Here is a 288,358-nt window from a genome sequence, read left to right on the forward strand (position 1 = left end):
AAGCCTCGAAACGTGTCGGGATCATTATAATATATGGCATGCAAGAGGCGAGCTGCACCGGGGCTAAAGATACCTGATGGTAAGAAGCGCTGTTGAGTGCCCTTTCAATGCTTGGGCATATTGTTTATCAATATATATATATATATATATATATATATATATATATATATATATATATATATATATATATATATATATATATATATATGGACAAATTAAGCACCTTGCCGCTCATATTATCGGACATAGTAAAAGAAATGTGAAAGCAGGAGGACCATACATTTTCTAAAACACGTATTCCAGAGGAACAGACACAACAGCAAGCACATTTAATAGCAAACACAACGAAAAAGGAAATACAGAAGCAACGAGAACGACAAAATGTGACAAAAAAATTCAATGTGACAGTATAAATGGAATCCAATAGGGGGCATCCCTATCAAATCTAATATTACATGGCCCCCAAACATCGCTGTCAGACACAGATGGCTTGAATATTCAACCATTAACAAAATGACAATAAAAAACGTGCCAGCGAGGGTAGAAGGAATATCAACTGTTCAGTGCAAAAGGAAGAATATGGCAATAAATTTTGCTCAGTGTTTAATGCCACACAAAAAACAACTGCTTCCAGAAACAAAGCTATCAGAGGCAAAAACCAAAGATTCAGTGCCATTGGAAGGAGTATTGCAGGTACTACCCAACAGGGCGGAAAGTAATAACCCCGCAAAAAAAGTGAAGATGAGCCAGAAAGATAAAAACAAACTAATTATACCCAAACAAGCTGCATCTCCAAATATAGTAAACCAAAAAAAATTGATCACACAGGATCTGACAGATAACTTACAATTGGAGACATCTGATGATCAAGATTCCGAAAAAGAAACATTACCAAAGAATTCAAAAGACCAAGATCGACCTAGCCGACTCGAAAACCCAAATATATCATCTAGAAACCGCTTAGAATGGAACAATTTGTAAAGGATCATACCCATCAGTAACAATACAGCAGTGGTTTTAACTGCTCCAATGGTTTCCACACATCATAACAACACAAAAATACATGAACGTGTAATAACATTGAGGGCAGACAGGACCATTGTGATTACATGCTCCTTAACAGAAAACAATACAGTGAATAAGCAATACCGCGAAAGTGACAGTGTTCCGGCTCCCATTCATGACAAAGAATTAAGAAATGATGGTGCAAATGCAGGTAGAATAAAAAATAAAAGGTAAATGCAGGACTATCTAAGTGAAACATTGCATGAACGCTCCTCACCTTCTTCAGCTAAGGATAGCGACCTGTGGCAAATTTCATTAATACCCCAATACCACTCAAGAGGCAAGCAGGATATTCTAAATAGAGGAAACATTTTGAGGCTGTTAGCCGAAATATGACCATTACGTCATATTAAATCGACAGACCTACTATCAGTGAATTTCTGCCTAATGAATACAACGACCACTCTGAGATAACTGTAACATCATGGAAGACGGAGGAAATAATAAATCTAATTTAAATGTTAAAGAGCAATTTGAATTTTGGGGTATATTGATTATGAAACCCACACCACAGTGTTACCCAGCACCACTGGCTCACCGGGAACAAAGGCAGAGCACTTACCCCCCTGTGTACTCAATTTTGCAGAGTGCCCGAGGACCAATGGGCACAGATACTAAGTATACAGCTCCACTAACGAAAGAAGCCAAAGTCAAAGGCACTGGTTAGCATCAGCATCAAAAAATTCAAAAATCCAATGACAAATCATTGAAACAACATGTGCCTTGAAAGCGCTAAGCTAAACATATATATTCCTGGAACATTGCAGGTACAAAATCCAAACTCACACATAGTACACTATTAGAAACCTGGGCTACATATGACATCATAGCACTACAAGAGACCTGGCTGTCAAGTCCATTCCACCTGCCGGATTATACACTACATCAGGTGGATGCCGAAAAAATGAGCTGATTTGGAAGACCTAAAGGTGGGCTATCGGTCTACTTATCAAACAACCTCAAGGTCAAATCAAATCAGCTGTAGGCGACTACTAGAAACATACAGATAATTAAACTTAATTTCTGCACAGATCATTGGACAAGGTCGATAATCTTGTTCAATATCTATGCTCATCCAAATGCCCAAGACAAAGCCGGTAGCATACAAAAAACTAATATATAAAATACCCGAAGTAAGATACAATACCCGAACTGGGAAATATTGATTACAGGTGACTTTAATACACATCTTATTTATACACCAGATGACGATGACCAGCTAGCAGCGGAAAAGGAAATCTGGTCAGTAAACCACCAAGCAAGCCATCCTTGGACTGGAGGAAAGCCAACAAAGTGGGTAAAGAACTGGTCACCACCCTTGAATATTTTGGTTTGAGAGTAATCAGTGGAAGAACACGGGACAACAATCCTCCAAATTTTACATATAATGGACCGACGTCTTGGTCAATAATTGACTACACTATTCTTTCCTTACCATTACTACAACAACTAAGCATGTTTAAAATCAAATGTTCCACAGACAGCGACCATACAATCCAGCAAATAGCTATGAACATAAACTAAGACAGACATCAGTTTGCACCAATAATCAGTGAGGGAAGAGAATAAACAACTCAGAAAATGGCTGAACTGGTCATCTCACCTACTTCCAAAACTCGCAGATAAAGCAAAAAAGATCATGGAGGCTAGTATTGCATTATCCCCAATGGCATTAAAAGCCTGGATTGAATTTGTGATGCAATTGACAAAACAAACTCCTAATTTAAAATCAAGAGGGTTCAAAAACTACGCTTGTCCATTATCACAGAAAACTAGAAAGAAAGAATTGAGAAGAGGGATGAGGAAGGCCAAACAACTCGGAATTCAAACGACTAAATGGGAAAAACTAAAACAATTGAAGAAGAAATATGAGAAACATGTCTTGCAGGAGAAGAAAAAAATGACAGAAGAGTTTTGGCTTAAGCTACTCAACAATTGCAACTGATCAAACACCAAAGCCTTTTGGAAAATAATAAATGGAATAGACAAGGAAGTTAAAGTAACAACCTCATCAAATGTCAAAGAATAAGATTGGGCAGCTTATCTGACAAAAGTCTTTTCTAATAAAGAGCAGTTACAATTCAACAAAACCAACAAAGTCCTCGAGCCACAAATAAAAAATAGCACCAAAACATTGTCTTGTCTTGAGTACTTAACCTTATCGGATCATGCACCTTGTACTCAATCAAGAGTGAAAAAAGTGATTAAAGCTGGCAGAAGGGACAGTGCCCCAGGCCCAAATGGCATTCCGCAAGCAATATACAAATGGGATCCAAAATACTGGGCTAAGCCGATAACGGCACTGTTTAAAGAGGTGGAAAATAGGTCCCAGACAGTTGGAGGTGATTGGTAATAAATCCAATCTTCAAAGGGGGCGACGGAACAAAGCCAGCGAATTACAGATAATAGCACTTATCGACTCAGAAGCTAAATACTATGCTTCAGTAATACTGGAAAATGTAATCGAAAGGTTAAATATCAAGAATCTGATTCCAGTCCAACAGACAGGCTTTCAGAAAGGGTACGGAACCACAATTAATAGGTTAACAGTTGCTCCAATTGCGGAGGAGTGCAAGCGTCTAAAGAAAAAAATGCATCTCTGCTTTATCGATCTGAAAGCAGTTTTTGATCGGGTGGACCTACCCCTCTTATGAGCACAATTAAGACGATGGGGCAATCAAGAAAAAAACCTTAAGAGCGATTGAAATGTTATATACAGACACATGGATTCAAATCAAGGTGGAAGATGGTACAAGAATATCCAGAAAAACACCAACTGCAAAGGGTCTTAAGCAAGGGTACGTGCTTGCACCACACCTGTTTAATCTCTTTACTGCTGATTTATCCACCCACCTGGATCAAGTAAACTCACACGCTCCGCGACTAGGTCCACTAACGATATCTCATCTGTCATATGCTGATGATATTGTGTTGCTGAGTCACACGGAAGTGGGACTTCAAAGGTTAATTAAAGAAACTGCGGTTTTCACAAAACTCAATATGTTGGAAATTAATATCATAAAGACAAAAATCATGTCAATAGGAAATAATCCCAATGCTTCATTGAAAATCAAACTGGCTAACGCAACCATAGAACAAGTCAGCACTTACAAATATCTAGGCTTCTACTTTGACAAGACCTTTAACTTTCAGACACACCAGAAATATATGGTTAGAAAAAAACACCACCTCAATACATGCCTTTTGCGCACTTGTAAAAAAACTGGATGGACCCTCCTTTTAACCATTGCTTGCTGTCATCAAAGCAAAATTGCTTCCCACGTTAACTGATGCAGGTATGGTGATGCACAGTAAAGATTCTAAAACGCTGGACAGATTACAAATCAAAACGTATAAACATGTTTTTGGTCTTCCTTGTAATGCTTCACCTGCTCAAATCCGCTTGGAATTTGGATTGATCCAGCAAAATATAGCAAGAGGATACCACTCAATCAAATACTGGCATAAAATATGGAACAATCAGTCTAGCCCTCTAATCAGCGCTTTATGGCAGTCACCGATTAACGATACAATCTCGAGCTACAACAAATACTTGCTATCTTCATTAGAAATAACTAATACAGTTGATTTATGGGATCTAAATTTTATGCATTCCACTTTCTGTCCTGCGATCAACAAAGCAGAAAAAACTTGTTCACTAGTCGAAGATAAAAATGTATTTTCAAGGCGATCACATGCCTGGATGACAATTCAAACATACGTCATCTTGAAAGCGGTAGCATACCTTCTTCTAATGTATCTGGTGTATCTTAAGAAAAAGTTATTGGTTTTACACTTAGGAGAGCTGCCACCCTTAACAGATAAACTCCCATGGAGATACAAAAGCCCAAAAACATGCAGGTTATGTGGAGCCCCTAAAGAGGATTTTTTGCGTTTAGTTTGCATATGTCCCATACTAAATAATGCACGCCTCATATTTCTAAGGTGCTTATTTTACGAGAGGGGTATTCGTACCTGCAGAACAGCTATCATGAGGAGCCTTGACTTTAGAGACCCTCAGCTAAATTGCAAACTTTTGAAGTTTTTACAATCACATGATAAATCAATCAAACAGAATTCCAAGGGTTTAACCCCAGTATGAGGAACTCTGTCTAAACAAATAGTTGATTGTGAGCAAAAGACAACAATATGACATCCACATAAGTATGGGACTCTGATACCTGGTATAAATTAAAACTAGCATTTCATTTTTATACTGATGCATATGTCACTTTACAACAATCTAGCTGAATGCGATCGGCTACAATTAAAGGAAATGTAATACCAACATGCTGAGATGCAGAACGTTTTATTATCTTGTATTCTTGTAATATCAACGTGCGTATTTAGAAAACTGATTAATTTTAAAAGCAAAGTATTTTATTTTAAACATGTTCCATTATTCAGCATTAATTACAAAATAATGTGTGGGGACGATTTATTTTATTGCAAACACGTTTTATCCAGTATCAATTGTAAAATATTGTAACTGTTTTCATTAACTTAAAACAATATACAATAAACAGTATTCCTTTTAACAAAGCTCTTTCCTATTCTTCCAGAAATTTCATTATTGATTTTCATTTTATTACAGAACTTGTTATATTATCAAAAATATGTTCATTTTTATACAGTATTATTTTGTACTTCTGTTTAATTTATTAACATGAATATTTTAACAATTTAAATCTACCTAACATTTGACTTTTCCACGTATACATGTATTATATATATTTGTGAATATTTAAATACAACTCCAAAATTTAAATCCTGAGTGCGACTCTTCTTGCGTTCTGGCAACGCGAGATATTCACAAATATTTCAACGGGTCCAGCGCCCGCCCATCCTCACCAACCCCGTCAGGTGGAAACGATCGGAAGCAATGCGGGAATTCATTTCGCATGTATTATATATATATATTATCTACTGGCGGTCGCCAGTAGATAGTTATAGTTAGGATCGTGTTTCCATAGGAAATCCGCAACATTCTATTTGGAATAACTTTGGCGCCGATTGACGAATCCTCACGAAATTTTCAAAATAGGTGGGGCGCTCCGCTCCGCTCCTTCCCTGAAAGTCTCGGGGGGATTCGTCAAGCGGGGGCTGAGAAAAAGGGGGGGTCCCAAAACGCGTTTTCCACATGCATTTTTCCATAGGACCTTTAGTCCAAGCTACAGCCCGAACGGCTGAACAGAATTACTTGAAATTTGGCAGAGAGGTAGTCCTCAGGTCAGGGATGTGCCTTTTGCAGGTCTGGTGTAAATCTGTTCAGTATTTCCTGAGAAAATAGCATTTAAAAGCATATATATATCTATAAGCGCGCACCGTGCGCGTACGGTAAAACTTACCGTACGCGCACGCTGCCGTGCGCGAGCGCGATTCTGATTGCTTGTTAGATCTTAGTAAACATTCGAATCGGTCGAAACCAGGAAGTGTCGGCCGCCATTTTGTCTCTCGCAGTCTGAGGGGGTGAAAAACAAAAGTGGAGAACGTGAAAAGGGGGCAGGGTGGACAGTTCCTGACCCCCTAGCCTTAGTCAGGGGGTCCCAGAAGGACCCCCAAGGGCCAAAATTTCCTTAAATTTTTTTGCGAAAAATCGCAGAGTACACGTAGCGTGCGCGTACGGTAGAAACGGAAAAATTCCGCGAACTGCGTAACGCGGGCGCGCGGTGCGCGAAGTGCACCGTGCACGTATGGTACGCGCACGGTGAAAAACCTTAAAAAAAATAAATAAATAAATACATTACTTAGCATTTTTTTTAAACCGTACAAATTCACTGAAAAAAACCATAGGTTTCACACACGTTATAGTTAGGAATTAGCATTTAAAAAACCTTGCAAATTCACTTAAAAAACCATAGGTTTCACACATGCTATAGTTAGCTGGACATTTCACTCGTGAAAAACCATTGAAATTCCCCCGTTATAGTTAGTGCAGGCAACTATAACTCACGCGACCGCAATCCTCTGCTGATGACGTCAGATATTACATCACTGATGACATATGTGTCTTTCTGAAAAAAAAAAAATTGTAATATATGTATAGCTAAAAATTAATGGAAGAAGACATGGATAAATAAGTGTCTAAATACAGTGATGTAATATCTGACATCATCAGCAGAGGATTGCGGTCGCGTGAGTTATAGTTGCCTGCACTAACTATAACGGGGGAATTTCAATGGTTTTTTACGAGTGAAATGTCCAGCTAACTATAACATGTGTGAAACCTATGGTTTTTTAAGTGAATATATATATAAATGTGTATAGATATATACATCCTTCAACAAATAGCGGGTGCCGAGGGCCATATATATGTGTTCCACCAAGTGGCTCCACTTCCAGCATGCTATACACGGTTGGTGCCTGTGTTCAGGGCGGAACCATGCACCACAAATATATCTCACCAATAAGTTTTACGCCGCACTCCAGGAGTTGATTTTGCAAATATATTTATTGAACACACCATCACGAATGCATTTAGACTAACAGGTCTTGATCACAGTTAAGTGAGTCCTTCTTTGTTTCTCTATTTATACAAAATTCTCACTCGCCTGGTAATGGAGCATTGTGAGATATATAGTTTCAGAACAGTGAGTTTGTTAAAAACGTCTGCTACAATATACAGGTTTTTTACACAGTTCTTCCAATTCATTACATACATATTGCTGGTGTGAAACTGGCTCAGGCTTGTTCGATTTTCGATTTTGTCTTACAAATCTGACGATAAAGGTAGTCATGGGTTATAGATGCTCGTCATCTTCGTATCGATGTTAATGGGTGTCATACATGTTTCAGCCCACCTACAATGAATTGTTTACTATTCTGCTGTATCTACTGGGCTTAGTGCCCTATTCCCAAGGTGCCTGCATTACTCCGCTGAGGATTGTGGGATGTATGTGTATATTTTATGAATGGTAGTCTATACATCTTTCTTCCATCCTGAGTTTGAGCTCAGTGCCCCCATCCCACTAGTGCCTCCATTTTCCCACAGTTAGTCCTGGGTAAGGCTTAGGGGTATTATACTTGCTAAGTACCACCTCCTACATCCAAGTTATCTTGCAGGTGGTTGGATCCTTATTCAGTTTAGTTATATGTGTATGTACTACCACATATATGGGGCTTAGTACCCATTTTTGTTCCTGTTTAGTATGACCTCATATTTATGATTAACGCATCCTATTTATTGTCACCCCTTCCACACCATTCATATGGCGCACATATGTTCCAGGCATCTGATACCTAGATAATCTTTAATATCCATCAATTTGAACTCTGTATCATTTTCAAGTTTGTCTGTAATTATAGGTGTATGTGCAGATCTTCATTCAGGTTCAGCCCATATTGTGCTTAGTCCTGAATCTTATGATCAGATGGGATTCCATTTGTCTACGTTTCAGCATTCTATCTCCTCCTCTTTCATTGCTGGATACGCTGGCTTTTCCATAGTAACTCATTTGTTGCCAACTATATCCAGGATGTGTTTCCAGGTGTTTGGCCATTCCATCGTTGCTGTCTTTATTCTGTACTGTTCGAATATGCTCCAATATTCTCTTCTTCAATGGCCATATAGTGCTGCCTATGTACTTTAATCCACATTGGCATTCAATTATGTAGACCATATAGTTGGTTTCACATGTGATCCTCTCATTGATGGTAAATATTTTGCCCATGAAATCAAGAATCTCACAAGTATTTTTGCTTATGCAGCATGCTTTGCATTTTTCACAACCTTTTGATATTTTACCAGCCATGATTTTGTTTTTCCAGATTTCAAAATGGCTTTTCACTAATTTATAGATATATCTGGTCTGTTTCAAACTTTTTAAGTATTTTTCAGTATTTGTGCATGATGTGAGTAATTTGATGGTTCTTTTTGCCATAGCTCAATACCAATCTCACTTTCTGATCTTCTTTTTTTGAGATTTTCGCAGTTTTTTAATTCCACAAAGTTTGTGCCTGTAAGATGCCTTCTGCCCGTTTCTTTTTTTTCTTTAATGTCAGATATCTTATATCCTCTTTGCAGGAATTTCCATTCTGTTTCTTTTAGTTTTGATTCCAGTTCTTTTCCATCAGAGCAATTCCGTTTCATTCTTAAACAATTTCCATACAGAATACTTATTTACAAAGAGTTCAGATGAAAGCTGAACCCATGTAATATGCTGTTCGTTGATGCTGGTTTTCAATAGAAAGTTGTCTTTATTTGATTTTCTTCAATGTAGACTTTGTACTGCTGCTGTACTTGTATTGCATAAAATGCTGGTCTCACATCATTCTGATTAAGTTTCTCAAAGTACTCCAAGAATTCCTCATTTGTGGCATTCCAGATTATAAATAGATTGTCTATAAATCATAGCCACAGGGCTATTTTATCTGTATACTGTTGTTTCCTTCTCGCCAAGCCATGGTTTCCCCCACCATCCCATGGTAAGATTTGCATAGCTTGGAGAGAAGGAAACTCCCATGGCTGCTCTGCAGATCTGGGAGTATATCTGATGGTTAAATAGGCAGATGTTATTGTGGAGGCATAATTCTATGATTTCCAATAGTATGTGTGAGTGTTTTAAGTTCTGAACATTTCTTTGAGAGAGAAAGCATTTCACTGCTCCTAGCCTCAATTCATGGCTAATGGATTTGTATAGAGATACTACATTGATTGTAAATAGCAGGCATCCTTCCTGCCATCCTGTGTCTGCAAGGATCCTCAAGAAATCCCCTGTGTCTTTAATGTTGGAACTTAAGGATGTCACTAGGGGAGCTAGAAAGTGGTCCACATAAATGGACACATTCTCATAGAGAGACTGCAGCTGGATATTATGGGTCTTCCTGGAGGGTTATATAATGTTTTGTGAACTTTTGGGAGAAAGTATATGGTTGGGATGATCAGACTTTCATTCCTTAGAAATTTTGCTTCCTATTCACTCAAAAAATCCTCCTCCTTCCAGTCTTTGATTTTGTTGTTTAGGGTCATTGTGAGCTCCTTTGGCTCTGATTACATTTTTTGTTATTGGTGGCCACATTTAGTTGTCTTATTGCCGACTTCATGTATTGCAATTTATTCATGATTGCCACATTTACTACTTTGTCAGCTGGTTTAATTTCAATCATTTCATTGGTCAGCAGATCCTGTAGTGCTTCACATTCTTCACATGTTAGGTTTCCATTTTCTTATTTTTCTGGGTGTTGTTCCTTAAGTTTTCTAAATCTGATATAACCCAGTCGTGATAAGCGTCAATTCTGTTGCTTGGATTTAACATGGGACAAGACTTCAACTTCGTTTTGAATTTTGGATGCTTGTGGTCCACTGTATTTATTTCTAGATCGTTCAATACTTGTGTTTATGTCATCTCATCATTCTCCAGATCAAACACCAGATCATATGCAGTTTTCAAATCTGGTATTTGATCGATCTGTAAATTGGTACTTGGAGTTGTCACATCTGATTGCATGATTTGCTGTGCTTCTTTTTTGTGAAGAATTTAGCTAGCTTTAGCTTTCATATGAATTTATAAAAGTCAATCCTGGTCTCTATGTCATCATTATGTTTTTCAGGGCAGAAGGTTAGACCCTTTTTCAGGAGATTGATTTGATATTTATTCAACGTGAGTAGATTAATTATAAGATTGTTTTCCACGTTAGTTCGAGATGCATTTGTTATTTCATTTGCTGGTTGCATTGGTGATTCTTGTTTGTTCTTTCCTGATCGCCCTCCTTGTTTTTGTTCTCTTGTATGACTTAGTGATCTTCCTCTTCCTCGTCCGTGACCATGGCCTCTCCCCCTGCCTGTTCCTTATCTTTGATCTATGTATAGCAGTTTCATGTTCTATGAGATGCACTTGAGGTCCTTTCTCCTTCACTCAGATCCGTGTGCGACTCCTGGAGTGCGGTGTAAAATTTGTTGATGATATATATATTCCACAACAACGAACATCTTATGATGATCCATTTGCACTCTCCGCAAATCCAAAGAAGATGACAAACTAAATCCAGTTGATGGTTTAATTTTTATTTTTCATTAGATAGCAAAACCCAACACAGGACGCCAACGCCTTTCGAGTTACACCTTTAACCGGGCAACCATCAGTGATGTCATTTGAGATGTCATCAGTGATGTCATCAGTGATGTCACTGACCATGTCATGAGTGATGTAATATGTAAGATGTAATAAGCAATGGATTTCGGGGGCATAATTTATAGTTAGCTCAGATAACTATAACTGGTGAATTTCTATGGTTGTGTACTAGTGAAATCTGAGCCTAATTATAACGTCATTTCTAAGGTTTTTTTAACCTTTAGTTTTTTTCAGTCAATTTCTAAGTTTAAAAAAAAAACCTAACTGTAACCTGTAACCTTTGAGAGTGAGTGTATCAGTGAGTGCATGAGTGTCTCAGTGGGCATGTGAATTAGTGTGTGAGTGTCTCGCTGGGTATGTGAGTGGGTGCATGAGTGTCTCACTGGGTCTGTGAGTGGGTGCTTGAGTCTCTGAGTAGGTCTCTGTGAGTTGGTGAGAGAGAGTATGAGTGATTCTGTAAGTGGGTGCATGAGTGTCTGACTGGGTTTGTGAATGGGTGTACATGTCTTAGTTAGTCTGTGAGTGGGTGTATGAGTGTCTAAATAGGTCTGTGAGTAGCTGTGGGAGTGTGTGAGTTGTCCTGCGAGTGGGTGCATGAGTACCTGAGTGAGCTCTGCTAATTTTATTCCTTTTGCTGCTCACTTCTGACTTTTATTTCTCCTCTTTCTGCTCTTTCTGACCTCTATTTTGCCTTTTTCTGGTAGTTTCTGACCTCTATTCTGCCTTTTTCTTCTCATTTCTCACCTTTATCTTTTCTTTTTCTGCTTGTTGCTGACCATTTTTCTGCCTATTTCTGACCAATATTTTGCCTCTTCTGCTCGTTTCTGATCTTTATTTTGCCTTTTTCTGCTCGTTTCTCACCTTTATTCTGCCTCTTTCGGCTCGTTTCTAACCTTTATGCGGCCTCTTGCTGCTCATTTCATACCGCTATTTTGCCTCTTTCTGCTCATTTCTGACCTTCATTCTTCCTCTTTCTGCTAGTTTCTCACGTTTCTTTTGCCTCCTTCTGCTAATTTCTGACCTTTATTCTGTCTCTTTCTGCTTGTCTCTAACCTTTATTCGGCCTCAAGCTGCTCATTGCAGATCTTTATTCTTCCTCTTTCTTACCTTTATTTTGCCTATTTCCCTTCGCCCTGGGACTGCAGGGAGAGCCTCAAGGCCCCCTGGGGTCTCAACCTGGACCCTGCTTTCTGTGGGAGTCTGCATTGCTCTCTCATGAAGGGAGCTGCTGGAAATGCAGCTCCCTGCATGCTAGAGCAATCGTTCATCTCTTTCTCTTTCATGCATTTCTGCGCTTCCAGCTGGCTGGAGTACTTGGACAGCTCCTGCCCACTGGAATTGGAGTGTTTGCTTTTGTGTCAGCTCCTGCCGGCCCTGGGGTGTGACGGTCCCCAGAGCAATTTCTGGCTCCAGGAGGGGCGCTGCGTGGCCGCCCTCCTTTCATCTGCACTGACCGGCCCCAGAGAGTTGGTGGTCCCCGGGGCTGTATGTGGCTTCCTCTTTTTAAAAAACTGAATTGGCCCCAGGGAGGGGGTGATCTCCAGGGTCGGGGAATCCCCACGGCCTCACCGTTAAGTTTTAACATTAGCTTCGGGGAGGTGGTGGTTCCTCATGGCCCGGGGTGGTCCACATGGAACATCGCTGAATGTTATCAATAGCCCCAGGGAGGTAGTGGTTCCTGGGGAGGGTATGCACGGCCCCCGTTAAATATAAACATTTTCCCTGTGGAGGTGGTGGTCTTATTTTTATAAGCCCTTGGAGGCTGGCTCGTGCACCCCAGTCCTTTTATAAAAATATTTCCCACGTGCCCCCAGACCAGGCCCCCTCCTGGGTGCTATAATGTAAAAAAGCGCAGGAGACTGTGCTTGTTATTCTAAAAATCATATGCAGCCAATTCACAGTTTTCTCATAATTTGGCGGCATTTCTTTTTAAATGTTTGACCTGGTGGGATCCCCCTGATATCCCAGTACCAGAGCTAAAGGGTCAGGGTATTCCTACCCTGCTCCCTTTAAAATAAAATGTTATTTCAGGGACTAGGCTGTAGCCGAGTCTCAAGATGGCTGCCAACACTTCCTGGTTGAAGTGTTGGCAGCCAATCAGATCTCAGCACAACATCGGGAGGGTTCGTGGAGCCTAGTAGTAGCTATATATCCAAATTAGGATTTCTTTTAATATCTCAAAAACTACTGAATGTATTTAAACCAATTCACAAAAAGGTCCCTTTCTGAATGAACAGCTACCTTTCTGCCAAATTTGATGTAATTTCATTCATAAGTTTGGGCTGTAGTCGTGTCTAAAATCCCTTTGGGATTTGCATGAGGAAAATGTGTCTTAGGACCCCCCCCTTTTTCTCGGCCCCTGCTTGAAGGATCACATTTTCATGACAGCAGCTAAAGTGAGCACCGTACTATTTTTTTACTTTTCACAAGGATTCGTCAAATGACACCATAGTTATTAGCAAAACAAAAAACGCTCTTTATTTGGAAACAAGGTTCTAAATACAACTACCCACTGGCGACCACCAGAAGGTGATAAATATCTATTACTTCTCTTTATACGGCCGCATGCCGCTATATTCCAGAAAACAGGGGGGCATCAGCGAAGACGGCTTTCTCTGTATTATGACACAACAAACTGTCAAACAAAACAGGCGCTGTCACTCTAAGCTTTTTCTTACTCTCGATTTATTGACAGCTGCCAACAACGGCCTTGGTAACAATAAAGAAGCACAATTTTTTCCGTTATATAAGTGCAAATCGAATATTATTGAGTTTCTTCATATAAGTAAAAGAACAATATTCATTCATCAAAATTTGTATAAATACATATTTATAAATTTCAAATATAGACTGGACTTAATTTTTGCTTTCATCTAATTGCAAATGTCATTACCTCACTATTGCACCATTACATTAATAACGAAAGACAAACCTTTAATTGTGAACCTATAATTCTTTTGTTGTGAACCTATTATTTGGGCCTACTTGTGGTCTTTGTTTAATGCTATCCTGCAGAGAATGTTGATTCCCACCACCTGGACGGGGGCTGAAATGATACTAATTTATAAAAAGGGATCTCTGCTCCTCCCCGCTAACTATCGCCCTATCAGTCTTATCGACGTAAGCCCAAAAAATATTTGCCGGCGTATTATTGTGGCGACTCCAGAGCTGGATGGAGGAGCACAATGTCCTTAGTCCCCTCAAAGCCGGGTTCAGAGCAAAGATGTCTACAATAGACCAAATATTTAGGTTACAATTACTACACTGGAAATCTGTGTGTATAGAGGGTGGCAGCGTCTATTATATATATATAATATAATATTTGTGGACCTAAAATCTGCATTCGACCTGGCACAGAGGGAAAAACTATGGGCAATTGTTTGGGATATTGGGGTTCCAGCAAACCTCTGCCAGCAGTTGAAATGATTACATGAGGGATATTTTGCCAAAATTAAGTATGGCAAAAATGGTGAACCCACAGCCCCCACACCTGTAGAAAGAGGCATACGCCAAGGCTTCGTCTTGGCCAACCCTTTTTTGCCTTTTTATTAATGGCTTAGTTGAGGTGCTGATTGCAGGGAAGGATATTGATGCCCCTAAGCTAGCGAACCGTAAAATACCTGCCATGATGATTGCCGACGACACCCTCCTGCTATCAAAATCACCCATGGAAATTCAGAGGGCCCTAGACATTGTTTATGTTTTTTGTAAAAATAGGGGTCTGGAGATCAACTTACAGAAAACGAAGTACATGGTATTCAATGCAAGTAATAGTACCCGGCCAAATCCCCACCTAGATGCGAAACCCCTGGAGAGGGTGTCCATTTTTTAATACCTTGGTATCACGCTCACCGACAAAATGGACTGGGGTGCACAAACTAAGAAAACAAGTTTAAAGTTGGCCGAGACAACGGGGGGACTGACAAAGGTATATAGGAGCTGTACCCACAAATTTGTTGGCCTGGCGGTGGAAATGGATGAATCCCAAGCTAGGGGTGCCGCTCTGTATGGTGCTGAAATCTGGGGTCATTGTCCATCTGGCTCTATATCGAGAATTGAGAACTCCTTTGCTAGGCAATTAGTGGGTCTTCCCCCGAGCTCCCCACTTACACCTCTCCGAATGGACCTTGGGATCAGACCAATCGCAGACGAAGCCTCTCACAGACCTCTTCTATTCTGGCGACGTCTGTGGAGCACTCCGGAACTGGCTGCATACAGGGAAGAGTTGAGTGGAGTACTGAGTCTACAGGGTGTGGGATAACTACCATGGCTGGCTTTCATTAAGAACACTTGTGTGGCCATGGGTAGGGGTAACCTGTGGAACTACGCAGAAGAAATCTGCCGCACAACATCAAGGAAGGACCTGATAGAGACTTATAGGGAGCATAAACGTTCCCACATACAGGCGAGGTCTATGCCTGGCCCACTGATCTTGAGGTTTTTAGAAGTAAAAGATCAGCACAGACTAGAACCTGTCCTGGACATGAGGTGCTCCCTTTGCATGCTTTTACAAACAAATGGGCGGGTTCCTCAAATTTGAGTTGCCCGGGCCTGCAACAATGCAACGGAGACGGAACATCATGTAATATTTTTCTGTCAAGGATACAAGAGGGCGAGAGACTGATGACTTTTACAGCTATGTAGAAATATGGGAACCAGCCACTGCACTGAGGTCTTTAGGATATTGAAACCTGGCACCCACATTGTGTTCACATTTTCTGTTTTCTATGTGGTGTATACCTAGGGCCATCCTAAAGATGAACTCATAGGTCTTGCCGGTCTATTAATATATATTCTATAAACCGGGTCCCGATCTTCTTTTAACTTGAATGAAAGTATTTTATGACTTTTAAACGAGCATTTTTTTATTATAATGTGCTTTATATGCTGTTTTTACATTTTTCTATTTGTATATAGCTTTGAATGCTGCTTGGTGAGGGCCTCTATGATAACATCATGAAATCCGGGACTGGATTACTGTAATGGCCTTCTTGCTGCTCATGTATTGCACACGCACTTTATTGAACCTGGTTTCCGAATACTGTAAAGGCCACTATGCTTCTCATGTATTGCACATGCACTTTACTGAATCCTATACTTATCGGTTAATTTCTGGACCATTGAGGCAGGATAGCCGAGTGTTTTATGTAATACTACTGTAAGTTTACACCACTTATGTGTAATTCTGTGCCTCACACAGAGCAATGACCGTTTTTATTCATTGGAATGACATTTATTGTATTTTTACTTGTGCTTTTATGGCCCTAGAGGCCAAATAAAGATCATTGATGATGTTGATATACATAAATATCTTAATTCATCATGTCAGAATTTTGAAGTCAGTTTACAAACAGGTATTCATACTCCAAGTGGATTAAATAAAAAACACAGCATTATGTAATACTTTAAGCGGTTTATACTCCTTCCCTATATCATACTTATTATCACTATTCTGAGATAGCCATATTACAATATATACTCTCCCTAATGGGGACTTATCTAGGTAAACCATCAACTGTATCACATTTAAACATTTTATGTTTATTTTAATACTTATATATAAATATATAAAATCATAAAGAATATATTCTATGTCAAAAACTAAAATTAAATAAAACACCAAAACAAAATTCTGAAAACCCAGTGTTTTTTACGTCCATCTTTGAAGAGTATTTAGGGGAATGTAAACAGATCCTCCTCCATAATAAGACCATTAGGGTTTTTACTGTCTAGCTCAAGTACATATCTTGTTTCAAGCCTCTAAGGTAATATACGATATTGTACCGCAAACTGACTTTGTACTAATGACTCTTGATGTAACTTTGCTTTATACGAACATACACCACGAGGATGGACTAAAAGCGATTAAGCATTTATTAAAGGCATGGCGGCTGTATTTGCGAAAACCAACACAATTGTTGCTTGATATGACTAAATGGTGCCTCACTCACAATTTCTTTTGTTAATAAGGACATTTTCGAACAGAAAACTAGGACTGTGATGGGCACCTGCTTCGCCCCCAGCTATGCTAATCTACAAATGGGCTGGAGGGAAGAGCAGGTGCTGCATCAAAAATGTGAACATCAATGGACAGATAATGTCATCCTGTGGCTTCGTTTTATCGACAATATGTTTGTAATTTGGAAAGCAATAGTGGAGAGTGCAGTTGGTTTTGCTAGATTAAATAAGAGTGATTTGCATATAAGGTTGACTAGCACCATAAGTTAAATGGAAGTCAATGTTTTGGAATAGACTATTTATGTTAAGGACGACAAATTGCACAGTAGGATATTTCGTGTAAACCTACAGCAGGTAACACTGTTCTTAATGCCAAAAGTTTACATCCAAATAGTCTAAAAAGAAGCATCCCATATGGAGAGAATCTGAGAATAAGAGAAATTGTAGTGAACCAGAAGAATCTTTACAAGCACAAGGCGATCTTGTAATCAGATTCAAACAGAGAGGGTACTCAGAACTAAAGTTGCAGGCAGCAAAAAGAGAGCACACACTGTGAAAAGGGAGGATTTGATATTTGGTAGCAGAGAGGAAAGAAGGAAAGTAGACGCCCTAAAAGAAAAGAGATTTGTAACTGAATATAGCCCTGAGTAACAGCAAATAAGAGGAATAATGCTGAAGCATTGGCACTTAGTCAAAAGTGATCCTGTGGTCAGTGATAAGGTAGCGAAAAGATGACGTATAGAAGATGGAAATCGATGAGAGATGCTTTAGTTAATACAAGTCCAGAATCATCAGATAATACCCATTGGTTATCTGAAAGTAGGGGATTTAGAAAGAGCAGCCAAAACACGTTAAGCAGCTGCTCTCAATAAATTGAGAGTATGAAAAAGCTTGGAGTGTTGGCGCCTGTTTTCTGTGACAGTTCGTTATATATGTGTGTGTGTGTATTTATATATTACCTACTGGCAGTCATACATACATATTAAAAAAACACTTCCCATCAAAGCTGCAAAGTAAAGGTACTTCAAACCTCATTACTCCTGGTGCAAACCAACTCCTGATCTACATGCCACAAGGTATGACTCCAGAAGTAAAAACCTGCAAACATTGATACTGTTAACAAAATATGAGCTTCAGTCTACTTGAAATCAGTGGTGGCTGTTGGCTGTGGAAAATAGCGAGCATTTATAAGGTATTTGCTGCTACATTAACATTGTTTATTTATGTTTGCAGTTTTTACATAGAATTGGAGCACTTTTCATGAGTACCATTACATTACATTAGACACAAGACAAGATGTCATATAATAAAGAAACATAACAAAGAAACAATCAACTTACCTCAGCAGTCATCTTCTTTGCACACCTGCGGGCCAGCTATTTAAAATCCACCCACACAGCTCACTGAACTGAAGAGCTGGGCAATGCATTCCAGATGGGCAAAGTGAAACTAAGCATGTAAGTATCTCAGCTTATGAAGGCACTGCTTTCATGCTGTTTATAATAGTAAACAGTGTAAGCGCAGTGCAAGGATTGGCAGGGACAGGTGACATCGCCCCATCCGAGACCGATGGGGCTGTGATAAGGCTTCCCCTGCTACCTGACAGCGATGACTGGGGAAGCCTGAACTGCGCATGTCAGGCTTGCCATAAGAAAAATTCCAGTCAACCTGACATTTCAGTTGAACAGCCTAAGCTGGTCGCCAATAAATCATCCCTACTAGTAAAAATAGTACACCTACTGTCTGCCGGGGGGCGGCTCCATTGTGGTACAAAGAATCTATCTGTGGTTGTAATGGCTCGCAGTGGGGGACGATATTAATCTGAAGTTATAGCAGGTGCGGCCGGCACAGTTTAGAGCGGTGTGGTGTGGCTGAGGGGGAAAAGTCAACAGATGATGTGGTCGGTAAAAATAAATGAAAAAAATTAATAGAACCACTTACCTTCTGCTCAGGGCATCGCCAACTCGGCGATACGGCGAGTACAAGGTATGTGGTTTTATTTATTTATTTATTTTATTTTACCTATCCCATCGTCTGTCGACTCCCCCGAGCCCTGCACCCACACTGCCTCACCGCTCTTACCTGTGCCAGCAGTGCCTGAGTTATAGCTACTTATCTACTCATATTTAACTTCTTGCTTTGAACCTTTTAAACGTAGATCCTTCTTAAAGTTTCTCGTAGCTATTTAACTAAGATCTGCTGCTTTTGTTCCCTGGAAATCTAGTCTTTAAAGCATAATTAGAATATGTCACGGTATGAAACACTTATAATTTGTTATCTAAAGAAGCATTCTCCCCGTGTCTGAGTTGTGTGACCAAAAACATTATGTGTCCGCTTCTAAAATGTATAACTGAGGCAACAACCCTGTTTTAAGTTGAAATGTATCTCCACTGATAATGGATTTGCAGGTACACAAAAAATTTATTAATAACTTGATCTTTCATTCCTGTAGTTGAGGGCCGTCAGCGAAGCCTCATTTTAACTTTAATTTCTCTTTATTTACTCCTTACTTTGCATAATCTTCCAGTTGATTATGCCAACTTGGTCTTCCCTAATTATTCTACTAAGTTACGACTGATGGTCTTTTATTTGCTTGCTTAAAGTGGTAGAGGGGAGTAAAACAAGTCATGGTTATACTTTCAAATCTAGTCATACTCTAAAGGACCACAGATTCCGAATTCCAATTTTGTGGATTTATTATAAGGCCAAAAATAATTGGATATACACACATCTGAGTATAAGTGTATACAGATACACGAAAATCAATACAGAGCCAATTTTACGAATATAGTTCATCTGGCATAAAAGGCATAATATGATGAACTCCAAAATCAATACAGAGCAAAGAATAGAGGCTGCATCGAGTTCTCTTTCCATCTGTGAGGAAAACAAAACACAGAAAAATATATCTTTCCCTACACTGCTCTAAATGAGGTTCCTACCTAATTCTCTTATATCATTTCCCAAAGGTGTCAGCACATCTTGACTGCCTAAGAAGTACTCACGTCAGATGAGTTTCCTAGCTTAAGGCTATGGAGCTTGCTCTAAGATGCTCCTTCTCCTCTGAGAATCAGCAGAAGTCTCCTGTCTCTGTCCCTGTGCAACATATCAAAAACAGACAAAGTTCAGCCCTCAATGAATCATGTGATAAACTTCTCTATTGTATCATTTCAGTAACTTTCCAGTAGCTTTAATTAATTCTTCTTTGTCTTCCAGTGGCCTTGCTTCCCAGACAGGCCAGGCACGAAAGGAGTCTTCCCTTCTTGCCTTCCAGTCTTCTTCAAAGACATTCCGGGTATCTCCTTAAATCTAAGAATAACAAGGCTGAATTCCTGCACCTGCAGTAGGATAAGAACATGCTACTTTCGAGTACAAAACAGATTCATATAACAAATGGGGGTGCGCAGCTCACAAAGTCCAGTAGACCAGATTAGATGAAAAAGAGATTCATTTAATTAATGTTTTGAGCAGCCAAGGAGAATGAAAACTGTCAACAACTTTACAAATGGGACCTACGTTTTAGGCAACTGAAACTAAGCATGGTTACATTGCACGAATATAATTTTATTCTGCACATTACATATACAGGAATTATGAATGTTTTTAATACTTGTAAAATCCTACTTGAATATGCACTTCTACAGTTCAATGTGAAGATAACGTTGATTAAATGCATCTTAATAATCGTAAAACACTTCAAACGATAAAAATACATGTGAGTGCGTTTCAACCATAAGTATAGTGCACCCATACAATTTAGAGTGCTGTAAGCGCTCTATCAGTTCCCCCCTCTTATGACTAGTGTCATAACACCACCATTCTATCCTCTCACAATTTCTCCTTGGAGAAGAGACTGACCTAAACAGAAGCTGTAGCTTACCGTCCCTGTCTAAATCTTTCTAACCCTTTAAGGTGCAGATAGTGACTGTCTTGCAGTCGTTTAACTTCTGCTCTCGCCTCTTCATGGCATTTTCATTATGTCGTGCTTTCTGCCACTTATAAGCTGTGATGGCTCCCAGAAGTACAATTATACAAATGACAGCTATTATAATAGGTTTCAAGATGTATCCCATTATCCCTTGTCCCAGACTTCCAAACCAGCTTCCAACCTTTCTAAATCCTTTACCAATTTGTTCCCAGAGTCCATCAGCAGCCAAATCCTTCAAATCCTGATGTATTTCTGAAATATTACTAATGTACTTTCGTATATCCCGACTATTGTCAGGAATATACATGCAGCACTGATGAACTTTCAAAAATTTGCAGACTCCTCCGGCTTTTGCTAATAACACATCTAAAGCAAGATGATTTTGAAGAACCATAGCCCTTATCAAAACCATCTCCCTATCAACAAGTAACAGAATTTGGGTCGTATTTATAGAGAGCTTATCCACCAACGTTGCCAACTTTCTAATTTTCACATCATTCAAAATCACACCCAGACTAGGTATCATGGCTCCAAATACATTCCCAACAATTTCTCACACACTTACACCACGTTTTCCTCTGTGAGATCCTTTCCCTTCTAAAGGCCATAAGTCATCTACATGGAAGATTTTGGGAAATACCACCGCCAAATAACATGTACCATACCAATTCTTAGGCAATTTCACATAAGCATTTTTTCCACACACAAAATACACATTTGGCACTATCGTTAATTTATCCAATAGCGCCTTCCTAATCGACTCCTCAATCAGGAAAATGTGTTCACAATCACTATCACCCACAAATATGTCTAATGCACAGTTTCCCTTTTTGCTGAAAGTCCAAAGCAATTGGACCAGAGCTTCCTTTTGACTTATTATCTAACTCTTCCTGGGTGCATGGAATAACCTTATGATTCGGGTCTGGTCTAAATAAAGTTTGCCTATGTCGATCTTCTATTTGATCCACAAACTTCTTCTCGATGTCAGATAACATGCAGGTCAAATTATGTCCATGGGCATATGAAGTATCTAATGTAATAGTAGGCACAAAATACTTAGACATCCGATCTACTTCCTTATATTAATCATATTTATTTAGGTACTTAAGCACTGGAACTTCTGAGAGTACCACATCGTAATTTGAGAAGTAGTACTCAAAATGTGCCTTACTATAGAACATGCTTAACAATACACTACATGTGATGTCATATGTCACAGGTAAATTATGGTATCGAATGACTTCCTCTACTGATGCTGGCAGTTGCATACACACATAGCAATCTTTCGCTTCCATTGTATCAACATACTCATACAACAAACAAGCATATCCATTTAGCGTGAAATCACCTTTTGACAAATCAACGTGTAACATCCGACTAGTTTCCCTGATCATCTCTCTATCTTTTGCGGATGCACCCCCTTCTGAATCTGAGACAGGTGGGGCAAGTGTCGCCTGTTCCCCCTTCCCTGCGGCATTTTGAGATTCAACTAAAGATGTAACAATCACCACAGTTATGACAATAAGCACCACGACAATAAGGGTACCAATTATGCACTTCTTCTTGCGTCCTGCATTGTCAGACTCCATTTCAAACCACTGTTGATATTTTGAGGTACAAACGAAATCAACAAAGTCTCTTTTTTTCCTTTCTTTGATTTATCCTGTTAATTTCAATGTCTCTTTATTGTCCTTTGTCCATTTGATTGTTGCAATATATAGTCCAAGAACACTAAACCTATTGTAGAGATGTAGTCAGCCCTACCACTCAGTTCTTCTTCTATTGAACGTCCCTTAATTTAAATCTTCTTCCAATTGGGCCTAGGTTATCTTCTTTCTAAAGCCTAATGTGTTCTTATTTCACAGTTCAAGCTTCAGCGTTAATGATATTAGATCCAAGTACGGTAAGAAAAAGTTGCAGATTCTCTGCACACATTTCTCCCAGTTCCTGTGCAGTGGGCTGTTGTCCAAAAGTAGGGAACGCAACCTGGTTAAGGATCAAAAATCGCAAACAACTCAGCCTTTTGTGGATCAGGGACTGTCAGTGTTAGAACTCCGAAAGCCTCAACTCCAGGAACTGAATATCAATCGATAGGGTGTCCCCTCTGTAACTCACTGTGCCAGTCCCCAATCTCCCGGAATTCCTCGGTCTCTGCATCTGCAACCAGATATGTCCATTCAGCAGATGCGCACTTTTGAGACGGTACCCTCTCTCTTCTGGATCGTCTAAGGCCCTCCGATCTCTCTTCGGCTTCACTTTGATCTGATTCAGACGTTTCAGGAATTGGAGCGAGATTTTTCTCAGATGCAAGCCTTATATTTAGCCTTTCTTTTCTTGTCGGCCACTTTTCTGCTTCTGCACCTGTTCTCCTCTTTTCCTCCTGATCTGATCCTTCTGCACCAGGTCGTTCACCTTGCTCTGGTTCAACGTTCACTTCTGCAATCTTGTCTATGTCAAGTTCTGAACTCAACTCTGGAGCGGTTTGATCTCCTCTTTCTTGCTCAGTTGATTGTTCAGCCTCAACGGACCTGTTCCTTCATTGTCTATTGCATTCTCTGTCGCTCTTCTTGGGGCAAGGGGAGTTGTTTCCTCCACAGACTCTGAAACTCGACGAGTATGCGAATCGTGTATCCAGTTTGGTAATCCTCCACACTTCACAGCTGTACTTTTGACCAAAATCATCTGGTGCTTTTGGACCAGCACCCAGTCACCAGGGTTAAGATCATGTAGCAGGTCTTTTGCGAGGTGGATGCAGTCGCAGCCTCTCCCTGGTGGGACACAGAATTAACCACATCAGCCAGTCCCCTACAATAATCCAATACCAAATTATCTGTGATGTTTAGCAATGCTGTAGCTGGCACCGTAGGCAATCGCATAGCTCTTCCCATCAGTATCTCATGGGGAGAGAGCCCTGTCCTCCTCACAGGAGTACTACGCAGACTCATTAATACCAGAGGCAGTGCATCTGGCCATTTCAGTGAAGTTGACGAACATACTTTCGACACCCTCATTTTGATTGTACCGTTTATCTGCTCTACAAGACCAGAAGCCTCAGGCCTGTAACTACAGTGCAATCTCTGATCAATGTTCAAAGCTGTACACAACAACTTCATGATTTCATTATGGAAGTGTGTTCCTCTATCTGTTTCCACCGAGGTCGGAAATCCGAACCGCGGTATCAATTCTCTTAAGAGCAGTTTTGCCACTGTGAGACTATCACATCGTCTAGTTGGATATGCCTCAACCCAACGTGAAAAGATACACACCACCACCAAAACATATCTCAACCTATCACACCTCGGCATCTCGATAAAGTCCAATTATATCCTTTTGAAAGGACCTCCTGATCTTCCAATGTGACTCATCGCCACCAAAGTTCTCTTTCCAACATTCATTTGTTGACATATAACACACCTGTGATACACTGCTTCAGCACTCACACGAAATCGTGGGTTAAACCACATTTGCCTAAACACTCGCACCATGGCATCTCTCCCAAGATGCACTGCTCCATGAATTTGCCTTGCCATTGGGCTCAGTAAACAATTGGGTAGTACTGTTATCTGTTGACACCCAAATGCCATCCTCTCTCTGCTCACAGCCTGCTCTAACCCATGATGCAGCTTCCTCGTCCGAGACCTCATCCTGCAGCCGCTTCACCTCATCCCAGGTATCGGCAACAGCCAACATCATGCTGAGCTCAGTCTCTTCTGTGCTCTCTCCTACATATTCTCCGTTGAAAACACAAACATGTATAGAACAAAAAAGAGCCACTTCATTGGCATAGTTGTTCCCCTATGTTATGAAGACCTCTCCTCTCCCATAGGCTGCACAGTTATCCACTGCGATCTCTTTAGGCTTCTGCAAAGCCTCCAACAATTGGCATACATCTTCTCCATTACGGATTGGGGACCCTGAAGATGTCAAAAATCCCCTCTGTGACCACAACTGCCCAAATTCGTGAACTACTCCAAACCCATATTGGCTGTCCGTATAGATAGTCACTCGGACACCATTCAAGATTGTACAAGCACGTATCAGAGCAATAATTTCGGCCACCTAAGCAGAGTATACTCTTTTCAAGCAGGCAGCTTCTACCACCCCTAGGATGATGCACACAGCAAATGCTGCTCTCAAACACCCTTCATTGTCTCTTAAGCATGAACCATTGACAAAAAGGATCAAATCAGATTCGGGCAGAGGTTTATCAACAATGTCAGGTCTGGGTTTGGTAGATAGCTCAGTAACGTCTAAGCAGTCGTGCACTTCACATTCCTCTTCTCCCTCTTGCGGAACAGGTAAAAATGTAGCAGGTTTCAAAGTGGTACAACGTCTCAGTGTAACATTTTCAGAAGCCAATATAACCTGCTCATACTTTGTAAGTCCGTTATTCGTTAGATACTGTGTCTTGGTTCTTGTCATAAACAGTTCTACTGAATGTGGTACATAAACAATAAGTGGATGACCCATCACTATGCTTTCACATCTCTAAATTCTGACACCTGTTGCAGCAACGGATTTGAGACATCTGGGCAACGCAGAAGCTACAGGATCTAATGTAGCTGAAAAGTATGCCACTGGTCTACAGGCACCTCCATGTACTAGGACTGCTAAAGCACATCCCTCCTTCTCACAACAGAAGAGCGAAAATGCTTTGTTATATTTTGCTATACTTTGTTGCATTCCCAGAGCTGGAGCGCAACATAGGCTCTCTCTCAGCTCGTGGAAGGCTCTCAAGCAATCGTTATCCCATGGTACCGGATCGCCAATGTCCTTTCGAGTCAATCTCAATAGTGGCTTTGCTTGCAAGGAGAAATTTGGGATCCACTGTCGACAATAGCCGACCATTCCCAAAAACAAGCAGACTTCTTTCTGTGTTTTCGGAGTACCCATCTGCAAAATCGCCTCAATGCAATCAGGTGACACTCTTCGTTTTCCCTTCTCAATCCAGTGACCCAGATACTGAACTTCAGTCAAACAATATTGGAGTTTGTTTGGAGACACTCTGTGTCCATTCTCTGCCAGAGGATTCAGCAAAGCCACAGTATCGATCCTGCAAGCATCTTCAGTCTCAGAGGTGACCAGAAGGTCATCAATGTACTGGACTAGGACTGACCTCTGTGGCATCACCAGCCCTTCAAGATTCTTTTTCAGACACTGGCTAGAGATAAAGGGGCTTTCTGTATACCCTTGAGGGATACGACACCACGTTAACACACGATCATCCATCGTAAATGCAAATAAAAACTGGCTATCTTCATGTAACGGTATGGAGAAAAATGCCTGGCATAAATCTATGACTGTAAACCATTCTGCCTCACATGGTATCTGAAATAATATAACAGCTGGATCTGGTACCACAGGACAACATGGGATCACGATTTCATTGACCCTGCGCAAATCCTGCACTATTCTGTACTTGCCACTAGGCTTCTGCAGTTCCATAATGGGTGAGTTACAGGGACTTCCTCTTATCTCTTTAAGAATGCCTTGTGCAATCATAGACTCAATCACAGGTCTTATTCCAGCCACAGTTTCTGGAGACAATTTATACTGCGGAGTTCGAGGAAATTCAGCATTTGGTTTAATCTGTATCTTTACAGGTACAACCCCTCAAATCAATCCTATTTCCTCTCCTGTAAAGTCCTACACCTTCAGAGAGACCGAGTCTCTCAAGTCATGTGGCAACTCCTCTGCCATGAGTACCACAAATATTTCTGCACACACATTCATATTGGCCATTTTTAAAATCTGCATCGCCATCACTGGTTTGCAACTCCACACCTTTCGGAGTGCAAGATATAGTACAATTTAGCTTACACAAAAGATCTTGCCCCAAAAGACAGACTGGGCTTGAATTGCACACCACGAATTGGTGTCTATCTTGGAATGGTCCTATTCGCACATGTAACTTGTTTGTCAATGGGTTAGTCATTCTCTGGTTAGAAACTCCCACCACTTGGATTGTTTCTCCTGAAAGAGATACATTTGGAACCACTTCTGTTCTTACTGTGGAGCGCGCAGCTCCAGTGTCTAATAAAAAGGTAACAGGATGTCCATTTACTTCGGCATCTAAAAACAGTCCACCTTGATCTACTTCTAAGGCCGCACCCAAAGTGCAATCTCCCTGCACCGCCCTCTGACACTCCTGAGGATCTTGAGTTCGGTCAAATCTGTCTTGAATTTCAAAGTAGGGCATCTGATGATACACCTGATTATTCATAGGTATTCTTCCTCTCATACATGAACCTAGGTCTAGTCACGATGTTTAAAGTCTCGGACATCTGTCCCTCTCCTTCATTCTGTATTTGATTTGCTGGATTCAATCGACACTCGCGCCTCCAATTCCCGATTTTATGACAAAAATGACTTGTAGTGACCCTCTTTTGATTTGCTACCCAATCACTTCCTATACCGGCGTCCATTCCCCTTCCTATTCCCTGTCCAGTTTGGGGTACCATCTGTTGACTCATTCCTCTACCACTGCCTCTACCTCGACCCATTCCTCCTCCAACTCCATACATCTGATCAGGCCTTTCGGCATTCCTTAGTTGTACCAACATCAACTTGTCTTTCACTTTCTTTTGTGTCGATTCCACTTGATCACTACAGTCTTTTGCATAACGCAGAATGTCATCAATCGTTTTATTCTGCCAACAGATCAAGTGGGTCTGTATCATCAAGCTAATATCAGACTTCAGTCCCAACACAAACTTTGAGACAAACTATCCCATGTCTTTCTGCTCAATTGCGTCCAATCCACTATGCTGTTTAAAAGCCACTAACAGTCACTCATAATAGTCATGCACCGACTCTTTAGAATCTTGAGTAGTACAATCGATTTTAAGCCAATCAACAGTTTGGGGAGCTACCTTGGATTGCAACTTGCTCATATTTCTTCATTACCTCGGGTGAAGGACCATGATTCACCGGATCTCTAGCTGGTTTGCAGTAGGCAATTCAATGGCAACTTTACATGCCGACCATAAATCACCTGGAACCACTATATCAAACATTCAAGTTAATCCATTACACTTTGTAAATCTTAATAAACCGATCCAATTGTTTGTACCAATCAGCAGGTTTTTCCCTTAGCCGAGGAAAAGGATGTACTTTGTTACAACGCACACTTTTACAACGCATGCACTTACAACGCATTTTTTACAACGCAACATCCACTACAATGCATTCCATTACATCGCAGGACACTACAACGCATTTTTAAAAACTACCTTTACAACGCATTCCATTACAACGCATACTACCTTTACAACGCATACCATTACAATGCATAATATTACATTGCATTTAAGGTAAGTATTGGATAGCATAGGGGTAAAAATTACTAATCTTACTCCAGGGGGTGCAACAGTAGGGTAATTGTTGGATAGTATAGGGGTAAAAATTACTATTCTTACTCCAGGGGGTGCAACAGTAGGGTAAGTGTTGGATAGTATAGGGGTAAAAATTACTATTCTAACTCCAGGGGGTGCAACAGTAGGGTAACTGTTGGATAGTATAGGGGTAAAAATTACTATTCTTACTCCAGGGGGTGCAACAGTAGGGTAAGTGTTGGATAGTATAGGGGTAAAAATTACTATTCTAACTCCAGGGGGTGCAACAGTAGGGTAACTGTTGGATAGTATAGGGGTAAAAATTACTATTCTTACTCCAGGGGGTGCAACAGTAGGGTAAGTGTTGGATAGTATAGGGGTAAAAATTACTATTCTAACTCCAGGGGGTGCAACAGTAGGGTAAGTGTTGGATAGTATAGGGGTAAAAATTACTATTCTAACTCCAGGGGGTGCAACAGTAGGGTAAGTGTTGGATAGTATAGGGGTAAAAATTACTATTCTAACTCCAGGGGGTGCAACAGTAGGGTAAGTGTTGGATAGTATAGGGGTAAAAATTACTATTCTAACTCCAGGGGGTGCAACAGTAGGGTAAGTGTTGGATAGTGTAGGGGTTTTAATATAATATTATGCGTTGTAATGGTATGCGTTGTAAAGGTAGTATCCGATGTAATGGAATGCGTTGTAAAGGTAGTTTTTAAAAATGCGTTGTAGTGTCCTGCGATGTAATGGAATGCGTTGTAGTGGATGTTGCGTTGTAAAAAATGCGTTGTAAGTGTAGTGCGTTGTAAAATTTGCGTTGTAAAGGTTGTTCCCCGAGGAAAATCATTAATGAAAGCTGCCAAATCGCCTCTACTCCATGGCACGTGTACATACCCTCCATTTTGTACTTCTCTCAAAAGGGAAATTTCCTGTTGTTCCCATCCCTTCACCCGGAGGCGGAGTATTCCCTACACTATTCTTGGTGCTTTTCTTTTCGGCCCACCTTTCCTCCCATTTGTCTAATTCTTTCCACCCTCGCATCCTTATCACCAGTTCCCTGATGTGTGCCTTTAATACTATCATTCGCTTCTCTTCCAATTCCTTATCTGTGTAATTCAATCGGCAGGTTCCCTGCATCATTTTAGTCTTTGTCAAATTCACCTCATACCTCCGGGCCAATTGTGACAAGGCATCATGAGCTCTCTTCGCCTTTCTGGTGACGTCCTTAGCTACGAATAGCAATTCGCTCGGGTCGTAAGTATCAGTTCTTTCTAATGGCAGATTCCCTTCAATTACCTCATCAATTTCTGCTTTTAATCTCACCACATCTAACAACCGTGCCTTCAATGCACCCTGTATCATCTTCTGGTCTCTTTCACTTCCCAATTCCTCCCTGTCCCAACTTTGTGTTCTCCTTGGATCTCCACTTTCTTCCAGTCTCACACCTGGGCGTCTTTCTCTCCCCCAGCTTCGGCTTCTCCAATGATTCCCTGGACACACAAAGTGTGGCCCCAACGGTGCTCCTCTAGGTGCTTCTTGTCTCATTTCTCTTTCTTCATTCTGTATCATTGACTCCCTCACCCATGGAACCCACATTCTGATGTCTGATCTAGAATTTGCCAAAGCTCCTGTTTGCCTTCGCTCTGACCCGCTATCCATCCTTGATAGATACGCTATAGCTGGCAGTGGGGAACCAGCTTCCACTGGATCTGAGCCATGCCCGTGTCACTATTTGTAAGGCTCCCTCCAGATATAGTCTCTTCCCCTTCGCCTATTTGCTGTTGACTTCCACCTGTTCTCTCTCTGGGGTTATATATTGAAACCACCGGTCAGATAGTAACGGGTACTGAAAGAGCTTCTGGTAACCGCATGTTACATGCAATGTCATTTGACTCATGATCTGGTTACCCTATCCCTCCGGACCCTCCTAGAATTCGTGTTGCCACTGAAATCCTCCCTCTTACTCCAGTGGTCTGATCCTCTGAACCCATTCGTCCCCCTCCTGACGTTTCCTCTATTCGCTGTGTCTGCTCCGGCTACGACCTCGAGTCACAAGGTGGAGGACGTTCTGCTAACAGTTTATCAAGAAAACTGTCATCTGTATCACTGTTCTCTTCTGTCTTACTTTTTCCTCCAGACACTCATTCTAATTGCCTGAATGGATACAATCGGTATCCCTCTATGGTGTCTACTCTCCATCTCTTCAACTGTGCATCCCATCTGGCATCCTGATATGCCTTCATTGCTTTCTTCATTCTTCCCTGCGAAGCTTCCCTTTTCTTCGCTATTGCTGCTCTCATCCATGCATGTAATGCCTCAAATTGTGTTGGTCGAGGCAGAGGTTTCAGAGAAGACATCACTCCCCTCAGCTGATACAGTACCTCCATTTGGAATGACCCATAGCGAGGGAAAGTCAAATCACCCTCTTTCTCTGTAATCTTGTGCCGATGTTGCAACCACACTATAGTATGTAATCCTACATTTGTTGCCATATAATGTGTCAGAGTGTCTTCTGGCGGTGCTTCTTCTCCTATTCGAGTCACCACCCCTGTGTCGCCTCTACACAAATCTCGCAACACCTTAAAACATCTCATTCTGGAAATCAATTATTTGCAACCCAAATGTCAATATTGGACTTCGGATGAACTTCGACCAATCCCATCGCTGCGTTACACCAACCGACCTATCCCAGCGCGGCGCGGCCGCACTGATGTCACTGCTCACTCCTTGCAGCGGCTCACCCGGCTTTACAATTTCAACTCGTACACTCGCTCACACATTCACACTACCAGTATCTGTATATCTAAAGGTTTTAAACCAAGTAACTGCTCCTACACAGCCACAATAACTAACAGTTACACAAAAGAAATAATTGCCTGTCTACTAAAAGATCGATAGAACACTCCCACAAGAATATTCGTCCGCTGTGACCCCCGACCTGCGTTGATCACTCAATCGCCATAGTCCACCCCCGGTACCTGAGGCTTTCTACTGCGACTTACTCCTGCATGCACGCAGAGTTCCCTGTCACAAGTGGATCATCTATAGCGCTTCACGATACCCACACTTATGATCAGACAATAACAAATACAAAACTATCCCGGGATCTTGGACTTCTCCTGAGTCCGCTAACCAAACTTCCTGATCCGCACTTGTCCAGACCTGTAAACCAATAAACCCACAATCACTCGACTAGCATTCCAACTCCGCAAGACATCACACAATTAAGTCATCACCGCAATCTAACACACCAAACAGATTCATACTCATGCTACCACTGTTTCCGCCGCACCGTCAGCGTGCGCCAACCACCATCACGTTCGCAGTCTACTCCTCCGTCCAAAGCTCTATTATTCTTCCAATCCTATTCTAATTTCTCTTTTCTCTCCTCACTTTTAGAAGCAAACCAGCCTCTGCTACCATTTGATTACATCAACTTGGTCTTCCCTAATTATTCTACTAAGTTACGACTGATGGTCTTTTATTCGCTTGCTAAAAGTGGTAGAGGGGAGTAAAACAAGGCATGGTTATACTTTCAAATTTAGTCATACTCTGAAGGACCACAGACTCCGAATTCCAATTTTGTGGATTTATTATAAGGCCGAAAAAAATTGGATATACACACATCTGAGTATAAGTGTATACAGATACATGAAAATCAATATAGAGACAATTTTACGAATATAGTTCATCCGGCATAGAAGGCATAATGTGATGAGCTCCAAAATCAATACACAGCAAAGAATAGAGGCCACAATGAGTTCTCTTTTCATCTGGGAGGAAAACAAAACACAGAAAAAAATATCTTTCCCTACACTGCTCTAAATTAGGGTCCTACCTAATTCTCTTATATCATTTCCTAAATGTGTCAGCACGTGTTGACTTCCTAAGAAGTACTCACGTCAGATGAGTTTCCTAGTTTACGGCTATGGTGCTCGCTCTAAGATGCTCCTTCTCATCCGAGAATCAGCAGAAGTCTCCTGTCTCTGTCCCTGCGCAACATATCAAAAACAGACAAAGTTCAGCCCTCAATGAACCATGTGATAAACTTCTCTATTGTATCATTGCAGTAACTTTCCAGTAGCTTCAATTAATTTTTCTTTGTCTTCCAGTGGCCTTGGTTCCCAGACAGGCCAGGCACGAAAAGAGTCCTTCCTTCTCGCCTTCCAGTCTTCTTCAAAGACATTCCGGGTATCTCCTTAAATCTAAGAATAACGTGGATGAATTCCTGCACCTGCAGCAGGATGAGAACCTGCTACTTTCGAGTACAAAAGAGATTCATTTAATTAATGTTTTGAGCAGCCAAGGAGAATTGAAACTGTCAACAACTTTACAAATGGGGCCTACGATTTAGGCAACTTAAACTAAACATGGTTACATTGCACAAATATAATTTCATCCTGCACATTACATTTACAGAAATTATGAATGTTTATAAAACATGTAAAATCCTACTTGAATATCCACTTCTACAGTTCAATGTGAAGATAACGTTGATTAAATGCAAATGATAAAAAAACATGTGAGTGCGTTTCAACCATAAGTATAGTGCACCCATACAATTTAAAGTGCTGTAAGCGCTATATCACAGTGTGTGAGAAGTTGGCCTGGCATATGCTGGTCACTAGTTCTAGTGGCCACCTTGTACCAGTCCAATTCAACTCTTAAGGTGATAGGTTAAAGACAACCTTTAAAGAAAGCTATCCTAGTGGTAGCTGTGGAGAGCAGCCTTCAGGCTAAGTCTTGAAGGAGTGTTAAGCTTATTGTTTTACCATAGATAACCTCTTGAATAACCAAATGAAAGAGTAGTCCACACAGGTATATATATACAATATATGTATTTATTCTAGGAATAACCCCACTAGTCTCTTTATGAGGCTAGAAGTGAAGATACAATTCAAACAAGCATTGATAGTTACAATAAATAGCACTGGAATCACAAGGCCCCGGGGGGGGACCGAACCATATATTAAAAAAGTGGTATAAGAACCACGACAACTCTACAGACAATGCCTAGGGCATTTAGGGTAGCTGGCCCCTTGTGAAACCACCCAAGGTAGTGAGGAAGGGGACCCACGGGAGACGCGTGCAGTGACTGAAGTTACTGTCGGGATCTCTATTATAGCCTATGGAGAATGTCGCGGTTTGATTTTACAAGTTTGAAAACACTTCTAGCAGGAGTTCAAGTTCAACACTTTAAAGTTAAGATTTTGAAGGGCCCACACCCACAAGAGTACCGAGGTACCACTGTTACCTGCCCCAGGGAAGCCGGGTGCATAGGTCGTTTTCGATGTCGGGTCGCGGGCTGATTTTCAATGGCAAAACGTGAAGAACTGCTGCTAGCCACAAGCGTCGTCGTTATCGTGAAGAATGAAAATATAGATCTTGTAGAGAGGAACCTGAAAGCAGAGGGGAAAGAGTCTGGGTCACGGCACAGTGAACAGGGGGCTCAAGAGAAGGAGCCTTTCAATGTCGGGTGCTTCCAGGTCGAAGAGGTGTAGCTTGGATTGTCAGCCACGGGGTCCAGGAGGCTTCAAGGAAGGCCAGCTTCTGGAGGGCAACTGTCCCTCAAAGGATGAGGGTCGCTGCGGTGTTAGTGTCCGGATTGAATCCACTAAGCCTTGGAAACTGCAACCCATGCAAGAAACACAAAGCAGCTACTGGTGCAGACCCACGAGGTCTGAGAGAGGTCTCTTGCAAGGAGACTGAAGAGCAGGTCTGGAGCAACCAGGGGAACTCTTGGAATCGAAGATTGTTCTCCGCTAGGGCCCACAAGTCAAGAGACAAGGGACCGCGGAAGGCAGCAATTTGGCGTGCGTAAAGGTGCGCCCACGGGTCGCCGGAGCAGGCTAGGGCATCGATCTTTGGCACAGTTGCTGCAGAGAGGTTGGCTCAATAATGGGCCAAAGCACGACTTCCCCACTCATCGGGTTTGGGTGCTATGCAAAAGGTGGCCGGTGTCCTGGAGTATTGGGGATCTCGGCACCCACGGGGTCCACGGTGCAGAGCTTTGCTGTGCACACTCACTGGCCTCTGGGATGCTTGGAAACCCACCTCAAGGTAGAAAAGAGTCGTCGATGTCCGAAGGAGCAGCGAGGTTCCAACTGGGTCACTTGCAGTGTTTCAGGTGCCTACCAAGCAGGGGGGTAACTCCTTTACCCCAAGGGAGATTTCTTCAGGTAGCTGTGCGGCAGCAAGTCGAAGGTCAAGACTGTGAAGTTCAAGAATAATCTGAGGCTCTGGGGACCCAGTATTCACCTTTATCCAAAGATTAGGGGAGTGTCCAGATCAGGGTCCACCAATGAGGGGTCAGGCGGGAAAGGGTGGCTACACCCTCTCCCCTTTATGTGTTTCCCGCCTGGGCAGGGGACAGGATGCCCATAAACTGGTTCCAGGCAGTGTATGCAGAATGTAGGCACTGGAGAAGTGTACGTGCAACTCTCAAAGGCATCCTATGGTGCACCTACCCAGTTCCAATCCACATAGTCTGTCTGGGGAGGTGGGAACACCTCCCTACAACAGGATCCCTATTGTCCAGCTGCCGTGGCTGGAGTTCTGCCCAGCAACAGACAGCCAGAGTTGTGTGGGTGGCGGGTAGCATCCATTTTGTACTTCGCGTGCACTTTTAAATTGGTGTCTAAATTCTGCCGCTTTTCCCATATCGCCCCTCTAGCAGGGGGGAATCATGCCCTCAGTCCCATGGCTGGATTGGGGGTATGATTCCTACATGTTTGATACCAAACACGATATGGTTCTGTGTAGCCATTCTCAAGTTATCACGCTATCGCGATATACTTATAATACTGTTAAGAGTATATGGTATGGCTACACTACAAACAACCCAGAAATGATTTTACGAAGGTTGCAGAGGGGCCATACTCAGGTAGGGGTCCCCCCTCACACATATCTCAGCACCCTGCCTTGTAGGATTAGCAAGGCCTGCTTTAGGGGTGACCTATGAGGATATATGTGTTGTATTAAGTGGGATACAGGATACATATATCCCTGTAAGGAGTGCAAGCACCACCTTACCCAGACTACAGTAGTGGTCTGGTGGTGTCATTTGGTATGGCTGTCCCAGGGGTGGCACAATAAGTGCTGCAACCCCTGGTAGGCCTCTGAGGGACCCATGCCCTGGGTACCTAGGGTACCATCTACAAGGGGCTGATAGGGTGTCCTCAGTATCCAATTGGAATGTACCTAGGGTACTCACATCAGTTTTAGGGAGGAAGCAGATAGGCTGGGGCCCTGGATAGCAGGATCCCAGCCAGACTAGTCAAAAACCATCCAAATACCAGGCAAAAAGTTGGGGGCAACCATATAGTCAGATTCCACCTTCCTACACAGTGTTTTAATCTTTGATAGTAACAGTTGTGTTTTATGGATGTCTTATTTATTGCATGCAACATAGGTAGCCTGTTTACCTAAAATTGCATAATATATGTAATACTGGCACCACCATACTATATTTTCTTCAGTCTGATATTTTCCAACCTCTTTTTAATCTGTTAGATAGTTTTACTGGGTTCTAGTACCTTTTTATCTTTTTCTTCCAAATCTAATACTTAAACAGATCCGCCAATTGATCCAAATGAATTCTAGAAGGCAATTTAACTTTTGGCACAGTATTTGTAGTGAGCCATCCTACAACGACAACAGGGCGATTAGTTGTCACATGCACTCCAAGGCGGGGGTGGGGTCGGGTCTGTCGCGGGATCACATACCACGTGGCAGCCTTCAATGCGAGCGTGAGCTGCCATTCCCATTGCACAACATGGCCGAATAAAGCTTACATTTGGGCACCCCGGGACCCCCAAACTGGCTCAAAAGAGCCACGTACTTCAGCTAGTGCCCAGCAGAGTCAGGAGGAGGCCGTGCGATTGTGGTCTCCGAGAGGTGCTGGGGTGACCAGACAGGCAGCCGGCCGGTGGCAGCATCAGCATCTCTCCGTTGTCCGGAGGGAGTTGGAGTCCTCGAGGAGTTGGCCAGCGGTTACTGCAACACTAGCATCTCAGCCATGGAAGACGCAGAGGAGTGGTGCGGTGAGACCGAACCGCACAGACGAAGCAAAGGACGTGGCCAGAGCAGAGGAGCAAGGTCGCGGAGCCGATAGCGGTGGGCCCGTACCGGAGGCCTCGCGCAATCAAGTAAGGTGGCCGAGGCATTGGAGGCGCAACAACAGGCCCCAAAGGTACCGAGGAGTCCAGGCCGCAGGAACACTGGTCCCAGTATCTCAGAGACTTCCATAGCGAGAAGGTGCCCGCGGGAGGCTGGGTGGGGATAGTGTGAGGTGGCCCCCACCAGTACAACACCCACGGAGCTCGGAGGATTGAGAGGCCGACACCTGGACCCTGAGTGTTTGGCAGTGAGTGGGGCGGACTGCAGTGTTTCCTCCGGGCCGGAACACGCCTAGTTCGGTGGCAATTGGCCTAGGGCAGAGAGGAGGGTGATCTGAACCACGCCCATTTTGGAGTGAAGAAGGCCGGATTGGCAAAACAGGAAGGGTCGCTTCAGGCCCTGATTGAGCAGGGAAGTGGCGGCTGCCATTTTAGACCCCCTAAAGTGAAGAAGTGAGGCAGCGAGGGCATCCACTCAAGGTGGGTGAGAGACCGGCACCCCACCAGAGCGCAACTGCAGGCGAGAATGGAAGAGACAGAGGGGCTGGGAGCCAGGCAATGCCAGGGGCCGTATTGGCAGTGGGAAGCAGCTGAGGCCAGCTGGGCCTGGGAGTAACAGATGGCCTAACAAAGCCAGAGCCTCCACTAGGACTCCCTCTGCTCTGTAAAGCGGAGATTTGGAATGCCTTAGCGGATGACATAATAGAAGCCAGGTCAGCGGGCCAGGCATGTGGTGGGGATCACACCTAGAGGGGCCTACTGGGATCGTCCGGTTAATTGCACCCGAGAGCAAACATATTCTAAGGACTCGGGAACGACCTGGGTATTACTCAGCATACACTGGATGAGGATATCAGAATGACGTCCAGCTGTCCCAAAAAAGAGACCAACATCAAAGACCTCCTGCCGAAACCTGGGGGCAAGTGGCCGGACAGACAAACCGTGCAGTTGCCACCATTCCAGACAACCTAGGTCACCCTGACCAGGGAAAAAAAAACGATCACATGGCGCTTCATGGAAAAACTGTTTACCTCGCTGCGGGACGATTTTGCGGCGTTGTGCCAGGAGGTCTCCACAGATTTGAAGCAGGTTAGAATGGACATTAGCGAGCTGGGAGACCGCGTGGATACCGTGGAAAAGGCAGGCGATGGTAGGGAGGAAGAACTTCACTGACATGCACGAGACCAGATAGACCTGCAAGATCGCAATGAAGAGCTCTGCTTGCATCTCAAAGATTTGGAAAATCGGAGTTCGAATTTACGTATCAAAGGAGTCTCTCTTCGCGCAAATGCAGGGAAACTGGAGGACTTTGTGACCTGGTTTTTCCGTTATGTTGCACCGGCGCTAGAAGATCAGGAGATTGTCTTGGATCACTCATACAGGCCGGGCCGCCCGGCAAGGAACACAGGCCAATCCCAAGGCATTCCCACATACCTTCACTCCTATTGACAATAAGAATTTATTATGGCGGCCACCCGGGATAAGGCGACCATTCAATTCGAGGGCCTGCAGGTGGGCGTTTACCAAGACCTCTCCCAGCTAACGCTCCAGCGCAGCAGGACCCTGCGCCCTGTCACTTCTTTCCTGCGGGACCATGAAATACGCTACAGGTGGGGACATCCCTTTAAACTACTCTTTGTGTGAAATAAAGAAACGCATGCAGTGAGGTCCCTTCAAGAGGAACAGAAAGCCCTGGGAGTTGACTTTGTAGCAGGTGACTCAGAGGACCAACACCCAGGCGAGGACGGAGCTGGGCAAGCAGTGAAGCGGAGAGGAGGACACCGCATCGGGAAGATGCACACGGCCCTCAGAAAAAGAAAGCCAGAAGGAACAAGCAGCACTTATTAAGCAGCTGCAGGCTGGAGACTGCAGAGGGGATCAAGCAACAGAATGAAGTAGCTTCGGGGGTGTCTACCAGACCACAGAAGCACGTCAGTTGCCGGTGGACCCGGGCTGAGAAATAGGAATGGCCATTGTGGGCAGAGCCCGCGTTCCACCCATTGTAAGACTGGATGGTGCTGCACTGCCGCCAGCCAGATGGACCCAGGCACCAAGGCGCTTTTGGTGCCCAAGGATGTGCAGTTCTTTTGTTGATGTCACATTATAAGTTTCGCTTTTATTGGCATTTCTTACTCTTCCATAGGCACTGCATCGCTCTGAGGTCATTCACCCATTAGCCTTTCCTGGCGACTAGAGGGGACTATCAGAGACATAGGGTATGGAGACTTAACCATAAACTGCTTACATACGATGCTAACATTAAAGAGGTTCAGGAGGCCATACAAACCTTTCTAAATAACGATGATAATCACACGCACATACACTCACTGTGGGACACACTGAGAGCGATCATACGGGGACAGTTTCTCGCGATAGCGGGCAGAATAAACAAGGACAGGAGGGAAAAAAGGGACCGACTGTGGGGGCATGTTAAAGAGCTGGTAATGGTGCACCATAGTACGGGGGCGATTTGGGTGCACCGCTAGCTACCAATGCTTGCAAGCAGCTGAAAGCACTGGACCTCTATAGGGCTGAATACTCCCTTCTCCGCACCAAGCAACGCTTTTATGAGGGAGGGGAAAAAGCCGGGAAGCTGTTGGCGTGCCAAATACGTTCCCAGGTACTCCAACATCATATAGTAGAGATATAAACCGCACAAGGTAACACAGTGCAAGGGGATGACCTAATAGCCCTTGAATTTGAAAACTTCTACACAGCGCTTTACACTGACGATCCCTCCGATGAAGCTGCGGCATATGTCGCCCACGCATGGGTCTCCTCTCTCCCGACCACGGATGCAGACAAACTAGATGCAGACATCAAGCCAGACGAGGTGCTGAGGGCGATCCAGGGACTGGCGTCAGGCAAGGCCCCAGGGAAAGATGGGGTTTCCTCTGACTTTTATAAGATCCTGGCCCGAGCTTAATCCCGATACTTACGCGACACTTTAACTCCTTCAGTACTGAAGAAACAATACCCACTACCATGCGCATGGCCACGGTGGTGATCCTGCCAAAGCCAGGAATGGACCCAAAGATATGCACCTCATACTGCCCCATCTCGCTGCTGAATATAGATCTCAAAATCTTCACCAGCATACTGGCAGCTCGCTTAGCACCACACATGCAGGGGCTGGTGGACCTGACCAGTCCGGATTTATAGCCGAAAGAGGTTGTAGTGACAGCTCCAGATGACTATGCCACTGTATTGACAAGATCCAACGTTCTCAGAAGCCGACCTTGCTCCTGTCGGTAGATGCCGAGAAGGCTTTCGACTGGGTCCAGTGGCCCTATCTGCGCTTGGTCTTGGCGAGATTTGGCCTGGGACCGCGGTCCTACAGTGGTTCAATAGCACATATAAGGCACCTCAGGCAATAATTAATGTGAATGGGATTAGGTCTCAACCCTTTAAAATTGGGAGAGGCCCCCGACAGTGGTGCCCTCTATCACCCCTCCTTTTCGCTCTGTATATGGAGCCTTTCGCGGATCATATCCGACAGCACACCGCAATCACTGGAATTTGTGTGGGTGATAGGGAACACAAGATTTCCTTCTACGCAGATGATGTGGTGCTCTTTTTCACTCAACCAGACACCATCATACACCCACTCATGCAAGAATTTGCTGATTTTGGCCGGGTCGCAGGCTTTCAAATTAACATCCACTAAACACAAGCTCTTAGCCTCACCATGCCTAGTGCTGACCTAGAACGATTAAAAGCGGACGTTCCCTTTGGGTGGGCCAACTCAGGTGTCCATTATTTGGGCCTCCAAATATTCTCTGTGCTTGATCGCAGGGTACGCGAGTACTATGGAACCCTGCTGACCAACACCCGGGCCGCTCTCCAGCGTTGGAGACAACTCACACTGTCTTGGTTGGGTAGGCTAGCGGCTGTCAAGGTGACTATATTGCCCCGCATATTGTATATAATGCAAACTATTCTGCTGCAGCCCCATCAGGCACTCGCCAAACTGCAGCACCTCTTAGTAGATTTCATCTGGGGTGTGAAAAAAGCTTGCATGGCACTCCAACAAACTTATTTGAAACAAGCGGATGGTGGCCTGGGATTTCCCCACTTAGTGCATTACTATCAAGCGGCCCAACTACGATATATGGTCGAATGGTACAGGCCAATGTCTGAAAAGCATTGGTGCTTCATTGATCGGGCAATAGCGTGCATACACATGTAGAAGGTTCCATGGCTACCCAGACGCTACAACCCTGTGGGGGTGTACATTTCCCCAGTGTTGAGAGCCACACTGACTGAGTGGGACAGGGTTCAGGTCGCAAAAGGTCTATCTACTCCCACATCCCCATTGACCCCTATTATAGGCCACCCTGAGTTTCTGCCGGCGAGTCATGGACAAAGCTACCTCACATGGCAAAAAGCCAACTGCAAAAGGGTGGGAGATCTCTTTGATGAGAACAGGATAGTGGATTTCCCCCAGCTGTCAGCGGGATATGGTCTCCCTAAAACAACATACTGGCAATACCTTGCCCTAAGACACTGGGTGACACAACTGAATGTTAGTATACACCCAGGGCGCCCCTTAATGAAATTTGAGAAGTGGCTCATAAGTAGAACTTTGGACAAACGTTTATTATCAGACATATATTCCTTTTTAGTTACACCTACACAGCGAAGTAAGACACCAGCGCAGTACAGATGGGAGACAGAATGCGCACTGGAATTTTGCCCAAAAGAATGGCAGGACATCGTACACAGAGCTAAAGCCTCATACTGTAGCATGGCAGACAAGGAGATTTTCCTCAAAATAGCGCATTACTGGTACTATACCCCAGACAGGGTGGCGCGTTGGAAACCAGGGGCAGACGCTCATTGCTGGCGACAATGCGGCCAAAGAGGCACCGTGACCCATCTGCTGTGGGAATGCCCCAAGATACAGTCCTTTTGGGACACCAAACTACCTGACATTAACGCTACATACGATACCGACCTGCCACGATTTGCGAGTTACATATTACTAGGCCTTCTGAACACCTTAACATATCCCCTTAGATCATGTCGGGGAAGAGCTATTACGCTTGCTTTGTGGGCGGCCAAACAAGTGCTATTGGCTAGGTGGGGTAAAGAGGGCGTCCCAACCAGGTTAGATTGGCTACATAAGTTATGGGAGGTGGCAGTAATGGAAAAGATAACGGCCAGCATATCACACAGACCCCCTTCCCCGTTTTGACAAAACCTGGAAATCCACATTGGAGTTCTTATTCACTTAATGAAGTTATATGCCCCATGTATTTACGTGTGCCTGGATTTACCAGAGATCCCTCCCAGGACCTGAAGATAACCCCGCAGCAGGAACGCAAGCCACAGGAAGATGCTCGCTAGAGACATAAGACAATAGCCAGTGCTGGTCTCCTCACTCCCCCTACTCTCTTTCTTCCTAGTCAATCTTTTTCCTTTCCTTATCCATTCTATGATGTTTTCCCACCGGCCTGTAGGTTGTAGGTGGTGATTTTTGTTCTGAAAATACAATAAAAAGATGTAAACCATAAAACTCCCTAACATCAGGAGTGATGACTACAAGGCAGCTGTTGCTGCATTCAACGCCATTTTGATCCGCAGATCAACGCCTATTATGAACGATTAAACTGCAGCAACTTAATCACCGAGATGGAGAAACCATTGATAGTTTCTATGCATGCCTGCATAAAATTACCAGCAAGTGTACACATGACAACCAGCAAAAAGAAAGCTGGGCACAGATAATACACTGTTGCAGGTCTACTGTGCTTTGCTGCCTTATCCTTCATAAACTCGGTATGAAGCTGGAGGATATGCTGGACCTTGTCTGCTCTAATAAACTCCCAAACAGTACAGCCGAACAAATGGAGGGGACACTGAAAGATTGGCATCAAAAGAGACCCAAACCCACAGCCAAGAATCAAAACTGAAATAGTTGAGGTCATTCAGAAAACCAGATCTACAAGACCCTCAAAATGTACCCCGGACTCCCCAACAAAATGTTACATACTGCAGGCTGGGTCCACAGTCACCATCATAGTGTCCAGCACAGGGCTGTTCAAAATTAGGCGCGTTTAATAATTTTGCACGTGGGTGCAGGGGTGGGGGCCGAGGCAGAAGAAACCCCCAAGTCCACCACAGCAATACCACCTTTACCAACCATTACACCCAACTCTGAATGGCATGCCAATTGCATCCAGATGCTGCCACAGTAGAAGACACAAATAAGGAAAAGGAGGATATCTTCCTGATCTCATATTTAAAAAATTGAGTAAAATCAGAGGTCTTAACCTGTGGCCAAGTCTAAATCCTGGGATCATGCATCTCAGCACTGATTGATACGGGACGTCAATGAAGGTGATAGACTACCAAGAGTTACAGGCCCTTTAGCCACATCCCACACTACACCCTATCAAAACCAAGATGTATGTATATGGTGGTCACGCACTACTGCCCATAGCAAGGACAGTTGAGGAGAAAATGCAACATAAATCTGGAGAGACATAGGCCAAGTTCTAAATCATCACTGACTGGAAAGGTACCCTGTTGAACTTCTCCACAAAGGAACACGTGGTCTAGTCTTCTTTGCCTACCAAATCTATGACTGTCAGACAGATGATCTGTTTAAATCTCAGAGTACCTTTTTCAGGGCTTAGGATGCGTCAAGGTCTACAGAGTCAAGCTGCATAATGATAAGACAATCATGTCAATTGCCTCCCACCCCCGGTGATGCAGAGGGTGCCATTTCACTTACAACCACAAGAAGAGAAGAAATTGGATTAAATGGAGCTGCTGGACATCAGAGATAAAGTGTCTGCCCCAACTTCATGGGTATCTACCATGGTGATAGTACACAAACCCAAACATTCATGCTACACTCACCTATATATTAATATGAGGCTCCCCAACCGAGCCATCCAGCGTGAGCGACATATCCTGCCAGCATGAATGATATTGTTGTAGCTCTTACAGGAGCATAGTTGCTCCCCAAGATTGACCTTAACGTTGGCTCCCACCAACTAATTCTAGACACTAGGGGCCATATGTAGGTACCTCAATACCAGTCGATAACGGCCGAAAATCGGTAAATATTTTGTTACCGACCGGTATTGAGGCACTTGAGATGTAGGTGGCTGATTTCTGGATTCGGTATTTACCGAATCGGAATTTTAAGAAATCGGTAAAATACCGATTCGGTAAATTACCGAATCCAGAAATGCTATGTTGGGGGCACTCAAGTGAGTGCATTATTGGTGTCTGGATTAGTTATTTACCACCAACTACAAGTTGATGGTAAATGACGAATACCTTTCAAAAAGCATTTTTGTGCTATTTGTAAAGTGCCATGTGGCAGACATACATGCCCTTAGGGCATGTATGTGCGCCACATGTGCACACATGCACGAATCAGGGGTGCAACAGGGTGTCAATGTGACACCCTGCCACCCATGATAATGCCTCCCCTATTACCGATTCGGTATTTACCGAATCGGTAATAGTAACTGGCTTCCCATTCATTCCTATGGGCCTCCAGGCCCATAGGAATGAATGGGAAGGGATACATTATTACCGATTCGGTAAATACCGATTCATAAATACCGATATTTACCGAATCGGTAATAATTACCGATTATTTACCTACATACTATTTACCGATTCATAAATACCGAATCGGTAAAATTCGGTATTTATGAATCGGTAAATGGTATGTTACCTACATATGGCCCATGGATTCGATATATATTCCAACGTTCCCCACGCATCTAGGACTAAGAAGACATAAGCGGCTCAATTTCGGAATATTGTTGGCTGGAGAGGTTTTCCAGAATACTGTAAAGGAAATCTTGTCCGGACTAGATGGCCTCTTAAAGATAAGCAACAACATATTGATATACTCAAAGACAAGGAGGAGCACCAGCAAAATGTAAGGTCCATCCAGTGCTTAATTCGAGCCAATGGTTTCCGGTGCTCAGCACTGGTACTAAATTGTCAGCACCGGAGTTTGTGACAGCCAGGCACAATGTGGCGCTGTCTAGTTAAATCAAAGATGACCACAGCAACAGTTAATTATTAATGCTATATTAAAAATGACTATTACCTTCTGCCAAAGTCATTGTCAACTTGTAGGAATGTGAGGGTTAGTAGTTGTGTTATTACTATTATTGGCAGCATGGCAGGGGCAATGTGTGGTGCAAGCTGCAGTGGCCTCCTGACGACAGCCCTGGCACTTATTTGTCTTACAAATTTTGCACTGGACCCACCTGAAGATACTCTCAGATCACGGCCTCACATAATGCAAATAAAAGTGCAAGTTCTTTTGAGATCATATTGAGTACTTTAGGTACATTTTGCCCGAGGTAGAAGTGAAATTAAAAGAAGAGATCAGGTGATATTAGAAATGCGCCAACTCTGAAGTTTTCTAAGAATGGACAATTATTGTGGCTACCTTAACCCAAATCTTCCAACGTTGACTGAACCCCTGGGAGCACTTTGAGCCCCAGTATAACACTGAGGTAATTCCAGTCTAGTGAAACTGGAAATTGTCCTTGTGCAGGAAAAGTAGAGACAATTGGCTCTTGTGGCCTTTGCCAGATGGACATTGACAGATACAGAGACATGACACCCCCTGATTGAGAGGGTAGCACTGGCCATCAAGTGAGATGCACCCATTTCCATCTCTCTCAACTGCAGACATTTCAATTTTGTCATGGACCACAAGCTCCTAGTTAACCTCTTTCAGGGTATGTCACAGCACCCACCTCCAATACCACCTGGACATCATTTATCAAGCCTGAGTCTGAATTCAGACAATTTCCATTTGAAGCATCCAAAGGATAGCTCAAAGCCCACTGGACGTCATGCTGAGAGCACAGAATACGTGTGAATGTCAAACAAGCCGCATGTGCACAAGTCCTAGGAATCAGCAATATTTTCCTGTGAATCTAGACAAGATGAATCGCTGCAAAAATTACAGGAAGCACTACAACAGAACAAGTGGAGGATGGTTCTAACCCAGCTGCAGAGGTATGATTAGAAGTTGAAGTAAACAAACAGTAAATTATGCCTAATGGATTTAAGCTACATTGAAGATGAACTCATCTAGTGAGGCAGGCGTATTGCTGTTTCCCTGGCATTTTAGCACATATGGTCACCCTAGCACACCAAGGGCACCAAGCAGTCATGAAAATGAAGTCTTGTTTGTGGGAGAAACTGTGGTTCCCAGGGATAAAGCACGAAGCACGAATCCTCCTGAGGCGGAAGCCGGGAGTTCTTTGTTGCCATTTTAAAATTTGATGACACTGTTATTTCCTGTTTTTTAAAGTACTCACTTGTTCTTTGGGACCCCAGGACTTGCCCTTCGAGCATACCGCACAGCCGAGTGAGGCTGGTAGCGGACCCAAACCTACAAACATTTCCCGCCGCCATCGCTGGCGAACCGCGAGGCCACGCCCACTCTGAGGCCACGCCCACCGCCACCCTGCATAAAAGCGCTGATCAATAGCGCCGCAGTTCAGAAGCACGAATCCTCCTGAGGCGGAAGCCGGGAGTTCTTTGTTGCCATTTTAAAATTTGATGTCACTGTTATTTCCTGTTTTTTAAAGTACTCACTTGTTCTTTGGGACCCCAGGACTTGCCCTTCGAGCATACCGCACAGCCGAGTGAAGGCTGGTAGCGGACCCAAACCTACAAACATTTCCCGCCGCCGGCGAACCGCGAGGCCACGCCCACTCTGAGGCCACGCCCACTGACTTTCCTACCCCTTGATAAACATGTGCTTTCACCGTACGCGCAGCGGACGGGCGCAGCGGGCGCGCCATTTGCGCGCCAAAGGCGCGCCTAAGGCAAGCCCGTCTGCGCCCGTCATCGTCAAGACATCGCCTCTCGCCTGTCCCCCTGGTCAAATCATCCGGGAAGCCCATCGCTATGACAGAGACTGCCTTCTCGCCCTAAATCCGGGAAAAAACTGCGAGAAGACATCGGGAAATGTTGGACAGACATACCTACATTGTAAGTCGTGCCACTTCTCCACACCCAACCCCTGCTCTTCAAAGCGCCTCTCAGCTGCGTATAAATTCACCCCTCTCACCATTTTACAACTTAATGTGAGATCACTATGTAAGCACCATCAAGAGATTAACACCCTTCTACTTGAAGAAAACCCTGATATCCTTTTTATCTGTGAAACCTGGCTACATGATGATATGACCAGTATCATCAATCTTGCGCTGCCAGAGAGCTATCATATGAAGTCGATAAATAGAGACACCAGAGGAGGTGGCATTGCTGTCATTTATAGAAAGCAATTTCTGTGTTCCTTCACTAAAGAATTTATTTCGAACAGTGAAAGCGCTCGCTTTAAGATCATAGCGGGCCCCCACTTCTCTTTATCTGGCCTCTATATTTATCGGCCCCCCGGTCCTTCATCTAAATTTATTGAAGCTCTCATTGAAACGGCGAACTCCCTGGTGGTGAGCTCGGCTAACTTTACGATACTGGGAGACTTGAATCTCCATTTCGACAGGAATCAAGATCCCACTATCAAAAACCTCCTAGCTGACCTATCAGCCCTACAACTCTGCCCCCTGATCCAGGACGCCACCCACTCGGCTGGTCACATCCTAGACCCTGTTTTTACCAACCTCCCGGAGACTATAATAGAGACACCCAAACCTATGGATTGGTCGGATCACTACTTAGTCAAATTTACGACACTGATTAAGGAAGTGTTTAATAAAGCTGAATCTATCCGTCATCTCAAAAGAGCATGGCACAAACTCTCAGCTAACGACCTAATTACCACCTTAGGAGAATTCCATCAAGAAGCACATACAAACATAAACACCACATATGCTGCTTTCTATGATTGGATTAACCAGGGATTGGATACCCTTGTACCTTTTAAATGGATTAAAGGACGCAGCTCTCCCTCTAATCCTTGGTATAACAACACCTTGAAAGCCATGCGTAAGGACTGCAAGACAGCCGAAAGAACATGGAGACGCGAATACAGTATCAAAGACAAATCTGCCTATCGACTCAAACAAAAGCTATATCACAAAGCTATTTGTTCCGCTAGGGCCTCTTTCTATGCGGAAGAAGTTACTTCCAGTACCAACCCCTCCAAAGCTATATTTAAACTAGTAGATGAACTGCAGAAAAATAGATCTCCTTCCTCCAATGCTATGTCAGCACAGCAATGTGAGGATCTTGCTTCTTTCTTTGTGAACAAAGTACAAAACATCTACAAATCCTTTCCACGCCACTCTGCTATAGCTCTTAGCTCCCCTCCTCCCATTAATAAATGCACCAGGATGGAGCTTATACCTGAAATCTCTCATGAAGACCTAGCTGTACTTTGCAGGAAGGTCAAATCTGGTTCCCCAGCAGACCCCATGAGACCGGCCCACTTCTTAGAATCCCTGGATTTCTTTTTACCCTCTCTAGCATCCATATTAAATTTGTCCTTTTCCTCGGCCACTGTCCCGACTGTCTGGAAGCAAGCATGGGTCTCTCCAATCATTAAAAAACTGACTCTCGATCCCTCCAAACCGGAGAACTATAGACCCATCTCGTTGCTTCCATGGATCTCCAAACTTGCAGAGGCTCACGTTAACATCATCTTGACCAAACACATGGATCTACATAACATCTTAGATCCATCCCAAAATGGGTTTAGGCCACGCCATAGCACTGAGTCTGCCCTCCTAGCCACGTCAGAACATCTTCGGACGATACTTGATGCCGGCCAAAGTGCTGCTCTGATCTTATTAGATCTCAGCGCGGCCTTTGACACGGTATCACATAGTATTCTACTGTATAGCCTGAACATGGCAGGTATCTCAGACCGTGCATTGGACTGGTTCCGTTCCTTCTTGGAGGACAGGTCTTTTCGGGTGTCAGCCCCTCCATTCCTCTCCCAGTCCCACCCCATCGGACAGGGAGTACCTCAGGGCTCCGCACTCAGCCCATCCCTTTTTAACCTATATGTACAGCCGCTTGCGGCTGTAGCTAGAGAATGGGACCTCTCGCTGGTGTCATACGCTGATGACACGCAGCTAGTAATCACTCTTACTGAGGGTCCCTCTATTTCTGCAGCGAGATTCAGGGATGGGCTGGCTGCCGTAGCCCAATGGATGACGGATAATTGCCTGCAGCTCAACGCAGGCAAGACGGAGGTACTGCTTCTTGGTAAGAATACCAGCTACTGGAACCAACACTGGTGGCCTCTGTCACTAGACACCATCCCTCCCCCCAGATCCCTGGTCAAAAACCTGGGCGTTTGGATGGACTCATCACTCAATTTCCAGACCCACACAAAAAGAGTAGCGGCCACTTGTGTGGGCCTGATGAGGAGCCTTAATCCCATACTCGGCTTCTTTGACTCCAAGGTTCGCCAAACGATTATACAAGCCACAATTCTGTCCCGCCTAGACTACGCTAACGTCTTACTCCTGGGCGCTAACAAAGCTGAGATTTTTCGTCTACAGCGCGTACAGAACACCGCGGCAAGAACCGTGGTCGGACTTCCCCGTAGGTGCTCGGCTAGAGCAACTATACGAAAGCTGCATTGGCTGCCGATTGAGTCCCGTATCCAGTTTAAAGCTCTCGTTATGATCTTTAAAATTCTCAAAATTGGACACCCAAAACTTCTCCGCCCTCTCCTTATACCTTACATGCCACAGCGCAATCTGCGCTCTCTTGGACAACATTTATTGACAGTTCCCCTCACAAAGTTAGCTCGCACAGGTGGGCGCTCCTTTAGAGTACTAGGAGCCAAACTTTGGAACAATCTGCCGGTGAACATCCGCTCAATGGAAAATCTGTCTGCTTTCCGGAGAGCTGTCAAAACCCATCTATTTCCTCCCCTTTAGGTTTCTGATTCCCGGTTTTCTGTTTTTGGTGAAGATTCTGTGGTTCTTTAGCGCCGGGACGCCCCTTTGCTGGGGCAGCTGTTTTGTGCTCTACCAAATTTTAACATAACATAACATAACATAGATCGGATGGTGGAAGGCCTGGTCCAAGAATGCCAAGCCTGCAAACAGAGTTTAAATAAATTTACATGAATGCACGCGTAGCTTAATCTACAGAGAGAAGCTGTGTGTTGGGTGTGGCATTGTGCACTGCATGTGAGGTTCCTGACCTTGTCTAAGGGGTTCTTTGGAGTTATCATCATGACTTCTGCTTTTACAATCATTTTTGAGGGCAAGGACTTTTTCTCAAGAAGAGAAAGAATAGAAAACAGTGACAAAAATGGATGCTTCAGCGAATAAAAAGAAGCTGCAAGAGGGCGATACAGAGATAGGAAGTGTAGGGTAGAAAAAGAAAGTGGCATGGGGTGAAATCAAATATGGACCACCTTGCTATTCAGCAGACCCGCCACTTAGCAGTGATGGGAGTAAGTGAAGATATTTTTGTTTGACACATTAAGCACTGCAACCATGAAGAATCCATGTTTACCATCCACTCTCTTAAACCACATCAACACCCACACAAGAACAAAGCCAGGACAGGTAACCTTCTCTTGCTTCACCCCACAATGAGGACTCGGATCTTGTGACTTGCTTCGGAGACTGATGCAACTGCATTCCACTACAGTCAAAAGGTACTTTTTTTGTGTGCTTAGCCCACCTACTGACTGGAAAGATCTACCCATCGCCCAACCTGCCAACTGACTCTGTTCCTGCTAAAAGCACTCAATGGAACACTTAGGCCTTCATTCTGAGCATTGTATGAGAATACAACGCAGCCAATTACCACTCATGCTTTTACCACGCATTTCTTACCCCGCAAATACTTACCAAACATATGCCTTTACCACGCATGGAAAGTCTACTTCTACTGGAGTGCAGTGGATTTCTTTTCATTGCAACGGAAACCTGAGTTCTGATATATATATATAAAAGGCTCGAGGCAGCTGAAAAGCTTTGGTGTTTGGAGGAGCTGCAATAAAAGGATTGAAAACGCGCCGTCTGGAGTGCCCACTTTGTTCTGCCTCGGCGAGAAGGATCATTAATATATATATAATCATCATATAATATCATTCATATATATATGCCGTTGTGCCCCTGTTCACCCCCTGGTTTCACTACTGTGCCTGATTGTAATTCTGTTCTCTCCGTGCTGTTGCCCCTGATTGTATTCTGCTCTCTCCAAGCCCCTGATTGCTTTGCTCTCTCCGTGCTGTTGTGCCCCCTGTCCACTGTTGTGCCCTTGATTGAATTCCGGTCCTCTCCTCTCCGTGCTCCCGCTGACCCACCCCGCTCCCCGCTCCCTGCCGCTGCTCCCCCGCGGCCCCTCCCACGCGGCCCCACCCCCGCTCCTTCAGCCTCTCCTCGCATCGCTCCCCTCCCCACTCGCCACCCCGCTCCCGCCTCCCAGCTGCTCCTCCCTCCCACTGAGTACTTAGGTGGGGTCCGCGAGGCGGGGAGCTGTGACCTGACCTGGTCAGTGCCGGTCACTCCACCTGCCGCGTGGCCCACCTGCGTGTGCCCATTCCCCGTTGCCGCCGCCACTGCCGCCACCGCTAGTAACTTTTGTTTGCTTTGCCTGTATTCTGTGATAGTATTCTGTTCTCTCCGTGCTTGTGCCCCTGACTGTTGCCCCTGATTGTATTCTGCTCTCTCCGTGCCCTTGATTGCACTCTGCTCTCTCCGTGCCGTTGTGCCCCTGTTCCCCCCCCTGGTTTCACTACTGTGCCTGATTGTAATTCTGTTCTCTCCGTACTGTTGTGCCCTTGATTGAATTCCGGTCCTCTCCTCTCCGTGCTCCCGCTGACCCACCCCGCTCCCTGCCGCTTCTCCCCCGCGGCCCCACCCCCGCTCCTTCAGCCTCTCCTCGCATCGCTCCCCTCCCCACTCGCCACCCCGCTCCCACCTCCCAGCTGCTCCTCCCTCACTCCACCCACCTCCACTCTCCACTTATGGCAGAGTCCGCGCGTGCGCGCAGCGTTCACGCGCAGCGGGCACGCCCTATGCGCACCGAAGGCGCGCCAAAGGCAAGCCCGTCTGCGCCCGTCCGCGCCTGGACCGCGCCCAGTGCCAGGCCCCCTGGCCCCCGCAGATGCCATCCCACCCGCCGGACGTACGACACCGCCACCCTCAGCGCACTCAACACCGGACGCCTCCCCGTATGCAACCAAGCCACCCCAGGACGCACCCACGGACCCTTCACCTGCCAATCCTGCAAATTCACCTGCATCCGGACCCGCAACCCACCCACCCACACCCGCCAAGCCAAGCACCTACAGCAACCACCTGAAGTGCATCCTGCTCAACACCCGCTCCGTCCACAGACACGCCGTGGAACTATGGAACCTGCTCGACACCACATCCCCGGACGTCGCCTTCCTCACGGAGACCTGGATGAACGCCTCCTCATCACCCGACATCGCCATAGCCATCCCGGGCGGCTACAAGATCATCCGGAGGGACCGCGCCAACCAGACTGGAGGAGGCATCGCCATCGTCCAAAAAAACACCATCCGCATCTCGTCTAACTCCGAAGACACCCTCACAGCCGCCGAACATCTTCACTTCCAGATACACACCGACCCCAAGACCACACTCAGAGGCACCCTCATCTACATACCCCCAGGACCCCGCACACAATTCACCGAAGACATCGCAGACTTCATCAGCCCACACGCCCTCCCCTCCGCCGACTACATCCTCCTAGGGGATCTCAACTTCCACCTGGAGAACAACAACGACAACAACACCACCACCCTACTGGACAACCTCGCTAACCTCGGACTCCAGCAACTGGTGAACACCCCCACCCACTAGGCCGGACACACGCTTGACCCAGTCTTCACTTCCAGCAAGCACATCTCCTTCAGCCACTCAACCGGACTTCACTGGACAGACCACAGATGCGTCCACTTCAGTTTCAGAAAGAACACAACTCACCACCTCCCGCAGGAACTGTAACAAGATCACCACCGACCAGCTCACTGCGTCACTGAACCAAAACCCTCCCGCCAGATCAACGGACCCCAACCAAGCAGCCCACAACCTCGCACAATGGATCACCAACTGCGCCGACGACCTCGCACCCCTGAAAACCCATCCCAGCAGGCCCCGAAGCAAGAAAGCCCCGTGGTTCAACGACGACCTCAAGAACTCCAAGAAGAACTGCCGCACCCTCGAGAAAGCCTGGCGAAAGAACCCGACCACAGACAACATGACCGCCCTCAAGCACGCCACTCCCAAACACCACCAGCTGATCCACACCACCAAGAAGACAGCACTCAAGGAACGATTAGACAACAACGCACACAACAGCAAGGAGCTCTTCAGCATCGTCAAAGAGCTCTCCAACCCCAGCGCCGGAAACAACAACATCACTCCATCACAAGACCTCTGCGACTCACTCGCCACGTTCTTCCACAACAAGATCGCAGACATACACAACAGCTTCGGCGAACAGACCACGCACCCAACCACAGAACCAACGCCCCCCACCACCACCCTCCGCAACTGGACCCCAGTCAACACCGAAGACACCATCCAGACGATGAACACCATCCACTCCGGATCACCAACCGACCCATGCCCTCACCACGTCTTCAACAAGGCCGACTCCGTCATCGCACCCCAACTCCGGGACATCATCAACTGCTCCTTCAACACCGCCACCTTCCCGGAGAGCTGGAAGCACGCCGAACTCAGCGCCCTCCTGAAGAAACCATCGGCAGACCCCACCGACCTCAAGAACTACCACCCCATCTCGCTGCTCCCGTTTCCTGCCAAAGTCATCGAGAAAACCGTCAACAGAAAGCTGGCCGCTTTCCTCAAGACGAACGGATCCCTCGACCACTCTCAGTCCGGCTTCCATGCCAACCACAGCACCGAGACCGCCCTCATCGCAGCCACGGACGACATCCGAACCCTGCTCGACAACGGGGAAACGGACCTCTCCGCAGCGTTCGATACTGTCTGCCACCGCACCCTGGCTCAACGCCTCAGCAACGTCGGAATCCAAGAAAAGGCACTGGAGTGGATCATCTCGTTCCTCGCCGGAAGAACCCAGAGAGTCCGCATCCCCCCGTTCAGATCGGAGGCCACCGAAGTCATCTGCGGCGTACCACAAGGTTCATCACTCAGCCCCACCCTCTTCAACATGTACATGAGCCCCCTCGCAGCCATCGCACGCCAGCACAGCCTCAACATCATCTCCTACACTGACGACACCCAGCTGATCCTCTCCCTCACCAACGACCCCGCCACCGCCAGAACTAACCTTCACGAAGGGATGAAAGAAGTAGCCGAGTGGATGAAGAACAGCCGCCTGAAACTGAACTCAGACAAGACGGAAGTCCTCATCCTTGGATCAACACCATCAGCCTGGAACGACTCCTGGTGGCCCCCGGCCCTAGGCAGCGCACCCAAACCAACGGACCACGCGCACAACCTGGGCTTCATCCTGGACTCCTCCCTGTCGATGACCAGACAAGTCAACGCCGTCTCGTCTTCATGCTTCAACATCCTACGCATGCTCCGAAAGATCTTCAGATGGATCCCCACAGAAACCAGGAAGACGGTCACCCAGGCCCTTGTCACCAGCCGACTAGACTACGGAAACACCCTCTACACCGGAACCACAGCCAAACTGCAGAAAAGACTCCAACGCATCCAGAACGCCTCCGCACGACTCATCCTAGACACCCCCCGCCACAGCCACATCTCCGGACACCTGAGAGACCTGCACTGGCTCCCCGTCAGCAAAAGAATCACGATCCGCCTCCTCACCCACGCACACAAAGCCCTCCATGACCTAGGCCCCAGGTACCTCAACAACCGCCTGACCTTCTAAACTCCCACCCGCCAACTACGATCGACCAACCACGCCCTCGCCGCTGTTCCACGCATCCAAAGAGCCACCATGGGAGGAAGATCCTTCTCCTACCTGGCAGCCAAGACCTGGAATTCCCTCCCCATCCACCTCCGACTCACCCAAGACCACCTCTCCTTCAGGAAGCAACTCAAGACCTGGCTGTTCGAGCAGTAGCGGACCCCTCCCCCCCCAGCGCCTTGAGACCCTCCGGGTGAGTAGCGCGCTATACAAATTTCTTGATTGATTGATTGATTGATATAAATATATATATATATATATACACACACACATATATATATGTATGTGTGTATATATATATATATATATATACAAAGACTCTGCTCCTTGTTGACCGTTTCTGGCACAAAACGGCCACCGACGACATTAATTTAGTGCAATTTTGTTTTTTATTTTCTATAACAGTCCGCCATTACACGTTTCGGCCTATATAGGCCTTGATCACATGACGCCACTGCATTGTGGGACAATGATTTTTAAAGTGACAAGTGCTCATATGCTGCATAGACACTGAAAACAAACCATGCGGTTCTTTCATTACGAAAATGTTGAATACATATTCATAAAAACATCATAAAAATTTCATTTCATTAAATGCTTGAATGAACATTGTATCAAATCATCATTATTGCCTTCAATATCATAATAAAACATAGACAGGTATAGGGCAACTTTCTCATTTGTCCCCAACTTCCTTTAATGTAACCCAATGTTTTTTGCTTGTGACATAGTAACCTCCTTTTCTGTTACATGTCTTATAAATAGTTATACCAAGAAGGGAATGTTTCCAAATTACTGGAAAATCCAGTAATTCTAATAAAGCTTTTATGATGCATACTATGAATGTTCCTCTTTGATTATATTCTGCACTCCCTGATTATTTAGTTGTCTGTTAAAGTTCCATTGTGCAAAGTGCTAAAAAAAATAAAGTGTTTTGTGTCAGTAACTCACCCCTTATCATTTTTCTAAAGTGCCAAAGTGCTAATGTTTAAAATGACGGGAATGTAGCAGCATTTATTATTCATCATTAATAAAGATAACACATATTATTTTATATGTTGTTTTCTTCTACTCCAATATAATTAATTGTTCAAATTCTCTTATATTTTATTCAAAGAAACATTTTAATGTTCAATCCGCAGCCTAGCTATCTCATATTAAAATGGTATGCAGGATTGTTAAGTTTGTGGTGAATTGATTAATATGAAGAAATTATGTTGACCTTTCTGATGCATTGATTATTATCAAGTAGCTGGATTATAGACATGTAAACAGATCCTCAGTGGTGTTTAGTCCCCCTGGGGTTTTTGTATAGAGTTCCAAAATTTACCAGGTCTCTAATTTTCTTAACATTGCTTCCCTTTTGCCTCCTCTTTTATTGACTGGAACAGAATCCAACAGATAATATTTTAACTGTTCCAAATTGTTATTATGCCTTTCTTTAAAATGATGAGCATCAGGGTAGGTTGGGACTGAGTTGGTAATCACACAAATGTGTTGAATTATCAACTTGTGTGTCTGTAACTTAGTCCTGCCCACATAGCATAGTTTGCAAGGAAACTCCAATACATATATCACATGGTCTGTTTTACATGTCAACAATGTATTCATCTTGCAATCTTTATCACTAAAGAGTGCTGTGTATGTCGTCTTATTCACCCCAAATGTGCATGCTCAGCAAGTTTTGCATTTTAAAAAAACCTTTTCTTAGTGAGAGCCAAGTAGCTCCTTCTATTAACTCCGGGCTACTTTTCGCAAGAGAGTTACTCATTGATGGTCCTCTTCTGTATGTGATAGAGAGGTTTTTAGGGAGAAGATGACCAATGGTGGGGTCATTTAAAACTAATGGCCAGTTTCGTCTGATGATACTCATCAATTGTTTATCCTGTTTATTGAATGCAAGTATCAATCTAATTTGATCTTTCCGTCCTTCATTGTCACCTTGACTAATGGTTTTGGAAGTTGGTTGAACGTTGAAGTTTTCTACAACTTTTTTGTTTGATAAGAAATCTGATCTATTTAACCGCTTTGTTTTGGTGATGGCCAAGTCCACAGTTTTCTTTGAGTACCCTTGTGCTATGAATCTAAGCTTACTCTCCTGTTGGGCCACCTCAAAGTCTATATTATTGCTACAAATTCTCTTTAACCTCAGCATTTCCCCATAGGGTATACTTTCAATTAAGTGCCTACGGTGAAAGCTATTTGCATGTAACACAGTGCTACCAGACGTTTCTTTTGGTTTCAATTCTGCTATTCTAAATATAGATCTGTACATCTAAAAAGTTGACAGTTTTTTCATTCACTGTGGCAGTAAAGTTTAAATTGATCTCATTGATGTTCCTTGTTGACACACATTCCAAAGCACTTTCATTTGTACCTTTCCAACCACAAATAAATCATCCATAAATCTTAGCCAGATCATTACATGTTCATTCATAATTAGCCCATATTGTGCCCTGAGCACCAGCTCCTCCCACCAGCCCATGTGTAGACACGCATAGCTGGGGAAGAAGCTGGCTCCCATAGCAGCACCACGCATTTGTTGGTAAAAAAGATTCTGAAACATGAACAGATAATTGTTTAAGCAGAAAGTCACCATGTTGATTAACATTTTACTGTGTTATAACAACCAAACTGGCCTGTCTCCCAGAAAATAATCAAGTGCACTGATACCATCCTTATGATTAATGCTTGTATAAAGCGATGTAACGTCCAATGTCATATGAAGGTATTCCAACTTCCGGAGAAAATCACCTGTATCTTTAATGTATGATGATAATTTTTGCACATGTTGTTGATATTGATCATTTTGCTTATATATCGTTCTTATATATAATTGTTTTTCTTATTATAAGGTAAATATATATATATATCTTAGGGAGAAGACTCCCCAAACCCCCCTTTTTTAACTACCCTACTGCCCAATACCCTTACCTACCCCTAAACTCTAAAATCACCTTTAAAAGCCAATACCCTACCCATCCACAAACCCTAAAAACACCTTACCACCCAGTACCTTTACCCACTCTTAACCCTAAAAAATACCCTTACCACCCAATATCCCTACCCAGACTAAAAATACCTTTAATACCCGATACTCTTACCCACCCTTAAACCATAAAAAACCCTTACCATACAATACCCTTACCCATCCCTCAACCCTAAAAATGCCCTTACCACCCAATACACTTCCCCACCCCTAGACCCTAAAAATACCCTTACCACCGAATACCCCTAACCATCCCTAAACCCCTATCCAACCCTAAACTCAAAACATCTAACATAAACCTAAAACCTTAAATGTATGTGTATGTGTATATGTATATACCCTTTCTACATCATAAGGCCCTTTCTAGTAATGGGCAGTCCTTTTACTGGGCATCCTGGCATGAAGGTGGTATGCAAAAGTGCGACCAGATCTTCGATGGAGAGAGAATTAAACAATTCCCATCCCTAAGTTCAGAATTTGGGATCCCTGCTACAGATCACTGGCACCATCGTTAGTTGACCCATTGTCTCTGTTACACCTTTGGTACTTCCCTTGTCACCTCTCCTCCAATTTCTACTTATCTCATTAAAGTCCTTCTTTCCCTTCCTGCCCTAACAGCTACCAGACTCCAATGCTATTACTGTGTTCCAGTCAGAAATTCCTATATTTCAAGATCCTGAATGACTGCTACCGGTCCCCTTCGGAACTCTTGCCCCACGACCTCTGCTAGAGGTATAGTGCTGACTATTTCGACCTATTCTGCATCCTCTGGCCTTTTCTGGCTCTTTCCGCCTATAAGGCACATGTGTGGGGATGACTCAGACAAAGTAGACTCAAGCCTTTCGCCAATCTCACACTTTACTCAAGTCCCCATTATCTAAGATATCTCAGATCTTCCTGACATGTCATTGCATGAACATCAATAGTTGGCTACTTCTCTAGACAGAGCTAAGCTGTGCATACTTCGCCACTGGCAACAGACCACCCTGCCATCGTGCAACGAATGGCAGCTTGAACTATGAATGAATCACATATTCTCACGTGTGAAACTGTACCCTCAGGTTTGAGTAAACCTCATGACATCATCTTTTCTTTCCCACCACTGAGGCATCGAAACTCTGGTTTTCACTGCCTACCTTCATGGCTGCTATGAAGCAAGCCAAATTGCTCACTGACTGACACATTGCCATCTCCCCTGTATGACGAACTCTAGAAAATATATAACTCACCCTAGGTACGGCATGGCCTGTATTCCTACACTAATTTCTGGAATAGCACAATTATGCTTTTTTAAAGACCCCAATAAAAATAGGAAAAAGTTTGGACCAGCTTTTGTGGCATGCTTCATCATCAGCCAGTCCGACTCACCATGTTAAGGTAATTTTAACTTGGTGGTCTCAACCTCATTGAGGAGGGAGATCAGAATAATTGTTTTCTGGTCATAAGTGGTGTCCAGATACCTACTAAAACAACCTGAGTGTAGACCAGGGTATATCCATTATTCTTTGGTACACTGGGCCGGATTAAAGAAATACATGAGAATGCTACCAAGAGCATATGTCTCAAGCATCATCTCAACTTATCATTTCCAACATATTTCGGCCTCCATAGCATCCCACGTGAGAGGGGCTAGGGCACAGGTCTTCAAACTGTGGGGCGTGCCCCCCTGGGGGGGGGGTGTGGATGGGTTCCCAGGGGGCGCAAAGGCCTCTGCAAGCACGTGTAAATGAAGACGCCTGGAAGTGTAGCGATGTTTATTTGCTGCATTTCCAGGCTGTCTTCATTTACTCTGAAGCCCTCAGAGTACTGTGGGACCAGAGGTCAGTGGGTGTGCTGCTTGAGGCTCGGCTGGGCAGTGTCTGGAGTCTTATTAAGACTCCAGCATGCCCCTGTTTTTCACAGGTCTTTAAAGACCATTTGCATACCTTTGGAAACTGGTTAAGGAGGCTGTTTTTTTTTCTTTTTCCAGTACCCCCTGGACCCGACTCTGCCTATTCCTCCTTACATTTGTATTTTAAATATACTGCTGTAGTGTGAAAATGCATTTCATAAAAAGGAATATAAAAAAGGGTTGCCAATAGAAAAAATGCCAGCCGTGTATGTTTAAAGAGCCTGCAAAGACCTTGCTTTGACACTAAATAAGGTCTTAAATAAAAAAGTATGTATTCATTTGTAATTTGACTCTGTCTGTTCCTTTTATTTTCAGTCATGAAACATTCAGGCAGCCCTAGAACACATTTAAAAGTGCTTTATATTTGCTTTTCGAAGTAAGCACAGATACGTGCTGAAAATAGGCCTTAGGTGACTGTTTATTTTTGTACCGTCTGCAACATCAAAATAATGACCTGGCAACCCTAATCATAAGACTGGAAGTTTGTTGCAGGATCAGCACGTTATTTATTTCCTTCACCCTCGATTCCCTGATTTAATTCAATAGTAGCAATAGTTTAACTTATATCTGAAACGCTATGCCCCATCAATAACATGCTGATTAACTTCAAGTGTCTGGGAATTCACCCTGCATTCAGACAACTCACTCCTCATTCTCACCCTTCACTTTCACACTCACCCTGCACTCACAGCGCATAGTGATGGTTTTCCTGCATTTGCCACAAAATCCATCGTCTGCTGTATAATTTGCAGATTGAAAAATGCAGCAACACATGTTACCTCACAGTTGAAGGCCCTTTCTAAAGGTTGACTGGTCACCTTTCTGTTGCTTATTGCTATATGTGGGTGTTAATGTGGTACTTATAAGGGGCAATAAAGGCCAGGACAATGTTAACAAGTGTAAAAATAGCAAAATAGTGCAGTAATGCTATCACAAAATATGCAGCATAATTTGCCTTTGCTTGCTGCAGAATGTAGTCAACCATGCTGCATAATTTGGTCTTCTCCTGCCGCATAATTCCAATGGCCCTGTTTATAGTGCTATGAGGTCCCAGCCTGTGGCAGAAAGCACTGTGAATATGTAAGTCATTATTTTAAAACAGTATTTACAGACTCTAAGCTAGGCTGCTGCAACATGATGTAGTGATTGAGATAAAACAAGTTCTTACAAAACATACTTTTTAGCAATAAGTAATCAAACTATATCAAATGCAGACATTTTTGTAAGTGTCTCCACTAGTCCAGATCCCAGCTGATAACTCCATTACATTACATCTTATAAAGAATAGATCTTTGCCACCATAAAGCTTTAAGCAGATCCATGGGAATTATTCAGCAGAAGAGGACAACATTATGCGGAAGGTTTGACTAAATTATGCAGCAAGAAAAGGTAAATTATGCGGCACAATGCGCCACATTTTGTGGTTAGCATTACTTCATCATTTTGTCATTTTAACTCACGGTAACACTGTCGGGGAAATATTTCACCTCATTAGTACCAGTGTAGTACCCAAATACAGCAGTAAGCAACTACAAGATTACCAGTCAATCTTTGCAAAGGGCCTTCCACTGCTCCGGAACACTTTGTCACGCTTTAAGTAACTTTTGTTCCGTTTGAGCTAAAATCAAGTTTTTTTTGTTGAAATCTGCAGATTATGTAGCAATTGCAGTACACTGATAATTATGTGGAAAACGCTGCTGCAGAAACTCATAATTCCATGGTTTCTTTTTTAACTTTCTGCACTACCACCCACACTTCAATTTCAGGCAGAGGCATTTCAAAGTCAGTATCAACCATTCAGGGGCAGTTTTTTTGTGAAAGCTGAGTCCACGGGGTAGCAGGTAGAAGGCAGGTTGCATTATGATGCAGAGCCCTAATCCTCTCAATCCCTGGGGGCCTCACAGTAATGGTCTAGGAGACAGAGGAAAGGGGTGAGATTCATAGATATTGTCAAAGAGAAGGCCCAGAATAGGGAGCACTGTATGCAGACTCATTTTTATGTTTACAAATGGCCAGCGACCGCTTCTTCAGCGAGATACCCCAAAGAAGGGGACAATATAAGTGTTTTTGTTTTTTTAAAAGGGACATTCATTAGTGAAGCTGGTACTGCTGCCAAGTGTGTAAGTGGTCACTGCTGGTTATCATAAAGAAGCAGATGCAGCAGGACTGGGGCCCAGGAATTTGGGGGGCCCACTGCATCACAATTATGACTGTCTACCTTTAAAAAAAGGGGTATCAGAGCTTATTGTCCTTTCAAGCATTAGGACAGAGGTGATGATCCATCATGGAGGGGAAGAGGTAAAAAAGGCAAAGGAGATAGCCTGCTACTCAGGACTGCAGTTATCATTAGTGCAGCAGGTATAGTTGCATTGGGGTCAAAGCATGTGAGGGGCTCACAACACCCCACTTATGGGGAGCAGTTTGTTTGGGATATCTGTTTTTGTTTGATGCATTTGCTGATTTATAAGTCTCATATTTGGTGAAGTTCATAAGCTATAGAAAAAGTATTCCTGAAATCATCTCATAAACCCCGCTCCCTGCACACAGCCATGTCCCTCCCACTTCCCCAATCCTTGTCATAAAGTTTTGGAGGGGGGCCTGACCTCAAAACATTTTGCTTTGGGGGGGCTCAGAGTAAAAAAGTCTGAAGACCTCTGGGCTAGGGCCTTCATCAAGGCAGTGAAAGGTACCCCTATTATCTGTCCATTTGCGCCAGAGATGCGCATGCCAGTAAGAATAAGTCTTACCTACCCATTTATCGTCTTTACCCTAAAACTGGCAGGTTTATACCAAGCAGTCACACCGGGGAGGAACCTCTCCTGTAGTCATACATTCGTCATGGTACAGGCTACTGCTGGGGACTTACAGCAGCCGCCAGTGCACTTCATCTCCTAGTGAAACCCATATGGCTCTGCTCCCCCACACTGTCCTTGCTCCCCCCTTACCATAGTGATTTCTTCACACACTTTCTACATAGAGGTATTGTGGACTTGTACCACTGTTTGTTCCTGGAGTGCTGTGGGACCCATCAAGGGCACTGTGGTTCGGGCTAGTTTGCCCTTCCCAGGGCCCAGATCCTAACTTGTTCTATTACCTATTTGAATGTCTGGACTGTTCTGGACATTCTGTGTTGTGATGATCCCCATTTGTATTATCTTGATCTGCTAAATACTAAGTAAGGAAATGTTGCAAAAAAATATTATTATACTGGTGTAAAATTAATTTCCCCTAATAAGTACATAATTGTGATCCACATTGTTTGTATTTGCGAAACAATGTATGCTTTTAAACTGGGGTCCCTGCATTCCAGCTGACAGAGTCATTTAACTATGCGAGGATGAGCCCTACCCACTGATCAGGAATGCACTAACTTATCACTACATTTTATGACAACCCAGTCAAAATAGGCTGTTAGGTATCACCCAGAGCCTTGCAGGGCCTCGCCATATATTTTGACAACCAGAATGCACTTGGGAGAACTGGTGCTGACATGCCAACAGTGTAGTTCCATCTCTTCAATATTTTGAATATATAGAAAGAGGAAGAGAACCAGAGGGAGCTGGGGAAGTTGCCAGAACACAATGTTGTTGCTTTTTTATATATTTAGTAGGAGCTAGGACAGGTACGAGAATTTCACATTATCCTCATTCGTATATAAATGAATTAAATGTCATAGTCGGTCCAGGTGATCATCTCGGCGGTGAGTGGTGGTGGATGTATTCCAAGTGACGTCACATACAACTCAAGGGTTGCTGTCATGGTCTTAATTTCACTCTTTGAAACCCTTGATGGAGAACAGCACTGAGGTTCACACCTTACCATGTACAATTCTATACTGAGATGAAGTAATGCCTCAGGCCTCAGCTCTGTATTCCAGCACTGCTGTTTATGAGCAGGAAGGTGCTTTCTCCACTGTGCTTCTGATGCATTAGTTTATCTCATGCAAACTATCCATCTAAGAATGGTTCTGCTGATTGCCTGCCTTTTTCTGAGCTTGCACGTGCATGCTAGTGAGGCATACAGATGACAGATCCCTTTCGCTTGCAGCTGTAGCTTGCAAGAAAGAGAGAATGAACAACCAGACATCTTCCTTCTGCTCCTCTACTCCTTGAAGAAAAATCGTTCTTCAAGGTTCACGTGCCTCGTGGAAATTAGATGAGCATGAAGAAGCCATACCTAGGCAGTGGAAGGAGAGGCATACATGCAAAAACATGGCTACCACAGGGATATTTTTAATTTTCCTGATTTACTGTTTCGGAAGTACAAATGAACAGTGGATGCACGCCTCTCCCGAGTCTGGTGCCCCTTGTCGTTTACACTTGAGAAAAATACTGGTTTCCTAGGCTAATGCATCGCATCCAGTGAATTGATAATCCTGTTTTCTGAATTATTTTCAATATACAAAATCTGAGAGAGGGGGGAGGGGACAAGGAGCTACATAAAGGTCCAGTAACTCATGCTCCTGAAAAGTACACTATATCCCACAAGAGTCACTGTTCCTACAAGGCAAAGAAAGAAAACAATTGTCGTTCTACTACCGTGATTACTGAGGACAGTGTGTTCTGTTCTTGGTGCCCTCACAAACCCGAAGGATGTCATGCTTCATCATTGGGCTATTCTCCTCATCGGGCCGGTGCTGCAATGCCCTATGGATCCCCCAAAGGGTCACTTTTTTGGAGATCTTTTCAGGATAAAGCTGTAAGGGTGAGTGGGGGTGAGTGGCAGTGGTGTTCTAACGTGAAGTTAAAAAATGACTTGAGGGGTGCCTAGAGAATTTATTATGAAAGAGAGTCCCTCTGTCATTAGTAAAAACCAAAAAGGTGCTGCTGCTGTGAGAGAGATGATGGCCCTCTGTTGCTAAGTTTGTAACACAACCCTAGTGAGTATGTTTTTTAGGTCGACCTGTTTCGCCCAATTTAACAGTCTCAGGAGGAGATCCCATGCGCTTTTTTAGGACCAGAAAAATGTGGTGATAGATGGGAAAGATGTGTGGTCCGTAATAATTAATCTACTGCCAAAGAGAAGATAAGGAAGTAGTATTCTGGAATGACAAAAGCACAAAATAAATCAGAATGAGTCTCAATGCAAGAATATTTAAAGCAAAAAGGGGTCTGGGTCCCCCATTGTTGGACCAGGTGCTCGTGGTCATTTTTGTCTACTGTCAGCATACAGCATGTGAGGCTACAGTGAGCTATGGAGGTAAAAAGACAATACAGGATAAACGTGAAAATGTTTTTTGATCCATAGCATAAATGGCAAATTATAATCGCAAGGCAAACAAAACATATAGTACCCAGTATCGTTGTCAAGGCCGCCATGGTTGGTAGGCAGACTATGGTGCAAAAGACTTTTAAAGATTATACTAGGTCCTACCATTGATGGCAAACCTCAGGTCACTGTGTACAAAAAAGATAGGCAAGTACTGATCCTAATGTGCTCACCCAAGTTAAGCGAAAAGAAATCCCCATGAGAATCGGCCATCAAAGGTGGGACCTGGTATAATCTTTATCACTCACCCCCACACACCCTTACGGCTTTATCCTGAAGAGATCTCAGAAAAAGTGTCCCTTCGGGGGACCTGTAGGGCATTGCAATGCCGTCCCGACGAGGAGCAATAGCCCAATGATGAAGCATGACATCCTTTGGGGTGTGTGAGGGCACCAAGAACATGACACACTGTTCCCAGTAATCACAGTAGTAGAACGACAATTGTTTTCTTTCTATGCCTTCCTCTTATGGGAACAGTGACTCTCGTGGGATATAGTGTTATTTTCAATACAGGCACTTATCAACATATGTTCTGAATTTGAAGAACATCCATATCTCCTTTAGCCAAGACCCATAGGCACCCTCCAAAACCTTCTTTTGTGTTTGTGGAAGAGCAAATATCACAAGGCATCATTTGGGGTCCAACAACGTTTGTAACAAGAGCTACTTAAGTTCAATGAAAAGCTACTAATGTCATTAGTGTTGTAATAGTGAGCACATCAGACAAATTACAGTGTCTACTCCATGCAATATTACCACTTGTGTTCACTTTGGTACATCAGTTAGAGTTGCCAGCAGTAGTGTAAAAAAGGCGTTATCAGATTAAAATGCCTTTTCATATCTAATGTAAAACACCAAAGCCCCTGACACCAAGGTAATATTAGTAATATGTCTCTCCAATGCTACATTATCACTTAATTATCAACTTTAAATATAATTTGAAAAATTCTACCTTTTTTCTTCAAACATCAGCTTATGAGTTCTGAAATTATACACATTTTCATCTTGAATATGGGCTTTACAATTTTGACGTGCATATATCAATTCAGCAAATCTACAATTTCTAATTTATTAGGCTGGCCTGCACACAGGGGAGCTCCTTGCAGGGAGCTGGAGAGCTACCAGTAGCTCATGAGCCAATCGTTGGAGAAGACTGCCCTGGACTGCTGATTTGATGCGTTCTCCATTGGCTCTCCAAGGGAGGGTCCTAATATATTCATTCCCCCATAAATGTTACTTAGGTATATTTTATGGAACTATTCAAGCAGTGCATAAACATTCATATATACACATTATTCAATGTTTACCTAGCTTACAGCTCAAAAGTTTATTAAATCAAAGTTTTATGCAATAACAAGTCAGTAGGAAGCATTTTAGTATGCAGGCATTTATTCTTATTTCCTGAATTTCGTGTTTGCTTCAGTTAGAATAGACTTCCAGACTGTAATGTGACATACAGGTAAAATAAGATGTACAACCAACACTGCTTCACCCCTTAATGGCTTGCAGTCTGTTTTACAACACTTAATTTAAATACATTTAATTTCAAGAGCTCACATTAATCCATAGTCCTTTCTCCAATGTAATTTCCAAAATGTAGCACAAGGTACAGAGGACCCAGAATACTTTATCATATTATGTAAACATTAAATGATGCGTACAATCCTGTCCTCCATGAATTTGACTTTTTCGTTGGGGGATCCCTTCAACAAAAATAAAATATGAATAAATGGGCGCATGTGTGTGTGTCATGTGTGAGTGTGTATATATAAAAATATAAATTGTAAGTGTTAGTGTTTTTCTTAGATCAATTTATATGGCGCAGATTATCACCTGTAAGGGTATCCAGGCTCTGGAGCGGGATCGTGGGCCCGGCGGTGCTCCCAGTTAAACATCCAGGTCTTCAGCTTCTTGCGGAAGTTGAGGAGTAGAGTAGCAGTTGTGATGTGTTGAGGAACTTTGTTCCAGTTTTTGGAAGTGATGAAGGAGAAGGTGCGCCCTTCTAAAAAATAAAAATGTAATATACTTACCATGTATGGTAAAGGAGTAAGGGCTAAAGGTATGCATGGTAATTGCATGTGTTGTAAAGACTACATTATGGGGAAGAAATCTGCACAGCCTAATTAACACCCACTTATTGATAAGCCTGGGCATGCCCTGGTTCAGAGAAACAATGGGAGACAGCCAGACCTCTGGCACCATTCAAAGGAGAACTCTGCGAGACACTAGAGCCTGCAGCAGTCAAGAACAGACAGAACCTGGTGGATGAACCATGCTCTGGAGTGGTGGGACACTCTAGACGTGTACTGACTTGGACTTTGTTGTATCTGTGTCTGCAGGGCCAGTGGCACTGGCTTGCCCACTCCTTCTGGGGACTAAAACATGGTGGACTCGCAGATCACTCTGAAGAAAAGAGTCCCGCTAGAACTTCTGTGAACTGGTGGCCTGGAGACCATGCGACTTGTTGTTTGAAGACAGAGAGTGTAGCATGCATGGACTTGGGGGACTGCTGAAAAAAGTCTCTGGTCAGAGGAGATTACCAGGAGCCCAGCTATACAGTCATGAACTCTGGAGTTCTAAAAGATACAATGAAGAGCTATAACAGCGGGAGGGCATTGGAGGGAGAGCAGTTACAATTAGTTCAATACAAATCCCCAAAATGGGTGTCTAAATGTCAAAAAGTAACCCCTAGTAGCTAGAGTGAGCCATCTGGAAGTAAAAGCTGCAATCCAGATTTCTTTTAGCCCTACTGCGGCCAAGGAAGTACCTTGGTGAGGGGCCTGCCCAGTGGCTTCCAGAGACTGCTGGACCAAGAAGAGCCATACGACACCTAGAAGTCTCATGAGAAGCTCCCCCAGGGAGAGCCACTGTCCTGGCAGGGACCAACAGCTTTCCCCTTAATTCCTGACCCTGGAAGGCCCCAGTGCTCCAGGAGCACTTACCGATATCAAGGATATTGTGCCCAACTGTATAATCCCCCTCAGTGAAGAGCCAGTCCCCCAGTGGAGGATGAGCGTGTCCCAAAAGCAGGTGCTTACCCTCGCCCCCAGCGCCCTTGTCTGGGGGGAGTGGGAGAGCAGGAACATCAACGTTCCCCTTAACTGGTGTTCATGAAAAGCGCTGGCATTAATAAATAAGTGCTGGTGCTGAGCACCGGAAACTACCGGCTCAAATTAAGCACTGATAACATCCACCCACTTTTCACCTCCTGTGTGGGTTTAACTACTGCGTAATTGTATACAGTTGTGGCAGACAATCACAAGGTGGTAAATACCATTACCCGTGCTGGGTATTCTTTTGAGGAGGCCAAGTAGACACGCCTGTAGCCATATTTGGCAGTAAAGACACATTTATGACCATAAAAGGCTTCGTAAATCGGGTCCCCTAAATTGGAATACTTTACTATCCAATGAATATACTCGCTCTTTGTCGCCGCGTAGCTGTACTTAAGGGACTTGGACTTAAACAAGAGGCCTGACAGCTGTTAAGCCTTTTCTGTGGTCCTGATTCCTCAGATACAACTACATCCACTCGACTCATCCAAATACTACCGCTTCCACGTAAAGCGATCTAGCAGTCACCAGCCTTAAGTGCTTATTGCACACAACAGGCATGCCTAATTCAATTAGCGCTGCATTTAGCAGATGGTAAATGAAGGGAAAACAATTTACATTATTGTAATGTTCTGGCAACTTAAAAAAAAAAACTCAGCTGTTGCTGATGTACCAACGAGGGAAAGCTGATTGAAAATGATACATTTGGAAGGGAAGAGCATTGGGTATGTAGCAGCATTCTTGGATTTGACAGCAATAATTCCTGATAGATGCAAGATGTATCATAACATTAGTTGAATGCAGACTCCCCCCCCTCTGAAGATATGTCAAATCCTCACGCCACTGCATATGTAATGTCAAACTGTCTTTTCTTCATACCTATTTTGACTAAGCCAGTTCTAGTCGCATTTCTTACCAGATAAGTGCATATATCTTCTTGTTCTTCACTCAGGAACAGATTCCTATTTCACTAAAGTTTGAACATATTAAAGTATGGCATGTTCATTCATTTGTGGTGATACCTTTTCAAGCTTCAGGACCCCTGACTCAGTGGACTATTGAATACTCTGCAGGAATCCTTATTTGACCTTTTGGTTACAGGATCAAACCTCGGTGAGTCCATTGCGCTCATCATCCTTCCAGGGTCAATACAATGAGTACCATTAAGTTGCGTGACAATAAACATCTGTTATTTCAGCACCAAGCTAACCTTCGGAGTGAACTTTGTGATTTACAAATACATACTATGTTATGTACGAATGTGTCCATGGGACACAATTAAGGCATTATGGGACTCGCCCAGAGAATCCTTCCAGGAAATAGATAATTGGATTAACCTGCTCCGATGAGAAGCAGAGAGAGAGGTGGAGTGAGTGGACTTTATATACAAATGGAACTCTTTGCCTGACCACTTAGGTGTGATACTCTGTACCACCTAGCTTCAAATTAGAATAACAGGGTAATTCTCTAGAGTGTGTCAACCTTTTTTAGGGGTGGGGGAGTTTTATAGAACGCAATCACGACCCAACGGTATCAGAGCTGTTTACATCATCATGAGCACCAGTTGATTACAGACGGACACATTCATTTTTTGTTAGGCACAGGGAGAGTAAGTGATTTGACCAGAATCACAGGATGCTGAGCGTCCCTGCCGAGATTCCAACCAGGTTCTCGAGCTTCCAGGTCGACTACTTTAGCTGTTAGGCCATATTTCAGTTCAACACTGTGTGGGGTTAGTGCAATCGGCATTATGTGGACGAGCTCTGGAATCTTATGAACATAAAATAACATTCACAGGTACCTGCTGTCACCAAGCCAGACATCAGTTTCTTGTACTGAAACTTAGCCACTTACATCTGCTTTTATGGAGAGCACAGAAATGTGGCCATGCAGCAATGCCCTTCAATGGGTGTGTTTCTTTGCTTGTTCTTTCGAGGTGCTCTGTAATATTATGGCCATATGTTGTACAGAATGTTCTTAGTCTAAACAATAAAGGGGCATATCAACAAGGGCTTTATCTCTGCTTTTTTGGCTTTAAAAGCCAAAAAAGGAGAGATAAAACTAGCGCCCTATCAAGAACAGGGTGCTAACATGCAAATTTGCATGTTAGCACCCTTTTACTCTACGCTTCCCCTTGCATCTCTAATGAGATGCAAAGGGGGCGTTCCAGAGTAAAATAATAGGAGAAATGTCGCTAAGCGACATTTCTCCTATTATCAAGAATGTCGCTAACCCTGTTAGAGACAAAAAAAGCAGCGCTAACTGCGTTAACGCTGCTTTTTTACATCTGGTATTTTTCTGACTTAGCCATGATATCCTATGGAAGGAGGATATCATGGCTAAGTTTGCCTGTCCCTATCAACAAGGTAACGTGAGATTATCGCTGGGTTTCCAGCGATAATCTCACGTTAGCGTGAGGATTTTTATCGCTATTGAGATAAGCGTTGCTAATAGCACGCTATCTCAGCGATAAAAATTCACGCTAGCCGGCGATAATTATCCTAGCGCTAAGTGGGCTTAGAGATAATTATCGCCGGTTGTTGTTGATATGCCCCAAAGTTATTTAGTTGTTTGCAAAAATCAAACATACTAGGCCTTGAGTTGAATAGCAGTGCATCTCTTGGAGTAAGCATTAAAGTGGTACATGAATGGTGGCTAGGCTCAAGGTACCCCATGGCAGCTGGTATTTGTGTTAATCTTTGAACACAATATTAATGGGTTGGATACGATTAAAATCTATGTTCAATTACTGAAATGTGTTCATTTGATTGACTGTTGGGCTATGATATGATCTTAAAGATGTTTCTGAGAAAACTCTATCGCTTTTGCTGTCGAGACTTCCCACCTCCCCAATCTTCCAACTCCTGACCCCCTACTTCTGACACCTTCCCCAGTATAGGCCAGATAAGTTATCCATTGGTTTCCAAATCGATATGATCATATTTCTTCATTAAAATTCCGATTTATTCTCATTTGGCCCACAAAAGGTATTACTTCCTCTCTCTCCAAATGTTCTTTTTCTCAGGGGTGTCTGCTCGTGTCCCACCAGCAGGTCCTCTTGGAGATAATTAAAGCTCAAAGTCTCCCAGCTTTGTGGCTTGACTAAAGGTAGATGACACTACTGAATGATGCCACACTGGATGCACACACAGGGCAGAAGCAAGACCTCTCCATATGTGGTTATGAAGGAGGAACTGTATCCTAAGAATAGGAAAATTCTTCTTTTTCACTTACATCACTCATTTTATTTCATAGATTCCATTAAATTCTCACAAGTGCTGTGACAGGTGGCAGGAGTGGAAACCTCTGTCTCTCTCTAGACCCTGTAACTTGAGGAGTATTTCTACTATGAAATGCACTTTTGTGTCATTTGTACGAAATTGTATTCATTGCAGTTTTGTAGTATGTTGTCTATGTCAGTTACTGAGTCGTTTCTTAAGACAGAAAAAGCCGTCCTCAACAAGATTGGAAAAATAACGGCATTTGTACCCTTTCCGATGAACAATATCACCAGGGAAGAAAAAAACGCATTAAACATCCTAAAGAAAAACAATGATGTCACTCTGAAACCATGTGACAAAGGCGGAGGTATAGTCATTTTCAACACAGATGACTATAAGAACAGGATGAACACACTCTTGGGGTCACCCAGACACTACTTAAAAATTACCACCAACCCAGAACCAAGACTGAAACGGAGAATTCTCCGAATAGTCATGTCAGCCGTAGAGAGGGGAGAAATATGTGAAAAGGAAGCAGAGTATCTTACCCCCACCTATACTCGGATTCCCATCATCTACGGAGTACCAAAAACCCACAAAAACCAGAAGGACCCCCCAATGAGACCCATCGTCTCTACCATAGGGTCGGCAACAGAACCCCTATCAAAATATATCGATCGTTTCCTCCAACCCCTGGTCACCACGCTTCCATCTTATGTGAAGGATACAGGGCACTTCATTTCCAAAATAGAAGGCCTACAGTACGATCCTGAACGAGAGATATTAGTCACCATGGACATTGAGTCCCTATACTCTAACATACCACAAGGAGACGCTTTGAAAGTAGTCAAAGACAAAATAGATTCTGTAACATCATTACAAAACAACACATTTTTGACCCAATGTTTGGAAGTAGTTCTGGAAGAGAACTTCTTTGAGTTTGATGGTGACTTTTACCATCAAGTCCAGGGAGTAAGCATGGGGGCAGCCTGTGCGCCCAGTGTCGCCTGTCTATATATGGGACACTTTGAAGAGCGTAATATTTATAACGAGGTTGCCCCCTTCTATGAAAATGTTCGTCACTGGTCACGCTTCATAGACGACATTTTTTTCGTCTGGAGCGGTGACCGAGAATCTCTTAATGAATTCATTTCCTGGATCAACCTAGCCGATTCAAATCTTCATTTCACGGCACAAAGCAGCACTGAAAAACTGGAATTTTTGGATGTCTATGTTAAACATGAGAACAACCGACTTCAGGTATCACTCTTTACCAAACCCACCTCCAGGAATACTCTGCTCCACTTTGAAAGCTTCCATCCTAATAGTCAAAAATCAAGCATTCCATTCAGTCAGTTCTTACGATTGCGCAGGAACTGTTCATCAATTAAAGATTATCTATTGCACGCAGAGTCAATGAAACAAAAATTCCTGTTACGAGGATACCCTAACAGGCTTGTTAGGGATGCCCTCAAGAGAGCTAGATATTTCAATCGGGATACTTTGTTTACACCCAAGGAGGAAGAAAACAAGACGGAAAAATTGGTTTGTGTCATTAAACACTCATCCATAAACCATAAAATACGTCAAATCGTCAATTCGCAGTGGCACCTCCTAAATCTGGACAATGAAGCAGATAAGATACCCAAGCCTTTATTTGCATTCCGGAGGAACAAAAACTTAAAAAATCTATTGGTCAGAGCCAAACCTCAAGAACGAAACACATTGACACAGAGATCCATTGTTGGCAATACCCCCGTTCAAGGACATCATCAATGTGGAGGATGTCAGGCATGCCCTAACGCTATTGTCAACGACACCATTGTAATCAATAATAAAACCATCAATCTCAACGAAATGACCAACTGTAAAACATCAAACTGTATTTATGTTATCTTATGCCCATGTAAAATCCCCTATGTAGGAGAGACTGGCAGAGAATGCAAAATACGCATAGGGGAACACAAATCTAACATCAGGCGAAATAATCTTTCAGCACCATTGGTCAAACATTGGATGGAGTCCAACCACACTGAGAAGGACCTACGTTGGACAATCTTAGAAAGGGTCCGCATTCAAAAGGGCACTGACAGTACCCGGATCCGTAAAAAGCGAGAAGTCTTTTGGATCTACTTCCTGGACTCCAAGACAAGGGGGCTCAATGAGGAATTACCCTGGGAGAATGCTATCATTTAAGCATCATAATAGAGCGATGCATCCCTCTGAAAGAGACAAAAAAACGATTTGGATTTCTATTAAACACTACCATGAACTGACACAATAGATCCTCCATTGGTTCTCTTCGCCAAACCTTTGGACACATACATAATATCATTAAGGTGCTCTTTAACTCATCTATCTGAGCCCTTACCACGAGTTCTCTGTTGTCGACTGCATTGCAGACTGTCAGAAACTACTGTATCTGGTTAGTTGTCGCATCACCGTCAGCCATCATAGCTGTGACCTTAAAACACTTCACTCCGAAGTCTCTCCAGAATCCATAGCCACCTCTTTGATACTACCCTAGGACGTGATTTGTGCACAGCCCCTGCCGGTATATAAACAGCTGCTCACAATCAAACTGGTCGTTGCTCGCTTCGCAGTAAGCAGAGGACCAGCAGCGGAGCAGCGTCTACATCGATCTGCGTATCTGGACTGAAACGAAGGACTGAAAGCATTAGAAAACTTCCTCCCGGTAAGCGTTTAGAAAATAGGTATAAAGGCCAAGACAACAGCTTCCTCGTTCTTTTAATCAGCGCTGGAGCGTTAACTTTAATTGTTTTGTTATTTCGCTCATCAGATACGGCGGCGGAATCCAATTCCTTTTCCCCCAGTCACACGCTAAACCGAAACAGCGCGATGTCTTCCCTAAAGTAAAACGGCGATTAATTACATTTTTGAGTTACTCGCGTATCATGCGGAGCAGCGTCCACATTGATCTGCGTACCTGGACTGAGGCGAAGGACTGAAAGCATTAGAAAACTTCCCCCCGGTAAGCGTTTAGAAAATAGGTAGAATGGCCAAGACAACAGTTTCCTCGTTCTTTTAATCAGCGCTGGAGCGTTAACTCTAATTGTTTTGTTATTTCACTCATCAGATACTGCGGCGGAATCCAATTCTTTTTCCCCCAGTCACACGCCAAACAGAAACAGCGAGATGTCTTCCCTAAACTAAAACGGTGATTAATTACATTTTTGAGTTATTCGCATATCACACGGGGCAATGATTAGAAATAACCTTGACCCCGCAATTAGTCCTGGAGCGCTAACTCGAATTATTTTGTCTCACTTACCAGACGCTGTGGCAGAATCCATTTCCTTTTTCCTCACCAACCTTGGAAGCGTGAGGATAGGTGCACATCGAGCCGGAATTACGAGGTGCTTTCTCTAAAAACCTAAGTAGGTGATTAATTACATCTTTAAGTTTCTCGCTTATTACATTGGTCTATGATTTATATATAAAAAAGAGACCTTCACTAGCCTATTTTGTTTTCATTGGTATTTCAGACTCATTGACTCATATTCATCGCCCAAAAAGTGCAAACAGAGAACACCTACAAACCGCTGATTTCAGGTAGATTAAGTCCCAGGGATATGGCCTTTGTCGCCCTCTATAAACATTACAAATCTAACAAACTTTGTTTTATGTTTGAAATGCTAATCTTTCCTGATCTACTCTCTTCCTTAGATCTCGCATGACAATAAGTTGAAAAGTTCCACTACATTGCTATATTTGTTCACCGTAAGAAGTACTGAGGTTGTGTCATTAAACTTAAGGAGAGAGAGATATATATATTCTTATCTTCCCAACTGATCCCTTGGTGAGCATGTCTCTCATCTTCCTTTACTTAATCATTAGTTTCATGCAGACGTAGCACCCCTATCTTTTGTAACTGTCCTCGAAACTCACCCATCTCTTAGTTGATACTATTTTCCAGACTATATATGGGGACACACCACCATGGTGAATTTCCAAAAATTTTTTCATTTACTGTTTTTATCTGAATGCTGTTTACCAGATTTTGTGCAACGGTATCCAGTTCAAGCTATACATCCAGGAATCCTTTTGATTGATTGCTAGTATGACTAAACCATTTGTTGTTTGTGTTTTCCTTTACAAATTTTTCTCGTATCTTGGCTATTTTGTTCGTTATTTTCTATCATGTGTGCAACGCTCATAATATAATTAGTATGTTCAATGCTCAACCACTCATGTATCTGGACCAGTGTTCATTTTAGATGAATTTTGTATGTTGCAACTTTATGAATAATCAGTATTATCTAATGGATATGTTTAGAATTAATAGTTTTTTGTTCACTAATTGTTATTTATCACTTGGTAGGTCCCATGGAACTTATGTCTGAATAATTTCTAGCCCTGAAGAAGGTGTTGCCCCGGTTAAAGGGGGTGTTACACCGAAACGCGCGTCGGCATATTGAACTGGATTGTTCACCACACAGATTTATTAAGACATTACAAGAACACATCTTCTTGTTACTCCATTCTGTTTACCATATGCCATTCTTCTTTTCTGTACCCCTCTGTGTATGTTTTACACTTAAGAAGACTCGCTTACCATTATTTTGGGCCTGTATTTTGTTCAACTTTTAGCTTTTAGGGTCATGTGTCTTTTGTTACATTGTATGAATGTGTCTTAGTATGAATGAGTATGTGTGAATAATTTTATTCCACAGATTGTCCATGGGTACCAATGTATTGTAGGACGAATAGGTCCTTGGTTTTGTTTGTATAAAAATGTTGGTGTAATGTATAAATCTTACGTATTCATCAAATAAGTCTTTTTCAAATAAGGTCGAAATTAAAACATGGATTAATACCCAATTTCTATGTGTTTTGTAATCTCTACACGGTCCAGATAGAGTGGTTTTTTCTGTCTTAAGAAACGACTTAGATGCGTTTATAAAATAACTATAGGTACAGCAGATATTTTTGTATTTACTTGTGAATTTTCCCCTGCTGCTCTACCTTCATTTATTCAGGGGTTCCCCTTTTCTAGTGGTGTTTCCTTCCCAGCCTTGTTTGCTGTGGGGTTATTTATGTTTATTCGTCTTAAATAGTTGCACACATCTTTTTGTCCCCAGAATCCCTTTCTTTAGATCAGCCTCCGGCATCTGTGTTACCCCTTTTTCCTTATTCTACTCTCATTTCTTCTATATTTGTTTTTTCTCGAGTACATTACTAACTTCTTTTTTTCTATGGACAGTATTAAAACCTTTGGTTTTTCTGATGAGGACTATGCACGCCTTATAGGTCAAACACCTGACCCCAACAGATCCTTCTCACTCTCCAAAGGTCCTAATGAAGATTGGACCAAGTTGTTCAACTTAAAGAAGAAAACCAAACGTACGGAGTCTCATGCCAACTTTATGTTGGAGTACTTAAAAGCAGGGACCATCCCTATTGGCCTTAGAGTGAGAAATATACCAGGTCTTTTTGTGGAGATCAGGCAATTCCTCGAAAAATGGGCCCTGATATCAAACAGATGCTCTAGGGACTGGATGATCCTTATTGTTGAAACAGCCAGAGAGGTAATCCAACTATTAAATAAGGAAATCCAGGACCTAGAGGATAAACTCAAAACATCTAACGCCCTCGAGGAGGGTAAGAAAAAATTAGAAGAGATTACGACAGAGTTAGATTCCTTCAGTGAATATCTACTCAAAAGGAAGACGGACAAGCTTAGAAAGGACATCAGACTCTTTTCGCAGGAAAGGGCCTATCCTTACCTATCTGAAAACTTCTATTCATCAACTAATGACAGCGTGACTGGCAACTCTACTGGCCAGTGGAACAATAAACGTATCATAACATTCTCGGATACCACCGACTCTGACAGTGAGGGGCCATCTTACCAAACTCCCCAATATAGATCTGATGCAGAAAGATACCAAAGTGAGAATCGTTTTTTAGGGAACCGAAGGGGCGGATCCCGTTCACGGTTTCAAACCCAATACCGAAGTCAATATCAGAACACCTATCAAAGGAATCAACACCAGGAACAAGCACCACAGCCGAGATACCAGGAACAAGCCCAACCACAGAGATACATCAGGACTCGCCAGAACCAATACTGGCGAACATAGCCAAAATTCCAGTTTTTAATCTATCAGGCTATACAATGGATGACCCTACTGAGACACTGCTTACTAAAGGTCTTTCCTTTGTCCCTTCTACCACTATGAATAAATTTGAATTCATGACAGACATGCATGCCTTCTTCCGAAAAATCAGACTCAAAAAATTCTTCCAGAATAGAAGTATCTCTGAGGACAATGGTAATCGTTCAGGCCTAAAACCCCCATCCAACTTTACACCCACCATCGATCAAGTTGGCAAAGAAGTAGACCTTTTCGAAAAAGCCGTCCTCAACAAGATTGGAAAAATAACGGCATTTGTACCCTTTCCGATGAACAATATCACCAGGGAAGAAAAAAACGCATTAAACATCCTAAAGAAAAACAATGATGTCACTCTGAAACCATGTGACAAAGGCGGAGGTATAGTCATTTTCAACACAGATGACTATAAGAACAGGATGAACACACTCTTGGGGTCACCCAGACACTACTTAAAAATTACCACCAACCCAGAACCAAGACTGAAACGGAGAATTCTCCGAATAGTCATGTCAGCCGTAGAGAGGGGAGAAATATGTGAAAAGGAAGCAGAGTATCTTACCCCCACCTATACTCGGATTCCCATCATCTACGGAGTACCAAAAACCCACAAAAACCAGAAGGACCCCCCAATGAGACCCATCGTCTCTACCATAGGGTCGGCAACAGAACCCCTATCAAAATATATCGATCGTTTCCTCCAACCCCTGGTCACCACGCTTCCATCTTATGTGAAGGATACAGGGCACTTCATTTCCAAAATAGAAGGCCTACAGTACGATCCTGAACGAGAGATATTAGTCACCATGGACATTGAGTCCCTATACTCTAACATACCACAAGGAGACGCTTTGAAAGTAGTCAAAGACAAAATAGATTCTGTAACATCATTACAAAACAACACATTTTTGACCCAATGTTTGGAAGTAGTTCTGGAAGAGAACTTCTTTGAGTTTGATGGTGACTTTTACCATCAAGTCCAGGGAGTAAGCATGGGGGCAGCCTGTGCGCCCAGTGTCGCCTGTCTATATATGGGACACTTTGAAGAGCGTAATATTTATAACGAGGTTGCCCCCTTCTATGAAAATGTTCGTCACTGGTCACGCTTCATAGACGACATTTTTTTCGTCTGGAGCGGTGACCGAGAATCTCTTAATGAATTCATTTCCTGGATCAACCTAGCCGATTCAAATCTTCATTTCACGGCACAAAGCAGCACTGAAAAACTGGAATTTTTGGATGTCTATGTTAAACATGAGAACAACCGACTTCAGGTATCACTCTTTACCAAACCCACCTCCAGGAATACTCTGCTCCACTTTGAAAGCTTCCATCCTAATAGTCAAAAATCAAGCATTCCATTCAGTCAGTTCTTACGATTGCGCAGGAACTGTTCATCAATTAAAGATTATCTATTGCACGCAGAGTCAATGAAACAAAAATTCCTGTTACGAGGATACCCTAACAGGCTTGTTAGGGATGCCCTCAAGAGAGCTAGATATTTCAATCGGGATACTTTGTTTGCACCCAAGGAGGAAGAAAACAAGACGGAAAAATTGGTTTGTGTCATTAAACACTCATCCATAAACCATAAAATACGTCAAATCGTCAATTCGCAGTGGCACCTCCTAAATCTGGACAATGAAGCAGATAAGATACCCAAGCCTTTATTTGCATTCCGGAGGAACAAAAACTTAAAAAATCTATTGGTCAGAGCCAAACCTCAAGAACGAAACACATTGACACAGAGATCCATTGTTGGCAATACCCCCGTTCAAGGACATCATCAATGTGGAGGATGTCAGGCATGCCCTAACGCTATTGTCAACGACACCATTGTAATCAATAATAAAACCATCAATCTCAACGAAATGACCAACTGTAAAACATCAAACTGTATTTATGTTATCTTATGCCCATGTAAAATCCCCTATGTAGGAGAGACTGGCAGAGAATGCAAAATACGCATAGGGGAACACAAATCTAACATCAGGCGAAATAATCCTTCAGCACCATTGGTCAAACATTGGATGGAGCCCAACCACACTGAGAAGGACCTACGTTGGACAATCTTAGAAAGGGTCCGCATTCAAAAGGGCACTGACAGTACCCGGATCCGTAAAAAGCGAGAAGTCTTTTGGATCTACTTCCTGGACTCCAAGACAAGGGGGCTCAATGAGGAATTACCCTGGGAGAATGCTATCATTTAAGCATCATAATAGAGCGATGCATCCCTCTGAAAGAGACAAAAAAACGATTTGGATTTCTATTAAACACTACCATGAACTGACACAATAGATCCTCCATTGGTTCTCTTCGCCAAACCTTTGGACACATACATAATATCATTAAGGTGCTCTTTAACTCATCTATCTGAGCCCTTACCACGAGTTCTCTGTTGTCGACTGCATTGCAGACTGTCAGAAACTACTGTATCTGGTTAGTTGTCGCATCACCGTCAGCCATCATAGCTGTGACCTTAAAACACTTCACTCCGAAGTTTCTCCAGAATCCATAGCCACCTCTTTGATACTACCCTAGGACGTGATTTGTGCACAGCCCCTGCCGGTATATAAACAGCTGCTCACAATCAAACTGGTCGTTGCTCGCTTCGCAGTAAGCAGAGGACCAGCAGCGGAGCAGCGTCTACATCGATCTGCGTATCTGGACTGAAACGAAGGACTGAAAGCATTAGAAAACTTCCTCCCGGTAAGCGTTTAGAAAATAGGTATAAAGGCCAAGACAACAGCTTCCTCGTTCTTTTAATCAGCGCTGGAGCGTTAACTTTAATTGTTTTGTTATTTCGCTCATCAGATACGGCGGCGGAATCCAATTCCTTTTCCCCCAGTCACACGCTAAACCGAAACAGCGCGATGTCTTCCCTAAACTAAAACGGCGATTAATTACATTTTTGAGTTACTCGCGTATCATGCGGAGCAGCGTCCACATTGATCTGCGTACCTGGACTGAGGCGAAGGACTGAAAGCATTAGAAAACTTCCCCCCGGTAAGCGTTTAGAAAATAGGTAGAATGGCCAAGACAACAGTTTCCTCGTTCTTTTAATCAGCGCTGGAGCGTTAACTCTAATTGTTTTGTTATTTCACTCATCAGATACTGCGGCGGAATCCAATTCTTTTTCCCCCAGTCACACGCCAAACAGAAACAGCGAGATGTCTTCCCTAAACTAAAACGGTGATTAATTACATTTTTTAGTTATTCGCATATCACACGGGGCAATGATTAGAAATAACCTTGACCCCGCAATTAGTCCTGGAGCGCTAACTCGAATTATTTTGTCTCACTTACCAGACGCTGTGGCAGAATCCATTTCCTTTTTCCTCACCAACCTTGGAAGCGTGAGGATAGGTGCACATCGAGCCGGAATTACGAGGTGCTTTCTCTAAAAACCTAAGTAGGTGATTAATTACATCTTTAAGTTTCTCGCTTATTACATTGGTCTATGATTTATATATAAAAAAGAGACCTTCACTAGCCTATTTTGTTTTCATTGGTATTTCAGACTCATTGACTCATATTCATCGCCCAAAAAGTGCAAACAGAGAACACCTACAAACCGCTGATTTCAGGTAGATTAAGTCCCAGGGACATGGCCTTTGTCGCCCTCTATAAACATTACAAATCTAACAAACTTTGTTTTATGTTTGAAATGCTAATCTTTCCTGATCTACTCTCTTCCTTAGATCTCGCATGCCAATAAGTTGAAAAGTTCCACTACATTGCTATATTTGTTCACCGTAAGAAGTACTGAGGTTGTGTCATTAAACTTAAGGAGAGAGAGATATATATATTCTTATCTTCCCAACTGATCCCTTGGTGAGCATGTCTCTCATCTTCCTTTACTTAATCATTAGTTTCATGCAGACGTAGCACCCCTATCTTTTGTAACTGTCCTCGAAACTCACCCATCTCTTAGTTGATACTATTTTCCAGACTATATATGGGGACACACCACCATGGTGAATTTCCAAAAATTTTTTCATTTACTGTTTTTATCTGAATGCTGTTTACCAGATTTTGTGCAACGGTATCCAGTTCAAGCTATACATCCAGGAATCCTTTTGATTGATTGCTAGTATGACTAAACCATTTGTTGTTTGTGTTTTCCTTTACAAATTTTTCTCGTATCTTGGCTATTTTGTTCGTTATTTTCTATCATGTGTGCAACGCTCATAATATAATTAGTATGTTCAATGCTCAACCACTCATGTATCTGGACCAGTGTTCATTTTAGATGAATTTTGTATGTTGCAACTTTATGAATAATCAGCATTATCTAATGGATATGTTTAGAATTAATAGTTTTTTGTTCACTAATTGTTATTTATCACTTGGTAGGTCCCATGGAACTTATGTCTGAATAATTTCTAGCCCTGAAGAAGGTGTTGCCCCGGTTAAAGGGGGTGTTACACCGAAACGCGCGTCGGCATATTGAACTGGATTGTTCACCACACAGATTTATTAAGACATTACAAGAACACATCTTCTTGTTACTCCATTCTGTTTACCATATGCCATTCTTCTTTTCTGTACCCCTCTGTGTATGTTTTACACTTAAGAAGACTCGCTTACCATTATTTTGGGCCTGTATTTTGTTCAACTTTTAGCTTTTAGGGTCATGTGTCTTTTGTTACATTGTATGAATGTGTCTTAGTATGAATGAGTATGTGTGAATAATTTTATTCCACAGATTGTCCATGGGTACCAATGTATTGTAGGACGAATAGGTCCTTGGTTTTGTTTGTATAAAAATGTTGGTGTAATGTATAAATCTTACGTATTCATCAAATAAGTCTTTTTCAAATAAGGTCGAAATTAAAACATGGATTAATACCCTATTTCTATGTGTTTTGTAATCTCTACACGGTCCAGATAGAGTGGTTTTTTCTGTCTTAAGAAACGACTTAGATGCGTTTATAAAATAACTATAGGTACAGCAGATATTTTTGTATTTACTTGTGAATTTTCCCCTGCTGCTCTACCTTCATTTATTCAGGGGTTCCCCTTTTCTAGTGGTGTGTCTATGTCAGTTACATCATGTGACCGACTGCTCCCAACAAGGAGAGGGGAGTAAGGGAGCTCAGTGTGTGAGCAAGGCAGGAGATACTGCTGAAACGCGTTAACAGCAAGCAGTGCATAAATACGTGCTAAAAACTAAACTGAGTCTGCTGTGTCGGTGTCCGGTTCAGAAGGTAAACTGGAGATTATCTTTGAAAAAAATAAATATATATATATATATATATATATATATATTACCTACTGGCGGTCGCCAGTAGGTAGTTATAGTTAGGACCACGTTTCCATAGGAAATCCGCAACATTCTATTTTGAATAACTTTGGCGCCGGTCGACGAATCCTCGCGAATTTTTCAAAATAGGTGGGGCGCTCCGCTCCGCTCCTACCCTGAAAGTCTCGGGGGGATTCGTCAAGCGGGGGCTGAGATAAAAGGGGGGTCCCAAAACGCGTTTTTCCCATGCATTTTTCCATAGGACCTTTAGACAGGGCTACAGCCCGAACGGCTGAACAGAATTACTTGAAATTTGGCAGAGAGGTAGTCCTCAGGTCAAGGAAGTGCCTTTTGTAGGTTTGGTGTAAATCTGTTCAGTAGATTCTGAGAAAATAGCCTTTAAATCAATATATATATCTGAGCCAGCTTACGGTGCGCTTACGGTACGCTTACCGTACGCGTACGGTGGCGTGCGCGAGCGCGATTCTGATTGGCTCTTAGATCTTAGTAAACATTCGAATCGGCCGAAACCAGGAAGCGGCGGCCGCCATTTTCTCTCTCGCACTGAGAGTGATGATGAAAATACAAATCACAAAAACATGTAAATGGGCTGTTTAGACAGCTCCCGCACACATAGCCATGTTGAGGGAGTCCCCAAAGATCCCCCAAAGCCAAAAACGGAATTTTTTTTTTTCGCTAATTTCGCCGATTACGATTACCGTACGCATACGGTAAACAATGAAATAAAAAACAAAATTATCCACACTCTCCCAACCCCGTGTGCAATTGGTGGCCGAAGGCCACCAATTGTGCATGTCTTATAACAGATGAGATAAACTATAATATTTTAAAAAAAAATAATAATAAAAAAAAAAATTATCCACACTCTGTTCACCCCGTGTGCAAATGGTGCCCGAAGGCTTATAAAAATTACGAAAAATTAAAATATTACCTTTCAAAATGAAGTGCATCATATGTCCTCCATGTGCGCATGGTGCGCGCACGGAACAAACTGCGTTAAGTGGGCGCGCACGCCACGAATGGCGTAAAGTAACTTAGCATTTAAAAAACCGAACAAATTCACTGAAAAAACCATAGGTTTCACACACGTTATAGTTAGGAATTAGCATTTAAAAAACCTTGCAAATTCACTGAAAAAACCATAGGTTTCACACATGTTATAGTTAGCGGAAATTTTACTGATAAAAAACCAACGAAATTCCCCCGTTATAGTTAGTGCAGGCAACTATAACTCACGCGACCGCAATCTTCTGCTGATGACATATGTGTCTTTATGAAAAAAAAATATTTGTAATATATGTATAGCTAAAAATGTATGGAAGAAGACATGGGCAAATAAGTGTCTAAATACAGTATTAGCATCAGCAGAAGATTGCGGTCGCGTGAGTTATAGTTGCCTGCACTAACTATAACGGGGGAATTTCATTGGTTTTTTATCAGTAAAATTTCCGCTAACTATAACATGTGTGAAACCTATGGTTTTTTCAGTGAATATATATATATATATTCACCAAAAGTGCCCTGAAGCATTGAGCCGCACTCCACGAAGATAGGTTCATCCGAACATTTTTATTTCAAACCAGCTTTTCAAATCCGCAATTATAATCCCTGCCAGTTTTTCAAATCCGAAGATATGATCCCTTACGCGTTTCAGAGCTCCTGCTCCTTCATCCGAGGGAAAACTAACGGTCACAGAGCTGCGCTGCACACCTTTAACTCATTAATGTTTCCATGCCCTCCAATAGGCCTCGCAAGCCAGTCTTGCTTTCTGGGGTTTGTAGTCCTTTAATTGGTGCAGCGCTGATTTTTTTCTTTGTAGATTCTGTGAACAGCCAGGTTGATTTACTGTGATTTCGCATCGGACTTTCATGCCAGTTTGTAGTGTGAGTATCTTCGTGCTGCTGACAGGTATGACAGATTCAACCTAGCAGGCCTCTTTCCTTTGAAGGCGGTGCGATCCTCCACGGCCGGGCTGCCGTGTGTTAAATATTCACCAAAAGTGCCCTGAAGCATTGAGCCGCACTCCACGAAGATAGGTTCATCCGAACATTTTTATTTCAAACCAGCTTTTCAAATCCGCAATTATAATCCCTGCCAGTTTTTCAAATCCGAAGATATGATCCCTTACGCGTTTCAGAGCTCCTGCTCCTTCATCCGAGGGAAAACTAATGGTCACAGAGCTGCGCTGCACACCTTTAACTCATTAATGTTTCCATGCCCTCCAATAGGCCTCGCAAGCCAGTCTTGCTTTCTGGGGTTTGTAGTCCTTTAATTGGTGCAGCGCTGATTTTTTTTTTTTTTTTTTTTTTTTTGGTGAATATATATATGAATATATATATATATATATACACACTAGGCCTGGGCCAAAATTCCGTTCCGTTTGCGGAAATTGCGATATTTTGGCATTTTCGCGTTCCGCGGAAAGCGCGAAAATGTCAAAATTTCCGCATTCCGCAGCTTAGCTATAATTTGTTTCTTGCTCGCGCTGTAAAAAAATACATTCTCTCGTTCGCGCGATCGCCTTACCTGAATCCCCGCGTTCGCCGACAAGTTTTCCCGACCCGGTCGCGTTCTCCACGAGATGTTGGATTGTTGGTAGCCATTTTGCGCTGTCTCGCGACAGTTCGTGGCCGCTTGAACGTCATTTGTCGCGCGATCGCGTCATTTGTCGCGCGATCACGTCTTTCTTCTCGCGATCATGCACCGCGCGAGTATGAGAAGATTGAGATCTCGTACACGTCATTCTACATCGCGAGCTACAGGATGAGGACGCGGGCAGGTCTAATCGAACGCGAACAGGAGAAAGAAACCCCGAACACGTCATATCCAACGCGACAGGGACAAAGAGAACGCGATCATGTCATTTTCGACACGCCGGCGGAAGTAATGTGAAGCTCGAGAACTCAACATGTAAAATTTTCAATTTGGAGAGGAATATCAGCTCTAGCAGCATGAAACCTTCTGCAAATGCTGATTTTGGATGAAAACAACTCCTTACATTGACATTTGGCTGTCCTTTTTTGTGCAAGGAGTCCTTTTTTTAAAAGGTGGAGAGAGGGAGGAAGTGACACAGAATCTCCAACTTCCTGTTCCTGTCCAGCAGGCTCCTCCCAGTGCTTTGTCCATCTCCTGCTCATTCTGCCTTTGGATTTGGAGCTGGAAAGATCACTCTTTTTGTCTGCTGCATCATTGCAATTGGATTTGAGGATTTTTGGAATAGGATATTTTACAAGTAAGTGGTTGTTGTGTTTGTTTGATTGTGGGCATTTTTGATAATAAATTATCATCATTCCTTTTTTTTATTTTTTTATTTTGTGGGTAGTAGTAGTAGTAGGCCCGAGTTAGCCATGGGCATGGCCTCATGGGTATGTGTGTGCATGATGAAGCAACTGTTCCTTTTGTTGTTTTTTTTAATGTATTTCATTTTCAAGCACATTTAGGGCATGGATGGCATTGGATTGAGTTGGGGAAGTGTGCTTTTTGGGGGTGGCCTTTGTGATGTTGTTGGGCCTGGCCATGTGGCTGGTGGCCATTTTGAAGCCTAGGCCTGCAAGCTTGCCTGGCCTTGTATACCAACAGGCCTGCTTTTTCATCCACTAGGATCAGAGCAGGTAGCCACAGCTTTATTAATCTTGTGTTTTCTGTACGGTCTGTTGAATTTAGACATCATTTAGGGCATGGATGGCATTGGATTGAGTTGGGGAAGTGTGTTTTTTGGGGTGGCCTTTGTGATGTTGTTGGGCCTGGCCATGTGGCTGGTGGCCATTTTGAAGCCTAGGCCTGCAAGCTTGCCTGGCCTTGTCTGCCAACAGGCCTGCTTTTTCATCCACTAGGATCAGAGCAGGTAGCCACAGCTTTATTAATCAAGTGTTTTCTGTGTGATCTGTTGAATTTAGACATCATTTAGGGCATGGATGGCATTGGATTGAGTTTGGGAAGTGTGTTTTTTGGGGTGGCCTTTGTGATGTTGTTGGGCCTGGCCATGTGGCTGGTGGCCATTTTGAAGCCTAGGCCTGCAAGCTTGCCTGGCCTTGTCTGCCAACAGGCCTGCTTTTTCATCCACTAGGATCAGAGCAGGTAGACACAGCTTTATTAATCAAGTGTTTTCTGTGTGGTCTGTTGAATTTAGACATCATTTAGGGCATGGATGGCATTGGATTGAGTTGGGGAAGTGTGTTTTTTGGGGTGGCCTTTGTGATGTTGTTGGGCCTGGCCATGTGGCTGGTGGCCATTTTGAAGCCTAGGCCTGCAAGCCTGCCTGGCCTTGTCTGCCAACAGGCCTGCTTTTTCATCCACTAGGATCAGAGCAGGTAGCCACAGCTTTATTAATCAAGTGTTTTCTGTGTGATCTGTTGAATTTAGACATCATTTAGGGCATGGATGGCATTGGATTGAGTTGGGGAAGTGTGTTTTTTGGGGTGGCCTTTGTGATGTTGTTGGGCCTGGCCATGTGGCTGGTGGCCATTTTGAAGCCTAGGCCTGCAAGCTTGCCTGGCCTTGTCTGCCAACAGGCCTGCTTTTTCATCCACTAGGATCAGAGCAGGTAGCCACAGCTTTATTAATCAAGGGTTTTCTGTGTGATCTGTTGAATTTAGACATCATTTAGGGCATGGATGGCATTGGATTGAGTTGGGGAAGTGTGTTTTTTGGGGTGGCCTTTCTGATGTTGGTTGTCTTAAAGACATGCTTTTGTTGTATGTGTCTGGTGTGTTGGTGTGCAATGCATGCACCCTGCAGACCTTTTTGGGGCCTGTGAATGTTCGTATTTCCATTTTGTTGCATTAAAAAGGCAGAGCAGTGTGCTTTAGCATGCATCCTTTACCTGGCTTTTATAGACCTTTTATCAGCTCCTGGTGTTTCCCAGGCCCCCGGCTTGTTTGTGATTTGTGAGTGTCCATGTGGGTGGTGGCCTTTTTTGGTGTTTTGACTGTGAGTTATTAGTGTCCTGCTTTTACCATAGGCCTGCATGGTTTTCCTATTGGCTATTTGGCTAACTGCTTCCATCCATCCACCCCCTTTCCCAGCAGCAGCTCCATGGATGCTGAGATGCTCAAATAATTTAATGGTCCACCCCACTTTCATTACATTTTTATTTTGGTGGTTATTATTAACTTTCCTATCCTTCCTGAGAGTGTAGTGTGTGGCTGTACACAGTAGTATAACATAGCTCTAGTTAAAAAAAAAAGACATAAATGGCTAGACTATCTTTTGTTTGCACTAGTACAGTACTAAGTAACTGAACCACAACAACAAATGCAACATTTCACTGATGTTCTTCTCCTGTCTTATTTGCTTTTAGGTGCACAAAAGACAGAGTAGGAGGTGTCATCAGCATCACCCGGCTACCCGTTGTACTACCAGCCAGACAGAAGTCCTGCTGCGCCTCACGTCCACGTGTGACCAGAACTTGTTGTGCATCTGCATCCTGCCTGACATCTGAAGAAGATGGCCCCAAAGAAAGGTACCAGGTCCAGTACCAAGAAAGTTGCCGGTGAGAAGAAGGAACAGAAAAAGGAAGTGCCATTAACTACGACTGGTGGTGTGCCGGCCAATGTTTTTTTTTGGCACCAAAGCGTTGTCCGGGAACCAAGCTGGGAGCAGCACAGCGGTCCAACCCCACCAACCTAGGCCCAAGGGCTTTAGTGTCGCAGAGGTAGCCAGTCTACTAACGAGCAGCGATGTTGAAGAAATGTCATTACCGCAAAGTAGTACACAATCAAGTTCAACGCAGGCGCAAACTCAGCAGATCAGTGTGCAGCCGCCGCAACAAGAACAGCAGCAGCCGCCGCAACAAGAACAGCAACAGCCGCCGCAACAAGAACAGCAGCACCTGCCGCAACAAGAACAGCAGCACCCGCCGCAACAAGAACAGCAGCAGCTGCCGCAACAGCCCACCGTAGTAGTTGTTGCTCCTGACGTAGGGGCATTTCAGGAAATCGAGCTTCCTGCAGACAAAGTGGAGCAAAGTCAAACCACTGTTTCAGAAGATCTATTGTCTTCCAGACCACCAGCAAGGAAAAGGAGGCTTAGTCCATCATCTTCTTCTTCAAGCCCCGCTTCTGATGATCGTGATGACACTTGGGTCCCACCAGCTTGGTCTGAGAGTGATATACGCCACAAGACAATGCTTCTGAAAAGGAAGGTCCCAGAAAAACTTAGAGTTATGGAGGTAGATGTAGAAGAGGGGGTGATGATGTTGATGAAGACGAGCCAGTCATCACGCACATTACTCCCGCCCCAAAGGGATTGGAGACCAACATTCTCACCCTATCCAGAAAGGCTGCTACTGATGTAGCACGGATCTCACCAACACAGGTTACACCACCACTACCTCCAGCTGCCATATTTTCCAAGGCCCGGCAGGGACCTACATCCAGCTCAACCATCTCAGTAGGTAGTGGTAGTAAAAGTCACAGTGTAGGTGCACAGGGGCACACATTTTCAAACACCCCCTATAGTTCATCTGGTGTTGAAAGTGGCACATCCAGCAGTGCCAGAAAGTTCTCCTCCCCAGTTTGGGACTTCTTTTCTGTTAGCGCCAAGGAGGAGAACGTTGCTATATGCTCAATTTATCGGCAAGGTGTTCGGCGTGGTAAGCTTGGTACAAACTATGGTACCGGAGGACAAGCAAGTCATCTAAAAATACACCACACTATCGTGTGGGAGGATCACCGACTTAAGTTAAAAGAAAGTAGAAAAACTCAACCCATTGAAGTTGGTCGGGATGAATCAGAGAGCGATATTATTGTGGTGGCAGGTGAAGAAGAGGGAGGCATTTCTAGCCCTGTCCCCAGTAGTGCAGTAACGCCCACATCCTCCTCAGTAACATCAGAGTGGCACCGCAGTAAGAGCCATACTCAGAGTCTGGGTGAGACACCAAGGCGACCGGCGAGTACCTCAATGAGACAATCTGTGTCGTTGAGCCGTAGTGGGTTAATGAAAACAGCACGACTAAGGAAAGTAAGCCAGCCTACCATTGAGAGCATGTTTAGGTTGGAGGGGCAGTTCCAACGCAACCACCCAACGGCACGATTGTACAATGCGAAGCTGGCTAAAATGTTAGCGCTGGACATTCTTCCTTTTTCATTTGTGGAAGGGGTGGGGGTCCTTGAATTTGTGTCTGCCATCTGCCCAAAATGGAAAGTTCCCAGCCGGTCCTATTTCGCAAGAATTGGTGTTCCGGCACTACATCATGATGTGCTGGAATTGGTTGGACACGCTTTGCAGAAGAGTGCTGTGCACAATATCCACCTGACAACAGACATGTGGAGCAGTTGCCAAGCCACAGATTACATGTGCATCACTGCACACTGGATCTCTTTTGTGGGGGTTAAAGATAAACTATCTGCACGAGGTGTTGTTGACACAGCTGCGATTTTTGAAGGTACTCGGAAACATGCAACTGTAGCCATGTTCGCCATGGAGAAATCTCATATGGCTCAAAACATTTTACATGAGTTTCGCACCAAGGTTTTGGAATGGCTGCGGCCCAGAGGGCTTCGTATTGGTTTTGTTGCCACAGACAATGGCAGTAATGTACTTAAGGCCATGGAACTTGGTTCCTATTTCAGGGTTCCGTGTTTGGAGCACTGCATAAACATTATAGTTCAAGACTTTCTGAAAAAAGAACCCATAGTCAGCAATTTACTGGCCATCTGCCAAAGAATATGCACTCATTTCAGCCATTCTTTTAAAGCTCGGAAGCAGCTGAGGATCACCCAACGTGAACTTAGGATGCCAGTCAAGGCACTCATCCAGGAGGTGGCAACACGTTGGAACTCAACGTATTACATGCTTGATTGTCTGTACGAACAGCACATGTCACTCCATGAATATGTCTGGAAAGGAAGAGGGGATGCTAGTGCTAGTGCTACTGTTAAAGGCATGATCCTTGACATGGAGCAATGGAGCCTAATTAAATGCCTGACTGCGATGCTTTCTCCTTTTGAGGTCTTCACACGTGAAGTCAGCAAGGAGGACTGTACAATGGGCCAAGCTATCCCATTATTGCAAATGCTAGAGTATGAGCTGAATAATGTGTCTGAATCATACAAAGGTGTAGAGGACAGAAGGCAAGCCCATGACTTGGTGGAGAGCTTATCCCGGCGCTTAACTGAAAATGTAAGGTTACAAAATAAAATGTTGTCACAAGAACATTACATTTGTGCCACAATTCTGGATCCACGTGCAAAATTGGGACTACTGAAGACATTCCTTGCTTTTTCCGAAAATGATGTTGCCCGCTACAAAAGTTGTATAGCTGAAGCAGCCAGTAAGTTGGAAAACGAATGGCTGCTAATTAAAAGCCCACAAGATCAACCCACAAGAAGTACTGATACTGAAGCAGGCCATGCAGAATCAAGTGCAACTTCGTCGGCTGAGGGCAGGGCGGTTGGCTCACAATCACAACACTCACCATCACTATCGACTACAGAAACAATAACTGGATCATTAGGCCGAGTACAATCATTATCATTACAGGATTGGTATGTAAAGATGGGCCTTTGTAAGCACAGTGCTGATGCACAGAAAAAACAGCACAAAAGCTTACCAGCAGCAACCCTGAACATTGAGCGGATGGTCCAGGCCTATCTGGACGACCCAACAGATCAAAACCCATTGCAGTATTGGTATAGGAAAAGGTCTGAATGGCCACAGCTCAGCAGGCTGGCGATAAGCTATCTGGCTTGCCCTGTCGCAAGTGTCTCTTCCGAACGTGTTTTCAGTGCTGCTGGTTCCATTGTAACATTGAGAAGGACCAGTCTATCTCCAAAAAACGTGGAGAGGTTAACAATGATCAAAATGAATCAGCACTTCATACCACCGAATTACACAATACATGAATCAACGGAGGAAGATGAGGACAGCGGCTCAGGTGACGGAAGTATTGTGTCAGATGATTACCTACTACTGGCTGAACCCCCAGAGTTTGAGGACGAGCTATACTTCCCTGAAAATTAGGCTCGCACTTACTGTCTTCCTCCCTTTTTTCCCCCTTTGTTTATGTGTCTGTTGTTCCGGTTATAAACTTGTGAATCACAACCAATACATTACCACCATCTTCTACTCTTCTAATTTAATATAGAAGTTTCAGTTGTCTGCTATTTGACAGTACATTCCTCCGAATCCAGCTCCTCCGCTCCATCATACTGAATCTCCTGCTCAATTCCATTTCCCTCATGAATGATGATTGGATGATGGTAACAACAAATTCAAACTTTCATGGTCCTTCCAAAAGAAGTGGACCATGAATCAGATGACTACTATAGCTATCCTCCTTTCAGAGCCGAGAGAGACTGGTCATTAACTGAAAATAAGATGGAACAGGTAATGATTGATGCCATGCATTGGACGCAGAGTCGCAGACTGAATGATTTAGATTTTGTTGTGTTTGTTGTGCATGAATTTATGTAATTGTGCACTGCCACTAATCAACTTTCTACAGAACACACTAATTTCCCCCTTCTTGCAAATAAGAAATTGGTACTTCTCCTGCAGCTTGGTGACCCATTGCTTTTAATTCAATACAGGAAGGGGACTCACTCAATCTGCACAATGAGTATGATTGACACAACAGCACCGTCCATCATGATGATGGCGAAATAGACGGCCCGTTAACTTAAGATGAGAAGGAACAGGTAATGATTGATGCCATGCATTGGACGCAGAGTCGCAGACTGAATGATTTAGATTTTGTTGTGTTTGTTGTGCATGAATTTATGTAATTGTGAACTGCCACTAATCAACTTTCTACAGAACACACTAATTTCCCCCTTCTTGCAAATAAGAAATTGGTACTTCTCCTGCAGCTTGGTGACCCAGTGCTTTTAATTCAATACAGGAAGGGGACTCACTCAATCTGCGCAATGAGTATGATTGACACAACAGCACCGTCCATCATGATGATGGCGAAATAGACGGCCTATTAACTTAAGATGAGAAGGAACAGGTAATGATGACAATTAATGGCATGTATTGGACACCTGACTCTAAGCTATTGGTCTTTGTGTTTGCGTTGTTTGTTTGTTGTGCACAAAGTGATGTCAAAGTGTACTAGTAATCTATCTTTCTGTACACAATAAAGAATGACTCAAGTCAGTAATATTTATATTTCTACTCTTGTTGTGTCATAAAAATTTTACTTATACTGCAGGCCGATCTTCACAGTCAGTCAGTAAAAGTATCAGAGATGATGATGATTAAGTCAGGACTCAGGAGGACGTTTCATGAGTGGCATAAACGGAAAAGCCAAAAGGTAAACACGTCAACAACAACAACCACAGCAGACCCAAATGTCTGTGTAGAAGTTGAATAGAGTGTAGCGGTGGGATGACTGCAGTGCATTGATTTTACTAACTTAAACTGTAAAATGCTATGTTTGGAATGGATAATGTGCTTTGCGTTTGTCCAACTCTTTGAGAGAAAAAAAAAGAATTTTAAGTGTTAACGTAGGATGTGCTAAATGCTGAGCACTGTGGGCCTGCTCTCTCCTGTTACTGTTGAAGGTCAATGCTGGAAACAGACTAGAGTAGAGATGATGCATAGATGCCACCTCGGAAAGTGTTCTTGTTGCACTACACCATCACTTGTGCATTTGTTTTAACTTTCTTTCTCAATATCCCCTTTGGTTTTCAATCTACAATTACAGGCCAGGCCTTGCCCGAAACTTTGTAAAACATTACAATGCATATTAATTACCTTACCAATCAATCACCTTTTTTTTTCCAGCCGGGCAGTGGCGAGTGGCGAGGCGACACACCCAAGATTGATGGACGAGAGAAGCAAGAGGAATGCCGAGATGCAAAAATCCAGTCCACATTTTTGACCAGGATAAGACAGTAACAGTATCCACTTTTATCTTCTTTTAAATAATTTGATTAATATCTTGTATACAATCTTTACAACAGTGTGTTCTTGGAGTTGTTATTATCAATCATCATTAGGTTTGCTCTGTGTAATTACGATTCTTCCCTACCAATATTTAAAATTTCTATTTGCTATCTGTTAAAGTATTAAGGCCGGCACAACAGAACAAGAACTAGAAGTGTATGTAATACGGGTCTCTCATCATCATACATGCATTGCCTTTTTCTCCCTTAACATATGGATATGGTAGTCTTCAATGATTGTCGTTTGTTTGTCTATGTATGCATACTGTTTTTCTATGTCAATCCTTTCCCAAAAACCCCCTTCCCATCCATTCAACAAACCCTAACCCTCTTCCCCCGGGCTGTGTGACTTATTGTCGAGGTGTAACTAAATTAAATGTACACCAATACTTAATCACACACTTGCTGGGGCGGATGTGGTGAAAGCAACACTACTTCAATTTCAAGGCAGAGCGATGATCTACTTCTGCTTGGCCACCCATGAGTAGGATATTTCAGAGGTTATTTTTTTTAACAGAGGAACATATACCTCAGCATGAATTGCCGCCATTGATTGGATTTGTTTCTTGTCATTCCTCATATACAGCACTAACTGTTAGGCTGTAGGCCTTGTCAAGTGACTCAACACAACTATAGTTTGTAACTCTGTCTAGTAGGCTATCCTCCTAACCACCATTCTGTTTTTTTTGTCAAATATTTGAGCATATTATTGTTGCTCGGTAAGTTCTGTACTGTACTTCATTCAACTACTCCTAAGGCGATTGACTGTCTCCTTCTCTTTTTTTGCAAATGCTGCCGCCCTGCCAGTGTCTACTACTACTACTATGCTGCTACCACCACCACCACCACCCCAATCATGGCATGTATGAAAAAGGAAACCATCTTCACCATGCAGCCAGTGCTGTGCCACAGTTGGACATAAACATCAAGCACCGGTAAGAGAGAACTTTGGGAGAGGCAGAATTAATAATGGACATGTTGTCAATGATTTACACCACTCCAAAGAATGCATAGACTACAGGACAGACTGAAAGTACTAGAAGGACCAGTCAATGAGTGAGGTGTGTCGCATCTATCTGTTTGTGTCTTATACAGTCAGCCAATTATTGAAATCAAACACAGGCTATGGGCGGCCATGCACCAGCAAGGAAACAGTGTGATGTAAAACAGTTACCCCACCTACAAAACATTAAAAACATTGCATGTAACATAGAAAAATATATTTAATTTACCCTAACAAAAATAAACTAAACCCACAAAAGCTGACCCACCCCCCTCCCTGACCCCAACCAATGTCCATAGAAGTCCGTAACACCCAAACAAGTTACCACCCACCCACCCAAACAAGAATTAAAAAAGGGGCAGAACAGGATGACAGGGACTAAGTGGTGAGGCGGGACTGAAGGAGGACACGCATCTGTCGCATCTCGTCCTCTAAACGGGCGACGCGGCGTCTAAGGCCGCGGCAGTTGCAGCCACAGTGGGGGGGGCACCGGAGATGGCACGGTGGCAGCGGGCAGCCGCCAGACGGTGGCACCGTACCGCTGGAGGGCGGTGGCTGGGGCCCGGGGCACTGGAGGAGGCTTGAACAATTGCTGCCGCAGTCTCCTCCTCCTCCTCGGCTAGGACCACCAGCCGCCGGTATTCCCGCTGGATTGCCTCCAGCTTCCGGCGCCGTGCCTTGGCGGCCAACTCCTTCCGGTTGAGTTTTGGTGTAGCTGTGTATCAAAAAGAAAAAAAAAAGACAATTGTAAAATATACTCTTAGAAAAACAGTAGGACAAGGTAATTATTTATACACATAGTGGCATGGTAGAGTAGCACTATAAAATAAAGCACAGTAGTACATAACATTTTAAATGTCGCCCGTCCTTCTTCCTTCCACCCGTCTTTCACTTTTTAGTTGAACAGTGCACCAGGTGCTCTTCTCCATAAAACTTTCAAAGCGGAGTTGAAATCAGATAGATGAGGCCATTGGTTATTCAATACTCCGGCTCCTAGTCTTATGCCAATTAAAGGGAATTCTAGTCTTCTAGTTCACTCTTCAAACGTCCCCAACAACTCATACTTACTTACGACATCGGATAGCGGGCGCCATCCTCATGCTAAAAAGGGTGGGGGTCCCGTGGGGACAATTAATTAGGATGATGCGCCCGGCACAGTGGCGGGCGCATCCTGGTTTTTTTTTTACATTCTGGTTGGCTTTGTTGAAAGCAATGCTAAAATGTTGTGCTGCTTTTCCAAGCACAACATGACGGGCCCCGCACGGAGCCTGTCACGTTTTGCTTTGAAAGGCGGGGGGGTACCATAGCATAGGTAGGTACCCTCCATGGGGGCCCCCAAGCATACTCTGCAATGTCTGCATGCCTTTCCGTGGCGGACGGCAATGCCGCCACGCAAAGGCATTCCAAAATGCAGATTATATGGCTGGCGGTGTGTTCAGAGAGACACCACCGCCATATTGAACCCTTTTCCGCCTGGTCGACATGTGGGGGGTCTGAATATTTTCTACAGGGATGGCGGGAGGTTTGCCCCAGCGGTGTCGGCAGTGAATTCCAGCCGGCCCGGCGGGGGCAATACACCCACCATCCTAATGGGGCCCTAAGTCACAACTGTACAGTATACATATACATACAGTACACCCTTGCAGTGAGTGTACTGTCAAGTTCAACAATAGTTAGGATTATGAATCTAACTTACCACCGCCTGCCACTGGTGCTGCCACTCCCCCTATCGCTCCATCGTCGGTATCGGCAGCAACTGCCGCATCCTCGCCTTCCGTGTCGCCTTGTTCGCTGGCCCCGGCAATGGTGGTCGGTAGTGCGCCTAGAAAACATTACACATTTATTAGGCGTCATATACACCTCCCCCTTATTGATCAGTAGCAAGGTTGAAAAATGAGTTAATACTAACATACATCACTAGTACAAATCAGGTAGTAGTAGAGTAGACACTAATAGTTATATATGATCATTGTAGCCTTTGCCTAATTAGTCCTAGCCATGCTACCATTTTACCTTTGTGTCTTTTATTTTTGCACATGTGACGTTACCTTGCAGCTTCTTGTATAAGACACCTTTGAGCCCACATGACCTGCCTCACACTGCTACTGTCTAGTCTACGCGCTGCGTACAAGCGGTCAACAAACATTAACAAGCCACTTTTTTAGGAAGTACTGGTGTACTACTGTTACTGTTAGTCCATATTGCTTATCCATAAATGCTACACTTTTTGGCACGGCTGAGAAATGCTTGCAGGTTGCAATATACTAACGCACACCATTTCATTTTTCGCATTACAGACGCGAGATTCCCTTCTACGAACCAGAGCTTCTGAATGATGCAACAACTACCAGTACTAGGTTCTTCTAAGGTGAGGGGTCCCTTCACTCACATCTTCATTTATGAATTTATATAAACTAAATTGCTATGGGATGGTGGTGCTGCCTTCCACCACTGTTCAGTTATCATGATTTAATTCCCAACTGTATAAGTGTAACAATGTATATTGTTTTAATGTTATTGATTTTCCGGTTGGTGCTGCATTTATAAGAAAACAGTGTACAGACCTTCTCAAATTGAAATAAACATTTTGAACTTACATAGACTTGGTGGTATTTGGTGTGGACTAACTTACATGAGTGAGCAAATTAAAGTAAGGGTGTGCATGTGAATTGCTTCCACGACTGAGAGGTTGGGTGTGTTATGTTCTGGGTTGTCTACTTGTTGGGTATCTTGGGGGGAGGATTCTGAGACCTAATAGTTATGACAAGACAGTACCATAGTCAAGCAGTGGAATTGTGGTGGGTGCGGAATTTCTGATTGAGGTGTGCAAGGAAGGTCCAACCTACCATCACCAACATCCTATTTCCTGGTGCAAATGTCTGTGTATGTGCAAGATCCCTACAACAGTAGTATGTCCTATAGGGTATCATATCAAAATAGGAATAAATCTGGTAGGGCTGTTGCTGTGAATTTTCAAAGCCTCAAGATCTATAAGAGTAAATGTAGTACAAGACAACGACCCAACGGATTGGACTCAATGGCTCGAGCCACTGGTGAATATGAGTTTTATATTACAACCTTTCACAAAGAGTGGCACTGGCCAACTGTGCAAGACTAGCTACTACAGTACAGACAGACTGATAGTATGTAGTAGTACTCAGAGTCATCATAGCGGAGGCAGGGATAAGATTTTTGAAACCGTACAGATCGAAGGATAATTGGTGGTAGAAAAATAGCATTTGGAAACAAACAATAGTTCGGGAAAAATATGGGGCAGTACAAGTTATGGAATAAGAAATATTATTAAAAACAAGAAGACTTACTGGGGCCAGCAGAGGAGCCCTCAGCGGTGTCCTCCTGGTGGTGTTCTTCTGTGTGTCCCGCCGACTGCCCAGTCCCTGTCGGTCTGCCCCTGGGTGCTGATGAACAGGAAAGATATAAGAAAGAGACAAACATTGATGGATGGTGTCAAACAAATACAGTATTTTTCAATAACGCTCAAAAAACACTTATGTAAACAACAATTGCAATAACTAAATTGACCGATCTCATCTGGTCAACAAGTAATATCGGGGGATTCGCAGTTCGACTACTTAAGTTACTATTTATCAACAGTAATCCAGTCTTCCATTCTGATTCCAGAATACCAAGTTACAACTGAGCCTAAGTACAACGTACCACCCAACCTAGCCCACCTATTCCAGGCATGCCAATTGTACATTAAGTATGCATTTCCACTGTATTCCTCAACAATGCATATGGTCAAATCATGGAGGACACATGAACATGACTACATGTTTTGTATACACCAAATTTGGGTTTGATTGATTGATGCTGATCTGCTAGTGCTAAGTAACTGCTAAGCCTACCACCACTCATTGAACAAACTAGAAAAGGTTCTAATAAAGACAGCCATACTACCAGCACGTCACGTAACTGAGTGAGGGGGCATCACGCATACCACTAACAAATTAGAAGCTCATACAAAGTACCTAAACCGAAGTATCAATCCGCCCCTATCTATTAGTGACAGGACAAAGTAAGGAGTGGACTAGAGTCACTGTAGCATTACGTAACTTAATTCCTCTAAAATAAACTCGTAAAGAATCACGCTAAGCAAGCGCAAACGCAAAGCTGCAAACAAGTAAGATTAGCGCAGAAGAGCACCTGTGTCAAAAAAATCACAGACTTTTAAACGTAATTAACCTGGAATGTAAGCAGCAACATTCTAGCTGGTTGGAAGAAAAAAAAGATATTCGCAATATATAACACAGAGCAGAAGAACAGACACAAAGTAGTAATAATTAAATAGGTACTCACCAAGCCCCGGGACCTCCACTCCCAGCAGGTCCAGCAGGTCCTGCTCACGGTCCAAGATGTCGGACCACCGGTGCGTCAGCTGCGCCTGGGTGCGCCGAACACCAGAGAATCGTGACACTGCCCGGCGCACCTTCCCCCACCGCTGCCGACGCTCCCGGAGGCCGTACCCGGACCCAGGCCTGCCACCTGCTGCCAGGGTTGAGGGGAGGTGGCGCTGCACAAAGAAAATTAGTGCAGCCAACTCCACCTCCCCAAATAAGGCCCGTGCCTGCAGCCCTTGTGGGCGCCGCCTTCCGCAAGGAAGGCGGTCGCGGCTCTGGCTGCGCTGGCGAACAGCCCTACCCTTGGACATGGTTCTGGGGACGGGGCGGGAAAGAAAAGGTAAAATAAATAAAGGAGTAAAGGAAATAAATAGCAGGCAATAGAAAGAGAAAAAGTAGCTAAAAAACAAAATAAAAGTAGACAAAAACCAAAAATATAGAGGCAGGAAAATAGTTAGAGAAATAATAAGTAATAAAGATCCAAAAAAAGTGGCTATAAACAAAGGATTGAAAAGATTTTGGGAGGATTCAAAATCAGGCCCCAGAACCATGCAATAGAGTGAAAAACAAGATGGCCGGCCCATTGCGACCATGTGCACAAGTTCGCGCGATATTTTATCCCGAGCAAGCAAAAAGCAACGGGATCAAGTAAAAGCGGTCGCGAACAGGAAATATCGACCGCGAACGGGCGCGAACATGCATTGCGCGACCCGGAACAGGAAGTAAGCATCGCGAGAGGGCGGGACAAGTGAAAACAAGATGGCCGCGCCCGTGAGCAACCGCATGGGTAAGTTGGCGACCCACGATCACGCAAAAATTACCGCGAACAAGCGGGAAAAAAACTTCAGCGTTTTCGTGATATTTACGGCGTGTTTGCGGAGATTTTCAGCATTTTCGCGATAGTTTGCGAAAGTTCATTTCGCAAATTCCGCCCACCCCTAATACACATACACACACACACACACATACATATGTGTACATATGTATATTACCTATTGGCGGTTGCCAGTAGGTAGGTATAGTTAGAACCTAGTTTCCATAGGAAAAGCATTTTTTGATTTGCTAATAACGTTGGCGTCGTTTGACGAATGTTCGCGAAATTCTCCAAAAGAAAGGTCTATCCAGGGCAGCTCCTATTCTGAAAATTTGGGTGTGATTCGTCAAGCGGGGGCAGAGAATAAAAGGGGGGCCCAAAAAGTGTTTTCTCCATGTTCATTTCCATAGGAAATTTTTTTACAGGCTACAGCCCGAACTGCTGAACGGAATTACACCAAATTTGGCAAAAAGGAAGAGCTTGGTTCAGAAAGTGCCTTTTTTTTAAATGGTGTAAATCCGTTCAGTAGTTGCTGAGGAATTCAAAAAATAAAACTCAAAAAATCAATTTCCCATAGGAAACTTTAGCCAAGGCTACAGCCCGAACTTCTGAACGCAATTACACCAAATTTGGCAAAAAGGTAGTGCTTGATTCAGAAAGCGACTTTTTTTTTAAATGGTGTAAATCTATTCAGTAGGTGCTGAGACATTAAAAAAATAAAAGTTTCGATATCTGGGGCAGCGGTGGGTTCGCGCACCCTCCCGACCACGTGCTTCACTGTGATTGGCTGCCACAAACATGAGCTTCACTGTGATTGGCTGCCAATACTCCAAACCAGGAAGTGTTGGCAGCCATCTTGTGACTCGGTAGAACCGAGTCACAAGAAAGCAGTCTAAAAAAGATTTAAAAAGAAGAAAAGGGGGCAGGGTAGATATACCCTGACCCCCTAGGCCAGCTCAGGGGGTCTCACAAGGACCCCCAGGCACAATAGTTTTTTGTTTTTTTTAAACAACAGAATGCGCGCAGGGTGCGTGAATCCAGACAAACATTTTTTTTTTTTAAATGAGGCAGGGGGCTTCCCCACTTCATTTAAATGAGCCCACGTGTGGGCTAGGTTCCGGGGGCAATCCTATAATTATATTGCGGGATTGCTTTTGGGCAAGGGGAGCTGTATGTTAGCAGCTCCTCTTGTCCAAAAGCAATGCCGGCTTCCTCAGGAGGGGGGGAGCCGGCTAGGACCATGGGGGCATTGGGGCTCCCTCCACGGTCCCCACGAAGAGCGAAGAGGCCAGGCCCCGGGGATGGGGTCCACGGGGCCAGAAGTGAACAAGGGAAGGGGTAACACGCAGCCTAATGATTAATAAATAGATTCAAGAATTGGGCATGCCCCGGGGGATGGGGTCCTCGGGGCGAATATTAATTAATGGAAGTGGACTGTTTTTTTAGAAAAGTTTGGAGTGGCGATCCTAACGCGGCTCTCAGCGCGGCCCCCTAGTGTGAACGCGGTGGGTGTGCAGCTCTCAGCGTGGCACCCGAGTAATTCACAGGTCTTTAAAAGACCATTTACTTGTAAATGAGGCTTTGTGGTGATTTCACCTCTTCTTAGAGCCCCTTCATCTCCACTCTGCCTATGACTGGAAGAATTAGCCCCTGCCCCGAAATCTTTATCAGCCTCCCACAAAATTTGGCTCTAGTGCAGCCCTGACTGGCGTACGCCAGCTCTGCCCAGTCTGCTTACGCTTACAGAATTCCGTAGATTCTATCTGCCGTATGTCAACGATCCAGCTGTGGGGCTGGGAATATCTTGCAGAAAGGATTCTGGGCCTTTCCCGAGGCTTGGTTTGTACTCCTGACGCTCTGCCGGGGTTACCACAGGTTGGCAGCCAATTAGAGCCAAGCTCGTGCTTGGGGGTTAGGCTCTGCCAACATATGTACTTATCCAATCACTCCACCAATCCCCAAGCACTCATAAATTCACTACACACTCTTTTTGCAGTACTCTAATTATCTAGTCTCTACCCATGTACTCATAGAATGACCCAGACAAAGTTACATAACCGAGGTCTTCCCCACTGCCAGAGGTAACATGGTTGCATGCGCAGTCAACAGCAAAATGTAAGGTGGTAGGGACCAGAGCCATCATGCATACAGCCGGGCAGTGGCGAGTGGCGAGGCGACACACCCAAGATTGATGGACGAGAGAAGCAAGAGGAATGCCGAGATGCAAAAATCCAGTCCACATTTTTGACCAGGATAAGACAGTAACAGTATCCACTTTTATCTTCTTTTAAATAATTTGATTAATATCTTGTATACAATCTTTACAACAGTGTGTTCTTGGAGTTGTTATTATCAATCATCATTAGGTTTGCTCTGTGTAATTACGATTCTTCCCTACCAATATTTAAAATTTCTATTTGCTATCTGTTAAAGTATTAAGGCCGGCACAACAGAACAAGAACTAGAAGTGTATGTAATACGGGTCTCTCATCATCATACATGCATTGCCTTTTTCTCCCTTAACATATGGATATGGTAGTCTTCAATGATTGTCGTTTGTTTGTCTATGTATGCATACTGTTTTTCTATGTCAATCCTTTCCCAAAAACCCCCTTCCCATCCATTCAACAAACCCTAACCCTCTTACCCCGGGCTGTGTGACTTATTGTCGAGGTGTAACTAAATTAAATGTACACCAATACTTAATCACACACTTGCTGGGGCGGATGTGGTGAAAGCAACACTACTTCAATTTCAAGGCAGAGCGATGATCTACTTCTGCTTGGCCACCCATGAGTAGGATATTTCAGAGGTTATTTTTTTTAACAGAGGAACATATACCTCAGCATGAATTGCCGCCATTGATTGGATTTGTTTCTTGTCATTCCTCATATACAGCACTAACTGTTAGGCTGTAGGCCTTGTCAAGTGACTCAACACAACTATAGTTTGTAACTCTGTCTAGTAGGCTATCCTCCTAACCACCATTCTGTTTTTTTTGTCAAATATTTGAGCATATTATTGTTGCTCGGTAAGTTCTGTACTGTACTTCATTCAACTACTCCTAAGGCGATTGACTGTCTCCTTCTCTTTTTTTGCAAATGCTGCCGCCCTGCCAGTGTCTACTACTACTACTATGCTGCTACCACCACCACCACCACCCCAATCATGGCATGTATGAAAAAGGAAACCATCTTCACCATGCAGCCAGTGCTGTGCCACAGTTGGACATAAACATCAAGCACCGGTAAGAGAGAACTTTGGGGGAGGCAGAATTAATAATGGACATGTTGTCAATGATTTACACCACTCCAAAGAATGCATAGACTACAGGACAGACTGAAAGTACTAGAAGGACCAGTCAATGAGTGAGGTGTGTCGCATCTATCTGTTTGTGTCTTATACAGTCAGCCAATTATTGAAATCAAACACAGGCTATGGGCGGCCATGCACCAGCAAGGAAACAGTGTGATGTAAAACAGTTACCCCACCTACAAAACATTAACAACATTGCATGTAACATAGAAAAATATATTTAATTTACCCTAACAAAAATAAACTAAACCCACAAAAGCTGACCCACCCCCCTCCCTGACCCCAACCAATGTCCATAGAAGTCCGTAACACCCAAACAAGTTACCACCCACCCACCCAAACAAGAATTAAAAAAGGGGCAGAACAGGATGACAGGGACTAAGTGGTGAGGCGGGACTGAAGGAGGACACGCATCTGTCGCATCTCGTCCTCTAAACGGGCGACGCGGCGTCTAAGGCCGCGGCAGTTGCAGCCACAGTGGGGGGGGCACCGGAGATGGCACGGTGGCAGCGGGCAGCCGCCAGACGGTGGCACCGTACCGCTGGAGGGCGGTGGCTGGGGCCCGGGGCACTGGAGGAGGCTTGAACAATTGCTGCCGCAGTCTCCTCCTCCTCCTCGGCTAGGACCACCAGCCGCCGGTATTCCCGCTGGATTGCCTCCAGCTTCCGGCGCCGTGCCTTGGCGGCCAACTCCTTCCGGTTGAGTTTTGGCGTAGCTGTGTATCAAAAAGAAAAAAAAAAGACAATTGTAAAATATACTCTTAGAAAAACAGTAGGACAAGGTAATTATTTATACACATAGTGGCATGGTAGAGTAGCACTATAAAATAAAGCACAGTAGTACATAACATTTTAAATGTCGCCCGTCCTTCTTCCTTCCACCCGTCTTTCACTTTTTAGTTGAACAGTGCACCAGGTGCTCTTCTCCATAAAACTTTCAAAGCGGAGTTGAAATCAGATAGATGAGGCCATTGGTTATTCAATACTCCGGCTCCTAGTCTTATGCCAATTAAAGGGAATTCTAGTCTTCTAGTTCACTCTTCAAACGTCCCCAACAACTCATACTTACTTACGACATCGGATAGCGGGCGCCATCCTCATGCTAAAAAGGGTGGGGGTCCCGTGGGGACAATTAATTAGGATGATGCGCCCGGCACAGTGGCGGGCGCATCCTGTTTTTTTTTTTACATTCTGGTTGGCTTTGTTGAAAGCAATGCTAAAATGTTGTGCTGCTTTTCCAAGCACAACATGACGGGCCCCGCACGGAGCCTGTCACGTTTTGCTTTGAAAGGCGGGGGGGTACCATAGCATAGGTAGGTACCCTCCATGGGGGCCCCCAAGCATACTCTGCAATGTCTGCATGCCTTTCCGTGGCGGACGGCAATGCCGCCACGCAAAGGCATTCCAAAATGCAGATTATATGGCTGGCGGTGTGTTCAGAGAGACACCACCGCCATATTGAACCCTTTTCCGCCTGGTCGACATGTGGGGGGTCTGAATATTTTCTACAGGGATGGCGGGAGGTTTGCCCCAGCGGTGTCGGCAGTGAATTCCAGCCGGCCCGGCGGGGGCAATACACCCACCATCCTAATGGGGCCCTAAGTCACAACTGTACAGTATACATATACATACAGTACACCCTTGCAGTGAGTGTACTGTCAAGTTCAACAATAGTTAGGATTATGAATCTAACTTACCACCGCCTGCCACTGGTGCTGCCACTCCCCCTATCGCTCCATCGTCGGTATCGGCAGCAACTGCCGCATCCTCGCCTTCCGTGTCGCCTTGTTCGCTGGCCCCGGCAATGGTGGTCGGTAGTGCGCCTAGAAAACATTACACATTTATTAGGCGTCATATACACCTCCCCCTTATTGATCAGTAGCAAGGTTGAAAAATGAGTTAATACTAACATACATCACTAGTACAAATCAGGTAGTAGTAGAGTAGACACTAATAGTTATATATGATCATTGTAGCCTTTGCCTAATTAGTCCTAGCCATGCTACCATTTTACCTTTGTGTCTTTTATTTTTGCACATGTGACGTTACCTTGCAGCTTCTTGTATAAGACACCTTTGAGCCCACATGACCTGCCTCACACTGCTACTGTCTAGTCTACGCGCTGCGTACAAGCGGTCAACAAACATTAACAAGCCACTTTTTTAGGAAGTACTGGTGTACTACTGTTACTGTTAGTCCATATTGCTTATCCATAAATGCTACACTTTTTGGCACGGCTGAGAAATGCTTGCAGGTTGCAATATACTAACGCACACCATTTCATTTTTCGCATTACAGACGCGAGATTCCCTTCTACGAACCAGAGCTTCTGAATGATGCAACAACTACCAGTACTAGGTTCTTCTAAGGTGAGGGGTCCCTTCACTCACATCTTCATTTATGAATTTATATAAACTAAATTGCTATGGGATGGTGGTGCTGCCTTCCACCACTGTTCAGTTATCATGATTTAATTCCCAACTGTATAAGTGTAACAATGTATATTGTTTTAATGTTATTGATTTTCCGGTTGGTGCTGCATTTATAAGAAAACAGTGTACAGACCTTCTCAAATTGAAATAAACATTTTGAACTTACATAGACTTGGTGGTATTTGGTGTGGACTAACTTACATGAGTGAGCAAATTAAAGTAAGGGTGTGCATGTGAATTGCTTCCACGACTGAGAGGTTGGGTGTGTTATGTTCTGGGTTGTCTACTTGTTGGGTATCTTGGGGGGAGGATTCTGAGACCTAATAGTTATGACAAGACAGTACCATAGTCAAGCAGTGGAATTGTGGTGGGTGCGGAATTTCTGATTGAGGTGTGCAAGGAAGGTCCAACCTACCATCACCAACATCCTATTTCCTGGTGCAAATGTCTGTGTATGTGCAAGATCCCTACAACAGTAGTATGTCCTATAGGGTATCATATCAAAATAGGAATAAATCTGGTAGGGCTGTTGCTGTGAATTTTCAAAGCCTCAAGATCTATAAGAGTAAATGTAGTACAAGACAACGACCCAACGGATTGGACTCAATGGCTCGAGCCACTGGTGAATATGAGTTTTATATTACAACCTTTCACAAAGAGTGGCACTGGCCAACTGTGCAAGACTAGCTACTACAGTACAGACAGACTGATAGTATGTAGTAGTACTCAGAGTCATCATAGCGGAGGCAGGGATAAGATTTTTGAAACCGTACAGATCGAAGGATAATTGGTGGTAGAAAAATAGCATTTGGAAACAAACAATAGTTCGGGAAAAATATGGGGCAGTACAAGTTATGGAATAAGAAATATTATTAAAAACAAGAAGACTTACTGGGGCCAGCAGAGGAGCCCTCAGCGGTGTCCTCCTGGTGGTGTTCTTCTGTGTGTCCCGCCGACTGCCCAGTCCCTGTCGGTCTGCCCCTGGGTGCTGATGAACAGGAAAGATATAAGAAAGAGACAAACATTGATGGATGGTGTCAAACAAATACAGTATTTTTCAATAACGCTCAAAAAACACTTATGTAAACAACAATTGCAATAACTAAATTGACCGATCTCATCTGGTCAACAAGTAATATCGGGGGATTCGCAGTTCGACTACTTAAGTTACTATTTATCAACAGTAATCCAGTCTTCCATTCTGATTCCAGAATACCAAGTTACAACTGAGCCTAAGTACAACGTACCACCCAACCTAGCCCACCTATTCCAGGCATGCCAATTGTACATTAAGTATGCATTTCCACTGTATTCCTCAACAATGCATATGGTCAAATCATGGAGGACACATGAACATGACTACATGTTTTGTATACACCAAATTTGGGTTTGATTGATTGATGCTGATCTGCTAGTGCTAAGTAACTGCTAAGCCTACCACCACTCATTGAACAAACTAGAAAAGGTTCTAATAAAGACAGCCATACTACCAGCACGTCACGTAACTGAGTGAGGGGGCATCACGCATACCACTAACAAATTAGAAGCTCATACAAAGTACCTAAACCGAAGTATCAATCCGCCCCTATCTATTAGTGACAGGACAAAGTAAGGAGTGGACTAGAGTCACTGTAGCATTACGTAACTTAATTCCTCTAAAATAAACTCGTAAAGAATCACGCTAAGCAAGCGCAAACGCAAAGCTGCAAACAAGTAAGATTAGCGCAGAAGAGCACCTGTGTCAAAAAAATCACAGACTTTTAAACGTAATTAACCTGGAATGTAAGCAGCAACATTCTAGCTGGTTGGAAGAAAAAAAAGATATTCGCAATATATAACACAGAGCAGAAGAACAGACACAAAGTAGTAATAATTAAATAGGTACTCACCAAGCCCCGGGACCTCCACTCCCAGCAGGTCCAGCAGGTCCTGCTCACGGTCCAAGATGTCGGACCACCGGTGCGTCAGCTGCGCCTGGGTGCGCCGAACACCAGAGAATCGTGACACTGCCCGGCGCACCTTCCCCCACCGCTGCCGACGCTCCCGGAGGCCGTACCCGGACCCAGGCCTGCCACCTGCTGCCAGGGTTGAGGGGAGGTGGCGCTGCACAAAGAAAATTAGTGCAGCCAACTCCACCTCCCCAAATAAGGCCCGTGCCTGCAGCCCTTGTGGGCGCCGCCTTCCGCAAGGAAGGCGGTCGCGGCTCTGGCTGCGCTGGCGAACAGCCCTACCCTTGGACATGGTTCTGGGGACGGGGCGGGAAAGAAAAGGTAAAATAAATAAAGGAGTAAAGGAAATAAATAGCAGGCAATAGAAAGAGAAAAAGTAGCTAAAAAACAAAATAAAAGTAGACAAAAACCAAAAATATAGAGGCAGGAAAATAGTTAGAGAAATAATAAGTAATAAAGATCCAAAAAAAGTGGCTATAAACAAAGGATTGAAAAGATTTTGGGAGGATTCAAAATCAGGCCCCAGAACCATGCAATAGAGTGAAAAACAAGATGGCCGGCCCATTGCGACCATGTGCGCAAGTTCGCGCGATATTTTATCCCGAGCAAGCAAAAAGCAACGGGATCAAGTAAAAGCGGTCGCGAACAGGAAATATCGACCGCGAACGGGCGCGAACATGCATTGCGCGACCCGGAACAGGAAGTAAGCATCGCGAGAGGGCGGGACAAGTGAAAACAAGATGGCCGCGCCCGTGAGCAACCGCATGGGTAAGTTGGCGACCCACGATCACGCAAAAATTACCGCGAACAAGCGGGAAAAAAACTTCAGCGTTTTCGTGATATTTACGGCGTGTTTGCGGAGATTTTCAGCATTTTCGCGATAGTTTGCGAAAGTTAATTTCGCAAATTCCGCCCACCCCTAATACACACACACACACACACACACATACATATGTGTACATATGTATATTACCTATTGGCGGTTGCCAGTAGGTAGGTATAGTTAGAACCTAGTTTCCATAGGAAAAGCATTTTTTGATTTGCTAATAACGTTGGCGTCGTTTGACGAATGTTCGCGAAATTCTCCAAAAGAAAGGTCTATCCAGGGCAGCTCCTATTCTGAAAATTTGGGTGTGATTCGTCAAGCGGGGGCAGAGAATAAAAGGGGGGCCCAAAAAGTGTTTTCTCCATGTTCATTTCCATAGGAATTTTTTTTACAGGCTACAGCCCGAACTGCTGAACGGAATTACACCAAATTTGGCAAAAAGGAAGAGCTTGGTTCAGAAAGTGCCTTTTTTTTTAAATGGTGTAAATCCGTTCAGTAGTTGCTGAGGAATTCAAAAAATAAAACTCAAAAAATCAATTTCCCATAGGAAACTTTAGCCAAGGCTACAGCCCGAACTTCTGAACGCAATTACACCAAATTTGGCAAAAAGGTAGTGCTTGATTCAGAAAGCGACTTTTTTTTTAAATGGTGTAAATCTATTCAGTAGGTGCTGAGACATTAAAAAAATAAAAGTTTCGATATCTGGGGCAGCGGTGGGTTCGCGCACCCTCCCGACCACGTGCTTCACTGTGATTGGCTGCCACAAACATGAGCTTCACTGTGATTGGCTGCCAATACTCCAAACCAGGAAGTGTTGGCAGCCATCTTGTGACTCGGTAGAACCGAGTCACAAGAAAGCAGTCTAAAAAAGATTTAAAAAGAAGAAAAGGGGGCAGGGTAGATATACCCTGACCCCCTAGGCCAGCTCAGGGGGTCTCACAAGGACCCCCAGGCACAATAGTTTTTTGTTTTTTTTAAACAACAGAATGCGCGCAGGGTGCGTGAATCCAGACAAACATTTTTTTTTTTTAAATGAGGCAGGGGGCTTCCCCACTTCATTTAAATGAGCCCACGTGTGGGCTAGGTTCCGGGGGCAATCCTATAATTATATTGCGGGATTGCTTTTGGGCAAGGGGAGCTGTATGTTAGCAGCTCCTCTTGTCCAAAAGCAATGCCGGCTTCCTCAGGAGGGGGGGAGCCGGCTAGGACCATGGGGGCATTGGGGCTCCCTCCACGGTCCCCACGAAGAGCGAAGAGGCCAGGCCCCGGGGATGGGGTCCACGGGGCCAGAAGTGAACAAGGGAAGGGGTAACACGCAGCCTAATGATTAATAAATAGATTCAAGAATTGGGCATGCCCCGGGGGATGGGGTCCTCGGGGCGAATATTAATTAATGGAAGTGGACTGTTTTTTTAGAAAAGTTTGGAGTGGCGATCCTAACGCGGCTCTCAGCGCGGCCCCCTAGTGTGAACGCGGTGGGTGTGCAGCTCTCAGCGTGGCACCCGAGTAATTCACAGGTCTTTAAAAGACCATTTACTTGTAAATGAGGCTTTGTGGTGATTTCACCTCTTCTTAGAGCCCCTTCATCTCCACTCTGCCTATGACTGGAAGAAGTATTGGGGAGTCCCAAAACGCGTTGTCCCCATGCAATTTCCCATAGGATCTGTTGTCGCAGCTACAGCCCGAACCGCTGAACAGAATGACACCAAATTTGGCAAAGAGGTAGTCCTCAGTTCAGACTCATGCCTTTTGCATAAATGGTGTGAATCCGTTCAGTAGTTCCTGAGAAAATTAGAGTTAAAAGTACATAAATATCTATGGCCGCGGAGGATCCGCGGACCGTACACGCGCCGTACGCGCACCCTCCCCGAACCGAGCGCGCACCCTCCCGATCGCTCGCTGAATGCTAATTGGCTGTTGAGTGTCTCTCTACTTTCGAAACCAGGAACTGTTGGCGGCCATTTTCTGCCTCGGTAGAGGCGAGGCTGAAGATGCAAGGGGAATAAGTGTGTAAAACATATAAAGGGGGCAGAGTGGAAATACTCTGACCCTCTAGAGGTTCTTAGGGGGTCCCAGAAGGAGCCCCTGGGGCCCCCTTTTTTTTTTTTTTTAAACCGGCGAAATGCGCGCACAGTGCGCGCATCCTATCGCGTTGGGTACACGGATCCACGGATTGTTTTTAAAAAAAGACAAGAAATCATTGGTTGTAAGACTACTTTGTACACTGAAAGGTAGGGTGTATATTTCTGTTTTTTAAAGGTATGATTCTGATTGGTTAACAAAAACAGATTGTAAGGAGCATTATATATGATTAGCTGATGTGTTGAAAAGTGAAGCACACTTCCTCTCTTGTGTAGGAACATTGTGTGCTGAACTTCTGACCTGTGTGCTTAGTGCAGTGTTCCATGACCTGTTTCTATGGTAACAGGCAGAAGGCAGATTGGGGGAAGGGTTGAAATGTCTTTCAGTTGGAAAGGGTTGAAATGTTTAACCAATAGAAATGTGTGTTTGCTTTTGAGTTTATGTGTGAAGGATTGTGATTTGATGTTTACATGTATATGTGTGGAAAATGAAAGGGAAACTTTTCCATTCTTTGTTTTTGCTGAGAGGTGCACAGTGCAGAGATTCTGTAAAATAAAATATGGAGAGTGACTGATATACTTCTTAATCTACAAAAGAACTTGAAAGATGAGTTATTTAATTGTGAGGGGATGTATGTAGACTATTTTGATTTTAATCAGACTAATGTATTTCTCCTGCTAAAGTGTAGGGAGTACTTTTTTCTCTACAATCTTATTGACAGTGTGTGTGTGCATGTAGAAACCATTCTGTGATAAGCATTTGTGTTTTTCATGTGTTTGCAGACAGATAACTGTGCTGTTTTTATATTTTGGTAGAATTAGAAACCAGTCATTGTTTATGAATTTGTGAAATGAGTTATGTTATGTTTCTATACTAAAATGTAGTACTACTTCTAGATGAAGAAATGTGTTTTGGTATAGTGCAAGGGATAGTGTTGTTTGTCTAGAATCACAAAGTGAGTCAGTGTGCATTTGGGAACCACTGTGAGAGAAGCATTTGGTAACATCGTGTATTTGCTGACAGATAACTATTTTAAAACCTGTCATGTTGTCAAGTTTTAGTAGCATTAGAAGCCAGTCATTGCTTATGCGTTGATTAAATGAGTCAGGCATTGACACTAAAGTGCAGTCGTGAAATATGTAGATTGTGTGCAGTTCCCTTACCACTTCCACTGTGGTGAATGAGTTTTGGTAAGCTGCTAGGGATAGTGTTGTTTGTCTAGAATCACACTGTGAGTCTGTGTGCATTTGGGAACCACTGTGAGAGAAGTGTTTGGTAACATTGTGTATTTGCTGACAGATAACTGTTTTAAAACATGTCATGTTGTCAAGTTTTAGTAGCATTAGAAGACAGTTATGGCTTATGCTTTCATTAAATGAGTCAGGCATTGACAGTAAAGTGCAGTCGTGAAATATGTAGATTGTGTGCAGTTCCCTTACCACTTGCACTGTAGTGAATGAGTTTTGGTAAACTCCTAGGGATAGTGGTGCTTGTGTAGAATCACACTGTGAGTTAGTGTGTATTTGGGATCACTGTGAGAGAAGCATTTGGTAACTTCATGTATTTGCTGACAGATAACTGTTTTAAAACCTGTCATGTTGTGAAGTTTTAGTAGCATTAGAATCCATTCTTTGCTTATGCGTTGATTAAATGAGTCATGCTTTGACACTGATGTGCTGTACTTAAATATGTAGATTGTGTGCAGTACCATTAACTCTTCTAGACTAGTGAATGAGTTTTGGTAAACTCCTAGGATAGTGTTGCTTGTCTAAAATCACACTGTGAGTCTGTGTGCATTTGGGTAAGGATTGTGAGAGAAGCATTTGGTAACAACGTGTATTTGCTGACAGATAACTGTTTTAAAACCGGTCATGTTGTCAAGTTTTAGTAGCATTAGAAGCCAGTCTTTGCTTATGCTTTGATTAAATGAGTCAGGCCTTGACACAAAAGTGCAGTCCTGAAATATGAAGATTGTGTGCAGTTCCCTTACCACTTCCACAGTAGTGAAGGATTTTTGGTAAAGTGGTTGTTGTCTAGAATCACACTGTGAGTCTGTGTGCATTTGGGAAGCACTGTGAGAGAAGCATTGGGTAACATCGTGTATTTTTTAGCAGATAACTCTTTTAAAACCTGTCATGTTGTCAAGTTTTAGTAGCATTAGAAGCTAGTCTTTGCTTATGCATTGATAAAATGAGTCAGGGTTTGACACTAAGGTGCAGTACCATGTACTATTCTGTTCACTGTGGCAGAACTGAAAATGTAAAAGTTTTACCTAAGCACTGTCATAGAAGTAGTCTGATTATTTAGTCAGTTTCTAAGTATCAAATAGATTGCTTCAAATGTCTATGCAGTATGCATGTAGTTATGTTATGTTAAGTGTTGCTTATAAAGCGCACTGACACCGAAGCTTCCTGGCGCTGGTAGACAGAACAAAGTGAAGGGGGGGTAGAGGAACAGAGTCTACGTGGGGGTGGGAAAGAAGTAAGTTTTTAGCATTTTCCTAAATTTAAGAAAAGAGGAGCAAGATTTAATAGAGGAAGGGAGGAGGTTCCAGAGCCCGGGGGCTAGGTGAGAGAACCGGCATCCGCCGAATCTCTTAGTTTTGCTCCTGGGGGTGATCAGCAAGTCGCGGTGGGCGGATCGAAGATTACGTGTGGGGCAGTAAGGGCGGATGGTAGATTTTAGGAAAGCAGGGGAAGGGCAATGAAGAGCCTTAAAGGTGAGACAAGCCACCTTAAAGGCAGCCCTTCGCTCAACCGGGAGCCAATGCAGGTTCGTAAGCAAAGGTTTAGCCGATTGCCATCTGGGTGTTCCATGGATCAGGCGGGCAGCCTAGTTCTGAACGATTTGAAGGCGTTGAGTCAGGTATTGTGGCAAACCGTGGTAGATGGCATTGGAAAAATCCAAACGGGAGAGTACCAGCGAAATGACAGTTTGGGTAAGTGCCGCCGGGGGGAGAAGGTGGCGGACTTTGCGGATCCTCCGAAGTTGGAACATACAGGAGGAAACCACCGCTCCCACCTGAGCACTAAGAGAAAGCTCGGTGTCGATAATGACACCCAGACTTTTTACTGATTTTGCTGGGACGGGGGGGGAGCCAAACTCTGGAGGCCAGAACTGTGGACCCCAGTAGGTGGCACTGAGTCCGGGAAGTAGGAGCTCAGTTTTTCCGGGGTTCAACTTTAATTGGTTCTGGTTCATCCAGAGTTGAATATGGGTCATGGCTCCATGAAAAGTTGTGGTGGCATTAGGTGAATTAAGGGAGAAAATGATTTGGAGATCGTCAGCATAGTTATAGGTGACGATGTCCCATTTCAGAAGTGATTGAATGAGTGGCCGGAGGTAAAGATTAAAGAGGAGCGGGGAGAGGGAAGAGCCTTGGGGGACACCACAGGATGTGAGAGTTTTTTTTGCAGTGTAAGGACCAAGGCGAACCGCCTGTGTTCTCCCTGTGAGGAAAGACCTGACCCACTCGAGAGCGACGCCCTGGATGCCCGCCTGTCCGACACGGTGGAGAAGTATGTCATGGTCCACCGTGTCGAACGCGGCCGACAAGTCCAGTAAGACGAGGGCTTGGGGGTTTCCCGCGTCCGCGTTGCCTCTGAGTGTGTCAAGGACTGCCAGAATAACAGCTTCTGTAGAATGGGCGGGTCTGAAGCCGGCCTGGGTAGGTACAAGATAGCCGGAGGATTCAATAAACCCGGACAGGCAGCGAGTGACATGGGCCTCCATGAGTTTAGAAAAATAGGGGAGAAGAGAGATGGGGCGGTAGTTCGATGGCTCCGTCATGTCGGCGCCAGGTTTTTTTAGTAAGGGTACAAGGATAGCTTCCTTGAGGGAAGTGGGGCAAATGCCGCTGCTGAGGGAGCTATTAAGTAGATGTAGAATACTGTCAGGTAGATTAAGACATATGTTCCGCAGAACGGACGGCGGGATTTTACGCGAGTGGCCAGTTCCGCCAAAGAAGAGGAGTCTAGAATCGGGAAAGAAGTGAAGGACAGGGGATTATTGAGGGAGTTATCCAGTAGTGGCAGTTGGTGGAGTGAGGGAATGGATTTTTTGATAGTGGAAATTTTTTCTAGAAAGTACGAGTTCAAGGTGTCACAGGCCTCCTGCGTGGGAGTCTGGGCTGGTAGGGTCCTATCATCTGTGGTTAACTCGTTCATAACTCTGAACACCTCCTTAGATTTATTAGCTGCCTGAGATATCCTACTGGCGAAGTGTTCGGTTTTAGCTAAACAAATAGCTATTTTAAATTCTTTGCGAGCGGTCAGATAAGATTGTTTGGCTAGGTCGGAATAATCGTGTCTCCAGATGCGTTCCAGCCAGCTGTAGTGTTCTAACATACTATACACTTGTCTTTCACACCTTCAATTCCCTAGTCAGTAGCCATACACTTCCAGGAAACACCCTGTCACTTCCTTTGCAGTCCTCTAGAGACCCATTCAACAGCATGTACTAATCCATTCACTGTGCCAAAACCCAAACACTTATAAATTCACCAAGACACTCTCTTTCCAGTACTCTAATGATTCAGTCACTGCCGAAGTATTCATGCACTGAGCCAGATCTTAGCACATGGATTTCTTCAAACCCCTATCCACTATGCATGCAGTCCTCTAACCACCTACACACTTGTCTTTCACACCTTCAATTCCCCAGTCAGTATTATCCATTCACTTCCAGCAAACACCCTGTCATTCCCGTTGCACTCCTCTAGTGACCCATTCAGCATCATGTACTAATCCATTCACTGCGCCAAAACCCAACCACTTATAAATTCACCCAGGCACTCTCCTTGCAGTACTCTAATCATTCAGTCAGTACCCAAGTACTCATCCAGTGACCCAGACCTTAGTATATGGACTGCTTCAAACCCCTATTCACTATGCATGCAGTCCTCTAACCACCTACACAATTGTCTTTCACACCTTCAATTCCCTAGTCAGTATCCATACACTTCCAGGAAACACCATGTCACTCCCTTTGCAGTCTTCTAGTGACCCATTCAGCATCATGTACTAATCCATTCACTGTGTGAAAACTCAAACACTTATAAATTCACCAAGATACTATCTTTGCAGTACTCTAATCATTCAGTCAGTGCCTAAGTATTCATGCACTGAGCCAGGCCTTAGCACATGGACTGCTTCAAACCCCTATCCACTATGCATGCAGTCTTCTAACCACCTAGACACATGTCTTTCACACTTTCAATTTCATAGTCAGTATCCATATAGTCCAGCAAACATCTTGGTGCCGATTACGATCCGGTAAAAAATTTCCCCGTGCGACTCGTATCCGGTCTTTTTACCGTACGAATCGTACAAGTGCCGTACGAACTGGCAATCACGATTCGCATGGTAAAAAGTCCATACGAACCGCATTGGGAATCATTCCCCACACGTCCTCGGGTCGGAAAATGTGTCCTACACGTCCTCGTACGATTTACCGTACAAATGTGAAAGGTGAAGTCCGACCGAGGAATCACGATCCATCCCGTGCGTCCGAGGATCCAACCGGATGGAAAAAACACCGTCCGCACCGAACTCCCATAGCAACCATGGAGACCCACCCCAGCCCCCGTACGTACGCGCCGACCCCCCCCTGCCCCCGTACGTACGCGCCGAACCCCCCCAGCCCCCGTACGTACGCGCCGAACCCCCCTGTATGTACACCCGTGTACGTGTCGAACCCCCCCGTGTACGTTCGAGTCGAACCCCCGTGTACGTTCGAGTCGAACCCCCCCGTGTACGTTCGAGTCGTACCCCCACCCGTGTATGGGTTCGACTCGAACGTACACGGGGGGTACGCACCGTACATACACGGGGGGGTACGACTCGAACATACACGGGGGGTACGACTCGAACATACACGGGGGGTTCGACTCGAACGTACACGGGGGGGTTCGACTCGAACGTACACGGGGGGTACGCACCGTACATACACGGGGGGTACGACTCGAACGTACACGGGGGGTTCGACTCGAACGTACACGGGGGGGGTTCGACATGTACACGGGTGTACGTACAGGGGGGTTCGGCGCATACGTACGGGGGCTGGGGGGGGTCGGCGCGTACGTACGGGGGCTGGGGGGGGTTGGCGCGTACGTACGGGGCCTGGGGGGGTCGGCGCGTACGTACGGGGGCTGGGGGGGTCGGCGCGTACGTACGGGGGCTGGGGGGGGTCGGCGCGTACGTACGGGGGCTGGGGGGGGTCGGCACGTACGTACGGGGGCTGGGGGGGGTACGGTGCGTACCGGGCCACCTACTCTGGTCGATTCGCGCCGTACTTCGCTTTTCCGGCACTTTTTGGGTGCCGTGGAAATATTGCCATCCAGACTGCTGTCGGTTCGAATCGTAATTCCTGGGTCGTGAAACGCTGCCTGAAAGCGTACCGACGTCACGTCGCAGCATTCCCGGATCACATTCGTATGTATATTTTCGTCGGTCGGTGTTTTTTATGATTCGTACGGAAATGGTGTTTCCGTGCGCATCGTAATTCCATGTTTGTAAAGTTTTACGACCGGGTACGAGTCGGACGGGGAAAACGCTCCGACCGACGGTTCGTACCCGGTTTTTACCGGATCGTAATCGGCACCCTTGTCACTGCCTTTGCACTCCTCTAGTGACCCATTCAGTACCAAGTACTAATCCATTCCCTATGCGAAAAGCCTAGCACTTATAAATTCACCTAGGCACTCTCATTGCTGTACTCTAATCATTCAGTCAGTACCCAAGTAGTCATGCAGTGAGCCAGGCCTTAGCACATGGACTGCTTTAAATGCCTATGCAGTATGGATGCAGTCCTCTAATCACCTACACAGTTGTGTTTCACACCTTCAATTCCCTAGTTAGTATTCATACTCTTCTAGCAAACACCCTGTCACTCACCAAGTGTGTCTCCTTATAGTACTGTAATCATTTAGTCAGTTAGCATGTAGAGTTTTAGTGAGGTAGGCATTAGGGCATGAACTGCTTCAAAGTAGTATGCACTATGCCTGTAGTGTTTTAACCATTGTCACACTTGTGGTTCAGGGACATAGTTTCTTAATCAGTATTTATATCAAATGTGTTTGTACAGTAATGGAATAGTATAATTTTGAAAGTTATTAATATACATTTATTTGTAATTCTTTTTTACAGATACAGAATAGGAGTGTTTCTCATCTGTTTGCACTCTTCTCGTGCAAGATTGTTCGGATGAAGGATCCTTAGGTGTTTCATCATACTTACCATGCCGTACGAGTATTTCTTGTTAGGATCCCCTTGTGACAGAACTCTTTTGCAAATCTTGCACGTGTCCAAGGTGGCATTGGTCTTTGTTTGCCCCTTGGGAAAAGTAAAAAATTTCCTCACCACTGAAGAAAGACGTTGTGGGCGTGGTGCCTTCTGCAAAAAAATTTCCTCAGATTCGGTAAATATTTTAAAGCGGCAACATTTACAGTTTTTGTAAGTTAAACTTATAAACTTGTGTTAGCTGTATGCATTTTATATATTTGTGATTTGTTTCTTGTGGTATTTTGTTGAGAATAGCATGTTGTTTTTTTTTAACAATCTTTCTGATTTTCCAGGTCTGTCGTCGACATCCATGGTCCCCACAGGAGTGTTCCGCCTTGTTGTTTTGTATTATTGTTGATACATTTTGTTTATTAGTTTATTGTTCATATATATGTTAATAAAAAAATACAGTTTGAAAATAGTTGATCATTTACATATTTATGATTATAAAAAATAAAGTTTGATAAAAACATTTATAACGTTTTTGGTTGTTCTCTTAACTGCTGTGTGACTCTTTCTTGTTCTTATTACTGTTATTTGATGGAGTCCACCATGGTGTTACATTTTGGGGCACTTATCGCTGGAATACTGGTCATATCTGCAGTTTGCACCAACTTCTGAATAGTGTGTTAGATTTATCTCAACTTTACTTCTGTTTAAGTGCTGATAATGAAATGGAGACTAGCCGTTCCCGTGCAAAAAGACACGAGGTGCACCTTTCCGATTTATTCTAAATACTAAAATCCTGTATTGAATTGCACTGAGGTATTGGCTGCACTTACAGTGTACACACAAAATCTATTAAGAAATCTCATTGTATTTATATTGATTGGGAATAGTGTGTCAGGTGCTAGATCTTGACGAGATACACTGCTCAGTTCGTATATTGTTCTGCACACGAAAAAAATCACATCACAACTTTCACACCAATTGCAATGCGAAACAAATTCTGGCGATAAGACACGTTAGCACCAGGGATTTTACACCTGCTTTCTGCTGGTGTTAAGCAGGACAACTACCTGCACCATGAAAGGGAACACAGCCAAGAACCACACCAGAACACCCACAGATGCCATAGAGTCAATGAGCATGATACAGGGATACCCATGAGGGCCAGAAGACTCATCTCAACAACTCCAGGACCGCCAATGCCCCCCAAACCCACATCTTAGCAAGTATGTCCCTGTGGTCATTGTCTTAGCATGATAGGCACAAGCCCTGCAACATCACAGTGTGCTGTCGGATCACTGACATAATATCGACTACCAAAATATAGACCTACAAAAATATCGATGCCAAAATATCGAATGCAAAAATATCGAATTCCTATCTACAAACAGGTAAGTACAAAAATATCAAGTCAAAAATATCGTTGTAAAAAATATAGTCAGTCAAAATATCGAATTTTTTAAAATGTATTAAAAGTAATGTAAAAATAATAAAATAATAAATATAATTAACTAAAACATATTTAAAAATACTTAAATAACCTTAAAAATAATAAATAATTAATGTAACTTCAAAAAAATAAACTTACATTTTTATTTTTTAATAGATATATATAAACGTAATATTAATACAAAATAATCAATATTTTTACCGTAGGATAGCGGCTGGGTAAAATGTACCATTACCACTCCAGTGAGTGCAACAGTAGGGAAAGCGTCAGGTAGCGTAGGGGTAAAAATAAATATTCCCACTCCAAAGAGTGCAACAGTAGGGAAAGCGTTGGATAGCGGGAGGGTAAAATTTACTATTCCCACTCCAGTGAGTGCAACAATAGGGAAAACGTTGGATAGCGTATGGGTAAAAATTACTATTCCTATTCCAAAGAGTGCAACAGTCGGGAAAGCGTTGGATAGCGGGAGGGTAAAATTTACTATTCCAACTCCAGTGAGTGCAACAATAGGGAAAGCGTCAGATAGCGTAGGGGTAAAAATTACTATACCCACTCCAAAGAGTGCAACAGTAGGGAAAACGTTGGATAGCGTAGGGGTAAAAATTACTATTCCCACTCCAAAGAGTGCAACAGTAGGGAAAGCGTTGGATAGCAAGAGGGTAAAATGTACTATTCCCACTCGAGTGAGTGCAACAATAGGGAAAGCGTTGGATAGCGTATGGGTAAAAATTACTATTCCCACTCCAAAGAGTGCAACAGTAGGGAAAGCGTTGGATAGTGGGAGGGTAAAATTTACTATTCCCACTCCAGTGAGTGCAACAATAGGGAAAGCGTTGGATAGCGTATAGGTAAAAACTATTATTCCCATTCCAAAGAGTGCAACAGTAGGGAAAGCGTTGGATAGTGGGAGGGTAAAATTTACTATTCCCACTCCAGTGAGTGCAACAATAGGGAAAGCGTCAGATAGCGTAGGGGTAAAAATTACTATACCCACTCCAAAGAGTGCAACAGTAGGGAAAGCGTTGGATAGTGGGAGGGTAAAATTTACTATTCCCACTCCAGTGAGTGCAACAATAGGGAAAGCATCAGATAGCGTAGGGGTAAAAATTACTATACCCACTCCAAAGAGTGCAACAGTAGGGAAAACGTTGGATAGCGTAGGGGTAACATTTATTATTCCCACTCCAAAGAGTGCAACAGCAGGGAAAACGTTGGATAGCTGGAGGGTAAAATTTACTATTCCCACTCCAGTGAGTGCAACAATAGGGAAAGCGTTGGATAGCGTATGGGTAAAAATTACTATTCCCACTCCAAAGAGTGCAACAGTAGGGAAAGCGTTGGATAGCGGGAGGGTAAAATTTACTATTACCACTCCAAAGAGTGCAACAGTAGGGAAAGCGTTGGATAGCAGGAGGGTAAAATTTACTATTCCCACTCCAGTGAGTGCAACAATAGGGAAAGCGTTGGATAGTGTAGGGGTAAAAATTACTATTCCCACTCCAAAGAGTGCAACAGTAGAAAAAGCGTTGGATAGCGGGAGGGCAAAATTGACTATTCCCACTCCAGTGAGAGCAACAATAGGGAAAGCATTGGATAGCGTAGGGGTAAAAATTACTATTCCCACTCCAAAGAGTGCAACAGTAGGGAAAACTTTGGATAGCGGGAGGGTAAAATTTACTATTCCCACTCCAGTGAGTGCAACAATAGGGAATGCGTGGGATAGCGAATGGGTAAAAATTACTATTCCCACTCCAAAGAGTGCAACAGTAGGGAAAGCATTGGATAGGCGGAGGGTAAAATTTACTATTCCCACTCCAGTGAGTGAAACAATAGGGAAAGCGTTGGATAGTGTAGGGGTAAAAATTACTATTCCCACTCCAAAGAGTGCAACAGTAGGGAACGCGTTGGATAGAGTAGGGGTAAAAATTACTATTCCCACTCCTATGAGTGCAGTAGTAGGGAAAATAATAATTTAATATTTTTATTTAAATTATTTAATTATTAATACCAATACAAAAATTATTAAAATTAATTACCAATCACAAAATATTTAATAATCAAATAATTATAAATACCAATAAATATTGTTTATTTAATTAATTACCTATTAATAATTAATTAACAAACAATTAATGTTCAATACCAAAAATGATTAAATACAAATAATACCAATTAATAATTAATTAATAGTAAATTAATTATCAATATACAAAATTAATTTCAATAATTAATTATTTAAAATTAAATTACTTCTCAACATATTCCCCTATAAACCCACAACCCACTACAAATAATAAATTAAAACAATTAACATAATTATCAATTAAACAATTAATAAAAATTCATTACCAATTAATACAAATTCATTACCAAATAATAATTAATCAACAACCAATTATCAATTAATACAAATTAATTACCAATTAATAATTAATCAACAACCAATTAATTTTCAATACTAAAAATTGATAAATATTCAAAAATACCAATTAATAATTAATTAACAGTAAATTAATTATCATTACACAAAAATATTTTTAGCAATTCATTCATTACAATTAAATTAGTACCCACCATATTCCCCAATAAACCCACAACTCACTACAAATTATAATTTAATACAATTAGCATAATTATCAATTAAACAATTAATAAAAATTAATTACCAATTAATACAAATTATTTTCCAATTAATAATTAATCAACAACCAATTAATTTTCAATACCAAAAAATAATAAATAATAAAAAATGCAAATTAATAATTAATTAACAGTAAATTAATTATCAATACCAATAAATAAAAATAAATATTTACTTAATTATTATTAAATTACTTCCCACCCTATTCCCCTATAAACCCACAACCCGCTACGGAATTAAATTACGCAAAAATTTAATAACATAAAATTCATTACTTTAAAAAAATTAAACATACATTACAAAAAATAATATACACTTTTAACACATATACTAACATGCAAAACACTTTAAAAAATCGATATTAATAAAAATTCGATATTTTTTCATGCCTATATTATGACATTCGATATTACTTACCTGCAATTCGATATTTTTAACGACTATATTATGTCCATTCAATATTGTGTCCATTCTATATTTTAGACTCGATATTATGTCCATTCGATATTTTTTTTCCGATATTATGTCTAGTTACCGTGCTGTCACCTCAGCGTTGGCAGTGAGCCTGGACGTGTAGCTACGCACGCATCCTCCTGCATGCACAACTGGCGTGTGCTGGTCTGGGGTTAACAGGTCAGTGCAGGGGTGTGCCTATCCGGCAAGGGGAACGGGGTGTCTCGGACATGTCCGTGTACAGGAAGTGCGGTAAGTGTGTCTCTGTGTTCTGGTGTGGCCTGCTACAAGAGCCGCAGCAGTCGATGTTGTAAAGTGGCATGCACCACCTCCAAAAGGCACTGTGATGGTGTAGTTGGAATGTAGCAGGAAATGCGCAAATAGGCATTATAATGGTGTGCCATACGAGTGCTTGAGATACACCAGCGCACCGTACAAACGTGTGGGGGCTCGTGAGAGGGAGGAGCAGCTGTTTGGCAACATAACACACAGTGAACTCGACCATGTGCCACATGCTGGGCATCTCATCCATGATGACCACGGTCGCAGACATCCCACATCACCAACGACTGGCCTTTGTACACATCCTGTATGAATGCAGCGTGTCTTTCACTCCTATGCTCGTTCAGTGGTGTGATGTTGGCGGGTTGTGTGACTTGTGCTCCTTGTTGGTGTGTTTCATTTTGGCCATTGTAAGTCTATATGTGTGTTGTACTTAATTGTGCATGTGTGCCATTCTGTCCATCTCCCCCCTCCCCCCACTCCCTGCTTCTTCCTCTTCCTGGTGCTGTTGTGTCTATAATTTTGTTGCTCCACACATAAATACATGTAAAGAATTAATTAGAATAGTTCCTTGATTCTTTTAGGTTTCAAAACTTCTCTATTGGTTTCTTTTTAATTTTCCATATGAACCGTTTTTTTAATATTCAACAACACATAGAAGTCAGAAGTGCAACGTATTCTATCAACACACTTTCTAGAACATTCTACAACACGTGCAGGTTAAAAGTTAATCAATTTTTTAAAACGTAACGATATTTTCTTGCAACATTTTCTTGAACATTTAACGACACGTGCAGGTTAAAAGTTCACGATTGTTTTAAGTTCGAACAGTGCCTTCCAAATGCAAGTAGCAGGTGTGGTTGAGCTGAGCAAATTTTAACCTATGATATGTACTCCACGTTGAAACTGCTTTTTCTTAACCAATCACAAAGATGCTTTTCCACAAAACTAATGTGCACCCTACTTTTAAAAAAGAATGCTTTTCATGATATCTTTAGAGATAAGTTATAGATAGGAATTAGCATTTAAAAAACCTTTGAAATTCACTGAAAAAACCATAGGTTTCATGCACGTTAAAGTTAGGAATTGGCATTTAAAAAACCTTTGAAATTCACTAAAAAAACCATAGGCTTCAGGCACGTTATAGTTAGGAATTAGCATTTAAAAAACCTTAGAAATTCACTGAAAAAACCATAGGTTTCAGAGGCGTTATAGTTAGCTGGACATTTCCCTCGTACAAAACCCTAGAAATTCCCCTGTTACAGTTAGTACAGTTAACAATAACTCGCGCCCCCGCAATGCACTGCTGATGACGTCACATATTACATCACTCATGACATGGTCAGTGACATCACTGATGACATCACTGATGACATCTCAAATGACATCACTGATGACATCACTGATGACATCCTCCATTGAGTATGTGCTTCTGAACAGTTTTAATATGTTTAATATATAGGGAAAGGCCTGTTGAAGGATAAGTGGGTGTACAAGTGTGTGAATTGATGATTTTCTAGGTGCGTAACTGACTCTATAAGTGAGTCATTAAATGTATCTTACTGCAGACTAGTGACTAAACTGTGTGAATGTCTGTATGTGTCTGTGTGTTGGTGTATAAGTGGCTTCATGGTTTTGTGAATAGCTATATGAGTGTCTATATGGGTTATTGATTGGTTGTCTGAGTATCTGTATGGGTGCCTGAGTATTTGTGTGGGTAGGGTGTGTGTGACTCTGTGACTAGATGTGTGAGTGGGTGATTCAGTGGGTGCATGGTTTTAAGAGTGCATCTGTGATGGACTGTATGGTTGGGTGACTGTATGTAAGGGTGTGTTAGTGATTGAATGTATATCTCAGTTGTACATGTGTCAGTAACTACATATGTGAAACGCAGTGTATATGTGTGTAAGAGTATATAACTATCTATATGTGAGAGTGCGTGATTTTGGGAGTGGCTGTATGCGCCATAGTGCAAGGATATCTGTGTCATGTGCTGTTTGTATTACTGCAGGAAGACAAAGAGGTGCCAATTACGATCCAGTAAAAAAATTCCCTGTGCGACTCGTATCCGGTCTTTTTACCGTACGAATCGTACAAGTGCCGTACGAACTGGCAATCACGATTCGCATGGTAAAAATGCCATACGAACCGCATCGGGAATGATTTCCCACACGTCCTCGGGTCGGAAAATGTGTCCGACACGTCCTCGGACGATTTACCGTACAAATGTGAAAGGTGAAGTCCGACCGAGGAATCACGATCCATCCCGTGCGTCCGATGTCACAACCGTATGGAAAAAACACCGTCCGCACCGAACTCCCATAACAACCATGGAGACATGTGCCCGCATACGCGCCCAACACTCCCCCCCCGCCCCCGTACGTCCGAGACGTACCCCCCGTGTATGTACACCCCCACCCGTGTATGTACACCCCAGTACGTTCGAGTCGAACCCCCACCCCTGTACGTGTCGTACCACCGTCTATGTACACCCCAGTACGTTCAAGTCGAACCCCCACCCCTGTACGTGTCCGACCCCCATGTATGTACACCCCAGTACGTTCGAGACGTGTCGTACCAACGTCCATGTACACCCCAGTACGTTCGAGTCGTACCCCCACACCTGTACGTGTCGTACCAACGTCCATGTACACCCCAGTACGTTCGAGTCGAACCCCCACCCCTGTACGTGTCCGACCCCCATGTATGTACACCCCAGTATGTTCGAGTCGAACCCCCACCCCTGTACGTGTCGTACCAACGTCCATGTACACCCCAGTACGTTCGAGTCGAACCCCCACCCCTGTACGTGTCCGACCCCCATGTATGTACACCCCAGTACGTTCGAGTCGTACCCCCACCCCTGTACGTGTCGTACCAACGTCCATGTACACCCCAGTACGTTCGAGTCGAACCCCCACCCCTGTACGTGTCCGAACCCCATGTATGTACACCCCAGTACGTTCGAGACGTGTCGTACCAACGTCCATGTACACCCCAGTACGTTCGAGTCGTACCCCCACACCTGTACGTGTCGTACCAACGTCCATGTACACCCCAGTACGTTCGAGTCGAACCCCCACCCCTGTACGTGTCCGACCCCCATGTATGTACACCCCAGTATGTTCGAGTCGAACCCCCACCCCTGTACGTGTCGTACCAACGTCCATGTACACCCCAGTACGTTCGAGTCGAACCCCCACCCCTGTACGTGTCCGACCCCCATGTATGTACACCCCAGTACGTTCGAGTCGTACCCCCACCCCTGTACGTGTCGTACCAACGTCCATGTACACCCCAGTACGTTCGAGTCGAACCCCCACCCCTGTACGTGTCCGAACCCCATGTATGTACACCCCAGTACATTCGAGTCGTACCCCCACCCCTGTACGTGTCGTACCAACGTCCATGTACACCCCAGTACGTTCGAGTCCAACCCCCACCCCTGTACGTGTCCGACCCCCATGTATGTACACCCCAGTACGTTCGAGTCGAACCCCCACCCCTGTACGTGTCGTACCAACGTCCATGTACACCCCAGTACATTCGAGTCCAACCCCCACCCCTGTACGTGTCCGACCCCCATGTATGTACACCCCAGTACGTTCGAGTCGTACCCCCACCCCTCTACGTGTCGTACCAACGTCCATGTACACCCCAGTACGTTCGAGTCGTACCCCCACCCCTGTACGTGTCGTACCAACGTCCATGTACACCCCAGTACGTTCGAGTCGTACCCCCACCCCTGTACGTGTCGTACCAACGTCCATGTACACCCCAGTACGTTCGAGTCGAACCCCCACCCCTGTACGTGTCCGACCCCATGTATGTACACCCCAGTACGTTCGAGTCGAACCCCCACCCCTGTACGTGTCGTACCAACGTCCATGTACACCCCAGTACGTTCGAGTCGAACCCCCACCCCTGTACGTGTCCGACCCCCATGTATGTACACCCCAGTACGTTTGAGTCGTACCCCCACCCCTGTACGTGTCGTACCAACGTCCATGTACACCCCAGTACGTTCGAGTCCAACCCCCACCCCTGTACGTGTCCGACCCCATGTATGTACACCCCAGTACGTTCGAGTCGAACCCCCACCCCTGTACGTGTCGTACCAACGTCCATGTACACCCCAGTACGTTCGAGTCGAACCCCCACCCCTGTACGTTTCCGACCCCCATGTATGTACACCCCAGTACGTTCGAGTCGTACCCCCACCCCTGTACGTGTCGTACCAACGTCCATGTACACCCCAGTACGTTCGAGTCCAACCCCCACCCCTGTACGTGTCCGACCCCCATGTATGTACACCCCAGTACGTTCGAGTCGAACCCCCACCCCTGTACGTGTCCGACCCCCATGTATGTACACCCCAGTACGTTCGAGTCGTACCCCCACCCCTGTACGTGTCGTACTACCGTCAATGTACATCCCAGTACGTTCCCGTCGCACCCCCAACACAACCTCCTAAGTACGGAGCGCACCCCAGGCCCCAACATCACAACCGCATGTACGAGTCGTACCAAGCCACACACAAGGACAGCACCGTACAACCAAATGGCCCATGTACACACCGTACACACGCTCAAAACGCACGTACACAACCAGGACAAAACCAAACAACACAAGAATACACTATTCGAATGGCACAAAGCCACTAAACATGGCCAACAAACACTAAAAAAACACATCCACTGACCTGCAACTGCCAAAAACAAACAGAGGCCCAAAACACCACCACTCCTTATAACACACCCACCCAAACTTCAAACACAGCCACACCCACCCATGGACCAATAAAAAGGGCCCACATACACAAACCATGAGCCTTTGCAACAGACTCACTGCTGCCAGACACCACAGAACCATACTACAAGCCTCACCACACCTTACACTTGCAAACCTCCACACAACCACCTCCACAAACACCCCCTCATCACATTCACACACACACACCTGCACAACCACACCCACACACCCACAACCATCCACACACACCCCCCACCATCCACACCCACACCCCTCACCATGCCCACTAACAAGAATCCAAAGTTCAGTAACCGAGAGTTGGAGGTCCTTGTTGATGAAATCCTCAGAGTCGAGCCACAGCTCTTTGGAACATTGGTCAGACAGACCAGCATTGCAGCAAAAACAGCCATGTGGCAGACCATCGTCGATGCTGTGAATGCTGTTGCGGACACCAGAAGGACCAGGCAGGAATGCCAAGCCAGGTAGTACGATCTGCGGAGGAGGGTCCGAGCCAAGATGCTGGAGGAACACAACCAGGCCAACGCCACCGGAGGAGGGCCCTCCCGCAGACCCGTACACTACCAGCCCTGGGAGGAGAGGGTGATGGCCATACAGCCGGTGGAGGCAGTCGAAGGATTAGGAGGACTCCGAGACCCGGGTGGGTACACGAACAACGCACCTCACATGGGGGGACCTCATCCACAACCAAAATCACTAACAGGCACGCAACCACCCCAACCTATTGCATGACTCAACCACACTCCATGAACACGCACATTCCACTGCCGCCACCATGCCCCATGCACCCAGCTGGACAATGTCAAGTCACAGGCCACAGAAGACACCAACACATGACACCGTAACCCGGATGGCGGGAGGGTGGGCCCCAAAAATCACATAGTGCAACTCAGAAGCAGACAACAATGCCCTCTGCCCATATGGCCCAGGTCACAGCCAGACAAACAGTGTGTCCCCACACAGGAAAGACTCGCCAGCAAATGGCGGACGCCTTGCATCAACACATGGGGGTGAAGGCACTGTTTTGCACATGACAGCAGCTAATGAACAGCCAACACTGTGAAAGAGTGGCAGCACACACAACCACAGCAGCAGCGCACACACAGACACTACACCCAATGGGTGCCTGGAGATCAGAAACAAACTCACAGCAACAACCCAAGGGCCATTCAAAGGACTGGAAAAAGTGTGTGTCTAGGAAGCTGGGCTGAGGTGACAGAGGGTGACACACAGAAGGAGGGAGAGGGGGACAGAGAGGGAGGGAGAGGGGGACAGAGAGGGAGGGAGACACAGGGACACGGACAGAGGGAGGAGGCAGACACACGGAGGGAGGGAGAGGGGGACAGAGAGGGAGGGAGAGGGGGACAGAGAGGGAGGGAGACACAGGGACACGGACAGAGGGAGGAGGCAGACACACGGAGGGAGGGAGAGGGGGACAGAGAGGGAGGGAGACACAGGGACACGGACAGAGGGAGGAGGCAGACACACGGAGGGAGGGAGAGGGGGACAGAGAGGGAGGGAGAGGGGGACAGAGAGGGAGGGAGACACAGGGACACGGACAGAGGGAGGAGGCAGACACACGGAGGGAGGGAGAGGGGGACAGAGAGGGAGGGAGACACAGGAACACGGACAGAGGGAGGAGGCTGACACACAGAGGGAGGGAGAGGGGGACAGAGAGGGAGGGAGACACAGGGACACGGACAGAGGGAGGAGGCAGACACACGGAGGGAGGGAGAGGGGGACAGAGAGGGAGGGAGACACAGGGACACGGACAGAGGGAGGAGGCAGACACACGGAGGGAGGGAGAGGGGGACAGAGAGGGAGGGAGAGGGGGACAGAGAGGGAGGGAGACACAGGAACACGGACAGAGGGAGGAGGCTGACACACAGAGGGAGGGAGAGGGGGACAGAGAGGGAGGGAGACACAGGGAGAGCAAATCAGCCGTGTGGTGTGTGGGAATGTCTGCTCGTCAGCAGGTAGACTGCGTGCATGTAGCCAAGGGTGGCCAGTGCCAGAACCCCCCCTCTTCCCCATGGCAAAACACAGGCCCATGTAACAACCTGTTCACGAGCACAACGACAGCTACCTGCATTATATAAGTGTGTGGATCCACTCCATGTGCACATGTACAGTGCTACACGGAAGGCGCCAATGCATGGCTCGCCACACCTGCCAACTCCACTGCTGACTGCAGTCACACTTGACGCAGCAAGTAAGACTGTGCCACACATATTTAAAGGGGCCAAAGTGGTGTCCAAGGGACACACCCATGCACAAGTGCACTGTGAGTGGAATGCAAGACAGATCCTAATTCCAAGAGGAAAAGTGCCAACTTTGAAACTGATGAAACATGGATGTTGCATGGACCAAAATTAACATTGTCTCTCTCACACACAGGTCAACATCATGGTTCACCCCCCAACACTGGGGGGGAAGACTCACAGGACCCGGATCTGCGGGAGCCCGATCCCACCGGCAGCGACGACTCTCACCACTCTGTGGACGACCCCGACCGACCTGGCACCTCTGGTGTCCAACCACCTGCAGCACCTGCGTCAGGTACAACTGTGCCAACCACCACCCCCACTCCTGCCACATCCCAGGAGACACCCAGGATCCCTGCCCCACCACCACGATGCAGCCAGGCTGGCCAGGAGGGACACGGTGTCCCGGGCACCCAGGAGGAGGCAGGCGACAACGCCAATGCCACCCCTCAGGGGTCCCGGAGACCCGATGTACCCACAAGGGCAGGCCAGGTGCAAGTGGGCAGGGGTGGTGGGAGTGGAGGACGGCGGAGGCGCGAGCCTGACCAGTTGGCTGGGGAACCGGTATTTGCCCATGTCCGTAACATCATGGACACATACCGGCAGGACACCACGGGCCTAACCCAGGTTGTGTCTGTCCTCGAGGGGATCAAGACCCAGCAGGCCCAGCAACATGCGGAGCTACATGCCTGTCTACTGCAACACCAACGGAGGATGGAGGACGGACAGGCTGAGCTCGTGACGGCGTACACGGGAATTCACGATACACTCCGTCGGATGGCCGACAACATGGCCGACCCTCCCTGTGCCAGAAGGCGGAGAACATCACCACCCACAGGGAGGGAGCAGGAGGAGGAGGAGGAAACATCCGATGGAGCATCCCAGACGTCGTCACGGCCTGCTTCTGAGGGTCCCCGCAGGAGGGCGGGTCGTCCACGGAAAAGACCGTGAGGGTCGGCGCAACATCACCATCTCCCAGGACACCTGGCCTGGCACCTGGTCCACTGGAGCAACAGCATCACAGCATCAAGAGACATTCTCTGCCACATGGCCCTGCTGGTCACTGTCTGACCAATGTTGACAAAGACTGTGGCATGGACTCCCCTACTGAACTTTGGATTCCAAACTCCCGGAAAGCCCCTCACTTTATCCCCCCCCCCCCAAATAAAAATTCACACCATGAAGAGAAGATGCCTGCTGGTTGCATTATTACCTTACATGTGTGTTGTAAAGTCTAAACATGCCTGAGCTCTCTTTTGACTCCAACCATCCACACCCTGGGGCCTGAGTCTGGCAGAGTACACACGGGTCACAGTGTATTAGGCAAGACAGACATGGCGCACCATACACACCCGTGATGGGCCCAACCAGCTGAGGGGGTGGCCGCACAACCATGCTGACAGACACATTGAGTACAGCAACAGTCATGCGCAGAGGTCAGGGATCATGTCCAGGGTCCTGGGGGGCACCCAGGTATGTGTAGACAGGTGGCAGAACCATGTCCTGCAAGCTTGAGTCTGGTGGATGCAGAGAATGGGGGCCTGGCCAACGTTGGATGCATGGGGATGGCACATGTCACAATACCCACACAGTCATGGATATCATGCCCAATACACAGTCTCAGCCCACACACACAGCTTGCATCTTGCTACTCGACACATCGACACATAGCCACTATCAGGGAAAACACTGCCAGACATGCTGGATGCACCGTGCCAACACACCAGCATTGACGGAGAAGAGGCACCTTGGAGGCATAGGGACACCTTTATTAGTCATGTTTTCGGGATTGCAGAGGCAACTTGAAGTACACATGAACACATCTTGTGGAGTAACATGTGGGTCCAACACTGGAACCCCCCTTCTGCAGCACAAATGCGTGTTAGCCATGGAACTGGCACACAATTGTCGGCTAACAGCTAAACACCCACAGCTGCTCACGGAGAGACTGCCATACACCATTGATCCGCTGATGTGGAAGTCCCACACCATGTCAAGCCAATGCTAACCGTATGTGTCCGAGGGCAGTGTCACACACATTGATGCCATCATCACAATCCACTATCCCATCACTGATGACTGTCAACCAGGCAGACCATCTATTCAGGTGTACACAGCTGCATGTCGTGTCCCATGGGGATGCGACATCTCTGCAGAGGAACCAAACATCGACAGGGGCAGTGTGCATACATCGTGAACAACTGCCACACCCAATACACCCCTGATGCATCCCTTACCCTATGGAGACTTCCAAACGTGTCCGTGCCTGTAATGCTGAGTCAGCCCACGATGACGTGTCCATGAGGAATAGCAGTGCCACAACAATGCAAGCAGCAGACGGCATGCGCAAGTACCTGGGGAAGAGAAACACACAAGAAGTCAGCCACAAAAAGCACAGCCACTTGCATGTGCATGTACTCGACACCTGTATGGATGACAACATGCTAGGTCACAATTATGACTGGGGAAATACAACCATCACTGGCACCATCACTCCAGTGACACACCCACACACACCTCTGACTCACGTGCCATACATGCAGGTGGAGACACACATCACAACACATGCCACACGGGGACCAATGCGTGCACACTCAGACACTGGTACTCACCACTAAGCAAAGAAGTCGCGTATGAGCCGAGTCCGGATGTCCTCTTGCGGCTCCACATCCTCCACATCACTAGCCCCATTGCCAAGCCCTTCGTCCTCCACGGGTGGATGGTCCTCGTCATGTTGATCCAGGATGAGTGGCACAGCTCTCTCAACTGCCATGTTGTGCAGCATGCAGCAGACCATAAAGATTTTGCAGACCTTCGCAGGGGCATATGGGAGCGCGCCGCCGGTCTTGTGGAGGCACCTAAATCGGCTCTTCAGCAGGCCAAACGTCCTCTCTATCACTCGCCTTGTCCGGCCATGGGCGGTGTTGTAGCGGAGCTGGGCCGGCGTGATGGGGTTGCGGAGAGGTGTGAGCAGCCATGGCATGTTGGGATAGCCAGCGTCCCCTACATGGGAAGCACATGGACATCGTTAGTACTGGTGAAGCGGTCGTGCTGGTAGGCTATGCAAATTACAGGACAGACAGACTGTACCCACCAACAACACATGCTCTTTCGTTGCGCAGCTGCATCATCATTTCAGGCATCCTGCTACGCCTCATGATTGAGGCATCGTGTGCTGATCCTGGAAAACGAGCACAGACATGTGAAATCACCATGTTGGACTGACACACCACAAGGGCATTGATGGAGTGGTAGTGCTTCCGATTGCGGTACGCCACCTCCCGTGCGTGTGGTGGTACCAAAGCTACATGTGTCCCATCTATGGACCCAATGACATGGGGCATCCCTCCCAGGGCATAGAATCCACGCTTGACCGCAGTCAACTGTTCAGGGGTTGGGAACTTGATGAAGTCATCCAGGTGAATCAACATGGCCTCTAAGAAATCATGCAGCACACGGCAGAACATGCTCTGGGACATGCCACCAACATGAGCTATGGTATTTTGAAAGGTACCCGTGGCAAGAAAATGTAGGGCAGCCATTACCTTCAGCTGGGGTGTCAGTGCCGTAGGATACCTGTGCTGCGGTTGCAGGTGTGGTGCCAGTCTCGCCGTCAACTCCAGAATCAATGGTTGGGTGAAGCGGTAGAGCCGGATGCTGTCATTCTCCCGCATGGCAGCCAAGTCCGGAATTGGTCGGGCAAGAGGCGGCGCAGTAATTTGGAAGTGACAAGGAAGAGTGAGTGCACTACGACAACAATTCATATGTACTGAGCACATGTTCATCTGTCAATACACATATGCAACATAGGGAGTCAGGTATGTGCTACATGCCCAGGACACGTATGGATGCAAGGTGACACTCCTACCAAGACCCAGCTACACACGGAGATTGAGAACCTCCCCATGGCATGCCATGGGAATAGCTGTGTCCCAGTGCAAGTGAACAGCCAGACGCAAGACAGGAGTGACATACGCCCACACATCAGCAGAAGTAGGATGCCGATTGCAGAGACTGGTAGCGGAACACTAGAGCCACAGGTCACATGACATGACACTAGGACAGCCCACACACCTTGCCATGAAGGTGCACATGTCATGACTCACCACACATTCATTGTGAGGATGCAGACATGTCCTTGTCACGCTACTCCGTGTCCCATGCATACATGTGCACCTCACATCCGATACCACATGTGGCATGGTGTGCGGAACAGTGTGCAATGACAATCTACACACAGACACATGTTGGTTGCTGCAATGGCTGCAGCTTTTGAGGGTGCTCCAACATCAACCTGATGGGAAGCCCCCACACATACATGACATAGTCACATTGTGCACCGTGGGTAGTGACAAGTCAGGTGTGGTAACCCCTGTACCGGGCCTCAGGGGACACTTCCGTGTGTTGGTGTCCGTGCCATGCCAGTGACGCTCACCCCAAGTGTGCAGTACGACATGCACACATGTCAAAGGAGACAAGGGCATGCCTGGCACACATTGCACCATCACACAGTACATCTGTATACATCTCATCATACATCTGGTGCCTTCTCGACTCAGGAGTAATGTTCCACATCACAGGCCGTCACACCTGTGCCCCACACATGTAGTAATGCACAGACAATGCCTTGATGTCAATTAATGGACAAGTATGTCCAGCCATGGACAAGTATGTCCATCCATGGACAAGTATGTCCAGCCATGGACAAGTATGTCCATCCATGGACAAGTATGTCCGCCCTATCCCTACCTGTGTGCCGCCTGTCACCACTGTGATGTGTGAAAACCGCTGTACTGCTGCGAAGAGGGCCTGTGTACGTTCCCATATCACTATGGGAGTGCTGCCGTATGTGTACCCATCGTGATGGCGAGCGTACAGGCATGTGTACGGCCCGTACCACTACGAGTAGGCATACGCAACAACACCCATAGTGGTAGGGCCATACGCACGCCTGTACGCTCCCTATCACTATGGTTGTCCTCACGTATGCGTACTCGTAGTGGTACGGGCCGTACACACCCCTGTACGCTCCCTATCACTATGGGTGTCCTCGCGTATCCGTACTCGTAGTGGTACGGGCCGTACACACGCCTGTACGCTCCCTATCACTATGGGTGTCCTCGCGTATGCGTACTCGTAGTGGTACGGGCCGTACGCACACCTGTACGCTCCCTATCACTATGGGTGTCCTCGCGTATGCGTACTCGTAGTGGTACGGGCCGTACACATCCCTGTACGCTCCCTATCACTATGGGTGTCCTCGCGTATGCGTACTCATAGTGGTACGGGCCGTACACACGCCTGTACGCTCCCTATCACTATGGGTGCCCTCGCGTATGCGTACTCGTAGTGGTACGGGCCGTACGCACGCCTGTACGCTCCCTATCACAACGTGTACACATACGCGAGGCCACCCATAGTGATAGGGAGCGTACAGGCGTGTGTACGGCCCGTACCACTACGAGTACGCATACGCGAGGACACCCATAGTGATAGGGAGCGTACAGGCGTGTGTACGGCCCGTACCACTACGAGTACGCATACGCGAGGCCACCCATAGTGATAGGGAGCGTACAGGGGTGTGTACGGCCCGTACCACTACGAGTACGCATACGCGAGGACACCCATAGTGATAGTGAACGTAGGCACGCGTGTACGGGCCGTTGCAATGCATTTGGGGTGCCCTAGGGCCCCGGAACGCACCATACCTGTGTGTGAAGCTCCAAATTACATAGGGGACACATGAGGGACAAGTATTAAGGCCTACATGCATGCTGGTTGTCATGGAGACCAAGTTCAAAATTTGAATGTGTTCTGGAAGGTGCACAGCAGAAGTCAGTTGGAATTAATCTACTTTGTTGCAATGTGTTTGTGGGGCTGACATCATGCAGGAGAATGAAACCGAGAGAGAACCCACAGACTGCTAGGTTTGAAGGGATTGGAGGAAACATAGGATGCAAATGTGAGTGACCAATCACTCTGTACTCCTGTGCATGAGATGGGCCAGCAAGGCAGATATAAGGCAGCCAGGTCCCATGAGGGAGCACTTGCCTGCACATCTTTGTATTCCACGACCCAGCTGCTGCTACTGATTCCCTGGAACCATGTCAAGGGCTGTGGAGAGGTCACAGCCATTCACCCTGGAGGAGAACATGGCTTTGGTGGATGTGATCCTCCCACGGTACCCCATGCTGTATGGGCGACCAGGTTATCAGGTGAGTTCAGTGTCCACTGGCACAGACTGTGTCCCTTTTTAGTGACTGTGACTTCTGCCATTGTGTCCAGGTGTGACACACATGCTATGTACTGTAGGGAGGGTCCCAGGGGGGGGGGATGCCTGATGTCTCCCAGCAGTGCCCTGAGACAGGAGGGGTGGGGGCCTATCACTCCCAGCAGTGCCCTGAGACAGGAGGGGTGGGTGCAGAGTCCTCCCAGCAGTGCCCTGAGACAGGAGGGGTGGGTGCAGAGTCCTCCCAGCAGTGCCCTGAGACAGGAGGGGTGGGTGCAGAGTCCTCCCAGCAGTGCCCTGAGACAGGAGGGGAGTGTGCAGAGTCCTCCCAGCAGTGCCCTGAGACAGGAGGGGTGGGTGTGATGCACAGTGTGAGCCTGGATCATTGATTGTGTAGTTGCCCTCATTCCACCTGTGTCCTTTCAATGGCACGTACTGCTTTTGGCCTTCCCCCACAGGATCATGTCCCTATGACAAAGGTGCAATGCGTTGGATGCATACTATGCCTTGTTGTAAACAGCAAATGTGTTCTAATCTGTGTCCCCGTGACATGTGCAAGGTGTATTGATGTAGTGTCACTTGTTCATCCTCACAGGTTGACGCCTCTGCCAAGGAGCAGATATGGCTGGACGCCGTCAGCGCCGTGAGGAGTGCGGATGGTCGGAGGCGGCACCTGTCCCAGGTGAGGAAACGCTGGCAGGATATCCGGTGCTGGACGCGGAGGATCGCACGGGTCCTGCTGGGGGACTCACCTGTGAGCCACAAGAACCGCGGGCGCCGCCGTCTCTCCCACATCCAGAAACGTGTGCTGGCGGTGGTCTTTCCTGACTTGGACAGGCGTCTACAGGAAAAGCAGCAGCCGGAAGGGGGTAGGTACAGGTGTGTGTTTGTTGTGTTTCACCAGCATTTGTAAGTGCACTGTTCCATGGATACACTTCCAGGGTTTATGGTGCTGTGCAGATCCTGTTACCCACAGTGTTGCAGGCCTCTCCTGCCTCCCTTCCCCACCTTGCAATGTGTTCCCTGGTCTCTGTGTAGTCACTCCATCACAAAGTTATGTAGCCTGACACCTTCTCCAAGTGTACAATGCCTGCAGCATCATGTGTGGGGGTGGTGTGTAACAGGTTTGGTGACCTTGCCTGTGCCCTGTCCAGTTCTGGACTTGTGGGTTCCATGTCAGTTGGCACTAATGCTGATTTCAGACATGGGAGTTAATCTCTTGAGTGCGAGGCCTTCCAGCAGGCATGTCCCATGTGGTGGCCTGTGACATGATGTGCATGAGTGTGCGTTACGCATAGTGCAGGGATGTTAGCGTGTGTTGCAGTCATTTCCATTCAGGAGCATGGAGTTGTGTGGCCACTACTGTCCCCAGGGGCATCTTTTCCTAGGTATCATGTGTGTAATCCGAGAATGTCGACAATCTCTGTGTCTACAGCATAGGTTGTGCTCTGTGCCATTGTCCCCTGGCACCATGTTTATTGACGTGAGATGTATTACAAGTGTCCACTGTCCAGCCTGACGTGATTTTCCAAGTACATACTCACGGTGGCCATTGCCTGTGTGTCTTGTAGCAATCATCTGATGATGCCCATTTGTACATGATTCTTTGGACAGGCGCACCTTGGGTATTTGGTGTGCAATCTTGAATTATTGCATCCCATGTGTATTTCACCCAGACTAAGAGATGTAAGTGCTTCCTGTGTCTCCACAGATTTGTCTCATGTAGGGGGTGGGTGGGGCGGCCATGGCCTACATGTCAAGACCTGTCATCTCCTTGCTCGGACTGGCCTGTGTGTGATGTTTGTCTGGACATACACTCAAGGTGCAGCGTGCCAGTCAGGGTGGGCATGTTCTCAGTATTACCTATGCTGCATGTGCCTCTAGTTCCTGGATTTGGTCCCTGCTCATCCCAATTTCCTGCCACGCTGTGTGGTGCAGATGCAGTGCTGTATTGTCCCCAGGGCCTTGCTCCTCAGTCAGAATGCCATGTCATCTCATTTGCTATTGTGTCATGCTCTCCATAGTTTTTCCATGGCATGGTGGGTCACACAACTGTGTCTTGCAGGGCCTACGTATGTACCTTGTTTTGTAGTTGTAACTCATCCTTTGTTTCAGGCTATGCACTGTAACCTATGTAGATTGTACTCATGTGACATATGTATACAGGTGTATGATTGATTTCTGTCTCTTCACCCTGCCCACAGCATCGTCGGGGGACACGGAGGGAGACATGGACACAGACGGCGCGGAGGGACCGAGCACCAGTGCCAGCGGTGACATCGGGGCTGGCACTTCGAGTGGGACTGAGGCGGAGGAGAGTGAACCCGGGGACCTGTCGACTGGCACAACAGAGTATGAAGCTGACGGGTCCGAGGATGATCTCTCCGAGTGGGCGGTGACTGCACCACCATCTGACAGCAGCCGTACATCTGGCACCGCCCCCTCCATTGGCATCAGCCGCCTCCCATGTGCTCGTGTCCCTTCCCAACGTGCCCGGTCACCACATGTCTCCTTCCTGCCAGGCACCGCACCCCCTGCCCCTGTCTCCACTGCTGCCGCCAATGCTGAGTCTGTGGACATCCAGCGGCAGTTGCAGATTGGTCAGACTGCGATCCTTAATGTCCTCCATGGCCACAGCCAGGTCCTCAACAACATGGAGGCATACTTGGAGGGCATTCATTCATCGCAGGCTGACCAACGCAACTTGCTGAGGTCCATAGACTCCACACTGACTGCAGCAGTGGGTCTCCTGCAGCGCTACGTCCCACCCCCAACCCCTGCTCCTTCCACAATTCCCACTCCCATGCCTGTCCCACAAACACCCAGACGTAAGCATGCAGCCACCACTACAGACACAGGCACCACACCATCAGGGAAGGTCCGACGCACACCTTCTGACACGCACACACAGGGTGCAGTAGGCACACCCACTGGGTCGGGGGGCAAACGTGTGACACGCAGCCAGAGTGGGAGTCCGCATTCCACCCAATCCACTCCCTCCAAATCCCCTCCCCTCAGCTCTCCTGGCCACATCTCCCCCAAAGACTCCCCGGTCAGGGTGCTTGAGTCCCCCCCCTGTCCACACCCTCCCACAGTGGCGCTGCGACCCATCCCTCTGACCCCCCCCCCTCTCCTTGGGGCCTGTGGTTCCTTCAGGTGCAGGGGAGTCCCTGGAGGACCTTGCTAAGGTGTGCAGCGAGATCCTGGCCTCCGCCTTTGGCCCTGCCCCACCCCCTGTGGTGGAGTCCTCCATCCCTGCACCGACGATGCCTACCCTTCACCCTCCTGTCCCTGCGGTGCCTGTTTCTTCCCCCCCACATGATGCCCTGACCCCTGTGGAAGACAACGGATTGTAACTGTGCAGGCAAGCTAGGGGACACGCATCCCACTGTGTCCCCCATCCAGCTGGGACTCCTGGACTGCCCTATGGCCTTTGTTACTGTTGGACTTACGTCATACTAGTTTTTAGCTCATGCTGAATAAAGCTATTTATTATTTGCCCTTGGAACACTCCTGCATTGCTGGCATTGCTGTTGGTGGGGCTGCTACATGGTTGTGGGTGTTGGTCATGTGTTGGGTGTGTCGGAAATGTAGTAGTGTGCTGCTCATAGGGGGGACCCTGGGATCTGTGTGCCATCACACGGTGTTAGCTACCTTTCTCCATTCATGTAAGCAGTTGCTGCATGTTGCATTTGTCCCAAGGTGTATTCCTTCCTCTGTGTACCCTGACTTCTTCCCTGCAGGGTGTCCCCTGACTTTGGCACAGAGCTGTGTGTCCATTAGCTGGGTGTGTGACGTAGTCCTTCACCTTTGCACATGCATGCTGAGCGATGTCTCCACCTGCATCATTCGTGGCATCCTTGGTAGTCATTGTACTTGTGTATGTGGCCTATTGACATGACTTCATGTGTACATGTTTTCTTTTCTGCGCTATGCATGCGTATACTCCCAGCCTCGCACACATGTGGTACATGTACTGCAGGGTCTTTGTGCACCTGACTGACATTTGTGGGCATGGTATCTGTGACTACTCCACCCTTTGCGTTCCATGGGCACTGCTGGGAGTGATGGGCCCCCACCCCTCCTGTCTCTGGGCACTGCTGGGAGGACTCTGCACCCACCCCTCCTGTCTCAGGGCACTGCTGGGAGGACTCTGCACACACCCCTCCTGTCTCTGGGCACTGCTGGGAGTGATAGGCCCCCACCCCTCCTGTCTCAGGGCACTGCTGGGAGTGATAGGCCCCCACCCCTCCTGTCTCAGGGCACTGCTGGGAGGACTCTGCACACACCCCTCCTGTTTCTGGGCACTGCTGGGAGGACTCTGCACCCACCCCTCCTGTCTCAGGGCACTGCTGGGAGGACTCTGCACACACCCCTCCTGTCTCTGGGCACTGCTGGGAGGACTCTGCACCCACCCCTCCTGTCTCAGGGCACTGCTGGGAGGACTCTGCACACACCCCTCCTGTCTCTGGGCACTGCTGGGAGTGATAGGCCCCCACCCCTCCTGTCTCAGGGCACTGCTGGGAGTGATAGGCCCCCACCCCTCCTGTCTCAGGGCACTGCTGGGAGTGATAGGCCCCCACCCCTCCTGTTTCAGGGCACTGCTGGGAGTGATGTGCCCCCACCCCTCCTGTCTCAGGGCACTGCTGGGAAGACTCTGCATCTGCACACACCCCTCCTGTTTCTGGGCACTGCTGGGAGGACTCTGCACCCACCCCTCCTGTCTCAGGGCACTGCTGGGAGGACTCTGCACCCACCTCTCCAAGTTCACAATATGTACGCTCATGACATACACGGATGTGGGTACGCTCCATGCATTCGAGGTGAGGGTACGTGTCTTACTTACACTGTTGGGGTGGGGGTACGCTCCATGCATTCGAGGTGAGGGTACGTGTCTTACTTACACTGTTGGGGTGGGGGTACGCTCCATACGTACGCGGGTGTGGGTACGGGTCGTACTTACACTGTTGGGGTGGGGGTACGCTCCATACGTACGCGGGTGTGGGTACGGGTCGTACTTATACTGTTGGGGTGGGGGTACGCTCCATGCATTCGAGGTGAGGGTACGTGTCTTACTTACACTGTTGGGGTGGGGGTACGCTCCATACGTACGCGGGTGTGGGTACGGGTCGTACTTACACTGTTGGGGTGGGGGTACGCTCCATACGTACGCGGGTGTGGGTACGGGTCGTACTTACACTGTTGGGGTGGGGGTATGCTCCATGCATTCGAGGTGAGGGTACGTGTCTTACTTACACTGTTGGGGTGGGGGTACGCTCCATGCATTCGAGGTGAGGGTACGTGTCTTACTTACACTGTTGGGGTGGGGGTACGCTCCATACGTACGCGGGTGTGGGTACGGGTCGTACTTACACTGTTGGGGTGGGGATACGCTCCATACGTACGCGGGTGTGGGTACGGGTCATACTTACACTGTTGGGGTGGGGGTACGCTCCATGCATTCGAGGTGAGGGTACATGTCTTACTTACACTGTTGGGGTGGGGGTACGCTCCATACGTACGCGGGTGTGGGTACGGGTCGTACTTACACTGTTGGGGTGGGGGTACGCTCCATGCATTCGAGGTGAGGGTACGTGTCTTACTTACACTGTTGGGGTGGGGGTACGCTCCATACGTACGCGGGTGTGGGTACGGGTCGTACTTACACTGTTGGGGTGGGGGTACGCTCCATGCATTCGAGGTGAGGGTACGTGTCTTACTTACACTGTTGGGGTGGGGGTACGCTCCATACGTACGCGGGTGTGGGTACGGGTGATACTTACACTGTTGGGGTGGGGGTACGCTCCATGCATTCGAGGTCAGGGTACGTGTCTTACTTACACTGTTGGGGTGGGGGTACGCTCCATGCATTCGAGGTGAGGGTACGTGTCTTACTTACACTGTTGGGGTGGGGGTACGCTCCATGCATTCGAGGTGAGGGTACGTGTTTTACTTACACTGTTGGGGTGGGGGTATGCTCCATACGTACGCGGGTGTGGGTAGGGGTCGTACTTACACTGTTGGGGTGGGGGTACGCTCCATGCATTCGAGGTGAGGGTACGTGTCTTACTTACACTGTTGGGGTGGGGGTACGCTCCATACGTATGCAGGTGTGGGTACGGGTTGTACTTACACTGTTGGGGTGGGGGTACGCTCCATGCATTCGAGGTGAGGGTACGTGTCTTACTTACACTGTTGGGGTGGGGGTACGCTCCATGCATTCGAGGTGAGGGTACGTGTCTTACTTACACTGTTGGGGTGGGGGTACGCTTCATACGTACGCGGGTGTGGGTACGGGTCGTACTTACACTGTTGGGGTGGGGGTACGCTCCATACGTACGCGGGTGTGGGTACGGGTCGTACTTACACTGTTGGGGTGGGGGTACGCTCCATGCATTCGAGGTGAGGGTACGTGTCTTACTTACACTGTTGGGGTGGGGGTACGCTCCATACGTACGCGGGTGTGGGTACGGGTCGTACTTATACTGTTGGGGTGGGGGTACGCTCCATGCATTCGAGGTGAGGGTACGTGTCTTACTTACACTGTTGGGGTGGGGGTACGCTCCATACGTACGCGGGTGTGGGTACGGGTCGTACTTACACTGTTGGGGTGGGGGTACGCTCCATGCATACGGGGTGGGGGTAGGGTCCGTACATATCCGTCCCCACGCTATGTGATGCTTGTGTGGGCCGTACCCAGGCCTTTGCCACGTGGGTACGAGCCGTCCCGCCATTGTTGGGGTGACGTGGGTGTGGGCGTGGTACGACTCGTACCCACGCTCTTCAGGCGTGGGTACGGGACGTACCGGTCTGGTTGTGTTGCCGGTTCGCGTCGTGACGGACTTCCGTTGTGGCGGTCGCTGGCTTAGCTGGACACGCCCCCACCCCCTCGTAGTGACCAGGGCATGGGAGTCAGGTATGTCCTGGGCATGTGTGCTGTGTGACTTTGGTGGGGGGTTTGTGGCCTGCCCTGGTCCTGCCACCCCCACCCCACCCCACTTTCCCCCCTCCCTTAGTTGTTCTGACCTTCTGCGGCGTCTGCGTCGGAACCTGTAGAGGAGGTCGACTGCTATGAGGGCCGGGATGACACGTAGGTTCGGGTCCATGTCTGTCCGTCTCGTACGGGTCCTCCTTGTTCGCGTCGTCCTGTCTGTCCGTCGCGTACTGGTCCTCCTTGATCGCGTCGTCCTGTCTGTCCGTCGCGTACTGGTACTCCTTGTTCGCGTCGTCCTGTCGCGTACTGGTCCTCCTTGTTCGCGTCGTCCTGTCTGTCCGTCGCGTACTGGTGGTCCTTGTTCGCGTCGTCCTGATTTCCCGGCAGTTTTTGGCAGCCGGAAAATATTCACCGTGCGGGATGACGTCGGTGCGAATCGTAATTCCTGGTTCGTGAATGGCAGGCTGCGAGCGTCCCGACGTCACGTCGGCGCTTTCCCGGATCGCATTTGTAGGTTTATTTTGTTCAGTCGGGCTTTTTTACGATTCGTACGGAAATGGTGTTCCCGTGCGAATCGTAATTCCATGTTTGTAAATTTTGACGACTGGGTACGCGTCGGACGGAGAATACGCTCCGACCGACGGTTCGTACCCGGTTTTTACCGGATTGTAATTGGCACCAGAATGTGTTAGTATTTTTATGAGTAAGTGAACTTGAGTGTGTTTAACTGTATAGGTGAGTAAATTGGTCTCTGATTAATTATTTGCATGACTGACTAAATGTGTCAGTACCTCAATGGATGATTGGCGGTGTGTGAGTGTCTATATAGGTGTATAACTGCACAGAGTGACTGTAAGTATGAGTGACTGTACAGGTGAGTGAGTGGACATGTATGTAGACCTAAAAGTCAATGAGTGGGTGTGTAGTTATTGGTATTGGAGTATCTATGGTTGTCAAAATGGCCGTTTGAAATTTTGAGTCGGTGTATCAAAGGTTATATTAGGGTGTGAGAAGGTGCATTAATTTGTCACATGGATGTCATCAGTGATGTCGTTTGAGATGTCATCAGTGATGTCATCAGTGATGTCACTGACCATGTCATGAGTGATGTAATATGTGACATCATCAGCAGTGCATTGCGGGGGCGCGAGTTATAGTTAGCTGAACTAACTATAACAGGGGAATTTCTAGGGTTTTGTACGAGGGAAATGTCCAGCTAACTATAACGCCCCTGAAACCTATGGTTTTTTCAGTGAATATATATATACATACATACATACATACACTCGTTATCTTGGAGGGTTATAGGAACAAAGATTTTTTTTAAAAATCAAACTTCATTTTAATTTGACTTTTGTATACAAGATTAAAGCTACTTTGATTATTCCATTTTGGAACATGTTATATTCCTATATAAAACAAATAGGATTTCAAACCGAGGGGTATATTTACAAGTGCTTAACGCCACCATAGCATACATTTTTGATGTTACGGCGGCTTTTATTTATCGACTTATTTACATGTTGCTGCTAACGGGAGTTAGCGGCACTTTTCCGGCAAAAACTTGAATTTTAAAGATCGCCACTTCTGTTAGCGAGAGTTAGCGAAAATGATCTGTGAACAGTAGCACTTTGGTGTTTGGCAAGATGGGGTGCCGATATAGTCTTAGCTAGCCTCCTGGGAATTTCCCACCTGGAGAAGAGTGGCCGATCACAGCCAGGAGCCAAGCGGAGAGGAGGCGGGGGGCCTTCAATTCCCATCTCCTCCTGCGTGAGGAATCGCTCATAAGCGCTACAGCAGCCTGCAGCTCTCTGTAGCCGATCACCGCAAAGAGTCCTGCATGGAAGAGTCAGGGGGGACTTCACTTCCAGTTTTCCCCTGCGCGAGGAAGTGATCTGAAGCGGGCCCGTCCACGCCCATCAGAGCCCGGGCTGGGCCCCCCCTCTAAAACGTCCGACTCCAGGCTCTCAATGTTTTTTGGATCTCGACTTACAGATGGGGAAACGGAAGATTACAACACATGGTGGTGAGCCCTCTAATACTCTAGACTCTTTCCTTACGAGGGCCTCTTATGCCCTGGATAAGGAGATTCAGAATGCTGAGCGCAGACTCTCCATGGGGGACCAGGGAGTTCTTGACCTCTTAACCCCTTCAGCGCAGCGCGGATTACCGCGCCGTGCTGAAGGTTCGTTGAGCGGGCGGGGCCGTGACGGAGCGGTTCCGTCATCCGCACAGCGCGACCGATGCGCATGACGGAACCGCTCCGTCATGCGCATCGAAAGGGTTAAGTGAGCACACACTTAATGAGTCTCCATCTGCCCTTACAGTAGATCCTTCTAATTAATCCCCTAAACTAGCCATTACTCGCTCAAAGAGCTCGACCACCTGCATGGAAGGTAAAGTCTTTTCACCCCGGGCCCCACAGAACTGCCCTCAAAGAAGAACAAGCATTGGCATTGCCAATAGGTCTCTCTTTTGGGACCTTATAAGTATTTAGTTATGCAGCACAATATCCTTAGTGCAACAACATCAACTGTTGCATGGCTAAACACTTATAAGGTACCAAAGGCGAGACCTATTGGCTATGCCAATGCTTGTTTTATAGGTTGCAGTATTATGGATGAGATGACGTGTGAAAAGCATTGTTCTACATCTGGGGGTCCAGCAAAGATTGCACCAAGTGTTTTGGCAGTTTATACTCAATAAGCGAGAGTGGAGGACAAATGGCACCCAAAAAGAGGGAGGGTTGTGAACAGTCAGGCACTTGATGCTGGTTACACTCAAGAAGTTCCACACAACATACATCTTAAAACAGTGCTACAGGAATCGATGGTGTTTTCAGCTAATATTTATCCAGTAACATAACACAAAATGATGGAGTCTCCCTGCAAAATGTAATGAGGGGTCCCTGAGACTCCCATATCTGACAGATATTAATTGGCCATGGACTGAATGAGACCCGTCCTGAAGAATTGGGCCCCCCCCCCGAAGCATTGGTGGCTCCCCTGCACAGCAGCTGCAGCAGACACCAGGCACCTCACACTTTATAACAAAAAAAAACACCAATAGCCATACATTAAACACCTGTCAAATGGCTTCAGTTGGAACCTCAAAAAGCACCCCCAATGATTTGGGGTGTGTCCCCCAGGCACTGGTTGAGGACCGCGAATGCGGTTTCTAACCTTTAAAGCGAAAAAAGTTCATCCCAGGCTGAAGTTTTCTCAAAGTAAAACTTTACTGTTTACTGTTGCTTCATCAAAATTCAAGTGTCATTTGTATTCATAAGTGAAATTATCTTCGTGGCGATTGGCAATTACATTTTCATTCCCAATGCATTTCGGCAAGAACTGCCTTCGTCAGGGGAAATCTACGAATAATTATACAAATCGTAAGGATCATATACGAGGATGCAGTGTATATTTCTAGGCGACGGTGAATACGGGTTGAAAGGTGAATGGATTAACGCGAACTTGCTAACGGCGAGTGACTGGCTAGATGTGCATTAGTGAATAATGGGTTGACGGGGCGGTGGGTGACATGCAACTGATGGTGAAATATGGTCAAAGGTTGGTGAGATGATGAATATCTATCGAATGTGCTTAACGTTAATTGGAAGTGATAACGGAAAAAGGAGGGCGTGCGCATTTAGCGATCGTGGTATCGAGTGCGGCATATTCGGTTTTAACTATTAACAGTGACGGTTGTGACTGGTGTAAAAAAATGCTAAAACCAGTGCTGGCTTAAACTGATATACGGGTTAGTGTATTCTTACCGAATGCGTAGAGCTTCAACGCGTAGGTTTGTTGGTGAGGTGGCTATCCAATCTCATGCAAGGATTTAAAAGGGTGAAGTCACGTGATACTAATTCAGTGCGTTAGAAGGTGAAGACAGACTATGCGTGTGTAACTAATGGGATAAAACGACAATAGACATATAGTTTAAAATAAAAAATGTAACAGGTGTAAATTAAATATGAAGTGTGAAAAATAAATACAATTAAATAAATACAATAAAAGAAATCAAGGTTAGGTTGTGGGTGAATAGTAAGAAAAGGGTTGAATATAGTGGGAATTGATAGTGAAATGTAGTGAGAGAATGGTTGAATGTAGTGGGAATGGAAAGAGCGTGGGAGAAAGAGAAAAAGAGAAAAAGGGGGAGAAAGAAGAGGGGTAAAAAAGGGGAAAAAGAATGAGGATGAGAGGTGTACAGCGTTTTGGAACAGAACATGAAATGTGTGGATGTAAGAATGTAGAGAAACATGAAAGTATGGTACAAAGCAATATTTGGAATTAAAGGTAACATGTAAATTCTATGCGATCATTCATTCCATGTGGTTTCATGGAGTTCAACAAATAAATCCAGTGGTTTTCCCGCTGCAGTAAAAATTTGTGATTGTCTCTCCCTTCTTGTTTTTCAATCGTTTCCAGGACGCAGAATTTCAATTGACTAACAGTGTGTGTTGCTTCTGTGAAATGTTGGGCAACTGATGACTTTAACTGTTTGGTTCTGATGTTGGACTTATGTTCATTGAGTCTAATTTTGATTTTTCGTCCAGTTTGTCCAACATAAATCATGCCACAGGGGCATTTAAGCATGTATATGACGTTGGAGGTGTCACACGTAGCTGTTGTTCTGACTTTGATTTTATGTCCTTTCATAGGGTGTGTCACATATTGACCTTTGATGATGTTGTTGCAGTTGTTGCAGTTTAGGCATGGGATTGTGCCTTTGGATGTTTGCTGCTTGGTTGGTTGAGAATGTTTCAGAATTTCCCCTATGTTTTTGTTTCTAGTAAAGGCAAAAATCGGTGTCTTATCAAATATATGATTGAAATCCTGTTCCAGTGTGAGGAGTTGCCAATGTTTTTGGATGATCCATTTATATGAGGCACTCATGGTGGAGTATTTGGATACTACCGTGATTTGATTTTCGGTGCTCTTGGTTTGAGGATTGAGGAGTTCATTGCGGGTCTTGGTTGAAGATCGCTTCAGTGCTTCTTGCAGTACATGATCAGGATATCCACGAGATTTGAATCTATTCATTAAGATATCCATTTGTGTGTTGGTTCTGATGGGGTTTGAAACGATTCTTTTGTTTCTGAGCATTTGTGAGTAAGGAAGGTGTTGTTTGAGGGGTGAGGGATGAAAGCTGTGATAATGGAGAGTGTTGTTCCTGTCTGTAGTTTTCCTATATAGATCAGTTTCAAAACCGGTGGAAGATCGTGTGATGTTAACGTCCAGAAATGTGATGGAGTGAGAATTGATGCTGAAGGTAAACTGTATGCGTTGATCAATTTGGTTGAGCTGTTCCAATTGGTTTTTTAGAATATCAACAGGGCCTTTCCAAACGATGAAGATATCATCAATGAATCTTAAATAAAGTTTTAGGTGGTCGGTCCATGCTTCGATGGAGAGGATGTTGTCTTCTTCGAACCGATTCATGAAGATATTGGCATACGCCGGGGCTGCACAATTTCCCATGGAAGTACCCGTTAGTTGTTGAAACCATTCGTTGTTGTGTTGAAAGTAACTGTGTAGGAGAGTGAATTGCATCAGCTCCATTAGAAAAACTGGTAGATCATGTGAATAATTGGATTGTAGTAGTGTGTGTTCAATGGCTTCCAAACCGGATAGATGAGGAAAAGATGTATATAGGGAGTTGACGTCCACAGTACATAGGGTGATGTTTTCATCGTCAGCGATTGTTACTTCGTGTAGTTTAATGAGAAAATCAGTTGTGTCCTTGATGAATGATCTCATGCTATTGACGCTAGGTTGCAAGTAGCGGTCAAGATATTTACCCACTGGTTCGTGGAGGCTTCCTCGTGTACTGACTATTGGTCGACATGGTGGTTTAGTTGGATGTTTATGAATTTTGGGTACCATGAATATGGTAGGACTTTTTGGGTTGGGTTGTGTAAGGAATTTCTTGACCTTCTCATTGATGGTACCCATTTCAAATGCTTTTTGAATCAAAAGTTGTAGAATTGTCATGTATTCACCGTCGCCTAGAAATATACACTGCATCCTCATATATGATCCTTACGATTTGTATAATTATTCGTAGATTTCCCCTGACGAAGGCAGTTCTTGCCGAAATGCATTGGGAATGAAAATGTAATTGCCAATCGCCACGAAGATAATTTCACTTATGAATACAAATGACACTTGAATTTTGATGAAGCAACAGTAAACAGTAAAGTTTTACTTTGAGAAAGCTTCAGCCTGGGATGAATTTTTTTCGCTTTAAAGGTTAGAAACCGCATTCGCGGTCCTCAACCAGTGCCTGGGGGACACACCCCAAATCATTGGGGGTGCTTTTTGAAGTTCATATTTACACCCCACCTCGGAGAGTGATACCCCGTGTGCACGGTACACCTTCACAGAACCCTTGATACTCTCAGGAAGTGCGCGTACGGCTCCTTTTTTCAGTTGGAACCTGCCATGTAGAGGAAGAGGTAAAGCACTAATGTTTGAGATGCAGAAGTTTTGTTGGGGGAAATTCTAACGGTAGGGACATATAAACATTCTACATTTTATTTGTACATGTCTTTTTACATTGTGCTGGTAGGATGAGGCAACCCTATGCTTTACCAACATTAGGTAGGACTGCGGGCTGGGAGTATTTTATATTCATTAAGAGTAGGAATGTTGACGTAAATATGCCTGCCTCTCTGAGTGGGCGCTGGTGAGCCTTAATGCGCTGCATACCCCTTGCCATACTAGGTGTGACAGTTCTGGCCAAGTATGGCCTTGCTCTACGGTGCCAGACTAATACAGCTCATTGCAGATGGCAATAGAGGGTCTTGAAAAATAGAGAGAGTACAAGGGCACCTAGTTATAATCGTTTAATTTTACGATACTACAAACCCAGAAATGCCAGAGCATGCCACTGTAAATTTTGAGTCAATCATTACAAATCTGACTGACAGCAGCAGCTCAGGGACTGTTGGGAGGAGAGTTTTTTAAGTAAACAGTTTTGGAATCATTGACTGGCACGTGGCTTTCTTCCAGCCCTCCTGACATGTTAGAAGCACTTGCCTGCCAGCATGTCTCTGGTTGCCAGCATGTCTCTGGCTGCCAGCATGTCAGCTCCGTTAGGGGAAGAGGGCGAGAAGAGAAGGGAAAAGAGAGGAAAAAGAAGCAAGTAAACTTGAATCTCATTTTGCGGCCTTGTATTGCAGCATGAGAACGTGCTGTAACGGCGAGCCCCTCCCTGCCTCGCCCGGCCAGGTGTTGCCCCAGCTTGCGGAGAGAGGCAGTTTAGCAGGAGGTGGGTTGACACCGCTGCAGACCGATCCAAACACCGCCATGGCGCCTTGAACTCTCACCACGCTGCTCGCGGCAGCTGCTGCTGCTGCTAGGATGCGGAGACACACAAGTGAGAAAATCTTTATCTCTGAGGCATACGTAGGATGAGCTCACAACGTTCGAGTGTTTTGTCAACTGGCGAAGCAGGCGCTTAATTTCTTTTTTTTACTGATCACTGCAAAAACCATACGTGAAGCAAACACTGAGGACCTTTTTCAGTTGCGAAGAAATGTAAAGTAATGGAAATATTTCGGGGCAGTGTTTTTGTGAGCTACTGCCTAGCTGCTTAAATAAACAAGCCAGGGGGGGGAGTGGAGGCCAGCAGAGGGAATTGAAGCGCAAGCAAGCAATGCAGAGAGAGGCACGCAAGGCTTAATGAGCCTTGACAGAAACCCACATGGCGGCTGCGCGCGTGCATGGGCGCGTGAACGCAAGCTTGAGGCCAGCAAAAGCCTCTGGTAGCAAAAGCCACTCACTAAATTTCTCGCAGAGCAGCGCATGCGCTGGCTCAGAGAGACCTAAAAAAGGAGGAGGGAGAACAACTAAAGCAATCTCTGCTGCTCCTCAAGTTCCGAAAGTTACCCCTCCATCTTTAACTGACGATTTGCTTTTAAAAATCGAGCAGTCAATAACACTTTTATTGCAACCACTTCTTCTAGATAGACTAACCAGAATTGAGGCCAGAATAGAGTCCCTATGTGCTGTACGGGAGGGCACAACCTATCCTCATCAGATGGCCAGGACTGTCGAGTTAACTCCTCATAATGATTCGTCTGGTATACCTTTGTGGCCCTCTAATAACTGCATGGCCAATTTGAGCCCAATAAGAGGGAGTAATGGTGGCAAGACTAAAGACTCTCCTCCAAGAGGCATGTCTTCTAGGACTGACACACGCCATTCTCTACCTCCAATCCAGAGAAACAATCATCTGCCCCCGAAACGTACCCTCACAAAAGTTTACACTCCTTTACTTCAGGGCACACTCAGCGTCTCTTCACAGAAGAAGTTGGGATCTGATGGCAAAAACATGTAGGATAGAGGGGGCAGCAGGCGGAGCGTGATTTAAGCTTGGCACTTCAACCAGCCGCCTGCCCTTATGTGATAATTTTGGCAAATGTTCCTCGGCTAGACACTGCACAAAAGGAAACAATGGACTAGCTCATATCTAAGGCATGCCATTGGATCTGTAAACATGGGGGAGAGAATGTGGGGAGTTACTTCCCCGCATTCTAATGGCAAGAAGGGTGGCTTGGGTAGAGGACTCAATGAAATCTATTCTGGGGGATTGTGTGGTGGTTAATTTTAATTCGCCCTACCTGGTCCAGCAATTGCTAACTTGGTTACCATCAGGGCCAATGCCGAATACCCACAGGTTTGTGCTACCATTTGGCTTTTTCTATAAACCGGAAATTTCCACACAAGAGGGGCAAATCCCATTGATCCCTCATAGAAATTTACATTGTGAGCCCCCACACCCACCTTCAGGACAACCTTACACCCCCTTTCCTACTCATAAAAGATTCAAAGCCCTAACAAAGACTGTGATTGACAGAGGGAGAACAGGAGCACTGTAACACATGTTCGAAGTCGCACAATATTAGGGTCAGAACTCCCCACGAACTATACGGCAATACGTAATCATACAGATCATGCCAAATTATTAATCTGGCATATTGTCGGACTGAGATCTAAACTGTCTGCCCAGACTGGCTAGCAATTGTTACTATTTATGACTTGATCTGTTTACAGGAAACACAGGAAATAGGACCTATTAACTTAGATGGTTACCGCTCATTCCACACACCTGCTCGGGTCGTGCCAGGGGTGGGATTGTGACCCTGTTGAACAACACACTAAAACTAGAAGCCCTATGTTTTCACAACAACTCCCCTTGCTATCTTCTTCTCCACTTGAAGGGCCCGGGTGGCGATACACTTCTCCTAATTAATTTTTACAAAAATAACTTCACTGGGAATATGAAGCAGGTAGTTGATATGTTGGAAGGTGAAATCAATGTATTTTTTACCACACTCAAACAGTTTCCGAAAATCCAATGGGTGGGGGACTTTAACACACACAGCTGTGCCTTCCTTAATATAGCAGTGTGTGGTATAACTGATGAATTAGATGACCCCATCCCACACTTTATACATAACCCCTATGGAGACCCTCTGAATAGATTGTTTATTATTAATAATTTGGAAATCTTGAATCCTATCGATCCCAGCTCAGGCATGTTACAAAACACATTTGGTCGTGGGTTCGACATTAGATTACCTTATGGTCTCGGTGCCTCTTAAAAAGTCTGTTTGTAACGTTTTAATTAAACCTTTTAGTTTTAGTGCTCATGCGGCCATTACCGTCAACCTGGAGTGGGAAGGAATCCATCCTAAGAAGATGAGGCATATCAAACCCACGATAGCAAGAAACAATGGGACAATCCTTAAATGGGTATCTGTAGACTAAGCAAAAACTGTTCCAGTCGTGGTTGAAAATAGGTTAAATGATATCATCACTTGCCTAGGATTGGATCCTGACCCTACTCAGGTAACCATGGCCTTTGATCCGATACTATTCGAGGTTGAAAAAGCCCTGATTAGGAAAAGACCTATTACCAACACGTCAGGCCCAAGATGGTTTGATCAAGCATGCACTAAGACCCTATCAAATCTACACAAGGCCCTTAAATCTATCCCTAGAGATGTGGAACCGGTCAAGCTTCTGCCTTCCCGATATAAAGAGGCAAGGCAGATGAGAATGAAAACCCTACAGAAGAGGCTTGGGAAAAATAGTATCAAGCTGCTATTTCAAATAATGCTAGGGACTTTTGGAGAGTTATTAATGCCTCATTTCTTAAACTATCTGCTGACTTGGGCCTAGACTGTCATGTGGATGAGGAATCCTGGGTTGCACACTTCTCTTCAATATCCGACCCAAATTCTGAGGGAATGGCTATACATGACATTAGAGTGCTCCAGTAACAGAGCTCCCAGCCCGGATGGTACCCCGATAGATTTTTTATGGAGCAGCCTGACCTGTGAGGACCGGAACTGACAAACTTTTTGAAAGCAGTTGCCATCGTGGGCCCACCGGACTCATGGCTGCAATCCATCTTAATTCCTATCTTCAAGAAAGAGATAAATCTGAGGCCAAAAATTATAGACCATTCTCACTCTTGGATAGCACTGGCAAACGTATGATTTGAGTATTATTAAACAGATTAATGGAGTGGGCCACCTGTAATAATATCCTAATCCTGGTGCAATATGGTTTTAAAAAGGGGAAAGTCTGTTAATTGCCAAGTATACTAAAGTAAAGCAAGGTAAGCTATACTTGGCATTTATGGACTTATCTGCAGCATTTTACTGTGTTGCCCATAACCATCTGTGGAGGATAATGAAATAAATGGGCATAGATGAGGCTAATATTCTTTTTATCAGGCAGCTATATTATATATGAGAAGCAGGGGGAGTGCACCAGGTCATTCCCAAATAATAGGGGAGTTCGTCAGGGTTGATTTACTCGCCCCATTTCTTTTATCCATCTATACTAATGGGTGGAAACACCCCTGTTGAACATAGCACAAGACATCCCAAAGATCCGTAATGTGCGCACCCCAATCCTCCTTTATGCAGACGATGTAGTGTTAATTGCCCGCATGGGCCTAGCCTTACAGAAATTATTAGATGTTTATGTGAGTTATATGAGTAGTTTGGATCCTAAAATTAATGAGGTGAAGTCATTCATTTTAATTACTGGCCGCAAACCTAGGAAGGTCCCAAACTTTTATATAGCGGGCCAGAAAATAGCCCACACTGATACCTTTTCCTACCTCGGGATAACCTTCGATAGTCAATTAACCTGGTCTAACATGATCGCCAACAGGGGTTTATGGCTGGAAAAAAAGTATTCACGCCCTACATTCTTTCATAAAGAAACAGGGCGCGAAACCCTCGAAATGGTCAAATAACTTTATAGTGCCAAAGGGGTTTCTGTAGCAACCTATGGGGCAAGGTTCTGGGGATTTTCTGGATCTTAAACTCTCCAGACTATAGAGGACATCTTTTGGAAAACATTGTTGGCCTCCCGGTACGTTGCTCTAACTTTATTTGTCACGCAGAATTAGACATTCCTTACATCAATGACATAATTAGCCTGGCTCCAATCACACTATGGTACTCTATTTGGAGAAGAGAATCTGTTAATCTTACACAGAAGCTAAGAGAAGATTGTCTCTCTCTTGAATATGGCCATAGGATCCCATGGATAACATACATCAAAAATAGCCTTTCCTCCCTTGGTCTCGAGCACTTATTTAGCTTTCCATCTAATTGCTCTACTATCTTAAAAAAGGAAATTAGGATCCAATTCCTTAAACAAAGGGCAATTGAGAGATCTAAATCTAACTGCTCAAAAGTGTCTGTAAAATCCTATTTAGAAGGTCTGATTGACCAAGAAGGCATTGCCCCATATTTACTCACCATGACAAATTTACATCATAGATTTATTTTAGTGAAGTTTTGACAGAATTGTATTCCTTGTATGTTGGCCTATCGATCTGGAGTGTACTCTATACATGATCTTCCTCCTTGTCCGTGTGATGGTGTTTCCAGTCAACCAAATCTACACTTCTTCTTCTTTTGTAATTTTTACATGGAACACCGCAAGAGATTTATGTGGCCACTTATGCGCAAATATAACTTTACACAATATCCCCAGGAATGTCTTTTTTACAATCACTGCCTGATAATTTAGTTTGTTATTCCGTGGCGTCTTTTTTACTTCTTTCATGGAAGACTAGACAACAACATATTGACCATGTATGATATGTATGTTCTATTCTGTTTCTAATCGATGTTTTACCTGTCGTTTTAATATTTTATACAATTTTCTCTATTTTATTCACCACATTTTATTATAATGGATGTTTTTTTTTTTATCCTGTATTTTTGTACTTTTATGATCTTATTATATCAGAATCGAATAAAGTGATTTGACTGACTGAGATGCAGGGTGTGCGTTCCTGTGAAAAAACTGCAGCTAATCCCACTTCAGGATATTTGCAAGGAATTCCTTGTATGGTGCAACACCCAAAAAAACTGTCTCTAAGTTCAGTTACAGGCAGTTTTTAAGACCAGAAAATAGCTGGTCTTAAAATTTTTGCAAACACTTGGGGCCTCATTTCAGTGATGTTGGTGCTGGACAGCACAGCAAAGATTTATTGCTGCGCTGCCCTGTGCCAAAACAAACGCTCAGGAATGCGCCCCACAAAAAGATAAGGCGCAGTCCTGGGCCTCATTCATGAAAAGTGTTGCATCGGTGCAACAAAACAGCGTTGGCACACTTTTCACTCTCCTTCCTTGCGACACCTTGGAAGCGCCGTATTTACTGTACGGTGCTCCATGTCGCAAGGATTTACAGATATGTCAGTATTCCTGACGTATCTCTTGGTGCTAAAGTCAAACATTGCTGCAATTTTGTCGCATATTGTAAGAGACAATGGTCCCTATCAAGTAAGTATAGGTAATGTTGCACAGAACAACATAATGATCTGCGAAATTATCAATCAAATTGAGAAATATTTATTTAAACGAACAATAAATGAAGGTCAGGGAGCTTAGCGCGCATCCAAGATGGTCGCGTGAGCACAGGGTTCCCCGAACCCTCGCCACTCCTCGCAATTTATCCTGATGATATCCTGATTTCTTGGACGGACTTTTGAAGGTGAACCTAGACTGAGTCCATAACTCCTTTCAGAATTTGAATCGGACTTGGGGGACCGAAATTACAGCATTTTGAACTTTCGAGGCCCATCTCGGGGCAGTGCCGGGGACTTGGCGAGCTGTGGATCCAGGACGTAGTTGAATAACAACGGCATTGGGACCTCACCAGTGGGCGTACCCCCACTTTCAGTTTCGCTTTTGGTTTCTGGCACGGTCTGATTGAGGGTCTGTTCCGCTCTGCCGGGGACCAGTCCATTCCGGTGTCATCACTGCTTTCTCCCTACGGAGTACTGAGTCAAGTCGGGACTTTCTCCGGACCCCACTGCCCAGCTTCTCGGCCGGCTGGTGCCCGGCCGACCGGCGGCCATTTTCACTCGGTCCTGCGGGCCCCTCCGGGGTGCATCTTCCACCATGACGGGAAGGGGTGAACCCGAGAAGCGGAAGACCAAGACGTCTCTTCGCGGGGGGCAGTTCCAGACGAATGTTATGCACCGCTACACTCAAGCCAAGGGATCCCCAGGGCTTTCCAGCAATACCCCGGAGGATGCTAGAGACGGCCCATCTGTCCTTGTCGACTTGTCCCTGCAGCACATTATGGGCGCCATTACCGGTATGAAGGAGACCATCGGCCAGCAGTATGAGGCCCTGGCTCGTAAACTTGACACGGTCGCCATCGATGTCACTTTAATCAGGGCTGACCTGTCCAAAACCAACGAGAAGGTGAAGTCGTTGGATTTGACGACCTCCAGCCTCACGGCCGATGTGTCGGAACTTCGAATAGACCTTGGCGCCCTGAAATCGGCAAACGACTTGATGTCCCATCGGTTGGATGATTTTGAGAACCTGGCAAGACGCAACAACATCCGCGTCGTAGGTGTTCCGGAGAATCCCGAGACTCGTTCTGTCGACCTCCTGATTGAGGAGCTAATCCTCACCCATCTTGCCCCGTGTCCCGGGCGGTAAGCCTAGGCCTGGTGCTCCCCCAAGGCCTATCATCGCCAAGCTTTTCCATTTCAGGGACCGAGATGCGATCTTGCAGGCCTCGAGGGTACACGGCCCGGTGAAATTCGAAAACTCCTCAGTCAATTTTTTCCCGGACTTCACTCAACTCGTTCAGAGTCAGAGGATGGGCTTTCAGGGGGTTAAGTGACGTCTTCGGGACCTGGGCTTGAAGTATGCGATGCTCTTCCCTGCCAGGCTTCGTGTGGAACATGAGGAGCGGACCTTCTTTTTTGAACGACCGGACAATGTCAGTGACAGGTTGGATTCCCTGCCTGGTCGGGACGATCGAGCGGGGCACTCTGGCGGTGCCGAGGGTAGTGAGCCTCTACAGAATTGACTTTTCGGTCCCTAACCTTGATACTCGGACATTACTCAGTTGGGTTCTACCTCTCTTGTATATCTTGTCTTATAGTAGCTCTCGTCTGGGTGGCGGGTGGTGGCTGGCCTTCCTCCTCCTCCGGGGTCTTTTTGTAGAATGGGATTGCTAGGGCGACAGGCACACTGCATTTTGGGGTGGTTTTACAGTTTGCAGGGGTGCAGGGAGGGGGGAGTTGTAACGGGTTTTGGTGGGGGTGTTTGTGTTTGGGGGTGTTTCTTTTTCTCTCAAGGCGGCATATTTGTTCTTTCTTTGTTTCCGGTGTCCTGCTTTCTGTGGGGAGACTCCTGCTACTTTTGTGGGGATGGGGGTAGTGGGTTGAGGTTGCTAACTTGGAACGTCAATGGATTGGGGGATCGTATCAAACAGGGTGTTGTACTACAATATTTGCGTTGTCTGGCGCCTGATGTTGTACTCCTGCAGGAAACGCACTTGGTTGGCAATGTGTGTCATGCGATGAATAGGTGGGGGATACCGACTGGTTGCACACTCCAGGTTCACCACCGGTTCCAGGGGGGTCGGTATTCTTGTTCGGTCTTCCCTCCCACTAGAAAGTGACAACGTCATCCTGGACGACAGAGGGCGTTATGCCGCCCTAACTGGGAGGTGGGAGGGTAGGACCCTTTCTTTAGTTACGATATATGTCCCCCCGGGCCTCCAGACCTCCACTTTCTCTGATGTTGGTCGGATGTTGCTGGAACTCCCGGATAGTCTTCTCCTCATGGGTGGTGACCTTAACTCGGTGCTATCCGGCGACCTGGATCGGCATCCCCCCAGGGCCCTTCCTGTTTCCCAATCATGGCTTGGTGGGTTCTTGGACACTTTTGGTCTGGTGGACTGTTGGAGGTTGATGCACCCGACGCAGTGTCAGTACACCTTCCACTCCGGGGCGCACGGGAGTCTCTCCAGGCTTGATTACTTCCTTATGCCCGCGGCCCAGGCCTCCCACATTGGTGAGGTTCGACACTTGGCCCGGGGCATTTCCGACCACTCCCCTGTGTGGCTGCATTTCGATACAGGGATGCAGGCCACGGGGCAGATTGCCCCCATTAACCCTTGGCATCTCCGTAGCCCTAAGACTCGCGATAGCCTCCTGAAGTCGCTCGACCACTACTTCTTGGAGAACGAGGGGTCTGTCTTGTGCTCAGTGTCCTTGTGGTAAGCCTTTAAAACGGTCATACGGGGCCAGGCCCTCTCTTTAATAGCTGAGACCAAGAAAGCTAGGACTGGGGAGGTCGCGGGGCTTGAGGCTGAAATACTGGAGTTGGAGGCTGGGCTGGACTCGGGTGTTACTCATGAGGGGCTTCATGCCCTTAGCTTGAAACAGTTTGAATACATATCCCTTGTCACTGATGCCGCCAAGACATTGTACAGGGAACAGCAGGGTAGACTGTATGATGTCGGGATAAGGCGGGTAAACTGATTGCTTGGCTTGATAAGAAGGAGAGAGTGAATCGCGTGGTCCCTGTGCTTCAGAACCCCGATGGGACGTGTGTGACTGACCCTGGCGAGATTGTGGAGTGTTTTGCTGATTATTTTCGTGCGATCTACTCCCCGGTGTCCGACAGAGATGTGGCTGACTCTTGTTCCCTGTTGAGGGATATTGCGCTGCCTTGCCTGTCTGAAGAGGATTGGGAATGCCTGGATGCGTCGTTGTCAGCCGACGAGATCGCGGCCACGATTCGTTCCCTTCGTACTGGTAAGGCTATGGGCCCCAATGGCTTGCCCATTGAATTGTACAAATTATGCCCTGATAAAGTGGCGCCGTTTCTCCGCGATATGTTTTTGGAGTCGCGTGAGCTCGGTTCCCTCCCTAGTGACCAACGTCTGGCTACTATAGTTGTGATTCCTAAGGAGGGCAAGCCTCGTGATCGTTGTGCTTCATACAGGCCCATTTCTCTATTAAACGCTGAACCGAAGATTCTTGCCAAGGTCCTCGCTAATCGCTTGCTCGCTGTTATCTGTGACTTGATTCATCCGGATCAGTCCGGTTTCATTCCCCACCGGAACACTGCTCTCAACCTGCGGCGTTTGCATGGCGTTCTCGCCAGGGCGGAGTTTCTTTCCAAGCCGGCCATCTTGGCTTCGTTGGACGCCACGATGGCCTTTGACACGATTGAATGGCCATACCTCTGGGCCGCACTGGCGAAGTTCGGTTTCGGGGCGGGATTTATCGGTTGGGTGAGACTTTTATATACGGATCCGCTAGCCCAGGTTGTTGTCAATGGGAGGGTGTCCCAGCCCTTCGCTCTCGGGAGGGGCACTAGGCAGGGGTGTCCGCTGTCCCCCCTGCTCTTCGCTCTTGCTTTAGAACCGCTCGCAGCCTGGCTCCGATGGGAACCGTCGATGAGGGGTATTCAGTGGGCCCCTGGCTTTGAGGACCGAGTCTCGTTGTACGCCGACGATATTCTCTTGTACCTCACCTCCCCGCGTGAATCCCTTAATGTCCTTTTTGATGTCCTCACTTCTTTCGGCAAAAACTCCGGGTTGACTATTAATTGGTCCAAATCTTGTGTGTATGTCATTTCCGGTGGCCTTCCCCCCCTGCCGAATAGGTTTTCCATCCAAATTTCACAATCCGGTTTCAAGTACTTGGGGGTCTATGTATCGTTGGACCCGGCGGTCCGCTATGAGCAGAATCTCCTTCCTCCTCTTCGGCGCTTGAAGTTGGAGGTGGCCCGCTGGCGTAGGTTGCCGTTGTCGCCACTCGGTCGAGCGGCGCTTTTTAAAATGATGTCACTGCCCCGATTTCTCTACGCACTCCAGAACTCCTTTGACATTATTCCGGCGGCTTATTTCCGGGAGGTAGAGGGTTTGCAGAGGAGACTTATTTGGGATGGTCGCGCTCGTATAGCTCTCGCAAAACTGACTCTCCCCTGGTACGACGGGGGCATTGCGCTCCCGGATATCAGGAGGTATTATTGGGCTTCCCAGCTGTCCGCTATCAACCATGCTACTTACGCACCGGGTCCGAATCCGGCCTTCGAGATGGATAAATATCAGTTGCCTGGTGGCGACTTCAACAGAGAACTCTATTCTCGGGCGGCTGGGAGGAACCTAACGGGACCCACCAAGATTGCAGTACGTGTGTGGAGGGATGCTAATGTTGCCATGGGTTGGAATGAGCGCTTGACACGGGCGACCCCCTTGTTTGCGTCGGATGGATTGGGATGCCTCTGGACAACGAAAGGCTTTGAGAACTGGGATATGATTGGCATCAGCAGAGTGGGTGACCTCTGGGTGAAAGGTGCGGTCAAATCCTTTGCGGTGCTTCAGAGTGAGTATGAGTTGAGTGAGAGGGAGTTCTTCAGGTACGTACAGGTTCGCCACGCTCTGCAGTCGGCCTTTGGGGCAGGTACCGCGATCCCCGCGGCTTCCCCACTCGAGGACCGTATACTTGACGGTCATCTGCCCGATAGTACGATTTCCTTAATTTATAAGAAGTTAATTAATAATCGGGCAGACCTCCTTGTGCATCTTCGGGAGGCCTGGACCGGAGACGGGTTGGAGTTGGACGACGAGGACTGGCAGTCTGCACTGTCCTCCCCGAAGGAGGTCGCTATTCCGGCCCGTCTCCGTCTTGTTCAGCTAAAAATTCTTCACCGTGTGTATGTGACGGGTCCCCGGTTGGTTGCGATGGGTTTCTCTTCGGATGGGCTGTGTAAGCGCGGCTGTGGATTGAGTGCCACCTTCCTTCATATCCTTTGGGAGTGTCGCGAGGTCGCGGTTTATTGGCGCCGTGTGCATGCGGTGATGGCAGATGTCACTGGGGTCGCTCTGTTGCCTGAGGCGCGTCGATGTCTGCTGAATGTATGGAAGCCTAATGATTTCAATGTTGCCCAGGCCCGGTGGGCGGCACTTGGGAACATGATTGCAAAGAGGGATATCGCGCAGCTTTGGGGTTCCCGACGGCCTCCCGCCGTGTCGGTGTGGAAGGAGAACATGGATTGGTGCATGTTCAGAGAGAAGGCGGTATATCTGGTTCGGGGCAAGCCTGGGGCGTGGGGTAAAATTTGGGGACAATGGAACGCCTACCGAGGTAACATTTGTTTGCCCCCTTTTGAAGAAACTGCTGACATTCCTCCGTCCCCCTGATCCTGGGGTTCCCGGAATATTGTATTTGTTATGTGGATGGTTCTGACTTCCCCGCTGCCTCCCCTCCCCCCCGGGTTGACTTTATGGACCTCCTGATTCTTCATTTGGTATGGTGGGGTCCCCCCGTCGGCGCTCGGCACCATTTAGATTGGTTCTCGCCTTGAGTTTTGTTTTTTGTTTTTTGTTTTTTTTAGTTTTCTTCAAAATTTAAAAATGTCTGTATTCTGTCTAATTTTTGAGTTGCCGAGAATAATTCTATATTCCTGCTGTGCCTTTGGAGATCAGTTGCTGCTCTGCGACGCTTTGTGATTGACTGGCACAAACTAGCGGCCGGCCCTGGTGGTTGTAGGCCCATGTCTGTAATTTTGATTCTCTGCACAATAAAGTTTTTTAAAAAAAAATAATAATAAATGAAGGTCAAATTATTCAACGAAGCGCAGTGGGTAAAAATGGGGTTGCAAATCACCAGAGATCCAGACCTCAGGCATGTATAAGTATAGTGACTTCAACAACAATTTACATATTTACAGTAATCACAGTATTAAGGACACCTTGTGCTCCACAAAAAATCAAAGCGAAAGCAATTGGAGCAAGACGTTGTTTGTCGGCGACGTTTCCATCCCAACTTAGCTTGGGGTGGTCCTCATCAAGAAATTATGCCTGAGAGAAAGCCTGTGTAGGGCCAAAAGAATAACAGAAGGGAAAACAGAGGCGGACGGGGGTGGGAGGGTGAGAAAAGAAATGAGGGCAGGGAGAAAGGGGGGAAGAAAAGAGGGTTAGGGACGGTTCACGGAAGAATGATCACAATGAGCGCAATTATTCACGATTGTATAGTGTGTAAGGGTGACTATACGGGGCGGTACAAATTGGCGTGGTCAGTGAAGAGTCACAAAAATAGTGTTATAGTGCTTGCTGGATAATATACAAGGACTATCCTCTATGCAAACATGTGGTCAATAACGTGATGCTGAGTCAAAGGTGAGATGAACCGAATTTGCTGAATACATGAATATATATAGTGGGCAAGTGTGAACTGGTGGAAGTGAAACCTGCTGTAAACAATGCACTTACAATCAATTACAGTCCCTGCTAGAAGGGCAGGTAGGGAGGGGCCAAGTTCGGGTGTTTAGACCACCAACCCCTTGCATCCAATATTGGCACAGGATTCGATAGGTCTGGAAGTGAACACACGTCATATTAGGAAAAGTGCACAATCAAGGTGAGTGTAAATAATTGGTAATAAAGGTACACTTACACGGGGTACAATTGCCCCTGCCTGAAAGTGAAAGGGCACAGGGAGATGAAAGAATCCTATTGCAACCGGCGCTAGTGCAGGACATGCATAAATTCTTAAGGAATCAAATACAATGGAATCCTGGAAGGACATGCATAATAATGTAAGGAATCTAAACAAACCACAGTTAACAATTACAAGGACAGAGCTGATCGCAGTGAGCAACCAAAACGAGCGGGTTCCCTTTTAGCGTGTAGCTATAGTGCCGTGGTAACAGTGTCAGTCGGGGAGCCAATTGGTGCCGCATATCAATACCATATCACGCGGTTTTGAAGGATTACGAATGGTGCGTAATGCACATGTGTGTAAATGGTGGGCTGAGAGGGCCGACCAAACAGTCATTGTGCACTTGGATGGGCATACCACTCCGCCCCTGCTCTGCTCCGTGAGTAGAGCAGCCCCACCCACCCTCCTACCCGCAAAGGAAACATAGCATGAGAATATCAGAAAGTTATCATCATGTTATGTTTCCTCTTCTTGCACTGCTTGAAAGCATAGCGGAGGAGCCGCCATTAGGGGTGCGTCACCCACAGGCACTAGGCCTGGGCCCATCTCGACCCACCTTCTCCTCAACTGGCATTGATACCATGGCGCAATCCGCTGCACTCTCTCCAGATCTGTGACTCAGCCATGCAGGATTTCACAACTCTGGGTACAGCACTCGCTGCCAAGTCCACTGGGGAACCTCCCGATGCAGATGATGCAACAGGGCCCCTTATGCGTGAAGTTGCAGCTCTCCTGCCACAAAGGTTCGGAGCAGCTTAAGGGCCTCGCCCTCCAAAGCGCCTGGCCAGCGCAACATCCTCCGGCCTGTGATGCAGAGGGGCACGGCCCACCATTGGTAATCCCGGCTATTAACTCTCGCTAACAGAAGTGGTGATCTTTAAAATTCATGTTTTCGCCGGAAAAGTGCTGCTAATTCCAGTTAGAGGCAACTTGTAAATAAGGCGATAAAACAAAAGCCGCTGTAATGTCAAAAAATGGACGCTATGATGGCGTTAAATCCTTGTAAATATACCCCATGATGTCAATGGCTAGAACCCGTACTCTAAACAAAAATTGTTTCAGCATCACTGGGCCTGCCGGTGATGGGAGCTCTAACATCGGGGCCAGTCCAGCTGGAACAATTGTGGCATCAGAAGGCAAATGAAGAGGATGAAGTCTTTTTTTGATATGAAGGTGAGTGGAGACAGTTTGGGAGGCATTCAAGATAAGGAGGGTCTCTGATTGAGAATGGAGAGAATTACGAGATTTGGAGACCATACTGAAGCTAGAGATGAGGAAGCTTGGGCTTTTAAAATCTAGAAGGACCCATTTCATGGTAAATACATTAATGATATAGGAACCAGAACTTGTTTTTATAGCTCTGGGAACCTTCCGCCTGAAATCAACAAAAATCTAAATCTCAATGACAGATTCTTCCTTAACGTACTCTTAACTATAGGAACACATTCCATTCTCTCAGAATGAAAAAATGTCTCACAACGATAAAACCACTCTTGTTGAGTATGGTGTCAATTCTTTTCTACACCAATGCACATCAAAAATAAACATTTTGGAAAAAATGTCCCCCTACATCCCAAAACCCTGCAGGAAGACCGTCATACCTTATTACTCACTACCTGCCTCACTTTGCACACTTATTCCCCATCCATTCTATCTGTTGTCCTATTCCATCCGCTTCACCCCTCTTATCTGAACTATATTCTTTCCTTATGTTACTTCTCAGTGAATATTTGGAATATAGCATCTTGTAGCATAGCATCTCTAGGTGGTATTAGAATTCATCTGCTTTTTACTCATCCCCATCTTTAACAGGAACGTATTTGAACTCATGATACTGTTAGGCCTGGCATCCTTGGCGTGTTTTCCCCTATCTTTTTGCCTCTACCTCCTGTATTTTCTGACTGTGCTGGACTTAGTTTTGCTGGTTTCTGCGCTAGGATCACTTTACAACTGCTTCTCATTGCTAAAGTGCAAGTGCTCCCTGTGTAAATTGCAATTCTAATGATTGGCATGTTTGATTTACTGGTTAGTCCCTAGTAAAGAGCACTTGGCATGCCCAGGGCCTGTAAATCAAATGCTACTAGTGGGCCTGCAGCACTGGTTGTGCCACTCACATGAGTAGCCCTGTAAATGTGTCTCAAGCCTGCCATTGCAGTGAGTGCAGTCTTAAACTGCCCTGTCGACCTGGCAAGTGCACCCACTTGCCAGGCCCTAACCTTCCTGTTTACTACATGAAAAGCACCCCTAAGATATGCCCAAGGTACCCCAATGAGCAGGGTGCAGTGCATGTGAAAGGTAGGACATGCACTGGTGTGTTCTACATGTCCTGTTGGTGAAATACTGCCAATTTCGTTTTTCACTTTTGCAAGGATGAGCTCTCCCATAGGCTCTAATTGGAGCCGCCTTGTAACAATTTACAAGTGTAACTTTCAGTTGGGAACAGTTAGACAGTTGGGGATTGGGCTCTCAGAGCTAAGAATTTAAAAACACATCTTTTAGTAAAGATGTTTTTAAACTGTGTGTTTGAGAATCCCATTTTTTAAAAGTTGGCATTTTCTTGTGTAATCATCCTGTGCCTCTGCCTGCCTGTGGAATCAACATCTGGTTTAGACTGGCAGGGGCTTGTTTGTGCATTCACTCTAGACAGGCACACAAAGGGAGTTGAGGTGTGTCTTGCATACCCTTTTGGCCCATCACCAGGCTAATGGGTCTTCCTGAGCTGGAGTGGTGAGAGGAGTTGTCACTGACACCTGAATAGGGCTGTGCCTGGCCTCTCATAATGCTGTCTCTACCCTGGGAGAGTGTCTGAAGCCAAGACCAGGCAGGGCAAAAACATGTGCACTACAAAGACAATCCTTTGAAAACTGCCTACTTCAAAGGCCAAATGGAGTATAAGCTTTGGACATAAAACCCCAGCCTTTTAGAATACTTCTGGATAGAGAGGAGACTCTGCCAAGAAGGAGAGCTGAAGAGCTGTGAGGAGGAGTACTGCCCCTTTGCTGTGTGTTGCTTTGCAGGGTTGGCCTGCAGGTGCTGCTTCTGCTTTGGAGAGTAAAAGGACTGAACTTTGCTTTGTATCCTGCTTGTGAAGTTTCTCCAAGGGCTTGTGTGTGCTTGCCTCCTGATAAGAAGTCTCAGGGCTATCATAGACTTCAGCTACAGCATCCCTGAACTCCACTGCTGGGAGGTCTGTCCTGCCAAGAGGTGCCGATTTCACTTCTGGGCCCCTGGAGGGTGTTCCTGCTAAAAAAAAGCTGCAAAAGACTTAAAAATCAACAAATTGAACCCCCCCAGCACCTGTTTTCCCAACGCAGCACTGCCACGAGGGAGAAATTTCTAAGCGCCACTGTCGTGCAGCCAGAAAAATCGACGTAGAACCAGACTGCGGCTGAAGATACTGCTGCAGCCCGAGCTCAGCTCACCATGTCACCGAAGTCCGAGACCCCCACACTGACTCCAAGGCAGGCCCTGCTGTACAGCTGAAAGCATCAGCACAGGTCTTAATATGGGAGAGCCACTGTATTTTGAAATTACCTTTGAGCCTCAATAGTCCTTCAATGGGGATTGATAATGGATAAATTCAGGTACACTCCAGATTCATCCCCAGTACAGGATTGAGCATAGGGCAATGATTAGGTCAATCTTTTTAAGGGCAAAGTCCAGACATAATGGCCACAGTGGGGTACTCATCACTCAAGTGCAATAGCTTATTGAGGTTGAGTTCTGACATGCAATACCTGTTACCAGAGCCAGCAGCTGAAGGGAAAGACAGGCCAGGTCATGGAGCACAATTAAAGCAGCTGTTTAAAGAACAAAAAGGAAACATTACTTTTTTTCGTCTGCTCTTTGTTTATTAACTCTACTGTGCCAAGCAGAAAGTAGATATTTAGCAAAACATGCTTATTTTTTACACTCCTTGGGAAATAATTGAAAAGTTTGAATCTTTCTGTATGTTTCTTCTGTGCTTTGTTTAAAAAAAACAGATTTATATTCAACTGCTTTTGATATATTTTTTCAACAATTAGCTAACAATTTTTTTTTGATGTGTTTAATTTTGCACTAGTGATTCTATTTTTACTCTTCATATTTGCAAACATGCTCTTTCTTTTACATGAAAGAGCTAAGCACCAAGGATTTAGGTGGTTTGAGAAAAAGGTGATGATGTGAGCATATATTATAAGAGATAAATTACCCCCTGCCATACATGATAAGGATATTGCAAGTTACCTTGGCCTCATTCCTCTATATGGCTATGGAACTCCTCTATGACTTGAAATATTTTTATAATGTATGTCAGGGGGTAATTTATCCCATACATGACTCTCAATGTAACAAAATAGTTCCTAAAATGAACATCTCCTAATTCTCCTTGATGCCAATGGTGGTGACTAAAAATTAAGCAAGAGGGTCTTTTAGAGCTGAAGACTTGACACAGGACACTCAAAAGTACTTCTACTCAGAAATGTGGAAACCTATGGACATGAACCAAGTATCAGCACTTAATTTCATTCTGTTGCTTTTAAAAAAGGGTGGTGGGGTGAAACCAATTTCCTGACTTTAGACAGTTGCCATCAAGCTCAGTGCTCTAAATCAACTTCTGTTGGTCTTTACAATGCTTCAGTTACATGCCTCAGAGAACTTCATAAAAAAAAATACAGACCATCTTGAGCAGACTTATGCGACTGAAGAGATGGCCCAGAACATTAATAATACTGTTCTCCTCCACATGAAGATAATATGTTATACAAGGTAGCACAGATTAAGATTTAATTGAACTTCTTACAAGAGTCACTCAAATAGTAATGAGTCCGACCACAAAATCACCTTACCTCTTCTTTTCGAGTGAGAACATGTATTGTCTGAAGACCAAAACATATATCCTATATTGAAATGGAGGACAAGTTGGTAGAAGCATCCTTGCCAGTGTGACTTATCTATCTAATAAGAGTGTACTAACAGACAGCAAGTGGTGAGTAAAGATGAATAGAGACTTATCTCCATTTGACAATGCACTAAACTGTCAAGCAGGCGGTCTATTACCAGAATGATTGCAAAATTATTGTAACGTTTTCACAAAGATGGAAAACCAGCGGATGATTGCACCTTGTACAGGCCCATTTCGCTATTGAACGCAGAAGTAAAGATCTTGATGAAATTGCTCGCCTCCCGGCTGTTATAAGTGATCAAGATGCTTATCCAACCATATCAGTCAGGCTTTTTGCTGGATCAAAGTACCGCTCTCAATCTATGGTGTCTGCATGGCGTTTTGGGTTGTGCCACTGGGCTTCATGAAGATGCCCTCATGTTGCCACTCAACGCGCATATGGCATCTGATACAGTCAAATGGCTGTTCATGTTTGAGGTGCTGACCAGCATGGGCTTTGGCCCAAGTTTTGTGATGTGGCTATGTCTACTCCACACTGACACCCTGGCCCAAGTGGCAGTAAATGGAGGTACAATAGCCGTCTTTTGGCTCCAACGTGTCACCAGGCAAGGATTCCCACTATCCCCCTTGATCTTTGCCCAAATCTTGGAACCGCTAGTGGCCTGGATCAGGCAAGGCCCTGTAGTTGGAGGCCTACAATGGAAAGACGAGTGCGAAGTCAAAATCTCCCTTTATGCAGATGACATTTTACTTTACATCTCAGACCCAACCTTCACTCTTGATAGAATCATGCACATACTCGCAGTGTTTGTCGATACTCGGTTTACACCATCAATTGGAATAAGTCTCTGATCTACCTCCTTCATGGAGCTACGCTGAGACTACCCCATGATTGTGTGGTTCGCATTGCCACAAATGGACTCCAGTACCTTGGGATTTATATCACTACTGACAGCGCAGGGTTTCACACCACTAACCTAAAACCTCCCACTGATACCCATTTGGTGTGATGTCCAACATTGGGGGGGCCCTGCCCCTGTTTCTACTCAGCAAAACTGCTTTATTTAAAATTATGACATTGCCCCTCTTGCTTTACTCACTATACAACAAGCCCTACCCAGTCCCTTCATCCTACTTTAGGGCGATAGTGAGTGAAACCCATACTCTACTCTATAATGGTGGTCCTGCACTATTACCATTAAAAATCTCCCAAGAGGCTAGTATGATGGGGAGATCTCCTTGCCCGATGGACTATTGGGTGGCACAGCTCTCCGTTGTCAATCATTGGGTGCATCTTCCTCCAGAGGAACCAGCTTACCACAAGGACAGACAGTCCCTACAACTGGGAGGCTACCGCAGAGCCATATATGGCGGGCCACGCCGCAAATCCTACCCAAGTCCAACAATGGTCACACTCACCCTTTGACATACGGTGCTGAGCGCACTAGGCTGGCACAACAGAATCACACAAGCCACCTCCTTATGGGCCACTGCAAAACTGGGAATACTAGGGACACAACCAGGTTTCGGCAATTGGGATCTCTTTGGAATCGTCAAGGTGGGAGACCTTTGGACACGGGAAGGGGCGGTCCCGTTTGCTGAACTACAAAGTGAGTATCATCTAGCGTCCACTGAAATCTAGCACTACTTACAAATTCGCTATGCTTTGCAGAAGACTGTGCCACAGGGGGGAAAGCTCCCCGAATCATCGCCACTAGAAGATAGACTGTTAACTAATTACATGTCCAACGAGGTAATCTCCCTCACTAACGAAAGCTAATTAACAATTCCCCTGACACTCTGGCATGCCTACGTGAACACTGGGAGAGAGATCTGGAGATTTGGAGGAGGACGATGTTGTTATGTTAGCATTTGGTAAAGCGCAACAGCTGCCCCAGCAAAGAGGCGTCCCGGCGCTAAGAACCACGGAAAACTCTAACAGAGAAAGAGGGGAAGACAACTAGAAGACCTAGGGAGAGGGGAACAGGTGGGTTTTGACCGCTTTCCGGAAGGCAGACAGATTTTCCAATGAGCGAATGTTCAGTGGGAGGGTATTCCATAGTTTGGCTCCCAACACCCTAAAAGAGCGTCCACCAGTGCGGGCAAGCTTTGTCCAGGGTACAATCAGTAGATGTTGACCTAGTGAGCGTAGGTTGCGTTGTGGCACATATGGTGTTAGGAGAGAGCGGAGTAATTCTGGGCGTCCAGTTTTAAGGATTTTAAATATCATGGTGAGTGTTTTAAACTGGATTCGCGATTCGATGGGTAGCCAGTGCAGCTTTCGAATTGTAGCTCTGGCCGAACAACTGCGGGGGAGACCGACCAAGGCTCTTGCCGCGGTGTTCTGCACGCGTTGCAGTCGTGCTATCTCCGCTTTGTTGGCGCCCAGTAGTAAAACATTGGCGTAGTTCAAGCGGGAGAGAATTGTGGCTTGGACAATTAGTTGACGAACCTTGGAGTCGAAGAATCCGAGTATTGGATTGAGGCTCCTCAGCAGGCCCACACAGGTAGCTGCCACTTTTTTTGTGTGGGTCTGAAAGCTAAGTGAGGAGTCCATCCAAACGCCTAGGTTGTTGGCCAGGGATTTTGGAGGTGGGATGGTGCCCAGCGACGAAGGCCACCAGTGCTCGTTCCAGTGGCTGGTGTTCTTGCCGAGGAGCAGCACCTCCGTCTTTCCTGCATTAAGCTGCAGGCAGTTGTCAGTCATCCACTGGGCTACAGCGGCCAGACCATCCCTAAATCTTGAGGCCGTGGTAGAAGGGCCTTCAGTGAGAGTGATGGCCAGCTGCGTGTCATCTGCGTAAGACACCAGCGTGAGGTCCCATTCTTTAGCCACTGCGGCGAGTGGCTGCACATATAGGTTGAAAAGGGATGGGCTAAGTGCAGAGCCCTGAGGGACACCCTGTCCGATGGGGTGGGACTGGGAAAGAAAAGGGGGAGCTGACACCCGGAAGGATCTGTCTTTCAGGAAGGAGCGGAACCATTCCAGGGCAAGACCTGAGATTCCCACATTAGCCAGACGATTTAACAGTATGTTATGGGAGACCGTGTCAAAGGCTGCGCTGACGTCTAACAGGATCAGTGCAGCGCTTTGACCGGCGTCAAGTATCGTTCGTAGGTGTCCAGACGTGGCTAAGAGAGCAGACTCAGTGCTGTGGCCCGGCCTAAAGCCGTTTTGGGATGGGTCTAAGATGTTATTATGATCCATGTGTTGGGACAGGATGATGTTTACGTGGGCCTCTGCAAGTTTAGACAGCCATGGGAGCAGTGAGATAGGTATAAAATTCTCTAACTTGGAGGGGTCCAGAGTCGGCTTTTTAATGATGGGAGAGACCCAAGCTTGTTTCCAAGCGGTCGGGACACTGGCTGAAGAGAAGGAGAGATTCAGTATGGATGCCAAGGAAGGCAGAAAAAATTCTAGGGATTCGACGAATTGGGTCGGCCGCATCGGGTCTGCTGGAGATCCAGACTTGACTTTCTTACATAATTTCGAAAAGATCCTCATGTGAGATTTCAGGTATGAGCATCATGGTGGTGCCATTACTGATGGAAAAAGGGGAGTTTGGTGGGGCAGTAGAGTGCTGTGGGAACGATTTGTAGATTTTTTGCACCTTTTCTACGAAAAAAGTGGCAAGGTCCTCACATTGTTGCGTTGAGGTGATGCTGGAGGAAGGGGATCTGCTACTCTGCAGTTCTTCTACTAGTTTAAAAACAACTTTAGCAGGATTAGGGCTAGAGTTAATTTCTTCTGCATAGAAGGTGGCGCGCGCGGAGCAGATAGCTTTGTGGTAGAGTTTTTGTTTAGACAGGTAGAAAGCTTTATCCCTGACGTTGTATTCTCGTCTCCAGATTCTCTCGGCTTTCTTACATTCCTTCCGCATGGATCTTAAGGTGTCGTTATACCATGGGTTGGAACGGGAGCTACGTCCCTTAGTCCATTTGAGAGGGATGAGGGCATCTAGTCCCTTCGTGATCCAGTCATGGAAGGCAGCATATGTAGTGTTGATATCCATATGTGCCTCATGCCGGAATTCTACAAGAGCGGAGTGCAGGTCACTGGTTGAAAGTTTGTGCCACGGTCTCTTTTGGTGTCGAGTAGGCCCGGCCTGGTTGAACGTTTCTGTAATCAGTATGGTGAATTTAATTAGGTAATGGTCTGTCCATCCCATAGGTTTGGGCGCTTCTGTCATCGTCTCCAGGATGTTAGTGAAGACAGGGTCTAGTGTATGCCCGGCCGAGTGAGTGGCGGTCTGGATCAAAGGGTAGAGTTGTAAGGCTGATAAGTCAGCCAAGAGGTTTTTAATGGTGGAATCTTGATTCAGGTCGAAGTGGAGATTAAGGTCTCCTAATATGGTGAAATTGGCCGAACTCACCACTAAAGAGTTTGCCACTTCAAGGAGAGCTTCAATAAATTTAGAAGCAGGTCCGGGGGGTCAGTAGATGTAGAGGCCAGATAGGGAGAAGTAGGGGCCCGTCGTGATCTTGAAACGTGCACTTTCACAGCTCGAGATATTTTCTTTAGTGAAAGAGCAGATGAATTGTTTTTTGTAGATGACAGCGATGCCGCCTCCTCTGGCGTCTCTGTTTAGCGATTTCATTAAGTAGCTTTCTGGTAGCGTGAGGTTAGGTACACTAGTCATATCGTCACGGAGCCAGGTTTCGCATAGAAAGAAAATATCAGGGTTCTCTTCAAGTAAGAGAGTGTTTACTTGTAAGTGGTGATTAACAAGAGACCTGAAGTACTGGCCTCCTCCTGAGAGGTGGCCATAAGATCTAGATTTCGCCTAATGCAGTTAAAGATTTTACACAGATACTACTATGCATGCGAACCTCCCCCACCCCCAGCGCCTTGAGACCCTCACAGGTGAGTAGGTCACTTACAGTTCTCTGATTGATTGATTGATTGATGCACGCACAACCCTGGTAAAGATGGGAAGGGTGATATCACCATTATGTCACAGAAACAGTGGCCACAATGATACATTTGTTATATGCTTTGGGAATGCCCAATCATTCAGCAATACTGGGAATCAGTGGTTAATTGTCTAAACGTCTAAATGTCTGTGGGGGAAGCATGGGTGCTTCTACAAAATGGTGCCTTTTGAATATCTGGGATGCTAGTGACCTCAAGCACTGGATCAGTTGTGGAGGATGTTGGAAAGGATGATAGCTAAACGTTATATAGCGTGTCTATGGAGGGCCAATACCACAGCTAGAGGATTGGAAGCGAGACATGGACTGGTGCATGCCGGCAGAGAGGGTGGTCTATGAAAGCAGGGGCTGCCCCAGTAAATAGACCAAGATATGAGAGAAATGGAATACTCACCGAGGGGTTCTATGTGCCTCCATTGGCGATGCCGGTGGAGATATACTGTGCTCTGCTCATCCAGGATTAGAGGTTGCCTTGTAGGACTTGGGAGGGGAAGGGGGTTGGGGAATCCTAACGATTGGAGGGGGCCTGATCTTGTCTGAAGGTGTCATTGTGCTACAGAATGTTTCAACTTGTGTTACTATGCATTTGTTTGCCTTAAATGCAATAAAAGATTTCTAAAAAGTATATATATTTTGACATTAAGATCATCTACCAAAATATTGTGAAGGTAAGCATCTACCTGTAACTTTAGACTGGCTAGATGGTCCTTTATGTCAAATGCGTTATAGTCAAAGTACAAGTTCGATATATTTGACAGGGATTTACATCCTCCACCATGTAAGGTACAGTGAATATGGGTATCAAAAAAGTACCCTCCACTTTGATTGTCTATCTCCGTTGCCCTGAGCGGGTGTTGGAAATTTCTCCATCAAATGTGGGCATTGGTAGTTTTCACCGTAATTTTACATTAATTGTTCACGCTGGAATATCCAGATCATTTGGGGTTTGTATGACATTGCATTTTATTAATTGCCAACTCTTTATTTGTCAAAGTGCTTTGCAAAGGGTTATCTTCCCTCCGCCTATCTCGATGTATCTCTTTTTTATGTTTCTATGGTTATGTGTAGAGCACCTTTACACTTTTCTTGCTCTTGGTTACTATATTAATATTTTAAATGAAATAAATAAATAAATTGGTTGTATTTGTGCCAAAGATTTCTCCTCAAAATCGTCTCTTTCCACCGTACAAATATCCAGTTTGGTGGTGGAGCCTCCGCTGCCATTCTAGTGTGGGTACTCGCTCCCTACCCCCACATCTGGCACCGCGGTTCCTCATACTGCCAATGCATGGTGGACCTGCTGTCATGGAGATCTGCACTCCAAGGCGGAGCTCATCATGCCAACTGGGGCTGACCCCCCGCCTCTGGCGGAGTCGCTCCCGTCATAACTCTGGAGGGGGGGGGGGTCACCCCATCCACAATATTTTATGATCTTTAGTTTCAAGATCTCGCCGTACCTTGCCCCAGCGGACAGTGGTTTCTTCCCAATTGTTTGACAAAGCCCTTAGAAATGCTGTTTGATCCTAAAGATTGTGTATTATATAACACGGTGCAAAAAAATGATAATCATATATTCCTAAATTATGAACAATAGCTGGACCCGACCTCTAATCTGATTATTTCGACCTGCGGGCAGCATATGATTCTAAATACCAGCATTACAGCAGCTTTCAAGCAAAACACATTATAGCAGTGCTAATGCCACACAGTGTAATGTGATTAGCTCTTGCAAAGGACAGGCTACCATAAATCGATAAAACGTGCCAACATTACTGAAAGCCCTTACTGAAAAGGTTAGTTTACTCCTTATCCCCTGGAAGCCACATCTCCTGTCTCACCCTCTCCATCACCATTTTTCTCCGCTTCATATTTTGCCTTTATACGGGAAGGTCGTCTGGGGACAAGTGTGAGCCTTGGTGAGGTCCGTTTTTTGCTCTCACCCATTTTTTTGGTACCCATGTAGCTCCGACCCTGTTCAATGGGCTCATGAATGACTCTCCCAGGAGGGGGCGCCATAAGCGGCTGTCTGGGTAGCTTATCAATGGAAACGGCAATTCAGCGCCGCCATCTTTGTACATGTTGTTCCTGCTTGTGCTACATACAATCCGTTTTAGCCTTTGCATTTTGAGGCCAATACTTTTAGAAACATTCAAAGCATCAACAGAGAAACGTGCGTCACGGCTGGCTATGGTTCTAATGAAGATGGAAATAGGACAGTTGTGCAATCTTTCAGTGTTTCGTCCAGATGCATCCGGTCCTATCTCACACAATGTGACCATATTCACTGAAGTTCCTCTTTGGCTTATTCGAGACCAAATTAAATGTATTTTTTCATTGCTCCTGTTTACATAAAATGGATTTGAACAAGCAGGATTTGCTCGAATACATATTACCTCATCATTTTTGCACCTTGACAAAGAATGGAGCAAATTGAACAGGATCTTTGACTGCTGTGTTGACATAATTTGCAATAAAACATATATATTTTTCTCCACTTTTAAAAATGTGAAATATGAAACTTAAATCAGACAAAATCATTTTACTTCATTGCATATTATGAGTGCAAATAAATAGCATACACTAAGTTGGCTCAAATTCGTATTATAAATGCGGCATAAATAGTGCACTTTGGTCTATTACATCTTATGAATGACACATAAATAGTGTGTAGTTGACTCCATATCATATTGAGTAGTGTAACTATAATTAGTACATTGTCATCTTACTATAAGTGCAAAAAAATTCACAACAATTCAGAGTATGTTTAATAAGTTAATCACAGAGCGTAGAATATCTTTGTTAAATCTTTATTGGACGAATTTGCATTTTTATGCCGTACAATTTCTCCCAATCTGTCCGCCTTGGTGCAAAAAAGTTTTATAAATGACTGGAAAATAATCTGTTTGTTACATATTTGGGCATGCAAACAGTGGAGAAAATTAGGGTCCGGTTTGGAGTTATAAATTGCCAAAATGGAGTGGGGGGACAAATTCGTCTGCGGAGTTGGGGGCTCCATCGACGGAAAGCTTATGGTCTGCCTGTCTCTAAATGAGGTGCGGGGGACAAAGAGTTTGGAATAAAAAGTATTCTGCCACATTTGCAGCAGATTACCCTGTCCACCAAACTCGAAATTACCTTCTTAGTTTTCTCTACATTTGACTTCGAATCTCTGTTTCCCTCATTTTCTAACAGAAACATATTCAGTCTCGTTTACCTGCCCTGCGACTACATTGTGAAAAGTTTAAACCGGTGAAACCCATACAGTTTTTTATTTTTTTTTACAGTTCGCAAACATTTACAGACGTATGCCTGAAAAACTGTGCAAAAGCAAAAATAACGGATGATGGACGAAATGCTGAACGAATCAAACATTCACCCCCAGTGACAGATCTGGGTTTAATCCATTCTTTTTTTGTCCACCATGCCACCCCAGTTTGAAGCCAGCCATATGCAAATCAGTCTTTACCCTGCTCCCCATAGGAACAGACCAGCCTGAACTGCCAGGCCAGGTCCTCCCTGGACCGCAAACAAGCATCCTTGGACCGGTTTCAGGGCATCACCCCTCATCACCCGGCTAGCTTGAAACCAGTGGCACAGTGAGCACAGGACCCACTTCTGGGTATATACTCTTCCCCTTAGGGCGACAAAAGCAAAAAGAACAGATGATGGACGGAATGCAGAACAAATCAAACATTCACCACCAGTCACAGATCTACATCCATTGTTTTATTGCTCAGAACACCACCCCAGTTTGGACCAAACCATCTTCAAATCAGTCTTGATCCTGCTCTTCACGGGGACAGTCCAGCCCAAACTGCCAGGCCAGGTCCTCCCTGGACTTGAAAAAAGCATCCTGGGACTGGTTTCAGGGTATCACCCCTCATCAGCCGGGCTAGCTTGTATCCAGTGACACTGTGAGGGCAGGACCCACATTTGGGTCTATACCCTTCCTACTTAGGGTACCAAAAGCAAAAAGAACAGATGATGGACCGATGAGGAGCAGGGTCAAGGCTGATTTGCATATGGCTGGATCCAAACTGGGGTGACGTGGTAAGCAAAAAAAAAACAAAGGACAGATCAGTGACTTGGGATGAATGTTTCAGCATTCCGTCCATCATCTGTTCTTTTTGCTGAAAAACTGTACAGGGCACAAGTTCCAGGAGTGCTAATGGGACTATCATATGGCATCCTCCACAGGCTTCTGTTCTCACTGTGCACAATTATGCATAGGGTAGATTTGTGCACAGGAGGATTGTATTCCACTGTGTAAACACACCTTTTGCCAGTGGAGACATGTTTATAAATGTTGCAAATGACCATCCTTTGAGTGTATTCCCCCAGATGTTTGCATTTTTTCACTAAACCCTTTTTTGCTGGCCATAGCACTCTAGTAGATGGTACCACATTTATGCAGGATCCGTAAATTAAATGTTACTATTGGGCTGCTGGACCCATTGTGGCACCCACTAAAGTTATACTGTAAGACATACCCCCAGGCCTGGAACTGCAGCCTGGGTGTGCAGTTTTAAACTGGCTTTTCAACCTGGCAAAATAAAACTTTCGCCAGGCCTAATCCTTCGTTTTTAATCCTTATAAATTACCCCTATGCTGATAGTGCAGGGTGAATGGTATTTATAAGCAGAACATATATATTTAATGTTTAACATGTCTTAACAGTGACCTTCAAAGTCGTTTTTCACTGTGGCATCGCTTACTCTCCCATAGGTTAACACAAGCCTACATAATAAGTAATAAATTCAATTTGGTAGTTGAAAAAACAAGCATTGGAAATGCAATAGGTCTCGCATTTTGTTTGTAGTTAAAGTTGACGGACCCTAGAATGTTGGTCCTTCGTATTACAATGTTCAATATTCATTTTGTGATTGTTACTGTGGCAGCGGTATTGTTTTTTGGTTTACATTTTGGACGGATCACTCCCGGAACAAACTTCTGCCAATAACGTGTTTACCCTCAAATAAGGGTTGTGTATTTAAAGTCCCTAGAAGAACAGATATATTAAACAGCACAAATGAATGTTACCGAAAGTTTTGCTTCGTCCTGCAATGAAAGTATATAAAGTTAATCTGTGAATGCCTGGGCTGCACTTCGGCCTGGCCGTGGCTTGCATGGGAAGCACCGGACAGCACTATTGATCCAACATAGCAGAGAACTAACATATCAGCATAAAAGAACAAAAGTTTGAATCGATCCTAACGCCTGAAATAAATGGGCCATCTCACTCATTAGAGCTCATGCCTTGACAACTACGCTGATAACGTTTTTGCATGTATGTGCCAGTCTATATGCGCAGTACGAGACTGGGTAGTTAGTATGCTAACATACCTGACGTGCTCCAACTCCCTTAGGTAGTTGCCGTTCACTCGGGAGAGGTGGGGGGACACGGTGCACCACAGTTCACGAGAAGCCTCTTTGTCTCACCGGGGTCAGAGTCACAGCTGTCGAATTGCCAGTTAGCCTCAACTTATTGACTAGCCCAGCTAATAGAGATCTAAGTAAATTCCAGAAATGTTTCTAAGCCCGAATGTAGAGATCTTCAGCAAGACTGACACCGAGTGGATGGATGTCGATGCATTCACGGGGGATGGACTTCACCCAGTCGGAGCTTTCCTGCCTTCCTTGATGACCACACCAGGACTCCGATCTTCAGCAACGTATCATAGTCGAGCCCAGGTACTGATCCAGCTTTCAACTTACCTGCCCATGACTCGTCGACGACCATTTTTCCTCCATAAAAAGTTTTTAAGTTAGAAGGTAAACCTTCTACCTGGACAAACCTGGTCCTTGTATCTGACCAGTGATAACTCGCGGTTAGCCTTGACTTTTGATTTTGACCCGGTCTGGCGCAACCAGATAACCACATTTGCTTCTTTGTGTTTTTTGGTGCTATTTAAAATTCAAACTTTAAAAATTCATATCTCTGGTTCTTTTTATTGGACTTTTAATATTTTGAGTGGAATAAAAATTATACGAAAGAAGTTTCCTCCATCTGTGGGCGCATGTTGTGTCCTCTGTTTTCTTGTCACGTTTTAGCTATGTCCTAGTCTTTCTGCTCTTTTATGATGTCTGCCTTGAGGCAGCTTTAGCTATTTGCACAGCTGATTGGATGTGGACAGAGGAATTTACAAAAGGTTAGCCATTCCGAACCACTGGATGTTATATGTGCAATTTACTTATTGATCACCCGCATTCATCATTTATAATTTGTTTCAATTACTGTGAATGGAGTCTCGTTAGTGCCTGGTCACATGGCCATTGCATTAATGGTGATGCATTTGTTCATTCCTGTGGAGACACTTTCACTCTTTGATGCATATAACTTGCATCATCTTGCATTGATACCCAAAAAATTGAATAACCAATGAAATGGCCAGAAGAGATGCTGCAAGCATCACTCGCAGTACACAGGGCACCCGCGCACAGCTCAGATACACTTGGAGACTTTGCCAGGCTGAGTTTGCTATGATCCATGGATGCTTCTTCCACTGGGCTCTTCAGATAAAGAACAACCTATGCAGCATGAGTCTATGTCATGCACAGTTAAGAACGGTGTCAAAAGTTACAACACACGTGTTATTTGGTTCAGATGGCCCTGGACTTCTAAAAGGGACCGTGCCCATTTCACTGAAATCCTTCAATTGTGTTTATGTTCAAAAAGCCTACTTTCCATTCGTTTTTTGGAGCCTTGCAATCCTCAGGCACACCTCCTTCGCAGTCTTCCTCTCAGTCCCTTTGCATTTTTAATGCACTTTTCTACCTTCCTATCTGAGTAGAGTGTCAGCAGGGCTCTTTCCTTTGCAGTGAATGAAAAGGAGTTATTTATTTATGCTTTACACATTCATACATTATTTTCCATAGCGCATCTATTATACATCACTGTGCCAGGAGCTTGAAAGAGCCTGTGTCACCAGCACTCTCTGCTGTTGAAAAGGACACTATGACCTTCTGCATGCCTCTGCGGAGTCCTAAGGGCGCATGGCCGAAACGTGTCCATTATATTTACAGGAACAATAAAGAGCACCTCGGTTTCTTTGTTCCCATTTCAGATCTTTGGCCTTATACTTTATTACAGTAAAACCTCAAGAGAATGATTATAAAGTGTTAGTTACAGTAGCCAATCCTCAATATGAAATGTAATGTGTCTGTATCAAATGGTCATACACCCCAAACCCACCCATGGATTTAAGCTCAGCTTGATATTTCAATAGAACCTACTGGTAAACATTCTGGTCGCACAGCTCTCTTTTTAGACAGACTAATCTGTAAGGTGTTTCATTATGAAGTCATGCTAAAACCTACATTCAAATGGTGCCATTCATTCATTCATTCATGCATGTATTGTTCAATCATACAACTGCATTGACACTGCTGCATGCAGGTAATGTCTAGAATAAAAAGAGCTCTATATCTGACCATGTGCCATTCTTGGAAGGAAAACACTGAAGACTGGATGTATGCTAGGGACACTGACACACGGTGGAGGAGAAGGGAAACAAATGAAAGGCGGTGGAATTGGATAGCTAAGAAGAGAAGGTGTGCAAACAATGTAGGTGAAAACGCTAAAAAGCTATGTAAAGAGTAAGAGAAAGGGCAAGGGAGGGAGTAGAGAATGGTAGCAAAGGAGAACGAAAAGGGAAAATGGGGTGAGCAAAGCTATTTTCTGAGCGTTGGAAGACTAGTATGAGCATAGAGGTGGTGTCAAAAATGACCCCTAAAGTGAATTTCTAGTGGATAGGTTAACCAACCGAGCACCTACCAGGTGAAAGGAGAGACAAGGCCCTGCTCAAGTAAGTCTGAGGTAAGGGAAGGCTGATAAGCTTCATCCTGCTCTTTAACACAACTTAACATGTGTTCATGTAAAGATGCTTTGGGGATAATTGAATGTTTGTCAAACAAGCATTTGCAATGCAATAGGTCTCACATTCTTGCGAGTTTGAGCTATTGGCCTTGTAAATGACAATGCCTTTTATTTACGTTTTGGGATTTAAAACATAAATAAAAGGCATTGTCATTTACAATACTAATAGCTTAAACTCTCACAAATGCGAGACCTATTGCATTTCAATAAAGGGCCTTTTCTACCGCTTGTTAGATTGTAAATATCAGAGGAAGAGACGGGCTTGCGATGTCTTCAAAGTAGTTATAAATAGTGCAGTGAAGAAGATGTGTTAGTGTTGTAAATTACACAGACAAAAATTGTGAAGAGAGAGTTACATATGATCCGAGCTATAAACACTAACAAAGCATTCCAACACCTTTCGCTCTGTGATTACACTGTTGTGGCTCAGGAGGAACAGCAGGAGCGGGGGGGGGGCTATTTCCTGCCCTCTCCATGATTTGAGTGTGCAATGTGGCATTGCATAATGTTATTGCTATCTTTGGCCTCATAAAAAGCACTCCAGCTGTAGTAGGGCCTAGGCTTCACCTCCTGCTGTAGGGCGGGCTGTGCTTTATGGCAGGAATGGATGGAGGGAGGAATGGTCTCAGCTGCAGCTCTGGCCTCGTACAGTGCCCCTGCTATTACTAGTGAGCGAAAGGCGCTGAGGTGGTGGTATTGGTGGTGGTGGTATTGGTATTGGTGGTGGTATTAATGGTGGTGGTGTTGGTATTGGTGGTGGTGGTATTGGTGGTGGTGGTATTGGTGGTGCTGGTATTGGTGGTGGTGGTATTTGTGGTGGTGGTGGAATTGGTGGTATTGGTGGTGGTGGTGGTATTTGTGGCAGTATTGGTATTGGTGGTGGTGGTATCGGTATTGGTGGTGGTAGTGGTATTGATGATGGTGGTATTGGTGTGGTATTGGTGGTATTGGTGGTGGTATTGGTGGTGGTGGTGGTGTTGGTGGTGGTGGTGGTATTGGTGGTGGTATTAGCTGTATTGGTGGTGTGGTATTGGTATTGGCGTTGGTATTGGTGGTGGTTTTGATGGTGGTGGTATTGGTATTGGTGGTGGTGGTATTGGTGGTGGTATTAGTGCTGGTATTGGAGGTGGTAGTATTGGTTGTGGTATTGGTGGTGGTGGTGTATTAGTGGTGGTATTGGTGGTGGTATTGGTGTTGTTGGTGGTATTGGTGGTGGTGATGGTATTGGTGGTGGTGATCATATTTGTGTTGGTATTGTGGTGGTGGTATTGATATTGGCTCAGGAGGAAAAGTGTGGGGGGGGCTATTTCCTGCCCTCTCCATGATTTGAGCGTGCAATGTGGCATTACATAATGTCATTGCTATCTCTGGTCTAATAAAAAGCACTCCAGCTGTAGTAGGGCCCAGGCTTCACCACCTTGTGCAGGGCGTGCTGTGCTTTTTGGCAGGAATGGATGGAGGGATGGTCTCGGCTGCAGCTCTGGTCTCTTAGAGTGCCCCTGCTAATACTAGTGAGTGAGAGGCGCTGAGGTGGTGGAATTGGTATTGGTATTGGTATTGGTGGTGGTGGTATTGGTATTGGTGGTATTGGTGGTGCTGGAATTGGTGGCGGTGGTAATGGTGGTGGTGGTATAGATGGTGGTGGAATTGATGGTATTAGTGGTGGTGGTGGTATTTGTCGCGGTATTGGTATTGGTGGTGGTGGTATTGGTGGTGGTAAGGGTATTGGTGGTGGTGGTATTGGTATTGGTGGTGGTATTGGTGGTGATATTGGTGGTGATGTATTGGTGGCGGTGCTATTGGTGGTGGTATTAGTGGTATTGGTGGTGGTGGTGGTGGTATTGGTACCGGTGGTAGTATTGGTATTGGTGGTGGTATTGGTGGTGGTTTTGGTGTTGTTGGTATTGGTGGTGGTGGTATTGGTATTGGTGGTGGTGGTATTGGTGGTAGTGGTGGTGGTATTGGTGGTGGTATTGGTGCTGGTGGTATTGGTGGTGGTATTGGTGGTGGTGGTATTAGTGGTGGTATTGCTGGTGTTGGTGGTATTGGTGGTGGTGATGGTATTGGTGGTGGTGATGATATAGGTGGTGGTGGTGGTTGTATTGGTGGTGGAGGTATTGGTGGTGGTGGTGGTATTGGTGGTGGTGGTATTGGTGGTTGTATTGGTCGTGGTATTGGTGGTGGTGGTAGTGGTAGTGACATTGGTGGTAGTATTGGTGGTGGTGGAGGTGGTGGTAATGATGGTGGTGGTATTGGTGGTGGTGGTGGTATTGGTGGTGGTATTGGTGGTGGTGTTGTTGTTAAAAAAACAGGCTTTTGAAAACAACCCATCAGGTGGCTTAGTGCAGATGACATGCAACACAGATGTGCTGTTGTCAGCTTTTGCTCATTAGCACATGATTATGTGCGACCTGGAATTCACATGACTTAACGCTAACCATTTCTAAATCCATTTTACTTGGGGGGGGGGGGAGGTTGAAACAGACACATGATAATGCCGGGTTAAAGTGATTGAAAGCGTACGCCATGTTACGGGGCAGCCATGCTGCTTAAAAAAACACCAGCGGTTTCAGTTAAAACAGCACATGTCCCGCCTGTAGTCGGAGAAACTTAATAAAGTAAATAGTGCTTACAGGCTAAATAACAGGTCCTGTGCAACAACCGAATTAAAGGGACCAGTAGCCATGGGAGGTTACAAATGAGGATAAGGCCATACTAAGGAGGGACTAACAAGCCTATTAACGAATTCAAAGGCAGCATTTATGAAAGACAAAGACACAAGCCAATGAAAAATATGGGCGGAGAGTGGGCGTGGCTTCTCTCCCATACTCTACTACAGCAGTCTAGCAGAGCGAGCAGTGCATGCGCGATGCCACTCGGCTTGACCAAAAAAGAATGTAGCTTACACCCCTATCGAGAATGAATCAAAGCTCTTTCGGGCCATTTCTCCTCCATGGGGTGCTGAGAGAGAGAGAGCTGGCAATATAAACAAACATAAATGCTGAGCGATATGAAAACCATATGAGCTGAAAAGCTAAATCTGCTTGAAGAGAAAAGGTTCTGTTACGTGGCATAAACTTCTGGATGGAAAACCCCTAGTCTCAAACAGAAGCATCTCTAGCACGAACATTCGGCACAAAAAAAATCAGAATACAGGCCACAGCTGGACAAAGCAAGCTAAGGTGAAAACGTTAATAGCTATGTAAAGAGTAAGAGAAAGGGCAAGGGAGGGAGTAGAGAAAGGCAGCAAATGAGAACAAAAAGGGAAAATGGGGTGAGAAAATCTATTTTGTGTGCCATGGAATACTAGTATGAGCATAGAGATGGAGTTAAAAATTACCCCTAAAGTTAATTTCTAGTGGATAGGTTAACCTACCGAGCACCTACCACGTAAAAGGAGAGACAAGGCCCTGCTCCAGTAAGTTTGAGGAAAGGGAAGGCTGATAAGCTTCATCCTGCTCTTTAACACAACTTAATATGTGTTCATGTAAAGATGCTTTTGGGGATAATTGAATGTTTGTCAAACAAGCATTTACAATACAATAGGTCTCACATTCTTGTGAGTTTGAGCTATTGGCCTTGTAAATGGCAATGCCTTTTATTTATGTTTTGGGTTTTAAAACATAAATAAAAAGCATTGTCATTTACAATACTAATAGCTTAAACTCTCGCAAATGTGAGACCTATTGCATTTCAATAAAGGACCTTCTCTACCGCTTGTTAGATTGTAAATATCAGAGGAAGAGACGGGCTTGCAATGTCTTCAAAGTAGTTATAAATAGTGCAGTGAAGAAGATATGTTAGTGTTGTAAATTACGCAGACACAAATTGTGAAGAGAGAGTTACATATGATCCGAGCTATAAACACTAACAAAGCATTCCAACACCTTTCGCTCAGTGATTAAACTGTTGTGGCTCAGGAGGAAGAGCAGGAGCGGGGGGGGGGGGGCTATTTCCTGCCCTCTCCATGATTTGAGTGTGCAATGTGGCATTGCGTAATGTTATTGCTATCATTGACCTAAAAAAAAAAATTCCAGCTGTAGTAGGGCCCAGGCTTCACCTCCTGGTGTAGGGCGGGCTGTGCTTTATGGCAGGAATGGATGGAGGGAGGGATGGTCTCAGCTGCAGCACTGGCCTCGTACAGTGCCCCTGCTATTACTAGTGAGCGAAAGACGCTGAGGTGGTGGTATTGGTGGTATTGGTATTGGTGGTGGTATTAATGGTGGTGGTGGTATTGGTGGTGATGGTATTGGTGGTGGTGGTATCGGTGGAGGTGGAATTGGTGGTGGTGGTATTGGTGGTGGTATTGGTGGTGGTATTGGTGGTGGTGGTGGTGGTATTGGTATCAGTGTTGGTATTGGTATTGGTGGTGGTTTTGGTGTTGGTGGTATTGGTGGTGGTGGTATTGGTGGTGGTATTGGTGCTGGTATTGGTGGTGATGGTATTGGAGGTGGTGGTATTAGTGGTGGTATTGGTGGTGGTATTGGTGGTGTTGGTGGTATTGGTGTTGGTGATGGTATTGGTGGTGGTGATGGTATTTGTGGTGGTATTGGTGGTGGTGGTATTGGTATTGGCTCAGGAGGAAGAGTGGGAGGGGGGCATTTCCTGCCCTCTCAGTGATTTGATTGACCAATGTGGCATTGCATAATGTGATTGCTATCTTTGGCCTAATAAAAAGCACTCCAGCTGTAGTAGGGCCCAGGCTTCACCTCCTGGTGCAGGGCGGGCTGTGCTTTATGGCAGGAATGGATGAAGGGATGGTCTCGGCTGCAGCTCTGGCCTCTTAGAGCACCCCTGCTATTACTAGTGAGCGAGAGGCGCTGAGGTGGTGGAATTGGTATTGGTGGTGGTATTGGTATTGGTGGTGGTGGCATTAATGGTGGTGGTGGTATTGGTATTGGTGGTATTGGTGCTGCTGATATTGGTGGTGGTGGTAATGGTGGTGGTGGTATTGGTGGTGGTGGAAGTGGTGGTATTGGTGGTGGTATTTGTGGCGGTATTGGTATTGGTGGTATTGGTGGTGGTAGTGGTATTGGTGGTGGTGATATTGGTATTGGTGGTATTGGTGGTAGTGGGGGTGGTGGTGGTGGTGGTATTGGTGGTGGTGGTGCTATTGGTGGTGAGGTATTGGTGGTGGTGCTATTGGTGGTGGTATTAGTAGTATTGGTGGTGGTGGTATTGGTATCGTTGGTAGTATTGGTATTGGTGGTGGTATTGGTGGTGGTTTTGGTGTTGGTGGTATTGGTGGTGGTGGTATTGGTGGTGGTATTGGTATTGGTGGTGGTGGCATTAATGGTGGTGGTGGTATTGGTATTGGTGGTATTGGTGCTGCTGATATTGGTGGTGGTGGTAATGGTGGTGGTGGTATTGGTGGTGGTGGAAGTGGTGGTATTGGTGGTGGTATTTGTGGCTGTATTGGTATTGGTGGTATTGGTGGTGGTAGTGGTATTGGTGGTGGTGATATTGGTATTGGTGGTATTGGTGGTGGTATTGGCGGTAGTGGGGGTGGTGGTGGTGGTGATATTGGTGGTGAGGTATTGGTGGTGGTGCTATTGGTGGTGGTATTAGTAGTATTGGTGGTGGTGGTATTGGTATCGTTGGTAGTATTGGTATTGGTGGTGGTATTGGTGGTGGTTTTGGTGTTGATGGTATTGGTGGTGGTGGTATTGGTGGTGGTATTGGTGGGAGTGGTGGTGGTATTGGTGGTGGTATTGATGGTGGTGGTATTAGTGGTGGCGCTCCCCCCTCCATTTAACCGGATGCCCTGGCATACGCGCGCCTTTGGCGCACCGGTGGCGCGCCAAAGGCGCACCGAAGGCAAGCCCGTCTGCGCCCGTCCGCACCCAGTCGGGACCAGGGGACACAACCCCTGTTTCTTCTCGGGTCGGACCTATCTCCTATAGCCCTCACTCTCTCCATGCACTTTGTACAGTTACCATGGAAGCCTATAGGCACTCCATAAATGCGCTGAATGGAGATGTGCAATGCCCTTACTGTGATTTTGCTCTTTCGCCCCTTACCAAAGTTTCAGAATATGCTGATACCCCGTCCTTTTTAAAAAAAAATCTTAATTAATTGTAGATCTTTCTCTAAACAGTGCACGGAACTTGCAATATTATTGGTAGATCTAAAACCCGACGTCCTCTTTTTAACGGAGATATGGCTCCATAAGGAGTCAGACCCCACTCTTGTGCATACCATTCCTCCTGACTATTCTATAAACCGGATTGATCAGAAGATTGGTAGAGGAGGGGGTATAGCCATTATTTTTAAAAATACTTTTTTCTGTCGTATCATCGCAGATCCCTTATTAGACTGCGAGAGTTTGGCTTTCTCCCTTGAGATCTCTCCGACTAGCACTTTCTCTGGCATCCTAGTTTATTGCCCTCCAGGTAATGCTAGACAATTCCTCAATGCACTACCCACTGTAGTTGCAGATCTAGCCTTGGGACCAGCCAATTTCACTATACTGGGTGACCTTAATGTACACCTAGATAAGTCATCTGATAAAATGGCTATGGAGCTGATTGAGAATTTCTCAGCACTCCAGCTTATGGAGAAAGTGTCGACACCTACTCATTCCAAAGGTCACCTATTGGACCCAGTCTTTAATAATTGTAGTGAACTTACTATTGGACTCCCCATCCCCCTTCCTTGGACTGATCATTTCCTGATCCCGTTAATTTGGGAAATTCCCGGACCCATTCACTCCCCTAATATAATTCCGGTTCGTGAGCGAAACTGGTCTAAACTCCCAACTGATCAGTGGAATTCGGTCCTGGAAATTAATAGACCATCCCGTGAGGTAAATTTCAATCTGGGGAAAGCTAATGTGAGATTTAACTCTTGGATCCAAGGTTCCTTGGACATAGTACTCCCTAAGAAACCTGCTTATATAACTAATAGGTCGAAAAATGCACCGTGGTTTACTCACAACCTGAGGGAACTTAAACAGCGTTGCAGACGGCTTGAAAGGAGATGGAGGTTGGACTATTCAGATCTCAGTAAAATAGAATCCAGGGAATCTATCAGGCGCTACAAATCTGAAATCAAAGTTACCCAAGCTACATATTATGAACAGAAAATTGAATTAGCAGCAAACTCTCCTAAATAAATTTTTTTAATTGCTAGAACCCTTACTAAACTGCCTCAGAAACCTCCTATGTCGACAAATGCCTTGGCTCATTGCAACAATCTGGCAGAGTTTTTTCAAACGAAAATTCAAACTATTTATCAGGCTTTCTCACCCTCTCAGTCCACCAATTCCACGACCGCCCTTGCTGAGCTGATTGCAGGACCTCATACCTTTCTAGCACAATTTCCTCTCCTTGATTCTGCCTCGCTGGGCTTAATTATGGCAGACAAAAAATCAGGCTCTGCCACAGACCCTGCTCCCCCCTAGGCCCTCATCTTAGTGGTGGATACTAATTACCCTATAATTCTGGACCTGGTGAATTCTTCTATTTCCTCAGGTGTAGTACCGTTGGCGTGGAAATGCACGATGGTTAAAGCCCTTTTGAAAAAACCTAATCTTGATCAGGCCAATCTGGCCAAATATCGCCCTATTTCCCTCCTGCCATGGGTGAGTAAGATTCTAGAGAGGCATGTAAGCAATACTCTGGTAGTCTTTCTGGAAATTAATAATTTACTGCACCCCTCCCTGACTGGGTTTCGTCCCCAGCTTGGTACTGAGACTGCTCTCCTTGCGGTGACAGAGGAAGCAAGAAGGATCCTAGATCAAGGGGGCACTGCGGCTATTATCCTTCTTGACCTCAGCGCCGCATTTGATACTGTTAACCATACTACTCTGCTTCTCAGACTCAAGAATTTGGGAGTGTCCGGTATGGCAGTAGAATGGCTGCAATTTTTTCTCAGTGACCGCTCTTTTAGGGACTTTGAGGGAGATGTAGTCTCCAACCAGTTCCCTCTCAATTGTGGGGTTCCTCAGAGCTCTGCCCTGAGCCCCACGCTATTTAATATATATATCAGACCCTTGGCAGAGATTGTCCATCCATTTGGCATAAAAATCATCTCCTATGCAGATGATACCCAGCTCGTTGTGGCACTCAACCACTCCAAGGGGTCATCTAGCACTCTAGGCTGCTGCCTAGAGGAGGTTGCCAAGTGGATGGAACTCTCTTGCCTTAAACTTAATGGGGACAAGACAGAGCTTATGCTCCTGGGCAATTACCCTGTCTTCGATCCGGCATTTCTTTGGCCAGATTGCCTAGGCCGGGCCCCGGCCCCTAAAGATCAAATCAAGAGCCTGGGCATCTGGATTGATCATTCCCTTACGTTTAGTCATCAGGCAGCAAAGCTTTCTGCAACCTGCTTTGGGCTACTAAGGATGCTTTGTAAGGTTCTTCCCCTTCTTCCTTTCTACGCTAAAAGGACCATGGTCCAAGCTCTGATCCTCTCTCGCTTGGATTATGGAAATGCATTATATCTGGGAGCTCCGCAGTATACCATCAACAAGCTCCAAGTCATTCAGAACTGTGCTGCCCATAGACTTCTTCAGATTCCTTGCCGGCAGTCCACCAAACAAGCATTAAAGAGCTTGCGCTGGCTGCCAATTAGGGAAAGGATCCAGTTTAAGGCTATGTGCTTGGTCCATAAAGCCTTTTGGAAGAATGGCCCCTCCATTCTCCAATCTTTGATTACTCCCTATCATCCGAAGAGAGACCTTCGGTCATCTGCATCTTTTCTTGCCCTTCAACCTAGAATAAGGAGGGTCAGATGTGGGGGTCGATCCTTCCCATACAATGCTGCCACTGGTTTGAATGCTCTTCCACTTCAATTGCGGAAAGAACCCAATATTTTATCTTTTTGCAGGCTCTTAAAAACTTGGCTGTTTTAGCTTTTTATCTTTGCCCACTGTCCTTTGCCTGTTTAGTCCGCAGCGCTGGGAGGCCTACGGGTAACCATCGCGCTTCATAAATGTCATTCCATTCCATTGGTGGTGTTGGTGGTATTGGTGGTGGTGATGGTATTGGTGGTGGTGATGATATCGGTGGTGGTATTGGTGGTGGTGGTATTGGTATTGGTGGTGGTGGTATTGGTGGTGGTGGTGGTATTAGTGGTTGTATTGTTGTTGGCAGTGGTATTGGTGGTGGAGGTATTGGTGGTGGGGGGGTATTGGTGGTGGTGGTATTGGTGGTTGTATTGGTCGTGGTATTGGTGGTGGTGGTAGTGGTGGTTGTATTGGTGGTAGTATTGGTGGTGGTGGAGGTGGTGGTAATGATGGTGTTGGTAATGATGGTGGTGGTATTGGTGGTGGTATTGGTGGTGGTGTTGTTGTTAATAAAACAGGCTTTTGAAAACAACCCATCAGGTGGCTTAGTGCAGATGACATGCAACACAGATGTGCTGTTGTCAGCTTTGGCCTATTAGCACATGATTATGTGCGGCCTGGAATTCACATGACTTAATTCACTAATTATTTCTAAATCCATTTTACTTGGGGGGGGGGAGGTTTGAAACAGAGACAAGATAATGCCGGGTTAAATTGATTGAAAGCGTGCGCCGTGTTCTGGGTCAGCCATGCTGCTTAAAAAAACACAAGCGGTTTCAGTTAAAACAGCAAATGTCCGGCTGGTAGTAAGAGAAACTTAATAAAGTAAATAGTGCTTACAGACTAAATAACAGTTCCTGTGTAACAACCGAATTAAAGGGGCAGTAGCCATGGGAGGTCACAAATGAAGATAAGGCCATACTAAGGAGGGACTAACAAGCCTATTAACGAATCCAAAGGCAGCATTTATGAAAAACAATGACACAAGCCAATGAAAAATATGGGCGGAGAGTGGGCGTGGCTTCTCTCCCATACTCTACTACAGCAGTCTAGCAGAGCGAGCAGTGCATGCGCGATGCCGCTAGGCTTGACCAAAAAAGTATGTAGCTTACACCCCTATCGAGAATGAATCAAAGCTCTTTTGGGCCATTTCTCCTCCGTGGGGTGCTGAGAGAGAGAGAGCTGGCAATATAAACAAACGTAAATGCTGAGCGATATGAAAACCATATGAGCTGAAAAGCTAAATCTTCTTGAAGAGAAAAGGTTCTGTTACATGGCATAAACTTCTGGATGGAAAACCCCTAGTCTCAAACAGAAGCATCTCTAGCACGAATGTTAATAGTATTAACCTTCCAATAGAATTTTTCAACTATGCATAACTTACTCAAAAAGACCTTGATCGATGGGTTCAGTGCCCGGGTGGAAGAACTTGACGGTGAGTGTTTAGGAAGGAGTCATCTCACAAGGTAAGGAACTCAACATTATAGGCAAACATATATTTGATTATTTAGAAAACAGATACTGGCACTCTTCCCTGTGCCTGTATAACCTGTGGGAGAGAATACAATGTAATAATAACCAATCTACTACAGAAAGCTCTACCTCAAGTACAATAATGGTGCTTTACTTATCAAAGCCAGTGGGATCACAAATTTCTCTTCCATAATATCCCCCAAATGGCTAGAGAGCAAGTGCAGACCCACTCTGGACCCGATCAACTTTCATCTCATGGTGGATAACTTTCATGTAACTTACAGACGATCAAAAATGCTCTAGCATTTTTTCCTTATATATTGTATTTATTAATGCTTGATTAGTAACTCAGAAGATTGCTGGACTAACAAATAATAGTTTGATTCCTTTGGGTCTGATGTATAAAGCTTTTGGAGGTTGCAAAACTGATTTTGTAAAATCATTAGGTTTGCAACCACAAAATGACATTTTACAATGGACTAAGGGGCATATTTACAAAGGACGTGCGATGTCCTTACGTGATGCAAGTCGTCGCAAGGCAACTCGAGTCCTTAAATGTGATTTAGAAAGCGACCCCGGGGCGATTTGCGCCACCTTGGGTAACTTTGTAAAGAAATTTAACACAACGCAGCAACTTGCACTGCATTGCGTTATATTTTGTTGTGCTAGGCGTTCCATTGGTGGAGCATGGCCATGCCTTTTCATCTACCCATGGAATTTGATGCGATAACAGATTTCCTAAAGGCACTAAACCTAGGATTGTACCAAAATGGTGCACCTACCCAGAGAGCCGTGACGAGGGTAATGAGGAGAACCTTTCTGTGCCTCTTTCTATGCATGATGCACTCTACATCACACAGAGAAAGAGTAAATTGTCTCTTAGGATTCTTATTGTGCAGGAAGGTATCGTTGAGAATGCACTCTGCCTCGAATTGAGTTTTTCACTGTACGTATTTTTTTTAAAAAAAAACTATTATAATGGTTTTAGCTAACTGTACATGAATAAAGAATATATATATATATATGTATCCCTTGCTGCTCAAAACAAACCTGTCTTTAACACAGACACCGTTGCACCCTAGTGCAATGGTGCCTGTCTTGGTGATAGGCAGCACTCAGTGCACCAGCATTAGTGAAACACAGGCTGATTTAAAATGAAAAATAATTATTAGGAATTAAAAAGCAGGAATTGTAGTTCTGCTGTTCCTTGCTGGCCACCACCCCATGCTGGTAGCCAACCACAGGACGTTGCACATATCGACATGTTATTCTGTGGCTCCCCTGCAGCTGGAACATTTTCAATGTGTCTTCATAGTACATATGTTGTATCACAGTATTACTGAGGGCTTCAAATAGTTGGTGTGCAATATACACCGAGGGTGACCACCTGTGATGGACTGAAATTCTGGACAGTGACTGTAAAATTAAGGACAAAGGGTCAAAATTGAGGGAAAAAATCAAGAAAAGGGGTCAGTTTCAAATACTCATCTCAGAAGGTCAGTCATTAATATAAAAATAAGCAAACAGATGGCCAACACAAGTACTAGTCAAAATAGGTTTACATGCATTAGTATTGTGCCACTGTTGCATTACAATTGTGGGATTTATGCTGAGGGGCTGCTTATAGTGAGGGTAGGCTTCCATAACCAAACTATGACACAATACCCATTTTCTAGTCACACCCGCCTGTTGTATGGGGCTGCTTTGAACATTTTACCCACTGGTAATTCTGTTTTACAGTATTACCATGATGGCAGGAGAGTAAGGTGCCCACTATTGTTTGAGGAAATGACTGGATATGCTTGAATACACCATGCTGTTGAACACACAGGGGCATATGTACAATGAAGTTGCAGAGCGTGTCGTTAGCCTCCTTGGCTTAACGACACGCTCCGCCACTTCAGAAACGCAAGGCTGCACCATATTTACAAGAATGTGGTGCAGCCTTGCGTTTCCCCCTGCGATGGCGCTAAGTTTAACAACTTAGCGCCAAAGCAGACACCCTTGCACCAGAATGCAAGGGTGTCTGCTTGCAGGGGAGGATTGTTTATGTATAGGAAGGTGTCCCTTCCTGCACATAAACAATCCTAAAATGCAATTCTGTCAAATTCATGTGTGCTGCTTTATGCTTTCTGCTTTATACTTTATGCAGCACACATGAAAGTGGCAGAATTGCATTTTTTTTAAGGTTTGTTTATGTACAGGAAGGGACACCTTCCTGTACATAAACAAACCATGCATTTTGCTTTTTCCATGTGTGCTGCACAAGGCAGCACAAATGGAAAAACCAAAAACGAGGAGAAGAATGCATTCTTCCTGGTCTTAATTTTGGCGCTGCCTCCTATGTATGCCACCATGTACATAGGGGGCAGCATCAAATGCAATGGGTGTTTTGTGGTGGAACGCCCACCCGCAACACCCACTGCACGCCCCTTTCACGCTAACCATAGCGTAAAAGGGTGCCTTATATACAAGGTAGGGTTAAGCCAAGTTAAGTGGCATAATGCTGCCTTGTACATAAGGCAAGGCCCTTATCGCCACGGGAACGTCACAAAAAGTGACGTTCCCGTGGCGATAGGGGCATGTGGCCCACTGTTTAAACAGTAGCACATTCTAAAACATCCTGTTGAATGCCATAATTCCTTTCTGTGTGTTTTGGCACCAGTAGATTTTGTGCGCTCTTATATTCTCACATGAACCACTCAACTTCTTGCTAACTTTTCTTCTGCTTGGAGTTCATTCACAATACCTTTTTTTATAGCACATGAGTTCTTGCATTTTTTTTTAACAGGGTTGGTGCAACATGTCACTAATAGGGTTGGACAAAAAAAGCTGAAAAATTAAGTGGGCAAAGTCTAACATTTTCTTTGATCCATGTGCCCGTGCTAAAATCTGCTAACGTCCACTCCATACCAAACAAGAGACATTTGTGAATTCCCAGCATGAAATGTGCAATGTAGATTCAGAACAAAATGAAGGATTTGCTCCATGATTCGCACCTGTATACTGCTGCAGACAAAAATAAAATCCTTCCTCATTTGGTACTAGCAGTCCACCATGCTCAGTATTTTCTTGATGGGGGCTATTGTTGTGCAAGGAAACACAGTCTGCTGTTTTGTACTTGAGCTGGCATAGTTGTGAAAGGTTGCAAACATTTTGCAGCAAGGGACTGGAATTGGTAACCAGTCAGCAAAGCTGACTCGTCTAGGTAAACATGCGTGGTTACTATCTGCAAAGTAATGTTGCACATAGCCTGCTTATTCTCCACGTGCACCCACTGTGTCATGGCTACTAATATAAACTGGGTCTCCAACATGCTGTATTTAAGGCGATTGAGCATGGTACATGCATTTGAAAATTGGGTATAACTAGTTTCACCATATATACAACTGAGAAATAAAATGAGAATCTTGTGAAGAAATTTGGCGTGAATTTGATTAAATCAATGGTTATCATCACCACAAGGTGGCAGATTCCCGGGACTGATATTATAAATATCAGCAACCTCTTGCTACCAATATAAACTGTCAGATGAAGTGTCTCCTTTCCAGCTTCCTTCTGTAAAACAAACATCTTCACTCATGAGAGATATGAGAAAAATGTGTTCTGCCTCTTTAGAAGGAAGACTTTTGTTAACTTGTTAGGGTCCAAAAAGAATAAATGCCCTGGGGTGTTTTGCCTCGCCCTGTGCTCTAGCACGAATATCAGGCACTTAAGTAGTCTCATTCAGGGATGCCTCGACTGCTTGAGGAAAAGGCTGAAAATGTGAGTTACATTCGGTTAGAAATTAGGTTACTGACTGAGGGGGATGAAACCCAAATCAAGCAGCAGTCACAATTTCAAGAAGGGTGAAGTCAAAAGCAATCCCTAAATTAGCATATGCTTCACCATCTGGTAGCTGGCACAAAGCAGTCAGGCTTAACTTAGAGGCAACGTAAAAAGTATTCGTGAAAAGTATTTATTCAGCACTTCTAACAGTAATAAAGTGTAAACATAACACAAGAAAAATCCCACACCAATTTAGAAAAATAGAGTAATGTATTATAAATTGTTTGAGACAGAAACAACGAAAATCCAATCAGTGGAACCGGAGATATGCAGTTTAAATATTTCATTGAAATGCATTTTAATGATTTCGGTCAAAACAGTGCTTACAGGCACAAAGCGCCAAATGTGGTTGTCTGGTTGGACCGGACTGGGACAAAGTCACAATTTCAGGCCGACTACAATGGAGCGCCGGGCGGATGCAGGGATCAGGTTTGGCCTGCTGAACAAAGTACCTTAAATCCAGGTTGCAGAGTTGTGCGAAGTCCCAGATGGGTCACACAGCGGTGACTAAGAGGTCCTGTTTCGAGGATGTGTTGGTAGCGGCAATTCTGAGGAGCTGTGGAGCTGCAATGCAAGGTCATGCTTTGAGGATGTATCGCGCAGCAGTGGTTCTGAGGCGGTGCAGGGCTGCAATGGAAGGTCCTGTGTGTAAGATTTATTATGCAACAGGGGTTCCGATGAGTTACAGGGCTCTGCAATGGGGATGCATCGCATTGTGGCTGTTCTGATACGAGGCTGCAATGCATTGTGCTGCATCAGTTCTGTTTGGGCTGGCAGAGCACTTAAAGGCCCACTTCCAAGGGTCCAGGACTAGTGGGGCACCACTTTGGTGGGGGGGTAAGACTCATAGCAGACAGAATCCTGGTGCTGGGTTCAAGATGATTAAAGCCTTTTCTTTCCCTGAGATTCTGATCAGGAGTCCAACCATCTAGCACTTGGAGTCGCTCTGGTGGTCTTTGGTTCAAGATACAGGTCCACTCCTTCATACTCTGGCAGCAGGGCAGCAAAGTAGCAGTCCTTCTTGCAGAGCAGCACAGCAGTCCGTCTGAGTCTTGCACAGATCCAGAGGTGTAAAGAAGAGCTGGGACTCAGGGTCCAATATTTATACCTCGTGCCAACTTTGAAGAAGGAGAAGTTTCTGGTGGTTTCCACCCCCAGAGGTGTTTTGAATTTTCAACCTCCCTGCCCTGGTCTGATCTGTTTGGGGACCCAAAAGACTAGTTTCAGACCCTTTGTGAGTGTGCTTTGGCAGCGTCTGTGTAGTTCAAGTTTTGTAGTTGACAGTTCCTCCCCCTCATCAAGTCAGAGATGGCCCATTGTGCCAACATCTATTCCCCCTTTGCCTCACTGTCTGGGAGCAATGCACAAAGACCAACTGCCAGCTACACCTTGTCATGTGACACAGGATACAGGCTGCAGACACAAAAGGGCTAGGACAAGAAAATGCCAACTTTCTAAAAGTTGCACTTTTACAGATCTGTGCCTTAAAATACGACTTTACCTTTAAGGAGGGTTTTAAATTACAATTCTTTACATACCAAACGCAACATTCCTCTCTGCTCCTAATTGAAAATTCTCACTTATCAAATGTAATAGGGTAACCTAATGTTATTGTATGGGAGAGGTAGGGTTACTAGGACATGCACAAGTTAAAACTATATTTCCAACGTTTTAAGAACACTACACCCTTATGGCTATGTAGGGCCTACCCTTGGGGTGACTTGTATGCATTAAAAGGAAGTTTTAGGCCTGGCAAAAGGTTTATTTTGCCAGCATGAAATGGCAATTTAACACTGCACACAGAGGATGCAATGGCAGGCCTAACGCATGTTTAGAAGCCACTTAAGTGGATGGCACAAAAAGTGCTGCAGACCCACTAGTAGCATGCAATTTTAAGGCACTGGGTGCATGTAGTACCACTATAATAGAGACTTGGAAGTAAATTAAATATGCCAATTGGGTGTAAATGAATTTTACCAAGCTTTAAGAAGAGAACAGAAGCACTTTAGCACTGGTTAGCAGTGGTAAAGTGCACAGAGTCCAGAGACAAGCAAAAATGAAGTCAGCAAAAAACAGGAGGATTAAAGGCAAAAGGTCATTCAAATTGGTTTAGTGTTGTTTATGTAACTATTTTATTCTGACACATTTGTATGACGTTAAGTCAAAATGAGCTGAATCAATATTCATGTAGTGGGTTAGGGTTTAGATGGCAAGACTGGATGATGATTTTAACATTCTTATTTTGATTTGCTGAAAATGTATTTCTTTGTTAACACCATAATGTTTCTCCACTTTTCATGTTGTTCCATGGGGAAATTGCCTTTATAAACCCTTGAATTTGAGGGTGAGCTAGAGAACTTTCCTATGCTACTTGGGATTTTGCTGCAGATTTGGGACTGCGCTGTGCTTGTGAAATCTCTTGTAATCAATATACATCTTAAAAGGGGCTTACCGACTGCCCTTACTGTTAGACCTGGCACCATTGGCGTGGGTCTCCCATCCATTTTTCGCTGTTGTCTCTTCTGTTTTTGCTGGTAATAGATGCTCTGGGCGCTGTGCCACTGCCATTCAGTGCCACAGCACGAATGCTCCCTGTGTAAAGATGACATGTGAATTGGTATATCCATGATTGGCTTATTTGGTTTGCCTGTTAGTCCCTAGTAGCGTGGCCTGTGTGTGCCCAGTGCTGGTAAACCAAATGCTGCTGGTGGGCCTGCAGCGCTGGTTTGCGCCACCCACAGAAGCAGCTTGTAAAGTGTGTCTCAGACCTGCCACTGCAGTGTCTGTGTGCAGTGTAGAACTGCCATCTTGGCTGTGAAGTGCACCCACTTCCCCGCCCCTGAACCTTCCCTTGGCAGCATGTAAGCCACCCCTATGGTAGGGTGCATTGTATGTGTAAGGTAGGACATGATCTGATGTGTGTAGCATGTCCTGGTAGTGAATTACACCCAATTACGTTTTTCACTACTGTAAGGCTACCTGTTCTCCATAGGCCAGAATGGGAGGTTTGGCTATTACATTCTATAGTCCTAACTGACCCACAGAACATGGTAGAAAACCAAATTTAGTATACCTGAGCTCAGAATATTAAAATACATCTTTTAGTGAAGTTTATTTTTACATTCTGTGTTTGAAAATACCACTTTTAGAAAGTAGGTATCTTTTTGCCTAAGCCTTCCAGTGTGCTCTGCTGTTATGTGTATTGGCTGTCTGGTTTTGGAGGGGCAGGGCAGGCTGAGTCAGACCTGGGTTGAATAGAGAGATCTGCATTGGAGTATGGGGAGGGGTAGCTCCTGGACCTGAATAGGGCTGGTGAATGCTGGCTCCACCTCTCACTGTGCTTCTCATGGCAGACCCCCTCTTTCTGAAAAGAAGGATGCAGCCTGGTAAACAAAGTGCTCCAGGGCTGGGCAGAACTGGTTCTGGCTGGGTTCAGTGACTTGTTGCTTCTGAGAACAAAGACTTTTGGGGTATAAATATCTGTGCTGAAACCCCTACAATTTGTATTGCTCCTGGACAACAAGAAGAACCTCTGTCCGTGTAACTGAAGGAATCTGCAGGAGAGGACTGTCCTTGTGCTTGTGTGCTGTTTCTTGAACTGGCCTGCAGTGGTTACTACTGGACTTGGAAGAAGAGGAAAAGGACTTTGAAGGAACTTTTATTTTTGCTACAGCAATCACCCAAGGGCTAGAAGAGAGCTAGCCTCCTGCTGGAGTCTCAGGCACATCAGACTCCACCACCAGCCTCCTGTTTCCTCCCAGCGAGGATTTCTATCTGCAGGTGAGGCTCCTGTGAGTTCCAGGGCCTCTAGTTCTACTGTGGAGAAGAGAGTGCTGAAAATCGTCGCTAACGCCCGTTAGCGAGCTGCCCCATCTGAAAAGCGTAAGGAAAATCATCGCTCTGCTGCCGCTGAGTGCTCGCTACCAGAGATCATCGCATCGCCTGTCTGCGGACTGCCAAAGGCTCGCTGACTTCAAGGTTATCGCATCACCTGTGTGCGGGCTGCCAAATGCTCGCTAACCCAAAGATTATCGCATTGCAAGTTTGCGGGCCTCAAAGCGCTCGCTAACCAAAGATCATCACATCGAGTTCATCGCTTCACGACATCGCAGCGCGGATGCCGAGCGTTTGCCATTTTCATCGCATCGCATCAGGATCGTCGCTCCCTCGCGGGCCGCCATTTCTTTTCATCGCAATAAGATCGCACACGCAACAGGCTCGGTGCATCATCCTCCCTTCGCGGCAAGGATTTCATCGCATCGCCGGCTTAGCGTGTAGAAGTTTGTCGCTTTGTCCTGCACACAAATCAGCGCATCATCCTCCCTTGCGGCAAGGATTCAACGCATCGCTGGTTAGCGTAAGGAAAATCATCGCTACAACTCCTTAGCGACATTTTTGTTGCTTTGCTACAGAATCAAGGTATCTTGTGAGGAAAAGGGTCGCAGAGACCACTGCCTTGAACTGAACTCCTCTTTGCACACTTTGAACTATTTTTGCAGCCTTTCAAGAGTAACCCTATTTTCTAGTATTGTGGATTTTTACTGTTATTGGTCTTGTGTTAAGTCTATATATAAAGATACTCATTTTTTATAACTACCTCTGTGGTGTCCCTTTGTAGTGTTCTTCACTGTGTTACTGTGTATGGTCATAAATGCTTCACACACTGCCTCTGAGATAAGCCTAACTGCTCGTGCTACGTTACCACAGGGTTGAGCAAGGGTTATCAAAGGGTGTAGCCCGCTTACTCTGACTTAGGAAGAAGGGTCCCTACTTGGACAGTGGCCAGCCATTGCCAACTAGAGACCCCCATTTCTAACACTTACTTTTCATTCGTTTGTGTGCTTGCCACTTTCTTTTCCTCTGTTTCTGTTGGTTGTAGCATGCTATTTCCTATTGTTCTTTGTGTGTTTTTGTTTTCAGTGTAGTTTGAACCAAGTATTACTTTTCATCAGTTTTTTCCGACCTACTTTGTTCTTGGTCGGCAATCGTGTTTGGCGGCTGCATGTGATTTGTGTTGCTTCCTTAGAACTTTTCCTCCTGCTTGTATGGTATTATGGGGTCAGAAACATATTTGAGAAGACAGAACGTTTTTTTCTTTTCACACTTGATGTAGGAAACGAACCGCACAATATAAATGAAAACTGTCAGAGATGTGTCTTTGCTTTATACTCAGAGCTCATCTTCTTTACAAATAATTTACCCAAGAGGAATGGCAGTCTTCATTGAGAGGAGACGATATGGTGTAATGGACAAAGCTGCTAACTTTAGAACTGGGGGACCCAGGTTGAGTCTTGGCATCACCTCAACATGCTGTGAATCTCAGCAAAGCACTTAGGGGCATATCAACAACAACCGGCGATAATTATCGCAAAGCGCACTTAGCGCATGGATAATTATCGCCGGCTAGCGTGAACTTTTATCGCTGAGATAGCGTGCTATTAGCAACGCTTATCTCAATAGCGATAAAAATCTACACGCTAACAGGCTAACGTGAGATTATCGCTGGAAACCCAGCGATAATCACACGTTACCTTGTTGATAGGGACAGGCAAACTTAACCCTGATATCCTCCTTCCATAGGATATCATGGCTAAGTCTGAAAATTAGAAGAAGTAAAAAAGCAGCGTTAACCGCGGTTAGCGCTGCTTTTTTTGTCTCTAACAGGGTTAGCGACATTCTTGATAATAGGAGAAATGTCGCTTAGCGACATTTCTCCTATTATTTTACTCTGGAACGCCCCCTTTGCATCTCATTAGAGATGCAAGGGGAAGCGTAGAGTAAAAGGGTGCTAACATGCAAATTTGCATGTTAGCACCCTGTTGTTGATAGGGCGCTAGTTTTACCTCTGCTTTTTTGGCTTTTAAAGCCAAAAAAGCAGAGATAAAGCCCTTGTTGATATGCCCCTAAATTTCCCCGTGCCTTTAATCAAAAAATGAGTGTGTCCTTGTGTAATTTAATTTTTGCTCATGTTAAGTGCTCCAATGCCTTCGGTTCATGTTTGCGATGTATTTAACTGCAAAAAAACAGGAAATAATAATCCTTGTCTCTTTTATTAATTTGATATTTGTGCCAATACAAACAATAACTGTAAGGCACTCCTGTGCAATACATGTATGTGGCGTTTATGAGCCTAAACAAAACCAAATGGGCTCTTTTCTCAATTTTAAGTGAAGATAACTGGGCTTTCTTTTCCACTGCACCACCGTTCATTCGATTAGGGTGTATTCCCTTCCACTTGTGTTCGCTGTCCGTGTTTCCCCGCTGTACATTGTTTCCCACCGCACTCCCCCATCACCTTGCTTCCCACCTTCTAAGTTACTATATTTACAGAAAAAGGCACCACGCAGGTGTCAGAAACATATTAGCGCAGACAGAATCTTTTTTTTTTTCACACTTGATGCACGAAACAAACCACACAATATATAGAGATGTTGCTTCACTTTACACTCTGCACTCCACCAACAATGTTCCCGAGAGGAATGGCATTTAGTCATTGAGAGGAACCTTGAAACCCTTGCGGGTGAGTAGTCGCACTTTACAACAACACTGATTGATTGATTGAGAGGAGACAATGTGGCATAATGGACAGAGCTGCTGACTTTAGAACGGAGGGACCTGGATTAAGTCTCAGCTGCATCTCAACATCTTGTGATTCTAGGCAAATCACTTAATTTCCCCATGCCTATAAACAAAAGATAAATGTGTCCTTGTGTCATTTTTTCTCATGTAAAGTGCTCCAATGCTTTCACTTCAAGTTTGCCCTATATAAAGCTGCAAAAAAGAAATTAATAATCCTTTTCTGTTTCAATTAATTTGATATCTGTGCCAGTTTAAGCAGTAACTGCAAGGCACTCCTCGATTTGTAGTGAAGATAGCTGGGCTTTCTTTTCCATGGCACCACCGTGCATTCGATTAGGGGGTATTCTAGAGAAATCCGGAACAAGGGAAATCAGTAAGGGGAAGTGAGAAAATATTACTGAAAACGAGTCTATAATGTGGTTTGTTGGGCCTCAGATTGAGAAGTTTGGCAAGAGAGCAATTTAAAATTGCTGAACACAAAGTCATTCAATTTTGTTAGTTATTGGCCCTCGCCTGACTACTGGGCACACACCTCTTCGGAGGGCACTTAAGGCGGTAAAGGGAATACTTACAATTTTGTTACCAAAATATTTATTGCCTCCTTCTCTTGTCCATTCTGAAAATCCACTCTTTGAGTGATTGAATCTTGCCTGGCAGGCGCTGACAGCAATCTGAGCAATATGACTGGTGTTCACACTCTCGATATTCCATGAAATGTGCTAATTGCTTTTATTTGTTGATCCTATAGCATCAATGTATAGCAGTAGGCTGTTCCACAGTGCTTTCCAAGAAGAGGCGGCTTTGGGGATGGGAAGCAATGAGGAAAGAAAACACATCCCAGAACAGGGATGCCCTTAGTGATCTGTTATGGGGCATGCTTCTTTTTTCTGTTCCCTCTCTTGTTGTTGTCCATTTCTGGTGCAATTTCTGGAGGCAAAACGAGAGGACCAGCATACATAGTCATTGTTTGAAATGTACTAATAGGTTTATTTCAGAAAGTGTCTATTTGCTGCTCCAACAAAAGAGCGGATTGTCTTTTCAGGCCCTCTCGAATATCTGATATGTCTTCAAAGGTGTGTTAAATTTAGTGGCTGTTTTGGTGGTTACTGCATGAGGTTTGAATGAGAGTATGAATGAAACTATGTGTGATTGTATGATCAGAGCATGTTGTATAGGTTTTTCTGGTGCCTGATCCACATTTTGTGGCATTTTTTGTTACATAAAAGAAGAGATGTGTTTAACAACTAACTATACAAATAATGTCTTCATATGAATATCAATAATAAAAATCATAAAAGCAACATTTTATAGAAATCCCAGCTTATGTAACCCATATATTATTAGAAGTCTAGCTGTGCATATAGATGGTCAGGTTTCTTGGCTCCTTTAGGACTCCCAGTGAGGAACTCCACCAATTAAAAGATATATATATATAGGTAGGAATCCTCTTACTTTTTCGTTTTGATTCCATTTTTGTTTTATGTCTATCCATTTTATTAAACATGTTGCACAGCAGCACCGGCTACTGTGCGACATGCATTAAAGCATGGGACTCACAAACATTTGCCGGGGGACAAAAGTACAATCTGGGGTATTATGAAGGGCCGCACTGATGGTCGGGTTGTGAGACGTGGGGTCATTTAGCAAAAGAGAGGCATATAATACAATAAACACACAAAGACTGACTTCACAGTATACAACTTTGGAGTTATGCGTGCATGCCTCCTCAAGAACCTTTTTTGAAAGGGACTACAAAATACAGAATTTTTCAAAAAAGAAATATTGAATACACTTGAAGTACAATTATATGTGGCAGTGTTCAGGGCATCCTCAATAAATTTTCCTAATGAATTCATGGAAAATGTTGTATTTTGAAGTACAAATCACCCATCACAGTGCTAGAAGGTCCAGTGAGCCAAGGCGGATAGGATTAGTTAATTTTTAAAATGTGTTGAAGTGCAGTTGCAGTTTAAGAAATCAAGTGTGGCAAATAACTAAGGTGGTGCACTTAATGTTTGCTTTAGTGACATATTTAATGGATGCGATTTGACTGCATGTATTTGAGGTATCTCTATCCAGAACCGGTAGCTCAGATTCTGCAACTGTGCGCGTGCCTGTGTCAGCAGATGCTCCAGTTCAAGTTCACTGTTGCACTTGTAGTTATATGCATCCCCATTCATTATGCAAACCTTTAAATACCAGAAAGCAACATAAATCCCAAGGCTGGATACTTACTTGACAAGGGGCCCCTATAAAGAGCATCTTTCCCACCCCTCAACTCTTTCCTTCCCAAGTACTACTTCTCACCAGACAATGAGGCTACTGTACAAGCCCACTGGGAAGTTCTTTATCGTTCCAAAATTGCTTATAGTAAGTCGGTAAAGTAGTTTCCTTATCTGTTACTATCCTCAGTTAGTGCAGATAGCAGAAGGTTTTGGGCACTCTTTAAAGATAAGCGTTGAGATATAAGGAGGGGAAGTAAAAGGTAGCAAGACACCTTACATAGGGTTGCCACATGGCTAGTATTTTACTGGCATAACTGAAATGAAAATTGGGAATTTCAGTGAAAGGCTAAAAGCTAAAATGTTTTTCCCTTTGAAAATGTAAATGTAAAACATCACGTACAGGAAGAAAAATCACTTTTAGGTTACTTTATAGTCTTCTAAGTTACTCTTAAATAATTGTTAAAGCAAACATAACCAAATTGCCAAGTTAGAGAACAGTGGATTTTACACCTGCTGATATTCAAGTACCAGTTGCAGACCCTTCCATAGTCTCATAATATGAACAAATGGCTAGTGTTTTTCGAATAAAGATAGAAAATGCAGTCCTTCCAGTCTGTTTAGGGGGTCACATTTCTATGTTTGCTTCACAAAACTGTGTGACATTTCCAGGTCTTTTATGTGACATTTTATCACAAGCATAGTCACCAATCCAAGCAGAGAAATTTCATTCACCAACAGCAGGATTTCTTCCAGGTGATATAATCAATTAAATTAACTAGTGTAATTGCCCTAAAAGCAATGGCAATCCCCAGCGGCACAAACTGCCTACATTGTTGCCTTTGACTAGATCACGGTTTATCTGTTCCCAATAATTCCCATAAAGTCACCTGCTACCACCGTCTGCCTAATTAAAACTTGTGCATTTTACCACCCATCCCCCAAACCCCAGAGACGCCTAGGCCCTGCATGCTTTGAGGTCCCTGGCCGAATCATAGTACTTCAGGGGGAAACCCTATTTGGGAACCACTAAAGACTCCAATAACAAATAGGTCTGTATATTTATGTTTTGGGAGAGATACCAATATGAAACTGAAGTACCGGGTTTTTAGAACCCAGCGGTGCAGGGGAACACACCCTAAGACTTCGGATTCTTCCTGTTTCAGACCCACAGAAACACAGAGTCTTCTAGGTGAAATCAAAGATCGTATTTATTAGCTGCAGACCAATCACAGGTATCCGAGAAGTACAACACGATGTATGTTCTCAGGAGACTGCTCCCGAACCAAAAACCAGCCTTTACTTAGATACACAAAATTATGGTTGGGGGCAATACCGCCCCTATTTTACAAGTGGTTATTCACATATTTTAGTTTCAAAGAAACGGTAGAGCCATAATGACAATCCCACATTTCAGTTCATTAAGCATACAGTCATTTTACCCAGCAAGGCTCAGAACCCTCATCAGATAACAGCGGACCCCAATAAAACGTGCACCTCCTGCTCGTAAAACAAGCCATAAAGTAGGAAACAGAGTCAGGTGTGAAATAGCTTAGTCAGAGATCGTGTGTGAACAAGGACTTTATGATGGGTCGAGCCCTGATGCTAATCACATTAGGCCGCGGGAAAAGGAACCGGCTGGGCAGGATTGACCTCGGGCAGCGGAGTCAGTTTGCACAGGTCAGAGAGAAGTCAGAGAAGGTGTACATGTCTTTTAGGCCTAGGCAAAATGGCTACTGCTCTAAAATGGAACCCAAAGAGTTCAATATGTGATATCGTATGCACGGTGAATTCATCAGTGAAACATGACGAAAACACTCATACATACCGCGTTACTCATTTGCGGTTCGTTGATACCAAAATTGGCATGGTGGGACCATGCCACCTACACGGTTCCGATTTTACAGTACCACAGACCCTCCTTTTGCCCTTACATAGGCAAGAACTATACTAATCTGAGTCCAAGTCTATGTTCTTAAAGTCATGGAGATGTTGCTGTAGCATCATCCTATTGCTTAGTTCGTCCCTTGATACAGGTTTCCTTACACATGATGTAACACAGAGGCTACATATTACAGGAGCACACTGTACACATAAACAGAAAAGGAAAAGAATGGCTAAGATCATCCCAATGACTATTAGAATCTTCCATCCCCAAGCCGATATCAGTCCCCAGAACCATCCCATCATTGACCAATCTCCTTTATCCACGTGAATGGATTCGGAAATCTTATGTAGTTTGGAAATGGTCTGGTAGACTGTTGGAGCGTTATCTGGTATGAAAATACAACAGCTCGATTGGATAACCTTGCATACCCCACCACGGTCTGCAAGTATGACATCTAGAACCATACGGTTCTGCAACGTCATAAGGCGATCCGCTTGGAGCTCAGCTGTCAAGTTACCAAGGGCACCAGCCGTTACATTAACAGTGGTTTCAACTACACGAGTCAGTTGTCTCAGGTTCCGACTATTGACCATTGGTCCCCAAAACGGTAGGAAACCCAAGAAAAAGTCTCCTGCTTCCTGACCGGCAGTATCCTCCTTACTAACAATGCCTCTCACAACTCTGGTCTTGTGATAATCAGAGGCAGCAGTAAACGTTGGCGGTAGCAAATTCACAACATAACACGTGCCCGAGAAATCAGGGGGCAACCATGTATATGCTCGGTCATTACAAACAAAGTATGTACCCTTGGCAGCCAATAACGCAGGGGAAGACTGTGATGGGAAAGTGTACGTTTCAGTACAGTTACTCTTCCCTAGTTGAGCTCTTGGATTTTGACCATTGCCTTGTAAACAAAGGCGACCCATGTGTGGTACAACCCAAATTGGAGATGAACTTTTGCGCTGTCTTTCGCCCAAGCTAATGCTATACCCCGTTGCGTTCCAACCTACATAAGCTCGCAACTCATCTTTGGGAATAGATGTATATGCATCGATATCTCTACTCATATCTGCAACTCCTCTCATCAAGGCTTTATTGTTCGAGTTAAGTCTAGTGGAACACGGTGGTCGCTGGGAGTAGGTTTCAAGCGCAAAAAGAAACATGGTCTGGAATGCCCATGATGAACCATTATAGCTAAACGGCAGTACTAGATATGGGATACCCTTATTAATGGTGTGCGGCATCAAACCACACACCCAGCAGTTTGTTGTATTCATAACTAGTTGGTGCTGGTGCAGGAGTTGAATGAACGAATTGTTCACGAACTCAGAACGTCTAGCTTGTTCATGTTCTGGCAGAGGGTGGAAAGAGTGCGGGAAAACAGTAGGAGGAGGTGTGGGCTGTACAGTGGGTGTAAATGACACTTGGAAAGATAACAATACACAACCTACAGAAAATATCATCATGCTAAATAGTACAAACAGACACAATATTACAAAACGTTTGCTATTCAGTATTTTACATATTCCGCTCTTGAAATTTATTTCCTCGGTGGGCCTCTCCATCCTGAAAAACTCCATTCTCTAATCGTGCTGCTCGCGGCGGATGAGTATCTTCTGCTTGAGGAGTACACCTGTTAGTCCAGGGAACGCCCTAGACCAACCATAACCGTAGACCTAACGTCTTCGGCTTGTACCCCAAAGTCTTGGCACCGCGACCCTGCAGCTGAACCCGGATGGTGGTTCGAAAAACAAAAAGTCAAAAAGTTTTTCAGATGAGAGAGCTGCAATTTTGGAAATGGTAAAGAAAAAGAATTTTATTTGTCCATAGTTCTTGGCCTTAAATTATACCTGTTTTTCCCAGGTACTGTCTGGTCTTGAAACAAGAGTTCAGGCTCTGTGGTTTCCAATCGAATTGACGGCGATGTGACTTCTTGCAGAATGTCGTCAGTTTCTTGCTCTGTATTTGTTCCCTTTACACGCGCATCGCTAAAAGGCACAAAACGAGGCACAGTCTCAGCCTCGGAGTCAGCGATCCCCTCCTGGACCCACCGATCATACGGTAGGGGCAAAGGGATCCTCTTGCAATGTATTCCGTGTATCCAATTCTTTTTCCCTTTCACCCGAACCGCTGATCTTGTCGATAGCAGGACTAGGTGGGGGCCGATCCAACGGGGCTCATCATTTTTCGTACGTTGAAAATTCTTAATCAGCACCCACGTTCCAGGATTAATAGGGTGTCCTGGAGCTTCAGAGGCCTGGGGCAGAGTATCGTGAACCTGTTGGTGTAAGACACGCAATTTAGCCATCAATTCATACAGATAATCAAGCAGTACTGGATGTTCGATTTCACTAAATTTTGTTGGTCTTGGCACACCCCATACATTGGCCGGACGGCCATACACAATCTCATATGGACTAAGTCCCACTCGTGAATGCACAGTCATTCTTGTTGATAGGAGGGCTAAGGGCAGAGCGTCAGGCCATTTAAGACCGGAGCTCGCCTGAATTTTGGCCAACTTAAGTTTCAAAGTGCCATTGTAGCATTCTACTAATCCAGCTGATTGGGGGTGATTTGCAGCGTGAAACTTCTGCTTAATGCCTAGTCCCTCGCATACATTCTTCATCACTCGACCCACAAACTCACTCCCGTTATCACTCCATACCATTCTCGGCATTCCGAACCTAGGGAAAAATTCCTTGACAAGGGCTTTAGCTGTGGATAAGGCCGTATTGTCTTTTAGGGGATATGCTTCTCTCCATCTTGAAAAAGCGCAAACAACAACCAGTACATATTTCAAATTGTTGCACCTTTCCATGTGGATGAAATCTAGTTGCAGAACTTCAAATGGATATGAAGGGGGCGCAAAATGACCAGCTGGAGTTGGGGTTCCCCTACCAGGATTGTATTTCAAACATACCATGCAATTTTTGACCACATTCTCCGCACATTTAGGGATTCCAGCATTCTGCCATACTGGAGCCAACAACTTACAAATCCCTTTCACACTGATATGTGCCATTCCATGCGCCATCGTAACGACTGGAAGCACATATGCATCAGGCAACAACCATCGCCGGTGTTCTGACAAATCAACCCAACAACCATTTTCATCTAATTTACCCTTACTCTCTTTCCACATACTCAATTCTTTCTCTGTGGCTTCAGCTTGAAGGGACTTCACACTCTCTATCGTGTCTTCACACATTCCAACATCACCAACCCATCTTGCAGGGCCTGCATCATACATTCGAGTTGTCATATCTTTTGCTGTTTCTTTCGCGGTTTCATCAGCGAATGCATTACCACGTCCAACATCATCGGTAACCTTCTTGTGTGCGCTGCATTTCACAATCGCGACTTGTAATGGCAAGGTCAGTGACTCAAGGAGATCATTCACTAACTGACCATTCTGAATCTTAGTTCCATGCGAGGTCAGGAAACCACGTTCTTTCCATAAACGCCCAAAACTATGGGCCACGCCAAAAGCATACTGACTGTCAGTATATATGTTCACTTTCATTCCTTTCGACAACACGCATGCTCTTGTAAGTGCAATTAATTCTGCCGCTTGAGCCGAATTCTGTGGTATACGTGCAGTTTCAACAATCGTGTGCAAAGTCGTAATAGCATATGCAGCAGTCGTATCACCATTCGGAAGCTTGAAGCACGAACCATCCACCCATAAGGTACCATCACATTCAACCAGGGGAGTATCTTTAAGATCCACTCTCCCTTTTGTTTCTTCTTCTGTTCTGAACAGACAATCATGCTGTTCAACCTCATCTGTGTCTGCTGAAATTGGCAATAATGTGGCTGGATTCAGCGTGTTGCACCTTTTTATGTGCACATGGTTTGCTAACAGTGTCAATTCATACCCTGACAATCGAGCATTAGTTAAATGCTGTGTCTTGGTCCTGTTTAACAATGTGTCCACCGCATGGGGAACCATTACAATCAATGTGTTATTCATCACTAATCCAGCAGACTGTCGAATAGACACAGCTGCTGCCGCTGTGGCTCTTAAACAACTTGGCAATGCCCTCGCTACAGGGTCCAAAGTCGACGAAAAATACGCGCATGGACGCGGTCTGTCTCCAAAAGGCTGTGTTAACACTGACAATGCGCAACCGTCCTTTTCATAAACATACAAGGTAAAAGGCTTACTATAGTCGGGGGTACCCAACACAGGAGCTGAACATAATGCCTTGCGTAATTCCAAAAAACTTTTCTGACACTCTTCAGACCATGGGACAAGAGTCGGTATATCTTTATATGTTAATGCTAGCAATGGTTTTGCCAGTAAAGAAAAACTCGGGATCCAGTGCCTACAGTATGAAGTAATACCTAAGAAAGCACGTACTTCTCTCTTTGTCCTTGGCACGCTTAATTGTGCAATAGCTTGAATTCTCTCTGGGGTCAGTTTCCTTACCTCCTTCGATAAGAGATGACCTAAATAGGTCACTTCTTGTCGACAATATTGCAGTTTAGAGAGAGATACCTTGTGATGAAAGGCAGACAAATGACGCAACAATGATGATGTAGCTCCTTTACAAATCTCCTCAGTATCTGCGGCGATTAATAAGTCGTCAACATACTGAATAAGGGTAGCACCGTTAGGTAAAACAAGGACATCAAGCTGTGCTTTTAAAGCCTGACTGTATATTGATGGACTTTCACAGTAGCCCTGTGGAGCGCGTTTAAAACGGAAGCTTCGACCTCCTAAACAAAAGCCAAAAATATCCCTGCTCTCCTCTGCAATCGGGATACTAAAGAAAGCGTTCTTTAAATCGATCACTGAGAACCAAGCAGCGGAAGCTGGGATCATAGTTAACAAGGCAGTTATATCAGGGACGACTGGAAATTGTGGCACAACTACCTTATTGACCTCTCTAAGATCGATCACAAATCTGTAAACAGGTGGCTGAGAAGGGTCAGTATGTTTTAAAACAGGCAGAACCGGACTATTGCAAACGTTGCCTCTTGTCTCTTCAATTACATCCTTGTCAATTAAATCATAGATAATTGCTAACAACGCTTTTTCACCTTCATGAGAGATCTTGTACTGGGGAATGCGGGGCAATCTAACATTGGCTTTTAAAGTGACAACATACGGCGGTATTTCCAAAAGGCCCACATCATTAGGGCCAGTGGCCCAAAGGGCATCAGGAAGAGACGACAATTCAGCTGGCAGTTTATTCTTTGACAAATACATGGGAGAAATCACTTCCCTACCCAGCGTAAGTTGTACTCCCGAGGGGGAACAATATAATGTCGCATGTAATCTCTTTAACAAATCCAATCCTAACAGGTTTTCACCACATCCTGTCGTTAGGATAAGGGGTGCGTTCAGCTCACAAGGTCCAACAGAAAGGGCCATAGGACTTGAGATCGGGTTCCTAACCGGGGCGCCAGAAAAACCTACTGAAACATTCATTTCGCCAGACAAAGGCGCGCCAGGGAGTTTTGAGCGCATAATAGAACTCTTTGCAGCACCAGTGTCCAGCAGAAAGGGCTCTGTTACACCCGCTGTAGTCACCTTAACATACGGTCCGCTCTGATCCACTGGTACTGAAACAACTCCCTCTCTCTGTCTATGGCTGTCCTAGTAATCATTACCTTCCGTATTATCATCTTCTGCATAATAGTCATTATTATAGTACTGAGCTGTCTTGCCAGTTGCATTGGCTTGCTGATCAAAACTATTCATCGTATTTTGAGGCGGGAGAGGACGCGAGTTCTGGGGAGCATTTCCACGCCCTCTACCTCTTGGGGCTTGCTGGCCACCTCTACCTTGTGCGCCATAAGCATTATTCGTGCGCTGCAACAATCTAAGGCAATTATTTTTAAAATGACCTTCCTCCTTGCAATAGGAACACTGATTGGGACCGATAGGGACACGTGGTTGATAATACCCATACATTTGCCGATTATTCTGAAACTGTTGGGGTTGCTGATAGATACCCTGGGTTTGCCTATAATTATTCTGACCTCCACGTGGCGGATAAGCCTGCTGTAAAAGAACCTTTGTTTTCAATTCTTTCGTTTTCTTGTCTGTTCTATCCTTCTCATCTTTATCCCTATTTTCGTAATACTGTGCAGTAGCCAGTATTTGCGCTGAAGAGGAAACTGCCCAAGAACTCTCCGAATCTTTTAATTTTTTACATAACTCTGGAAGCAAATTATGCACAAATTTATCAACAAATAACCGTTGGCCACATTCTGTACTCATGTCCTGACCACTGTGGTCGATAAATGTTTCCTCAAACCTGGTGAAGAAATCGGACACTGTTTCATCTTTCTTCTGTTTGCATGCGGATAATTTATCCCAATTCACACGTATAGCGGGCATTAAAGTTTTCATATAGTTAATTATTCTACCAGGGAGTTCTGCTACCGCGGGTTCAGGCTTGGCACCACCAACCTGTCTATTGTCCGCATTAATGATATTAGCCCATGTGTCACCTAGTTCTGCAGCATGATCTGTATTACGAATCAATCCCCACAAAGGCTGTGGAACAACATTCCCGAACAACATATCTATGTCAGCTAGATTCATGACACATGATTCTGCAGTCTGCGATAACTCCTTGTAATATCCTGCGGGGTTCTTACGGGGGTCAGGCAGAGTCTGCTTAAGGGCTAAGACTTCAGATCGTTTCCAGGGAACATGTACCCATACACGCTGAAAATGTGGCAGAACAGGTGGATTAGCCTGTGCATCACCAGGTCTCCAGACTGGAGGAACCTCACGCATCGGGTATTGTCGCGCTTTTGCCTGTTTCCCTTCAGGGAATTCCTGTTCAAACAACGACTGCTGACAATCCCTATCCCTGAAAGACAGTAGTGTCGCTACTGCTTTCTCAACATCAGAACCCACAATCGTACCTTTTCCAAATTCAAATCGCACTTGACACAACGCTTGCGGACTAGAGTCTAAATCAGTATCTTTCAATTCCTCACATAGGATTTCACACATTTTCTCAAAAACGTATCTCTGTTGTGGTGCTTCCCACTGATGAAAAACATTCACAACAGACTCTACATCATATCTAGAAGGATAAACAATCCATCTACGTGCCATGCGGTCCAGTTCTTCTTTCTCTCTAGAACCAGGTATTTGACTACGTAACTGCTTATGTTGTGGACCAGGGGTCGTACTAGATGACCCAAAGAGTGGTGATATAAGACCAGTGACTGCACTAGCTATTCGTTGTCGTGCAGAAGGAGAAGTTGAGGCAAGAACCGGGGAAAAACAGAGGGAAGAAAAACGGGTGTAGATACAGATACAGGAGTAGTAACAGGTAGGGCACCAAGGGAGGCAGCTGATGTGCTAGGTAAAGTCGCAGCGAGCGCAGAAGGGGTAGGTAGTGACATCGGCGTCCCTTGGGAAGGCTGCGCTACCGGGACAGGAGCCGGCTGAGGAGGAGCTGGCGGCTGCGGGAAAGCTTGCGGTGCATTAGCTGGAGGCGGTACATTTAAAGGTTGCGGGGGTGCTGCAGCATTTTGCGCATACGGGGTGGCGAACTTAGTAAATGCGACATTAGGGGGTCTTTCTCCTTTTCTTTTAACGCATCTTGCTGAAGGGGCGGCAAAACAGGGTAACATTTATCAATGACTAGTTTGCGTAGCCTGTGCAACTGCTCATTCATTTGGTCCTCTTCACTATCTTTAAACTGCAAAGCTGCTTGCATTATCGACGTACCTCTCTCTCTTTTATTCTTCTTTGCTAATTTAATTTCTTTTTGTTTGGCTTCCTTTCGCCATAGGCGGAAAGAATCAAACATCGCCGGCCGGGCTTTCTTCTTAAACAATTTAACTTCTAAATTATCTAGGATCTCTGTGTCGAAACTACCATTTTGGGGCCATTTTAAAACACCATCTTTCCTGGTGTATCGGATCCATACTGCATTATACGCAATGGGGCCCACGCCATGCTTCACATAAAGCTCATAAGTGGGAGTTCCAATTGGAGGAACCGGACACGAATCCTCTAATCGGAAATCCCTTTTACAACCAAAACAAAACAAATTTCCAAATATACTAGAACCAGGCATCTTTGCTCACTAGTCTAGTTTCAAACTTCAAAGGATTATCGAATACGATAGTCTCATGAATACACGAGTCCTCTGGCTTTGGCACTTGCAAGACCCAAATCAAAGCGATCCCAAAGGATACCAAAATCCCGAAGGATACCAAACAAACTGGGAGACGCTCCACTTATACTTAACTGAGGTATCGATGCCTTCACCAGAAGACTCTCTCAATTGTTTCGCTCTACCAAATCGTCAAGGGTCCAAAACAGGGCGATTAATCAGGGCAGCAGTCCTTCGTAGCCGTCGGGACGCGGAGAACCTCGCAGAAAAGACTTTCGGACCACGTCGACATGCAGGGGTCGATGAAGTGGCGGCCTTCCTCCAGAATTTCCACACGAAGCTCCTCACGAACCTCTGGCTTGGACCGGTACCACTGAATTCACCCAACGTTGGGCGCCAACTGAAGTACTGGGTTTTTAGAACCCAGCGGTGCAGGGGAAAACACCCTAAGACTTCGGATTCTTCCTGTTTCAGACCCACAGAAACACAGAGTCTTCTAGGTGAAATCAAAGATCGTATTTATTGGCTGCAGACCAATCATAGGTATCCGAGAAGTACAACACGATGTATGTTCTCAGGAGACTGCTCCCGAACCAAAAACCAGCCTTTACTTATATACACAAAATTATGCTTGGGGGCAATACCGCCCCTATTTTACAAGTAGTTATTCACATATTTTAGTTTCAAAGAAACGGTAGAGCCATAATGACAATCCCACATTTCAGTTCATTAAGCATACAGTCATTTTACCCAGCAAGGCTCAGAACCCTCATCAGATAACAGCGGACCCCAATAAAACGGGCACCTCCTGCTCGTAAAACAAGCCATAAAGTAGGAAACAGAGTCAGGTGTGAAATAGCTTAGTCAGAGATCGTGTGTGAACAAGGACTTTATGATGGGTCGAGCCCTGATGCTAATCACATTAGGCGCGGGAAAAGGAACTGGCTGGGCAGGATTGACCTCGGGCAGCGGAGTCAGTTTGCACAGGTCAGAGAGAAGTCAGAGAAGGTGTACGTGTCTTTTAGGCCTAGGCATGGCCTTAGTGTGCAGCCTATGTGAGGGCAACCACAAAATGGCTACTGTTCTAAAATGGAACCCAAAGGGTTCAATATGTGATATCGTATGCACGGTGAATTCATCAGTGAAACATGACGAAAACACTCATACATACCGCGTTACTCATTTGCGGTTCGTTGATACCAAAATTGGCATGGTGGGACCATGCCACCTACATGGTTCCGAATTTTACAGTACCACAAAAAGAGAAATATACTAATGGATGCATTGAAGAAGGATCCTGTGCCACTTATGTGAACAATAAAATCATTCATTACACCTTTAGATTGACCTTACATTGTTTGGTGTGAGTCTAGCTAATGATTAACTGTTGCATTATGGTACTTGTGCATCTACAATAGGAAAAGCAAAACAACAAACACCGGATAAAAACAGGACTCACATCTCTCATGGGACAACTAGAGGTTGCTGCTTTACAATACAAAGGGCATAATTTAGGGGCATACATATCCATGATCTGTGAAGCATAACCAATTTCCTTTTTTTACTAAACTTCAGTGGTGGAAAAAAAGAGGCATGCTTCCACATAATTATGCTAAACTGCTCACGGGTACAGCAAATGCCACTAGTATTGATTTCTTTGAATGCCTGGCACATATTTCTAGTGCTAAGAAAGTAAGAGCAGGAAAATGATTAAACCATGAAGACCTGTGCACCACGTGATCACGCTGAGCGTCTACAAAGCAGGGTATTTTGGGTGCCAATCCGTGTGATTTGCCCAGAATCACCGGATGTTGAGCTGACGCCAGAATTCGCAGCAAAGCTGGTTCCCCGATTCCGAAGTTGGCAGTTCTGACCTTTAGGCCACATCTTCTCCCTATCTCTTCTAAGAAATATGACAACACTATCAAGTAGGAGCTGTTTGTGAGCAGATAAGGAGGACGAGAGAAGTCTGAAGTGAAGGTTTGCCCAGACAACTCGTGCCAGATGTCTTTTACTGTAAAACGTGTTTTCGTGTTGCTGCGACTGTAACGTTTTCACTTTATTATATTTAAGTGACACCGTGTTTTATAGAGATAGGCGTTTTCTGCAGTCATTGCAACTTTTTTTATGATCAGCAACAGACCTGTTTCTCAAAGAAGCTGAACTGACTTCTAGAGGAAATCGTGAGAAAGAAAACTCTGTGGCTTGTACACTTAAGAAAAACAGTAAAGTTAAAGCAATACAAAACATCACTTTTAAAATTTAAAATAAACACAGGACCCTCCAAAAGAGGAGATTGGGCACCCCTGCCTTCTCGCCTACAGACTTCTCTGATGCCATCTGTGAAAGTCAAGCTGCCTTGGAGGAAGCACGGCAGTGGCCAGATGAGCTCAGAAGTTGCAACGCTGTAGGAATTATGATGCACACAGCACAATTTCCTACCTTCTCACTGAAGGGAAGTCACTGTGAGAGTGGCCAGCAGCAGCGCGTTTGCACTACACTAACTACATTGCGCATGATCAGCTGACACTCACCTATTCAGTGCAGCTCCGATGCGCACGCGGCCCCATGACAATTATCAGTGCACGGTAATCATCGAGCCAAGTGCAACTCCTTACCAGGTGGGCCGCATGAAATAGCCTGGTGGGCCGCAAACAACTCGCAGGCTGTAGAATGAGTACCAGTGCATTAAAGAAAACAAAAAAGCGCTATGACGCGGTCAATGCCAGCAGGGCGGGACTGGGAACCGAAACCGGCCCTGGCAAACTGCTCGCCGGCTTCCGAGGGGGTGCGGCCGAACTGTTCTCTAGGGCTTGTTTCGGACGGTTTTGTTACCAGGGGCCGGGTAACAAAAACGGGCCCCTGGGGCCAAAAACCAGCCCCCACCCTGGCAGCCCACTGGGGAAATGCACAGTGCCCGCCACAGTCAGTCCGGCCCTGAACGCCGGGTGCGCCCTAGCGCTTACTCTTTATTTACTTTAAGCCATATTGCACAGCAGTCTGTGCTAGTCTGCAACATCACAAAAAAAACGTTGACAACGCCAGTAGGTCTTGCATAGGCAAAACCTATTGGCTTTGCCAATGCTTGTTGATTTTTTCCATTTTACTGTATTGTCCTATTGCCAAGAGTCTTTATGGCAATGATTTGATGCATTTAAATGAGATTTACTGTATTTGAATGAATTATTTCTGCATTCTGCATTGTAACCTTTTACATTTTTGTAATGCATTTTCATAAATCTCTAATTCCCCCCGAGAACTCACTTATGGATATGCTGATTTTGTCCCTTATCTTGGGACAGATTGCCATGTGAAATTGAGGTGAACGCCACCCTTGATCCACCCAACCTGTGGGTGTGTTTTTGAGGTGTACGATTCTAGGGGAACAGCGCGCCCACACTCAGAAAGAGGAAAGCAAAGACAAGGATCCAGCTGAGTGGAGATTCATCTAGGATATTACAGCAGGAACAATGATACCGAGCACCCATCACTGCCAGAGCTACCACAGCCATACCCCAGAAGAACCCACAAACCTGGCCTACTTCCTTCCACATAAACATGATGGAGTCAGTGGGGACTAGACCCCACCAAGCGCTTAATTTGAAATAAAATATGTGCCAGGGCCCTTGTTAGGAGGCCACTGCAGCTTTCACCATCCACTACTCCTGCCAGCGCTGCCAACGACATACCTAGCAACTACTAACCATAACACTCCTAAAAGTGTGATAGTTCAAACTATTCCGGGCCCCCAAAGCTAAAAGAATGACTTGGGCAGCAGGATTTAATTGTTTCTAATGTATATTGAATTAATAAATTACACAAGCAGCGCCACCATGTGGTAGAGTGTCATAAGTACCGGTGTTCACAATTAAGAGCCGGTGCCAGCACCAGAAACCACCAGCTCAAATTAAGCACTGATCCCACTCCCAAGCACCACAACAAGCCCTGCATCTGTCACGGTGACTTAATCAAAGGTGTAGCGAAACGCTGTGAGGTATCACTGTGCAGCCAAGTAGCTGGTGAGCAGGCACAGAACACAAAGACGAAACCATACAGAATCCGGCATTGAGACTGTATACGAACAGGTGGGCTCTATTTACTTAAACTCTCAGGCGTGCCCGGTCAAAGTGTGCGTGCTGACCACATCACGCAGTCACGCAGTGGCCGGTGGATCCCCACAACCAGCAGACTGGTCCGAATGAGGCTGGTTCCATCAATTCTCTCCACTAAAATGTCACCACTCAGATAAGCGAGAAAGAGGGGGGCTCAATCATGGGGGCCACACTCTCCTGTAGAGGCCCGATTTAGGCCCTAGAGATAGAGCTATTAGTTATTTTTCTATTTGTTTTGCGTTTTCATTCATTGACTTCTTTTCTTTTCCATTAAGGGTGCTCATCAGATTCTTGCGCAAGTTCTGAAAAAAGAGAAATCCCACGAGCAGAGTAACAGAGGACAGGGTGTGCTTTTGCGTGAGTTATTTCGGAAAACGAGAAAATCTCATTAGTGAAAGCTGAGAAAACAAGTGGCACTATATATATATCGCCTGGCAACTGATTATGTAAATTAGAGTGGAGGCAAAAGTAAATCGTTTTCTTATGGGCTGTACTTTTTCTTTTGAAAATGGATGTTACTTTTATTACTTCTTCTTTTGTAAATCGTTGTTAACTTTAAAAAAAAATCTAAAGATCTACGTAACTCAGTGATTCAGAGGCTATATAGTTTATGTGGAATATAGAATCATCGACCAACAATCTATAAACTCGTATAATTCATCACAAATATTGGCAACAAATACACTGAGTTCAGCATGTCCGTTTTATGAGGCAGACTTGCAGGTAAGTGGCACAGTAAACAAAAATAAATTTTATTACTCATATCAGTAGATCAATGTTGAAAAGATGAAAAAATCAGTTAGTTCCAGATTCAGATTCACTTGTTTTGAGGCACCTGAGATTCAATCAGAGGAGGTTGAGCCGACGCCGAGTGTCGAACCTGGCTCCCTAGTTCCAAAGTCGGCAGCTCTGACGTAAGGCCACATCCTCTCCACAGACAGCTGCGGTGTCCCATAATGAGGTTTGAAGCTGTGACCTGAAGCTGTGACCTGGTTCAAGTTGGCCACTGTTGGACTTTGGCCTTTTTGGCTAAAGTTCCTTAAACTTTTTGCTTTCCTCCTAGACCTTTTTCTGACATTATGTTGCCGACTTAAATGCTTTGGGCACTTTGCCACTGCTGATCAGTGTCAAACTGCAAGTGCTCCCTGTATAAAGTGTTATGGTAATTGGTATGTTTGCCTTATTAGTAAATTCCCTTGTAAAGTGCACTATGTGTGCCAGAGATGGTAATGCAAATGCTACTAGGGGGCCTGCAGCACTAATTGTGCCACCCACATAAGTAGCCCTAAGAAGAGATCTCAGGCCTGCCACTGCAGTGCCTGCACGCAGTTTGTTAACTGCCTTATTGTCCCGGCAAATGCACCCACTTGCCAGGCCTTACCTTACCTTTTTATGCATATCAGAAACCCCTATAGTAGGCCCAAGGTACCCCCCTGGGCAGGGTGCAGTGAATGTGAAAGGTAGGACATGTACTGAGGTGTGCACCCTGTCCTGACAGTGAAATACTGCCAAATTCGTTTTTTCACTGTTGCAAGGCCATCTTGCCCAGAAGACAAAATGGGTAATGCTGTGTCCCATGTTCCCAGCATATCTTCCCATAGGCATAAGATGAAGAGATGGAGTTTAGTGTGCCTGAACTAAGAATTTAATAACACATCTTTTTGCGAAGATGGTTTTTGAATTATGTGTTTAGAAACCATGCTTTTAGAAGTGGCTGGTTTCTTGTCTTAAACCATCCTGTGTGCCTCTGCCTGGTTGTGTATTGCCTGTCTGGGTTTGGATGTGACAGGGTCTGGGAAGTGTCCTGACCCCAAGGAGGAGTAGGTGAGACAGCAACAGGCTGGCCTGCGTTTGATGTAAGGGGAGGAGTAGCCCCCTAGATGTGAAGAGGGCTGTGTTGCTGCCCCCGGAGGATGGCTTCACCTCCTGCTGAGTGGCTGTGCCCCAGACCCTGACTATCATAGGAAGAGGGTGTACACTGGCAGGAAGACACCCAGGTCTGGTTTGGACCAGGGTCAGAGTCCCCTGAACACAAAGACTTCAAAGGCATTTATGGGTATAAATGTAAGAGCTGAAACCCCTGAACTCAAGACTGAATTCCATACTGAAAAAGGATTGAAACTACTCGGTGATCAAGAGGAACCTCTACCAAAGAAGAACAGCTGAAGAGACTGAAGATAATGACTGCCCTTGCTGTGTGTTCTGGGGCTGGCCTGCAGTTTGCTGATTTGACTGAGGACTTTGCTGTGTGCTGTGTCCCCCTGCATGAGAGGACTTTGCTTTGTGCTCGGTCCTGAAGTAACTTGTCTCCAAGGGCCCAAGGAGAGCTGGCCCCCTTTTGTGGAAACTGAGGAACATAAAAGTTTCCAAGTGTGTCTCAGCGACGCTGCGTGCATGTGCTTTTTGCTCGCCTGAGACTGCCGTGTGGACCGTGGTGCTGTTAACGAAGTGCCCCGTGAGCGCATTTCCCCCACAGCGTGAAACATCGTCCACGCTGCTGCATTGCTGTTTGTGGCCCGAGCCGTCATCGTCATTGAGGCTGTGAGTAAAGATCGCCGACGCCGGCCCAAGCAGCAACGTGCTAAAAGATTTCTTGAAGCTAAGGAAGATACAAGGTGAAAGGGATCGTGATCATTGTTCGTTGAAAGGAATCTGCCCAAGATCGTCAACTAAGGAGAAGGCAGCGTCGTAACCCGTCCGGCTACAGCGTCGCCTAGCAACAGAGCTGGAACGGGATCGCCCAGCAGGACGTCCGAAGAGTGGAGAGAGAGAGCGAGTTAGCGCACCCCCCAGGTAAGGCTTGGACTCCGGTCGGGAGCCGCAAGCGTGTGTGGCCTAGGGAGGTGTGCAGGAGGAGTACAGGAGTGCTCCGATGTCTCTCCCGCTGCATCGTGTTAGACGCGCTGAGTCCCCGAGCGGCCCATACCTGCCCAGCAGTACCGGGGCTGCCCCTTTAAGGTTACGGCTGTTGTCTCTGCTGTTGGGGCCTAGAGGTCCCCGAGGTGACCGCGCAGATTGGCTTACCGCATTATTCTCGCATTACGAACTGCCTGATTCTTGCATTACGAACCGCATTATTCTTGCATTGCTAACTGCCTTATTCTTGCATTACGAACCGCATTATTCTTGCATTACGAACTGCCTGATTCTTGCATTAAGGACTATCATATTACTACATTATGAACTGCATTACAAACTGCATAGGATTGCATTATAAATTATAAATCGTGATTGCTCATTAATACCGCAAGAACCTACAAGTGATTGCTGGCCTAATAACCGGCAAAGCGAAATATTATGAATACGCATATGTTGGATTTTTATCGTTTGGTCTCATCGTATTCCTTTTTATAAGGATACCACTATTTTTTTATGAAACCAGAGTGGTGTCCATTTGTGGTGTTATCACTGTGTTACTGGGAGTGTGGTTGCAAATATTTTACACATTGCCTTGGAGATAAGCCTGGCTGCTCGTGCCAAGCTACCAGGGGTTGAGCAGAGGTTATCTAAGAGTGTGTCCCTCCTTACCCTGACTAGAAGCAAGGGTCCCTATTTGGACTAAAGTACCTACCTCAGCCAACTTGAGACCCCCAGTTCGAACATTGGTGGTCAGCGGTTGGGGATTTGAACACGTATTTGCAGCGGTCTCACAGTGATTGGTGTACATCACTAGTTTTAGCGCAGATCATGACGCAACCACATATTGTGTTTTTGATTTTTTGGTTCTATTTTTGAGAGACCTTTAAGCCACACATCATGTCTCAAAGGAGTCAAGTAGCCAGTGAGGGTGCAGAATTGGAATTCGACATTGAGGCATTGCTTACCTACAAAGTTGATCAACTGAGGCAATTCTGCAGAGCTTTGGGATGTCCCATGAAATGTAGAGCCAAAAAGTAGGAGCTGCAAACGGCCTTGAGTGCCTGGTGGGAAGCCAAAGAGGCTCAGGAGACAGGTGAGCTGAGGTGGATGAGGATGACCCAGGGAATGGATTTAGTCCACAGGATTTGCGGATGGGAGGACCAGCCTCCGGGGCTGGTAGTAACTATTCAGGGAGGAGCTTTTCCCCAGAGGAGCTGGAGGAAAATCAAAGGGTCAGAGAGCATGAGTTGGAGGTTTTAAAATTTAAGGCTCAAGCAGAGGAGAAAAAGCTGCTCATTGAAAGTGAAAAGCGAGCAGAGGAGAGCAAGAACGCTCTTGCCTTGGAAGAGAAGAAGATTCTCTTAGCTCATGAGTTAAGCAAGAGGGAGCTGAACATTAAGGCTAAACAGGTGGAGTCCAGTTCGAATGGTGGCAGCGCACAGCGAGTGCCAGAGGGTAAGGTGTACATTCCCAAAGACTTAGTGTGAGATTACCAAAGGGGTGATGATATTTATGCGTGGTTCACGGCATATGAGATTGCACTGAGGATGAATGAAGTGCCTAAGAAGCATTGGGGGACGGGCCAATGGAAACACTTTGAGGCTTCTGGGAGGGATGTTTTACCACCCTTAGAGAGGGCGGGAACCCTGACCTACGCCAATACGAAGGAGGCTTTATGCCTCAGGTATGGGCTCACTCCTGAACAGTATAGGCAGAAATTCAGGAACTTCAAGAAACTGAAATCCAGTCCTTGGGTTGGGGGTGTGGATAAGTACACGCGTGCACTGGATGATTGGGTGATAGTAAGCATGGCGAATGATTTAAAGGGACTGCTCAATTTGGGCCCAAGGGAGCCCCAGCTCAGTAATAATTTTTAAGAGTTGCACCAACACCTGTTAGAGTGCGAGCTCCTTGATTCCCAGGAGCTTGCACCAGAGACAGACCTCTGGTTAAGGGACAGAGGGTCTGGAGAGGCACTAAGGGGGAATCCCAGCAGCGACTCAGAGATCTTCCAGTCCCATCGGAGGGAAGAAGGGCAGACTGGCGCAGTCAAGTCCCAGAGAAGTAGGGGGCATGCAGGCTAGCACCCTGTTTCAAAGGAGAGGGACGGAGCATGAGCGGCATCCCCGGGGGTCCGCAGTCCCACCCCAGAGGCTGGAGGGTTCCTTAGGAGAGCATCCGGTTGGAGGTCCAGAGCCTACTTGCCAGCTGTGCGAGGAAGACCACCTAGCGCCAGGAGGTCATGGGGCGTCTGTAACCAGAGCTCCCGTGGTCCTGAAGTTTGTGGGTGCCATTCCTAAGTGGCAGGCCCAGAAGTCTAGACGAAAGGTTGAGAGGGGGTGTTCCCCAGTAGGAAACCCCGTGGGTCAGGGCCCAGCCAGAAGGGCTGGGTGTCCTAGAAGTCACCAGGGTAACCCTGCCATGAGTTGGAAAGGGACAAGCACCCCTAGGGGGCCCCCGACTGCCAGGAAGTATCAGTGGAGTAGCTTAGTTGGCCCAGGGAGTTGTAACCAAGGGAACCCCCTGGGGTCAGGAAGGCATAGAACAGGATGGTGTCCCTGCCGTAGCGGGCCCGTGTCCGGGTTCTATCGCCCCAAGCAGGGAAGTCCATCAAGGTAGTTGATTGGCCTACCCTGGCTTTAGGCTGGAAGGGGGTTGTGTTGGATTTGGCCCTTTTTGGCTAAAGTTCCTTAAACTTTTTTGCTTTCTCCTAGAACATTTTCTGACATTATGTTGCCGACTTAGATGCTTTGGGCACTTTGCCACTGCTGATCAGTGTCAAAGTGCAAGTGCTCCCTGTATAAAGTGTTATGGTAATTGGTTGTCCATAATTGGTATGTTTGCCTTACTAGTAAAGTCCCTTGTAAAGTGCACTATGTGTGCCAGGGATGGTAATGAAAATGCTACTAGTGGGCCTACAGCACTAATTGTGCCACCCACACAAGTACCCCTGAGAAGAGATCTCAGGCTTGCCACTGCAGTGCCTGCAAGCAGTTTGTTAACTGCCTTGTTGTCCCAGCAAGTGCACCCACTTGCCAGGCCTTACCTTCCCTTTTTATGCACATCAGACATCCCTATAGTAGGCCCAAGGTACCCCCCTGGGCAGGGTGCAGTGCATGTGAAAGGTAGGACATGTTCTGAGGTGTGTACCCTGTCCTGACAGTGAAATACTGCCAAATTTGTTTTTCACTGTTGCAAGGCCATCTTGCCCATAGGACAAAATGGGGAATGCTGTGTCCCATGTTCCCAGCATATCTTCCCATAGGCATAAGATGGAGGGATGGAGTTTAGTGTGCCTAAACTCAGAATTTAATAACACATCTTTTTGCGAAGATGGTTTTTGAATTATGTGTTTAGAAACCACACTTTTAGAAGTGGCTGGTTTCTTGTCTTAAACCATCCTGTGTGCCTCTGCCTGGTTGTGTATTGCCTGTCTGGGTTTGGATGTGACATGGTCTGGGAAGTGTCCTGACCCCAGGGAGGAGTAGGTGAGACAGCAACAGGCTGGCCTGCGTTTGATCTGGGGGGAGGAGTGGCCCCCTGGATGTGAAGAGGGCTGTGTTGCTGCCCCTGGAGGATGGCTCCACCTCCTGCTGAGCGTCTGGGCCCTGGATCCTGACTATCAAAGGAAGAGGGTGTGCACTGGCATGAAGACACCCAGGTCTGGTTTGGACCGGGGTCAGAGCCCCCTGAACACAAAGACTTCAAAGGAATTTAGGGGTATAAATGTAAGAGTTGAAACCCCTGAACTCAAGACTGAAATCCATACTGAAAAAGGATTGAAACTACTTTGTGATCAAGAGGAACCTCTGCCAAAGAAGAACAGCTGAAGCGACTGAAGAGAAGGACTGCCCTTGCTCTGTGTTCTGGGGCTGGCCTGCAGTTTGCTGATTTGACTGAGGATAGGACAAGGGACTTTGCTGTGTACTGTGTTCCCCTGCTTGAGAGGACAGTGCTGTGTGCTGTGTCCTGAAATAACTTGTGTCCAAGGGCCCGAAGAGAGCTGGTCCCCTGTTGTGGAAACTCAGGAACATAAAAGTTTTCAAGTGTATCTCAACGACGCTGTGTGCGTGTGCTTTTTGCATGCCTGAGGCTGCCATGTGGTCCGTGGTGCTGTGTACGAAGTACCCCGTGACTGCATTGCCCCCGCAGCATGAAACATCGTCCACGCTGCTACATTGCTGTTTGTGGCCCAAGCCATCATCGTAACTGAGGCTGTGAGTAAAGATCGCCGCCGCCGGCCCGAGCCCCAACGTGCTAAAGGCTTACTGGAAACTAAGGACTGTGTCTCAGCGACGCTGTGTGCGTGTGCTTTTTGCATGCCTGAGACTGCCGTATGGTCTGTGGTGCTGTTTACGAAGTGCCCCGTGACCGCATTGCCCCCGCAGCGTGAAACATCGTCCACGCTGCTACATTGCTGTTTGTGGCCCGAGCCATCATCGTCACTGAGGCAGTGAGTAAAGATCGCCGCTGCCAGCCTGAGCCGCAATGTGCTAAAGGATTTCTTGAAGCTAAGGAAGCTACAAGGTGAAAGGGATCATTGTTTGTTGAAAGGAATCTGCCCAAGATCGTCAACGAAGGAGAAGGAAGTGCCGTAACCCATCCGGCTACAGCGCCGCCTAGCAACAGAGCTGCAATGGGATTGGGATCGCCCAGCAGGATGTCCGACAAGCGGAGAGAGAGAGTGAGGCCCCCCCCCCCACCAGGTAAGGCTTGGACTCCGGTCCGGAGCCGCAAGCATGTGTGGCCGGGTGAGGCACGCAGGAGGAGTACAGGAGTGCTCCGATCTCTCCCGCTGCATCGTGTTAGACGCGCTGAGTCCCCGAGCGGCCCGTACCTGCCCAGCAGTACCGGGGCTGCCCCTTTAAGCTTACGACCGTAGTCTCTGCTGTTGGGGCGTAGTGGTGCCCGAGTTGACCGCGCAGATTGGCTTACCACATTATTCTTGCATTACGAACTGCCTGATTCTTGCATTACGAACTGCATTATTCTTGCATTATGAACTGCCTGATTCTTGCCTTACGAACCGCATTATTCTTGCATTACGAACCGCATTATTCTTGCATTACGAACTGCCTGATTCTTGCATTAAGGACTGTCTTATTACTACATTACAAACTGCATTGCAAACTGCATAGCATTGCATTAGGACTGTTATAGAGATCGTGAATTGCTCATTAATACCGCACGAACCTACAAGTGATTGCTGGCCTAATAATCGGCAAAGCGAAATATTACGAATACACATATATTGGATTTCTATCGTTTGGTCTCATCGTATTCCTTTTTATAAAGATGCCGCTATTTTTTATGAAACCAGTGTGGTGTCCATTTGTGGTGTTATCACTGTGTTACTGGGAGTGTGGTTGCAAATACTTTACGCATTGCCTTGGAGATAAGCCTGGCTGCTCGTGCCAAGCTACCAGGGGGTGAGCAGGGGTTATCTAAGAGTGTGTCCCTCCTTACCCTGAATAGAAGCAAGGGTCCCTATTTGGACTGAGGTACCTACCTCAGCCAACTAGAGACCCCCAGTTCTAACAGCCACCAATTTCCACAGTAGGAACATTAGTCCACTGAGCAATCTTAATTGCTACAGCTGCTCGCCAACTTTATCAACAGGTAAGAAATCTCAGCGGGTGAAAGCACTTTCTGCAGAGATTTTGTGTATCCGGCGTGTCTCAACAACCAATTTTTGTATAACAGGGTAACTTTTGAGATATACCGAAAATACATATAAATGTCAGAGTAGTGTGCCCTATGCAAAAGAACAATACCCCCCACACACACAACATAATTTAACATGATTTATGTGCGTGATGCTGGCAAGGCACGTCAACTTATTCGGCCCCTTCAATCCACTATTTGTGAAGCCTGATCCGAGATATGAAAGGTTGAGAAATCGATTTTACTTTGTATATAACGTACGCTTGTTCTGTGTTTACACTGTTTTAAATTAAGCACAAGTAATTACACAAATTAGTAATATATGCATGAATAGTAGTTAAACATCTCAAGTTGCCAATGTGCCTGCTACTGTTCTACGAGTACAATCTGTAGGTCATGGGTTTGATTCCGTGTAAAAGTGTGTATTGGGTGTATTCATGTGTTGCATTGAGCCATGTGTAACATGCAGGTCACGAGTTCCAGTCATGGCAAAGAATCTCAGCGCAGCCACTGACCTATAGTGCTCCAATGCAAAGACCTATATCTAATGTTCACAGCATAAATCCAACCGCTGCAGAGCTAAGTCAAACTTTCATTTCCAGGGATCTCTCTGTCCATCTTCCAACATCCAATGAGTTCGGGTTGAAAGACAGGTAAGGGGGGACAGGTGAAACAACCGATGGTAAAGCACACAAATGCAGGTAGAGGAGAGTGTATAGAAGAGGGGACTATGGTACAAGAGGCAGGTTGGTCCGATACATTTTAAGACATGAGCAAAGTGGGGAAATTGCCAAGGCCCCCTATGGGAAAGTGAACTTTCTCTCTATTTGACCTCTGTCTATTCTATTTCTCTACCTAAACCTCTGTGGGTCTTGAGAAAGGCATATTTAAACTGTTTTTGTGTGACCCTGTTCAAGATTAAGATATAATTTAGTATTTGTTCAGTACCAGGGCCCCCAAAAATGCCTTGCCTGGGGTCCCCAAATTCAGGTTGGTACAAGCAGAAGGGCAGAGGAAGGTGGCCAGTGGCGGCTGACATGGCTCGCGAGTGGTGAGGGTGCGGGGGTCGCGGGGGTGGCTCGGGAAGCTTGAACGGGGGGAATAAATAAAAATAAACGTACCTTGCCGCTGGGTCCCACGTCTCTGCTCTCCTGCCTCTGACTCCAGAAACAGGAAGCAGGCAGCCAGGCTCCCTCCCCAAAGCCAATCACAACGCTGCAATGCATTGTTGTGATTGGTCTGAGCGCCGAGACATGGCGCTCAACCAGGGGCTGGAGGGGTGGGCATGTTCTCCATGCAGGCTGCAATGCAGCCTCCATGGAGAACGGGGAAAGTGCGCACGACTGGTTTGAGGGCCGACCAAACAGTCATTGCACACTTAGGAGTGGGCAAACCACTCCTCCCCTGCTCCGAGAGCAGAGCAGCCCCGTCCACCCGCCCGCCCACAAAGCAGCAGGACACAAAGCATAAAATGAGAGTAATCCCCTAAATTATTATCATTTTATGTTTCTACAAGGCACTGCATAAAAGCAGTTGGGCAACGCTCCTTCGCCATATACGAGGAGCCGCCAGTGAAGGTGGCACCGACAAGTAGGATGTTGGCACAGAGTGTATTGAGAGGATGAAAGCTGGCAGTCATGAGTGAAGTGGTGGCACAGGGAGCAGGTCGATATAGAGTGGGGTAGCGGCTAGAGGGACATGACACAGTATTCAGAGTGATATGGAGAAGGAGGTATTATCAGTAAGAAGGACAATGGAAGAGAGAGCAGAGGGGTGATGTATAGATAGAAGAGCATATAGGGAAGTGAAGAATTGTGCGAGAGTGCGTGGTGGTGGACTGAAAGTTGCCAGGTTGTACCTGCAGAAAGTTCGAGCGTAGAGGACGGAGGGTGGCCAGGGAGCAGGGTGCTGTGACAGAAGTTGGCAAGTACAAGAGCAAAGGTAGTGCATGGGCCATTGTGGGTTTTGTTTGAGGCTACCAAGATAGCCACCACTCATTTTTATAATTTCCACTGTTTGCATGCTGGGTAGAAGATTTTATTTCAGAGAGTCATCAGTTAACACATCCCTTGGAGCTGGGAAGGATTGAGGCTCACCCAAATCAAACTCCAAGTAGAAAATTTGGTGCGGTGGTCTAAAACCAATCAATTCCTTCCAGTACTAAATGGTTTTTATGGCTGCACAAAGCACTCAGGAAGTTCAATGGCTCCAAATCAAGAGATCTAGCCAACCTTTACTTCTGCAAGCCCCAGTTCTACCAGAGGCGACGAGAAACAACCACGTCCTCTACATCTCTATCTGATACTAATGATGCAATATTTCTAATTAATAACATAATGGCAAACCCAGAATATATGGAACAGAGAAGTAAAATTAGCTAACGTCAGAAGTGTGAATGAAAATCCTCGATACGGTGCTTATCTGCTTTTATTCATCCAAATAAAGCAGAAATAAAACATACTCGCCCACAAATCCGGTAGGTAAAACTACAGGAAGCAGTAACAAAAGAGTAAATGAATAAACACCAGGCAATATACATCTTTTTAATACGTCGATGCAGGCTTAAAAATATAGGAAACATCGTAAAGCTCACCTTTCAGCACTGTTCAAATGGGCAGACAAAACTGTCTCAAAACTAAAATCGCGATCCACACACCGTAGGCACCACTCACGTTGCTGAAAACGAGCCTCCTTGAAGTTGACGCCTGTTGTCATGGGCAGGTCAAAGACATCTTTTCCACCCGTGGGGTCATGTGCTCTTTAGCGCAAATTCAGCTGCAAAGTCAATTAGGGGCATATTAACAAGGCGGCGATACGAAATTATCGCCGCTTTTGTGTTTGTTTTTGGGCGAAAAGTGCCGATAATTTCATAGTCTTATCAGCAAAGACACGCTATTGCGTGTTTTGCTGACTTAGCGCCCGTTTCCAGCACGCCTAACTTTGCATCGCTAATGATATGCAAAGTAGGCGTGGCTGTAAAACCAACCAGGGAAAATATCGCGAAGGCAGCTTTGCGATATTAACAAGGAAGGGTAGCAATTTTTTAAATCGCGTTAAGTATGCCTTAACGCAGGAATTTAACGTCTGTTAAATTCCTGACTAAGCCATACGGGTGGATTCTGTGGCTAAGACCACAGGCCCTATCATCTAAGATATCGCCGTTTTCCACCATGGAAAACAGCGATATCTACACTATCTCTGGAATTTTTATCGCCTCGGCGATGCGCGTTATTGATAAGGCGCTAACCGGGCGATAAATTCCAGAGATAGCCGGCGATAAATATGCAAGCGCTAAGCGCGCTTTGCGATATTTATCGCCGGCCCTTGTTAATATGCCCCCAGGTCTCTTCCTACACCAGTGGATGACTGTAAATTGTACTCACTAGAGTGGTTTGCAGGAATTGTTAGATGCAGCTGTCTCCCGCTCTTCAGTGAAAACATCTAAGCTGCATTATTTGTTCAATGCATAAATGAATTTTTAATGGTGTAATATACTGCTTCCTTAAACGTGCATTAACTATGTAACAAAACATTGGCCATCACCAAAAAAGAGGTTCATGAGCAGCCTAGAAGTAACCTAGAAGTTGTAATGTCTCCAAGGCATCATGGCACAGCCAACAACCCCAAGCAATCTGGAGACATTTGTTTGGCGGTGCTGGGAGACCGAAATTCTGCTATGGTATTTAAGAGACACTACAGATAAATTAATTTAATTGTGATCATCTTGTTCATAGCTACATTCTGATAATCAAGTTCATTCCCCTTGGGGTAATTTTCCACAGTGTGTTCTGGAATGGGTTTCCAGTTATCATCCCCCAGGTCGAACTTATAAGAAGCTTTCTCCAGCTAACCCATAGCAAACACTTGAAACAGTCATACGTGTTGAGGCTTTCACACTGCTTTGGCAACTGCAACTCCTTGAGAGTGGTACATATGAGACAGACCTGTTGCCTCTTCTCATTACATTCCAAATACGAGCTTTACTTATAAGGGTGGTGGTAGGGGCATGATTGAATCTATAACAATGATTTGCAAACTGCCCATCATTGTCAAGATCTCTTTTAATAGAAACATAATCCAGACTTGAGACTGAGGGAAAGCGTGCAATGTGTGGAACATGAATCTAACAATACAGAATGGTTTCCAGAAAATGCCATCTAAGCATAAGTAAGACTCTGCATCATGTATACATGTACTTGACACTATCCTGCTTGCAGTTTTCTAGGGTACACATTCTTATTGTGTTGTTGGCAATGATTTTTTAAATGGCATGCCCTGATTTTTGAAATGGCATGCCCTGGTTTAGTTTTGAACAGTAACATATTAATTTCTTGTCCCTCTCTTTCTGCGAGACTCTTGTCCCTCTCTTTCTGCAAGACATCTCCTAGACCCGATTTTCTGCTCTGGTTTTCGGAAAACTCCAAGTAGCTCTATTCCATTGATCTGTACTGATGACTTTCACATCCCTTTTTCTATTAATTTTCAATTGTCCGGAACATTTTTGAAAATAGATAGATCCCACCAAAATGAATATAATCTCCAAAACCTAGCACCATTAAATCAGTTCTTTCCATGTAGTGGCTTAACACAATTCCCTCATCTTTATCCGCAAGGGGTATTTGCTTGACAATCACTAGAGTTCTAGATTAAATTCTTCCTGCCAAGGAAATGATCCTAAAAATACTGTCAGAGTTTTCCAACATTTGAACTCGCCTGCCTAGAATTTAAAAAGAAGGAATCCTAACACTGACACGACACAGTGATCCTGCTTCCCAGTGGTCCAAACTCATCAGAAATGTGAAGGAAATAAATTATTCAGAGACTGTTTTTGCATCCCCTACGACCTCAAGAGAAGTCCATAAGATCATCAATAAATTAGACCAACCAATGTAAACAATTTCCACCATTTCACCACTTTCAGCCAGGTCATTACATGGGGGGACAAGACTGCTGACTGGAGAACTTGCTGGCTAGACTGAAGTTATGCTGGGTGATAGCTGCATAAGTATAAAATGCATCACCGTAATGTGCAGAAGACATGCCAAGAGCTGAATGTACATGGCCCTGAGGAACATCCCACTTCTGTCCTCATAAACAAGAGGTAAATAGGGGTATTGCAACAGCTTGAGTTCAGACTGTGAAGATAGACATTAAATACCATAGTGCAAATCCACAAATGTTGCTGTCAGCGAGAATTTCTGTAGAGGGCGTGGGGTTGATCGCGTCAAAATCTGCAGACCTGTGGTAAATATTTAAATTACCTGTACTATTTTTCATGCGGTAAAGTATAATAAGAATAACTCAGAAAAATAAGAGGCAGAATCCGTGGTATTCGAGGTTATAAAAGGGGTTTTATTCCTTACAAAGGAATTGGTTCGAACCAGGCAATCGGATTCCGTCACCACGAAGGTTCGGGAATGGATAGAGCAATACTTTATTGACAGGTCATCATATTTATAGTAAATGCATTACAGTAAAAGTAGATGTAGAAGGCGTAACAGCTGAGAAGAGAGATAAGAATACACATACGTAATAAAAAAGGCGTTACAATAGGCGTACATAAGGGCGTGTACTAGAAACGTCATTATGAAGATGTCACAAGTGGGTGGATCCATAAGAGAATCCTGCAATGTCAGCAGAAAAGATATGGCGGAGGTGCGCGCGCAGTAGCATGACGTGTGATTGACGTGTAACTGGAGGGTGAAGGGGACTTGACATTTAGCCCTACATGAGGAGACAGAAGTCTGGGATGTCAGAACAACCTAATCCCAAATCGTATCTAATATCTTGTGTTTAAGGAACTGTATTATCTGGAAGGAAAGGTCTCTCAAGCAGAGGCTATTCTATACCGGCTGCTAGTGCGTGTATAAGCGTCTACGTGTCTACATGAGATGCGAGGGGCATGGGCCTACCGTGGTAACAGGAGCTATGAATTACTTGCACGGAGACAGTGAGGCCGGGCCCTTTGCTCTCTAGCTGGAAGGATGTTTACCTAAACTACTAGACAGGAATGTATTGGTCGAGGAGCGGAGCAGATAACTTGAAGGCTGAATACAGTCTTGGCAGGCAACAGGCCGAGCCAGGCACCGTTAGCCGCGCAGGGAGTAAGACAAAGGTCATGGATACAGATGCAAATCCGGGCTGGAGCATTCAGAGGCAGAAGGCAGGAAAAGGCTCGATGGCAGAATTCAGGGCCTACTTGCCAGAGCTGAAAAACGTGAAAGGTGCACCATATAAAGTCGGTGGCCAAGCATACTTAGGAACGGAATATCCGACCCATTCATGGTGGATCTGAAAGAGGACATGTTGACGTTGGACGCATATGTATTTGCGTCTTCATAGCTGGAAGTGGAGGGAACATACATGTACTTGTAGCACGTACATGGAGCCGTTGGGGTCTAAGATAGGGGACACAATTGATCATAAAAATTCATATTTCCTCATTCCCTCCTTGTCCCCTACGGACCCTTCATGAAATATCGATCCTCATGAATCCATCAATCTGTTCATGTAACATCATTTGCTCTTCTTTCTTTTTCCGGGATCTTAAATGAGAACTTAAATGCGGGATGCATGATGTGGCACACAGGCCGCAAATCACTGGCCCACACTGTAGGCACAGGCAGCAACTGAATACTATGAGAAGGCCAATACCTAGGAAGGATAGGACCTTCCATCCCCAGGCTGACAATACACTCCCGAACCAACCGGACCAAGACCAGGTGCCTGGATTTTGGTGTATCTGATTTACAATCTTATGAAGACGAGTTATGGCTTTATATACTGATGGCGCGTTTTCTGGAATGAAAACACAGCAACTAGATCCGATGACTCTACAGGCTCCGCCCCTATCGGCCAGGATGACGTCAAGGACAAGACGATTTTGGAGAACAACAATCCGCATCACAGACTGCTCCTCTGTTAAGTTGCCTAGGGCAGAAGTAGTTTCATTCACTACTGCTTCAAGAGTTCTGGTTAATCTGCGGATCAGTTTCCTATTCGAGACAGTACCTATGTAGGGAAAGAAACCTTTATTGAAGTCTGTATATTGCTCCCATGCCGTTTCAGTGTAGTCGACAATCGGGAGATCTCTCTGGGGTCTATTGTGTACTAGATCGGTATTTCTATGATAAGCAGGAGGTGCTAGGAAAACAGGTGGCAGAAGGAATGCAATGTAACAGGTACCATCCCAATCTAGAGGTAAACGTATATATGCGGTATGACCACAAACGAAGTAGGAATGACGAGACGCTCTGAATGTAGACTTGCCTTGATCACTGAATTCGATCACAGTAGTACATTTACTATGACCCAGGTGTACTGAACCATTCTTGCTTATACATAATTCACCTTGGACTGGTAATACTGACATAGCAGGCAAGACTGGTGCAGCTTCGGATTCAACATTCAGAATCATGAGATTAAGTGTAAAGTTACCTAATCCATATACTTCATTTTCTAGATCAGTTCCTGTCTTTTTGGGAAGTCCCTCCTTGTCAGGGTAGCAGACTTTAAGCAAAACTAAGTTCAGGTTTCCCCATACCCAGTTGTCCTGGTAAACTGCGGTATTTGAATTCAAGGAATTAATCAAACTAAACCATGCACCACAGGAACCATTGTGTGTGAACGGATACGGAAAGAGGGGCAGAACTCCCTTGTATCTCTGGTAGGGAGGGAGTCGGCCACATATCCAACAATTTGTAGCGTTGTTGGTCTGATGGAAGTGGTGTAACATACTAATGAATGTGTTGTTGCGCAGCGCAAGTCTGTAGGGCAACTCATGTGGAGGTAATGCGCTAAAAGAATGTTCGGCAGTAACATTGAAAACAGAATGTGCACGCTTGAAGATAGGATAGTATATGTGCAACAGTATACTTGCAACAATAATCAGAAGACTTAGAAAAAACATAATCAATAATGTCACTATGCAGTGACTACGAAGTGATTTACAATATGCACGTTTCTTGAGCTGTATCTGTCTCTCTCTCTCTCTACTTCGGTCTAGGTGATACATGTCAGAAACTAGTTCAACCGATTCACCTAGGAGAGGACTTAAACAATCAAACTGTCTGACTTGCTAGACCGTAGTTTCAGTTTGTATTGCTGAGATTCGGTCTTCTCGACCAGGGGGAGTTTTGAGTCAGTCTGTGGAGGGGGGCAGGGCTGAGAGTTCAAATCAGAAGGTAGTCCATGAAATTTCTTGATATGGCTCGAGTGTAGCCAACCCTTGCGACCCTCAATCTTCACTGCTGTCCTCGTGGTCAGGAGTACTAATTTCGGCGTTTGCCAGCGAGGCTCCAGCGGGCTCCTCCGGTTGAAGTTTCTTACAAGAACAAAATCCCCAGGAACCACTTCATGGGGCTTCACCTCAGTGTTATCGGGAAAGGCTGCAGCTACCTGTGAACGACAAGATTGTAGTGCAGACATCAAGGAAGCAAGGTAATCTGTCAGCATATTACAATCAACGTCAGTGATTTTACGAGGTATAGGCGTCCCCCACATATTTGGTGGCCTACCGAAGACCACCTCGTACGGCGATAGCCCTGTTCGAGAATGTGCTACCATTCTCATGTAAAAGAGTGCAACTGATAAAGCTACTATCCAGTCGACGCCTTTCTCTCTGCAGATTTTAGAAAGTCGAATTTTCAGAGTCTGATTATGACGCTCCACGAGACCTGCTGCCTCGGGATGCCGGACACAGTGGAATTTCCATTGATAGCCTAACAGAAGTGAAATGTGCTTCATTAGCTCGGATGAGAACGGCTGACCGTTATCTGAATACACAACACGGGGCAAACCATACCGTGGGAAGAATTCACGAACCAGCTGCTTGGCAGTGGTCGGAGCAGTGTAATCTGAGACTGGGTAGGCTTCTGTCCAACGGGAAAGTGCGCATACAACTACGAGGACATATTTGAATCCTCGACAACGTTCCATCTGGATATAATCCATCTGGAGGACTTCAAAAGGGTGATCGGGAGGTTGAAATCCACCTTGTTCTACGGGAATGCTTTTACCTGGGTTGAACTGACAACAAATCATGCAAGTACGCACTTTCTGTTTGGCTGCTGCTCGTAAGTGTTTATTGAACCAAATGTTTTGAATACTGTCTAGCATAGCTTTCTCTCCTAAATGCGCTGGACTATGTATTGTGTTAATGATAACTTGAACCATGGAATCGGGGAGAAACCATATAGATTTTCCCTTCGTCATCCATCCCTGATCTGTTTGGATCCCTCCTAGTTCAGTCCATTTCTTGATTTCCTCTGGTGTAGCATGTGTCTGTATGTCAATTACATCAAGGGCGGGATCCCTAACGGTCATGCAGTGTGTCGATGTCGGAACTATTGTCTTTGTCAAGTCAGTTGCATGAGTCCGATTCTGAGCTGTCTGTTTAGCTGTTCGGTCAGCTAAGTCGTTACCCTGGGAAATGATATCGGTAACTTTTGTATGGGCCTTGCACTTCATGATAGATATCGCAGTAGGCAAATGTATTGCATCTAACAAAGCTTGAATGAGGGGACCGTTTTGAATGTTGGCACCGTGAGAAGTTAAATAACCTCTCTCTCGCCAAAGGACTCCGAAGTCGTGTACGACTCCGAATGCATAGCGTGAATCTGTGTATATGTTAACCCTCTTATTTTTGGCTTGAATACAGGCTTGTGTCAGAGCGATGAGCTCTGCAGCTTGAGCTGATAAGGTGTCAATACAATTTGTTTCAATAACTTCGGTGGCTGTCGTGACTGCATAAGCGGCCACTAATTCTCCTGTACTTGTTCTCATGCATGAACCATCTACATAAAATGTCAGGTCTGGATCTGGTAATGGAACGTCTGTCAAGTCTTGTCTGGGTTTCGTCGTAATAGTAATAACTTCAATACAATCATGTGCCAATGGATCTGTTCCACTTAATGGCAAAAGTGTGGCAGGATTTAATGTACTACAGCGTCTGATTTCTATGTGTGGCTGAAACAATGTTAATTCGTAACCTGTCAGTCGTGCTATAGTCAAGTGCTGGGTCTGTGTTCTGTTTAAAAGAATTTCCACGGAATGTGGAACTTGCACTGTCAATTGATGTCCTAATACTATGGAATCACTTTGTCTAATCGCTAAAGCTGTCGCTGTGACTGATTTCAGGCACGCAGGCAGAGCCTGGGCTACTGGATCTAATGTGCTAGAAAAGTAAGCACACGGTTTGTGTGAACCTGCTTGTTCCTGTGTGAGTACTGACAAGGCAGTACCTTCGCGTTCTGTGACAAATAGTGTAAAAGGTTTACTGTAACATGGTGTCGCTAAAACAGGTGCTTGACATAAGGCTTTCTTTAAGCTTTCAAAAGCTTGTGTATGTTCCTGAGTCCAAGGGAGGACAGTCGATGTCGCTGCCTCCTGGGTTGTCAACTGAATGAGTGGTTTTGCTAGAAATGCATATTGGGGTATCCACTGTCTGCAGTATGAAGTGAGGCCTATAAAGGCCCGCACCTCCTTTTGTGTCTTGGGTGGTGGCATGTTTACAATTAACTGGATGCGGTCAGGTGTGAGCTGTCTCCCCCCTTTGGACAGCAAGTGCCCAAGGTACACAACTTGCTGAACACAGAATTGCAGCTTCGAAGGGGACACCTTGTGCCCCTTGTCGGCCAGAGAATGTAAAACCGTCAGTGATGCTTTTTCACATTCGGGTTCGCTTCGGGCGGTGATCAGCAGATCATCGACATACTGAAGCAGGGCAGTGTTAACAGGCATGTGGATACTGTCAAGTTGTCTTTTCAGTGCTTGGCTGTAGATGCTGGGGCTTTCTGTGAATCCTTGAGGTGCGCGTGCAAATTTGAAGCTTCGTCCATTTAAACAGAATCCGAACAAATATTGGCTTTCCGGATCGATTGGGACGCTAAAGAAGGCGTTTTTGAGATCAATTACAGTAAAGAACGTTGCTTCTGAATCAATAGCTGTCAATAATGAAGAGATATCTGGAACCACGGGATACTGTGGCACAATACATTTATTCAATTTGCGCAGATCAATAACTAATCGATAAACTGGGGGTGCATTTGGATCAGTTCGTTTAAGAATTGGAATGATCGGAGAATTACATACATTGGAGTCGGTTTCCACAACCACTCCTTGTGCAATAAGCTCGTCAATGATTTGCAGCAAAGCCACTACAGCATCTGGAGGTAACTTGTATTGTCGAATTCGTGGTAATACCACTCCTGCTTTGAGTGTAACTCGATATGGTGTAATGTGCATACAACCTACATCAGTGGGGCCTTGTGCCCATAAATGTGCAGGTACATTCTGTAACCGGTGATCCATGTTTTTCAATACGTAGTGACCCTTAAAATCACGCAAAAAGAATCGTACCCCCTCTGGAGAACAACATATTACAGCTCCTAGAGCTTTCAGTGTCTTTATACCTAACAAGTTTTCTGGGCATGATTTTGTAAGCAATAAATCTGTAGTCCGTGTCAAAGGACCAACTGTAAGAGGAAGGGGTTGCGATACTTCGTTAATAATAGGCTTTCCTGAAAATCCAAGGGAAATATTCTGTGAGCCTGAGAGGGGTGCCCCTGGAACTTCGTTGTGACTTATAGTTGTTCTGCTTGCCCCTGTATCAACTAAAAACTTTCTATCTTTCCCTAATACGTGACTATGTACATAAGGACCATCTTGATCTACAGGTACCTCAATAAGGGGTAAGCCAACCTCCCTCTCTAGGCTGTTTCATGTGTATCGCTGGTACTCAGGATAATCATTTTGTGCATACTGGTACATCTGTTGTGTCGTGTTTTGTGTTGCGGCAATAGGCTGTGGCTGGGATACTGCTACGGTCTGTTGTGAAGCTGGCATAGGCTGTACATTCTGAGGTACTGGCTGTTGGATCTGATCCTGTCTAGGTGGACGTGGTCTCTCCTTGGTTTTACCCGTAGAGATATTGTGTTTCAGAACTGCGCAATCGTTTATATAATGACCTGGCTGTTTACAATAGTTGCATGTCCCTTTAACAGGAACCGCTGAATTACTGGACTGTGTCGCACCCTTTTTATGGCTGTCAGCTGGAACTGACTGAGCAACGAGCATTTTCATTTTCGTGTCTTTCATACGTCTTTGTTCGTGTTCTTGTTCTTCTCTAATTCTATTCTGGTGGTACTGTAACATTTGTAACATTTGTGAAGGGGTATTAGCTTGCCAAGTGCTCTCGACTTTCAATACTCTGTTCTTGACCTGGGGCAGGGAATTCTCGACTAATTTTGTTACAAAAAGATGTGGATATGAATCGCTACTTGCTTTCAGGCCGCTATTAATACCAAAACATTTTTCAAATCGGGAATAAAAATCACTAGTGTCTTCATCATGTTTCTGTTTACAGGCTGAGATTGCACCCCAGTCTTCCTTTTTCGTAGTTAATAAACGTGGCAATACTTGTACTAAAAATCCTGGCAATGCTTTAGTTTTGTCCCCAAGCCCTCGGCCTGCAGTTCGGTCATTTTCTTCGTTTTCTAATGCAGTCCAATCAATCTTTTGGTCTCCCACCTCCCATTCTTTTTCTTTGAGTTTCTCGTAAATACCGGCAGGTAATAATACTTTTAATATTTTCATAATGTCAGGATAGGTATAATCACCCATGAGTAACATGTCTTTTATTTCACGGTGAAAACCTGCTGGATCTTTGTCATGGCTGGGCACTAATTTTTTCATTTCTAATAATTCTATTTTAGTTAAGGGCGTGTATACAAACACGCGTTTAAAAGTATTATCCTCATTTTTAACTGGATGCACTTCGCGTAAGGGATTCTGTCTGTCTATGTAATACATTTTTCTTTCCATGGAGGGAGCTGAATCATGCTCTGGACACAGGAAGGCACTGTATCTGTGCCGATGTTCTAGAATTTCTTTAATTAGATCGGTACCTAGACCTCTCCATTTATTCATGAGTAGTTCTATCAGTATATCCGGTAGGAGACCAGGATCGGAGTGTTTGCTTTTATACAGTATAAGGAGGTGTTGTATCATGTATATACCAGCTAAGCGCTGTTCGTCTGGTGAAAGATTCAAAAACGTGTGTGCTAACACATCATCACTATATTTATCAGAACTGTCAGCCCATTGTACTGCTGACCTGGCTAATTCTTGTTCATCCATAGAATCGAGTACATGGTACCCCATTCGTTCTTGAAGTATTTTATCAGTAGCCTGAAATAAATGTTCAGGGGTCCTTGGGTTTGACATGGCTGCTTGAAAAATTCTCTTACTTTCTGGACGTATCGGACGCATTGAATTATTAAAAGATCTTCCCTTACCTACATAAGCTATCATTTCTCTAGCTGGTAATTGTAATTGTCCTGTTGTCGTTTCTAATTGTTCCTCCTCCCCCGAGGATTCAGTTTTATCTGCATCTATTCCTCTTTCATGTAGTTGTTCTACTGTTTTTCGGATCTTTCGGTACATAATTTCTATACTCTTTTGTTTATCATGTTTTCCGTCTGCTATATTCTGACCCCATTTGTTAAGTAGTTGCATTTCGTCCGGGTCTACATCAGGCCTATCTCTGTTTCTTATCAAGCAGTTTATGAAGAAACGTAACAATAGTTTTTGCATATCCACTTTCTGGTATGCCATGGCCTCGCCAATACTTTCAGGACCCTGTCCTGTTTGGACAAAGGTATATATTTTGTCTAGATGATCAATCATTCCTGGTAACATCATTAGATAATTCGAAACTCGTCGTAGACGTACTGATGATAGCATCATTCTGTCGTTTTTACCAGGTACTGGATCATATCTACAGTCTGTAAGAGGCTCCTTAAATATGTCGTAATTCGCTGTTTGAGGTGTACGTTGGTGTGCTAAATCCCTATAAGTCAATCGATTTGATGGCGGTGGCGTAGAAAAACCTCCTGTCGCACCTCCTGAGGTGCCTCCTGAGGTGTCAGGTCCAAAAGGATTTGTTGGGTGTAAGGTGGGGAAAATAGGTGCAGGAAGAACAGGCGGAATGTTTGAAACGGGAGGGGAAGTATGTTGCTGCGTAGGTGGGGGCAGAACATCTCGGGATCGAGCGCCATCAGCAGGTGGTGTGTGTGGCGGCAGAACATTAACATATTCGGGGGCTACATCGTCTAAATAGGAAGAAAGGAAAATGTCCTTTGCGGTCTTGGGGTGTAGTTTAGTCGGAAGCAATGGAGGTGGCAGATCTTTTGGTATTTCCAGAGTGGCCTTAGGTAAACCCTCGGCCAGAAGAGGATACATACCATTCATAAGAGTGTTTCGTTGTCTGTCTACTTGTTCTGTTTTTACTCGGATACCTTCCTCAATTAATACGTTTTCTCGGGCTTTGTCTGAATCCTCCCTACTTTTCTCTTCTTTTCTGAACGCTTTCTCTGTGCGTCTATGCGATTCTTTACGCCATAATTCAATGGCATCTTTCTGTGACTGTCTGGCTTTCTTTTTCCATAATGCTTCTTCTACCCTCATGATGCAATCTGCATCCCAGGTCCCAGCGACGGGCCATCTCTGATTCTCTGCTAAATCTTTGGTGTAGTCTACCCATAAATCAAGATATAATACGGCATCTAGGCCATGTTTATGGTACATGAAGTACCCTGGAGTGTCCCTAGGTGGAATGGGAACAGCTTCTTCGAGTATCCCTTTTCTAGTTTTTATCTGTCTTAATTTTGAGAATAACGGCATCTTGATTCTTGCTACTTGATTCTTACTCAGACTTGAACACAATTAATACAATAAACACAGTAATGAAGATCAAACAACCACTCATACCACGACATTTAGAACATATTAAAATATTTAAAACATATTAAAACATTTAAAAACGAACAATGATAATCAGAATAAAACTAGCTAACTGCATAATACTGGATGTACTGCTAAACAGTACAGATACACTGCTGAAACAGTGCAGACCGGATCTGTGTACCCAAACCCGTCTTGACCGGCACAAACCAATGCGCACGTCTAGATGCGTCCCCAGCAACGGTACTCACCGGGAAGCACGGAACGGAACAGAAGGCCTCGGAAACTCTGGACTAGACTGGACCGGACTGGACTCGACTCAACTCGTGACATAGGTACTTCGGATACCTCGGAACTTCGGAACTTCGGAACTTCGGAACCTGGTGGGCCTCTGCATACCTCGGATCTTGCTCTCTCAGCTAGGCTCTGGTCGGGATCCTCCGCACTCCTCACCGCCTCGTTTGGGTGTTGATCGCAGCCTCAGTCACCTCCATTGGCCTGAGGGAGGTACAGGAAATCCTGCGGGTACGCGTAGTTGTCCGTCAGGCTGTGACAGGGGACCGGGCCTGCAACGCACCTCCGGCGTGTGGGGCGTGAGAGGTGTCCCTATTCGGGCGCCAATTATGTGGTAAATATTTAAATTACCTGTACTATTTTTCATGCGGTAAAGTATAATAAGAATAACTCAGAAAAATAAGAGGCAGAATCCGTGGTATTCGAGGTTATAAAAGGGGTTTTATTCCTTACAAAGGAATTGGTTCGAACCAGGCAATCGGATTCCGTCACCACGAAGGTTCGGGAATGGAAAGAGCAATACTTTATTGACAGGTCATCATATTTATAGTAAATGCATTACAGTAAAAGTAGATGTAGAAGGCGCAACAGCTGAGAAGAGAGATAAGAATACACATACGTAATAAAAAAGGCGTTACAATAGGCGTACATAAGGGCGTGTACTAGAAACGTCATTATGAAGATGTCACAAGTGGGTGGATCCATAAGAGAATCCTGCAATGTCAGCAGAAAAGATATGGCGGAGGTGCGCGCGCAGTAGCATGACGTGTGATTGACGTGTAACTGGAGGGTGAAGGGGACTTGACATTTAGCCCTACATGAGGAGACAGAAGTCTGGGATGTCAGAACAACCTAATCCCAAATCGTATCTAATATCTTGTGTTTAAGGAACTGTATTATCTGGAAGGAAAGGTCTCTCAAGCAGAGGCTATTCTATACCGGCTGCTAGTGCGTGTATAAGCGTCTACGTGTCTACATGAGATGCGAGGGGCATGGGCCTACCATGGTAACAGGAGCTATGAATTACTTGCACGGAGACAGTGAGGCCGGGCCCTTTGCTCTGTAGCTGGAAGGATGTTGACCTAAACTACTAGATAGGAATGTATTGGTCGAGGAGCGGAGCAGATAACTTGAAGGCTGAATACAGTCTTGGCAGGCAACAGGCCGAGCCAGGCACCGTTAGCCGCGCAGGGAGTAAGACAAAGGTCATGGATACAGATGCAAATCCGGGCTGGAGCATTCAGAGGCAGAAGGCAGGAAAAGGCTCGATGGCAGAATTCAGGGCCTACTTGCCAGAGCTGAAAAACGTGAAAGGTGCACCATATAAAGTCGGTGGCCAAGCATACTTAGGAACGGAATATCCGACCCATTCATGGTGGATCTGAAAGAGGACATGTTGACGTTGGACGCATATGTATTTGCGTCTTCATAGCTGGAAGTGGAGGGAACATACATGTACTTGTAGCACGTACATGGAGCCGTTGGGGTCTAAGATAGGGGACACAATTGATAATAAAAATTCATATTTCCTCAGACCGATTTAACAAAATCAGGGCTCTGACACCCTCTTGATTTCACCTCCTGTTCTCTGTTGTCCAGCTTTATATTCATTTATTGAGATTCTGATTTGACATGTCTAGCCCCATCTACAGTGCCCATCCCATTTCATATTGTTTACATGTGCTCAAATAGGGTACCATCTGCTCTTTGTATACTCTTAGCCTTTGGCTCCTCTTTCTGTGGCAGAGTCATCTTCTTTCTGAAGAGTTTCACAGCAGTCTTCCTTTGGTCTAAATTGATTGCATTCATGGCTGTAGGGATTAGTTGGAATTTATTGGATCTCAGTTTGTAAGATGTTTTCTACTCCTTTGCACCGTCTGTGGATTTGTTTGGCACTTAATAATCTATGCAGTGGTATTTATATATCACACACCTAGCCGGGTAGCAACTGGAGCACTGGTATTGGGAGATTAAATAACTGTATCGATAAATTGGGGATTTACTGATTTTGAGTTATACAACAAAACTACATTACTGTCAAAGATGGGATGCTGAGAAGGTTTCTTTAGGCCTCTTTTTGACTGCCAGAGTAAAGGGCAACTCCTCTCAGAAGCCATGGCACTACCCTGCACTTAAAAGTACTTGAGAAAAACGTCAAGTTTCTCCTTAGGAGGTTCCTTTGTGGTCCTTGAGAAAAACCACAAAGGAGAAAAACTCACCAGGCAATTTCGAAGCTTTTGATTGAAAATGAAGAGAAGTGTAGATGTAATTAGCATGGCCCAAAACTCCCTGTGGCTTCGTGGAAGAGGTAAGAGCCAACCACAAATATCAAGCAGAGGTTCAACCAGTGTTGCTGAACAATGTTCAGAGTGGGGGTGCTGCCATGAATGTTACATCACTGAAGTCATAAAGATGGTGAAAAATCCAATGGTCTTGCAAAGAACAAAAATAGCAGATGAACCACGCCCATTCAGCAGGAGAGTGGCACATGTGTGGTATTTGACCAGTGGTGTATTTGGGAACACACTGTTTTAATATATAACAAAAGCATGGTGTGGTAGCACACTGTAATTTACAAACAGTACTTTTTTAAATTTAAATCACTGCTAAAACAATACAGCACATAAACAACATTGTTTGGAAATTGGGCTTCAGTGAATAATTATCATTTGCACATCACTTAGTAAAGATATTTTTCAATTTGTTTGATTCTATTTAAAATCGTTTCCATTCACACTTTAGAATTACAAAAAAAGTTTTGTTATTCATTCATGCTTTCTTAATTGCTGATATGTTTTGATATATTTGTGCAGTCCATTAACAGGTACTTAAATTAAAAGAGTAACATCCTTCAACCCTTTCTTTTCACACTCTTTACACTCTAGCAAGATTGTCATACAATTCACTTTTCAAAATGCTCCCACTTTGCAGGCAAAGAATGAAACAAAACCCCAATCTCCAATTAGTACATAGAAGCAGCAATTTGTCAGAAGACATAGCCTGGCATTTGACCTCTGTCTTTAAAAAAAAAAGTTTTATTTATGCTTTTTTGAGACAGCAAGAAACAGACTTAAACAAATATATGGTGGGAGTTACAGTCAGGGATAGGGTCAATACAGTTCACAAGGGGCATAGATCTTACAATATTATGCATATGCTCTTGACGGCACTGAGAGACAGGTATGCATTGTGTATACAGTAGGGTGATTAACATAATATCCTGAAAGAACAAAAAGACCATATTATACGAGGCACGCTTTGGTCGTATACATCAGGGACAAGTACAAATAAGCATATCCAAATACTGCTAAAGCAATACATGTAATAAGAAACATATTTAAGCTGATGTCCCATCGAAGTGGGGTTCTGCAGTAGTGTGTGGGGGTTCAGTGGAAGCTAGTGTTGTATCACTGGCCCGTAGCCAAACGTTTAAGGGCTCCCAGATGTCTTTGGGTCTGGATGCCAAGGGCATAAGGTCCCAGTAGAGTGTCAATTGCTCCTGACAATATGCAATGTCATGTAGCCAGTCTTTGACCTTCGGGCCTCTTATAGCTCCCCAGTGCATGTCGAAGCGACGTCACGCAAGAACTAGCATCATAGCTGTCAAACAACGGGAATGCGGGTGTGACTGTTCTACATATCCCAGAAGCATCACTAGGGGAGACCGATCTATGGGCTAGCCGGTAACTGCTTGAATAGTTTCAAAGACCCCATCCAATAGTCGGAAAACAACAGGGCATTCCCAGGCGACATGGAGAAAGGCAGCGCCCTCGCATCTACACTTCCAACAATTTGAATTGTCTCTTAGTTTTATTTTAAATAATTGTAGGGGGTTCTATAAAATCTGTGGAGAAACTTAAAATGAATGAGTCTCAATTTATAGTTTGGAGATAAATATCGTGTCTGGGAACAGCAATGGGCCCATTACTCATCAGTTAAATTGTTGCCTAGGTCTAGGCGCCACAATGCCAGCACCCCGGGATCTGGCCAAGGTGTAAGCAGTTGTGTAAAGGTATATAATCTGGTTACTAGTTTGCGCGGTGATGGCGTGGTTAATAAATTGTCCTGAGAGTGTAGCATTTCTGGAGGAGTCGACCTCTGTCTTTGAACGCACAGTAAATATGGCAAAATAAATAAATGCTGAATTTAAAGACATTTTGTTGCCCATTCTCCTTCTGTACTCTAGAATGGTTATTTGTGGGGGTGCTGCAGTGCCCCCAGCACCACTACTTCCAGCGCCTATGGTTACAACTGTTAGAAACAAAAGACAGGGACTAAGAAATTAGGAAGAGGTGAAAGAATGTCTAAAAAATCAGGGAACAAATGTGTTACAGTGCATCCAGCACTCGGAAATACCTCCTTATTTATTCTTCAAACAGGAACTGACATCACACGAAGAGCTCAATTTTGGATTGAGAACTTCCATTACAATTCTCTGAACAGACGACCATCTTGGAAAGGTCAGTTTACAAAGCTCCTCCGTGCCCCTTTCCTGAAACTCTGACGTCAGTTTGACTCATTAAGAAGAAGCCCAGATTTGAGATCCTTTTCCAGATTTCAGATCCTTTTCCTGGTGCTGAACTCCACAGACCCACCACCATCCTTCTCTCCCTCCACTTCACTTGGCTCGCAAAACTTCTCTACGGGTGACCAAAACCACAGAAACACCAGTAAAATCTAGTAAGCAACGACACTTAACCAAGCCTGGCGTTCAGCAGCATGATACCCGACTGCACAAAGAGCACATTGTCCTCTCTTGAACTCTTGCAATCTCTGCTAAGCGCTCAGTACAGATGTAACAATTACACATGCTTTAAATGTAATTCAATTTCACCCAAAAATATTTTTGTCACAGAGAAATTAAGTGAAGTGCCTAGAATATTCAGTCAAGTGCCGGTCCTTAGATCAGAACCTCTATGTCCATGTTCTACATTCAACAGCTTTTCGACAAGACTATGTATCCTCCCTAAGCATGAGTGTCCAATAGACTGAGAAATTAAGGATTTACATTTCCGTGAGTTAAGTAATTAATTATGCATGGGATTAATTGCTCAGACTGATGTCAAGTTGAAGGCACATAGCATTTTGACCTTGAGCCTGCTGTACATCCTGAAGTGGGAAACTGCATTTGGACAACAGCATCTGAAAAAAGTTTATTTAACCCTGAATTTAAAAAAAATTATATTTTCTCCAAAGAAAGAATCCAATTTATTGAGAAAAAAAACCCACAAAAAATCCACAATACTTTCCTCATATTTTCCCAGGAAATATTTTGACTTTCCCCAGGCCGATGAAGAGGACTTTACTACCAGGAAGAGCAGGGGCGACTCTTTTTCTTTTTTTTTGGTATATGTTTATTGAGAAGTACATGTCAGTTTACAAACAACACATAAAAAAAGGAGTATAAACAAATCAAATTATGGCCACACAATAAATTACTACGAAATGTTACCTTCTCAGATTTTTAAATATAAAAAAGATAATACAGATATCAAAAGATACAATAGTTGAGGTACTCATAAAACCTGGTATGGAAGAAATAGGAAAGGTGGACTAGGGAGGGGATGATAAAGATAGTATACAATATGTAGTAAACCATGTATTATAGATAGTTGGAAGATAGTAGCGATAATATTATACAAATATAATATTTCAAGTGAAGATATTCCCACTAACTCAACAATTTCAAATAGGTGAACAGTAAGTCCTAATTCAAATAACAGTGTTACTGGCTAAAGCATCAACATCAACAGCATGAATATCAATGCAGGGGCGACTCTTGTGATTTTGACTTGTGAATCATTAAGTGAGGTCTGCTGCTTTTTCCCTTCTAGGTGCAGACCATCATTGGTACTGCTGCCCTCAGTCAGAGCTGGCACACTCCCACTGCTTAGTTTGCAAAAACATAAGTGCCACGGCCCTTGTCAGGAAGCTACTGCAGCTCACACCACCCATTGCACCCAATGTTGGTATCTACACAACTACTAACCATCACACTGCGACAACTGAGGCAATTCAGAGTGTTAGAGGCCCCCAAAGCTCAAAGAATGATATGGGTGACATGCATTATTAGCTCTTGTCAGTTGTTAAACAACTGTTGCCCGACTTATTTCCAAATTACACAAACTGTCGCAAGTGCAGGTATTGACAATTAAATGCCGGTACTGAGCACTGGAAACCACTGGCTCAAATTAAGCACTGCACACACCTCTCTATAATCCCATGCCTCCGTAAATTGAGCATCCTTAGCATGTGCATGTGAATAGCACTTCTGCTCTTCTGCTGTTATCAACTGCCTGTTTTTGACTAAAGAAGATGCACACAAAAAATCAATTTTGGCAAGGAGCTCTGGAAAAACACAACTTTTCCGGGGTCTGACTGAATGATTATTCTAGAAGACAGATGTTGAAGAAGGCCAATCTAGACAATAAGAGAGGGATGAATGAGCTTCAGCTGAGGCACATTCTGCCAAAAGCAGCTCATTGTATTGAGATGTGCTGTCAGCCTGCTGGAAGCTCTGCATTTGTATTCTAAACAGAAGAAGCAAAGCTGCAGCACTGGCTCATTTATCAAGCCTTTCCCTCGCTATCATCTTACTCTTGACGCCATCCAAATTGTTGATTCCTGTTGTGAAAATAGGATGCTCTCGGATGCTCTTACCTATAGAAGTCATTTCATTATACATCAGATTTAATTCACTGCTATTTCTGGCTCCGATACTGAGCACCCAGAATCCAGCTCCGCTCATCTGTAAGCACATCTTTCTTCAAGCGCTTGCTATTATATACACAGGTTAGAGCATGACTGCTGGTCTTAGATTGTTTTTCAGGGTTTCTATTTTGTGCGCTAATTATGTTGATTTATATTTTCATTTTACACATGAATATATATATATATATTTACATAATCATAAGGTGATAGTGCACAGTGTTCGTTGTATTGGTCGTGACGAAGCCCCCAAGTTGGTGAAATGCGTTGCCGCAGTAAATTTATTTTGGAAATTGAAGCTGTGGAGTGTGAGTACATCCGGAATCAGATACGACTGACTCCAGTCCTTTGGACATATATATGTTTTACATTTTTTAGGGGAGTCACTTTCGGCCCGGGGACCCCATCTTCCGGGCCAGGCCTTTTCTAAATGGAGGAGGGGGGCAGCGTGCCCCCCCACCCCCATCCCCAAACAAATTTCGGCCCCGGGGACCCCATCACCCGTGGCCCGGCTTTTACATTTTTTTTTTATAAATTGCAAAGGTAGGAGTGCTGAGCGGCCCCCTTCTCGGACCGATTTCAGCCCCTGGGACCCCCCCGGACCCAGCCTCTAGTGTGAGTGCCCTGGTCCCATCCAGGGCACCCACTTAGAAATGTTGGGGACCACAGGGGAGCCTCAAGGCCTCCGCGGTTTCTGGCGGCTCACAGCCTCCTGCAGGATCAGGCATTGCTTTTACACATAGGGAACTGCTAACATGCAGCTTCCTGTGTGTAAAAGCAACTGTGCTCCACTTTGAGCAAAAGAGCAAAATGCTTTTTGCTTGCTCAAAGCGGGGCACAGTTTGCTATGGCTTGGCGGCAGCGAGAAAGCTCCTGCCAATCCATAGCAAACAGCTGCGTCCGGGGAGTGGGTGCCCTGGGACATAGCATGAGCCATCCTTCAGGGGGCGGTGGTCCCCAGGGCCCAGCCCCCCTAGCTCGTTTCATACCAGATCATATTTGTAGAAAAATCTTTTTTAAAAAGGATGTTTTATCGATGCAACCAGCCGGTAAGTCCCAATCTTGAATCACTTTTTACCCTGGGAAGGATGCAAAGAACATAGTATGTCCCACTTGACTTTTCTCTCCCAATCTCCATACGGAGGAGAACAGCTCATTACCATCAAATCTTAATAGGCAGCCTTTAGTTAACCCTCTCAGATGCGCCCCCATCAACACAAGGTCATTAGTTAGGAATTGTTATGCACTCAAAGACTTCATTGACCAACACAATATTGATATTATGTTTGTAACAGAAACATGGCCAGATGCTTCATCAGGACCTGACTTAACCATAGCCACCCCTTCCCCGGGCTACACAATTCATACCCAAGATTGCATCGATAGTAGAGGTGGGGGAATTGCAATTATTTCCAGGTGTAACTTCGTTGCCACTTGCACGCCTCTTTCACATAAACCTGAATGTGAATCGCTTGCTTTTAAGATAAAGCTGGAAGCAAAAAATACCTTTAAAAGGAATACTTCTGTATTTGCCACCTATCACAAAATCAAATTTTTGGGATTTTTGGGCTCCTTCCTAGAAACACGATGTGGCACTCAGTCGGGGTTGCTACCGATCAGGAGTGGTAGGGTGGAGGCGGGGCCAGGGGGTGTTTGGGAAGGAACAACATTTTTTTTAAAACAGTTCCCTGAGCCGGTCAGCGCCCCCTCTTCTCAGTCCCTTTCTTTCGGTCTCCGCCGGCTGAAGGAAAGAGTCGGAAGCACCCGGGCTCCCCATAGCCATAAGGGAAGAGGTGTGGCACCGCGACCAGGGCAACTGGCTCTGGAATCTGGGGCTCATGGTTCGATCCCCGGCGCCGGAGGCAGATTAACCAAGCACCATGTGTCTCTGGGCAATAGCTTGCTTAATCTTCCTGACGGCCTCCAGCGCCTAGAGACCCTTACGGGTGATTGTTAGCGCTTTACAAATGTGGATTATTATTATAGCCGATCACAACGCTGCAGCATTGTGATTGGTCTGAGCGCCGAACCACGGAGCTCAGACGGGCACTGGGAGGCTGTGCATGTTCCTCACCAGGCTGTGTAAAGCAAAGTCATGTGCACTTAATGAGTGCAAACCACTCCTCTCCTTGCTCTGGCCAGCCCTGCACCGCCCCACCTGGCCCCAAGAGCCACTCAGTTCAATTGGAAAAATAAAATGATAATAACTATACGTTATTATCACTTTCATTTTCTTATTAAAGTCAGTGGGGCGACGGTCCTCCGCTTTAGCGAAGGAGCCACCACTGTTGACACTACAAATGTTGCTATCCTTGGTGATTTTAATTACCATCTTGAAAATTCCAAAGATGTGGGGGTAAAGCGTTTAATCAATATTATGTCTACTTTTGGTCTTAGACAAATAGTAAACACCGTTTCATACGTGACTGGGCATACCCTGGTTGGGAGTTTTATGGACCAGCCATCCCTTCATTTACATGAGGCTCTGCCGCTTGTATGGTCTGACCAGTACGCCATACTATTTGACCTGCTTCCCATTGATTCGTCAACTTCTTCTGCCTTTCTCCCAGCCTCCAGTATAACACGCCAATGGCACAAAGTAGGCTCAGCCAGCCTAGTAAATATTCTACCTGCTTCCAAAGCCATACTGGCACTCGACCCCGAAACGGTGGCAGTCAATCACTACTCCTGGGTAACTAATGCCATAAATATTCTACCCCCTATTATTACCTCTACCAGTCATCTTAAAGGTCCATCAGAACCTTAGTATTCTCCCAGTTTAAAAGAACAAAAAAAGTCTGCCGCAATCTGGAAGCTGACGTGGAGACTAAATTATAACGATGAGGACAAAACAATATATAAGAAAGCCATTAAAATAAATCTGCCTACTGTATGGCAAAAATTGAGACCGAAGAAAACTCTACAAAAGAACTATTTAAAACAGTCAAAATCTTGTCAAACACGGCCCAGAACAAGCCGATCAATGCTTATCAAAATGTTTGCAATATTCTGGCCAAAATTTCCCAATCTATAATATTCAATGTTTTCTCCACATTTTCCTCTAACTCTCCCAACCCTTCAAGCAACCATAGTCTCCAACCAGCAACTACACACCTCACGCCCATTTTAAATAAAAATGTTCATACAGGGATATTTCCTAAACCATGGAAAAAAGAAGCCATTCTCCCCCTTATAAAAAAGGACACTCTCTCAGTGTCTGATTCTGCGTAATATCACATTATATACCGCTTGCCCCTGCCAGCTAAAATGTTAGAACAGCCCTCAATCAGCAATTATCCGCCTTCATTAACAAAAACGGTCTGTTAAATGACTCACTATTTGGTTTTTGGAGCCAGCACAGCACCAAAACGGCCCTCATAGTAGCTGAAGAGATCATAAGAACTGTCATTGACAAGGAAGACACTGCTGCCTTGATACTTTTAGATCTCTCTGCAGCATTTGATACAGTTAATCTTCGCATTCTGATTAATCGTTTATACGAGCTAGGTAACAGAGACATGGCCCTCTCCTTACTGACATCCTTCCTTGCAGACAGAGAACAATATGTCACTCTAGAAAAATTTGCCTCCACATTGTGGAACCTTTCCAGCAGGTGTTCCTCAGTGGGCTTGTGTTCAAGTTAGACATCAGCCCCTTGGTTCAACTTGTCAAAACCTTTGGTTTCTCAGTTATCTACTACGCCGACGTCACACAGATTGTGGTGTCTGTCACAGGAAATCTGGCCCACGCAGTCTCCCACTTCCGCCTTTGTATGGAAAGTATTAGATCCTGGATGGCTGAAAATTGCCTGAGACTAAACTCAGGTAAGACCGAGATTTTACTCTTTGACGACAACACCAATTTCTGGTCACCAGATATGAGCCCATTTACGTCTCAGTGGAAAAGGTTAGAAACATGGGTGTCATTTGTGATCAAAAACTCTCCTTTGAAACCAGATTAATGAACTAGCCTCCTCTGTCTTCTTCCCTTTGAAGAGCCTCAGGAAAATTCTCCCCTACATTCTCAAAAATCAGTTATGCCAGCGCTACGTCTGTCCAAACGTGACTATTGCAATGGATTATAAATCGGACTGCAACAAAATATGTTAGTTAAACTTCAGATCTTACAAAACGCTGCAACTCATCTTATTTTCGGCCTTCCCAAATTTCATTCAGTATCCATGGCATTGGGCAAACTGCATCGGCTGGCTATGAAGAAAAGGATTGCATTTAAGGCCTTATGTATTGTCTTTAAGGCACTTCACAATATTGGACCGGTGTCCCTCAGTCAGCATTTTCACTGGTACACACCGCATAGAGCCCTACGTTCCTCGGCCATAAAGAACATTGAAGTGCCTGAATTCAGACTGGCCCACTGGGGTGGTAAAAGCTTTGTAACCTGAACTGCAAAATTGTGGAATTCCCTCCCTTTTGAATAAAAAATTCTCAGAACCTTCTGCAGTTCAGGAAAGCATTAAAAACATGACTCTTCGAACAATAAGGGGGTCCTATTGAACCTCCCCCCAGTCAGATCACCCTTACTCAAGGCTGCACCAAGACACCTCCGGGTATACGAGCGCTTTACAAAACCCATTAACATAACATAACTACAGAACAGATTACCATTTCCCAAAGAGGCCGCTTTCTGGACCAAGAGCTACCTTTCTGCCTAATTTGGTGTAATTCCATTCAGCAGTTCGGGCAGTAGTCCTGTCTAAAGTTTCCTATGGAAATTAACATGGGGGAAATGCAGTTTTGGACCCCGCAACTTTAAAGACAGCAGCTGAAGTGAGCATTGAAATAGTTTTGAAAATTTTGCAACGAATCGTCAAACGAAGCCAAAGTTATTGGCAAATGAAAATAATGCTCTTCCTATGGAAACTACATCCTAACTATAACTACCTACTGACAAGCGCCCATAGGTAATATATATATAAATCCTGAATTGACGTAATTCAAATGTATTTCATGATATGTAGAGATTTGCATATTACTATGTTTTAGTTATGCCATATTCTTATGCAAAACACGATTTTAGACACGATGGATGCCATCTTTGTCACTCACTCTTGTTTCTGCCCTGTGTGCATCTTCTCCCCACAGACTCCACAAGCATGGTCAAGCTGACGTGTGGTAGTTTATTTCCTCTGTTATGAGTACATTGCTTTTAATTAACATTTGCCTGTTCTCTATAATCCGTAATAATATTCAAAGACTCTTCCTCTGATTTCTGCTGTAATCACTGGTCCATGGAGGAAAGTCCTTTTGTTTAAATGTTTGATACTATAACATCTCCAGATGACGTTTTGCATAAACGGTAATGAATATTTCGTTTTTTCTGAATTTGGGATGGTGCTTCTGTGTTAAGGTAATGACATGTAATATTCATGGTTCTGATATGCTAATGATATGATACTTTTGTTCACAACATAATGATTCTGCAGTTTTTCAAATTTGCTAAGTGAGAAGTGTGTATAAGAATCCCTTGATTTTGGGGGTGAGCCTGAATTTTTGAGAGATTTTGAGAAGACTTTTCTAAGCTGCAAGGGATGAGCCCAATTTACTTATGATTTTGCTGCTTATTCAGACTTAGAATATTTTTCTGATTTTTACATACTTTGTTTAATTTTGCAGCGCCTTCATTGCATTGACTGTCTGCTTATTTTGCATTTTTGTAATACAACTTTTGAACTTTTATTGACATAGAACTTAATTATTGAGTGTACTCCATCACTTAATGAACTATTTTATCCTGCTAATTGATGCTTGGGGAGGTGCCTTGAAGTGTGGGAGATCTGTATGAGACCAAATTTCCGGGTGTTCAATTTTTAGGATGTCTAGATTTTGGGGTAAGGCTTTGCTTTCACAAATATTTGTAGCAGAACATTGATGTTAAAGAGCACCTCTTTTGCTAAGGGCCCCTTTTTAGGTGCCTGATCCTTTATGCCCAATCCTGGAATATAGTGGATTTTCCGGTGGAGTTCCCGTTGTTGAAATTTGCCAAGAAGTCTGACTCGCAGTGGCGTTCCAGAACAATTTGGAGTGCAAGTATGAATAAGGCAGTATGTTTTTGTAAGTTGGGAGTCTTTGAGGTGTTTGTTATGTGTTGCTGAAGCCCAGATTTGAGAGAGATTGCTATGAGCATTTGGGTATGAAATGCTGATTTTGAGCTTAATTGGTGGTTTCATCCCTGTTGTGCTTATGTATTGTTCTTATTTGTGAATCTTGTTTTAGAAAGAATTGTTTTATTATTGTTTTGGTTTGGTTATTGGATTTGTTGAAATCCCAGATCTCAAGATATTGTGTTTTTACTTGTTTGCATAAGATATTGCATAGTGCGAGGCTCTGTATGCACATTTAGAGGGATTCCTGAATTAACAAGTTTTCCTTTACAGGGTTGTGTGTTTAATTTGGGTTAATGTGCTTTGCTCCTAAGTGCACGAGAGTAGGTGCATTTGCCAGGGTGGATCATCGATGGGGGGAAGTCAGCCTAGTGTGAATAGTGGTTAAAACTATACAGCAAATGGTGCTGTTCTTCTTGTTTGTTTCGATTGATTGTGAGATTTGTCTTGCCTTCATTTGCAAATTTTCTTCTATTTAGGTTGAGCAGACAAGGTTTATTTTGTATAAAATCAAGTGAAAAAGGTTTTGCAATTGTTTTCCTTTTTCACTGAGAAGTTGTGCTGTGATTGGTTAGTCATCTGGGGAGCTGCGCTAGGTATACCTTTGATTTGTTGTTGTTTACTTGTTTGTTTTCTGTTACTTTTTAGATCAATTTGAGCAAAAATATTGGGTGCCGTATTGAAAAAGCCTAAGGTTTCTGTTGGACCTTCTACTGAGTTTCAGAAGTTACCTGCTGAGGGAATGCCTGCATACAAAATGATGATGAACATTGGGTTCTATACGTGTAGGTGGATGTCTGAATGGCATGACTGTACGACTTCTGATAAAGTCTTACAGTTTCCTTTAAAAGGTACTTTTAACATTAGAAAGCTGGATTCCCTGAGACAACCAATGAACGAGAGAAAGCCATTGTCTAGACTCATTCAGTTTGAGGCATTAAATAAATGGGACTGATTGACCATAGAGAAGGAAAGAAAGAGAATGACAAAACAAGTGAGGGATACGTTTAGACTGTGGATAGAGAATAAGCGGGATTGATAGGAGAAATGTTAGAGGGAAGATATGATGGAAGGTGAGAGAGTTTTTCCTGCAATAATTAAAGAAATGATGACAAAAATAAGGAGGGAAAGGAACAAAATCATGATTCAGAAGAGGAGGATCCTTTGAATTCCAAACCTCCTTCATATACTGACAGGACACAGGAAACTGGTGCTGGAGCTAGTGGTTTACCAAAAATGGGTACGACAGAAGATAGTGCAGTGGTAAAGATGCTGAGCCCATCTACAGCTGTGGTTGTTAGTACAGTAGAGAGTGCCCGATCTGAAATTGCAATGACAGCATTACCAAGTACTGATAGAGAGATCCAGATGTTTTTCAAACTCAAATCGATTCACCAGTTATTGCATTTGTGGTTGAAGGGACACCAAAACAAAGGAGTATTAATGTTGGCCTTTTGAAAATTCAATTTGGAGAAATGTTTCAAAGGACAATTGTTTGACATGGGTTATTGACATACAATGTTCATAAATTGAGGAATTTCATCAAAGAAACAGCCAGATGTGCAAATGAAGCACATGATACAATAGAAGAATTAGCTGATGGGTGTGAGGTGAACATCAGTAAGATGAAGAAGGTGAGGAAAAATGTATAAAATTGAGTTAACAGATGATGAAATAAAAGACTAGGGTTTGATGACTTTCAGAGCTCACATTAAATATGTCATTTAAAAAACAAGGGAATTGAGTGATTTGAAGAAATACAGAGAAAGACAGGTAAAAAGAAAGTCAGGAAATTAGAAAGCAAAGTGAAGGTCATTCAGGAACAGTTTGGGAAATTCTATTGAGAGAAAATACATGGTGGAAATTGAGTACATGTGCCATGGACGAGATCTGATCTTTATGCTTTCACTACACATTTTCTTAATCTGAGAGAAGAGCTAGAAAGGTGCTGCAAGGAGGTCCATAGGCTGATAACGAATTCACAAATGATGTGGACTGACTTGAATTCGTTATTTGAGATTGTAATCTCTAGTGATATGTGTTCCACATTTAAGGTGGCTGTTGCTTGGCCAACTGAATAATCACCTAGAGTTGCTCCTAACAATGCTCCTTGTGAGTAGGTAGCTAATAAAACAGGCAGTGATTGAATGTTTGAAGAAGAATGTGCCAGTGAAGGATATTTATTGGTCAAAGAATTTGAGAAATTCACAGGAGCTGAAATAATCAGTGAATTCTTTTTATGAGAGGCTCACGCAGATTTTTCTAAAGGCGCAGCAGAGCTGATGATCCAGAGAAAGACAGCATCAGTGGTTTCATTTCTGCTTTTGTTATGGGTTTGCGCCCAGCATTGATGAGATCTTGAAGCTGTCCAAATACAGTAGTGGTTAGTTTGATATGAGGCAGAAGAGGATCAGAGTGAAGCTGATGGTTGCCCAGATAAAGCAATTTGAGAGGAATGCCTAAAATCAGTTGTTGGGTACAGACACGGGTAATGTTCAATCTGGAAATGCTGGAGTGAATGGAATGACTCAGATGTAAGGTTTAGGAATGGGAAATGAGCAAATGCAAGGTGATGGAAAAAGGAACAATCCTGGAATTAATTCAAATATTGAGATGGTGAAACGGAGCACTACTTGTTTCTTCAGAGGTAAAATTGAATGCTGGAAGTGGGAATGCAGACAAAATCCAGATAAATCCAGGGTGTATTTATTCTTTAGCTGCAGAAAAATACATTGTCCATGGTCCCAACCCAGTTGACTTCTATGCAGAGTATACATGATCAAAATCAGTTTCACATGACAATGCCTTCAACTTCAGAATGCAGTAAAACATGAAGAATAAAATGCCATATAGTACAGGGTACCTACAGATTCCATGGCCCTCATTTACAATTCATTTTCCGGTGCCAAGCTGAGTCATTTTAAAAGCACAGGGATCCATCAAATTAACAACAATACGATGCATGCATGTGCTTTCCACTGTGCTGGCGCACAATTGGCTTCCATGTGCCAGCGCAGGCACCCTTGCGTCATGTTGCAAGGCTGCCTGTATTACGGGGATGATTGCTTTGGCCACCTTCCTGCACAAAAACAATAATTGATTGCAGCACGCATAGAAAGAGGAAATACTGAGGAGAAATAAACGTATTTCTCCTCGTTGTGCTACTCCTCCACCTTCCTTGGTGAGGCGTAGGATTCATACGCATTCCCAACTTTACAAAACTTTGTAAATCTGCGAATATTTCAGGTTCCATAGATGTTGTGTGGAAACACCCACAGAAACACCCATGGAGCGCCCCTTTCACACAAAGATTATACGTGAAAGGTGCCCATATTTACAAGGCTATGAAAAGCCATGCAGGATGACTTTATGTGGCCTTGTAAAAAAGGGCAGGCATACTGCACCGCCGGTCTATCAAAAAAAGTGACGCACCAGCAGCGCAATGGCCTTGTAAATGAGACCCCACCGATCCTGCATAATGATTCTTCTCAGTTTTCTTCAGGGAGTAGTTCACAATGATGGTTCCTGAGCGGGGTTGAAGATTGCTTACTTGGAGCAGTCTTGGAGTTAGGTCAAAGTGGCCATAAATTGATGGTGAAGTCAGTGGCCACCCCCTTTAATTTTTAACCAATACAGGAGCTACCCATGCTATAGTTCGTTAAGTAATAAACAAATTGTAAATGAGGTTACAGCAATGTCCGAGTTAAAATTGGACAAATGGAGAACAAACACCATTCATTTTGTGTGATTCAAGTCCTGTGAACTTTTTGGGCAAGGACTTGCTTTGCAATATGAACTGTGTGATTTACTGCACACCGTAAAGTTTTGCAATTGAAACACAAGATGAGAATTCAGTGTTGAAAATCAAAACACAAGACTGGAGGGTTTAACTGTTTACAGCTTTAACTAAGATGGCCTGTCTGTAGATTTACGACATGCTGTCAAAGACGAGGTGTGGGATTTCTCTGGTAAAGAGATAGGACTGATAAAAAAGTTCTGAATAATTTAAAATTAAAATAAAACCTGATGCCATTTTCCCAAGAATTAAGCAATAGAAACTTTCAAGAGAAACAGAAGATGGGATGAAACCAGTTATCGAAAAAATTATTGAGCCAGGCAAACATTTATTAAGTGCTTGGTAGCCCTTGCAATTCTCCCATGACAGGGATAAAGAAACCCAGTAGAAAATGGCACATCATGCAGGATCTTCAAAAAGGTATAACATTATCATCTCATGTTGTCTGATGGTACAGAATCAAGCAGGGATTTTGTACTGAATTCCTTCAGAAGTAGAGTGGTATATAGTCATTGACTTATGACAAGTGTTCTTCTCAATCGTTTGCCATGAAGAAAGCCAGTTCCTCTTTGCATTTCAATTACAAAATAAAGTTCTCGTGTGGTGTAGAATCCCACAAGGTTATACTGAAAGTTCTTCAATCTTTAACGAAACCTTGAAGAAACATCGTGATAATATGAGGTTGCCGTGTAACTCAGTTTTAGTACAGAATATCGATGATTTGTTGGTCACATCAATTAACAAAAGGGGACTGTAAACTTGACACAATTGCTTTGCTGATTCATCTAGCTAGGGGTGGTCATAATCTTTTCACAACACAAATGCTGTATTGTAAAAAGGAAGTAATCTATCTTGGTCACTATATTGAGAAAGGTTCAAGGAACGTCTACAAAAATATGTTTCTGCAGGCCTTCCAAATACATAGTGAAGCCTTGAGACCAGTAGCCTATCTTTTAGACGTATTGGATCTAGTAGCTGTAACTCTTTCTGGTTGTCTGAAATTGGTTACTGCCATTTGTATTGCCATTGAACAAAGTGAAAGAGTAGTAATGGTTCAAAATGTAATTGTATTTGTTTCACACTCAGTGGCAATCCTATTTACACATATAAGGGCTCAGCAAATAACAAACATTTGACTGACAAGGTATGAGCAAGCCATCCTTGCAGCAAAGAATATTTTGATTTAAAGATACAATTTGCTGAACCCAGCTACACTGTGTCCGATTCTAGATAAAGGTGGAAAAGGCAGAGACACTGATGAAAATGAGTATGAATTATGTACCAAACCAAGCTGTGATATAAAATAAACTTCTTTAAACTAATAGCCTGTGTTTGTGTGTCTTACCTGTATAAGTACGCCCCATAGGGGTAACACCCCTAAATGTTACTCTTGACTTTTTGTATTAATAAAATGACAGTTTAAAAGTTGATTGGATGGTTCCTGGGTTATAATTATATTTCCTGTGCATTACATAATTATTTATTTTTGCTAAGGGACCCTTTGTTCCTTTTAACATAATACTACCCTTGGTCCCTACACATCCTTGGGTTTCCCTTGTGTTTTCAAAACATCAGCTAGATTACGGCAAAGGTCTGACTGATGTTGTGAAATCTGCTTCTCATCAGGTGAATGTGGCAGATGAAGTAACAAAAGATTATTATGCCATGGATAGAACCCCGTAGACTGGATGCTGATTTGAAAACACGCCAGGAAGAATATAGCAGCATTCGAGATATAAGCGCATGCCCTCTTAACCCTTATTTTGACCATCCCCGCTAGGGTGGCCAACCGTCCTGTATTCTGCAGGCTTATCTTGTAATCAGGGCTTCTGTCCCACTGCACTCACAGAGGGACTGAAGGACACTCATTGTGCTGCATTTTGGTTCCCCAACACATTTAATCCCTTGAAATGACAAGTAACTCTTTCTTTTTTAGCTCTTTATGATTTCTGCTAAGCGCTGAGAGAGATAAGCTGTGGTACAGGGGGAATCTTCAAAATGCAGCTTAGGAACACATTCAGCTATTGGGATACAAATCCACTCTTTTCACATAAACAGTCCTGACTGTGTGTTCTGCTTGGGTTTTGGGATCAGATAGAACCCGCTCATCAGAGCCTCACTAACCCAGCCAGAACGTTACCCCCTCCCTAGAACCTATTTACAATAGTGCAACCACATATATCTACCACCTAAGGACAGGGGATTCCTACTATACATACCAAGACCTCTTATAATCGGCGGCCTCGCGATCCCATACGGATCCAGACCTCTCTGCCCATACGACAGTATCACAAGTGGCGGCCTCGCGATCCCATACGAATCCAGACCTCTCTGCCCATACGACAGTATCACAAGTGGCGGCCTCGCGATCCCATACGAATCCAGACCTCTCTGCCCATACGACAGTATCACAAGTGGCGGCCTCGCGATCCCATACGAATCCAGACCTCTCTACCCAGACGGCAGTCTCAGCACAATCGGCGGCCTCGCGATCCCATACGAATCCAGACCTCTCTGCCCATACGACAGTATCACAAGTGGCGGCCTCGCGATCCCATACGAATCCAGACCTCTCTACCCAGACGGCAGTCTCAGCACAATCGGCGGCCTCGCGATCCCATACGAATCCAGACCTCTCTGCCCATACGACAGTATCACAAGTGGCGGCCTCGCGATCCCACACGAATCCAGACCTCTCTACCCAGACGGCAGTCTCAGCACAATCGGCGGCCTCGCGATCCCATACGAATCCAGACCTCTCTGCCCATACGACAGTATCACAAGTGGCGGCCTCGCGATCCCATACGAATCCAGACCTCTCTACCCAGACGGCAGTCTCAGCACAATCGGCGGCCTCGCGATCCCATACGAATCCAGACCTCTCTGCCCATACGACAGTATCACAAGTGGCGGCCTCGCGATCCCACACGAATCCAGACCTCTCTACCCAGACGGCAGTCTCAGCACAATCGGCGGCCTCGCGATCCCCTACGAATCCAGACCTCTCTGCCCATACGACAGTATCACAAGTGGCGGCCTCGCGATCCTATACGAATCCAGACCTCTCTGCCCATACGACAGTATCACAAGTGGCGGCCTCGCGATCCTATACGAATCCAGACCTCTCTACCTAGACGGCAGTCTCATACGACAGTTCATCCTATGATCACCATAACATACAAAAAGGGAATCAGTCTCACTATTCATCAGATCACACAAGGATTGCCAGTTCGAGCATAGCCTGTTCTCAGGTTCGAGGGGCTCCTCTTTCCCTTATTCAGTTACCACTTACCTGATCAGGGTTAACATCTGTTCATGTAGCCGCAGCTGACTAGAAGAATAGGCTACCCTCTCATACAAGAACACGCAGCACATGTTGGTTCACTACAAACTGGGTACTTTATTACTCATTACATACGCAATCACATAACATTACAATATAACACATAACCTGCAAAGAAAAGTGAAAGATTAAGTTGTACACTCTAATAAGAAAGGGTCGACATCACCTTAGTAGTATGTAGCCTGCACTCAGTGGTCATCTAGGTTCCCTTCTCGTCTGTGCCTCGGCTCGCCTGGAATCACCCTTCTCCGAGTCACTGGGACCTCTTCCTTATCGGCTACTCTCTCCTCTCTGGCTATTCTGCTAGGAGAGCATCTGTCCCTCGGTTCTTCTCCGCCTTCAAGATGGCGTCTGTCTTCCCTGGAATAAGTAGTAGCTTTACTGCTAACGGCTAGATGCCGCCTACGGACTGAACATGTAACTGCCTCAGACTTTCACTAATATAGAGGTGCGTTTCCTCATGGAAAATTCCGGTCTGTAACCTGCCGCCCACCAAATTCTTGTACCTCCCCGTACCAAGGACACGTTCCCAGCCGGCCGGCCTGATGTAGTGTCTTCGGCATGAAGAAAAATACAATCCTTCGATAAGGGCCGGCCTGAACCGGTTCTCTCCAAGCGAATAACACCTCATAACTAAAACATTACATTTGACCTACAAGCATCCCAAGCTGCCGGAGCAGAAAGAAAGATGGAGTCTCTCCCGTTTGAGGCCTACCAGGCCTGAATTCAGCACGGCTCCATGAAATACCCTCACTACAGGACAGGTTATCCCTAATACTAACGAATCTATCCCCTAGGCTATGTGTGCAAGCCCTGATCTATGGGGAAGAGCACAGAATCATGTTGAAGTGCCTAGTAAATAGGCTCCATTCACTACTCTAACCCTTAGACTTGAATGATAAGAGACTGAAGTCACATTCCATCATTGTTCCTCACAAGAAGGCCGGGAAAATCGAGCAGAACACTGTGTCAATGAATACCGTGTCAAGCAACTCTCTTGGGATGTTTATGTCTCCTATTAAGCTTGTTTTAGAGTGCTGACATTTTGTCAAATCAAATGCCAGAAGCGTATTGTAGTGTAGTGTAGTTTTCCCAAGATCAAAACATTTGTTAAAGTAGTAGACTCAAAACTGCAGCACACTGCTACTTTCCACAAAAGCAATACATTCACCACCATATTGCATTTTGGTTAATATACAATGACACTGTGCACTTTTCACCTCCCCGGGTACTATCCAGTCCATTTTATAACCCACACACTTACTAGAAAATTATACCTCGAGGGAGCGCTAGGTGGCGCACATCAAGATGGCCGCATCGATGTGAGGCTCCCGATGCCTGACCCCTCGCATCCGGCTTTCATCCGCGTCCCGCCGTCCTAGCGGCGATCTGAGGGTCCCCACCTGCAGCGGGACCGAGGAACCACGCTCGGTGACACTTTGGGCTGCCTACCTGCTCCCGGGCCCGAGTTCTGCCGCCCCTTGCTGAGGGGCCGAGAGAGAGACGCGGCTGGCTGGTGCTGTCCCCGGCACTGGCTCCTACGCGAGGCCCGCGGCGCCAACGAGAGACACAGGCCGCGAGGCTGACGGCGACCGGACGCGCATCGCGGGATCCAGGGGCGCCCCCGAAACCATCCGACGCTGTTGCTGGCTTGGTGTGGAGCCTCCCCCGACCCACGGGACGCTGCGGAGATCCTACGTGGCCGGGAGGGCCCTGAACCTGCTGTGGCCTGTGCTGGAGCTGGCTGGAGGTGAGAGGCGCGGACCTGTGTGGGTGGCCCCGGTGGGCCATGCCGGCCCTGACTCCTGACTCCTTCCCCCGCACCATTTGAAGGCTGGTGCCGGAGGCCACTGGACGGAGGCCTCGTTGGGGGACGCGGACGTGCTCTCGCCGCAGGTGCCGGCTTCCACCGGGGGAGAGCCCCTCTCCGGCTGCCGGCCATTGGACTTCCCTTCCCCGCTACCGCTGGTTGGAGCCTGCTGCTGTTGGGCTTGGGGCGCCCTGTTTCCCCTTCCCCACCTGGAGGGGTCCTGCTGGGGCCCGGGGCCGGGAGTGCTGTCGGGCGCGCCCGTGGTCCCGTTGTGGGTGCTGTACCCGGCACGGGGCTTGTGCTGACGGTGCCTGTGTGAGGGGGCCACGCCGGACTGGCTCTGCAGCGGGTTGGCGGCGTCCTCGGTGGACCCCTGTGAGGGGACGACGGCACCTCTTCTTCTTCGCCTTCCTCTTGGCCCCGGCCTCGTGCGGGCCAGCCGCTTGGACGTTGGGAGAGGCTGGTTGAGGATTCGCCCTACAGCGCCTAGACACCGGTGCGCACTCCGCGGGGGTAGCCATGGGCAAGGACAGGGATGCCAAATCAGCGGCCGCGCCCCACCAGACCAAAATCGACCGCTTCACGACCTCCGACCCCCCGGGCACGGGTGGGGAGGCGGCACCGTCTCCTGGCACGGACCTTGCCGCCATATTGCAGGCCATCACCGCCTCCCGTACGTCCCTCGAGGGGATGGTCGTGGAGGTGAAAGTGGACATCGCCCTACTGCGACAGGACCTGCGCAATGCCACGGCCCGCATCACCGAGACGGAGTCCCGGATCTCGACAGCGGAGGACGACATTCGGCAGCTCTAAGACCAGGTTCGGGAGCTCACGACCCATTCGAAAGAGCTGCATCGGCGGGTGGAGGATGCCGAAAATCGGGCCCGCCGCAACAACCTCCGCCTGGTGGGATTTCCGGAGGGGGTAGAATCTGGCCGCACCGACGACTTCCTGGAGAAGTGGTTCAAGTCCTGGATGCCGCCGGCCAGTTTGTCCGCCTGGTTTGTCATCGAGCGGGCGCATCGGTCGTTGGCCGCCAAGCCTCCTGTGGGGGCCCCCCGCGCCCCTTCATCTTGCGGATCCTCAACTTTAGGGATAGAGACGCTATTCTGAAGGAGGCGCGGGTGCAGGCTCCCTTGACCTTCAACAACCATAACATCATGGTTTTCCCAGACTACACCCGGGAGGTCCAGGAGCAACGCCGCTCGTACATGGAGGTAAAGCACAAGATGCGCTCCCTGGGTCTCAGCTACCAGCTTCAATTCCCAGCACGCCTCCGCGTTGTCTTCCAGAGTAAGACCCTGTTTTTTGACACTCCCCGGGCGGCCTGGTCTTGGCTCACCGAAGAACGACAGCTGCGCCAGGCCGAGCGGGCGTCACCGGCTCGGCGGCCTTCGGTCCGGGATGCGGCCGGGCCCTGGCGCCCGGGCCGCAGGAGGCGCACGCAGTCCCGGCGGCCCCGGGGGGGGCTGGCGGCTTGGCCTCGCTCCGCAAGTGCATCGGGGAGAAGACTGCGGGACTCCTCCGCCTCCTCCGGGACGTCCTCCCAGGCGGCTGGGGGCCCCGGGCGCCAGTCGGCCCGTCTGTTGGACCCGTCCCTGACCCACCTTCCCGTGTCAGTGGACCTTTCTGATCTCTCCCGCAGCCCAGCTATCTGACTCTTCTCTGTCCTCTGTTTCGGCAGGGGGTTCGACGGCCTGGTCCCGCTGCTGGGACCTCTACTACGGACATGGATTCAGCGGCTTCCCGCTCATGTGTAGCAATCTAGGACCGGACACTCGCATCCGTACATCTGGAGGGGTCCACCACGCTCTTGACACCCGAGCACCTCGCTTGGGGCCTTGTAGTTGCTGTTACAGTTAGGGCGACAGATGCTTCAGTTCTCGAAGTGTAGGGTGGGGGGTGGGGGGGGGGTTTGGTTTTGTTGGGGTTGTTGTTTGCTGGTTGCTCCTCTTGGGGAGGGTGTTTCCTTTAGTTTGGGTCTGGTTCCTCTTGGTCGCGTCACACAGCAGCTCCTTGCGTGCGCTGCTGCAGAGCTTCGCACTGACATTCATATGCGCTCCACTCGCGCCCGCTCCCCACCTGGCCTCCCTGGCTCCCTTTCGATTGTCCTCTGCTCTCCCCGCACTGCCTGGGCGATCCTCCTTCTCTCCCTGCGCGTCGGCGCGGCCTCGGGTCCTCCCGACGCCACCCTGGGTGCTCGATCCCGCGGCGTACCATGCCCGTGGCTTCCATGGCTGACCTAGCCCCCGGGGCTCGGCTGCGCATACTGTCCTGGAATGTGAACGGCCTGTTGGATAGGCTCAAGCGCACTGCAGTCCTTAAGTATGCTCAACGCATGGGGGCCGACGTGCTCCTCCTTCAAGAGACCCACCTTATCGGGGAAAACTGCCCCTTCCTGGCGCGTTATGGATACGATCGGGTGTGGCATTCAGGGTTTGCCCGTGGCTCCCGCGGAGTGGCGATCCTGCTACGCCGCTCTTTCCCCTTTGTCCTTACGCAGGTGACCCACGACCCTCGGGGCACTGGGATTGCTATTTGCTGCACGCTTGATGGTAGACCGATTAGCCTCCTTTCGCTCTATGCGCCGCCCTCGGGACTGGCGCAGGCTTTGTCCCACGCGGCCTCTCTGCTGGCGATGCTCCCGGGGGCACTGTAGTGCTCGGGGGGATTTTAATGCCGTCATGGCCCCTCATCTGGACTCATCGGGACCGATTTCGGATTCTCGCGCGGCTCGCGCGTGGCAGCTGGCGGGCTGGGCCGAGGCTCAGGGCCTCTGCGACGCCTGGAGGCTCTGGCATCCTCAGGCTCGTCAGTACACTCACACGTCGGCCGCTCACCATTCTCACGCCCGCCTTGACATGATCTTCTTCCCCCCCACCGACTGCGGGGGCGTCCAGGACGTCCGCATTCTTCCCAGGGGGATTTCAGATCACTCGCCGGTCCTCCTGGGCCTAGGTCCTCCGCCGCATACGGCTCGTCCGGTGTGGCGGTTTAGCGCCTGGTTCCTCCAGGACAAGGCGCTGCGCAAGGCGGTGGGCACCGAACTTACTCAATACTATTCCACCAATGAGGGCTCGGTCTCGTTGGCGGGTACCCTGTGGGAGGCCTTCAAGGCGACCATTAGAGGGGCGGCTAAGGCGCATGTGGTGCGGCACCGCCAGTCGCGGCTGCAGCAGCTCACTGCCTGCGAGGCCCGGGCGCTCAGACTGGAACAGTCTCTCGCTGCACACGATGACCCGGCGGCGGCCCGGCAGCTGCGGCTCCTTCGCCAGGAAATTAGTCAGCGGTCCCTTGAGGCGGCCAAACTCCTCTGGCAGTCCCCGGTGGCAAGGGTGTATGGCTGGGGTGACAAGAACGGCGTGATGTTACACCGCCTGGCTGCCTACCCCAGGGCGTCGTGTATCATCCCGGCGGTCACGGATTCCGCGGGTGTGCTCCGGTCCTCCTCTGTGGAGATGGTGGCTGCTTTTGCCCAGTTCTATTCTCAGCTCTACCGAGCTCGTGCACCGGATCTTTCCTTGGCCGCTCTACTCGCGTCTGGGGGCGCACACCTCGCCCGGCTTCGGCCGGCCGAATGGGAGAGCCTGGAGGTCCCTATCTCCCTTGAGGAGATTGGAGATGCCATCGGGCGTACATCCGCGGGGAAGACTCCGGGAACTGACGGGTTCCCCCAAGAATTCTACGCCGCCTACAGAGACACCCTGGTCCCGCGGTTGCGCGCTCACTATGCGGAGGCGATTGAGAAGGGTTCCTTCCCCCCGGAGGCGGATCTGGCCACGATCGTGGTTTTGCCTAAATCCACGCCACCGTCCACCGACAGGGCGGCCTACCGTCCCATTTCGCTTATTAACACGGACGTGAAGCTCTACGCGGCGGTCCTGGCCCAACGACTTCGGCCCTTGTTGTCGACCTTGGTCCACCCGGACCAGTGGGGCTTCATGCCCGCTCGGGGCACCCGCCACTGTCTTCGCCGTCTCCATGTGGCCCTGGCCCACCGCCATCGGCTGTCTCCGTACCTCGCTCTCCTCCTCGCTGACTTCGAGAAGGCATTCGACTCGGTGGGGTGGGCTTACCTATTTGAGGTCCTGACCCACATGGGTTTTGGCCCCCGGTTCGTGGGGATGGTGCGAGTCCTCTATGCACATCCCCGCCCCCGGGTCTTGGTTAATGGAGTGCTATCGAGGCCATTTCGGATCGGCCGAGGGACGCGGCAGGGTTGCCCACTGTCGCCCCTTCTCTTTGCCCTCGTGATGGAACCTCTGGCCGCCCTGATTAGATCTGATCCCGTCCTTCGGGGCTGGGAGTGGCCTGGCTTAGAGGCCGACAAAATCGCACTCTATGCGGACGCTGTCCTGCTGTATCTGAGTGACCCGGCGCACTCCGGGCCCCGTGCCCTCTCCATCCTGAGCCGTTTCGGCCGGGCGTCTGGTCTATCCCTCAACTCGCGGAAATCGGTGCTGGTCCCGTTGCACCCCTCCAGGGAGTGTTTTGACTGGCAGGAGACCATCCCTCTCCGCCGGCTATCGTTTCAGTACCTGGGCATCTGGGTCTCCCTCCTCCCGGAGCTGAGCTGGGCACTTAACGTCACCCCCCTGGTGAAGAAAGCCAAGGCGGACTTGACACGTTGGCACCAGTTGCCCCTCAATCCGCTAGGGAGGGTGGGCCTCTATAAAATGATGATTCTTCCCCGGTTTCTCTATGTGCTGCAAAACACCCCCCTCTCCTTTCCGCGTCCTTGGTTCCGCGAGTTGGACGCGATGGTGACGAGATTCCTCTGGGGCAGTGGGAGGCACCGGCTGGCTCTACCGACGTGCCGCATACCCACCTTTGTTGGGGGCCTGGGCATGTCCGACCTCTACCTTTATTATCTGGCCACTCGCCTGCTGGTCGTTCATGACTGGTTTGGGGGGGGTTGGTCTGACCCAGCCTACAGGGTGGAACTCGGAGATTTGGGCTTCTCCGGTATTCAGGATCGCCTGTATGGCGCGTCCGTCCCTGCCTCTTGCCCGGATATCACCAAGGCCGCTTTCCTGTCCTGGCGAGCGGCGCTCCATCACACCCGCTGGACGGGGAGGCTGACTCGGGTCACGCCCCTGTGGCACGGGACATGGCTGCGAGAGGTCGCGGCGCTGGAAGGGTTTAGATCGCGGGACTTAATTGGCATTTCCCAGCTGGGGGATGTCTGGCGGGGCGGGCGAATGTGTTCCTTTTCAGAGCTGCAGGCGCGCTTCTCCCTCCACTCCTCCCAATTCTTTAGATACCTCCAGCTGCGCCACGCTATACGCACCCACACCCCGCTGGACGTTCGGCTGCCGGACCACAGCCCCCCGGAGGCTCACGTCATGCTGGGCAACTTGGGGAGGGGGGGCATTTCCAGGATTTACCGCTCCCTCATCAACTGCACTCCTACGTCCCTTGAAGGCCTTAAAGAACGCTGGGAGGGCTGGGTGGGCCCCCTGGACGAGGCCGACTGGCGGGACACCCTTATGGCACCCCGCTTGGTGACGGCCTCAGCTAGGCTACGACTTGTCCAAATTTATTACCTGCACACTGCTTATCTCACGCCGGTCCGCCTCCACGGCGCGGGCCTCTCCGGGGACGCGGCTTGCCCCCGCTGTGGTTCCGAGCCGGCTGACTTCCTTCAAATGGTGTGGTCTTGCCCGGAGCTGGAGGGGTTCTGGAGGGGCATTGAGTCCGAGCTTACGGAGGTCCTGGGGTGGGAGGTGCCGCATGAACCTAGACACTCCCTATTGGGCATCACGGATGGTTTGGATGGCACGCGCCCGGAACAGCTGTTCCTCATGACGGCCTTGATGGTGGCTAAACGGGACATTGCAGCGGCATGGAAGCAGCCACAGCCGCCAACCATAGCTAAATGGGGTGCCGGGGTGGACTGGTGTGCGGCGCAGGAGCGGACTCTCTATCAGGCACGTGGCTGTCCCAAGAAATACCGGAAGGTGTGGGGGAAATGGCTGGGCAATATACCTTAGCGGGGTGGGTTGGGGGGGGAGTGGAAGGTTTTGGGAGAGGGTGGGAATGTGATGTGTGGTGGGGGTTTGGAGGGCCAGACGATTTCTGTTGTTGTAATGCTAAAAACAATAAAAACTTGTTTATCAAAAAAAAAAATTATACCTCGATTCTAAATACTCCCAATCTTGCCCAAAAGAGAGGAGAGGAATGCGTTCAAGCAGTGATTGCCCAAGAACCTACAACTGGGCCAAAGAGGAGGTTGGAGTTAAAAATCATGTCTCCTAGTTCTACGTTTTCAACCAGTCCAATAGACCACAACTGGCGTGACAGTGATTCTGATGGCAAAAGCAAGGGGTTGCCCATTCCAGGAAAATGTCATTGTGTGGTGAACCCAGCACAGCCTCAGAATACAGGCTTCATGTCCATTACATTTAGGTGAAGTTGTAAAGCTGAGATTAGATATTGAGGGGCCGATCACGATGTGGCAACATCATAATCTGCCCCTCGGTTTACTTTCCAACCGCCGCATGACAATGCTGGCGGTCAGAAAGTAAACCAGCCAGTCATTCTGGCTGGCTTCCGACAGGCTTTTTGAGCCCGTCAGCCAGTTTTAGCAGCTCGTAATTCCAAACTGCGGGTCTTTGCGCCCTTGGGATTACGATGCACGGTTTCCGACATGCCGGCCTGTACAACCTGGAAACCATGTCAGAAAGCATGTTTGGGGCCCCCAGCACTGCTCCATTGTGCATGTGGCCTCTGGTTGGGGGGTGAGGGGACACCTATGGTGCACCCCTGTTGATCCCTGCACCTTGTGGCAGGCACCTTGTGATCTGAGGTCCTATCTCAGCAAACACTAAATCACCATCTTGGGCAGAGGCACTTTGTTCTCCCCAAGTGGAATTCTAGGTGAATTTCATTCACTTCATCTTACGGGTGCTAAAGAGTGGGCAGTAAGTCATAACTGTAACTGTGAGCAATCATAAGGGAACTACCCTCTTACCTACCCCACAGAAACACAAACCTTTGCCATGCAATAGGTCTCGCATTTACGCGACTTTAAGTAAATGACAATGCCTTTTATTTATGTTTTAAAAACCAAAACATAAATTAAAGGCATTGTCATTTACAATGCCAACAGCTCAAACTCACGTAAATTCGAGACCTATTGCATTGCAAATGCTTGTTTAACTAGCCATGTTGCAGGGTGCAGAACCATATGTGGCCAAAAGAGGTCGCATGGGACCTCTTTTTACCACATATAGTATTGCAACCTGCAAAGTAGGAGTTATTGGCATTATAAATGCATTTTATTTTTGCCTAGCCATGTTATAGGGTGCAGTTCCATATGGGACCTCTTTTGGTCACATATGATACTGCACCCTGCAGTAGATATATGTCTCGAAGAGACAGCGCAAGCGATGCCTAGGCGAGACCTAAAAAATGAAATGGGAAAGCTCCCACCTCCTGAGAGCTCATTTCCATGGTTCAGGTTTAAATGCTGTGTTTTTTGGGGGGAAGCGGGACATGTGGCCCTACTCCCTCAGCCTTCTTTAGGCCCCGGGCCACTTAATTTTATATTGGGGCAAGGCCCCCCACCCTGTACCTTATTAGGCCCCAAAAACCCCATCCCTGGGGCCTCTTTTTAAAAAAGTGAGATGTAGTGCTCCCCTCCCCCCGGGCCTTATTAAGCCCCTGGGAAGCTGGGGGCTGATTCTTTTTATTTATTTATTTTTTAGCAGAGAGGGGTGTGTAGTCCCCTTCCCCCAGCCTCTTTGGGATTTTTATCGGGTGGAAGGGTGGCTCCCCACCGTACATTGGCCCCAGCGACCCCATTCCCCAGGGCCTGATATCTTTGCCGTGACCCGAGGACCCCATCACGTAGGACACTGATGTTCCCAGCCCGGGATAGTGCAGACATACCCTGCTCATATGATCCTGAGCAGGTGTACCAATTCTCTTTGCTCGCACCCCAGCCGGAGCAGAGAAAAATCCTGCTCCTGCCTGGGCGGGAGCAAAGTAATGAAGCCAACTTCCACCAGCATCCAGTGTAGTCCTTGCCGGCGAGCTGCCAGGGGGAACGAAGGCATTGGAGCTACCCTTCTGGAGCCCCTGACAATTGTGGTAATGTGGGTGCCATGAGTGGGCACTAGGCACCTACTTTTGGGGAAATAATCCCGGCTCCAGGCAAATAAGAATAATAAATGAATGGCAGGAGCTGCTAATTTATTATTCATTGCTCTGTGAAGGAATGCCCCATTTTTTTAAACATACTTTATTAGTTATCATAATCATTGAGTACCATACATTATCATATTTTCACTGTTACATTTTCATTCATGCTGCCCATGAATGGAACCATATTTCTTTGCCGTATCAAGTATGCATCATACAATCTGTGAAATTCACATCAAGCGAATATTGGCATGTAATTATACTATTTGCCTCACTGTATATAGTAATTTGTCAAAACAACATTTACTTACTAAACCCCTCCCACATCCCCCCTTGTGTTCCTATTTTCCTCTATCCTGTGAAGGAATGCCTCATAATACCCTAGGGCTTTTCTGATTAATATTTATTCTTGGTGGAGCCTCAAGAAGGGGCAGGGGAACCAACTATCTTTTTTTAATACTGTAGGGGATTGAAGGGAGTGCAGCAGTCCCTCAGCAACATTAAAATAAACACACACACACAGTAAGTCTCCTTGGTCATTAAATTCATGACCCCAGGAGAGCTAACGATATTTTTTAAAGAACTGCTTGTTTTTCAGCTGAAGTGCATATCCTCTTTGTGGTTAATTCAATGGCCGCACTTTGTAGTTTCAAAAACGTTAAAAAAGACTAGAACACATGTTTAATTTTTTTTGTTAAAAAAATGCTTTATTAAACATAATTTGAGACAAACACGTATCAAACATTGTAACGTGTGAATTTATGAACTATACACTTGAATGTAATCACTGGTGTCTTTTTGATAAAGTCAATAGGTCTGATTTATATATTTTGTTGTGCTTACTCTTTTGATAAAGCCAATAGACCCACTGCTTTTTTGTATTTTGCCCTTTTGACAGAGCTAGTAGATCTGCATTACCTAAAATTGAACCCATTATATTATTACATGATCAGCCATGAGCAGCAATAGACGGTTGGGACCAGGGTCCACACGGGGGGTTGGGTGCCCACATGGGTTGTGCTTAGGGCCTGGCTGTGTTCGACTAGGAGTTGCATTATGTAAGATAATAAAATATTATTTTGTGTTAAAAAAAACATTGGAATTCACTGAAAAAAGGACATGTTCTGTTACATTATTGATAACATCACTGATGACAACTATACTGATATCACTGACCACAACACTGGGCATGATTGGGGCGCAAGTTATACTTTCTAGTTCTTTGCTCAGACAGTATTACCAAGTGTAAAAATTACAAAATAATGAAGTAATACTATCAAAAAGTGTACCGCATTATACTGCATAACTTGCCTTTTAAGGTGCATAATTTAGTCAAACCTGTTGCATGATTTAATGCTTTCCTGCCACATTATTCCAGTGGCCCTGATTATATCTGTGGAATTTCAGTGTTTTTCAGTTTAAAACATTGTGTTTAAACTGACATTTTCACCAAATTATAGTGTCATTATATACACATATAAACAAGTCAACAACAAAGAAAAGAAATAAAACAAATGCCACTAGGAAGTGAAACTACATATACAGAAATAACAGAAATGGAACAAATTCATTTATAAAAAGAGGAAAACATATTTCCCACTCAATCATTCTCAGGCCAATGCCATTTGACATGACGGAACAACAAACGACTGCACCCAGGTGGGAAAGATGGAAAAGGAGATTTCAAAATGTTTTGAAATCCACACACAAAAACATTGGGATGAGTAAGCAATTGACGTTGCTACTCAATTTAGTAGGAAATGAAGTAGATCTAAATGTGACATTTCCTGAACAGGAGACAAACACATATAGAAGCCACATAAAAAAGGTTCATGAAAGATGAAACCCACAAAGAAATATTGACTTTGAAAGGTATACCTTTTTTTCTTTTTTACGGAGTTTTATATGTAGCGCGAACTTGACCCGGTTTCGGGTATCAGAGCGCTTTACATAGCACCAGCTGCGCTACATGAGGACACATCAATTTTTGTTAGGCACAGGGAGATTAAGTGATTTACCCAGAATCACAGGATGTTCAGCGTCGTTACCTTCTATATGACATGTCAAGGAGAGGAAGAATCTACAGATGCTTCTGTGACTAAATTAAGGCAGTTTGTAACATTTTGCGTTTTTATAAAATGTAATAATGAGGAAGCTATAAGATTCAAAATAATTGAAGGTTTCAACTATGTAGAGTTGAGAAAAAAATTGTTAGAAAAGAAGTATGGTTTAACAACTATTCTAAAAATATCTTGAACGGAAACAAGAGCAAAGACGCATGCGGTTAATATGAAGCAAGGTGAATGATAACTATAGAGCAAGTAAGACAGTATCAAACAACTTTGAAATTAAGATAGAGAAGTTTGAGAGCCAGAAGAAAGGGAAAAAAATGTTGCAAGCGTGGATTGTACCGTATGATACCGCTTGTGGGAATCTGTCCAGCTTCAGGAAAACTGTGTCGAAAGGCGGAAAATTGAATCATTTTGCGACTGTATGTACAGCAAAATCAGAAAGTCTGGAAAAAGAAACACGCAGGAAATGGAGACTTGCCAAATATGTATAATTCGAAGGGACCATAAAAAAAAACAACAGTAGACGTTCTTGTAGGTCATTACAAGGTTCCATTTGTTTTGGACAGCGGTGCTATTAGTAATAGTTTGTGTGTTTCTGAATATGGAAAAATGCCTCAGAACCAGCACTGAGTCTGTCAAGCGTAAATGTTTTTCAATAGGAAGCCAGACACCCAGTAGCTAGCGTGGGATATACTGGAAGTATTTTGAAGTATACAACACATGCAGATGTCTAGGAGTCTTGGAACTGTGTGTAGGTGTACAACTCTGCATGTTGAATGGATTGCAAATGAACATCAACACATATTATATTTTTGTAATTGTTCTTCTCTATGAGAAATATTTTACTGACTGGAGAAACTCCTTACCATACACCCTCAGGCAATCAGTGTGTCATACCCCCTCTACTACCACCACATGCACTTACTCCTGCCCTGGATAGAAGTAAACACATGTTTTTAATTAAGAATCAATGCATTAAGTTGTGTCCCAGAGTGGGGAACATGCAGTTGAATGATGCTCATATGACATACAGAGCATGCGCTGATATTTGTGGTCTGCTTTGGCCATCAGGTTTCCTCAACTATATTGAGATCTGACGTGAAGATAACTTTAGCAGCCTTAGGCCTTGTGTAAGGAAGATCAGCCCACAGCACAGCAACGTGATGTTGGAAGTGCCAGTTTTTGTGACTGATTGAAACCATTTTGCTGCTTTGCTGTCTGAGTCCGGTTAGCGAGGGGTGAGCACCGACAGACCATCTGCAGCCATCAACACAGTGCAGTGTACGCAAACTCTCAGAGCATTACAAGTTGTGAGGCTGGAAGCAGCACTGTGGTCCAGTGCACAGAGAGTAGCTGCATCATTATTTATGGTCAACGGCATTGAGAAGCATCTGTGGTGGTCTCTAGCACCGAACTACACTTTGTCACTGCCATCTCCCTCGGAGCTCAGCAATTAAGCTGTCTTCCAGACTAAACTGGGATCAATTTGTTTACATTTGCTTGTGTCTCATTTTTAGCTCTGTCCACCAGAGCCGGTTAGTATTGTAATGGCATCTAGTGTGATTTTGTTTATGTCACAAACGCATAAGCACTGATAACCTTCTCCACCCACCTGCCTTTTGTCATATTAACATGTCTCATCGCACTAGCCATGTACATTTCATGTCTTTAATGTATCTTTGTTATTTTGTGAGGCGACGGGTCTTATTAGTGTGCTTATCATTCAGTGTGGTAGATCTCAGAGATAGTATTTTTCTTATTAAGCTTGCTTATTACATTAGCATTCCCTTAGAGCACTAGCAAGTATGCGGTGTGTCCTGTTATACCTGCTCTGCACACTGCTCTCACACCAGCCACTGAGAGACATATATGTCTCATCTCCCACTTCCAGTGACCAGGGAAGGCATCTGCTGTCTCCCTTTGGTTGGTAGAGGATCTGAACCCATCATAATGTGGTGGTGGCAGGTGCAGGGAGAAGGTGACTGTTGGCATGGGATTGGGCACCAAACCTTGATGAATATTTTACTGCAGGGGACAGAAATTAGGGATCCTCATTTCCTAACAAAGGCCACAGACCCATTAAGGGTGAACTATGTGTGGCCAAAACATGTTGGCCAACAAATGTAGGGATTGACAATTTTCCCATTTCTCATATGTACTTTTGCTTTAAATCTTACCAGGTTAACTTAATACAAATTTCTTTTGTACACCCTCAGGCACTTTTATTTCACATTCATTAGTAGTTGGATCCCACTTTTGTTCCCCGTAACAGATCCTCCTTGCAGGAACAAAGGGGAGAAATGCTGTTGATTCGCTCTTGAATCACTTGGAGTCTATCGGTGGATGAAGGTCCCACATCCTCAATAAGGACTAACCAGAAGTGAATGATTAGAATTTCTTGGGGAGAGTGTATTGTGGACCTTGAAATACCCCCTTTTCCTCCATTGTGTGATAATCGCAAGTGGATTGGGTCAAGGGTTTGATTTTTCCACTTTTTTGGGAAAACTTAATTCCATTCACCAGGCTCTGTCTTCATTTCCTCTCTTGTTCGGTCCCTTCCACTCTCTGGTCACATCTAGCCCTTTCAGGAGGCATTATAGCATTATAATACAGTATACATGCGTGTAACATTAAGACAACACATATCTCAGTCATGGTGGGTTACTTTGTGTCACGGGAACCATATGACTCTAGATCGGCGTGCATATAGGTGCTTATTTGTCTTCTTGTTTATGGGATTGGTGACTGTAGGTGTGTTGGAATCTGTGCATATAGACATCTAGAGATGGTATGTTTCTCTTGTGCATATAAGAAAGTATGTCATCTGTAACAATGCAGTTTGTCTCGCTACAGTTATGCATCAACTATACAAAAGCAACCTGATTGCTTTTGTCAATGTGTGTTGCTAGTGATCTTCAGGAAATTGCCAAACCCCTTATTTAGAGGTGCTACCCCTGGCACTACTTTTGTGACCCCTGGTATCAGAGGTGGCAGAATTAATGCCAGGAAGACAGGGGCAGCTTGTTTGCATGGTCCTTGCTCTCGTGGCTATCTGTCCATTTTTATTTTACACTAATAATAACTAGTAGTCTATAATTAACTATTAGTGTTATGAACAATGGAGCACCAGGAGCTGGAACAAGACTTTCGCTGCTAAATGAGATTTGAGTAGAAACATTCTTCTAAATGTATGTTGTCTGCAAGCTTGCGGGTGAGTTTGTGTGAGAAAGACAGCATGAGTATGTGTGAGCATGTGTGTGTGTGTGTGTGTGTGTGTGAAAGTGAGTGGGTGAGAGACAGTGACCGTTAATGAATGAGGAGTGAGACTGAATTCAATGAGTGAGTATGAGCGAGTAAAAATGAGGGAGTGAGAGTAAGATTGACTGCAATTGAGTGAGAGAGGATGAGTGAGAAATAATGAGTAAGAATGATTGTGAGGGAGTGTTGGAGAGTGTGAATGATTGAGTAATAGCGATGGAGTGTAACTGTAAGTTACAATGAATGAGCCAAAGTGAGTGAGAATGAATAAAAGTGACTGCAATTGAGTGTGAGTAAGAGAGAAAGTATGAGTGAGAGAGAGTAAGAGTGAATGTTAGTGAGTGAGTGGGAATCAATGAGTGAGAATGAGTCAGAGAGAGAATAAGTGGTAGTGATTGACAAATGATGGAATGAGAGTATGACAGTGTGGGGGAATGAGAAAGTGTCAGTGAGACAGAGTAAAAATGAGTGAGTGTGAGTGAGTGAGAGTAAGAGTGAGTGTAAGATAGTGAGTGAGAACAAATAAGTGCAAGTGAGAGCAAATGAAAAAGAATCAGCATGAATGAGGGAATGCAAGTGAGCATGAGTATGAATGTGGTATAAGCTTGTGAGTCGGCCATTGGCCATGACCAACTGAATCTCATTCTTGACTTATCGAGGTACCCATGTCAAAATACTGGCACTGGTATACCGGATGCAATTCTAAGCCTGACAGGCACGTGTGACAAAATACTTATACTGGTACACTAGAGATAATAGTTGGAAAATCCAGGTACCAGTATATTAGATGAAATTCTTGCCATTAGAGGCACCTGTGGAAAATGCTCGTGATGGCAGACTGGAGGTAATTCTTGTCATAAGGGATGTGGCATGTGGGAGGGGGCAATCACTACAAAATGCTTCCCTTGCATAGTAGAGATAAAAAAAATTAATAAGGGTCACCCATTGCATATGGATGGCATTAATGGTAAAGTGCTGTCACAGACATATTGGATGCCATTTTTGGCATAAGGGGCACCCATGGCATATGAGGGGCACCCATTACAAAACGCTGGCACTATGAAGGTCATTGTTTACATATGGGAGCACCCAGCGCACATTTTGAAAAACAACACCATGAACGGACTTGGATATGTAATAAGTACCCTTTCAGATTCTATAGCTATTTAGCAAATTTATTTTCAAATTATGCTTTAAAAGAGATAATATGACCCCAATTTCATCTGATTGTTCTTGGGGGTACTTTGTGCCCCTCTAGAAGAGGTTGAGCTCGCTTGCTTTGCTCATTTACTACAAATCAGGACAAGTATTATACTCCACCACTTTTATAGATCATGTCAGCTCCCTAATATAGGTGGTTTCTAAAACAGACTTTTGTCTATGTTGTGTTGTTATATTAATAATGCAGTTATTATGGAACTTAAGCAATGTCAATTACTGTGATGCCAGGTCATGTGACATCACTTTCTGGAATGATTCAGGGTCATACGATGAAACTTCCTGTGATGCCATTAAGGTCAAAGGGTGTGTTATGTCACTTCCACTACCCACGCATTTTGGTGCATTGACTTCCATGCATTGGGCTGGTTAATTCTACCTTGTCATGTTTCTGAGGTTGATGATATTGTTTATATAGGTTTTGATGCAGCAGATCACGGAAAGCATGGTGGCACTGACTAGAACTCTAAAGATAGTCAGCGGAGTCCTGTGTTAATCTTGAATTAGTCTCAGGTAGGCCCTAATCCAGATTATAAGAAGTGCTCCATTTTTTAAATTTTTTTGTGCACAAAGATCGCCAGGTAATATCTGTTCAAATTGTTGTGCTGGCATTTTGCACCTTGGAACGCAGGAAAAGTTGCAGCATTAATGTGTTATCCCCCAACCTGCAATCGTTATTTTTACCAGGTGCAGTATTGGTACATTAAATAAATGAGCCCTCGGAATGAGGCCCTTATTGGGAGCATGGTGGGGAAGAGAGTAGGTCAGATTACACTAAACAGGAGCAGAGAAGACGGTAAACTGCAGGTTCCCTAAAGAAGGGAGGAGTGGGGATCAGGCAGAAAGTGGGTGCAGCTGGCATGCACTGCAGAACTTTAATGCTGTTGTGAGTATGGACTTTAATGGAGTGGTCCTGTTGCAGGGGAAAACAATGCTGAAGATACTGAAGGATGCTGAGGATGCTGATCCGGTGACAATGGTCTTCCTGGGGCTACTTCATGGTCATGATTGGGCAGCTTTGACTACAGACGTCGATGTCCCTCGAAGTCCGGTTGGAGTTCAGCCAAAAACCTGTTGCTGTTGGTCTACTGGTCTCCAGTTACAGCAGAACTAGTGGTTCCATTTAACTCATGGTAACTTCTGTCTTGGCTTACCAAACTGCACTCCAGCAGACTCAAGTGCAACTTTTGAGGGACAGGTATCAGTTTTCAAGGCTGCAGTTTGCGGTTATTGTCAGTCAGGAGTTTTTGTCTACCGACTCGCCATGGCAGGTTTCTTCAGCTTCTCTTGCCCGATAGCAGGAACTCAGCCAACAGACTCTTGCAATTACCTCCTCTGTCTGAGGCTCAGGGACACCTTTTCCTCAAATAGGGCACCACAGGCACAATCCTCTTGTTGCTAGCCCAAGGAGCAGCAGGTGGAGTCTAGTCTTGGTGCAGCCTCTTTTTAACGGGCCCAGGGAACAGCAGGGTAGTCCTTCTTTGGTCCACTCTTCAGTACAGATGCAATCTGAGGTCTGGGTGCCAGGGCCACACCTTATGCCTTGGCAGATCCTTTGGGTTCCTTCCTGAGAGTTGTTCACAACTCTCCCCAGGAGGGCAGAAGGCTGTCTCATGGCCAGCAACTGTAAACAGTCACTAGAAAACCTCTGGGCAATAAAATGGCTACGTACTAAAGCTGCCATGTGTGGAAACATTGCATTAAATTCAACTTCACCATGAAGTTGGGTTTAATGCGACAATTCTTTTGATGCCTTGAAGTATCATATGTAGTTGTCCCATTCAGAACTTAGCAATCTCGAGTTGTCAGACAGAAACTCTGGACTCGTCAATGGGGCTGCTAGCCTTTTTACAGTAAAAACAGCACTTTGAAGTTTTTACTGTTAGGAGATGTAAAATCAAGTCCTACATTTTATTATACAGCACTCTGCTTTAGGGCTCGTCAGACCTACCTTAGGGGTGACTTAAATGGTAAAGTGGAGTTAGCAGTTGAAACATGCCCTGCCAGTTTACAGAGGCAGGCTGGGAAACATGCTTTACTTTGTCACACTTGTGGTGGCACAATAAGTGCTACATTCCATGAGGGACACTTTAACTTACAGGCCCTGGGTACCTTTGGCACCATGTACTAGGGAGTTGTAAGTAAATTAACATATGCCAGTTGGAAATATAAACCAATTAAACATACACTTTTAAGAGTCATAGCACATGCGCTAAAGCCTCGTTAGCAGGGCCCAGTGTGTCACAGAGTCTTTACAACAGTACCTAACAGTCAAAAAGTGGGTCACAAAGGGGAAATAAAGCTGCAAATAAAAAATCATTCTTGCAGGACCCATATGTAGACCATCAAAAAAGTGTCTAAATTGGGAAGAGCATGCTGCAAACATTCTGGGGTGGGTGGCTGATTGGCAAGGGGATCTCTCCCAGCAAACCTGGCCATGAACGGTAGTTGCAACTAATAGAAACGTCCACTCAAGAGGATTCCCTTCAATGAGAGCCTCTGCCACTCACTTCTGCCCATTTGCTAATGAGTGGAGTCTTCTGACAGACAACAACCCCTCCTACCACTTAGTAGAAGATGATGTCTATTTCTGAACGATGTAACTGAGTAATAAAGGGGTAATTCACTAAAGAAAAAAAGCACTACTCTAAACACAGTCCTATTTCGCTAACATTACAGTTCATATTTCGCTTCTTCCTCACCGGTCGAGCGCGAAGAGTCAGACTACCACTGTTAAAATCAGAACCCACAGAGGTCAGCTGTGGAGTGCCTCAGGGATCCTCCCTGAGCCACACCCTCTTCAACATCTACATTGCCCCGCTTGTAGCTATCGTCAGAAGACAGGGACTCAACATCATCTCCTACGTCGATGACACCAAGCTGATTCTCTCCCTCACAGACTAACCCACATCTGCCAAGAGCAACTTCCATGACAGGATGAACGCAGTCGCAACCTGGATGAAGGACAGCTGCCTCAAGTTTAAGAAAGAAGTCCTTATTCTGTGCTCCACCCCCTCCACCTAGGGTGACTCTTGGTGGCCCGCAGCGCTAAGAATCCCCCCCTCCTCCACGGACCATGCCGAACCTGTCAGGAATTACGGACAATGAGCACCTACCTACGGAATGAACTACAATTCCCATTAGGCCGGCGGGTGGGAGGAGTCTGCGTCCTTAAGACGATTCGGCATGCACACGGGAGCGTGCGTAATTCTGGAAACTTGTACTTTGTTTGAGGCAGGCGACGCGGAAGCAAGAGCCGCGTCTCATTAGCTCGGCTGAGCTAAATTACCCGTTTTCCTAGGACTGGAGATAGCGAAGGCGCCTACCCAGGACCAGGTAAGTTTGGGCGTCCGGCTTCTTGCTGGAGGAAGATTATTTTGATGATTGACGGCGTGAGCACCGGACGGTGAACGTATGTCAATTCACTATCAAGGCAGAGCGGCGGTTATTATACCGCGGATTAGGGTTGACGGTTGAGCTAGACGGCGTTTGCACCGGATGGTGAAAGCGCGTCTCAATTTGCTGGAAACAGGTCGAGACCGCTAACTCGTCTCGCTAGCAACTGCATTTGCTTGGGGCTCAAACAAAGACAATACATTTTTTCTGGCCAGTGCGGTATGGAAACCGCTTTTCATTTCAAGTAGGGAAGAGTGACATTGGGGATTCTTTATGTTCTGACAATACCTTTGAGCACTCTTACTTTAAGGTACTACCTCTGGATTTCAAACAAAGGTATCAAGCACTCTTGTTTCCACTGCAGTATTTTACCGTGACTATCCTTATGTTCAAACATTACGATTGGCATCAAAACAGAACCGGTGAGCATGCTAGGCGAACATAAGAAGAGTAGTGTTTTTTGGGCACGTATAGATAGAAGCTTATCAGAAGGTTGGATTATGAGTGACAGTGGTTAATGTGTGTTCTGTCTTCTAGGTTTATCCATCAGAACAGAATTTGATGTTATTATTTTTTGGAAGTGAACTGAGGTTCCATCTGCTGATGAATAAGGTAGTGACTGGCTTCAGTGAGACATTAATGAGATTTGTCCTATATCTATATGTGTGTTTTGATAAATGTTGTTTTTTCTTATAGGTTCTCATCCCTGCTGTTCCCTACCCTTACCTTTCCCTCACTTGATTGCCTTAACGCTCTGCAATCTTACAATCAGAGATTGGGGATGTGAAGGGGTGGACCACTTATAGCGTCATCGGATCCTGAGGAGTACAGACCCTGACAGAACCCTCGGCATCATCCTGGACTTCTCGCTCTCAATTAACCGCCAAATCAACTCCGTCATGTCCACCTGCTTCTGCACGCTCCGCCTCCTTCATATCTTCAAGTGGATCCCCACCTAGTCCAGAGACTCGACTACAGCAATGCACTCTACACCGGCACCTCCCAGAATCTCCAAAAGAAACTGCAGACCATCTAGAACGCCTCTGCCAGACTCATCCTAAACATCTCACGCCAGAACCACATCACTGGCCACATGAGAGACCTTCATTGGCTACCTGTCAACAAGTGAATCACCTTTAAGCTTCTCACGCATGCCTACAAAGCCCTCCACAATGCGGGACCTGTATACCTCAACCACCCCCTCTCCTTCTACACTCCCACCAGATATCTCCGCTCCTCCAAACTGGCCCTAACAACGGCCCTGGCCATGGTCCCACGGGTAAGGAAGAACACGGCAGGAGGAAGATCCTTCTCCTACCTCAATGCGAAGACCTGCCTCTGCACCGCTGCCACAATTCAGGAAGAACCTCCATACTTGGTTCTTCGACTGAACCGCAGACCCAGCCCCTCCCCTCAGCGCTTTGAGACCCTTACGGGTGAGTAGTTGTGCTTTATAAGTCCTTGATTGATTGATTGAACAATTACCATGAATAAAGTAGAACGTTGCTTTGCTTGATGTCGTCTCTTTGGGTTTTGAGACATATAATGACAACATTTATTGGATGGCTCTTTTAAGGTTGGATCTAATTGAATAGTTTGTTTAAATCAAATACTTATTAGGTGTTATTTTACAATACACCTGCTTTATAATTGTTCACACCTGAAAATATTTATATAGATTTGCAATTGTTTACAATGCCTCCATACTATTGACAAGTAAATACTGTAATACCATTAATTCGATTATTTTATATTTCCATATTTGTCACTGAAAGTGTTCAACGTCTGAGACAGTATTTTTGATCTATTTCCATGTTTTAATGAATTAAGATTAAAACCATTTACATCGAAAAACCATTTTACAGAGGTAGAGTCGTAGTCATAGCTGAAATTGAAAGTACAGGCTGTGCAAAGTTGAAAGGGGTGCCAGGTCGTGTTTGAATCCTCCAATTTAAAACCAAAAACAGCCTCACAACCCGTCTGTGGTGGTTTGCACTCCACATTTTCTCGGTTTGACATTTAGAATCGCTGGGACAACAAGCCACCTCAAAGCCACATCAGTCTCTTAGATGCCAGTAATGTATAGGGGCCAGGCTGCTCTTCTGTATTTACACTGAGAGCTCCAGCTGCACACTTTAAAGACACCCACCGGCTTCTCGAGTCTATAATCTAGCTTCAGAGGAGAGCACGTGGTTCCAGTGATGTGGCAGAGCCAATTAAAGCTGCAAATATAAACTGCACTATGCACTCCCAGGGGAAGAGACATTGTGTAGCAGAATAAAGTGCAGCATTGTGCACTAATGCCATACTGAGGAAAGAGCAAAGACCAAAGAACAATATTTATCAAGAACTTTTTATTCTGAATGCCCACTCGATTCGAACCGCGACAACATTGCGCCCACAATAGAATTATCCCCATGCAGATCTTGTGTAAGTTGTAAACCCGGGCAATGTTATGTTTGAAGTTATGTTATTTTAGTCTTAAGCTTTGTCATGGTTTGTTCTTTTATTAGCATTTGCCTGGCGTCCTTCTGAAATGAGTATGGCATCATAGCACGCGGGGCTGTCAAGAGAATTTGTTTCACACATGCATCGGCTTTCTTGGTGAGTGGAGTAAGCATTGGCACAAAGAGGTGTGCCACAAAACCTCGACTTTTGATGGTGTGTGATGGCTCCAAGTGTGTTTGAAATTTATACTTGTGTGCAGTGCTTCTTGGATTTTGAAGTTTCCCTTGGATTTGATGAAAGACCAGTGTACCGCAGAATGTCTAATATTTAGAGGCTGGAGTGTCGAATTTGTGTTTGTGTGGGTGAGCGTAGGAGTTTGTCATTCAATGATCGTGGTGGTTGTCCACCAACTGGGGTGTAATATTGGGATGTGCTATATGGGCATATTACGATCTACATAGCTTTGGTGCAGTATTGTCAGCATGCAGGTGTGTGATACAATCCGTACTTGAGACCCAAAGTTGGACACCTCAGCGCTCAACAGCTCAGCCCAATCCCACAACACCTAAAAACCTCCAACTATAACCACCTTAAAGATATCCCACGTCCTCATGCGTACAACACAGCACCAAAGCTATGCAGGTATTACATGATGCTCTCAAGCCTACGGGCGTTTGTGATTCAACTGATACAACTTCAATAATAGAAATACAGAGAAGAAATGTTACCACTTTAATGTATTTTTTAATCGATATTTCCCAGATAAATGCCATTTACCGTGTTGTAGAAATGGATTCAAAGAAAGTCATTTTATTTGTAATTACCTTTGACGTGTCTTTTTTAAGCTATAAAAGTCATTTATCTTGGAAATCTTGAAAATGGGTTGGTTTTTCCACAGGGATTGCATAGATCCTTTTCTTCTTCGCTCTGTCTTTTCATTCCCTCATCGTGTCACTGGATAACAGTTTCCGTTTATTGATGCCTGAAAAAATGGGGCTACAACAAACACTGCACCCTCAGATGCCTTGCTACCACATTGATCCCTTTCTAGCAGGTAGGGATTCTTAGATTTGATGGGAGTTTCTCTATGAAAGGGAAGGTGGGGACCAGAGATTCTGCAGACCTGGTCTAAATGACCCTGTATGTGCCTTATCCCAGATTGTTTTACTAAACGAATAACATGTTTTGCTGCTCTTGGGTTTTTTCTTTTATTTTTGCCAAACTGTATTTCTCTTAGTTTGTTCAGACCCTACACAGTGGTTTTCTGTTATTTGGTCTCTCAGAGAAGGTGTTTTATTATTTTGGGTTTCTATGATTCTACATATTACAACTGAGGTATTACCAATTGATGCAATACTTAATATTATCTTCAGGTGATGCATTACATTGTAATCAAGTGGACAGATGCAGTAAAGTTTGATCAATTGCCAGATGACAGTCTCTTTGAAACGAGGAAACTGAAGATTGATGAGGTTCTATATTGTTGGCGTCTGATCAAACTCTTGCCTCGGGATCTAGACTTTGCATGGGAACCCTGAAAGGCTTGATCTACACGACCGGATGCAGGCTGCAATGGAACAATTGTGGTACATTTCTGGCACCAGAGAAAGCCATATAACCCTTGAGTTAATGGAGGTGAGGGGAAACAGCCACCCCTACTACATCAGAAACGATGCAGCTATGAGGTACTTGTTAGACTTGGCCCTTTTTGCAGGGACATCCCTGAACTTTTTGCCTTCCTCCTAGCCTTTTTCTGACATGGTGTTGGTGGTTCTAGGACTCTGGGCACTTTAGCACTGCTGTATAGTGTAAAGTGCATGTGCTCTCTGTGGTAAACCTGGTAAGACTGGTCTACACCTGTTTGGCATATTTAATTTACCTGTCAGTCCTTTCTAAAGTGGTATCTCAGATACCCAGGGCCGGTAAATTAAATGCTACTGGTGGGCTTGCAGCGCTGATTGCGCCACCCACCAAAGTAGCCTTTCAAACCTGTCTCAGGCCTCTGCCATTGCAGGGCCTGTGTGCACAGTGTTACTGCCACTGTGACGTGGCACCTTAAGTTTGTGCCATGTCTGTGACCCCCCTTTTACTGCATTTCACTCACCCCTAAGGTAGGCCCTAGCTAGCCCTCTGGCAGGGTGCATTGTAGGTAAAAGGTAGGACATGTACCTTAAGTGTGTGACATGTCCTGGTAGTGACAAACAGCCATTTTGGTTTCTCACTGCTGTGAGGCTGCTCTCTCATAGGAATTCATTGGAGATTCCCTGATAGGTGTTTCAGTGGTAATTCCTGATATGGGAGGAGCAGCGTGGGTCAAGTTTGATATGGTTGAAATAGTAATAATAAATGCTGCACAATGGTGTGCGCAGATTTATTATCACTATTTTAGAAATGCCACTTTTAGAAGTTGGCATTTCTGTGTGCTATGTGTCTGCCTGCCTGATGTGTATTGCATGTCTGGCTTTGGAGTGACAGGGGTTGGTGAGGTGTGTGTGGCTCCAGGGAGGGCAGGGTGAGTCAGTGCTAGGCTGAATAGGGGATCTGCATTTGGAGTAGTGGGAGTTGTAGTCCCCTGACCCTGAATAGGTCTGTGCCTGCCTGGGTGAATGCTGGCTCCGCCCCCCTGTGGTGGTCTGATGACCGAGCCCCCCCCCCCGACAATGGGGAAGAGGAGCCCTGTAAACAGAGTGGTCCAAAAAAAAACAGAACCAGTTCAGGCTGGTTCCCCTAGCCCTTTGCCAAGGGCAGACAAAGGAAAATGCTGTATAGGTACTGGGGCTGTGACCCCATGAAAGTGTGCTTCCTGTGGGTGCCGTTTGGTGCCTACTTGCGGCCGGCAGGCTGCCAGCCTGCCAGGAGGAACTGCCGCTGGGTATGGACGGCTGCCCTGCTAGGCAGCTAAAGGGTCTATTTGCCATGGAGGACCAGCGTGCTGGCCTGCCTGCTGTTCCATTGCCCAGCTTTGCTTTCTGGGTTCTGGGCTAAGTGCCTTGTGGGCACTGCGTTTTCCAGGTCGAGTGAGGAGTAGTGCTTTACTGCCTTCCAGTGCCCCTAAGGAAAGGGGCTCCTGCATGCCCAAAGCGCTCGTGGGCGCTTCCCAATTATGATCCCTGAGGCCCTGAAGAGAGGAGGGGATCTTGCTCGCTCACAGCGCACCGTGCGTGCTGCCCAGGGAAGCTTGAGAAGGGGGCTCTGGCGACAGAAATGGCGAGAGCAGCTGCTTCTTGGAAACAGGAAGTCAGGTGTGCTTGTATCGTTTGTTGGTGGGGCTCCCGTGTGCCTGTGGGAGCCCTGCGAAACGTGTGCTGAGGAAACTGAGGCCAGCAGAGACTTCGCTCCGGGCACATTGTGGGTTATCAGGTGCAGCGGGAGCCTACCTCACATTTTGGTATTTCCTGGGAAGCAGAGCGGGAGCCTATTTCTCTTCGTGCAGAGGAACCGCCGCCACAAGCGACGCAGAAGCCAGGTGCGCATTGCCTGACTGTGGGCGGAGCCTGTGGAAGTGAAGTCCTGCGTCGCCAGGCGAAGAAAGGAGATGCCCTGGGGGAGGAGGCTGCTGAGGCACATTGTCAGTGCCTTCCCCCCGCCCCAGGAGACCGGAGAAGGCAGAGAACCTCAAAGGAGTGCCCCGGTGAGTGGGGCTCAGATTGGGCTGTGTCCATGTCTTCCTCCTGCCACGTGGGGGCGCTTTGGTATTTAGGAGTCCCGGAGTGGGGCTTCAATGGCACAGTGGTGCCTGGGCTAATTTTGCACTCTACGGGCAGCTGCACCGTTGGGGCAATGTTTGGTTCCCTGAGTGGAGCTGAGAGGCACAGTAGTGCCAGTGTTTAATTTTCTCGGCTGCGTCTCGAGAGCGCAGGCAGCTGCAATGGAGGGGGTCATTTCTTTTCATAATGAGGAGGGGATGAGTTGCACCCCACGCCCCCAGTGCATTGCGCACTTTGCTTTTATTGCCAAGGCAGCCAGAGGGCCAGAGGAAGGCCCTATAGCTAAGAGCCCTGACATTCTGGGCAAAAGGCAGTTTAGCCCCAGGAAGGCCAGTTGGTGTAGATAGGGCGCAATGCCCTAAGGTGATGCATGTATGTATGTATGTATGTACGATATTTATAAAGCGTAGGAATCACCCCCCGTAGGGGTATCTCCGTGCTAGCATAGACAAACAGTGCAGGCTGACATGGCTTTACAAGGCTCAGATCTTAAATAATTCCGTCTTGAGGAGTTTTCTGAAACGCATCAAGCTAGAACAATTCCGCTGAACATCTGGCATGGAGTTTTAGTGTTTAGAGGCCAGTTAGGCGACTGTTTTGCCTCCAGTTCGACTTTTCTTAAAATGAGGAACCACCAGAAAACCTCTATTTTCTGACCTCAAATTCCGGTTCGGGCGATACAACTTAAACTTATTCGCCATATAGCTAGGGCATTTGCCAAAGACTGCATTGTGTGCAAAGCAACAGAGCTTAAACTTAATTAGCTGGCGAATAGGAAGCCAGTGAAGTGACTTCAAAAGTGGCCCGGCTGTGGTACGAGGTGATTTACTAAGAACTATGCGTGCGGCCATGTTTTGGACAACCTGTAGCCTACTAAGGAAAGCCTCATTTGCAGATGCCAATAAGGCATTACAATAGTCAAGGCGACCGATTATCAGAGCCTGAACTAAGGTTTTGCGTACTGTCAGAGGCAGCCAAATGAACACTCTGCGCAGCATACTCAAGATGCGATAGCAAGTCCCAACAGTGGTCATAACTTGATCTTTCATTGACAACCGTATGTCCAACTGAACTCCTAAATTGTTTGCCACCAAAGTAGGAGAGGGGGCGTGGCCCAACACCGCCGGCCCCCATCCAGGCGCCCACGAGGTGAGTGCAGGACCAAACAACAAAATTTCAGTTTTGGCTGCATTTAGCTGCAAAAAGTGGTCCGTCAGCCATTCTGCTATGGCAGTCATGCCTTCCGCAAAAGGTTGATCCACTAACTCCCTATCTTTATCAACAGATAGGAGTAGTTGAGTGTCGTCTGCATAAGAGAATGGCTCAAAGCCAAACTTTCGAATAGTTTTAGCAAGGGGGCCCACATAAATTAAATAAGGTCGGGCTTAGACATGAGCCCTGGGGCATCCCCTTACTGAGCTTCATAGTACTTGAGCGAAATGGGCCTAGATTAATAGTTTGTGTGCGCTGATCCAAAAAGCGAATAAGCCATTTAAGCGCCACCTCCTGCAAACCGATCTCTTTTAACCGAGATATCAGTTTCTGATGACAGACCGTGTCAAAAGCTGCGGTTAAGTATAATAGGACCAGCATCACTCCTTTATTCTCATCTAAGGCCATTTTAATATAATCCGTAACTCCGATAAGGGTTGTCTCTGTAGAATGGTTTGATCGAAAACCGGACTGTGACGGGTCAAGAATGCCATTGATTTCCAGATATTCCGTTAGCTGCATGTTAACATGGTTCTCTACCATTTTGCCCATTAAAGGAAGAAGTGAAATGGGACGGCAGTTGGAGAGCACATAATTCGCCACCTGATCTTTTTTCTTGATGGGAATTATTTGGGCTGCCTTCCAGTCTAAAGGCACACTGCCATCATATAATGATGAGTTCAAAATCTCAGCAATGGGAGCGGCCAAAGATGAGGCTAAAAGAGCGAATTTATGTGCGGGCATAATATCCAAGGGCGAACCAGATTTAGCCTTTTTTAGCATAGCTTCCACTTGTGCAATGTCCATAGATCCAAATCGTTTCAGCCCATCTCCTGAGTCCGATCGCACAACTGAGTCTGAGTTAACCAAAGACCCTTGATCCCTCCCCAGAGGAAATTGCTTGTAGATCAAGGTGATTTTATCATCGAAATATGAAGCAAGGTTATCACACAGCCCCTGCGAGTGGGCGATCACCTGCACACATGCCTTCGGATGAGTAAGGGTTTTGAGAATTTTATA

Source organism: Triturus cristatus, chromosome 9 (assembly GCF_964204655.1).
Source record: "Triturus cristatus chromosome 9, aTriCri1.1, whole genome shotgun sequence".
Taxonomy (NCBI): Eukaryota; Metazoa; Chordata; class Amphibia; order Caudata; family Salamandridae; genus Triturus; species Triturus cristatus.